We start from the raw sequence: 284278 nt of genomic DNA, 5'->3' as shown, positions 1-284278 counted from the left end.
ATCCTCAGTTTGATCTTTCAATCACTAGGCCTAGAAAAATAAAGACAAAAATTAGGACAGAATGAGCAGAGCAGAGCAGGCCAGAGGTTTTCAGGTAGAGCAGGACAACAGAAAAAATTATCTGAATTTCCTAGGTGTCTCATAGAGTCCAGAATTCATTCTGTTTTTTAATATTAAAAAATCATAAAATGAGACTTTGATGGCATACTTTCTCTTCATAACAAAGTGAATTGTGAACAGTCAAAAGCTGGCACTGGAGCTCTGAGGCAGCTGGCCTTGGGGAACATTGACTAAAACTAGAATTTGTTTCCTTCCAGAGTATACACGACAGTAAATTCCATTCTCCAGGGACAGTGGCCTCTGCTACAGACTGTTTATTAGCCACACCCACAAATAAACATACAGCTTCAAGAATTCCTCTCTTGTGCCCAAGTTTCATACTTTGACAATATTTAAGGGAATTATCCCACAACAAGGGCAAGATAGTTTTAGACAAACTTTAAAGAAGGGTTTTACATGTTTAAACCTTCGGCGCATTTTCCTTTTAACACCAGATTCTCATGGCAAAAAAGAAACATTTAAAGTAATTGTAAACATGCAAATGGGAGGATTTCAGATGAGACCTTTTCCTTGCTAGTGTTGGACAAACACCAACACTCCAATGTATTGATGTGAATTGAATCCTTCCTGATTGACTTTTATCAACAGTGGATGAAGAGGTAACTTTCCTTTCCCAAATCATTTGAATTTCTGTATTTTGTCAGTTTATTCATAACAGCTCCAGTATACTCAGTCAGAGAGCTATTAATATTCCATATTACATTATGGAGAAAGTATTCTATTTTCCAAAATATCTTATGTAATAAGGTTCTTGATCTCACGGCACATAACCATATGTGTATTGTTTGTTTCTTCATAAATATATTAGGCCTTTTACAGTAAGGCTGATTTATATCAGTAGAAGCTTTGGTGCATCCTGTGCAGTCTGCATTGCACAGAGTCTTTGGTACCCATTTCTGAAATAGGAAAATGAAAAAATGGTCACTCAATTTCATATTTATGTTTTAAAACTGAACATGTAATAGTCTGCATGTCTATTGTCACAATATAAATCTAAAAGAATAGCCATATTGGCTGGGTGAAGTGAATTGGTTAAAAGCAAGGAGGCAGGTCAGGGTCACGCTGATTGCCACATTTGAGGCCCAGCTGGAAGGAATTTTATTTTATGGTCAAACTGGCATGGCCTTTGGGGGGTTTAGATTTTTTTGTCTTCCTCTGTAGCTGGGGTGTGGCCTTCTACCTGGATCTCCTGAGCATATATTGACAACCTTTTATAGAAGCAGGACATTGGCTGCCATGGTTTCCCTGCTTTACTTGTGGCAGGTTAGAGTGTTATGTCTGTATTGTGTCAGGATTAACAGTAGTCTTATGGGGTGCCTATACATATGCTCCGGTGTGTTCTAATTAGAAAATGATGGAGCAAAGTCAATTAATCAATGGGCCATCATTCCAAAAATAATGCTGGACTCACAAATAGTGACACAATTAACTGAGTCTGCTGGAACCTTCTAATTGGAATGCTCCAGTGTGCTGTAGCATTTTGTGTATTTGGCATCCCACATTTCAAAATGGCAGTGGGGGTGCTTTAACTAAGGTTTGTTTGAAATGTAGACCACTGAATACATGAGATGCTGTTGGTGTTTTAATTAGAGTGGCTCTCAAGAGATGCTCCCCTCTCCTTACCTCAGAGCACATGTATAGGCACCCATGTAGAGTTTAGATTATAGGTTGTATAGGATGATATGGATAAGGATGATCCTGCCTCAGGCAAGGAGTTGAACTAGATGACCTCTAAAGGTCCACCCCTACTTCTGGAAAACCATTCCTATTCAATCTTCATGTATTTCTATAGTGATTATGCTCAGGTTTTTTTCCTTTCCATACCCAGATTGGATCTTGGATGAGAGTAACTCCATAGGCCAGCTCTGACAACTACATGTTATAGTTCCCACTTGTAGCAACATTTTCCTTCTGGTCCAGCTTTGACTTTGAGGGTGCCATTGTGTTTTAAATTGAGCCTTTCAAAGAATTTGTGAATCCAACATTATTTTGGGAACGATGGCTGGTAGATGAACATATTGAGACATGTTGTGGAAAGTGTGTTTAAACATCACTTTGTGATTTATGTAAGCAACTTGTGTTTTATAATATCTTTGCCTGTTTTGTATTTAAATGATAGGTCAGCACATATATGTTCTACTGAGGCTGAGACTAGTTTTAACTGTGGATTTAACTGTGTGAAGAGACTATAAAAAACAGAGACGCTGCATTATATGTCACTTTTGTTTAGTGCTTACTATTCTGTTTATGTACAAGTGAAATCCACTCCCAACCCTGATTACAATCATCATTAAGGCACCTAAGCCTGGCTATGTAGAGGTGTTCAGTTTTCACTGTCCCGGTGGAAACTAAATGTGTACAAGCATTTATTCATTTTTTTTCTGCTGGATACATGCCTGTACATGCCTGATACATTCTGTAGAAAGATTTTCCTCATTCAACATAGGAATGAGTTTCACACACAGGAACAAATGCTTGTATGCTTCCCAACCACTTTGCTCTTCCTGGAACTGGAGGAATTCAGCACCGGGGAAATGTTTCCTGAACCTTCCTGAGAGTGGGGTCACCCCAGCCTGGAGAAGGCATAGGAAACAGCAGCAGCTGGACTCTTTCTGAGAGTGGGAGGAATCAGGGGGCTGGGGAACACTCCCTGCATGTATCTCAAACTGGGACATCTGAACAAGTAGGGAGCATTGCCCATTGCCCCCTCCTGTCCCAGAGACTGGAAAGGGAGGAGTCAGCTGGTGCTCCCCACCCATTCCCCAGATCAAGGTATCCAAGTTTAAAGAGGGTAGGGGAACTTCTCCCCTTCTGAGCTGTACACGCCCATTTGAAGAGACACCTGGCCCTTATAGCCGGGGATGGGGGAGATCCACTGTCCCCAGTGTTCCATGGTGGAGGCACTGTAAGCTTGACATCAGGGAAACCCTCCTAACATAGGGCTTATGGTACCCAGGAACTTTAAAAAAGTAGGTGGGCATTCAGGTAGGGCTTACTACTGCACACTTGTTTTTTAAAGGTCTGGGATATTCTGATCTCAGTATGAGAGGGACTCCTTGATGTCAGGCTCATGGCACCCTGGCCCTTTTAAAAAGACATCCTGGGGGGTGGAGGTAACAGGTGGAAGGGCATTGCCTCACTACTCCCTCTCCTCTCAGAGGGAGGTTGCAGCAGGCAGCCAAGTTTTGCCAATGCAAATTGGACTTATGCCTTTCTGGGAAATCTCCATGGTTAGAAATCTTTATAAGAGAGGGAACATACAGGTGTTCCAGTTTGCAGCTGTCCCCTTGACCCTGCTACCTGTGCCTTCCCCATACCAGTATGGCATGATACTTCTGTCAGGTAGCTTCACTGGCTTCACAAGAAATGAAGGTGGTGAGGCCTGAGGTGGTGTCTGATTCTATGCCTCCAGACTAAATGAACAATGTGTTCCACATACATTTTTACTTAAATTACAGCTGTAAATGTTGCTAATGCAAAATGCAGCTGCAACTGTTTTGTAGGGCAGTTTGCTATGAATGCATAACACCGGTCCCCAAATTCCTATCCTGGTTGTCTGTTGATTTCCAAGTCTAATTCAAAAGGATGGTGGTTACTCTTTACCCAGTTTTTTTTTGTGACCCAGTCTTTTGAAAGGCCTTCTTATGTTCTGCCCTGATGTGAGAGCTGAGAAAAGTTAACATGATCATGTTTGGTTCAAGGGTAAAGATTTATGGAACTGGGAGCAGAACTTTTGTACCTAGTGCACCCACCATTGTTATTAGGGTTCTCTTGGAGTGAGGGGTGGGACAGGGCAGGACAGGGCACAAGGCCCATCTATAGGGTTTAGCATTTCTCTATTATTGTCTGGATTCATGGGGCATTCCTTTGATGTAGTTTATACTTGTTTTAGGTGTTAATTTGGATCATTTCAGATCAATAGCTGATCTATGCATGAAGTGACAGCCAAGATATTAGCAGTTTGGGAGCTACTGTTTGAAGCTGGTTTATTTAACTTCTGTGTATTTTTTTAACTAACATGCTGAAGGTGCTTTAGGGACATTATACAAGAATAAACTGAATACATATATTTTATTTAGTAGGTCTCTGTGCATTCGTCATGTACTACTGAGGTGGAATAAAGCTTATTATAAAATACTTCTTAGCTATTAAGTTCAATCTTTTTCCTTTTTCCCCTAGCATCTTTGCTGTCAGTATCCAAGCTTATGTTATATTAGTCTTTTAGTAGGTGATTCCAGGCCAAAGCCTAGTTACATTGTATTTTACAACATAGAATTCTGATAACAGTGTATTCTTAAATGAGAATTTAACTTAGGTAAACATTTAAAAATGGCAAGGCAACCTCTTCCTATTTCCAGTTTAATGGAGCCTCACTGATTATTTTCTTTACAACATTGTGCAAGGTTTTTCTGTAGACAATGCACAGTAGGCCATATCTCACTAATGTGTTCCTTGTTGAAGGATAAAGTTAGATGTCACTTATTCTCAATCATCAAGAGAATTATACTGGAACAAAAGGTAAGTCAATATCCCTCAGTCTTAAATTTTCTTAGCATCTAGTCTTCGTATGGCCTAAGGGGTAAACTTCCTCTCTCATTTTATACTGAGGTAAGCTCAGAGTAATTCCATCAAAGTCAATAGGATTATTTTTGACACCTAAAGAATTTGTCCCTCTGTAACTCAGTCTCCTAAGTCTACTCTCAGTATCCCAGGCCATGTGTAGACGAAACAAGGGGCATGTGAGCATGACACTTTAAAGTGGGTTAAATGCTTTTGCACCACTTTAATGGAATTTTTTTTTGCACATGTTAGCGGTGTATTGTGCAGTAATTCCAGTCGCTGTAGAAAATTTGGCAGTGTAATGCACCTTAAATGACTTGGCGCACAACAAACTAAAACTCCTCAGAGCCACGGAGCAAAGCACTGGGCTCCATTCAGCTCAGGGGCTCTTTAGAAAGCCTGTGCAGGCAGCCTGGCAGCAGCCCAGGAAGGCAGGCTCTGCCCAAGATCTTTTATTTTTTCCCTGGAGCTTGCCTGCCTGCTTGAGCTGTGATGGGGCCTGATGCTTTTCTCTGTGGCTGTGGTGCCTCCTGGGACCGCCTGAGCCGGGTGCCTGCAGGTAGCTGCCACCGGGGGCCACTGCTGTGGAGGGAAGCACCGCCACCCCCCGGTGCAGTCCAGGGACCACTCTGCCTACTGGCAGCTCTCCCTCCCCTCCCCGCTGCCGGAGAGGCAGGCAAGTTTGGGTGTGTGCATGACATGGGGGTTTAAAGAGCCCTAAATTGAAGAGTTGTTTTTAAAAACCTACTGCTTCAATTTAGGGCCCCTGTTTTGTCTACACACACCTCTATTTTTCATAACAACAGTTTGTCATTAATTTATATTATTCATTATCATATTACTGTAATTAATTCCATGTGTCACAAAACAGCTCCCATTATCCTCATGCACTTTCTTTCATGAAACCCACTTTTTCCAAACCTAAGACCTAATAACTATCTTCATCTTCAACTGTTTCATATTTCATAATAAACAGCTATCCCAGATGCAGTATTTTCAGCTTCATTAAATATTTTATTAGTTCATCTTGAGTCAAGTCAATATTCACACTGGACACAATTTTATATCCTTTAGTTTATAATACCAGAATTCTCCAAGACAAGTTTTTCCTGTCACTACTTAAAACTTTCATTGACATACTAAAGATATACATTTACCCAATTTTTTGCTTTGCTGCATTCTGCTAGATAATCCTAAACCAAAGTAGTAATAACTGATAATATAACTGGTTTCAGTGCAGTAACTCTGGACTTATGCTGATGCAACTGAAGGCAGGATTTAACCCTCAGTCTTTCATCTTTGGAAACATTATAACATCAGTGGCAGCCTTTTACCTCTGAGCATCATGGTCTGGAATCAATAGGCCTTGTTATTTCCTGCTTCCTTTATCTCATCCTTGACATTTTCTTTTTTATCCATATTTCATAAAACTTTCCTGAATTTCTACCCTCCATCATGTTCTTCCCTGCCCCTTCTGAGCAGGATCAATTAGCTCAGGCTGGACACCACACTAATGTGGCTATCTATCTTGCTTTGTGTACATGGTCTAGGTCATTAATAGGTAGCTAGTTTCATGAAATCAGAACAGATCAGCTTATCCTTACTGACTGGAACTACCTGGTCAGAGCAGAATACCATTTCAGTACCTAGGTTGTGGACTATCTGGAGCACACTCAGGCTCCAGATAATGTGGTCAGAAAATAAAGACACATTTTGGACTGGCATAACTGACATTCTAAGCTTAGACAATGAACCACAACACATTGTAACAGAATTTAAACAAATGTGTGCCAAATGAGAATTTAAGAACAAAATGTTTCCCTTATGGTACTCACAAGCTAAGGAGAAGGCAGAGTCAGCAACAAAAATGTCAAGAGGCCCTTTGCAAAGACAAAACAGAAAGGAAGGTGTATACTGTTTGGCTGTCACAATATCTTCTCCCAGGGCCTGTACAGTAGTCTATCATGGACACTGGTGGGTCAAAAAAGAAAGACTCTGCTTTCCATGAAGGACAGTTGACTGCAGACTATCAGAGAAACAATGGACAGCATACATAAGTACTTAGGAGAACACCAACCTAGGCAGGAGGGCCCACCACAACAAAGAAACTATAGATTTGGATCTATATATGCACCGCACAGCAGCTCTAAAGAGAACCATCAAATAGGCACACAAAGCAATGACAAAAGACAGCAGCCCAAGATCCCGAACACTGGAGGAGATTAAACTAAAGGCAACTGAAATAGCAACTTACAGCTGGAACACTGATAGATGGGGCTAAGGCCAATACCATGAGGATTTACTCTCTGCCATAAGGGGGCTGAATGCAAGTCACAGAGCAACAAGAGGATGTTATATAACATAAGAATATAAGAAGCAGCATCATGGAAGCAAGTCCCTCACCAACAGCAGTCATATAAACATAAAATGAGCAATTGGTCTGAAGATTAGCATACGGTATTTGAAAGGATTTAAGGCCTGGCAGGCTGCGATTGGTTCGTGGGAAAGACCATGTCTGTTTGATGGGATATGTACTTGTAACCTCTGGCTCCAGTAAACGTACAGTGGCTGGTGCAAAGCACATGTGCATGTGTATGCACACATGCACGCACACTTGTTAACAGGAAAGATAAAGCAACCTGCCTAGAACTTGCAGGGAAAGGGTTGGGAGGATATGCCAAGAAGTCAGTCTCTATAGATGGTACTGGAGTACTATCTGTGGTTGCAGCACCTTTGTAAATATTTTTCTTTAAAAAAAAAACAACCCATGTCTTTACAAGTCAGTGCAGGGTCCTTTTGTGTTACTGCTCAGCATATGATACATAAAACAGATCCTGGCATGCTGAACAGCTAAGTGAGATGTAAGCTAGCTGCTGCAAGCAGTGTAACCACAGCAGCATAAAAAACTCAGCATAACTGACAACACCCACCTGAGAACTGGGTAAACATTTAGGCAGTTAAGCCCAAGCTGACCTTCATGCTGCTGTAGCCACACTTCCAGCAGGATGCAATATACTCCAAGTATTTTCACCTTCAGCCACAGTCCATGGAAGTTGAAAGTACCCAGCACATAAAGTAATCAGGCCTTCATGCAATAGGTAAAAAGTGTTCTAAATTAATTTGGGAAAAGTATATTCTTAATATGATTAAGAAAAGTGGGGGGAAAGAGGTTGAAAAACACCTTTTTTTCTGGATACTTATGACTAATTTATTTCATGTTCTCAAAGCATTAGCAGTAAAGTTCAGTGTTAGGTTTGATATATTACATTCATGTAACTGCACTAAAATAAAACATTTTGAATTTTATATTGGGTTATGAAAAAAGCAAAGGTGTCAAGCTGGGAAAGTGCTTTCAGAATAACAAAGGACTTTCAGATCGGTTTGTTTGATGCGTTTTATCTGATGTGCTTGACAGTTTTGCAATTCTCCTTTTACAATGATGTGCCTTTGCTGGCATTCAGAGGCCTGCAAGACATGCTGACAGGTCAGATGGGTACAGACCACATGGGGACAATTTGGGAAAGAAATGCTCAACTTTCTGAGCTCTCCAGAGCTATATCCTATGCCTTACCACCCACCTGTGGCTAGCAGGAGGTTTAAGAATAGTCTTTGAGTAGTCAAAGCTTTTTAATAGGTGTTGGGTCATCTTGTTTTACATCAGGTATCCTGCATGAAGTGATTCCAAGAACAGCCATGGAAACTGAATTTAGATCTTGATCTAGATGCAAAATAGATTTAGGAATGAAGTTTAGGGTAAGTACGAGGGTAAATCTATACTATACTGCAGTGTCTGCAGTTTGCATAGACATACTCAAGCTAGTTTTCAATTAGCAGGCTAACTACTGCTGGCAGTGTAACCACAACAGCATAAAACCAGTAGCATAAGTTGGCATGGAAAGTGAAGGGAGGAGGGACAAAAACAATTTAATGAATTTCATGCTGCTGTAGCTACATTTCTAGCAGTATGAAAACTAGCCACTTTAAAGTTAGCTAGGATATGTGGACACCATAGTGGTTGCAGCTCATGTAGACACCCCGAGGCTTAGTCAAGGCTAGAATTTGGGCACGGGCTAAAAGGTGTTTAAATTCAGTAAGAGAGTTAAGAACAACTGTTTTTTCAAGATCTTAGCCATGTCCAACTGTGACTGTCACCTTCCCATTTTGATCCAACCCCAAATTGCAGAGAAAGATGAATTTGGATTAGGTGATTCAAAATTCAATGGCTGCTTCACACCAAATAAGGCAGGCATTTAAATGTGAGGATACGTCTCAGGCCCCTCTCTATTTGATTGTCACAGAGGCTAAGTACTCTTCCACACAGGAGGGAATTGGAAGGGGGACCAGTTTCACACAAACACATGCAGCCAGAAGATAAAAGGAAATGGTTCAATAATAAATTAATGCGAGTTTCATGAAAGTGATCACTTAACAGAGACCTAATAAATGATTCTGTACAATGTACTGCTGGCTTTTTTTCACTGCTGTACTTATTTTGCATTTGTACTGAGAAACGTTTCCTCTTCAGAGGATATCATTCAGGTTTTAACATGTATATTAATCTGTCTATGAAAGGATTTTTAAAAAAAATTTAAAACAAAGTAGCTCTTTCCTTTGTTTTAATGTGTTACCTTATTAGAATGAGATATTTAAGTTAAATCCCTTTCATTTAGGAGCAACGTATACTCCAAGGGTTTACCTGAAGGAATGTTGTTTTTTAATTCTTTTTCTTTGAAGAACATGAACAAATATTTAAAGAGAAAGTAAAATATCCTCTCACTGGGAGGGAAGAAGCATCAGTTCTGCCCCCACTTCCAGAACTATTTGTGCATTATATATTAAACAGCTACTGGATAAAATACACAAATGGTCCAGGAAGAAAGGACCAGCAGCCCAGAATTGCCACTTAGGAGAATGCCCAGATCACAAGGTGACAGTCAGGCTCTCTCTTCTATTGTCCTTTTCTAGTCCAATGGCTCTTAAACACTTTTCTGCACCATGGCCCCGTTTCAACAGGAGGGATAGAGAGTGCTCCCATCTGACCATATAACTAGGCACCCAGAGCATTCTCCTGGGGCGGGGAGGACCTGTGGGTTTGAATTCCCACAGGTGCATCAGTGCACTGAAGTCTTCTGCTTCGGGGACACTGACACCACCTTCATATCTGGCAGCTGGGTTTTAAAAGAAAGGAGCAAAATCTGCTCAGCCATTGCAAGAAAAGTTGTACAGCAGTTACCTTCAGAGGGTTCCAGGTGCTGATCCTAACTGAACAGAGGTGCCTCTGCACCCCAAGTGAGCCTTAGAGCAGGGTCAGATGTGATGACATACTCCTGTGCTCAGCATTTCCTGTTGACTGGCTCTGAGCTGCTGTATTTCATGTGTTCATTTAGTGCTCTCTGCTCAGTGTACTGGCTGTTTTGAATTCCTTACAAGGTGCCTACCTTTACTTTAGCACTGTCAAAAGATGGGAGATGCCAAACCAAGGGTTCTGTATCTAACTCCACATTTTGACACTACAACACCTATCCTTTAGTCACATAAATCTTTCTTAGGTTCAGGCCCTAACTCCTCTGCTGGGATAGTCTGTTGGCTGCCAGAAAGGGGGTAGTGCTAGACTTATTCAACTTAAATTCTCTCCTCTTCTATGAACTCTATTATGGGCTTTTTACTCTACAAACTACAGGTCAAGAGCTCCCTCTCAATTCACCTGATTCTTCATTTTATTTTGCACCATGTTTGAGCTTGGCTACAGGTTGACTGTCTGAGCTGCTTCTAGTACTCTTTGCATTTTTTACTAACTGAGTGGTTCTCAACCTGTTTAGACAATTTTTCTGAATTTAGTGGCACCCTCTGTTGTTACCTGTCAGCTCCATGTTTTTGGGGAACCCTGACACAGGACACAGACTGTCTGACTCACAAAGAGTCGCCCCCCCACCTAAACAGAAACTGATTAAGATGCAGTGAGAGACACACCTAAAACCCTCCAGATAAGGGTGACAAAAGTGAAACAACTGCCCTAGGTCTCATTTGCATCTGAGATGGGAACAGATGACCATTCATTTACATGAGAGATGGAGGACAGAAAACCTGAAGCAGAGACTGCAGTGAATTCTGGGATCAGCAAAGCAGGGAAGCACTGCATGATGGGGAAGCTGTGCTCCAAATGCTAATCAACCCCCACACCCAGCTCAGCATTTATCAAACCAATTCTAATCTGGATTTACAAAGGACTTTTCCCCCCCCACACACACACCTCTAAGCAAAAGTAAGTTTATTGGGCATCTCGGACCGTACATTCCCCGGTCCCACTATGGGAGGCCTGTGTAAACTTAATTGGCTACAACTAAGTTGCCAGGTTAGGGAATGCTGAGGCAATAACCAAGTCAGAGGGGGTATGGGCAACATTTGAACAATGGTACAGGGTTCATCACAGCGTCCAGCCCATTGGAGCCCTGTCCACAAGTTTTGTCATACTTTTCCCGAGATGACTGGTGGAAGTCCTCTCCACAACAGGTCATGTACACTCCAATAATTGCCTTAAGTCTGTTAAAAGACTATAGTAAGATCTGGAAAAGTCATGCTAAGCTGAGGCTTGTTCACAGCAAGTAAAAATTCAAAAACCCTGATGCTGCAATCTATTGTTTCTATAGACACCAAGAGAGATCCCATCAAGTATATAATGTTAAGCTGGCTCCCAAGTAGGTGTTTTCTGAGTATCAATCAAGTTCCTGAGATGTTCCACCCAGATAACCCCTTGTCAATAGAAAAGACAATTTGATTTATATTATTGAGAATGCTTGAAAGAAACTGAACTGGGTATAAAAATCTGTAAAAGAAGCAGCAGTGTGTGTGCTGACATCACTTGCTTTCTTCTGGAGAGGCTGCAGGAGGAAGATCATCTCCCTTCAGGGATCATGCTGAGAACTTTGACCTGTCAGCTTTGCAACCCAAGTGCCTTGGACTGGTGAGATCCCAGCTCTCTCTCTCTTCTCTCTCTCTAAGCAGAGATTTCTGAACTTGAACTGTATTAGTGAAGCTTGAACTGTATTAGTTAAGTTTCCCCAAATACTTAGTGAAACCAGGGTATTCTGTGACTGTTTGTGTTTGTTTTTCCTTTGCATGTCTATCACTACTGGTGTCAATATATATTTCATCTACTTAGCAATAAATAACTTTTATAGTCAAACTGGTGGTAACTGGGTATATTTTGCCTTCTTTACTTCTCTTTTCCCCACTTGCTCTGCAGCAACGCTCCTTTTACCTAAGCTAAAGATCCCTGTGAAGCCTAGAAATACTGTGGGGTCTGTTCATCAAGAGACTAAAAGATTGGGACGTGCTGAGTTTGAAACACATAAGGGGATCAGCTTATACAGGCTGATTGACCCAGTTTGGCTCAGATGTGCCCTAATGAACTGAATGCTGGCCCATGAGGGTGTCATCTGGACACCCGGCCAGATTCAGAGGTATTCTGTTTAATTGTGTGCTTGTGTCTGACTGTGGTTATTGTTGCTCTGATGAACTGATTCTTGGCATATGAGGGTGTCAGCCTGTCCATGCTGATCAACCCGGCCAGGTCAGGCATGTCATGTTAATCTGTGTGTGTTTGTGTGTATGACTGATCTAGGGACTGGAGGAACCCAGCCCCACTGAACTGAGTCCTGCAAGATAGCCCCATTGGGCTTGCGGAAGGGAGAGATACAGCTCCGTATAGAAACACAAGTAACACAAACAGCACATTGATAGAATTACCAAGACCCTAGCCCTAATAAATGAGCACACCCCAAAGTAGCGGGCAAATCTGGTAACACTGTGGATGTGAGCTAAGACAGCCCCTGTGAGGGTTTGTCAAGGGCATAGATGGCCAAGCCTGTGGATAGGTCCTAGGGGAAAACTAACAGGTTAGCAGGATGGGAGCACAGGTTACCAGAGTTGAGAGGGGAGATCCAAGAGACATGGTCCAAGATGTAAGCCAAGATCAGGAGCCAGGGGTCAGAGAACTGGTGCCCAGTTTCAGAGAAAATCCAAGATCAGGTATCATAGATTCATAGACTGTTAGGGACTGGAAGGGCCCTTGCAGATCATCAGATCCCCCCCCATACCCCACTCTAGGCAAAAAGACAACTAGGGATAGGTGACCTCAGCAATGTGACTGTCCAGTCTCCTCTTGAAAACCTCTAGGAGCGAGTTTATTCCACTGTCTGGACACCCTTACTGTGAAGGAGTTTTTCCTGGTATTAAGCCTGAAGTGGCCTTCCACGAGTTTGTATCCATTGGTCCTGGTCTTCCCCGGTGGTGCCCTAGTGAACAGTTGTTCTCTTGAGGCACTCCTCTGATACAGTGGTAAGCCACTATCAATTCCCTTTCAACCTTCTTTTCTTCAGGCTAAAGAGGCCCAGGTCCCTCAGCCTTTCCTTGTATGGTTTACCTTATCTGATCATATGGGTGGCTCTTCTCTGGGCCCTCTCAAGGTTTTCCACATCCTTATTGAAGTGTGGTGCCCAGAACTGCATGCAGTACTCCAACTGTAGTCTCACCAGTGCTGAGTAGAGTGGGAGTATCACTTCCTTAGTTTTACATGAGATACATTGGTTGATGCATGCCAGTGTGTTATTTGCCCTGCTGACCACCAGCTCACACTGATGGCTCATATTCATGCGATGGTCAATCATTACCCCTAGGTCCCTTTTGGCCATGGTGCAAGTCAAGCTGTCACCACCAAGCCTGTGTGTATGTTGAGAGTTGTTTGCCCTCAGATAGAGCACCTAATTTCATATAGTTTCATAATAGGTAGGGTCAGGAGGGACCTGAACAGATCATCTAGCCTGATCCCCTGCCATAGGCAGGAATGAATGCTGGGTTCACAAGACCCCAGACAGGTGATCATCAAACTCTTTTTGAATTTACCCAAGGTAGGGGCAAGGACCACTTCCTTAGGAAGTTGGTTCCAGATTCTGGCCATCCTAACGGTAAAATATTGTTTCCTTATCTCTAACCTAAACATATTGTCCATCAACTTATTACCATAGTTCCTTATCACCCCAGGTGGTGCTGGGGAGAATAGGGCTCTTCCTATTTGCTGATGATCTCCCCTGATGAGTTTGTAGGCAGCCACCAGGTCCCCCCTCAGCCTTCTCTTGCTGAGGCTGAATAGGTTCACGTCCCTCATTCTCTCCTCATAGGGCCTGTCCTGCTGCCCTCTCACCAGATGGGTGGCCCTCCTCTGAACTCTCTCCTGGCTGGCCACATCCTTTTTAAAGTGCGGCGCCCAGTACTGGATGCAGTACTCCAATTGTGGCCTGACCAATGTTGCATAGAGGGGGAGCATCGCCTCTCTGGACTGGCTTGAGGTGCATCTTGGATGTATGACAAGGTATGGCTGGCCTTGCTGGCTGCGGTCTGGCATTGGTGGCTCATGTTCATCTTGGACTCAATAATGACTCCAAGATCCCTTCCTGCCTCTGTGCTTTCAAGAGGGGAACTCCCCAGCCTGTATATATGCTGTGGATTCCTACTCCCAAGGTGCAGCACCCTGCATTTGTCTATGTTGAACTCCATCCTAGTCTTGCCTGCCCACTTTTGTAGTCTGTCTAAATCTAGTTGCAGCCCCTCTCTCTCCCTTCAAGAGTGTCCACCTTGCCCCACATCTTAGTGTCATCAGCAAACTTGGATAGTGAGCTTTCACCACCCTCTTCCAAGTCACTGATGGAGATGTTAAACAGTGCGGGCCGAGGACTGAGCCCTGGGATACCCCACTGCTCACATCTCACCAGGTTGAGTATGACCTGTCCACCACTGCTCTCTGGGTGTGCCCCATCAGCCAGTTTTTTACCCATCCAACTGTGTAGGCATCAATGCGAGAGTCACTTAATTTATTAGTGAGAATGGGATGAGAGACAGTGTCAAAGGCCTTCTTAAAGTCTAGAAAGACTATGTCCATGGTGACACCATCATCCAAGGATTCAGTTACCTGGTCATAAAAGGCAATCAGGTTGGTCAGGCAGGACCTACCTTTGATGAACCCATGCTGGTTGCCCCTGAGCATGATCTCCCCTGCTGGCCCCACACAGATGTGCTCCTTGATGATTTTCTCCTTGTGCTTAGAAATGTGAAACTTCATCTGGTTCTAGTCTGCCCAACTCTTGAGCCTGTCCAGGTCTGCCTGTATCTGCAACCTATCTTCTGACGTGACTACACTGCTCCATAACATGGTGTTGTCTGTAAACTTGGCCAGTGAGCTTTTTATTCCCCCATCCAAATCATTGATAAAGATTTTGAAAAGCACTGGTCTAAGCATGGACCCCTGAGGCACACCACTGGCCATGTTACACCAGGACGACACAGATCAGATCTATTCATAAAAACTTAGGGTGTCAAGATAACCACAGAGAGCAGAACCAGCACCAAATTTCAGGGAGATCCAAGATCAGGGTTAGGAAAAGGCAATGCTGGGTCAGAAGAACCAGGGAAAACAGTGAACATGAGGCTTGCCAGAACAGACTGAGACTATGTGAAAGCATGCCTGCATCCTAGGGCTGCAGGTGTGTTGAAAGTGAGTGGCACTTTCAGCAACCAAGCTGATTCAGCCATTTAGCCAGGGACCAGGGACAGGTATGCAACTCACATGCCTAGCTTAGTGAGGCCTGCTTGGCGGTCTCTGACAGCCCCTCCTTTGACCCATTGTTATCAAATTTGCCCGTCACATTTCTGGGGTCTCTGTAATTCTATCAGTGTACTGATTGTGTTACTTGTGTTTCTATATGGAGCTATATCTCTCCCTTCTGCAAGTCCTCACCCCCAGTGGAGCTATGCAGGACTCAGGTTCAATGGGACTGGGTTCCTCCAACCACCAAATCAGTCGAACACAAAAATGCACATACACACACACAGATTAACAGGATATGCCTGAGCCAGGCCGGATTATTCAGCATTGACAGGCTGAATAATGTGCCTTGAACTCAGTTCATCAGGGCAACAATAAAATGCAGTAAGACACAAGCATATGGGTTAACAGAGCCCAGCTGAATCAGGCTGGGTTATTCAGCATTGACAGGCTGACACCCTCATGTGCCTTGAACTCAGTTCATCCCTTATTTCAGCAGGACTATGATAAATGCAGTTACACATGCACACATGCTAGCAGAGTACATCTGAGCAGGCTGGGTCTGATCAGCATTTTCAGCTGATACCCTCATGTGCCTCAAAACTCAGCATGTCCCAATCTCTTGTCCTAGTACTAACTCCCTTGATGAGCATGCCCCTCTGTAGTATTGGGCATTACAGGGATCTTTGGCTTAGGTAAAAGAAGCATTGCTGCAGAGCAAATGGGGAGGTCAAGGGGAAGGAAGAGTAAGTGAGCTTCAGAGAGAGAGTATAGCAACCAGCTTGACCATAAAAGTTATTTATTACCAGGCATATGAACTTATGATGATACCATTAGTAATAGCCATACAAGAGAGACAAATAAAACAGTTACAGTATTACATAGTTTCAGTTAGGTATTTGGGGAAGTCTAGCTCAAGTTTCATTAGCAAAAGTCAGGTTTAGAAAGCTGTGCCTGAAGTAAGAGAATAAAAGTCAGATTCCTGGAGTCAGAGAAAGAAAGAGAGTGATAAGCAAAACTCTGGTTTAGAAAGCTGTTCCTGGAGTAAGAAAGCAAAAGTTAAGTTTAGAAAGCTGTGCCTGGAGCAAGAGAGTAAAAGTCAGGTTCCTGAAGTCAGAGAGAGAGAGTTGGGATCTCACCACTCAGTGAAGCTTGAACCAGTCAAGGTTCCCAGGTGTTTGTTGAATCTGGCAGACAGGCAGAGTCCTCAGCACAATCAGTGGAGAGATTCCAGGCAGAAAAGGAGTGGAACTGGTGCAGCTTTTGGATCCAAGCACCGGGACAGAAACTTGATCTTGGGTAGGGGTTTTTGTAGAGAACTAACAATGGCTGAAGGAACAACACTAGGTTTATTTATGGGTAAACAATGGCTCATATGCTGGATAATAGGAACTGATCACTGCTGGCTATGGGTGGCATTACTCTGAGGGAGCTCACAATACAGACAGGAAGATTCAGTGTTTTTGGGTACCAATAAAGGACTCATTACTAGAATTGGTCTGATAAATGCTGAGCTGGGTGTGTGCAGATGTGGGTTGATTAGCATCTGAAGCATGGATCCCCCATCAAACACTACTCCCCTGCATCTCTGGTCCCAGAATTCAGTGTGGTCCTCGCCTTGGAATCTCTGTTCTCCATCCTGAATGGTAATGAAGGTGCATGCCTGTTCCATCTCCCATTTAAATGAGTTGTCGTCTGGTTCCATCTCAGATGCAAATGAGACCAGGGGAGTTGCTTCACTCTTATCACCCTTGTCTGGAGGGCTTTAGATGTGCCTCCCACTGCATCTTCATTGTCTGTTGTAAGTCCTTCCTCTAATCAGTTCTTGTTGAAACAGAGGGGTGGGGGGGTTGAGTCCTTTGTGAGTTAGGCTGGGTATAGTGCCAGGGTTCCCCGAGAACACAGAACTGAGAGGTAACACCATGCAAGGGAGACATGCACCCCAACTTTTGCCTTGATGTATGAAGCTCATGAGGCACCCCTCACCCACCAGGACGTGCAGAAGCAGGAATGGCACTTATTGTGTCCTGTCCACAGTAGTGGCATTGCTGACGGCTCTCCTTTGGGTCAGGAACAGAAGCCTCAACAGGAGCTTTATGGCAGCCCCTCCTGCCAGTCTTTCTTACCACAGACACTTTCTGGCCCAGCTTCTGATGGCATCTTCCAGAAGTACGTGCAGTGGGGCAGGGTGGGTCTCGTAAAAGGAACTCACTGTACCACAGCTGAGAATCATTGGTCTAATCCCTTTGTTGCATGGAGCTACATTCCCATATGATTATTCCTTCCTGGAGTGGGGATGAACTTCTTAGTAATGTTGTTGTGCCTATCAAGCCTTGTCGGATTCTTCTGCAAATGCCAGGAAGATCAAATGGTTTTTATTTAAACATATTTTTATATTGCAAAGTTGTTAATATTTCCTAATAAAGGCTGCCTCCAATGCTCGTAGACATAGCTAGATTGAATTCTTACAAGACATAAACCTTTAGACATATTTCATATGGTTAATGTAAGCATGAGTATTCAGGGCCTGTCAGTTAGATTTAGAGGCCCAATATACTCCCATTAGGTAGGGAGGCCCCCAAACCTCCCATTAGGAAGTAGATCTGATGTCTGCTGTCTTTGCTTATGTTTCTGTGCATTCCTCAGTTTTGTATTAATCATCTCTTTGCTGTATTTATGAGCAGAAGTAATACATTTTTAGATACTTTCTAGCAATCATACTTGTATTTTATTTACAGAAATTTTACATGCAATTATAATTCTATCAATTATTTTTCTGTCCATTAAGAAACACAATTCTCACTATTTGGAGGGCCCTCAGCTTGTGGGCCCAGTACAGTTGAACCCTTATTCCCCACCCCAGCTCTCTGAACATTATTTCACAATTCATTTATGAATAAAAAAATGTTAATAATGTGGCAAAAAGCAAATGTCATCATATACATTCTATTTAAATTAGACCACTAAATTATTTATGCTTCTGAAGAGGAGAACATTTATCTGCTACAAGCACATAACGTACTATTTTCTTTTTGTCTTATGTTCTCTTTTCTGTTGTGATCTAGTTGCAGCCCCTTCACAAATTTAAAAACGTGAAAGTTTGAGATAGGAGGATGGTTTAATATTTCCTTCCAACAAAGACCTCAAGAGCAGAGATGAATAAAAGCAATACTCCTCCCAGACAGCTTAAACAGCCTGTTAATTAAAGTGTCAGTTCTTTATACATAGTCTGTTGTTACTGTACATGGCTTAATGTTAATTGCCTGAAACAAATATTGATAATTTAACACCTAATAATTCCACACTATTTGATTTCCCTATTTATGTTCAGTTAGTACATCAGTTTTGGATTGTCTGTGGATATTTAAATATTTAAGTAAAAAAGCACAATTTTAAAAACAAAATATTTCATTAAAAAAGGGAAAAGTTCTAAGAATGAACACACCAGAGGCACATCCCTATGTGGAGTTTGTGGTGCTGCAGACTGTATGTGGTGAACATGCACATATTTGCTGTGCTGCTAAAATGCAGTGTGGTGGGTTTTTTGACAACAGGAGATCCTGGTATCAAAAAAACTACGGCAAAAAAAGTGGCATGGCACATGTGGCAGTAGTGTGTTCTGCTAGAAAGGGAGCCTGGCTGGCCAGAGTCATGCTCTGGCTGCCAGCCAGACTGTGAATGCCTGGATTGCCACCGCTGCTGCCCCAGAAGCCAGGTAACACTGTTGGGGCCAGCTCAGGTGTTGGCCCCAGACTCTCCTATTCCACCTGGGGCAATGTGTTGTAGGCCAGAGTACACATGCAGGGGCATACCCAAGGAAAGATAGCAGCAGCACAAATATGCTCCACTGCTATTTGTTCCCTGAGAAATGCATGTGTATGCTCATGGGAACACGTTCCAGAAGTTGTCACCTTGTAAATGTGTCTTATTCAATATCTTTTTTTTTTCTTAAATGGATACTCAGAAAACGTGGGTTATTCTCCAATTCAAGAGTCTCTTACAATCAAACAAACACTTTGTGCTTAGTTAGGCACTCTTCAACATGAAAAAGGGTATCAAACTTTGGCTCTGAATCAGGGACTGGTGTCAAGACATTTCACCCTTGTCTTTAGTAATGTAAGGACTATGTGGTGCACAAATCCACTGAGTCAGCATAAGCTAGTGGCATAAATGCAACCCTTGTGGAATGCCCACCTGGTATTTTCTGTCCTTCCACACTGCATAGAAGAAAGGTAAAGAAAAAAAATCCCCCATGCTATCTGTGTCCCAAATTGGGTATGTGGGAAGTGATGGTAGGGGAGGGAGGAGAGAAAAGAAATTTAGGAGAAGAAAAAAGATGGAGAAAAGGGATGAAAAAAATTGAAAGGGAAGATGATACCAATGAAATGGGGCCCCTAATCCCCATGCCAGCCATTAAGGAATGCTAACCATGCTATAAATGCTTGACACAAGACACCTGTAAAAATGACTATAACAGATTGCTTCAGTTTCTGTCTACATTCATTAAACACATATAGATAACAATGTACCCCTCAGATCCACAAAGGGATGGCCTCATCTAAACATCTGAGGAAGATTCACATGGAATACTCTCTTCTCAACCCCTGTGAAGAAATCCTCCCCTCTCTGTCCTGGGGTCTGGGACATTCCATCCCCACCTTGTTGTGTCCAGACCCTTTGTCTTAGCTTTCCCTCCAAGGAACCTTGGGAACCATTTTGGTGACTCTGGTCACCTCACCAGGGGTTGCAGTAATGACTCCAAGATCCTTTTCTGCCTCTGTGCTAACAAGAAGGGAGTTTCCCAGCCTATAGGTATGCTGCTGGTTCTTCCTCCCCAGGTGCAGTACCTTGCACCTGTCAGTATTGAAACTCAACCTGTTCTCATCCATCCACCTCTGTAACCTGTCCAGATCTAATTGCATCCTGTCCCTCTCCTCTAGTGTGCCCACTTCTCCCCACTTCTTAATATCATCTGTGAATTTGAACAAGGTGCTTTTCACCCCCTCATCAAGTCGCTGATGAAGTTGTTGAACAGTGCAGGCCTGAGGACCGAGCCCTGGGGAACCCAACTGCCCACATCCCTCCAGGTTGAAAATGACTCATCCACCACCACTCTCTGGGTGTGGCCCTCCAGCCAGTTAGCAAATCATCTGACTGTGTAGGCATTGACACCACAAGTTGCCTACTTTTTTAATGAGAATGGGGTGAGAGACAGTGTTGAAAGCCTTCCTAATGTCCAGAAAGACTATGTTTACCACGACACCTGTGTCTAAGACTTTTGTGACCTGGTCGTAGAAAGCCACCAGGTTGGTCTGACAAGACCTGCCTCAAATGAACCCATGTTGGTTGCCCCTAAGCATAATCTCCCCTGCTGGTCCCTCGCCGATATGTACCTGGATAATTTTCTCAAAGAGCTTCCCCAGGACTGAGGTAAGACTAATGGGCCTATAGTTTTCTGTGTCCTCCTTCCTCCCTTTTTTGAAAATGGGGACCACATTGGCCCTTTTCCAGTCCTCTGTCACCTCACCAGAGCACCATGAGTGCTCGTAAAGCTATGCTAGGGGTCCCGCAATGACCTCTGGTAATTCCTTCAGCACTTTGGGGTGGAGATCATCAGGACCTGCTGATTTGAACACACCTAGTCCCAGCAGAAGTCCCCTGACTAGGTGTTAGGGATATAATGTGTTACAAATGTGTCATATATAATGTGATATAATATATATAATGTGTCATAAATCCAATGTCTGTATTCAGTCCATGATTTTTAGTATCCAGGAGGTTGATGAAGTGGAGTTCATAGGCTCATCTCTGGAATACTTCCCACTTTGGAACACTGGGATCTCTTGGTGTCAAACCTTTCCCTGCCCCCGTGCTGAAAATTAGCAGCATGTTGAACACCTGCATGTATATTTTGTGCCGTTTGTGGTACCATAGATGGGTTTGTGGCACTGCAAACTGCACATGCATGCTCATCTGGACACACCCATGACTTTTACTTTCATTCCTCCAACTAGAAAACTTTTCCATATCCTCACAGCATCCATGGGTAGAAACCTTCTAGTTTCCAAACTTAATTTGGAGTTGGAGTCAAGGCCAGGGCAAACTCATGTATTCTCTGACCAACATTATCTTTTAGTTTAAATGGTTCTTTTTCCATGTTGGTGTTTAACCTCCTGGGGTGCTTTAATCAGCAATCATATCTCATTCTCAGCTTATGCTAAATAAGCAAAACTTTTTAGCCAATTCCAGAAAGTTAGGTCTTCTATTTCCCTTTACCTGTTATAATTCACCCTTTCTGTGCTTCATTTGGAACATCAATTCTTTTCTGTTGAAGATGTAACCAGAGCTGTACACAGCTTTCTAAGCAAGGTCTCATCTGTGCCTTGTTCACTAGTACATACTTCTCTTTACTTGGAAATATCTCAGGTGCTGCATCCAAGGACTACCTATTTTTGTTACATTGTCCCAGGAGAGAATGGGGAGAAGGACTCCAAACAAAAAAGAAAAGTTACGGGAGGCAGAAGGGACAGGAGAAAGAGAAACAAACAACATAGAAGTTAAAACCAGGAAAAACTATTTACCTTCAACAGGAGCCATGTGTTTATTCAGCTGAGACCAGCCAGTGACTGTCTGGCAGCTATAAAAATGACTGACAGAGGAGGAAGGGGAAGAGGGAGAATGGAACCGGGGAGTGTAGGGACACTGGACCCACTCTGGGATTCTCTCAGGGAGGAAGAAGCATCGGATGAGGAGCCAGAGGAGGGTCCTGATGCCAGCTGTGGCAACAGCGACAGGGAACAAATTGCCAATGCTGGAGATGAGCCAGAAGCAGCCCCTGCAATCTGCAAGGGCAGCAGCACCTAGGGAGGCAGCGAAGGGCATGCAAAGACCCTCACCATAACAGGTAGGAGTATTGGGAACAGTGGGGAGGAGGAGGAATTCTCCCCACTGGGAGAGTCCTGACAGGAGCAGCAGGAAGGGCCATGAAGAAGCAGGGCATGGACCCTGAATGCAGAAAATAACCAGCCACATGCTGAGGAACTGTGAGGCACCCAGATTGGGATGTTCCGGAAGGGAGAGAAGCGGGGCAGCACCGGGCTCACTGAGGAAGTGGAAGGGGGGGGAAGGGACAACCTGAGCAGTAGGCCTTGAGTACACGACCCTGAACGGAGGTCAGCGCTTAGCTAGACCGTAGGGAACTCATCACCCAGTACCCTGATGGAAGGGAGCAGGGGAGGGAGTTACCCTGATACCTAGCGATACATCAGACATGCTATCTTTTGCTTTTCTTTTTTTTTCTTTTTTGTGTTTCCCCGTGTGAAGGAGTTGAGAGAAAGGAGGGGCTTATAGATATAGACTAGATGGTGTAAGGCCCATAGGGCTTTGTATTCGATCAAGGCCTTAGGGCAAGAGTTCACCCTGGGTGAGCACAGGTTCCACGAGCAAGACTTCCAAACGTGGACAACCCATGGCGGAGTAAGTAAATTGGCCTCAGGCGCAGCTGTCCAGGATGAGAAGGAACTTGAGAGGCTCATCACTAGTGTAAGAAGGGGTACGTGGCCACGGAGACTGAACAATCCATTGAGGTAGTGACAGGGTGTAGGGGTGGTGGAGCCCTGCTTGTGACTGTCGGACAGACCGTGAGCTGTAGAAGGTCCCCAGGTAGCAGACCCTCCACTGAGGAGCATTCAAAGTTGTGGCAGGTGAGATAGGGGAAGACTACCCGTGGAGGGTACATCTCCTTAGCAATAAGTGGGAATCTGCAAGGCATACACCACCCAGTGCTCGAGCCAAGGCTTCACGTGACCGAGTGTTTGAGACCCGGCGGTCACATACACTTTGGACTATTGAATTTAATCCCATTTTTATTACTTCAGTCCTCTAGATCCCATATGATTTCTTCCTTATTATAGGTACTTCATTTGCTACTGATAGGTTTATTTAAAAGACTTGGTACCCCTTTATTATTTCATGTACACATTCTTTTAGAATTCTAAATTAATCATTTTTCTCAGTTTTCAGTATGGACAAGAACCTCTGAGAGGGTGGCCTTTGCCCCAGTAATCCATTTACTGAAAAGACTGTCTGTTTGCTGCCTGAAACTTTGGATTTCTCTAGGTCTTCCCAACAAAAGGTAAAGTCCCACTCTTGGAAGCAAAACTCCTGGTACTCTCAGTGATCAGTCAAGGCCACTGTGGTCTCAAGCAGCCCTCTAGAGGACAATCTGTGACATCTGAAACTTGAAAGAAGTAGAAAGTCTTTGGCATTTAACAAGAGGTACTCAATAGTTTGTATGGTTGGATGCTTAATGATCAGCTGGAAAGAAATCTGCATATCTTGGAGAGAGCTCACATGACATGTTCATTTCCAAATAGCAGGATTTAATTTAATTATAACTGCAAAGTATATGTATGTTTGCAGAGTGTGTGTATATCTGTCTGTCTTTCTGTGGATGAAGATTCTGGTATTAGAATCCCCTTTATACTCTTAGTTTTGGGGAGTGACAAGCATTTTAAGGCAACATATTTATAGAGCAGCAAGTCCCCACTGAATATAAAAACTATCATGGTTCCATTAATGGTTAACCTCTATCCAGCTGCCTGGGAGAGGCAATAGCATTTCTATTCAAGCAGCACTGGAGGAGTCAATTGCCTTCATGGCTTATTATAACGTATCTGATTCCTGCTAATTTCTTCACTCCACGGTTGTCAATGACTGTCTCTCCTTTTTAATGGTCTTGATGTTACATTAATCAAATTATACTTTCTTCTGCAATTTTTCTAGCTGTTAGCTCTTCCTGGTGAACTAATATTTATCTTCTGTTTCACAGCCCTGCAAACTGCTTTTAGTTATAGCAAAAAAACCTTAATGCAGGTGTGGTCATATTAACTCAGGTGAACATTAACTCAAGTTTGCAAGTGACTGACAGTGAAGTGTTGGATGCACTGTCAAGATGCTCAGGAAGACTAGATTTTGTTTTACATATCTGAATAAGAGATGTATGTTTAACTATAATGACTACAGGGCTAATAAAACAATATCTTTGCACTATTTTTGCCTAGTTTGTTGTGTTTTTTACATTTTGGGCTGATACTGATGGCTGATTTATAATGAGCCATATCGGCCGATACCAATCAGATTGCTGATATGCAGCCGGGCAGTTTGGATAGCAGTATCTGGCTTATAAGTCTGTTGTGGAGGAAGGGGCAAGGGAGGAAGGAAAGAGCAGGGCAGGGGGCAGATTGAGGCCCCCACAGTGAGAGAGGGAGTGTAGCTGTGGCAGGGGCAATTACTGTACAGCTGAGGCAGAGCGTGGGCGAGAGCCACAAGCAGCTTGCCCAGAAGGTGTGTGTGCGGGGGTGGCTACATGCACGCCAGGAAGGGTTGGGAGGCATGTACCCCTGGATCTGTGTGCAAGGTGAAGGCAGGCTGCTGCTACGGGCTAGAGCTGGGGCAGTGCTGATCTCTTCCCAGTGGGGATCTGGGCTGGGCTGCCCTTGGGGGTGGGTGTTGGTGGTGCGGGGGGAGGAGATACAGGGGAGGGGCCTGCAACCAACCCCTCCCAGTGCTGCTGCCACCTACCTTGAATGCAGCCCTGGCCCAACCCCGCTCCCCCACACTGGGAAGAGCTTGGCACCACCTGCAGCAACAGCTTCCCCTTATCTCACGTGCAGATGAAGGGGCACATGCCCCTCATTCTCTCCCAGAGTGTGTGCAGTAGCAGGAGTCACCCTCCCACTGCACCCTGTGGACAAGCCGCTCATGGCTTCATCCCACACCCCACCCCAGCTGTGCAGTGCCTGCCCTGAGCTGCAGCCCCACTCCCTTCCTCAATGCAGGAGCCTCAATCTGCCCCCCCAAACCCCTTCCCTTACAACAGACTCACCAGCTGCTCTCCACACTGCCAGGTTGCACTCCTGGGTGTCTGCATGCTGAGCTACAGTTGTGCACATGCATGGGGCATTTATCAGGTACATTATCGGCCACATCAGCCAAAAAAAGCCAATTGCTGATACTGTCAATTTTCTTTATATCGGTGCCAATCCAGTATGGACCCAATGTATCAGTGCACTGCTTCAATAAAGTTATATATATATTTTTTACTTTGATCTTAAAGTGAATAGTAAAGCACTGTACCTCTAGCATGTTAATACATCTTCTAGGTTCTCTTAACTGGAGAAAAATATATATTGTGTTATAAGTGATGGTGCACCGTACTACCTGCACCCACCTTTTCAAAAGTCTATATTTACTTATGCTTGCATATCATACATTTCCTGAGCCATCACAGTTGCAACAACATTCAAACCATACTTTTTGTTTATTTAAAGATACATTTAAATTCAGCAGCTTTTAAAACTGATTAAATTTAATTTCATCTCTCAAAAGCCTCTCTAGCTGTTGTTCTTAGCTATATGGAATGGAGAGACTAGAAACTTCCAACTCCAATAGTCCTGTGGTAGGGGCTGAAAATGAATCAGTTTTCAGAATTAACAGGCTTCTGAAACACATACCATAACTGGTGGTGGGGGCTGCCCTCAGGGTTAGAAGCTCTGGGGACAAACCCCAATGCTTCTGGTAGAGGGCTCAGGGACCCTGGACCCACAAAAAAATTACCAGGGAGGAGGACCACGAATGGGAAAGAGCCGTGTGAGCTGGTGTTGTGTCCATTTTTCAAGCAGCTCTCATTCAAGCTGGGTGGTGGCTGGATGATGATGTCAGTTGTGACCACCACTGCAGGAGACCCTGACAGAATCTGGTGGTGGTGGGGAAACACAAGGTGAGATGCTGAGCTTGGCAAAGTGTGACCTGGCCAATCCAAACCCCCACACAATGCTGCCTCGTCAAGAATGGTTGGGGGCAGCAGTTGGGAGCCAGGTGAGGCATTCCTACCCCAAGCTCTATGGGAAGGGGCTTGGGGTCAGCCACCACCCCTAAAGCTCAGGCTGGGCATATTCATCCCTGCATCTGTGGTGGGACCTCCAGACATAGACCCAGCACTGGGGCAGAGTCAGGATAAGGAACAGGAGTGACAGGCAGGCTGCAGCCTCAAGCCTGCACTTCTAGCAGAGGCTGGGGAGTTAGAGATCCATCAACTGGATATGAGAAGCTAGGCCAGGAGCTGGCACAGCAGCCCAACTGTGCTGATGGTTGGTGAGTGGATGGGGTGTAGGGGATGTGGAGCCCCAGGATCAACCACAACGAGTCTGTGAGTAACCCTGTCTCTGGGCCAGGGATGAGAACACCACTGAACCACTCCTTTTAGTTACAAGTTCCAGCAAGTCATGGCAGGAGAGTGGGGAGCCCAACCCAGGGATCAGGGAGATATCCACAGTGCCAACTGAAGGTGCCACAATAACACATTTACTTTAATAAATCTACTCTCTGTCACAGTGGCGTATCAATGCCAATTGCAGTTACTGCAATTTGAACCCACTTAAGTGAAGGCAGAATTTGGCCAATGAGGTTGTTATTAGAGATTATGCTGACTAACAGCCTAATGTCTAACAGTTTTACAATCAGCATACATTTGTAGGTTAGAGCCAAATCTACACTACAAAAACAACTGTCAAACATACTTGTATAACTTGATATAGCCAAACCATGGTACAATATGGGGTTTTTTCCTGTCAGCACAAGCAACAATAAAACATGGTATAACAGTTTGGCCACAACTGTGTCAACTCATGATTATTTCTGTAATATAAATGGGTTATGACTGGACAAGATATACTACTTGGATTTTATTTCTATTTTATAGAATACCAATGAAGTTTATATTTTGCAAAATTAGCAGAAAGAATTCACATATCCATTTTATTTTCAAAAATCTAAAGTAAACTGTTAGACCTCCTACTCCATTTGGTGCCCAATGACTAGGGAGACAACGATCATGGATCCTGTTACTCATTAGCCAGAGCAAGCAGGGAGCAAACACCAACACACATTGCTCACAACAGCTTTTTTCAGAATGGAGACAGCTTCAGGCAAAGGTCCCAAAAAACCAACAAACTGGGGACCTGCCCTGAACAATAGTTCTTTCCACATTTATACACCTTGGTTCATGCTCATTAACATTTACTTCACCCTCGCTCCTCCTTTGTTCCACCCATATTTCCTCCCCTTTCAAGCTCCATCTCTGTTTACTGTTTGTTTCATTAACATGGACTTGCCTATACATTTCATTCATTTACATGTCTTTTTGCTATGAGCATATGTCTAAGACCTTGACTCCAGCTTCTCTCTGTCACTTGGACTTCAACCAAAGCCTGGAAGCTTCTGGAGTCTTCTTCACCAATCACCATTCACCTTTTCACATGTTTATTTCAGGTTCTGTTACCAATTTCGTGTTGTCTTTCACGTTCCAGTCTGTTTTTCAGTTCTATGTTGTACCATCTTTCACATTCCTAAGGCTTCACCTCATTCACAGCATGCAGACTCATACAGACTCACTTGATGCTTTTTTAGAAAATGGTTGACACAGTTAAGATGGTTACTTAGCATAAGCAAATGGCTGGCTCGGCGTAAGCATTCATAAGCAAAATCTGCTTGCCTAAGCTTCTTGCAAACTTGCTTTTAATATATTATTCTGTCTTGTGGTCAGCAGCTTGCTAAGTCACAGATCATGCCTTTATTCAGCTGCAAATCCAATGCTCACCAAGATCCCAATACTGTCACGCTAAGATAAACTTCTTGCATATTATGCTCACAGGATTCAATTCTGGTCTAATATGCACTAATATAAATGGTGAGCAAGTCCATTAAAATTAATGGAATTACTTTACTTTCATATACAAGTTAAAACATAGTTTGGCCCACACTTATAGAAAGGCACTTCTGCTTAGATAACTGTATTGCTGCAGTTGCCTTAACAAAAGTTCTAAGTTCTCAACACTGCTATTGATGTTGCATTCAGGATAATACCAAAGCAAAAAGGAGAAATAGAAGGTTGATTGACTTGCTGACTTGCTCCTGCAATCAATGAATCATTAAACCTCTCATTGAAATTAGTGGAAGTTTTGAATGGGAAACAATTTAAGAATAGAATAAGGCTTGTACTTAGTAATAAAAAAATAGCCAGGTTTTCCTTCCATAATCTGAACTCTAAGAGGGATTGGAAACATGAAGTTTATTATGTCCTCATGAAAGGAAATAGAATTTTCTTCGGTTTGAAGTCTAGAAAACAATATTAAAATCCAGGACTCAAATTGTTATATCAAGGGGTTATAAATTACATTGATAGCTTCTATCAATAAGTAGATGTTCCTTTCATTCTAAAAACAGTCCCCACTTCCCCAAAAAATCATAGAACACTGTTCCCACTGAAGAACATATCATTAAGATGTCCCTTCTGCCCTCAGAAAAAGTATTTAGTCAAATTGCCAACAGCCAATCCAATACCCCACCCCTGTAATAAACAAAGTGCTAATCAAATACATGCACTTTGTATCATATTCTGATATTGACTCTGGAAAAGGGAAAGTTCATTAGAGCTGTAAAAGGGTTGCCCTTTGGACAGTTCATTATTTTTTTTTTCAAATGGCACTTAAAATTTAGTAGTTTCACAATGATGGGTTAGATGGGTTGCCTACAGCTGCTTATCAAGATTAGATTTGATGAGACATTTACTTTCGCTGTTATCAACAAAGTATTGAGTTTGAAGGGATTTAATAATTCTTTATGAATTTCTCTCCTAGTCTTCCCCCGTTTCCTCTGGAAACCTGATTAAATGAGTATTATTTCTTTTTAAGTGGTTTTACAGGTCATTTATCTTAGATTTATGAGTATCAACCTACTTTAGAAGGCATTAGATAGCTTTAATGTTTGACACTTGTTCTCTAAATCATTTACCATGCTCTCAATTTGCACTAGACAATCAATAATCTTCTCAATATTAGATTTTATTGACAGTGCACCATACAGACTTTGTTCTTATTATATCGTAATGATTTAAGATAGGTGCAAAATTGGGAACTAATAAATCCAAAGGTTCACTACTGATTGTTGCCACAAAGCATAGGAATAATGCTCTTTTCTATCAGAATGTTTTTAGTGATGCAAATTGCAGATTTTGAACTTGTTATAAGCTTGGATATCGAGTAGTTCTGATTTAACAGTGATGAACTAAATCTTGTAGTTCTATTGTTACTCAGACAAAGCACTCATTTGGTGTATTTAACATGGCACATATTCATTTGAAAGGGCTATACAAACCAGTGTGCATGGTGGAAAGCACAAATTTGGGTCTGGGATTCAGCTCTCAATCACACCCTTTCTACTTGCTACTGTACAGGAGCCTGGGTTCATGCTTGTGGGTTTCCTTACCACTGCCAAATTGAAAGCCTGGTGCCTATAGATCTGAGATTGGTTTGAGACCTGGTGCAGTCCTTGGCAGAGAATCCAGTATGGTCCCTGGCCAAAGCCAACAATCAGCTGACTGTTGGACCCAGCCCTGACCTGCTACACATTCAATTTAAGGCTCCATACAAACCAGCCATAAAGTTGTTCTATTTCATATGTAGTACATTTTTATGGCTGATTTGACAAATGAAGGTGCCTGAAATGGGGTGTATGTGTATCCATTCATGCTGTGATTAACACATTCATCGGGGAGAAACGGTAATGTGAAAAGGGCCATAGATACACCTGAGCTAGCTATAAATTAGCAATATCAGTATAGCTGGCAGCCCAGAGCATCCTATTCAAGCATTTACCTAGCTTTTTGAGCAGGTTTTGCAACCTAAGTTGAAGTCTGTTCTGCTGCTAGTCTTGGCATCTGAGCTAGATACTTAATTCAGCTACTTTAATGTGACTTCATGGGAAAATCTGGCATCATATCTATATTGTACATGGAATGCAGGGGTTGGTTGAAAGCTCATAGTGCTGGGTCCCCAGCTGATGCAAATCTCATTGAAGTCTATGTATCTATGGTCATTTATCTCTTCTGAAAAATTTTCCCTCTGCAGATATATTTTAATAATTTTTTATTTTGGAATTTTTTGTTGTAAATTTAAGCAACCTATTGAACACTTGAACTAGATGAAAAATTTCAGAATTTAAATTAAATTACAACATATTTTTGAAATATGAACTTTCAAGCCAAAAGGCTGATTTGGGGCCAAAAATAATATACACTAATATTCATTCATTTCTTCAAATGAATTTGTAAAAGAATAAGGAGACATCAGGAGAGGAATTCCCCACTCACTCCCTTTCCCACAGCTCCCAAAAGCCAAGCCACCTCACTGGCAACAGAACAAATGACAATGGCAACCGGAAATGGATGGCGAACAATCTGTACCTGACATTGCCCTCTGAAGATAGCCCAGGGTAACACAAAATGCCTGAGAAGTAAGGATAATTCACTTACCACATCCTCTCAGGATAGGGGGCAAATGAACCCAGTAGCCTGGGGAAGGGATGCAGAACCTTTTCTGGCCCTACAATGGACTGTCTTAGCCTGGTCCACTACCCAAAAGGGCTCCTCTGGGAAATATGGCCTTTTTGAGAATGAGTCCTCCAGGACTGTGGGAAATGGGGAGTGAAAGTTTGAATGGTGCTGAAGCCCAGGATGAGACCCAGGTGATCCCTGCCTCACAGAGGCCTTGTTGGACTATTTTTGCAACTGTGGGAGCATCCCTGCTGGTACAGCTTTCTGCTTCTTACGGCGTGTATTCTAACTGAACTTTTCCATCAAGCCACGGCAGACTAATGCCCCAGGAGGGTAGGAGACTGTTCCAGTGGGCCCATAGCAAGAGCCAGTCCTCAAGGGAGAGGTGTTTAAAATAAAAAAAAATGTTCCTAAATTTCAAGTCATTGTAGTTAGCTCTTTAAAAAGTAGGCATTGTTACGCATTTGTGTGAGGAGGAATAGTAGTAAGTAAAATCTTGCAGTTTTTCAAGCTACTTATTTGAAAAATCACTATTTTTGACAAAGCCAGTGTTGAGAATACTCGGCTTCCATGGAATAAATGTTGGGCCCAAAGTCTGAGGCAGTGTTGTTAAACTGCATTGTTTTGGTAAAACAGTATGCAGACTATTTGTTAATGCTGTGAAAAGCTACAAATGCAACAAATCCAGTTTTTCCCAGTAAATGAACAAAATACTTCTTTGCAGTGCAGCACTTAGATTTGTCAGGCATTTGCCCTCACTATCAGAATAAAGACAACAGTTGTACTAGGACAGGGAGTTCCATAAGATCTTAATGAGAACCAGCTAGAAGTAGTTCAGAAGTTCAGCTATCTAGGTTCTACAGTAACCACCAATCTCTCACTGGATGAAGAACTTAATGTTTGGATCGGAAAGGCTACCACTACCTTCAGCAGACTAATTAAAAGAGTACGGAACAACTCAACGCTTACTATCAAGACCAAAATGCTAGTGTACAAAGTTTGCATACTCAGCATGCCCACATATGGTGGGGAAATATGGACTGTGGCAGGAAGCCATCTTTGTTTCTCCCCAAAATCTCTGTGCTGTGACAATTTGATTAGGATAGGCCCAACAGAGGAGACACACCTTTACCTTATCTCTTTAGGTAACCTGAGTTGGCTACATTCCTGAGGGAGGGGGGAAACCTGCTCCCTCTGCCTACGTGACTGGTGTCAGCTACCTGGGTGAGGGGCTTCTACCTAGTGGGCTAGAGTCTGCCTGGCAACTGGTGATGTATTTCAAATTGGTTGGCTGACAGCCAGTAGGTGCTGGTCTCCATTGGACCAGGTGAATGAGGTCACAGGGGATATATAAGTTAAGACTGCCCAGGAGGATGAAACAGCAGCCATGCAGGGGACTCAGACTTAGAGAGGAGCTTTATCATCTGAAACTGGCTCTCTCCGCCATAACTCATGAGCTAGGAACAGCCTGCCTCCCGAGGAAACCTCCAACAGCCTCAGGATGATGCTTGTGAGTAAGCTACTCTAGATCTGATTAGATATCTAGCTGGCAGTAACTCGATACGTGATCAAAAGACTACCTCAGCCAGACTGTTTTGCTTTATGGGATTTCTATGCTATTGCTCTATCTTGTACCCTATTTTCACTCTACCCCTGTAATCAATAAAATTCTCCTTTGTGACCGGTGTAGGAGACTTATTGAGGGGTAGGTCTAAATTATGCCTGAGAGGCCCCTTCGGTCTGCAGACTAAGGGAGACTTTCCTTTTTGGCCCCCAATTTGGGGAAGTGCCCCAAGTGCCTGTACTGGGTTGAGTACCTGTAGGACTATTAGGCCTGTGTTTCCCCGACACAGGGCTGAGAGAGTCCCTTCTTGGGGTGGTGGCAGCTTACGTTACCCCAGGTGAGCGAGTTTGCTCCAGGAAGGAGGTCAGCTGGATGTGAGGCACCCCTAGGGAGGCGCTCGGAGCCTGGAAGGTGGTCAGGCACAGTGAGGTGGGTGGCTCAATGCAGGCGTGCCCCCTACTGGCCCACCACATGGACAACTTATGCAAATCAAGAGAAAAGGTTAAACAGCTTCCCCTGGGTTGTTTATGCTGCATGCTCAACATTAAATGGCAAGAAAAAGTTACCAACACAGAGGTTCTTCAAAGGGCAAATTTACCAAGTGTGACAGCCGTACTTAGACAGAGGTGACTGAGCTGGTTAGGCCATCTGAGCAGATTGGAAGATGGACATATACCCAAGGACATGCTATATGGAGAACTATTGGAGGGAACAAGAACAACAAGGTGTCCCAAGCTTCACTACAAAGATACATGCAAGCAAGATATGAAGGCACTTGGAACTGATCCTAGCCCATCGCAAGTAATTGGAACAAGTGGCAGTAAAGCCCGTGACAGGAATTGGCTCCAACAGCTGGAGAGTCATGAAGAGAAAAGATCATGCAAATCTTGGATTGGACTATTCACTAATAAGACACTGCAAACCATCCATGTCATAGGTTGCAATATCCACCCTCTCTCATAGATGAAAGGATGCCAATAAACTTAGATTGGTTTGGTTTTACTGACTCGCTTGTTAGATCTGCAAAATGTATTAATCCTTTACAAATTCCCCATAATCAGTGAAAAATATTTTACCACTCTGGGGAAGAGGTCAAGGAGACTTGGAAAAGTTTATCATCATCCATAACATGAATCTGGTAGAAAAAGGAATTGAAAATGTTTCTTTGGAAAATAGTTAAAGTGTTTTGCTTGGATTTACATGGTGGTTCTTGACTTGTATACTCTGAAAAGGGCCACAATTCAGAATGTTAGGGACAGTGGAATATCCACATTGAGGTCTGCCAGAAAGCAGAGAGAATACTTTTTTCCCTGTAAAAGACATAAATATATTATTATTTATATAGCACCACTGATAGGTACAGCATTTGAGAGGTGAAGGGGCTTATCTTTGGGAGATTAAAATTTAAATTAGATACAACAGTCTTAGGGATAGGGCTGCTGGTACAAAGCTGGTAAAAACTCAGATTTAATATAATGGATTCATGCAAGATTTCTCTTACCTGTAGTTAGTACATGCCTTATGTACAAGATACGTCTGGAACCTGATGGATTTATTTGTCTTGCACTAGACCAAGCAAAATGACCAATAAAACTGCAAAAGTGTAGCCTTAAACCAGGTAAACTTGAGCCTGAGAAGTTGGAAAGTTGGTCTCCTTTCCAACTGCAGTGCTTATTTACAGTCTTGAAGGAAAAGTCATACATAGCTGGAATGAAAGAAGTTTAAAGCAAGAATTCTGTTAGAGACCCTGAAAAAATCTAGGAAGAAAATGTTACTGTCCAAATAAGAGATATATTGCAGTAGTATAAGAATGGTCAAATACGAACTATTATGTACAGAGAGATCTGGCTGGAGAGGGTATGTCTGTCTTGCCAAAAGAATTACATATATTGGTCTTCACATAGCCTTCCACACTTCTGAAGGAGTTTGGTGGCATAACTACCATTGCAGGTAGCCTGCAATTCAATGCTGCGGCTAGTAAAGCGACAAAAATGCTGGCTTGCATGCATAGATGCTTCTCAAGCAAATCCCAGGACATCATTCTCCCCTTGTACTCGGCCTTGGTGAGGCCACAGCTGGAGTACTGCATCCAGTTTTGGGCTCCACAATTCAAAAAGGATGTGGAGAAGCTTGAGAGAGTCCAGAGAAGAGCCACGCACATAGTCAGAGGTCAGGAAAACAGACTTTATGATGACAGGCTGAGAGCTATGGGGCTCTTTAGCCTGGAAAAGCGCAGGCTCAGGGGTGATCTGATGGCCACCTATAAGTTTATCAGGGGTGACCACCAGTACCTGGGGGAACGTTTGTTCACTAGAGTGCCCCAAGGGATGACGAGGTCAAACATTTATAAACTACTGCAAGACAATTTCAGGCTGGACATAAGGAAGAATTTCTTTACTGTCCAGGCCCCCAAAGTCTGAAACAGCCTGCCATTGCAAGTGGTTCAAGCACCTACATTGAACACCTTCAAAAGTAAATTGGATGCTTTTCTTGCTGGTATCCTATGACCCCAGCTGACTTCCTGCTCTTCAGGCAGGGGGCTGGACTCGATGGTCTTCTGAGGTCCCTTCCAGCCCTAATGTCTATGAAACCTATGAAATCTATGAAAAACTGACAGTAAATTTAACCAAGAAAGTTTTAAGTATGGCTGCAAGGCAGAATAGGCCTGAGTTGGTGCCCCAGGTCCCCAAGTTAAAAGACTGGCTTTCTCTGCTCAAAAACATCAGATTTTATCTTGTTGGGAAACTAGTATTCCAGCCATCTGCTTTTCAAACAGAGAGAGTCCCCTCAGCAATGGAACATGATACGGTTTTACTCTACTAAGTGTATGCATATGCTGAGGGAGGCAAAATTCCAGGAGGCCATACATGGATAAATTTGTGAAAGGAGCCATGTAGCCTACTGTAACCATTGAATTGAAATCACCTACCATGGAGAAGCATTAGAGATGCTCTCGGATGTGTTCTCATATCTCCGGTTTCTCCATCTTCAGCAATTAGGGCTAAAGATTTGTTGTTACTTGTAATTTTAAATCTTTCCCAGAGTAGACATACCTTTGGAATTTGTTCAGTTATTTTATACAAACTCTTGCTCTGAAGCTACTTCAAATTTGTTCCTGATTATATTTAACAACAAAATAAGCAAGACCTTGTTTTCTTTGCACACTGAATTTCTTACCTTGCATCCTCCCTTCACCTCTCCTCGAGAGGATATTTGCAGCAAATGACTACAATGTTTTGGTTTTTTTTAATCAGCTGTGTATGCAAAGACATCTAATTACCAGCTGACATAGTCAATACTGTGGGTACATACATTTACATGAATACAAATATATTTTAGTGGATTCATTATTATATCAATGTCAGGACAAACTTAAAGGGGGAGACCAGAACTCTATAATGTGAAAAGGATACTATATTCAAAGTTGCTCCTGCCCTGAAAATATTGCACATTTTGTTCTTTTTATTGTATTACAAATTCAATACTCTGTTTAATGTTATGCATCCAAATGGGGCTATGTCAATTTCATGGGAGAATTAAATGAGTCACTGCAACTAAAGTTTAATTTTTAAATGTCATGTAAGTGTAAACTGGCTACTAAACTGCTTTATTTGAAGCTTGCTATATAGAGGACACACCTGAAGAAATACCATCAAATAATATGGAGCTAAGTAACATTCATTTTTGATGTGCTTATTTGTTGCTGGCTCAAGTATTACTCATACAAGTTCTATATTTGTTAGTGCTCAGTTAGTTCATTATAAACAGGTCAACATTCATTTTTTCAGCCAAACTATGGGTGAGTATGGCAATGATGCAGAGCTCCTTTGGCCCAAGAGAAGTTTAAGAGAGGGACTATACCTCAGAGAACTACAAAGGTAGTTTAAATCCATTTTTGCACACACTCTCTTGAGCTGTACTGTGAGTTTCTGGGTTACATCCAAGGTTTAAAGCAATAGTATGCAGAAAAAAGTTTTAACATAAAAAATGCTGTGGTTCAGTAGTAGTGATTTCTGCAAAATGTCATGGAAATAAAGAAGGATCCCAGGGGGCAGTGTTGGGTGGAAGTATTAAAGTAATTTATATAAAATAGGGGCAGAAAGAGAGGTAGAAAGTTTAAAACATTGAGAATGTAAAAAATCTTGAGACAGAAGATGCCTAAAAACTCAAAAATAAATTCTGAAAAATCACAGCACCAGGGGTAATATATAGAGGAGGGTTTGTAGGTGATTGCACAACAAGTGCAGCCTATAAAAACACTCTAATAAAAACGTATTACACTTGGAATAAAACTTGTCAGATAAGTTTTATGCATGCACCTGGGGAAAAAAATGTACCTGAACTCAGAAATGGCTACTCAAATGTACATTTCTGCTTAATTGTCTGATCTGCATGTACAAGTGTTGAGTTTGCACATACTGTGTATTCTGTGGTCAGAATGGCAGTGGATTTTTGCAGGGACACCCATTTTGTTCACTTGTGAAAATTAGGATGTCATAGCTGTATGAAATGGCTGATAACTTTTTTGATATGTTTACTAATGGTGATGTTTCAAATACAAGTCCAGGTTTGGTGCAGTGGAATAAAGATTTGATAAGAAAAGCTCATGAAAAGACAATGTTAATAGATGACAGAAACTATTATTTCTCCTTGTGTATTTTACCCACATTTTTAAAGCTGGGCTCTTATTCGTGGAACAGCTTTTTTTTCCTTCTTCAAATTATTTCTTCATTGACTTAACTAGCCAGTCTGCTCCGCTAAAAGGCTGTTTTCACTGCCAAAAAGGTGTTCTTCTAATACGAGGTTGTCCAATAGGACTGTGTGAAGCTTCAGTAGCCGATTCAATTTGGACGAGATTCGGCCCGATTTGGTGGCTGAAGCTCTGAATTCAAATCAAATCAGGACACCAGTTAAAAGGTCTGACTCGAATTGAAAGCCTCCAAATCTATTCAGAAAAGATAGGGTGCTACTTTGGAGATTCATCCATAGACTAAACAGGTAGCAGTCCTTGACTCTGGACACAGCTGCCACCAGCTGGTAAGTTTGTTGTAGTGGGCAGAGTGGGGAGAAAGGAGTGTGGGGGGTCAAATCAATGCCTCCACAGTGAGGAAGGGATTAGGGCTGGGGGCCTGGCTGAGGCAAGTGGGGTGGGACAGCTCACACCACTGTGTACCGCCAGTCTGGAAGCTGCTTGTGTGGTGACTTGTCCAGTAGCTCTCGCTGTTGCTCCTGCCACCAGTCCAGGAGGGCATGGGGCAGGGGCATGTGCTCCAGGATTTGTGCAGGGTGGGCAGGGCCGGGGCTGTGCTGGACAAAAGGCAGAAGGTACTGGGAGTGGGGGCCATATCCCCCCACTGCTTGCCCAGCTGGTACATGGCCAGTGCAAGACTGAGCCCCTGTACTGCCTCCAAATGAGCAGTGGCTTCACCTCGGCTGGGCGACTATTGGCAGGACATGTGAGGGAGCAGGGCATGTGCCTCTGGATTGGGGTGGGGCGGCCGGAGTGGAGGATATAGGGGGGCTGCAGTGAGTTTTTAGGTGGTATATGCCCCAGCCATGCCCTACTGCTGCATTGCTCAGCTGGTGTGGGGCTGGCAGGAGCAGGGCATGCGGGGTGTGGGGGGGGTGTGCCTCCAGATCAGAACGGGGCAAGTGGGGTCTATGGGATGGCTGCAGTGAGTTTTTGGATGGTACGTGCTCCCCCTGCCATGCCCTGCTGTTGCTTGACCAGCCAGGGTGAAGCCGCTGCTTGTCTGTGAGGTGGGGGGAGGCCAGACTGGCTCCCACTGCTATGCACCACTTGTCCAGGGGCAGTACAGTGGCTCAGTCTTGTGCTGGTCCAGCAACAAATGGGAGAGTGGTGGGGGGGCATAGCCCCCACTCCCAGGGTCTTCTGCCTTTCACCCAGTGCATCCCTGGCTTTGCCTGCCCCACACAGATCCAGGGGCACATGCCCCATCCCCATGCCCTCCCAGACCAGTGGTGCACAGCAGCATGAACCACCCCACCTCCTCTCTGGCCAGAGCTGCACTCCGGGTGGTAAGCCCCCACTACCAGGCTGCACTCTGTGGGGTGGGCAGAGCCAGGGCTGCATTCTGGGAGGCTAGCCCCAGCCACCCACCACTGGGCTGTGCTCTGTGGAATGGGTGAAGCCAGGGCCTGGAGCTCAGCCTTGGCCAGGGAGGTGGTGGGGTGGCTCGCATTGCTGTGCACTCCCAGTTCGGGAGCTACTGGTGTGGTGGCTTGTCCAGTGACTCTCATCTTGCTCTTGCCATTGGTCTGGGAGGGCATGGGGTGGGGACATGTGCCCTAGGATCTGCGCAGGGCAGGCAGGGCTGGGGCTGTGCCAGGAGAAAGGCAGAAGGTGCTGGGAGTGGGGGCTATGCCCCCTGCCACTCATGCAGCAGGTACAAGGCTGGCATGAGACTGAGTCACTGCACTGCCTCTGAACAAATGGTGCACAGCAGTGGGAGCTGGCCTGGCCTCCCCACATCTCACAGATGAGCGGTGGCTTTGCTCTGGCTGGGCAAGTGGCAGCAGGGAATGGGGGGGGCATATGCCACCTGAAACTCAGTGCAGACCCTCCATAGCCACTGCTCCACTGCCTGCCCTGTCCCAATCTAGAGGCACACTGTTCCCCTTGGCATGCCCTGCCGTCACTTGCTTACCCAGGGCAAAGCTGCTGTTCATTCAGAGGCAGCACAGGGGCTCAGTTTTGTGTTGGCCCCACAGTGGCTGGGTGAGTGGGGGGACATAGCCACTGCTCCCAGCACATTCTGCCTTTTACCCAGCACAGGCCTGGCCCTGCCTGCCCCACACAGATCCTGGGGCAAACACCATCACCCCATGCACTCCTGGACTGGTGGCAGAAGCAGCAGCAAGAGCTGCTGGACAAGTCACCACATGAGCAGCTCCCAGACAGGTGGCACACAGCAGCACGAGCCACCCCACCCCCTCTCTGGGCAGTGCTTACTGCTGCCCAGGTCCCATCCCCATTCCCAATCCCTTCCTCACTGTGGGGGTGTTGATCTGCCCCCCACCCATCCTCTTTCCTTCACCCCTCCACCCACAACAACAGGCTTACTAGCTGGAGGCAGCTGTGCCCAGCATTGAGGACTGCTGCCTGTTTAGTCTATGGCCAAATTTCTGAAGCATCACTGAATCTTTGGATCCAATTTGGCCGAATCAAATCAGGACAGTGATTCAAATCACCGAACTGAATCACTATCCCTCCAAATCAGCCAAATCCAAATCAAATACTTGCAGCTTGGCACAGGCCTACTGTCCAACTTCTCAGCAGCTGGGGGCCACACACCACAGAAGGCTGCACTAGCAGGTGGCATGGCATATGGGCAACACCAGAATAAGCATGGGCTCTGGAGCTCACAGGTACTTCCTCCCTTTCTGTATCATGCACACAGATGCTCTCCACCATGCACATCCAGGCATTCCAGACTACCTTCAGCTCCCCGGCCAGGGGCTCTCCCACACTGTATCAGACTGCATGGTTGCCCACTGCCACATGCTATGCCAAGCTACCCTGCTGTGTCCCACCACTTGGGGCAGGGGCTGGAAACAAAGCCACAGACAAAGTGATGAGGGAAGCAGCACCTGGGTAGGAATGGGGGCTGGGGCTGGGGAGAGTGCATAGCACCCAGGCTGCCAACCACTGGCAAAAGGCAAGGACAGAAACTCCACGACTTTCCCCTCCTCCAGTGGAGGAGGCATGGCCAGGCCCCAACCCTGGGCTAGCACACTGGAGGGTGGAAGTTTAAATCCGCTCCTTGGCCCACAGGGGACCCCACCTCAGGTCTGCCTGGGCAGGGAAGCACTGCCTGCCAGGCTTCTGCCTCCTTCCTTCCCCCTCTAGCTCCCTGCTTGAGGCTGCCAGGCTGAGGAGAGGGTGGGTGGATGGGGAAAGAGGTAGTGGCACTGAATTCATAAAAACTTAAGCAAGAATAGTTCTCTCTCTGAAGTGAGAATGTATTGAACGCAGAAATTTGCAGCCTTAAGTACACAACAAAGAACAACCAAAAATCTTCACCTAAGCTAAGATACAGCTCAATAAAACACAGTGAGAGCACATGCAACTTACTCTAACTTAAAATGTAAACCAAGAAGACAAGAGAAAGACTTGCATAAGTCTTACATAATCCTGATGGCCGTGCGTCTCCTTACAGCCAGGTATCCAGAAAGTCCTTCTTGGGGAATCAGCAGGTGGTCCTAGGTGTTGGAGTGGAGATCCCTGTGCTCACAGGTGCCAGGGGACCAGTTACTCCAGCCCCAGTTCCCCAGCCTTTCCCCACTCCCCTGTGGCTTTGCAGAGCTGAGGGGAATTACATTTTTTCCCCCTCCCCTTATCAACTTGCTTGACTGCCTCAGACTCTTCCAGAGGTGGGCAGGGCAGGTGTGGAGTCTGCTGGTCTTTTGTCATTTTATAATGTAAATGTAGTTCTTTGCTTTCTTTGCTCACACCAGCCCAAGCAGTCCCTTGCAGGCTGTTCCCCCGATCCCCCCTCTGCTTCAGCAGGGAAAAGTCTGGCAGGAGCTGCCTCCGACCCCCAGGCAGACCCAACAGGGTTTTCCACCCCACCTCCTTGTCAGCCAGCCCTCACTGCTCCAGCTATGGAGCAGAGGGACAGAGCCAACCCTGCTTTCTGGAGCAGAGTTAAGCCCAGGGCTGCATAGCATGCTGTGGGACTGTGATTTAACTTGAACCAGGAAGGGGCCTGGGACAGAAGTTTCATAAACTGGTTTGAGCTAAATCAATTAAGTCTGATACTACATTCAACCAGGTTTATTTTAACCAGTTTCAGACATTTTAAAACTGGTTTATGTGCACTAAACTTCTGTTCCATTACAGGTTTAAACCAGTTTCTGATAACTTAAATTTGTAACTTCTGTCCCTAGCCATTATCTCCATTAGGACTTTAATGTGGAATAGTTAACACACTTTAATTATTTCGCATCAAATGCACATCTTTGTTGGCAGTGAAGACAAAACCAAATGTCTCTCTACTCTTTTTTCCCCCTTAACAGCATGTTCAATTTATGGTAGATTGAAACTCTTCAGGGCAGGAACCTGTCTGAACTATTTTAATACCACATGATGTAAAGAACTACATGAAGTCTGTTCTTAGCTCAGTATTTTGCATTTGTTGGAATACAGCCTACAAAATTTAAACTGATTCAGAAGTTTTATTTGGTTCCTCAGCTATTTGCATTTATACTAGGTCTTCATAGTAACATATCACCATAAAATACTTAGTGCTCCTAGTATACTTTGCAATTTCATAGTGCTTTATAAGGCTCCCAAGAATGCTATAGAATCTGGAATATGATAAGGATAACTAGGTATTGTTTAATGTTTGTCTTTATGCAAAAGAACATCAGGCCATTTCATTTAACCCTTCAGCAAGATGGTGATCGTTTTTACATTGCTATCACATTTCACACAGCTCTACTAGCTACCAACATTGCATACTTGCATAACACTTCACAGTAAAAGATACCCTTTCCTAATTAAGAGGTAAGTTTAATTTGTAAGACCTACTTTCAAGCCAGAATCTCAAAAACACTGACAATTTTAATCTTAAGATTTTGTATGAAAAATTATTTACTTATTGGAATATGAGGATATTTCAAGACGATTTTTAAATAATTTTCATACAAAAATCCTTATGAGTTATTTTTTGTGTTTATACTCAGAATTGTTTGCTTTTAGAGTTGGATCAAGGCCTCATGCATTCACTGACTAGTTCTGTAGATAAAGAAGGAAGAGAAACCAAGGGTGATAAAAATCAGAAGCATAAACATAATCAGCTGTAATCAGTTGTCATAGAGTTCACCTTTTCTTGACTGAAATATTGGTAAAGAATTGGATTAGGTAGATGAGTAATACATAAAAAAAATTCTGTCCACAAAATTAAAATAGTTACTTTAAAAGGTCATAAAAAACCAATTTGGAATATGTTCTCCAATATACTATCCACCAAATCCCACCTAGTTGTTTTGATTGGATGTTTATTTTGGAAATTCTAATTGATGAACCTTCTGGGTGTCTTCCCTGTTCTGTACAAAGCAAATTCATACGTATTAAAGTGAAACAATGGCAACAACATTCTTTAGGTAACCTTCCTAACCATTTTTCTTTATAACCAATTTTAGACACGTTTTTAATTAATTTGTATTTTTACCACAAAAATGAGAATTAAAGAAAATTAACTTTTTGCTCAATATGTTATGAGCAACAAATATGTAGTAAACAGGTTTACTGAATAAAATGTTCTATTTTCAATAACCCATTGAACATTTCACCTAATGTTTGTGTTTAGAAGTATACCTCATATATATCCAAATGCGTTCAAATGCTCAGGGCTCTGTAATATGAAAATTAAAGTGTTTCACAATTCCAAAACATAATGCATTATTAACCTGGCCTCCTGTTGCCATTTATTTGCTAAGTCTCATTTTGGACTGAACAACATGTATACAATACCCGACAAAATACAGACCGGTACTAACGTACACAGAAGTATCAAATGCAGCCCAAATGGAAAGATTTTTGTGTTTAAGGAAAACTCCCACTAAAATGAGTCAGAGAAGTAGGAACAGTAGAATCCAATCCCGTATGGATGTAATTGCAATGTGATGCATATCAAGAAATATTAAAATATTACATTTTAACAAGTTTAGGAAACAATCTGAAGTTAAGAACAGGATTGTAATTTGAGTGTGTCATTACTCATTAGTAACATTTTGTCCTTATGATATGTGTGAGATCTTCATATAATGTTCTCTCTCTTTTCAGATTTCTATTTTGAAACATTTGATGAAACTATAACAGATTATGTGAGGTGAGGTGACATATTTTAAATACCATTTTGCAGTAGGAGGAAGACAAAACACTAGTTTTACTGAAAAATGTGAACATTTATTGTCATTGCTCATTAAGAGTCAAACTTCATTTTTCAAACTATGTTCGCACTGTAATTCCCTGTCTTTTGTTTTATTAAGTATGAACTAATCATTTGGATTAACACTTCTTAAATAAACATTAAGTCAATAGCTAAATAATTAAATTAATTATTAAATAATTAAATTAATGCAGTTGTTGTCTTCTGTTTTGTAGATTTCTGTAAAACTCAGTGCCACCCTTCTTGTTTAGCTATTTAGGTCTTTGTTAATTTGTCTATTCTCTCAGTGTAAGCATCTTCCTGCATTTGCAGCTTTTCATTTATCTCAGACTGTGAAGAAAATCATAAAACAGTGATTACAATGGAGCTATCTTGTGCAGCACATTGTCTTTGTGGTTTTGAAATACTGTACTGCATTAACACAGACATTACCCTACATACACCTTCCTGTTGTGTAGACATTCTGGTGTTCCAGGCTGTATTTATGTGATAACACGTTATCATATTACTATGTACACTTCCAATGTATGGTATATCTGCCATGAACAGGAAGTGATATTGGGACAGCCATTTTTCTTATAACCTTGTGTTGGGAGATAGGCTAATTTGTCTGTATTCTAAGACAGACTTTACCAAAACACAAAATTAGAAAAAAATTGAACTGGGATTTGGTTATTGCCACTGTGTTTTTTTGCTACAGAAGTTTGGTTTCTAGTGTAATACATTTCATTAAATGACTATTGGAATTTATAAAACATTATTGGAAATAAACAGTAAAACAAATTTATGAGATTCTAGTTGTCTTTCTTAACTACAGACATAATTCTGAATATATATTATACATAGGGATTCCAGAATGCTGCAATTTTTCAGTGTTTAAATGTTAATGTAAGATTTATAATGTAAGGTCCCAGGGTTGTAACACATTTTAATAAACTCTTCATCAGTAATAATATGACAATGCAATTCTGGGGTGTGTCCACAAATGCAGGCACATGTGCTTGCAGCAGCTCAAATAGAAGCAGTGCAAATCTGAACCAGGGCTTTTTGCCTCAGTGCATGTGCCTGGACATGCACTTTGTTGTGGAGCAAATTGTGCCACTTGGGGCAAAATAACCCTGCCTGGCTCCTACCGGATCTGGAGCCAGGGGGAGCTAGAGCCAGCACAGTATAAAAAGCTGCCCTAGCAAGCTTCTAAGGAAGGAGCCTCTGTGAAGAAGTTGGTCATGCCTCTTTCTGTCCCAGGCTGCTGCAAGCTTGGTCTCAGAAGCTTCTGGGGAGAAAGTGGCCAGGCCCTATCCTGCTTTTGACTACTGTTAGCTACTGGCTTGGTCTCAGAGCTTTTGGGAGTAAGTTGGCCACACCGCTTCCTGCCTTGGGCTGCTGCTACTGTTGCTGCCCCCCCATGGGGGGCAATCCTTTGCTGCAAATTGCTGCTCCCCCTTGGGGAGCAGCCCACTCCACTGCACCCCTGCTTCTGGCCTGCTGCCCAGCCTGCTGCCAAGCTGAGGTTGGAGGACAGCTTAGGGAAGGAGCCTGTGCTGCTTTTGGGCCTCTCTCCCACCATCACTGCTGGAGCCTAAAGGTGCTTTGCCTGCCCCAGTTGCCTTGGCAGGCCAACCTCCACTCTTACCAGAAGCACATCCTGAGTGGCTGAACTGGATGGCTCACTGCTGCCACCTCTCAGGAGAGGGGGAGATTCCCTGCTGCACCACCTTGCACCACTCAACACCAAACCTGCACTGGATTACTTCCTAATTGACTGATTGTTCCTGCCCTCCCCCACAGCTGCCTCATTACCTTTGATCCTGCTTTATTTTTCCTGCCTATTGCTCTGCTGCTGAATGCTTGGCTGGAGGCCTGAGGGGCTTTTGAACTGATCTTCAACAAACAAATCCCCTCCACTGCTCCAGCCATCTCTTACATCTGCCTCAGCAGCCTTCCCTGTGTGTTTTACCCTTTTGTGGTAAGTCCTGTGGTCCACTACTCTTGCTGTGGGGTTTTTTGTGTGGCTGAATAAGCCAGCTTGAGTCTCCCCAGCCCTTGTGTTCCACTTTTCCCCAAGCATAGCCCTCCCAGCTTTTTTCCTGCAGGAATGTAGCTCAGTGAGATTCATCCCCCTTTCCCTTTCCCCTGTATTTTTTCCCCACAACCCTAGGCTGCACCTATTAGGCTCACCATCCCTACTGTACTTTTTTTGGTTTCCTTTTTTGGTTTCCCCTCCCAGATATGAAGCAATGGCAGGGCAGGAACCTTCTGGGGGGCGGGGGAAGATTCCTCCACAGAACTTCCTGCAGCTCCCACTATGGGGGAAGATCCCAGTCAAGCCCCCAAGGGGATGCATGCCCCTGCATCCCTGACCCCAGAGGCAGAGTCCACATAACCTCTTCCATGAGTAGAGAAGCCTGAGACCTCTGTTGTGGGGAGCCATCAGGGCCAGGGGCTCTCCCTTGGTCAGGCCCCTCCTGGAGGAGATCCCAAGGGCCCCACCCCATGCCTAGACCACCAGTGCCTGAAGGGACCAGGTGCACCACACCAACTGGCACTTCCACTCACCTTGTCCCTGACTGTGCTCCCCAAACCCTGAAGGAGAGTTATCTCTCTGGTGGTGGCCCTCTTGCTAAGGTGCCAAGACCCAAGCCTCAGCCATGTGCACTCATGCTGTCATCAGGTCATGATCCAGTTGGCAGTGGAGTGTGGCTGGAGGCTCATAATTACTTTTCAGAGGCCCTAGTGAGGATTTTCTATATGCTGGGAGACCTGCTTCTGGTGCTGTGCCCTGGGGCTGTTGCATGGTCAGGTGAGGAGGGTGTCTGCAGGTCCCACTGACAAAAAGGGTGCCCCTATCACCAGTGCACCTCCCCACTTGGGCCCCCCGGTATACCATCCACAACTATCAGCCCCCCTGTGAGGTCAGGGACCCAGCCTCCCAACCAAGTATGGTGGAGTTCCAAGGAGGGGGGCAGCGGCTGGGGGTGGAGAGGGAGAGGGCCCCCCCCAGCCATGCCACCACTGTAACTGTTTCACCGCCCCAACCCTCACCTTCTACTGGAGCCTGTCCACCTGAGGACTGCCCTATGGCTAAGTGGGTGCAGGTCCCCTCCAGGCACAAAGTCAAGAGAAAGGCCCGGGTGCAGATAGAGCCCTTTTATGTAGAGGACTGCCCCCCCACCCCAGACCATCACATGGGGACAATGAGCAGTTCAGCTTCTGGGGGCCTCAGCTGTACCCAACACCCCACCCCCATGGAAGATTAAATGGGTTATCCCAGTAAAAGAGGTTTCAGGGCTGCTGGACACTCCCAAACAGGAGCCCATGAAGGAAGTCCCTCACACCACTGGCCAGGGCCTACCAGCTGAGACCATGGGTGCTGAAGCTGACTCAGAAGAAGGTCTGGCAGCAGAGCCCTCCCCCTCTGATCTGGGGGAGACTTGGGGCCCTGGGGCTCTCCCCATTGAGCCCTGGAAAGGGAGGTCCCCTTTCCCAGGACCCTGAGGCAAACACCAAAGACACCCAGGCTGCCTAATGGGTCTCTTCCCTCCACCTTCCAGAAAAACCTCACCTCCAGCCTGCCCCATGGTCCTGCACCAGGGTGGGTCAGGGTTGGATCCCCAGAGCATCAAGCTGATCTTGTTGAGGACCCTGCACAGATACCTCCCCCCCCAGAACTCCAGCTCTACCCTACCATCTTGTGAAGGAGCCCTACCCCAATCCTTACCCCCACCCCAGTCCCAAGGGGTTACAGAGCTCTCCCAATCCCAACCAGAGTCCAGGGTTGTAGCAGACTGGGGAGTTCAGATGGTGCCTAAGGAGCCCATTGAGCCTCAGGACCAGAAGGAGGACATCTGAGAAACCAGCAGGCTCTATGAAGCCTGAAGACCTCTCAGTTCCAGTGGTCCCCAGGGGTGAGCTACTTGCATTTCTTGACTGTGACTACACTCGCCGGTCCACCAGCAATTCTTGGATTGCTGGGAAGATTTTGATAGCATCCTTGCCACCCAGTGTGCTTGTGCTGCCTGGCCTGGCCCGGCACGGTGGACTGTGTGGAACAGAGCTGCATCCTCCCAGCCCCAGGTGGCTCATGCTCCCTGGCCCGGCCTGGTGCGCAGGGATCATGTGGAGCCGAGCTGGGTCCTGCTGGCCTTGGAACTGCTCATATCACCACACAAGCAGCCCCAGGGCTGGCAGGACCCGGCTTGGCTCCACACGGTCCCTGCATGCTAGGCCCAGTCCTGCTGCCATAGGAAGGGCTTGGCTGGTGGCAGGACCCAGCATGGCATGCAGGAACTGTGTGCCACACCAGGTCCTGTCAGCATGGGCCAGGCCCCAGCAGGGCCAGCTCCTGCCTCTGCCCCCTGTGCCTGTGGGGGGGGGGGGGAGAAGAGGATTATCCAGCCCCATGTGGTTGAATAATCTGGCTTTGCACCAGAGAGGGTCACAGGGCTTTGGGAGGTGTGTCTCCTGTGCATGCCTCCTGGAGCCATGTGATTGACCCTGGTGTAAAGCTGGACTAATGAGCCCAGTCCAGCCAGGCTGCAGAGGGGCCCCAGGACCAAGCTGGGTCTGGCACATGGTCCCTGCATGCTGCACTGGGTCCTGTCACCATGGGCCCAGCCTGGCTGGGCTGCAGAGGGGGCCCAGGACCTGGCTGGGCCCGGCATGTGGTCCTTGTGTGCTGCGCCAGGTCCTGCTGCCACAAGACCAGCCAGGCTGGGTAGCAAGAGCAGCTCCAAGGCTGGCAGGACCAGGCTGGGCTCAGCTCATGGTCCCCCAACTGCTGCTGTTAAAGGTTAGTAATGGGCCCTGGTCAGGGGGGGCTGGGGCCCTCCAGGGTGGAGCTGGGGTCCTGGGGGGAGGTATCCTCCAGGGTGCCTAGGACCTTGGGCAGGGGGGCTGGGGCCCTGTGGGGAATGGAGGCTGTGGCCCTCCAGGGTGGAGCTGGGACCATTCAGGGGTCAAAAAAAAAATCACAGGAAAAAAATGGGTGCAATGCATGCTCAGCCACTGAGATCTGCTGAAAAACAGAGGCAGGCTGCCTTGAGCTGTGCTGCTGGGCAGGCTCCATGTGGCAGAATTGCCATGGCTGCAGTTCTGGGAGGCCCCCAGGACAGGCTGCTACTTGGCCCCAGGGAACCAAACTTCCACACATGTCTGGACGCACCCTAAGGGTGCATACACAAGTGTAGCTCCCTGCTGTAATTCAGAACTCTTTGCGGGGAACGTGCTGAGTTATAACAATTCCTCAGACCAAACAGAAGTTCACTGTTGGTTCCAGGGGTGAAGAGAATCTAGCTGCTGGCTTCAAACCTGTAGCTGGTTTCCCCTAGCAATGGTCCTTCCTTCCTCCCAGCCTGGGATGTTTTCACAACAGAAGGGGGAAAAGGGAGCAGAGCTCATTCTATGGGTTTTCCAGTCCACACTGGAGTGTGGGGTGGGTGGATCGACCCACCTCACCCTCTGTGGGCTGAAAAACCCCCAGACCAAACTCCCTCTTCTCCCTTTTCCCTTCTCCTATTCTGAAAACAGTGACAGGCTGGGAGGCAGTGCAGACAAGTTACTGAAGATGCTATGTTTTGAAATGTCTTCATCTGAACCCTCATGCAATTGTGGGATTGGGCCCTTTTAAAGTGCTTTGCAACCATGCACTTCTGCCTGGTCATGACAATAGACGAGTGCTTTCAGAGGCCACATCAAGCAAAAACTCTCGCTTCTGTCTGTGCCATAAATACTTGCTATACACTGCAAAACGTCATGTTTGAAAATGTTTATTGTACATGTACAACACTGCTTGTGTTCTTGGGGGGCATCTATAAGGGAATTTTATCATTTGTATCAATGAGAGCAGGATTTAGCTCATGCTTTCCAAAATTCATAGTAATTGTGGAAACATATGTTATGTCCCTTAATCTCTATTTTTTTTTTTTAATTTTATCTCATGAGGTGACTAATCTGCAAGCTACCTATAGCTGATAAACCACATTCTTACAGCATATGAATGGGTTCTTTTGCCCTATGGTGTAAGTACAGTTTACAGTCATTAAAGTAGGGGTTAGCCAATTAGCCAAAGTTAGAATTACTGAATATATTTGTACTACTAGTACCTGCAGGTTGCCAATAACTTCATTTGTGATCTGACCCAGTACAGATTTTACATCTTCAGTGGTGAAACCAGTCAATGGATCTACTTTTAGGAATTCCTCCTCTGGTTGGGGTTCTTCTGGATAATACTCTTGATCAATTTCCTAACAATAAAATGCCATACAAATTGTTTCAACTTAAAACATTCTACTATTAGGTACAGCATCAAAATTCTGCCAGCCCCATAACACAACAGCCAAATACTGAGCTGGCATTTTCAAAGTTATGCTTTGGAAGTGAACTTCCGAATTTTCTTTTCATTGGTAAAGACACAGAGGGCACAATGCAGAGGTAATGCGACTGCTTAGAGGGAGATGCTTAGGAATACCAACTAAATTACTCCATATACCCTCCCTTGCTGACTAATTAATACAATAACAGTAACTTCATTCAATGTAAATATGAATGCTTCCAGTATCTTGATTGCACAAATAAGAAATGAAACTGGGTGATTTAGTTGGTCCTTTAATGTGGAAAAGTTAGATGTAGATGGCTCATAATGAAACGGATATAAAAAGAAAACTTTACCTCTGTTTCTACCTCTGCAGCTGGAGGCATCGCTATAAATGATGAATATATATTGTAAGGAAGACCTTCTTCTAGTGGAGCGGGGAAAGAGGTATCTGCAGATTTGACAAGTTCAATCACATTCTGTAGGGACAAACACCCCCCCCCAACACATTTGTAACATAGGGTTTAATTATTGTTCATAGCTCTGCTATTTCCTTTTGAAAGGAAATAAAATGTTTTGTTCACAACAAAAATAGCACCTTTTCTTGCTATCCAGGTGCTTCACACTGGAAAGCTTAACAACCTCTATTACAGATTACCCTTAAACTCTGGCATGTATTTTCCAGAGCCTTCTTTAAAATGGAACTGGACAGTTTACTTGGAAAAAGGTGTTGGTTTCCCAGTACTACAGTGCTGAATGATTTTGTTAAATTACAAATACTTTCCTAATCTTGTATTTTGAAAAGTATTCTGGAAATTATGCTCCATTTTCCACCAAATTAAAAATATATCATTTGCTCAGATATGACCCAAAATGTAGGTGGTATTAAAACAAGATTTAAAAATCCCAAACCCAAAGGACACCAAGAAGATTTCCAGGACTTTTAAGAAAAAATAAAAATATTGATATTTAACAATCAGAAAGACTCCTCTACAAATTTTTGCAGCCCAAGTTTGTAGCATTGTGTTAGTATATAAGGACCTAAAAGGGAAAGTAAGGCCCTTGGCAGATGTTACATTTATCTCAAAATTAATGTGTTAATCATGCACTAAATTGTAATATACTACATGTTCAACCCTTTATCATAACATAATATGGTAAACCAGCCATAAAAATATTCTATGTTTAATGTGGAACTTCTTTGTTTATCATTTTTATGGCACTTTATTTTGAACATGTAGCATGTTAAGCCTGGCTGTGTTGCCCCACATGTGGGTTGCACAGCAAGATTTTCAGCTGAAGGTGCCAGCATGTTTTCAGCCATACCTTGCAGCCCATGTCCCTGGTCCCTGATGCTGGGCTTCATAGCATGGCTTTAAGGGTACCAGTGTAATGCAATCCCAGGTCCCCAGAACTGCACATCTGGCCTGCCAGGACACATGACTTTTGGGATCCAGGATAAAATTAATCAGACCCCAGTCATGCATGTAAATTAGTATCTTCCAGCAGCCTAATAGTTACAAAAGTGAAAATCAGTTATTCATTTTGAGTTTGCTGGCTAACAGAAAAATCAAAAACAAAATTCCAAAAAGCAAGAGTATTTCTGGCTGGTATGTTTTACTGCATTAATCACATGGTTGGGGGTAGTTGGAAAGCATTCTTCTTCAGGTTCAGCAAAGTTACCAAACACAAAAATCCTTTCCCCTAGCATATTTCCAGGACACCATGGGTATGTCCAGATAAGCGCTGACATTTGGTTCCCCAGAGATGAGTAGAAGCAGTACATAGCTACCTGGCCCTGGGGAACACCCATGCCAGGTTCACTTTGGCAAGTGACAAGGGTAGTAGGGGAGGCTGGCCCCAGCAGCCTTACTTGGGGTTCTAGAGGCATCCCAGGTCTGCAGCTGCAGCAATCCTGCCTGTGGAGCCTGGCCAACAGCTGCAGCATGGCTCCAGGCAGCCTGGCTCTGCTTTTCAGCTGTGTGCTGCCCGTGCATGTGCTGCTCTGTTTATTTTTCCCACAGCTTTTTTTTGACCCCTGGATATCCAGGAGTAAAAAAAACCCTCAGGAAAAAAAAAAAAAAGCAGAGCACCACACACACAGATAGTGTACCCTTGCTATGCAGAGAACACCTGACTGTGTGGTATGTGGCACTGCAGACATATTTGCAGTGCCACATATTGCATGGGTGTGTCCAAATGAGTGTGCACATGCTTGTTGCTGCATCTCAAAGCAGTTTAAGATGCCACAAGAGCCATGCTGGAAACTAAAAATGTTCCCCGCACTGTGTATTTGCAGCACAGACTCTAAATCTGATACTGGGAAATCCTGGTATTAAAAAAACAAAACAAACAAAAAAAACCAACAACCAAATAAAACCCGGGGGAAAAAAAAAAAGTGATGCAGGGCAGTCCAGCCAGACCTGTGGCCATGTGGTTTCGGGCAGAACCAGGTTACTCTTGCTGTCACCCAGGGTCCTGGCATCCCACAAAGGGGCTGGGCATTGGGCTGAGTTGGGTCCTGCCTCAATAAAGGTGGCTGGCACATGGGGATGGTACATGGGGCACTTGAAAACAGGACCCAAACTGGCCCTGCCCGGCCTGACACGTGGAGAGGTGCTGTGGGTGGTGGCCATCTCAGTCCTGTTCAAAGCCATGTGCTAGCAGGGTGTGCCAAGCCAGGTCCATTCACCATGTACAGACCCTAGGTTAGGCTGTGCTGTGCCACTGCAGGGCTGTGCCTGCAGCAAGCCGTGGCCCCGATGGCCCGGCTAGTGGCTGCGTGCCACAGGGGGTATGTGGGGGAAAGGCATGTGGTGGCCTATACCCACACACCCCACACTCACTCACAAACCCCCCCATACATCCATCCAAGAACCCCACACCCACACCCATTCCCACCCCTCTCCTGCAAACCTCATATCCCTCCCACATCTCACACCCTGCATACCCAGATGCCAGACAGGATTGGACCTGCTGGGGGGAGCTGTGGCTGTGGGTGCAGCTTTCTCCACATCCTGGTTAGCAAAAGGGGAAGGGGGAGCTCTGATTTTTCTAGAATAATAAAACGAAAACCAAAACACACACACATTTTAGAATTCATTTTATTATGATGATAGAGGCACTGGTAGGCTTCCAAATTACTTTAAAATTGTCAGTATACCAAGCAAATATTTCCTAAGGTCGGTTGGTCTGTCTGTCTGTCAGTTTATATATAATGGCATTTCATTTTAATAATGGAAGAACATGGATTTTTGGGTGTTTTAAACAGTGAATTTGGGATGTTTTATCAGAGAAATTGCAACTTTTAAATAGGAAATGCCAGGATTCCTGCTAGTGAGGCAAGTATCAGGACCCAGGCAGAGTAGACTGCCCAGGACTGGCACCGGGGATCCAGCTGGAGGGCAAATGAGGTGGCTGACCTCCTGGCCATTTGTGGCTCATTGTGGTGGCCTGCTTTGAACTGTCAATGAACCACAATGAGCACATTTTCCAGGCAATAGCTACCCACATGGCAGGGCAGGGGCACACATGGCATCAGCCCTGCTCAAAGGCCAACAGTGCAGCCACAGTCCACTGGCAGCATGCCCAGAGGTGCAGACAGTTCTGCTGCAATGCCTATACCACTGCCCAGGTGGCTGTGTGGTCCCCATCCATGTCTGGCAGGTGTGCAGATATAGGGCTGCAGGTACAAGGGGGCAGATGCTGTTGCAGGTGGCAGCAGATCACAGCCAGGCAGCAATCTCCAATGCCAGAATGCTGCAGTGGGTAGAGGGTGCAAAGGCCACTCTAGGTGAGGGCTACTACAGCAGTCCAGCTGGCACAGGGGACTAGTATCCCCATGTGTTAACTGATTGGGCCTTAGAAGCTCCTGAGAGCAAGTAGCCTAGAGCTGCTCACCAGGGAAGTTTTTTATACCTCCCCCTGGCTGCAGATCTGGGAGTAGTGGGGCAGGGTTGTTTTACACCAAATTTGCCCCACAACAAAATACATGTTCAGGCATGTGTGTTGAGGCACAAATCTCTGGCACAAACTTGTGCCACTGCTATTTGAGCTGCTGCAAACACACGTGCCTGCATGTCTGGATGCACCGCACAGGTGCATCCAGATGAGCATATATATCCTTTTTGCAGCATCTCAAACCCCTTGAGGTGCTGTGAGAGGCACGTACAGGAACAAAAAAAATGTTCCCCACACTGCAAATTTGCAGCACAGAGGCAAAATTAGACCCCTGGATATCCTGGAGTCAAATAACACCCCAGGGGGAAAAAGTGGGCCAGGGCAGGGTCTGAGACTGTGCCCTGAGGCAGCCAGAGGCTCAGTCCCCCTCAGAGATGCTCTGGTAGCCTACCAGAGCTCTCTGTGGTTGGCTCTTTCACTGCTGCTGAAGCACACTGCCTACATGTGAGGGGCAGGCAGCAGTACAAGCTGCAGGGACCTGGACCCAGCTTTGTGACAGGTAAGTAGGGAGTTGGGGGGCTGGAGATATGGGGGAGGCCCCACCCAGTCCCTGTTGTTTTTCGAAACTCCCTGTTTGTCCTCCCAACTCCATTCACTCCCCCAGCTCCTCATTCATTCCCTTCACCTCCTGTTCATTCTCCCCACCCCTTGTTCACTCCCCCTGGCCCCCATTCATTTCCCCAGCGCCCAACTCACTCTCCAAGCCCCCCCCCTCGACACTCACTGGCATTGGCAGAGAATGAGTAGAAGGCTGGAGACTAGCCTGTGGAGATGAGCTGGAGATGTTCCCTCTTGCTTGTTCCCCTGCTCGGTTCCAGCCTTCTACTCATTTCCCTACTCATCTCCAGCCTCTTGAGGCTGGAGATGAGCAGGCAGCTGGAAAATAGCCACTGGAAATGAGCTGGAGACTTCCCCTACTGTCTGCAGCCTCCTGTTCCTTCTTCTATTCTCTCCAGCCTTCTGATCATCTCCAGCCTCCAGAAGCAGCAGTAGCAGTAGCACCAGTGATTGGCAACTAAGAGACAGCTGTAGCAATGAGAAGGTAAGCCGGGGGAAGGGAGTGAGTGAGGCCAGGTGTTGGCGATTGGGCAGGGGACTCTTTCCTCGCCTGACCCTATTTAGCTGCACCAGGCAGGAGCCGCATGAACAGAGAGTGCAAACAGACACACTCTTTAGGGGCACGACAGAGTTTGCACCAGGGTTTGCACAGGCAGGCGCGCAAGAGAGGCCGCAGGCAGCAGAAGAGTCAATGGCGGTGGCGGCAGCAGCAGTCTCCAGGTAAGTGCGTGGGGGTGACAGCATGGGAGTTGTCATGCAGAGTGCAGCCAGGGCTCCTGCCCCACAGCTGCCTCCTGCCCTGGGGACTGGTGAGGCTTCCATGCAGGTGGGGCCACCTGCCTGTGGGGGCTGCCTGGCTTGGTCCTTGGGGCTGCGGGGGGAAGACACAGAGGTGGAGACGAGATTGATGGGTACTTTCTATCCCTGCAGGGCCCGTCCCTTCAGGCTGTCACCACCCAGGAGTCTGCAGGAGGTGAATGGAGGGTGGTCACCTCCAGGGCTAGGTGGCATTGCAGGAGGCATATAGCTGCATCAACTGTCACCCCAGTACAACTGGGGAACAGGTATGCGGCCCTGGCAGTGCTGGAGGAGACTGGGCATGAGGAAGAAGGAAGGGAGGAAGCCACGCCCTCATCCAGCAAGCCATCATATGTACCTACTGAGCATCATCCAGTGACCCAGAGGAAGAGATGTTGGGTCATCGTCATAGAGGACTCCCTCCTCAGAGGGACCCATCCACCATGCCGACCCCAATGTGAGAGAAGTGTACTATCTCCCAGGATCCAAGATTGGGGACATCACAGGGAAGAACACTGACCTCATCCAGCCTTCCGATTACTATCCTATGGTTCTCATCCATGTGGGAACCAATGATGTGGCCCGGAGTAGTCTGAACCGGATCATGGATGACTACAGAGCTCTGGGAGCCAAACTTAGAGAGTTGGGGGCCCAGATGGTCTTTCTGTCCCTCCTCCCAGTTAGCAGATGCCGTCAGTGGCAGAGCGCCTGCATCCATGAGGTGAACCGGCAGCTCCGGAGTCAGTGTCATCACACTGGATTTGGCTTCCTGGACCATGACCCACACTTCAGATCAGAGGGCATCCTGGGGCGTGATGGTCTCCATCTCTCCCCCAAAGGTAAGAGTTTGTTTTCTTACAGGCTAGTTGACCTCCTCCGACAGGCTTTAAACTAAGTTCATTGGAGGATAGGGATCCACAGGAGCAAGAAAAATTCAACCAGGTGTAGGACCTGCCCAGGTAAGAGCTCAGGTATATACCAAAGGACCAGTTGTCTCCCAGGTAGGGGAGGTGCCCAGGGCTCCCACGGGGGGATTAAGGTATCTCTTCACTAATGCAAGAAGCATGGGGAACAAGCAGGAGGAGTTTGCTCTTCTGCTTGCAAGTAGTAAAATTGACCTGGTTGGCCTAGTGAAGACATGGTGGGATGAAACATTTGACTGGGCATTAGACATAGAGGACTATAGGTTGTTTAGAAGAGATAGGAAGGGGAAAAAGGTGGGGGGGTTGCACTCTATGTTAGGGAACAGTATACCAGTTCTACCTTCCAAATGGGACCAGAGGAAGGCTTAACTGAGACCTTGTGGGTCAAACTTCAGGGAGGGTGGGGGGAGAGGGATCTGGTGGTAGGGGTTTACTACAGGCCACCACATCAGGAGGAAGAGCTGGATCTGGAATTTTCCAGGCAGCTTGGGGAGGCCATGCGTGCAAAGGATGTTGTGGTCATGGGTGATATGAATTACCCTGACATCAGCTGGGAGGAGCAGTCGTCCAGGTCTAGCCACTCACAAAAGTTCTTGACATGTGAAACAGGAAACCTACACCTCGTGCAGGAGGTACTCATCCTCACTAGGGGAAACGCCATACTGGATCTGGTGTTAGCCTCTGGGGATGACCTGGTGGGGGATGTGCTAGTACAAGGGAGGCTAGGGGACAGTGATCATGAAATGATCCAGTTTGCTATTCAGAGGAAGGTGGGGAGGGTAAGTAGCACAGCGCAAATGCTTGCCTTTAGAAAGCCAACTTCAATGTGCTCAGGGCAGTAGTCAGGGAGGCACTCGGAGTCCAAGGTGCAGCTAGTATGTGGGTCCAGAAAAGGTGGTCCTTGCTCAAGAAGGCTATCCTTGGGGTGCAGCAGGACGCAATTCCACTGCACAGGAAGATATGAAAAGGGTTCAAGAAACCTTCATGGCTGAGTGTGGATATCCAGGCTGGCCTGAGGGCAAAGAAAAAAGCGTACTAGTGGTGGAAGCAGGAGGCAGGGACCAAGGAGGAGTACATCTCCCTGACCCAAGCTTGTAGGGATTTGGTTAGGGAGGCTAAAGCAGCCTCCCTGACTCCAGGATGAATATGAGTCACCAATGTGACAAAGCAATAGGCAGAGCCAACTGCATGCACCCTGTCATGCATCAACAGGGGCATCGCTAACAGGTCCAGAGAGGTCTTGCTCCCCCTCTATGCAGTGCTGGACAGGCCACAGCTAGGGTACTGCATCCAGTTCTGGGCGCCGCACTTCAAGAGGGACGTGGAGAACCTGGAGAGGGTCTAGAGGAGGGTCACTCATATGGTTGGAGGCCTCTGTGGCCAGCCCTATGAGAAGAGGCTGAGGGACCTGAATCTTTTCAGTCTCTGCAAGAGGAGACTGAGGGGGGGATCTTGTGGCTGCCTACAACCTTATCAGGGGCCACCAGCAGGGACTCAGGGAAAGTCTGTTCACCAGGGCCCCCCTTTGAGTCACCAGGAACAATGGCCAAAAGCTGAGGGAGGCTGGGTTTAGGTTAGATATTAGGAAGAACTACTTCACTGTAAGGGTGGCCAGAGCCTGGAATAGGCTGCCCCAAGAGGTGGTGCTCTCACCTTCCCTGGAAATCTTCAAGAGGAAATTTGATAGGCACCTGGCTGGGGTCTTATGACCCCCAGTGCTCCTTCCTGCCCATGGCAGGGGGTCGGACTCAATGATCTGTCTAGGTCCCTTCCAACTTATTGATTCTATGAAGCTGGAGATAAGCAGGGTGCTGAAGCTGTGGGGGAGCTGTAGCCCCTGGGAGATGCTAGGACCCTGCAGGTAGGGTAGTTCATGTGCTGTGGTGGGGGGGGCTCTGCCCTGTGGTGGACAGGGGGCCCACCCCTCCTCAGCAGCCCCTACACTCAGTCACCCCACACCTACCAACACACTGACCCACAACCCCCACACCCACCCACACATTGGTGATGTCCCCCTGAGCATGGCGGTGCACCCTCTGTGAAAAGGCCCTGCTGACACTGCTGGCAGTACCTGCAGTTGTTCACCGCTCATCTGGACCCATTGCCAGACACCTGAGGCTGGAGGAGGAATGCCTGTCCAGGAAGATGGGTGGGGCATGGCTCCAGTGGAGCGGATCAGGCAGATGCGGAGCAGAGAGAAGAGGGTGGGTGGTGTGGGGCCAGATGAGGATCCAGGAGTGCATTGGGGCCAGGCATAGGCAGATTAATACATAGGCCAACTGGTCACGAGTGTCAGGACAGCCCTGTGTGCAGGGCTGGGGTTAGTCATCAGAGGAAGGCAGACTCTGCCACTACTTTGGGTCCACTCAGCTCCTGATGGTGGGACATGGGGGCTGTGGAGGAGTCTCAGCCCCAGGGCAAGAGGCTGCTTCCCCACTTCATCCCTGCTGGGCCACACAGCCCTTAGACCTCCCATCAAGGCTCCTCCAGCCTGGACCTGCACTGTTCGTGAACCAGAGATGCCAATTACCCCATGGAGTCCACGGCCGCTGATCCTGTTGGAACACAAGTGCCTGCCCGTCCTGGGCCTCTGGCTTCTCTGTGAGCAGTGGCTCCACCAAGAATGGGGGCTGCAGCAGTGGGTGGTGTACAGGCGGGAGAGCAGGAGGCAGGTGAAAGGAGTGTGGGCAGGGAGCAGCAGGAGCTTGGCAGGCACCAGGGGACCACCCCCAGTCAGTGATCAACCACTGGGGGACTGCACTATTGGTGATGTGGTCCCCCCCAGACTCAGGAGGCACCAGTTGCCCATGCACCCACACACCCACCCACATCCCTCCACCCCTCCTTCCACAGCCTCCTGCAAACTGCAAGTCCCTCCAGCATGACAGGGGCAGTTCCCAACTTCCCTTGGATTCAGCCCAATCTGTGGCGAATTCCAGGCTAAGGATGTCCCAGAAGAACTCTGCAGTCAGCCCATTGATGCCCACCTCCTTTCCAGGGTATAGAAGAAGCAGAAGCTGTGGTCCATCTCCCAAAGGAGCTGGACACACAAGTCAAAATGCACTGGAGGTGCGGTAGTCATTCAGAGCACGAAGCTCTTGCCACCTCTCTCAACACTCTTTGCAGAAGGACAGGCTGGTTGGGTCAGTGGGCAGGAGCCTCTCCAGCTCTGGCACTTCCAGCTTGAGATGCTCCCAGATTGCCTTCCTTTGCCACATGTGCACCCAAGTGTAGCTGTGGCAAAAAAGCCAGATATGCACCTTCCCCATGTCCCACCATCTCTGAGCTGAGGGGAAAGCTGCCTGTTGCTCCCACCAGGCCAGACAGAACTCCTGGAAGGCCTCCCTGAAGCCCACATCCTCCAACAAACTGGCATTGAAATGCCAGTAGGCTGACCCCAGATGCCTAGGCCCTAGTGTGGCCTGGGCCCAGACAAGGTGGTGATCACTAAAAGGGGATGGCTGGATGCCAGAGTGGGCCCAGGCAAAGTGTGACAAAGAGAGATAAACCTGGTCCAACCAGGAGTGGCATGCATGCTCCTCCCCACCCTCATATAGGTGAAGGCAGGGGGGTCAGTAGGTTGAAAAGCATGTCTACCAGGGGAGTAGTACATCAGGAGCTCCCTGAGGACACCCACAGCAGCCTGGTTCTATTCCCTGCCCAACTGGTCTTGTGTGTTTAGGATGACATCAAAGTCCCTGCCAAGGACCAGGCACTCACGAGGGTTGAGGGTGCCGATGTAAGTGAACACCTGGAGGACAAAAATCTGCCTACTCTGGGTCCCTTGCAGGGGTGTACACATTCAGAAGGTTCGGGACCAGCCCCTGCACTTGGACCCACAGGTGCTGCAGGTGCCCTGGCACCACCTCAATGTCCTAGAGAACCTCTGGCTGCAAGCTTGAGGGTGGCCACCACATAAGAGGTGGCCGAGAGGTGACTAAAAAAGTCCCTGCCTTCCCACTCCAGTTGCCAATTAGGTCTGTTGGCTGGAGTCATCAGGGTTTCCTGCAAGACTACCACAGGGTAACCCCCCTCCTGAAGGAAGGAAAGCACCCAGCATCACCAGAGATCCTTCCTGCAATTGTGGACATTGAGGGTCATGATCTTAAATGACTTCATGGCTGGGGGGTGGTGGAGTAGATGTTTCAGCAGGGGTCTCATGCATCTCAGTGCCCAGTGTAGGTACTGTCTGAGCCCCCCGGTCCACTAAGACCAAAGACTCTGGTTTGGATTGGGAGAGCTCTGCAGCCCCTTGGGACAGATGTCAGGGTAAGGATGGGGGTGGGGTAGAGCTGGAGTCCTGGCAGGTCTGTGCAGGGTTCCTGATAAGATCAGCTTGTTGATCAGGGGACTCAACCCTGACCCCCTCTGGTGCAGGACCATGGGGCAGAATGGAAGTGAGGTTTTTCTGGGAGTGGGATGGAAGAGTCCCATCAGGCACCAGGGTAGCTTTGGTGTCTGCCTGGGAAAGCGGATATCCCTCCTCAAGGCTCACTGGGGAGAGCCCAGGGGCCTATGTCTTCCCCAGATTAATCAGAGGGGGAGGGCTCTGCTGCCAGACCTTCTGGGTCAGCCTCAGCGTCAGCACTGGGAGTAACCTCTGGACAGTGGAATGAGGGGCTTCCTGCATGGGCTCCTATTTGGGAGTGTCCAGCATCCCCAAAACCTCCTCTACTGGGATAACCTTTTTAATATTTCCCATGGGTGGAAAGTCAGGTACAACTGGGGAGGCCCCAAGAAGCTAAACTTCTCCTTCTCTATATGTGATGGTCTTGATGGAGGGGGCAGAGGGCTCCAGCTGCACCTGGGCCTCTCTTAGCTTTGCACCTGGAGGGGATCTGCACCCACTCAGCCATGGGGTAGTCTTCAGGTGGACAGGCTCCACTAGGAGAAGGTGAGGGCTGGGGAAGTTACAGTGGGGGGCACAGCCAAGAACAGGGTGTTTCTGCTCCTTCTTATCTCCTGGCTGCTGCCTCCTTCCCTGGGACTCTACCAAACTTGGTTGGGGGGGCAGCATGCCCCAAGCTCATGGGGGAGCTGGTTGTTGTGGCTGGGGTGCTAAGGGGGCCTGAGTGAGGAGGGGAGCTGGTGGTAGGGGCACCTCTCTTGCCAGTGGGCCCTATGAATGCCCTTCTCACCTGGCCCATGAGGCAATCATGATACATGTGCCCTGGACCAGGGCACTGGAAGCACCACAGATCCCCCAGCACATAGAAAATTCTCACTAGGGCCCCTTGAAAAGGAATTATGAGGCTGCCCTTGGCCTCCAGCTGTGCTTCCACCACCAGCTGGATCATGACCTGATGATGGAACGAGCGCATGTGGTGGATGCCGGGGTCTTGGCACCCCAGTGAGAGGGCCACCACTAGGGAGATAATTCTCCCCAGGATTTGGGCAGTTGGTACTTCACCCCATGCCTACGGGTGAGTGTTGGAAAGGGGGTCTGCTCCCTGAGCTGGAAGGGCCAGTGGTGGAGGGTCCAGGCCCCACAGCTGTGGGTCACCCTGCAGCTGCCTTTGCATAACTGGAGGGCTGCATTGGTGGGACTGGGGGTAGGGTCAGGGACAGGCTGAGTGGGTGTGCTGGTTGCTGTGGCACACCTGGTCTCCTCAGGTGCTAGTGGTCTAGGCTTGGGGGTAGGACCCTTGCCATTCCCACCCCCAGCTGTGAAGGAGCCTGAAGAGGAGCCCTTCCCACTTCCCTTGCCCTTGGTCCTTGATGGTGAGGAAGGGGGCTTGGGAAGCCCGCTGGGAGGAGCCTGGGAAAGGGAGACCCCCTGGTCCTGCTGGCTCCCTACCCGAGTCTTGCCTGCCACTGCAGCAGAGGTCTCCTGCTTCTCTATCCCTGGAGGAGGTTGTTTGGATTTAGCCTCCAGGGTGGGGTCTGCAGGGGCATGCATCCCTTTGGGGGCTTGGATGGGATCTGTCCCTATAGTGGGGGCTGCAGGAAGTTCTGTGGGGGCATCTTCCCCCCTGCCAGAAGGTTCTTTCCCTGCCATGTTTTCCCCTCTCTGGTGTGAAACACATAAAAAAGCCCCAAAAATGTATAATGGGGCTGGTAAATCTAATATGGCAGGCTGGGATTGTTGGGGAAGAGTGGGGTAGGGAAGAAGGGAGCTGAAGCTCACTGAGCTACAGCCCCACAGGAAAGAAAAAAAGGGGAAGGATATGCATGGGGAATGTGGGAGAGATGGAACAGACATACAAGAGCTGGGGAAACTTGAGCTGACTTACTCAGCCACATAAACACCAGGGCAGGGGGAGTGGACCACAGGACTTACCACATGGGCAAAAAAGCACACAGGGAAAGCTGCTGAGGCAGAAGTAAAGGATAGCTGGAGCAGTGGAGGGGCTTTGTTTGTTGAAGATCAGCCCAGAAGCCCCTCAGGCCTCCAGCCAGGCACCCAGCAGCAGAGAATTAGGCAGGAAAAACAAATCAGGATCAGATGCAGTGAGGCAGCTGTGGGGAAGGGCAGGAGCAATCAGTCAATTAGGGAGTGATCCAGTGCAGGTGTGATTTCAGGTGGTGCAGCGAGGAATCTCCCTTTCTCCTGAGCGGGGATTGCAGCAGCAGTAGCAGTGGTGTTAGAAGCTGTTCAGCTCAGCCACTCAGGGTGTGCTTCAGGTGAAAGTAGAGGTGAAGGCAGGGGTGGCCTGCCAAGGCAGCTGGGGCAGGCAAAGCACCTTTAGGCTCTGGTAGCTATGGTTGGGGAGGGGCCCACGGAGAGCACAGGCTCCCTCCTGAGGCTGTTCCTCAACCATGGCTTGGCAGCGGGTTGGGCAATAGGCCAGAACAGGAGTGCAGAAGCTGAGGTGTGGTGGGCTCCTCCCCCAGGGAGTGCAGTGGCATGTAGTGAAGGACCACCTCCTCCTTGTGGTGGTAGGGCAGCCACAGCAGCTCCAGCCCAAGGCAGGAAGGGGTGCAGCCAACTTATCTCCAAAGTTCTGAGATGAAGCCAGAAGCTAGCAGTAGTCAGAGGCAAGAAGGGCCTGGGTGTCTTCTCTCCAGAAGCTCCTGAGACCAAGCTTGTAGCAACAGCCTGGGACATGAAGAGGCATGACCAGTTTCTTCTCAGAAGCTCCTGAGGGCAAGTAGCCCTGAGCTGCTAGCCAGGAAGTTTTTTTATACTGCTGAGGACAGCACAGGTGATTTCCCCAGCTGCAGATCTGGGAGGAGCCAGGCATGGTTATATTGCCCCAAGTGGAACAATCTGCTACACAATAAAGTGCATGTCTGGGCACATCTGCTGAGGCAAAATCACTGGCTCAAATTTGCACTATTTGAACTCCTGCAAGCGCACATGCCTGCATGTGTGGACACGGCCCAGAATTGCATTGTCATATTATTGACAATGGGGCATGCCATGGGCGCGTTCACACATAAAGGCATGTGCGCTTGCAGCAGATCAAATAGAAATGGTGCAAATTTGAGCGGGGGCTTTTTGCCTCAGTGCACATGCCAGGATATCCACTTTGGTATGGGGCAAATTGTGCCACTTGGGGCAAAATAACCATGCCTGGCTCCTCCTGGGTCTGTAGCCAGGGGGTTCTAAAGCCTGGGGCCAACACCTGTGCTGTCCCCATCAGTACAAAAAGATGCCCTGTCAAGTATCTCAGGGCACTCACTCTTATGAGTTTCTGGGGCCCAGCAAATTAGTACCTGGGGACACTACCCCTTGTGCCAGCTGGACTGCTGAAGCAGCCCTGAGTTCCCTGCACCCTCTACGCACTGCAGCAGTGTGGCAGTGGGGGGCTGCTATCTGGTTGTGACTTGCTGCACACCTGCCAGGCCCAGATGGGGATGCATAGCCAGTAGAGACATCTGCCCCTCTGGCCCAGCTGCCAGTGGGCTGTGGCTGCAGAGCTGGCCTTTGTGTGGCACTACTGCTATGTATGCTCCCTGCCCAGCCATCTGGTCAGCTATTGCCCGGAAGATGTTCCCAGTGTGGTGGCCTGCTTTGAACTGTCAAAGCATGTCCTCCTGGTCCCAACTGGCCAGGAGGTCAGTCACTTCCAGCTGGGTCCAAGGTGCCAGCTCTGAGCAAGCTCCTCTGCCTGGGTCCTGCCACTTGCCTCCCTAGCAGGAATTCTGGTTTTCCTTATTTGAAAACTGAAAAATCCCTGATAAAAAATTCCCAAAGTCACTTTGTAAAATACGCCAAAATCCATGTTCCTTCACAATTAAAACAAAAGACAACTAGAGAGAGAGTGTGATCAGTTGGGCAATGTTGTATTGATATAGCTACAGTGTTACAGCTATTTGGAAGCCTACCAGTGTCTCCATCATCATAAGATGAATTCTAAATACTTATATGTTTTGCTGTTTGCCTTTGGTTTTCTTACCATAGAGCAGTTAGAGCTTCCTGTGACCCTTTCACTAACTAGCATGTGGGGACAACTGCCCCTGCAGCCACAGCTCCTACAAGCAGGTATCATCCTGTCTGGCAGCTGGGCATGCAGGGTGTGTGCTGGGGGAATATGGGGTTTTTAGGAGGGGGATGGGAAGTGGAGTGGGGGATATGGGTGGCTGTGGAGGGATGTGGGGATCTGTAGGGTTTGTGGGTAGATTATGGAGGGACTGTAAAGGGGGCCTGCTCAGGAGGGGTCCATGCCTTCCTGCACAGCACATGGGCTTCCTCCCACAGGGCTACAGCCCTCTACAGGGGTTACAACCCCCCCACAGGGGCCACAGCAGCCCAACAGGGGTTACAATGCCTGAAACCCCCTGGCCTGCGGGAACTGCCCGGCAAGGTCTGGGGGGGCAGGGACTGGGGACTCCTGCACCTGTCCTGTAGGTATCCGCCTTAGGACCCTGGAGGAACGGGTGCGGGGGCTCCTGGAGGAGGTTAGCAGGCTGAGGGGAATCCGTGAGGCAGAGGAGGAAATTGATAGGTATTTTCTTTCTCTGCAGGGTGGTACGACCGAGGAGAGGGCAGCCCGGGATGAGCCCTCCACTGCTGAGTGGCAGACGGTCTCCCGTGCCAGGGCTATTAACCATGTTGCGGCACCAGTTCCTCCTGTCCATCTGGAGAACAGGTACGAGGCCCTGGCAGCCCTGGAGGAGGAGGGAGCAGTGGAAGATACCAGGGAGGATACTCTGTGCACACAATGTCCAGTGCAGGCGGCGGGAGTCAAGAGGCCTAAGAGGAGGAAGCATCGCGTCATCGTGATTGGTGACTCCATCCTGAGAGGTACGGAGGGCCCCATCTGTCGCCAGGATCCCTCAGCACGTGAGGTCTACTGCCTGCCCGGAGTGAAGATTCAGGATGTGAAGGGGATGCTCCAGTCCATCATCCAGCCCACCGATTATTACCCCATGGTTCTTGTCCATGTGGGTACTAACGATGCGGCCAGGAGAGCCCCTGATCACCTGATGGAGGACTACCATGCTCTGGGAGGCGTGCTGAGGGAGATGGGCGCACAGGCGGTCTTCTCTTCCATCCTGCCAGTGAGCAGTCGAGGCAGACGCCACGAGATGTGCATAGCGGAGACCAACTGGAGGCTACAGGAATGGTGCTTTGAGGCGGGCTTTGGCTTCCTCAGCCATGACCGGCACATCGTGATGAGAGACATGCTGGGATGGGATGGGCTCCACCTTTCCCCTAAAGGTAAGCGTGTGTTCTCTTCCAGGTTGGTGAACCTCCTTCGGCGGGCTTTAAACTAGGCTCGTCGGGGGAAGGGGAAGATGAGGGCGGAGGAGACGATGAACTACCAGGCCCAGCAACAGCCAGTGAGCCCAGACCAATGGTCAAAAGGGAGAAACAGGTAAGTGATGAGGGACGGGGCATTGCTGAGACTAGGGGGTCAGTGGGCACAACCGTTGGAGGCCTCAAATGCCTCTACATGAATGCTCAAAGTATGGGGAAGAAGCAGGAGGAACTCACCCTCCTCCTAGCTGTCACCAGCCCTGACATAGTGGGGATCACAGAAACGTGGTGGGACTCATCGCATGACTGGGCGGTGAGTGTCAAGGGCTATAGGCTATACAGGAGGGACAGGATAGGAAGGAAAGGTGGAGGAGTAGCACTCTACATCAAGGAGGAATATACTTCCTCGTCAATTAGCAAGGGGGTAGAGGGGGGGCACTCTGAGGTGCTCTGGGTTAGAGTAAAAGGCAGTCCAGGGGATAGAGACTTAACGGTGGGAGTCTACTATAGACCTCCCAACCAGGAAGAAGAGCTCGACCAGGAATTCTTAGGTCAGCTCACAGAGGCAGTGAGGGCTAAGGATGTGGTCATCATGGGGGACCTGAACTTCCCAGACATCTGCTGGGAAGAGCAGTCAGCCAAGTCTGACTGCTCACGTCGGTTCTTAGCCAGAGTGCAGGACCTCCATCTAACCCAGGAGGTGCACAGCCCACCAGGGGAGACGCCTTGTTGGACCTGGTGCTGGCCAAGGGTGACGACCTGGTGAGGGGGCTGCGGGTGATGGGCCACCTGGGAGACAGTGATCATTGCTTGCTGGAATTCACCATCCAGCATAAGGTGGCAAAGGGCTGCAGCAAGGCAACAGCCCTAGACTTTAGGAGGGCTGACTTCAACAAGCTAAGGAGGTTCATTGGGGAAGCGCTGAGGACCCAGAGGGGAAGGGAGCCAGATGTCCAAGGTGAGTGGTTGCTCCTTAAGGAGACGATCCTCCATGCCCAAAGGGAGGTAATCCCAACAAGGGTCAAAGGGAGCAGGAGGCCACATAAACCCCCATGGCTCACTAGGAGCATCCGGGAATGTCTCCTTGCTAAAAGGGAGGCATACACCCAATGGAGGGATGGGGTCATCACCAAGAAGGACTATGTTACAGTCACCCGAGGATGTAGGGGGGCAGTCAGGAAGGCCAAGGCAGAGATGGCGATAGGACTATCTTCCCGGATTAAGGACAATAAGAAGTCCTTCTTCAAATACATAGGGGGTAAAAAGAGGGTCCCGGGTAATGTGGTGCCCCTGCAGGACACGATGGGCAACTTAGTCGTCACGCCAGATGACAAAGCTAACATATTTAACGATTTCTTTGCCTCTGTCTTCCTAAATAGGGACCAGTTCAGCCACCTCCCTGCTGGGCCCCCCTCGGGCCCCGGGAGAGACACGCCTGGGCCAGGGGTTAGCGAGGAGTTAGTTAGGGTACTTCTGGAGAGGCTGGACGTGTTCAAGTCCGCTGACCCGGACGATCTTCACCCTAGGGTTCTACAGGAACTGGCCGAGGTCATTGCGGGACCCCTGGCACGGCTCTATGAGCACTCGTGGTGCTCTGGTGAGGTGCCGGAGGACTGGAAGAGGGCCAATGTGGTCCCTATCTTCAAAAAGGGAAAAAAAGAGGACCTGGGAAATTACAGGCCAATTAGTCTTACCTCAATCCCGGGTAAGCTCTTTGAAAAAATTATCCTGGCACACATCCAGGAGGGCCTTGCGGGGGAATGCATGCTCAGGGGCAACCAACATGGGTTCATCAGTGGCAGGTCTTGTCAGACCAACCTGGTGGCCTTTTACGATCAGGTCACCAAATCATTAGACGCAGGGGTTGCTGTGGATGTAGTCTTTCTGGACTTCCGGAAGGCTTTCGACACTGTCTCTCACCCTGTCCTCATCAAAAAGCTGGGAGACTGTGGTGTCGATGCCCACACAGTCAAATGGGTCGCTAACCGGTTGGAGGGCCGCACCCAGAGGGTGGTAGTGGATGGGTTCTTCTCGACCTGGAAGGACGTGGGCAGTGGGGTTCCGCAGGGCTCGGTCCTCGGGCCCGCACTGTTCAACATCTTCATCAGTGACTTGGATGAGGGGGTAGAAAGCACCCTGTTCAAGTTTGCTGATGACACTAAGATGTGGGGGGATGTGGGTGCACTAGAAGGGTGCAATAGGCTACAAGCTGACCTTGACAGGTTGCAACGGTGGGCAGATGAGAATAGGATGGGGTTTAACACTGATAAGTGCAAGGTGTTGCACATGGGGAGGAAGAACCGGCACCACGCTTACAGGTTGGGGAACTCCCCTCTTGCCAGCACGGAGACGGAAAAGGATCTTGGAGTCGTCATTGACTCCACGATGAACATGGGCCAGCAGTGTGGGGAGGCAGTCAAGAAGGCCAACCGTACCCTGTCATGTATCCACAGATGCATCTCGAGCAGGTCCAGGGGGGTGATCCTCCCCCTCTATGCGGCACTGGTCAGGCCGCAGCTGGAGTACTGCATCCAGTTCTGGGCGCCACACTTCAAGAGGGACGTGGACGATATGGAAAGAGTTCAGAGGAGGGCCACTCGTATGATCAGGGGTCAGCAGGGCAGGCCTTATGAGGAGAGGCTACGGGACCTGAACCTGTTTAGCCTCCACAAGAGAAGGTTAAGGGGGGACCTTGTGGCCTGCTACAAACTGGTCAGGGGGGATCAGCAGGTATTGGGGGAGTCCCTGTTCCCCCGTGTGCTGCCAGGAGTGACCAGGAATAACGATCACAAGCTGGCGGAGGGTAGGTTTAGATTAGATATTAGGAGGCGCTACTTCACAGTCAGGGCGGCTAGGGCCTGGAACCGGCTTCCGGGGAAGTGGTGCAGGCTCCTAGCCTGGGGATTTTTAAAAGGAAGTTAGATGAGCACCTTGCCGGGGTCATCTGACCCCGGTGCTCTTTCCTGCCAAGGCAGGGGGTCGGACTAGATGATCTACCTAGGTCCCTTCCAACTCTGAAGCTACTATGAAACTATGAAACAATCCCCCACAGGGGCTACAGCCCACCACAGGAGTTATAACTCCCCCAGAGGGGCCACAGACCCTAAAAAGGGATTACAGCCCCTCAACATAGGTTACAGCCCTCACAACAGGATTCATATGGCCCCTGCAGTGGTTATCCCCCCTTCAGGGCCCACATGCCACACTCCACTTGCTCTCCCAGCCCTCCCAGATTGCTGCACCACCTCCCACAGCTCCTGCAACCCCCCAATGGCTGCTCCACTCAGCTCCACCCCCTGCTTGCACCCCCAGTCCACTGATGGCTGCCCCACCCAGCCCCAGCCTCCCAGCACGCCAGCACTAAAAAAAAAAAAAAAAAAAAGCCTTATACTCACCAGCAGTAGCAGGGGCTGTGGGGACTCTGGTTGGCAGGGCATCCTGCAGCTGCAGCTGGGGCCACTGTGGCTGTCACCCGAGCCTGTGCTGCTGGGGGGGCTCTGCCACGAGGCCCCAGTGACCCCAACGGCTGCTGCTACTTCTGGTGAGTGTGAGCTTTTTTTTTTTTAAATTGCTGGGATGCTGTGACCAGGTGAGACAGGGATTGGGGGCGGGGCTCAGGGGGCATCTGGGGGATAGGGCCAGGTGGGGCAGGAATCGGGGAGCTCAGGGGCAGCTGGGGAATGAGGCTGGGTGGGGGAAGCTATTGGGAGGGGCTCAGGGGGCAGGCAGGGCAGTGATCAGGGGGTTTGGGGGGCAGGTGGGGCTGCTCCCTGCAGCTGGGATGCTGCCTGCCCCACATAGGTAGGCAGAGAGCTTCAGTACTGGGGTGAAGGCCAACCATAGAGATGCTCTGACTGGCTTTGAGATGCTGTTAGAAGCACGTGCGCGCTCATCTGGACACGCCCCATGGCTACAATATCAACCTAACACTGCTAAAAACAAAATTGAATTTTGTGGTGCTTTCTTAGTAAAATTAATTTTGTTCAATGATAAATGATTTTTACTTTTAGATTTCACTGCACTTTTAACACCTTGACAATTTTCAAAATGAACATCTTTCCATTTTATCCTAATTTAAAAAAATCTGAAGTATTTTTCTGAATTGAATCTTAGCTTGCAAATGGATTTAACTCCTCTAAAACTGTATTTTTCATTGGAATAAGCTATTCACTGCATAAACCAGCATTTAAAAAGTAGGTCAGATTGAAAAATATTCATATTTAATCATGAAATGCATTTTTGTTACATAGATGTTATTTTCATGGAAAGCTGTTTTTAGAACATTTTTTGTGCCTCACAGTTCCCCTTTAGAAAAGAATTATTCTTTACTCATCTGTTCTGTGTCTTAACTCTTGGATTGTTAAATTAAAACAGAATGACAGGAGAGAGAGCTTCTTTTATAAGTCAGAACATTCATAAAATTCAGCAAAAAGGTATTTTAAAAAGTGCCTAAAATTGCTACATAGAATATGGAGCATTTTGTTTAGTAATAACGATTTTATGATCAGTGCTATACTTTAAACCCAAAATACAGTGACCTAAAAGTGCCATTATGAATTGTTCCTTTCTATATGTTCCATTCTTAACAAGTTCAGGGGAAAATTAGAATGAATGAACTGTGGTGAGAGTACAGAGCCAACGAATGTATTTAAATTAATCCTTCTGATGCAATACTTTCCTTTAAAAACTACAATTAAGTCTTTGTATTTCCTTTGAACAAAACCTCATGTTTACCACCAATAATTCTGTAGTAAAATCTATTTAAAACAGACAAGGAGACAAGGTAAGTATTATACTGTTTCAAAAATTGTTACAGTTTTCCTAAAAAAAAGTTATAAACTTTCTGAAGTCTGTGAAAATGTTTAAGGCAAATTATTTCTACTGACCAGTACTGAAATATTTGTCCTACTTTTTAAATCCCAGAGCTTTTTAAAATTCTGAGTGTTATACACTATAACAAAGATGTGTTGTTCAAAGTATCCTCCTTACTTCATGTCATTTTTGAAACTTGAGAAACACTTTTATAGGGTGGTGTTGCAATTATCTTAAAAAATAATGAGTCATATCCTTACCCCCTGCTCTGGTGCAGTAGTATAAAGGGATTTTAGACCATCCCTAATGGGAATGATGAAAATTTCTTTAGTCTAGGAAAATTCTAGTCTGGCCATACAAGCACAGAGAATGTGTCAGAATGAAGAGGGGAGGAGGTGAAGATATAAAGATAATGGGAGATAGCAGAAATAAACCATGAAATAAAACCATCTCTGCCAATAAATAAACCACCTCTGCCAATCTCTAGATAGTATAATGGTCCCTAGGGAACCATTCAAATCTTACAATAGTCCAGTGGTTGTTTTAACTTATAGTAGAAGTTAGTTTGGTGAAACTGGTATAAGTGCTACCTTTGCCTCCCTCCTTGAGCTATACCAGTTAGGAGCTCAGCAAACCAAAGGATTGAGAATGATGTTTAAATATTACCCATATATAGCTATTTTTCACTAAAGTCTTTTTCTAGTGGAAGTTGAACAAAACTAGACAAGCCATAAAAGGAAGGAACATTGTTCCATGTGTATAACATCATATTTTTTGGTGAGAATTAGCAGACTCCCTTTGTACAAATTCAGACAGAGCAGAGACAATAAAATAAAGAAAAGGAATATTTCTAAACAAAATAAAGGCAGGAAAATGGATTGTAAGACTTTCTAATAAATGAGTTCTACAGAACTAGTGGCTGTTATAAAATTACCTTTGCATGAGTTACCAACACACCATTGTATCCTCCTCTCCCCTGATGTTATCTGTTACTTTAATTTGGTTTGACTTACCATTATTGCACACTTTATCTACACTGTATTTTACTATTTACATTTCTGTAGCATAAGACAAGCACACATTGATAGTTTTACTTTTAATAACATACGTAAGAGGTTTTCAGTGTTATTGTGCATAGCTCATATAGCTGTTTGGTATAGCTTAATAATCACAGCACAGAATTACTCTCAAAATATCAATGAGATTAAAACCAGCTATTTACTTACATTATAATTAAAGTAGTTGGAAAACTCTATACGATTTTCTTATGCAGTAGAAAGTGAAGCAGTATACCAGGGGAAAAATGTCAGTGTTACAAAATTAGCAGAAGCTAAGGTCAAGGTCAGTTTGGATTTACTAATATGCTTGCAGAAAATTAGGAACTACAGTTTATAATTGCTTGGTTTTTTCCCAATGAGAACATGGAGTCTTTTGGCCCAAAGCTGTACTTGCTTCAGCTTTGCATATCCTAAAGAAACTTTAAACAATTTTTCCATCTACATACTATCCACATAGTTAAAACATTAATCTTCTTTAGGAAGTCTCACTAAAAATAAATAATAAACATTATTTATTTAAATTTTCAAAAATGTTGAAATATATTCTAAATTTTTAGTGGCACGGGCTTGATCTAAAATCTATATACCTGAGTTTTCAATGGCTTTTGGATCTGGTCATATGAGAATGACAGCTAAATTTAAGAAATGATTCTTCCTCCTTCTCCACCACCCCATATATGAAAAAACTGTTAATTTTTAAATTATATACCACATGATACCAGAAGAGACTAAGGCCATGTACAGATATTCAGTTTCTACCAGGAAAATCACTGTTCTCCCAGTAGAAACCAAACATGTGCAGACATCCCAGCCTTTTCTCTCAGGACAAAAATGGCTATCTTGGCAGAAAAATAACCCTACCACAACAAGGTAGAAATAATTCCCAGGAGACTGAACACCTGCACAGTTTTCCTTGGCTTAACTCTTCCTGAGGACCAGAAGGAAGCGAGCTGGGGAAAAAGCTTCCTGCCTTCTGTTGACCAAGGTCGCCCCGGTCTATAAAAACATGAAGGAACAGATGCTCCAGCCCCTCCTGTAGACTGGAGGGGTGGGGGAGGCAGGCTTTCCTCCTGCTTCTCACACTGGGGTCCTGATGCTCAGGAGGGTGCAAGGAGCAGGGGAGAGGGGTCAGTTGCAGACTGGTCATCTCTACAACTCCCTCTCCCATATTCCCTTTTAACAGTGGACATTTTCCATTGCTAGAACTGAGTGTTTGTATGTGGCCTAAAATAACTTAAGTTTTTTTGTGAGCCCATATACTTCCTGTAGCATCTACACAACTGTCCATCTACTCTAAACAAGCTTAATTTCAGTTCTACAAATCTTCTGAGCTTCAGTTGTTGATGTAAAAAGTGATTGTTGGAAGTATTTTGTTATATGTCTGCATTTCATAGAGTAGAATAGGAATGACTCTCTGATGATCAGAAGCATATATTCTCAGTTTTAGTGATCAACAAACATGTGTGCATAAAACTTGCCTTTTATGGCTTAACTTGCATTATATCAAACACTAAGTTCCATAAGAAAGCAAGGACTATATGGAAGTCACTAGTTCTACAACCACTTTTATTATACCACTTTGCAGCAGTAAAATATTGGAAGCTCAGAGACTGAAGATTGTTATTGGTCACTCAAAACTTCTTACAAATAAAGGATCAATTTAGTGAGAAGAGAATACCAGGACTTGCTCTTAGAACGAAAATATTTTGTTGTATAAACTGATCTGAATTCTACCTTAAACACCAATATTAATGAAGGACCAATACTAATTAAATACCCATCTATCTTAAACTCAGGTACTAATTTTATCATAGGCACATGTATTTCAGCAGCTACTGACTTTAGACAGAGCTTATATATGCATATTCAGTGGTGGAATCTGGACCACAGGAAGACAACTACTGGCATATGAAAGATACAATAATTCAGTAAGCCACACTGTATTTTAAGCTCCTTTTATTTTAGAATTTATATTAATCCATTTGAAAAGCAGATTTCTTGAGTATGTGAGCTGAGCAATAAGAAAATACCCTGATTTAATCTTAACGTCCATGTCAATTATTAATCAGGCCCAAAACCTCTATTTTTTAGCAATTTGGTACCATAACTACATTGACAAAATGAGCTCACTCCGTTCCTTGCCTTCCCCACTTCTTCCTGCCTCAAGGACATCAGGGTCATCTGAAATGCAGTAATTTATATTAATGAATATCAATATCAATTTTTAAGTAAAAAGAATTTGCTGCAGCCTTTATGTTTACATATGGCATATTATTTATAGTTTGTGTTGTTCCTTTCCTACATTTTGCCCATAAATTACTGTAAGAAAACACAATGTCACAGTTATAAATATTTTCTCTCCAAGTTTAACCTTTTATATATCCTTTTACTGTATAAGTAATGATAAGAAGCACTCTTCTTTTAGCCAACAAGCAATATTTTCTTGCTACTCTAGCAATTGCTGCCAATTTTAATGATTAGCCAACTAGAAAAGGGTGCATCTGCAGGAAGCAAGTAGAACCATCTCTAGAGGTATCTCTGTTCAAAGCACCTATTGCACACAGGAACCATCAGAGTTTCTGCAGCAAAATAAAATTAATACATGCCTTAATTTTACTGGACTACAGAACATTATATTTATTATTACCAGACCTTCAATTAATGTTGCCAGTTCTGAAATACTGTTACAGACGTTATGGAGACAACATCAAAAAGATCACCAGTGCGCTCCCACATTGAGGGCACATCAGTAAGCGATTTACCTTGAAACAGTCATTCTCAATTCATATTGTGTTTGCTATGTTGCCAGCTCTCATGGACTTGTGGGATTACACGAGAATCTTAGCTTTGATTAAAAAAAATAAGACAAGCTTCTATGGTTGCAGAGAAAAAATCGAAACATAAATCTTAAAGGGTCAAAACAAGGCAGCAAATAAAAAGCCACCAAAATATTATTAAGGCAGTTTAATCATTACTAGGAGTCTGACTCATGATTTTTAGTAATAACATTATTGCACTCCATAAACTTCTAAGGCTGTGGACAGATGTAACTTCCACTCAGTCTACAAGGGGAGGAGGGATAGTTGTTACTGAACAAAACACAGTTAATATTACAAAAGTTTGCTCAACTTAGGGTGTGTGTAGACAACATGGGTGTTAATGCAGACCACCCGAAAAATTCATGTGGCTTTTTTTTGGTGCAGTGCATTTCTGTTTGCCTGACACAGCGTTCATGTTTGCACAACATGGCACTTTCGAGTGAGTTAAACCCCCATGTGTCATTCCCCGCAGAATTCAGTAGGGGGAGTCAAATACCAATTTACTCCCTAGAATGTCTTTCCTAATGTATTACAGCAGGAGGCACATGTAAACCACCCAGACTCCCCAGTCCCCGCCCCTGGACTCACTGGGCAGTTCTGACTCTCACTGGGACCCTCCCCTGGGCACGGTCATGGTCACCCCAAAATCCTTGTTACACCCCCCTATGCTTGTTTGGTCTGATTTGTCTCCATCAGTATGTGATCCCAAAGACCCCATCTCAAGGACAAGCCACATGAATCCTCCCCTCCCATTCCTTTCCCTTCCCATCCCACCATGTTACATATATATGTATTTTTTCTTTCATTTACTATAGCTGCTATGATAACTGCTATGATATAATAAGAGGTGGTGGGTGGATGTTTGTTGCCACCCAGTTGATTGGTGATTGCTGTCGATGGTGGTGGTGGTGAGGTCTTCTGGCTTTTTTTCCTGCTTTTTTTTGGACTATATTTCCCAGCATTCCCAAGGTCATTGATCTTCATACAGTTTCCAATGGGGGATCTCATTGGAACCCTCCCATTCCATGCCCAGGTACATCATCAATCTGTTTGTGTAGTGCCACATACGGCTTTTGGAGGTGTGTTATGAATTGTTTTATAAAAGTTTTTGGAATGTTTTTCAAAATGTAGCTTGATGTTTGGCTTTGTCTCCACCCTCGCGCCCCCCCCCCCCCCCCGCATAGAGCTATAATAGTTATCTTTCTCACCCACGTGTGGGAGGGGCTCATTCACATGTGGGTGATGGCACGTAATGCCCCCATCCCCAAATTGCTCACAGTCTGGAAGGAGCAAACCCCTAGCACACCCCTCTAAACAGACACAGATTCAAAGTGTAAAAAATTAATTTATTTTAGAACAAAGTACTAGGTGTTGCCGTCAGCAATATATCCTGCCAATCACGCACAAGGGCTGCCTGACCAGCCTCTCCTTGAGGATATCGCCTCCGTCTCTGTGCTGCTGCTGCTGCCGCCGCCCTAGATCTCTGTTGTCTTGCCACTGCCTGTTGCACTTCTTCATCCCATGAGTCCTTGAAAACCTCTCTGCAGCTCTCACAGATATTGTGCAGCGTGTAGGCTACCATAATAAAGGCTGTTATATTTTCTTGCTCCATCTCGAGCCAACATATAAATACCATCCATCGTCCTTTCAGTCAGGCAAACACACATTCCATGGCCATCCTGCGACTGCTGAGGTGGTAGTTAAAAACCAGCTTCTGTGGGTCAGTGACACTCCCTCCATAAGGCTTCATGAGCCAGGGCTTCAGGGGGTAGGCTGTGTCCACTAATATAACCAGGGGAATGATGACACTGTGGATCACTTACTCCTTCAGACTGGGTGCGTAGTCCCATTTCTCCATGAGGGCAGGCAGAGGGGAGTTTCTGAACATGCATGTATCTTGCGTGCTGCTGGCCCACCCGGTATAAATGTCCATAAACCAGCTCCAGTGGTCCACCATGGCTTGCAGGATCATGGAGGCATATCTTTTCCTGTTTGTGTAAGTCCTCCCCCTCCCCACAGGGCACAGCACTGGGAAAAGTGCTATATGAAGCCCCCACACAGTTTGGGAACACCTCCTCATTAAAGCCTTCTATGACTTGTTGTGGATTCGCCAGGCAGTTTTGCTTGTAGCAATCTCCTTAAGCAGCTGGCATACCACACGAGTTGCCAGCCCAACCATGCAGGTAACTAGGCCAAACTGGTTGGCAATATAGCGGAGGCTCGATAGGCTGGCCAGTTTCATGATGGCCATTGCAACCCTCTTGTCTGGTGGGATGGCCTGATGCATGTTAGTGTCCTGCCTCATGATGTGTGGCCCCAGGATCGAAATAATATGATAGAACATCTCCCTTTTCATTCTGAACATCTCCAGCCACTGCTAGTCATTTCAAGTGGTCAGCATGATTTGCTCTCACCAGCCTGAGCTGCTCTCTTGGGCCCGCACTATGCAGATTTTGGTCCTCCTCAGGTTTCTCAACAGAGCCCAGTAAAAGTCCACGTCTGCACTTTCCTCTGTGTATTCCTCTGTGACTACCTGTATCTTCTTCTTATTGTTCTTAATGCTGTTAAAGCAGGAACACAACTTGCCACTGAACACTGCAACACAGTTCCTATCCTTCTCAGTAATCCTCAGGTAAACAGCATTTGCAGAAGCAGTACTGCCACCTCCTCCTCCTCCTCCCATTCTATGTCCTTCATGTCCTCCTCCTGCTCCATGTTCTCCATCAAGTCACATATTTTATCCTTGTTCTCCATTTTGCCCCTCTCCATCAGCAGTGGTCTCTCACCTGTCTGCACCAATTGGGGGCAGGGACTGGGTAGTTGGTCTGGAACTTGGTGTAGCTGCTTTTTTAACACTTCACCCCTGCACCTTGGGGCACTGGGGCTTTTGCACATCCTTTCATCCTGAGCTTTGCAGCCACTGGTGGTCTGATGTAATCAAGCTTGAAAACAAAAAATGTTTTGCCTACTCCTCTCCTGGCTATTCAAAACTTTTGCCACATTAGGGAAAACAGGCTGTGCTTCTGTAATAAAATTATTTTGCACAAGCAGGCAGGTAGGTATCAATTTTTGCAACATTCCGGGCCATTGAGCAGTCATCCCAAAGTACAGTGGCCTTATTTACTGCATCATCAGGTCTTTTTTATTCTTAATTGGGTGCTTCATCACCTTTTGATGTTTTGACACTTACAGATAACTACTTCAGAATCCTTGGAATTTTCCCAGACCCTCATGCAAGCACAGACTATTTCATACATTTCATAGACATTAGGGACCTTGGAAGACCATCGAGTCCAGCCCCTGCCCCAGGGGCAGGAAGTCAGCTGGGGTTATAGGATCCCAGCAAGATAAACATCCAAAAGTCTCTTGAAGGTGTTCAAAGTAGGTGCATGAACCACCTCCGGTGGCAGTCTATTCCAAACCTTGGGGGTTCTGACAGTAAAGAAGTTCTTCCTTATGTCCAGCCTGAAATGGTCATGGAGGAGCTTGTGACTGTTCAACCTTGTCATCCCTTGGGGCGCTCTGGTGAACAGACGTTCCCCCAGATCCTGGTGGTCACCCCTGATAAACTTATAGGCAGCCATCAGATCACCCGTGAGCCTATGCTTTTCCAGGCTGAAAAGTCCCATAGCTCTAAGCCTCTCATCATAAGGTTTGTTTTCCTGACCTCTGATCATGCATGTGTCTCTTCTCTGCACTCTCTCAAGCTTCTCCACATCCTTTTTGAATTGTGGGGCCCAAAACTCCAGCTGCAGCCTCACGAAGGCCGAGTACAATGGGTGAATGGAGTCCTGGGATTTGCTTGTGAAGCATCTATGGATGCAAGCCAGTGTTTTGCTCACTTTACTAGCTGCAGCATCACATTGATGTCTCATGTTCATCTTGTGGTCAATGATGACCCCCAAGTCTCTTTCTTTTGTAGTGCTAGCCAGCGTAGCACTGCCGAACCTATAAGGATGCTGCAGGTTTTTCCTCCCAAGGTGGAGAACCTTGCATTTTTCGGTGTTAAACACCATCAGGTTCTTGTCCACCCATTTTCTGAGCCTGTCAAGGTCAGTCTGGATTGCCATCCTGTCCTCAGCTATGGACACTTTACCCCAAAGTTTGGTGTTGTCAGAATACTTGGCCAGTCCACTTTTGACTCAAATGTCCACATCATTAATGAAGATGTTGAATAATATGGGCCCAAGGACAGAGCCTTGAGGGACTGCACTGATCACAGTGCACCACGATGATTGACTTCCATGAACCACCACCATCCAACCATGGAGTCAATTCCCCGGTCAGAGGATCATGTTGAAGCCGAGGCTGCAGTTGGCCAGTTTTGCTAAGAAGTAATCATAGGATATCAGATCAAAGGCTTTTTTAAAGTCAAGATATATGACATCAATCTCTTCTCCCTTGTCCAGGTGATAGGTCACCTGGTCATAAAAGGAAATGAGATTGGTCAAGCAAGACCTACCCCCAACAAACCCATGGTGGCTATCCCTCAGAATGTCGGCATCAGCCACTCTGTTAAGAATGTTCTCTGATAATCTTTTCTAAAACCTTCCCTGGGATAGAGATCAGGCTGATTGGCCTGTAGTTGGCTGAATCTACTTTCCTCCTTTTCTTGAAGATAGGCACCACATTGATCTTCTTCCAATCTTTGGGCACTTCGCCAGAGCACTGGGAGTTCTCAAAGATCTGTGCCAGGGGCTGAGCTATGATGCTTGCCAGATCCTTGAGTACCCTGGGTGAAACTGTCAGGGCCGGCTGACTTGAAGGTATCCGGCCTCTCAAGGTGTTCCTTCACAAGGTCAACATTGATGGAGGGTAAGGAATCTCCCTCACCCAGGCCTTCCCATCCCATAATGGGCAGGGGAGTGCCTTGGGACTGGTGAAAGACTGATGCAAAGTACCCATTTAGATAGCTGGCTTTTTCCTGGGCATTGGTTGTCAGTTGTCCCATCTGGTTCAGCAGAGGTCCAATGTTGCCCTTGCTTTTCCTCTGGCTCCTCACATATCTAAAAAGGTATAAAGGTATAAAGGTACCGCCTGCAAATTTGCCAGCCCCCTTTCACAAATTGCTTGTGCTGTTGACCATGAACTGCTTCGCCATGTCTCAGAAAGCCAAGGCCAACAGTATGGAGCTGATGGCCCAGGAGGCTGCTGCCTTCAACACCTATGGATCTAACTGGACGTGAGAAGAACTGGAGGTCTTAATCAATATTTGTTTGGAGCAAAGGATCATAGACAGGCTGGAAACTAGGAGGAATAAGCTTATTTATGTTGAGATCCCAAAAGGCATGCAGGCGCGAGGGCACAATCATTACTGGACCCAGGTCTGGTGCAAGATCAAGTCCCTGAAATCAGCATTTTACAGAGCAAAACATGTGAACTCTCATTCTGGGGCAGGTTGCACAATTGCCCCTTTCTATGACAAGCTGTCCATCATTCTCTCCAAGGATGTGGGCAACAACCCAGGTTTGGAGACTTTCAGCACCAGGGTTGGGCCGGAGGAAGAGGAGAAGGAGGAAGAGGAGGCGGTGGCAGGAGTACCTCCTGAGGGTGAAACCATGAGCATGTCTTAGCTGTATGGAGACTACTCCCTGCTCCCTGAAGAGTGACAGGAAGAACCATTGGTCACCTTACACTTAGTGCCACTTAGCCCCTCCATTCCATGGAGTAGCACAGATGTTGAAGCAGAGGAGGTGGAGAGTCAGGAAGAAATGCATGCAGCCAATACATCTACTATTACTGAGACCCAAGAACATGCTGGACCTGGTAAGTCTCTTCTAATGACTTAGTGGTGCAGGGTCTATTTCTGTGCCTGCTGGCATTTTGTTCACTGCATGGTGGTGGGGGGAGTGTGTACTTTCCTTCTTTTGTGGGGGAAGGCAACCATTGCTTTTTTCTTTATCAGCCACCACTACCTATGGCCACTGAGAACGGTGCCCAACTCACACTTCAGCAGAGCGCTGCTTAGATTTTTGCAGTAAGCAGAGATGGTCCCATGAAACCTCACTCAAGGTTTTGGCAGAGTCCTCAGTAGCCAAAGTGCAATGCAAAGATGCCTAGCGGGATGAACTCCACGAGTCGCTGCTTAAGGAGGATGCCATCTTTGAGCAAGTGCAAGATGCCATGCAGAATTTGAAAGAAATGGTTGATGAGCCCCATGTTGCATTACAGAGGCCAAATGACACTTTCAGTGATGCCTTTCAGAGTGTGCAGAACTACCTAAATAAATGGGTACAACACCCAAAAGGGAAAAGTCGGTCCACTCATCCTGCCTCTGTGCAAGAGAAGTGGAGAATTACAGCTGAGAGTGTTCCCCCCTAACTCAGGGGGGTCACGGGAAGGCTATATAACCGCCAGCAGGGCCAGGAGGGTACCACTGCATTTCAGGGTGACGGGGGCAGTTCAGGGTCATAGTGGGGTGAAAGCAAAGAAGCATAAGTACCTGCTTGTAATATTGTGTTACAAACAATAAAAACTCATGGTTTCCTGGCTTCCTGTGTCTGTGTCCATATCCACCCTTACACTGCTTGGTTGCAAAGGTGGATTTTGTTCATTGTTTGGGTTCATTTTCCTCTGTTCATTTTTCCTGTTGATTCCTGCATGGTACTGGGAGGGAAGGGAGGGGTTGGCAATCTCTCCTGCACAGGTACACAGCGGGGCTCCAGAGACAAACAGGGGGTGCTTCCTGGGTGGGTCGCAACACAGGAGTGCTGGCATTTTGCAAAGACTGGCTGGTGTGTCACCTCCCAGCAGCCTGGTTTGTTTTTTTGCAAGCCAGCAGCCACTTTGCAAAGTCAGGGGCTCAAGCCTTCATGTTCATTTTTGGCTCACTCTTCAAAACCCTTCCTTGTATTTTCCCTAGATGGAAACTTTGAAAATGTGTTTTACAGGATTCTTTTCACACTGCTTTCCAGCCAGGTGCCAGGCACTGTCTCCTTTGCTTTGGAACACCAAAGCGAAGCTGCAGATGCAGGGTGGCATGGGGTTTAAGACCTGCTTTGCTTGCACACAAACCCAGGGACTTTGCAGACTTTGCCACCTTCTTCTCATGCTCTTTTTCAGCCTGGCACCACACTCTTTGGTTTTTTTCCCACACCAAAATGAGGGTGCCGGGGGGAGGTTGCCCCGCTCAAGTACTATAAATTGGGGTAGCAGAGGTCAGGGTGTGTGTTTACTGTATTGCCAAGGGAGGTTTGAGGTGGGTGAGGGATGACAGCACAGTGGGGACAGAGAAGCACTCATCCCAATCACGACACTTGCCCCTGGAGGGCACAGCCATGCAACTCCAGGGTTCAAGAAGAATGCAGGCTGATCAAGTGGGGTGCAGTGAAGATTTGAGTGCAACTCAAAAGAGGACAGGGTGATGTGCTACTTGCCATCTTTGGTAAATGACACCTGGCACTTGTCTGTGTCCTGCAGGTTAACCCTAGCAGGGTGTAAATACAAGCGACTGCCCTGGGCACAGCACTTTGGGGTCCCCACAGAAACAGGCCGAGTGGATCAGGTGACTCCTCAGCACCACTGCCAACCTTGCATCCAGACACTTGTAACTCTGCTCTGCATGGTGGTGGGGTTAATTTGCCCAAGGCCCTGCACAAGTGGCATAACATAGATCTCTGGGACCTGGGGGACAAGTATGGGATGCCGCCGCCTTCGCTCCCATGTGTGCCCACCCCAGACAGGACCCTTTCTGGGGCAGCTCCGGCCAGCAGTGTGGCGTGGTGGTGCCCCCTTCACACCTTCCAATGGTGCCCACTTTGCATCCATGCTGGAGTGGCCATGCTGCCATTGGTATGCCACTGGGTCTACATCCTGATAGGGTCAGTCAGCTCTGGTTGGGGTGGGGACAGGACACATTGTTTAGTTCAAATTTATTGTAAACAGGGCTGGTGGAATTTTAGGGGTGTGAAGGGTGCACTTGAGGTGCACAAGAGGCATCAATACAAATTCCTAGGCTCTTTTAATTTCCCCTTCCACTGCTAGCCACAGGCTGATCGATTCATGTTGGTGTGACAAGAGAAAAAACGTGAAAGGGAGAAAGAAAGAGAAAATGAAGAGGATGACAACACTTCCTTCAGGATTCATTCTTTCAACAACTGAACTATTATGCATAATAATTATAGTCATCTTCCATCCTGCCTGATATAGACTTATAGTATTAATAAGAGTTTATAGTAAGAGTAGTATTAATGAAAATTTAGTAATGGTCAATAATGACTGTAGTGGTTCAATTCCTTATCACAACATTTCAAAGCAGGTAGATCTGCCTTATCACCCTGCACACATCACACACATCCTGGGCCCCCACCATATATATGTAGCCAATGTATGATATAGACTTATGTTATATATACTTCTGTTATATATAGACTTATAATTTCAGTTCAGTTCCTTACGATGGGAAAGCAGATACAGAGTGTAAGGCAGGTGAATATGCACCCACCCTCCCTGCCTCTTTCCCCATGGTGGGTACATGAAGGAAATGCCCACATTCTGGTACCTGAACTTGTCTTACTTCCTCCTCCTGGTTGCTGGTCACAGGTACTGCTGAGGCTTTCCCTTTGTGTAATACTTGAATTGTGGAGGCTTTCTTTACCTTTGGCCTGAGCATCAGCTTGAGTATGGTAAGAGTTGGACAGATTCTGTAGATGCATTTCATATTATTCTCACCCTTCTCCTGGTTGGCGGCCCTGTTTGCTAATCAGCATATTATGGAATTGTAATTAGAGGATTGCTGCTGGCCACAAATGTGGAGGGTTTCTTCTTGGGTGCTGGCTAATACGTCTGGCAAATTCCCTCCCGGGGTGCAGGTAGTAGTGTTATTCAAATAGACTTTTTGCCTATTTGTTTTTAAATGTATGTATTTTCTTGAGTTTTGCATTGCCTTAAGAAATTCCATTTTGTATTGCTCTGTATCTTGACATAAGTGCTCGACCTTTGTATGCTGTATGTGTAAGAGAATGGGTGAGAGTGTGTCTGTGGAAAAGGACATCAGCTGGTGACTGGGTGAAGAATCCATAAAGATAAAAGCAAAACAAGAAGAATCCACCCCAGAATAGCAAGACTACAACAGCAATTGACCTTCAAGGAAGAATTACAGTTTGATTCCTTATGATAAGAAAGCAGATACTGAGTGTATGGCAGGTGATTATGCACCCACCCTCCCTGCCTCTTTCTCCATCAGTGGGCAGTGTGAAGGAAATGCCCATCTCCTGGTTCCTGAACTTAGTTCCTGAACTTATATTATTTCCTCCTCCTGGTTGCTGACCACAAGCAGTAGTGAGGCTTCCCCTTAAAGTAATACTTGAATTGTGGAGGCTTTCTTCCCTTGTAACTTTGGAATCATTGCTGGCCACAAAGCAAGCTGTGCTTAGGTCCTATGACCACTGCAGTGGCAGAAGGCTCGGATCACAGGGGGTGCCTTCAACTAAGGAAGCTGAGGCTTGAGTTTCTCCTCTGAATTGTGGGTTTTCTTCTTGGTTGCTGGCCAAGACCTCTTCACCCCATTAGCCCTCTGCCTTGCACCTTTCCATTCCTTACACCTCTCTTTTGCACCCTTGTAACTTTGGAATCTGAAAAGCTTTTTGCTGGGTGGGGAAAACCCTGCCTGCTTCCCACCCTTCTCCTTGGGAGCCAGGACCACTGCCGTGGCAGAAACTGAGGCTTCTTCACAGGCTTTGGTGTGAGCATCAGCACTTGCCCTGTGCCTTACACCTCTGTTGCACCCTTTTAACTTTGCAGTCATTGCTGGCCACAAAGCAAGCTTCTCACCCTCCTTTTGGGGAGCCAGGACCACTGCAGTGGCAGAAGCTGAGGCTTCCTTCCACTAAGGAAGCTGATGAGGCTTGAGTTTCTTCTGAACCTAGGGGAGCATGCCTGGGGCCCTTTACCCCCTTGACCCTTGACCCAGCCATCTTTCTGCTGGGACATATTCAGTAACCGGGAAGGGGGTACAGGATGCCTCCCTTCATCCCTCTCCTCCGAATCATAGAGGCCTCCTTTTTGGTTGTTGGCCAAGACCTCTGTGGTCTGGGTAATAGGCTTCTCACCCCCCTTGCTCGCTACCTTACACCTCTCTGTTGCACGCTTGTATCTTTGGAGTTGCTGCTGGCCAAAAGGAAGTTGTGGCAGAAGCTGAGGCTTGAGTTTCTCCTCTGAATTGCAGAAGCCTTCTTCTTGGCTGCTATGCTTGCTCTCTGCCTTACACCTCTTATCCTCCTGGTTATCTTTTACCATTGCAGTGGCAGAATATGAGGCTTCTTCACTGGCTTTTCCCTGAGCATCAGCTTGATTTGCACAAGTTCTGCAGGCCCACTTCATATAGTCTTCTTGCCCTCTACCTGGTTACTGGCTATGTACTAGCAAATTCAGACTGGGGTACCTGTCTTCTGACACCCACCCACCGCTCTGTCCCTTTGAGGTTTCTGTCTCCTTGAGTTTCTTCTTTGACTTGTGGAAGGAAGGAAGATTTCAAATAACTAAATAACAGTAGAAAGTCCCCCCCCCCCACCTGAGGAGGGTACATGGGGGGAGGGACCCTTTGCTACCAAGGCTGCCCCCCCTTGACCCAGCCATCTTCTTCCTGGGACATATTCAGTAACTGGGAAGGGGGTGCAGGATCCCTCCATCCCTCTCCCCCACCCAGCCAGGCCCCCCTCCCTTCCTAAGCTTTGTGCCCAGGAAAGATTCCAAAGTTACTATGTGACATGGAGAGTGGGTAGCATGGCCCAGCTCAGCCAGCCAGCTGAGTTTGGCCATTCATCTCAACCTGAAGGGGCCCCAACCGTGCCTGGGGACCCCCATCTGAGAGGGCCCCTTTACAAGTATGCATGGGGGCCCCCACCTGAGTTCCTTCCTTCCTTCCTAACTAAGCTTTGTGGGTGGGTTTGCTTAGTTTTCTTTCTTGCAAGAAAATGCTGGTTGTAGACTAGCACTGGCCAAGCATTTGACCTCCCTCCGTCTGGTAACAGTCCACCCTGCAACTTTCCAGGAATGCCATGACTCCATAAATGTTGCATGGTCATCAGTAACTAGGAAGGGCCAGTAACCAGGCTGGCTGGATAGCTGCTTGCCTGCCTCCCTCCCTTTCTCTTGCCCTCCCACCATGCAGACCTCTATCCATACATGTCATATCAAGTGATTACTCAAGGTACCGTGGGACCATATTATGAATTGGTGTTTAATCCTATTGAATTGCATTTGGTGGCAATGGCTGTAGTGTAAAAAAATGTATTGACCAGTTGAATACCAACAGCATTGTTGAATAATAAAAAAAGTATACTGTTTTAGCTTTATTGTGTTTTCTCAATCAAATTGATTGCAATTCAATCTATTGTGAAAAATAATATTCCTGTGAATATTCCTGTGAAAAAGATAAAGATGAGGAACAAAAAATTTTGATTTTTACTTGCTCCTGCTTCATTTCAGGGTATATCTGATGAGGACATGCCAATACCTAATGTATGAGAAGGAGATATTATCAATTTCTTGAATTTGGATGAAAAGAAGTTCTTTCTGAATACACTTGGTTCTGGAGAGGCCTAGAGATAGCTGAAGAGATTACTCTGGGCTGCCTTGGGAGTGCTGCTCCTTGTTTCCCTCTCACCTTCTCCATTTCCTTTGAAAAGGCTGAGAGGAGAGATATAGTTTCATAGTTTCATAGTTCGTAGGGTCGGAAGGGACCTGAGAAGATCATCTAGTCTGACCCCCTGCCATGGCAGGAAAGAATACTGGGGTCAAATGACCCCAGCAAGATGTTCATCTAACCTCCTCTTAAACACCCCCAGGGTAGGGGCCTGCACCACTTCTCTTGGAAGCTGGTTCCAGACCCTAGCTGCCCTGACCGTGAAGTAGCGCCTCCTGATAGCTAACCTAAACCTACCCTCTGCCAGCTTGTGACCGTTATTCCTGGTCACTCCTGGTGGTGCTCGGGGAAACAGTGACTTCCCCTTTGCAGATTGCCTGCTTGCCACTGGGGGTGGGTGGGGTTGTTTAGTCTTTTTTCCTACAAGACATGCTGGCTGCACCACACCCTAGCTAACACTTAACAAGCATTTGACCTCCCTCCGATAACAGTCCACCCTAAAAATATTTGCAACTCTTTCCAGTAATGGCTCCATAAACCCCCCCTAAAGTACAGCATTCCCACCATGCTAAGGTAGGTGCGGTCTCTGAAAACCAACCCAACCACCCCAAAGAAAACATAACACATATATAGAACAAAAATAAAACACCTTACTGAAAATGCCGCAGAAATGATAACTATATACAACTTCACAATATAAAAATAAAATAAATACAAAATGTAAAACAAAGTTTTGCCATCTTCACTCCACTCTCTTTTCACTGTGCTGTGGGCTGGTTGCTGTACCCAGTGAGTTCTGCCCCTGAAAGTTTTCTGCGAGGAGGGAGGACACGGGAAGAATAGGAAGAGGATGGGAGCTTGGCGCACAGTTGAAAAATCGGATTTTTGCCACCTGCCCATGACCTCCCCCACACACACACAAGGTCGGTGGGACATATTACCTAAATATCACCCGGGATGCTGCATACCCTGGGTGTCAGGTCTGGCAGGCAGTACCCTGCTACCCTTGGACTTTTTGTTGTGGCTCTGAAATGGAATGTGATGAAGTTCAGAAGGTTTGCAATATTGAAGGAAGTCATGTAACCACTCACTCCCTCCAAAGTTTCAAACTATTTGCAAAAAACTTACCATTGCATTGATGCTGCAGGTGTCATTGGGAGCTATGGCCACTACATTGGCAGCACACAACAGGGGCTGTGGGTGTCACAGTTGGAGGATACCTGGGGGGGCGGGAGTAGAGGAGGGTACACGGGTGGGAGGGGAGGATATAGACTATAGGTGGCAGGTGTGGGCAAACAACTAAGAGGGGATAGAAAATTATATGAATATTTCTCTCCCCTATTTTAAAATAATAATAATTGGTCTCAGAAAGCACACAGACACATCCCGACCTGACCTGACCATGTGATGTGAGGGAGGGAGGAAGAAGGAGTGAAGGAAGGTAAAAAAGAAGACCAGTGGCACCTACGGGCTAGAGGCTGGACCACAGTGCCCCCTCATGGCAAAGGGGGTTAATTAGAAGTCATTGGAGTCTCTGACTGTTTGCATGGACAAAATCTAGAGTTGGAGTGGTGTAACAGGAAAGCGCCACAAATTAAAACATCTCCAAGTAGTGTTAGTTTAAGGCGCTAAATGGACTTTAAAGCGGCAAGAAATCTCAGGTCACGCAAACACAAATGCAGTTACATTGACATAAATGGGAAATTTTGTTTCATCTACACACTACCTTAGACTACAAAGCCCGGAAGTTGACTAGAAGCACTTCCGGTCCACTTCCTGGTCCACTGGGAAGCGTGTGGGGGGGCTGGTCCCTGTGCCTCCCCAGATTGGCACCTGGTGCCTCCTGGGTCTGGGGGGAACATCCGGGGTCCCCCCGTGGCTGATCACTAAGTTGTGGGGGAGACCCCCAGCACACTCCCTGGAAGACCTGGAAGTGGACTGGAAGTATTTCCAGTCCACTTCTGGGTTCACTGCTGAGCATGCTGGAGAGCCCCCCATGCTCCTGTGTGACACTCCATGAGCCCCAGCACTGCAGCAATCACGAGCCATGCTGCTTCCTCAAGGTATGTAGAAAGAACTTTTAAAGCTGTGCCTGTGTCCGAATCGCTGATTCACTGAATCAGCACTGAATCTTCAGATTCAGATTTGGCCAAATTGAATCAGGGACAGTGATCCAAATCAACGGATCGAATCACTGTCCCTGATTTGGGCTGAATCCAAATCCAAATTGAATAGGGCCCATTTCACACAGCCCTACTGACCATCACTTTTCCTATACTACTCATATTACTGTGAGTAATCATAACCATTTTAGGATCTCTTAATTTCTGATTCTACCAATCCAAGGAGCTGCAAATTAATCTTGATTCATTGGAACAACTATATTTTGTCAGACATACATACAGACAGACTTTGTCCATAAATACAAGGAGGGTGATACCCACTTCAGACAGAGCATATCAAGGAAAAAGCCAAAGTAGTAACTTGAGTCTAGAAGTCAAAGTTTGGAGTTCACGGTGTTCATTTGGAATTGCCTTTCTGCTAATAAAACCAGTCTGTAGGAAAGGGATTTCTAGATTATGAGAAGTGTATATTTATGGTCTCAGTTAGACAGAGACTTCCCCAACTCACACTATTTTATGCATTCCAAAAGATGTTATGGCTTTGCCTAACATTCATAGTTCTTGTACATCCTTCTCTTCTTATCCTATCCATCTTATACAATTCTCTATGCAAGAGAAGACATGCAGTGAATGAACTCACATACACACATGGGGCACTATGTAGAGCCTTTAACTATCAAATGACTAAGAAACAACTTCTGTCTAAATTCCTCTTGGTCTATGAATGCCGCCAGTATCAGCTAGGTCAATTCATTTCCAGCTGATACATGAAAAAATGGCCTTTGTTTAAAAGGTTGGCATTAAAAAGAAAAAAAAAGACACCTAAATATTGATTATGAGCCTGTAGAATATACAAATTTCTCAGCTGATTTAAAAAGTCCTGTATGACATTTTTTAATATGCTGGCCTAGAAAAATGTTCAGATTATCAAGTGACAAAGACAGCAAGGTTGTCCTATATTATTAGACATAAAATACATAACCTTTGCCACTGAATATGTAAGTGTCTGCTCAAATAACAATTTATCCTGTGGACTGTAAATTCAATTACTGTTTTTACGGGAATCACATTCTGCCTTGGGAACAATCATGCAGAAAAACAACTAGTAACTTTGGTATTTTTAAAACATCTCAAAACAGGCATGGTTTTGAGAACAAATCAGTTGTGATTATTCTTCTGCTGTGAACTATAATGTATTCTAAATCCATTTCCATATTTTTAATTAACACCTAGTTCAAAAAAAATCTTACTGTAGGTCATTTTAATCACAAATGGAAAAACAAATTTATTTTATCAGAAAATTGAGTAGAGACTATTTTAGCAGCTTTTATTTTTCATGGTTTTATCATTAAAATTGAGTTATTAACATGCATTTTATGACTCAAGGATGTAGAAGTGAAAGAATTTCTTCTAAAATTTCTAAGTAACTTTTTTTTAAAAGTCTCACACATATTTATCTTACCCTGGGTTATTGTGTTTCCAGCATGCAGTTAAAAACTATATACATCTGATCAACACACATCATTTTAATAAAAGAAAATAGTTTAAAATATAAATCATGATTGTGAAAGTTGTCAAGGTATCCATATTTCTTGACAGTTGTGCTACTGTATACTGTGGGTGCATCTACATGTGATGCTTACTGCTAACTTTCCTAATTAATCTCAGCATATACACATCAAGGCTTCGTGGCTCACCATGGCTCACCAAAAGCATCCAGGAATGTCTCCTTGCTAAAAAGGAGGCTTACACCCAATGGAAAGAAGGGGTCATCACCAGGGAGGACTATTCTGTAGTTGCTCGGAGATGTAGGGGGGTAGTTAGGAAGGCCAAGGCAGAGATGGAACTGGGACTAGCTTCCCAGATTAAGGACAATAAGAAGTCCTTTTTTAAATACGTAGCGGGGTAAAAAGAAGGTCCCGGGTAATGTGGGGCCCTTGCAGGACGCGATGGGAAACTTGGTCGTCACACCAGACGGCAAAGCTAACATGTTTAATGATTTCTTTGCCTCTGTCTTCCTAAGTAGGGACCAGAACAGCCACCTCCCTGCTGGGCCCCCCTCGGGCCCCAGGGGAGGCACACCTGGGCCAAGGGTTAGTGAGGATTTAGTTAGGGAGCTTCTGGAGGGGTTGGACATATTCAAGTCAGCCGGCCCAGATGATCTCCACCCTAGAGTTCTAAAGGAACTGGCCGAGGTCATTGCAAGTCCCCTGGCACAACTTTACGAGCACTCGTGGTGCTCTGGTGAGGTACCAGAGGACTGGAAGAGGGCCAACGTGGTCCCCATCTTCAAAAAAGGCAGGAAGGAGGACCCGGGAAACTATAGGCTGGTTAGTCTTACCTCGATCATAGGCAAGCTGTTCAAGAAAATTATGCTGGCACACATCCAGGAGGGGCCAGTAGGGGACTGCATGCTTATGGGCAACCAACACGGGTTCATCACTGGCAGGTCCTGTCAGACCAACCTGGTGGCCATTTATGATCAGTTCACCAGCTCATTAGATGCAGGGGTAGCAGTGGATATAGTTTTCCTGGACTTCCGGAAGGCTTTTGACACTGTCTCTCACCCCGTTCTCATTAAGAAACTGGGGGGCTGTGGTGTAGACACCCACACAGTCAAATGGGTCGCCAACTGGCTGGTGGGCCACACCCAGAGGGTGGTAGTGGATGAGTCCTTCTCAACCTGGAAGGACGTGGGCAGTGGGGTTCCGCAGGGCTCGGTCCTCGGGCCTGCACTGTTCAACATCTTCATCAGTGATTTGGATGAGGGGGTAAAAAGCACCCTGTTCAAAGTTGCTGATGACACTAAGATGTGGGGGGAAGTGGGCACACTGGAAGGATGCAACAGGCTACAATCAGACCTAGACAGGTTACAAGGGTGGGCGGATGAGAATAGGATGGGTTTCAACACAGACAAGTGCAAGGTGATGCACCTCAGAAGGAACAACCGGCACCATACCTACAGGTTAGGGAACCTCTTGTCAGCACGGAGGCAGAAAGGGATCTGGGGGTCGTCATTGACTCCAAGATGAACATGGGCCGGCAGTGTGGGGAGGCAGTAAGGAAGGCCAACCGCACCTTGGCATGCATCCACAGATGCATCTCGAGCAGGTCCAAGGAGGTGATCCTCCCCCTCTATGCGGCACTGGTCAGGCCACAGCTGGAGTATTGCATCCAGTTCTGGGCGCCACACTTCAAGAGGGATGTGGACAGCATGGAGAGGGTCCAGAGGAGGGCCAGTCATGTGATCAGGGGACAACAGGGCAGGCCCTATGAGGAAAGGCTACGGGACCTGAACCTGTTCTACCTCCAAAAGAGAAGGCTGAGGGGGGATCTTGTGGCCTGTTATAAACTAGTCGGGGGGATCAGCAGGCATTGGGGAAGTCACTGTTTCCCCGAGCACCACCAGGAGTAACCAGGAATAACGGTCACAAGCTGGCAGAGGGTAGGTTTAGGTTAGCTATCAGGAGGCGCTACTTCACGGTCAGGGCGGCTAGGGTCTGGAACCAACTTCCAAGAGAGGTGGTGCAGGCTCCTACCCTGGGGGTGTTTAAGAGGAGGTTAGATGAACATCTTGCTGGGGTCATTTGACCCCAGTATTCTTTCCTGCCATGGCAGGGGGTCAGACTAGATAATCTGCTCAGGTCCCTTCTGACCCTAGAAACTATGAAACTATCATAGAATCATAGAATCAATGAGTCGGAAGGGACCTAGACAGATCATTTAGTCCGACTCCCTGCCATGGGCAGGAAGGAGCACTGGGGTTGCAGGGGTCATAAGACCCCAGCCAGGTACCTATCCAGTCTCCTCTTGAAGATTTCCAGGGAAGGTGAGAGCACCACCTCTCTGGGAAGCCTATTCCAGTCTCTGGCCACCCTTACAGTGAAGTAGTTCTTCCTAATATCTAACCTAAACCTATCCTCCCTCAGCTTGTGGCCATTGTTCCTGGTAACTCCAAGGGGGGCCCTGGTGAACAGACTTTCCCCGAGTCCCTGCTGGTGGCCCCTGATAAGGTTGTAGGCAGCCACAAGATCCCCCACCCCCCCCTCAGTCTCCTCTTGCGGAGACTGAAGAGATTCAGGTCCCTCAGCCTCTCCTCATAGGGCTGGCCATGGAGGCCCTCAACCATATGAGTGGACCTCCTCTGGACCCTCTGCAAGTTCTCCACATCCCTTCTTGAAGTGCGGTGCACAGAACTGGACACAGTACTCCAGCTGCAGCCTGACCAGCACCGCATAGAGGGGGAGCAAGTCTTCTTTGGACCTGTCAGTGATGCCCCTGTTGATGTATGACAGGGTGCAGTTGGCTCTGCCTATTGCTTCATCGCATTGGCGACTCATATCCCTCCTGGAGTCAATCCTGACTCCAAGATCCCTCTCTGGCTCTGTGCTGCCGAAAGGGTCAGCCCCTAACCTTTAACCATAATGCTGGTTCCCTCTCCCCAGGTTCCGCACCCTGCACTTGTCCCTGTTGAACCGCATCCTGTTCAGATCTGTCCACTTCTCTAACCTATCCAGGTCTGCCTGGATGCGGTCCCTGCCTGTCGGTGTATTCACTTTACCCCACAGCTTGGTGTCATCAGTGAACTTGAACAGGGTGCTCTCCACACCCTCGTCCAGGTCGCTAATGAAGATGTTGAACACCACTGGCCCAAGGACCGAGCCCTGGGGGACTTCGCTGCCCACACCCTCCCAGGTTGACATCGACCCTTCCACCACCACCCTCTGGGTGCCCCCCTGAAGCCAGTTTCCCACCCATGTGACTGTGCATTTGTCAATACTGCAGTCCCTCAGCTTGCCCACCAGAATTGGGTGGGACACTGTGTCGAAGGCCTTTTGGAAGTCCAAGAAGATGACATTGACTTCCTCCTTCACATCTAAGCTCTTTGTTACCTGGTCATAGAAAGAGACCAAGTTAGTCAGACAGGTTCCGCCTTGCACGAACCCATGTTGGTTACCCCTCAACATCACTTCCCCTGCAGGGCTCTCACAAATGTGGCCCTTGATACTTTTTTCAAAGACCTTCCTCAGGATAGAAGTGAGGCTGACTGGCCTGTAGTTGCCAGGCTCTTCCTTCCTCACCTTCTTGAAAATAGGGACCACATTGGTCCTTTCCCAGTCCTCAGGGACTTGGCCCGAGCACCAGGTGTCCTTGAACAGCCGTGCCAATGGCTCCGCGATGACACCAGCCAATTCCCTCAGCATCCTCAGATGAAGGTCATCCGGGCCTGCCAACTTGGACACATCTAAGCCCTCCAGGTAATCCTTTACTAGGTCTGAATTAACAGTTGGGGGACTCGCATCCTTCCTGGGCCTCTCTATGCTATCACCCGAGAGCACCCCATTCTCAGCAGACAGGAACACAGAGGCAAAGAACTTGTTGAAGAGTTCTGCCCTAGTAAGTTGGCCCTAGTAAGTTGCAGCAAACTAACGAACTCCACCATTAGTTAGTACTTGTAAACACAAGTACTATCCTGTAGTGGCATTATTTAGTGCATCACAATGCACGTGTAGATAATGATAAGACTGGCTGGGGCAAAAGCATGCTTCAGTATGGGGACTGCCTGCCAGCTAGCTTTGCACTGGAGCACGCTTGTGCCCCATCCAGCCCCTCCCCAGCAGGTTGAGCCAGGTAGGAGTAGCCATGGGCTGACAGGCTGACTCCCCAGACTCTATCAGCTGGGGCTACTCTGTCCCAGCTCAACATGCTGAGGTCCTAGGCTCACAGGAACAATAAGCTCCAATGCAAATTGTGACAGAAATTATTCATTTGCATTAATTACAATGTAGATGCACCCTGTACTGTAAAAGTCAAGGACATCTACCACTTTATTTTTAATTCAAAACTGTCATTGTTTTATGGCTATATGAAGCACCTGATCTATTTTACAGCCTGGTGTAAACAAATGAAAACAGACAAGTTCATACATATGCTCATTCTCAAGAGTCTACATATAGTGGTTAGAAGTTGGATATTTTGAGTTATTTTCAGCTGTATCTTATGACCCATCATGTATGTTGAATAAGTATATAGTTGTGGATAACTCTGTACTTAGCATGGTCACAGTAACAACACAAGGGAGCTAGAGTTTTGTTTGATTGTAGCTTGTCCAGGAGTATAATTGGAAATCTAATAAACTTCCTCTTGATTAGCTACCAAAGCCAGTTGCACCTTGGATGATGCAAACTTGGTAAAAATGTGGGGCTGCTTTTGTGTAGGAAGAATTCCCTTATAGGCTGTTTCCCTGTCTAGAATTAGGCTGTTTTCTGAGAAAAATAGTTATTTACCAATTTTTGTTGAGCTTGAAACAGTTTCTGGTGGAAAGGCATATTTATTTCATTCTGCTTTGACTTGTCTTGAAACCAACATCTAGTCATGTCATCAAATGAGGATATTTTAAAATGTTGTTTATACTAAACATTCAGCCTGGAAGGGACCCTGAAGGATCATCAAGTCCAGCCCCCTGCCCCAGGGGCAGGAAGTCAGCAAGGATCATAGGATCCCAGCAAGATAAACATCGAAAAGTGTCTTGAAGGTGTTCAAAGTGGGTGCTTGAACCACCTCCGGTGGCAGTCTATTCCAAACCTTGGGGGTTCTGACAGTAAAGAAGTTCTTCCTTATGTCCAGCCTGAAATGGTCATGGAGGAGCTTGTGACTGTTCAATCTTGTCATCCCTTGGGGCGCTCTGGTGAACAGACGTTCCCCCAGATCCTGGTGGTCACCCCTGATAAACTTATAGGCAGCCATCAGATCACCCGGGAGCCTACGCTTTTCCAGGCTGAAAAGTCCCATAGCTCTAAGCCTCTCATCATAAGGTTTGTTTTTCTGACCTCTGATCATGTGCATGGCTCTTCTCTGCACCCTCTCAAGCTTCTCCACATCCTTTTTGAATTGTGGAGCCCAAAACTGGATGCAGTACTCCAGCTGCAGCCTCACTAAGGCTGAGTACAATGGGAGAATGATGTCCTGGGATTTGCTTGTGAAGCATCTATGGATGCAATCCAGCATTTTGCTCGCTTTACTAGCTGCAGCATCATATTGAAGGCTCATGTTCATCTTGTGGTCAATCACGAGTAGGAAGAAGTAATAACATTTTTCAATAGAATATTTTCTCCCACAGTGGAGTTTTATATAACACTCATTTAACTCCTTATCTCTCACCATCTCTAATTTAATTTCAATTGTTTTAAATAGAAAACAGCTGACTTTTTTACATGATACTAATCATACACTACAATATGTAGTAGCTGTGGAGAATGTGGCATTTAAACCTCTGCTTTTCAATACTTTCTTATATAGAGACTTCTGGATTTCTAACTAAATATTAGTTATACATGTTGTTATTGACATACTGGGAACTGAATGTGCAAATAACTTGGCTAATCACTGTAAGTCAGTTATACACAGTCTCAAACATTAAATTTCAGTTTCAGTCCTATGTAAAAATCCTAACAACTTACAGGTCAATCAAGCATCATTACAACACTGAGGCAGAAACCTTGCCTCTTAATATTACTGACTTGGTAGGTTATAAATACACATTCCTACAGATAACATAAATACCAACCTTCATATATGCTGATTAAACCTTATTCTAATTACATTTTTACTTATGTATTTTTAACATTTTCAAAGGGAATTGGATCTTTTATAGTTATAAAAAATCTGAGCTCAATAATAATATAAACTGAACTAACATTTTTAAAAGGTTAAGAAAGTAGATGTAAAGGTAATGAAGTTAAACTGGAATCTGGATCCTTTTTCATAACTAAATCAAGTACATTGGTCAATAGCTTCAGGTGTACAAGAACTCATGTAGAAAATGTTATTACAAGGAGTATGAAGACAGTGCTTACATCTGGAATTAGGACAGAATGTCTGTAACACAGCCAATTTTGGAATTGAAGATAACAAGATAAAAATGTTGTAGATATTCATTAATTTATTCATTCTGATACCACCTTCACCACAGGAGCTATGCTTTTCAGTTCCAGAAAATAAGCATGAAATGAAAAGATACTCAAATGTAAAATAAAATAAATATGCCTTATATCACTACCTGAATTACATTAGATTCTGGCTATCATCAGCAGCCATGAATGAATGCAAAAACAGGGTCCCTGAGCTGTATTCAAAAGTCAGTCCCAGTTTCACTGCTACAATTCATTATCACAGGAAGCTGCAGAGGAAGATAAAACAGACAGATTCATAAAAGGGATTATAACAGAACAGTCAAGGATGTATTTCTGTATCAATGATGGTAGATGTCAGGGAGGGTATGACAACACACATATTCTAGATCAGGGTGCTCATTCTCCAGTCTGAAGGCATCTGGCCCTGAATCCATGTCACCCAGCCCGTGGGGCTCACCACGGATCTGTGGGAGCCCCATGGGTTGTGGCCTTGCATACTAGATTAGACGGCCAGGGAACCGCACCAGCAGGACCCAGCAAAGACAAATACAAAAAGAAAAAGAAAAATGGTTACTTAGTTGTAGAAGACAATGCCAGAGGGGCGGAGGAGAGAGCCCGTGTGGTTTACAAGCATTGCCTTTATTCAATTAAAGCTGGCAGGTGACATCAGAGGGAATCACCAGCTGGTGGGAATAAAGGCGGGCACTGGCGAAGAAGCAAGGAAAGAGAAAGAGGCGGTGGAGGCTCCTCACACTGGTAGGACGCTGCACTGGCGTAATCAAAGCCAACCCAGGCAGGGAGTGGCAGCAGAGGCTGTGGGAGCTCCCTGAACCAAGAAAAAAAATAAAGTTGAACCCCAGACAGGGGGGAGAGCTTCGGAGCAACGAGCTGCAAACACCACCAAGGGAGCACGGCATTGGAAGCTCCAATCAGTGAAGAGGCAGGGACAGAGACCCAGGGAGAGACACTGCGACCAACCCTGAGGATTTAAAATCCCATCTGCCCAGGTACCCTGAGGTATTGGGCTGTGAAGAGGGGCTGGGGATGCAGAAGGAAGGGAGATGTCGGGGGAGCGACACTGGGGAAAACCTTGCCAGGTACAGGCAGGAGAGCTGAGGGGATCGACTCCTATGACCCCAGAATTGCAGGTTTCTTCTTCTTTTTCTCTTTTTTTCTTCTTTCTTGTATTCATTGGTGTGAGGGTGCCTGAATGGGCCTGAAGAGCAGAACCTGCCAATAGCAGGAGACTTGGGACACAAGGGCCAAGCTGATTCAACATCTCACTCACAGGAAGTGAGGGGACAATAGCCTAGAGCCTTGAAGAGGCAAGAAAGCTCAAGAACAGCCTTGAGACTTGGTGCCCCATCAGAGGTTGGCATTAGGTTTGGGGTTTAGGGGACGTGGAGTTCCAGAAATATCTGACCGGTGACGTGATCACTCCTGAGGGTCCTCTAGAGGCTACTCCCTCCACTGGTGTAACATTCAAAGTCATGGCAGGAGAGTTTGGGGGTGATCCTCGAGGCATCTGACACCCATCTCAGGGGTTTCACGAAGCAGTCAAATGTATCCCCCTTACACTGCGGACAAAGGCTGCATATGAGTGGGCATCTGAAGCCAGACAGGTGCAAAGTGGTGCATTGGCCAGGAACCAAATTGAAGCCCCAGACCACCAAAGGCATCCTGACATGCAGCCCGCAGCCATAGCACCTCCAGACACGCTGGGAGAGAATTGCAAGCCCTAACACAGATTCTTGATGCTCAGCAACAAATGATGAAGCAACAGCAAGATTGGTTATGGCATGGCTTGACGGTGTTCAAGATGCCAAACATGACAAAAGAGGATGATCCGGAGGCCTACACTGAGGCTTTCGAGTGACACGCCATAATGACTGGGCTAGACAAGGGATGCTGTGCTAGTCAACTCAGGGCTCTCATAGTTGGTAAAGCCCAGGCCGCGTATTGAGCCCTTCCCATGGACGAAGCCTGTGAGCACAACCGGGTTAAGGTCACCATCCACTGGTTGGAAATTAACCCAGGACACTATAGGTAATTATTCCAGGCTAAGAAAAGACCTGAGGAGAAACAGCCCCAACTCTCATTGCAGCTACTATGAGATATCTTCAATAAATGGATTAACCCCACATCATGTGATCAGGACAACCTAGCAGATCAGATACTGCTTGAGCAGTTCCTTAATGACCTGGAGGAGTGAACACAGTGGTGGGTGTGCCAACATTCCCTCCATAATTGCAAAGAAGCACTGAAGGTGGTGGAAGATTTTGCAGCATCTGAAGTCAGCTACAGTTGGGAGAGATGTAATACCACCACCACTATGTGGAGCCCAAGAAAACTGGAGAAGAGGAGACCCGCTTTTAGGGGCATGGCCCGAGAGACAGTTTGTTTCCACTGCGGGAAGATTGGCCACTTCTCCAAGGACTGTTGAGATGACCCGGTGGAGTGATGGTGCCCTGATAAGTCGATTAGGGGGCCAGTGGAGAGACGGAAAGAACAAAACCAGGCTGAACCCATGGATTGCAGTTATGTCACTGGCGGAGAGAGTGCCATATGGGGATGGCCAGTAGTTAAGGCTTGGATCGGAGATCAACTTGTTCAAGCTGTCCTGGATTCTGGATGCCCCCAATCTTTGGTGAAGGCAGGTTTGATCATCCCCACAATGGGGCCAAGCATTGAGGTGGAGCCGGTGAGGATATTGTGCCTTCATGGGGAAACCAGGCATGTTGACTGTCAGTGGATACGCCTCAGGGTCATGGAATACCAAGGAAGATTGTTAGTGGGGGTAGTACCCCATTTACCCTGTGACATGCTATTAGGACGTGATTGGACACCGATATATGATGCTCTCGAGAGGGTTCATGATGCCGAGAGGGCAGGCAGGAGCCTACGGAATAGGGAAGGCTGGCTCAGAGAACTTGAGGACAGTGAGGAGTCCATGGATGATGCGGATGTGCTTGATTTGCATGATATAACCAGAGATCGTCAATTCCATGAGGTGCAAGAAGAGGATGCTGAGCTTCAGGAGCTGCGGGCCCTGGCTCTGGCCCCCTCAGCCATGCAAGTGGTGAGACCAGGAGACATTCCTTGATTCAAGGTAAGGAATTAGCTTTTATATTGTATTCAACCGAGAAGGGTAGGGGAGCCTGAAAAAATGCAATTTGTGGTACCCACCTGCTTCTGACATCCCATCTGGCACCTCACCCATTCCAACCCCACAAGGGGACATATGGGCTGAGACAAGACCCATGGGATATGGTTATCCCAGTGGTATCTTTGGCCAGGACTGGGGGAGGCTGTAGCCGGTCACTGTGCAGTGTGCCCTGAATGCCAGAAGGCTAGGGAGGATAGCCCAGCGAAGGCACCACTTCAGCCTCTGCCTGTGATCAATGTACCCTTTTCTAGAGTAGCCATGGATGTAATTGGGCCGCTTCCTCGTTCTTGCACCGGCCACCTGTACATATTGGTGTTCATTGACTATGCTACTTGATATCCAGAGGCTGTACCCCTACAGGCGGTGACCGCACCACGAATTGCAGAGGAGCTTATGGAGTGGATAGCTAGGATGGGGATCCCCCAAGAGATCCTTACTGACCAGGGATCCAACTTCATGTCAGGGGTATTATGAGTGGCATGCTGTACTCTACAAATAAAACATCTTTGCACCTCAGTGTACCACCCAAAAACAAATGGATTGGTGGAATGACTTAAAAGAACAATCAAAAGGATGTTATGCTGTTGCATGGGAGGGACCCTCAAAGATGGGATCTACTCCTCTCTCTGGTCCTATTCATACTGAGGAACACTCATAGATTCATAGATGTAGGGTTGGAAGGGACCTTGTAGACCTTTTAGTCCGAACCCCTGCCCTGAACAGGAGAGAAAACTAGGCTCAAATGACCCCAGCCAGGTAAACATTGAGCCTCCTCTTAAAGACCATCACCCCTTCCCTTGGAAGTTGGTTCCAGATCCTAGCTGCCCTGATCATGAAGTAGTGCCTTCTAATGTCTAGTCTAAACCTACTCTCTAGCAATTTATGGCCATTATTCCTTGTTACTCTGGGAGGCACTTGGGGGAACAAGGTCTCTCCCAAACCTCACTGGTCCCTCCTAGTAAGTTTATAGGTGGCCACCAGGTCCCCCTTCAGCCTTTTCTTGTGAAGGCTGAACAGGTTAAGGTCCTGTAGCCTCTCCTCATAAGGTCTGCCCTGCTGTCCCCAGATTATGTGAGTGGCCCTCCTCTGGACTCTCTCAATGCTATCCACATCACTTCTGAAGTGCGGCACCCAGAACTGGATGCAGTACTCCAGCTGCGGCCTGACCAGTGTCACATAGAGGGGGAGGATCACCTCCTTGGCCCTGCTTGTGATGCATCTGTGGATGCAGGACAAGGTATGGTTAGCCCGACTGCCCGTGTTCTCTCATTGTTGGCCTATGTTCATCTTGGAGTCAATAATAACTCCAAGTTCTCTTTCTGACACTGTGCTTTTGAGAAGGGAGTTCCCCAGCCTACAGGTATGCTGCTGGTTCCTGCTGCCCAAGTGCAGCACCCTGCACTTGTCAGTATTGAATCCCATCCTATTTTCATTTGCCACCCCCTCACAACCTGTCCAGGTCCTGCTGTAATCTGTCCTTCCCTTTTAGCATGCCCACCTCACCCCAAATCTTGGTGTCTTCTGTGAATTTGAACAGGCTGCTCTTCACCCTGTCGTCCAAGCAGTAAATAAAGAAATTGAACAGTGCAGACCCAAGAACCGAGCCCTGGGGGACCCCACTGCCCACTTCCCTCCAGGTCAAAAATGATCAGTCCACCACCACTCTCTGAGTACCACCCCTCAGACAATTTGCAATCCAGCTGACTGTGTAGGCAGCAATGCCATGGTCACCTAGCTTTTTAATGAGAATGGGCTGGGAGACAGTGTCCAAGGCCTTCCTGAAGTTCAGAAAGACTACATTCACTGCAACACCTGCATCCAGTGATTTTGCGACCCGATTGTAGAAGGCAATCAGGTTGGTCTGACAGGACCTGCCCCTAATTAAACCATGCTGGTTTCCCTTGAGCATCATTCCCGCTGCTAGCCCATCACAGATGTGCTCCTTCATAATCTTCTCAAAGAGCTTCCCCAGGATTGAAGTAAGACTAATTGGTCTATAGTTGCCCAGGTCCTCCCTCTTCCCTTTTTTAAAGATGGGGACCACATTGGCCCTCTTCCAGTCATCCTGCACCTGGCCAGGGCATCACAAGTGCTCATAAAGCCATGCCAGGAGCCCCGCGATAACCCCTTCCAATTCCCTCAACACCTTGGGGTGGAAAGCATCTGGACCTGCTGACTTGAACACATCCAGCCCTTCCAGAAGTTCTCTAACCCAGTCCTCCCTGACCCTAGGCTTGGCAGAGTTTCTCCCAAGTCCATCCTGAATCTTGGTAGGAGAGTCCCAGTCCCTGCACAAGAAAATAGAGGCAAATAAACTGTTAAAGAGGTCTGCTTTCTCCTCTGGTTCAACCACCAGATTGCCAGCATATCCTGCAGGGGCCCCATGTTACCTTCTTAATGCTCCCTATGTATTTAAAAAAGGACTTTTTTTTATCCTTGATGCTAGCCCTAGTTCCGTATCTGTCTTAGCTTTCCTAACACTTCCCAAGACTTACTGAAGTATTCCCCCTTCAAACTGGTGTTGGCCACCACCCCAGAAGCCTACTACAAACACTGAGAGAGGATTGGGTGTGCAATACTGGGGAAACAAGAGACCCAGCCTCATATCAATGGAAGTTCCAAAGAAGAATACAGCTGGCCTGAAATTTAGCCAAGGATAATTTGCAGGAAGCACAGTGCTGCCAAAAGGAACAGTACAATTCCCATACCAAAGAATGAGAATTTGAACCAGGACAGAGGATATTGGTGTTGCTACCTATGTCTTCAAGCAAATTATTGACCCAATGGCAAGGCCCTTTTGAAGTGATCCGCTGAGTAGGCCCAGTAGATTATGAGGTGCACTGCCCTGGTCATCTTCGCAAAAAGCAAATATACCATGTTAAGATTCTATGCGAGTGGCATGGGTCCAAGGGATGGGCTGCCTTTTCAGAAGCAGAGACAGAAGACTTGGGTCCACAAGGCACAGCATTGGGAGGAGCCAGGTCGAGAACAGAGGGTCAGATCAGGATGGGAGAAGAGCTTTCTGCAATGCAAAAAGATGAAATGAAAACCCTGGTTGCAGAATTCAGGGACTTATTCAAGGAAGAGCCTGGATGGGCCTGAGGGGTCTGCCATTCAATACAGACACCACTGGGGGCTATAGTACAGGAAAAGTGGTGGCCAGTGCCCCATCACCTCTCTGATGAAATACGTAAGAAGAATAAAAAAGAAGATCAAACAAGGAATCATACTCCCATCCCAGAGCCCTTGGCGTAGCCCACTAGTTCCGGTTCCTAAGCCTGATGGCTCCTTGCGGATATGCATCTATTACCAACGGCTGAATGCGATAGCAGTTTTTGATGAGTTTTCTATGCCCCACATCACAGAGCTGGTAGAGTGCATTGGAAACGCCCGGTATATTTTCACCCCAGATCTAGTGAAGGGGTACTGGCAAATCCCAGTAGCACATAGGGACTGACACAAGACAACCTTTGGGACAGCGTGGGGATTATACAAATTTGTCCGCATGCCATTCGGTCTTCACGGGGCAGCCGCGACATTCGAGCACTTGATGTGGTGTTCACTCAAACATGGGCCCAACACAAAAGAGCCCTTTGAGCAGTACTCACCAAATTGAGGAAAACAGACCTGACAGCTAACCCAAAAAAGTGTGCGCAAGCCCAGAAACAAACTAAGTACTTAGGGTTCTGGTCAGACAGGGCACAATAAGGCCTCTAGATGATAAGGTAGAAACTATCCACAATTTCCAGGAGTCACAGACCAGCAAACAACTAAGATCCTTTTTAGGTTTGACTATCACCAATGACTATCGGTGGTTCATTCCCTGGTTTGCTGAGCTAGCAGCACCCCTCTTAGAAGCGTTGAAAGGACAATATGTGGGAGGGATAAAATAGACAGACCAAATGACACAGAACTTTGAGCTACTAAAGAAAGCCCTATGTGAAGGCATGGTAATACACACTGCTGACTTCCATAAACATTTTATATTACAGATCGATGCATCAGAGACAGTTGTGGGGGCTGTACTAACCCAAGAGGATGCCAGAATGGGAGACCAGTCACCTATGCCAGTAAGAAGTTGCTGCCCGTGAAAACATGGTATGCCACCATTGAATGAGAAATTTTGGCTATCCACTCAGCAGTAGAGCACTTCAGGTATTACCTGATGGGGAGAGAGTTTACACTAGTAATGGATTATGGTCCCTGCACCCGCTGAGCCTTGATCATACAATCCCGTGCCGCCTGGCCCAAGGACTTGGTGGTAACCTTTCGCTCCGTCCCTTAGGGGAGGTGTCACCGATCTCTTGGTTCAGGTGGTCTTCCCCCTCCTTATCCCGCCTACCACGACTTCGATGATATTTCAGTGGTGGAGGGGTACAACTGTCTGATCCTGGCTGCCTCCCCGCGGCCAAGGCATGATGTTCTTCGCGAGGCTCCAACCTCCCCTGTACCTCGCCCTATCCCAGCCTCAGCGGTGTGCTATTGTGGTTGCCAACAACCGACCCTTACTTGATGTAGGGTCCCTCCTGATTTTAGTCAGGCCTAGGAAGAGGGCCCAATAAATCCAGACCTTTTCCAGACTCGTGCAAGCTTAGGGGCCCTAGCTCCCTCTGGCTGTGACGCTCAGAGCCAGAGCTCACCAGTAACGACACTAAGAGCGATAATGGAAGTGATACCAATGATAATAATAATAACAATAATAGGTCCACCAAGAGGCTACGGTGACCTTACTACAACACCCCTTCACAACCTTCCTTATATCTCTGCCCAGGCATGCCTAGCACAGTGCCATCCCCTTAAACCCCAACTACTCTTCCCCTTACAGGCTACTATGCAAGCTCGGGTGGGGATTTTCTCCTGTAAGTATGCCCTCTACGTTCCTCAATGAAGGAGCCCTCCCTCGACAGGGTTCCAGTCTGTGTCCTCTGTTGCAAGCGTGAAGGTTTCAGTTGGCCTTCTTATATGGATACCTCTTGCTTCATACTTCTGTCGGCCTCGAGCCCCAGTTGACAAGGTCGCTCCCGTCGGCTCCTCTCGCGGCCCGAGGGTTATATACAGCCAGGACACCTGTGTCTTCTCGGGTCCACCGGCAGCGTCTCCCCCTGGGCACAGTTCGGATACCTTTTGTAAGCCCAGAGCAGCATCCCGTTCCCTCTACTGCCTTACTGGCCCCGAGGGTTCTTCTCTCGCCACCCTCTTGCCACCTCTCCTCCCCTTCGGTCCGCCTATTTTCCCTTCTTATACTCCTGGGTCGGTTCTCCTCCCCCTCTCTCCCAGCTGTTTCCCCTTTAAGTGAACCGCAGCTAATGAGTCACGTGGGCTCCGCTGCCTCTTTCTGCTCCGCCACAGTTCCCACCGCCGCTTCCAGTCCCGCCGCGCTTTGTGCTGCTGGTGAGTTGTTTTTGCTCATTCTTCCTTTCTCCTCCCTCTCTCTGGGGTGTGCTGTCCCCCAGGGTCCCTCTTTGACCCTTCAGGGTTCAAATCTCCCCCTTGTCCCGGGACAGTCCCTTAAAATTAAGCACAACCAAAACTGACAACGTCCACATCATGAGGTGGGCCTTTGCACTCCAACCATTCAAATTCCACATATTACATTGACCCGGAAAAAATAATGTAACAGCAGATTTTCTATCCAGATGCAGTGACGATCCCAGATACGGCAGCAAAAAACAGAAGTCAGGAGGAATATCCAGTGTAACAGGTAGGATCCCAACACGAGAATTTAAAACACCCCAAGGCAGCTTAAGGCAGGGGTTGTGTTCCAGGGACAACAAGCCAGATGATCTGGGAACCACGCCCATGGGACCCAGCAAAGACAAGTATACTGATGAAAAAGAAAATTAAAAATGGTTACTTACCTGTAGGAGACATAATGCGAGAGGGGCAGAGGAGAGACCCAATGTGGTTAACAAGCTGCGCCATTATTTAATTAAGGCTGGCAGGTGATGTCAGAGGGAATCACCAGCTGGTGGGAGTAAAGGCTAGTGCCAGTGAAGAAGAGAGGAAAGGGAGAGAGGCGGTGGAGGCTCCTCACACTGGTAGCATGTTGCGCCAGCGTGATCAAAGCCAACCCAGGCAGGGAGTGGCAGCAAAGGCTGCAGAAGTTACCTGCACCAAGAAAAAAAATAAAGTTGAACCCCGGACAGGGGAGAGAGCTCAGGGCAATGAGCTCTGATCACCACCGAGGGAGCATGGCATCGGAAGCTCCAGTCGGTGAAAAAGCAGGAATGGAGACCCGGGGAGAGAGACTGCGACCAACCCCAAGGATTTAAAATCCCATCTATCCAGTTACCTTCAAGTATTAGGCCATGAAGAGGGGCTGGGGATGCAGAAGGAAGGGAGATGTTGGGGGAGTGACATCAGGGAAAACCTTGCCAGGTACAGGCAGGAGAGCTGAGGGGATTGACTTGTATGATCCCAGAATTGAAGGTTTCTTCTTCTTTTTCTCTTCTTTCTTTTATTAATTGGTGCAAGGGCACCTGAATGGGCCTGAGGAGCAGAGCCTGCTAGTAGCAGGGGACTCAGGACACGGGGCCAAGCTGATTCAATGCCTCACTCACAGGAAGTGAGGGGACAATAGCCTAGAGCCTTGAAGAGGCAATGAAGCTCAAAAACAACCATGCTGGAGAAACGGTCACCTTGAGTCTTGGCATCCCATTGGAGGTTGGCGTTAGGTTTGGGGTGTAGGGGAGGTGGAGCCCCATAAACATCTGGCTGGCGATGTTTCTGGGGTTGATGATGATGATCTCTCCTGAGGGCCCTCTCAAGGTTATTCCCTCCACTTGTGTAACATTCAAAGTCATGGCAGGTGAGTTTGAGGGTGATCCTCGAGACAACCAACACCCATCTCAGGGTTTTCATGAAGCAGTCGAACGTATCCCCCTTACGGTGCAGACTAAGGCTGCATGTGAGCAGGCATTCAAAGCCAGATGGGTGCACTAGCATTTCAAAATAAATGAGATTTTAACTTCCATCAATGGCATTTATCTTTTTTTTTATATGAGCCACAAATACTCATCCATGTACTGACCTATTTTTTCTCAAACTGGAATAATACATTACACTCTATGATGCACCTGTGTAGCTGCATTTAATCCAGTCAGGCATTGATAGTTATTAGCAGGAGTAAATAATAAAAGCTAAAAATGACTCTGCCATATGTAGAGGCCAACATTTCAGATTATGGCCTCTAATTGTGTCCATGCTATTATTTGCAACATTTATAGGCACAAGTGCTGTTTGAAGGGCCTGGCTATGTAGCATTTACATATATACTAATACATGATATCTGGGGCAAAACTCCCTGTGGACAAATTAAGTGGTCATCAGGAAGTTCTATTTAAAAATTTGGATCCAAAACAATTATTGCCCCTATGAAATACTAGCCAATTGCCCATCAGGAATGACCAGGGTGGGGAGCAAGCAGGGAAGGAGCCCTATGCACCCTCCTGTCTAGGCATGCTCCCTGTTTACCTCCTGGTGCTTGGAGTCCTGGCCCATCCCCCCACTCCATTCCACAGAGGTGGGAGGAGGGAAGGAGTGGGCCTGTGCAGTGGAGGACTGGGCCTGAGGGTGGGGAGAAGCCAGCCCACTGCAGTAAGGGAAGCAGTGGGCCTGGCCAACCTGGCAGGGATCAGGCTCAGAGCTGGCAGGGGAGGAGGGGCAGTGGGAGCAGGAGTGGGCCTGGGCCCAAGCCAGGGAGAAGCCAGCCTGCCACAATGGTCGGGAGGAGCATCAGGTCTGCCCAATACGGCAGCAGCTGGGGGAAGGAAGGAGTGAGCCTCTTCCCCCCTTAGGCCCACTCTTCCCCCACACCCCTCCTTCCCCTGTCAGATCCAAGCCCACTTCTCCTGTTCCCCTGCTGCCACCAGGTCAGCCCAGGCCCACTGCTCCCGACACTGTGGTGGGCTGGCTTCTTTCCCGACTCGGGCTCAGTCCTTCTCCCCACCTGGATGGGGCCTGGGCCCACTCCTCCCCTCCCCCCACTGCTACCACTGCCGCTGAGGTGCCCCCACTATTCCCCCAACCTACATCAGGCACTGGGCCGTGCAGGTGGTGACAACAGAGGGGGGAAGTGTGGCTGAGGCCAGAGTTGTGGCTTGGCCCCCTCCACAGTGTCCCAACCCTGCTCCCCCCCTGCACCACCCGCGCCGCTGTCACCTGCAAGGAGTAATGGGGGGTGAGGCCAGCTCTGGTGGTCTCTCCCCCACTCCATCCTTGCCAACTGCAGGAAGCAGGGCAGGGGGTGTGAGGCCGGCAGTGCCCCCTGTTCCATCCTCTCCATTGACCCCTCCCTCGTCCCCTGTGTCCCCACCATCATGGCGGCACTCCACTGGTTTTCAGCTCCTGTTGGAACACTTGTTTGCACTCCGATTGGCTGTTTGTCAGCCCATCACAGCACGAATAAAGTATTACAGACAGACGGACAGACTTGGGCATTTATAATTTTAGAATGCTAGGCAAATGGATTTATCTACTTACACTACATTCATCTCATGGTTTTAGCATGAAAGAAACTAGTACCACCACAGATAGGTTCAAACTCCTATTAGAATGAACACAGTATCTAGTTTGAATATTTTAACTCAATTTTTTTACATTAACTTCTTCTTTATTAAAACTGAATTCTTCAAAAATATATTTAAATTGGTGCTTTACTATGTATTCCCCCCATCTCTGAGTTTAATTTTCTCACTTGTCAGCATCTCCTGGCAGTGACTAGAACAAGAGAGAGCTCAAACCTTTTGCTGATTACTTTCTATGCAATCTGATTTCTATAAATTAGAAGTTGCTGATGGGGAAGCAGAGAGCAGCCTTCTTTGATCAAGATACACATCTTGATCTCTTTTATCATTTAAAAAACCCCCAATAATATTACAACAAAAAAATAATCATACAAGTATTTCGATCAAAGTGTGTCACTGTCTGCTTTCCAGTCAACATACTGCCAGTAAGTTGGCAAGTTGCCCAGAAAACACAAGCAGCAGTTGGTGGATTTGATTACCATCTGTACACCCTCTAACACACAACATTCTATGTCTCCATCTAATGGTCAACTGTGTTAAGCAGAAAGTCATCAAATTAGCTAAATCTCGTTCCCATTAAATGAAATGAAAATCTTACCACTGACTTCCTATGAGCAGAATTTTTACCATTTTAGAAACACAAGCAGAAAGACTGAATTTTAGGTTTCACCTACCATACACCATACCTTTACCTGGCTTAGGTAACTGTGAAACAGACTATTTAAACACAGTTCCAACTAAAATTTTCCAACATAATTTGGCCAACAAGCCATATTGAGCCAAGTCAATTTTAATTTTTTTTCTGAAAAACTACTACCAGCCTCTTGAGAAGCAAGCTATGGTGGACTAAAGAAACACTGAAATATTTTAAGACAGACTATAATGACTAGTACATACAACTGAAACTATAGGATAAATTTAGGTAGATATAAAATAATTACCTAAATAGGAAGTTAGCCCCAGAAAACTAGATAATGCTCCTACTTTTGAAAAAGGCATTGTGACAGTTTTTGTTACCAATAGATTAAAATGTAAATAGTCAAGACAAGCAAAGTAAAAATTGAAATGAAGTAGCTGGACCAAGCTGAAACAGCACATTAGTTGCAGCCCCAAAAACTAGAATATGGGACTCCCATGTTCACCAGAGTGCACTACCTCTCTTGTTTGAAGTCTCCTGTGAGGGCAGCCCCCCCTGGCAGCACAGCAATCACTGGTATCATTTCAGAAAACATATTCTTATTAGCAATTTCAAGGGAAAAGTAGCATCTCATGAAGGATCATCAGTACAAAGAAAATTCAGGTGGAAGAATCTGAAATTTGCTTATTCATGTACAGATCAGACACACACCCTGAGAAAATCTGTCAAGAATATGATCCAACATGATATGGTTGAGTTTAATTTCAGGATTTTTAAGGAAGCAGAACTGAACATTGAGGCATTGTCTTTTGCCAGTTATTCTTTTAATATGTTTATGCTTTAAGACCCAGTTTGATTTGGCATATATAAAACAATGACAGTAATGCATTTTCAGCTTTCATTAGATCAGTTTTCTAGTTCATTCTCCCATTTGGTACACTGGAATTAAATGTATTAGTCTGTAAGACATTTATTTAAAGGGACTCCAGTGTAATAGCATCTATCACGTATATTATGACCTAAAATTAGCACACTAGCAAATTTAATCAGAGGCAGATCTACCTTATCAAAAATGCCATCCTGAAAGCAGCTTAGGTGTGAGAACTGCCAAATAGAGCTGATATATACTAACAACTATTGTGCTAATTTAATGTGCTGTTTTTGTTTGTTCAGGTAGGGGACAGGATCTGTTTCAATCTAAATTTAATTCTCTTTATATTGAGAATTAAAGAGAGAACAAGCTACAAGACTCAGGAACACAGGATGTTCCTTAACCAGTTTGCTGTGATAGAAGTTTTATTTTTTAACCACGTCAGCACACACAATTTTGATTGCTCAGTATGCAGCATCTGGGAACACAGCAAAGCCTAAAAAGTACACTTTGGAATGTTAGGAAATAGAAACTGCTGACTGCTCAGTGAAGTAGTAATGATTTATAATATATGAATAGGAGCAATAATTGGATAGCACACTGTACTCAAAAAGGCTTTAATTCACAGATTTGACATCAGAAAGTCATAATCCATCGATCCAACCTCAGAATGATGGATTATGACTTTTTAAAAACATGTAGGCATGTCAGTTTCATGAGCATTCTGAGAATTGTAGTCCAAATTGTTTTACTGAGGTCATTTGAACAATTTCAGCCTTTTCCAATATAGCTGATGCACTAATATTTTGAAACATAACATTTTTAGTTGGATCCATATATTATTTTTTAGAGACCCTGAAAAACCCAAATACTATAGGTTGCCATGACCAGCATGCATTCCCCGCCCCCCGTAAATTACCATGGGGCATCTACTGTTCTCTCCAGAAAACAAAACAATAAAAAACTAATCAAATATCAAACAATACCATTTGCCTAAAGAAGATTTTTTTTTATTATTAAAATTTGGGAAGAAAATACAAGCTGCAAAAAGGGAGAGGGGGAGGAGTAGGAATTTCTGCCCGAGACAGAAATAAAACATTGACAGGTGCTGTATAAACTTTCCTATGTACTAATGTCAATGCATATTAATTTTGGCATCTAGCATTTCCACTTTCAGTTCTGGGCATCTCTTAAATAAAGGCTATTAAGGGAAAATGTTGTGTGGGATACTTAGGTATGTATAAAATGGTTTGGGTGTAATATGAAAGCAAATTTATTTTCTGTTCTCTTTTGTGATACAACAGCAGCCAGAACTGGCTATTGTTAACCGTCAATTGCAATTGTTAATGCCCAACAGTTAAAAATTTATAGTATCGTCAGTAACACAATGTCATCTAGCCCCTTTAAGAAAGGGCTTGAACCATGAAAGTCACGTGGAACAGGACCATTATACTAATATTCAGAAAGGCTTCCAAAATATTTTTAGTTGGCTTGGTGTATTTAGGTACCTGTTTACATAACATTTCATCCAAATGCAATACTATAAATTTCTCCTGAAATTTCTTCATTATAATTCAGTGCATTTATACATAAGCAATCCAGCACTATATCAGAGTAATTCAACATTCCTTATTGGTTAGCTATTTCTGAGAATGTTTCTCCTTCCAATAATTGCTAAAAGCCTCAGGAAAACCCCACTTGAAATATAAAGACCCAGTATGCACAAATATTTTCAGTTTTTGCATACATCCAAAGCTTATTATTTGACCTCTGATAAATATTATCATGTATAAGTATTTCATCCAGCCACAAGGGCTGTTTTCAAGAGTTATAGGGCTGAGGGAAAGAAAAAAAAAGGAAGCCAGGGTCCTTCCATTCCTGTATTTTTCCAAAAATTCCTTCCTGTCCACCACACAGGTTCACCCTTCACCATCTTCTCCTCACTTATTCCCATTTCTTTCAATATCATTTAAAACTTTTAAATAGTCCTCTGTCTAGGACAACTGCTCACGTTAATTTTCTTTTGCATTCATGTTTACCTTCCTACATGTTCCCAAGTGAAATCAGTGAGAAACTTGTACTTCTGCAATCAGATGACTGGGTTATGAGCTTTTTATATGGGAAATCTTGATCTGTCTGAAGTCAATGTCAATTAAAATTTCCTAGGTCCAATACTCAACCCAGATTAAGGACCATGTAGAGTGGGTGGGACAAAGCAGTTTTTAAAATTACTTATAATCAGGGAAAAATAAAACATTATTAATATATTGTGCAAGAGAATTATTTTGACAGCTAAATATAAAATATATAAAAGTATAATTGACGTATTACACAGTGCATTTCACCTGATGTCCCAAATCCCTTATAAGCATTACATAAGAAGATAATGACTTGAAATCAGACACCTCTTGAAGGCTTTAAGCAATGACAATCAACTCTAAATAAAAGATCAAAAAAGTGTTGGTTCCTTATTCATCTGAATGTACAGAAGAATTACTTTAGGAAGGGTGAAATTATTCATTTGGGATGTTGTCAGAAAGAAACCATGATTAACACACTTAGGGTATCAACAGACATTGCATTTATCTTGCATGGGACAAGCTATGCCTATGTTTCTGGTCCCAGGAATCACAGGATGAGCATGTACATTAGGGCCGTGCAAAACAGCAATGCTCTGCTTCAACTTCTGTTTTGACGGAACAGTGTTTGGTTTTGAGTTTCGTTTCATTTTGAAAGCACTGTTCCATTCTTTTTCATTGAAATGGTTTCACTGTTTTGACGCTGTTTCATTGTTTCATCCATAGGCTATAATGGGGAAGCAGGAAATGGCCTATAACTTTGTCATTTCTTGCTTGATTCTGATTAAATTTGCTGGGACGGTAGCCCCTTCTGAGGACATGACGTCTGTCAAGTTTCAAGGAAATAGGTGTAGGGGTTTCTATGAAACTGCACCTCAAGCTGCTGTCAAGCAGGAGTCGGGAAGCAGGAGCAGCATCCTGTGATCAAGCAGGCAGATCAGGGGCCCGAACCCCCAAAAGGAGTCTGGCAGAGCCCCTGCAGCCCACCCAGGGGTGTGGGTGGGCCCCAATCTGTCTGTGAGATGACAAGAGGCTGCTCCTGCCACCTAGGACCCAGTGCTGAGGAACTGAGCCCACCTGGGGGACACGTCTCCCCCAGCCGCTCAGAGCGCAGCCCTGGCTCTCCCCTGCCTCCCACCACCTGGCTGCTGCTTCACAACTTGAAATGTTTCAAAACTTTTGAAATGTTTTGACTGGCCTTATTTTGTTTTGAGGCTGTTTCAAAGCCCTTTGTTTCATTTCAATTTTGCTGTTTTGAGCTCGAAAGGAGTTGAGACGTTGTCGAAACAAAACAGCTGGCAAAGCTTTGGACAGACCTAATATACATGTTGTGCTTCCATTCAGGGCTCAATGAGTGGTTGAAATACACTGGGTTTTGAATGGCTTTTGTGGGATGGTAGTCACCTGGACCCCCCCAACACTCCTGGATGCCTATGCAGTTTTCAACTAGTGGAGCTGGCAGCAGCTTTGAAAACATCATGTGTGCACACAAATTATAACTGTGCAACATGCTTTGAATGACCTGGGTGTGTAGGAGTGAGGGAATTGCACTAGCAGGGGAGATTTCACTGACCAGATGGCCACATTGATGATGTAAAAGTCATTCACTTTCTTCCCTTGCTCATGCACTTTCAGTGTATTGCAATAATAATGTATTACAATAAAGTGCCTTAATCTTTTCCTAATGACTTGTCACTTAGGAGTGCCATTGCACCTACTTCCTCAGGTGTGGTAGGAATAAGGTAAAGCAGGGTTAAGGCATGGCAGGCTGTGCCAGTGTTATTTGCTTGGAATACCGCGAGCCCAAGGCAGTGGGTATGGAGCAGGGGTTTGGTAAAATAGTTATCCTTCATATCAGTGACTATGTGATTGGAATGCAGAGGTGGGGGCTAGGAAAGTGGTGGGCAAGCCAGTGTATTCTTCAGTGTGATGGACAGTGCCATCTTGACTTCTGGGCATGAAGCCAGTCTCTATAGCTGAGGGCCACAGTCTCTACAGCTGTGCTGTAAAGGGTTGGGGGGTGGGGCACGAGGTGTTAAGTGAGTCATTATATTAACCCATGTTACCAACTCAGTAGAAAAGCAGGAAGACCTTCATTGGCTGAACTGACTCAAGTGGCACCACTCTCAATGCTTAATGTACTTGCCTTGAAGCTGAGGAAGAGAAGGCAGTGATCAATCCTAAAACAAACCTATGGCATTGCAATGCACATCCTCAAAGGCTGAAGAGTGTTCGGCATGGCAATTTCTTAGCAAGGCCGTGAGGAACAACCACACTGTCCCAGGAGAAATCAGTCCCTCCTAAGGCAAATGTAATATCTGTTTATAGTCCTTCTTGTGTAATTTATGTCCTTGGGCTAATGGGAAGTGACGAGGACATATTTTTTATATCTTGAAAAAAAATTGCTGTGCACTGCCTACTAGGTCCGAACTGGGGCACTTGTTCACTATATGCTTCTTCACCAAATCACTTCCTACAGTGCCAAGGTTTTCCTTGGATGCTCTCCAACCAAGTATTAACACAATTCTTCCTAGTTTCTGAAATCAGGTGAGATCATATAAAAAAAGTTAATTAGGGACAGTTTATTTTAACCCTTAAGACCTAGATAAACATTCCCCTGGATATTTTAGATGAAGAGGATCCATGAAAAAAGGGTTGGATTATGTCCTCTTGTGGTTTCTTCCAGCCCTATTTTTCTATGATTCTAAGGATAAGACCATCCCTTAGGATTCCAAGGTAAGAGAGGATAGGCAAATTTACTAGACTCCTAACTCTTTATTCCTCTTTCTCTTCATTCCCTTGCACCATCGCTTGCCCATCCCTTGCTTTCCTGTAAAAGGGCTGCCCATATCCTTCCTTTCTTTGAATGACACCACAAACTCAGTTCACAAAGGCTACCAATCCAGCAGTCAGCTGTGAACTATATCACAGCAGACTGCACTAAGGAGCACCAACAAGAAAACATACTCCAGCCATTTCACATGTAACATACACTGAAAAAATATCATGCGGTCACCATTAGAGTGGTAGTGAGCATAAACAGTGCCATTCTCATAAGCATGTCAAAAGGGACTGGGCATACATTGAAAACAGCTTTGCAACATTTCTGGCATTCAGTACAAATGGAGCAGGAGCTAAAGGATGAGGGGTATCTTCATGGTAATTTTCCCTAGCATCATGAGGGTTCAGCTGGGATGAAGGCAGCCAGGTCTGTGGGTAGACCCTGAAGGGCAACCAAGAGGTCAGCTAGATGGAGGTACAGGTCAGCTAGATGGGGGTACAGGGGCATCAGGTTAGGGCCTGGGTCAGAAGAGAGGGGAATGTGGGACCAAGTCCCAGTAGAGCTGAGAGAGAGAGATCCGAGAGAAGTCATCTGGAGTGCAAACTGAAGTCAGAAGCCAGGAGAATATAAAGAGCCAGCTGCCAAGTTCCAGGGAAGAGCCAGGGGCAGGGTCAGAGAAAGTCAAAGCTGAGTCAGGAGCCAGAGAAAGCCAAGTAAAATTTAAAACAAATGAAGCAAATATTAATAGTGAGCCACTTTGTCTATTTTTAAATTTTTGACAAATTTAATCAAAGGATCAAAACTACACTTTTAGCCCTAAGGCTTGTGACACGGAAGCCTGCCTGATTAATCTAATTAAAAGGAACACTTGTAACTCAAAATTAACTTAAATTAAAAAATTTGGCCTCATTGTTTATTTCCAACTGGCAGTGTGACTTCTAGTTAACAAATTCTATTGCTTCATACATGACAAATTATTTTAGCACATCCCTTTTCCCTGTTGTGCAGATGATTAAAGGAGCAGAGGTTAAATACAGCTAAAGAAAGGAAGTGCTGAATTCTATGTTTAATAACACTGGCATTTACCTCTCCTGTCTCAGATACATAGTAGTGTGTAAATCTAGCATCTTCACTCAGAAATAGATTAAATAGCTTACTCTTATTACAAAAGTTATTTCTGTATTCAGTTTCCTTCCATACTAAGTTTGTACTGTCCTTGACCTAATGACTGGATCAGGAGTTCTTCCCAGTGGTAGGGTTGGGAAAAAATTGTCAAACATATCTAAATATGTCATTTTAGCACAATTATGCTTTAAAACAGGCGTGTCAAACATTTTGCCTACAGGTCAGATTCAGTTCATGGAACCCCAAAATCGGGCTCCTGGTTCTGCCCCTTGACCCACACACTGTGCTGGATTAGCCCTGTGCTGTCTGTGGCACTCACTGGGGGCTGGGTCCACACTGCATCCAGTGTTTGTTATAGCCAGTCCCAGGCTGTGCCATACATGGTGCTTGCTCAGGCTGGCATCCCAGATCAGACCAGTTGGGTACTGCATGAGCTGAATCAGGCATGTAGGCAGAGTGGGTAAGGGGAGGCATCTGTGGGCCTGATCTAGCTCATGGACCAGCCCTGTACCACCCATCCAGCCCAAGAGGTCAAATAAGTTTGATATCACCGCTTTAGAATACACCATAATAAACATACAGTCCTGCTTCTGTGATCATGGATAATCAAAGAAGGGGGAAACCCCTCTCCTCCCCCAAGTAATCAAAGAGAGAAAAAAAACAGGGCTAAAATATTTTCAAATGTATGAAAGCCTTTAATTGCCAGTCTGTAATTTAAATTTACTTGCCATTACATGAAATTTACTTCAGTGTATGCAAGAGGAATTTAAATGCTCCAAATGTATATTAACAATTCTGAATTGTACTATATTACATAAATGCTACAGCAACATTCCTCTTAACGTTGAAAATTAAATAGGCACTTTAATGCTGAAAATAGAAAATAAAACTAGGAAAACTGTTTTAAATATTAGCTCTCCTTCAGGAATGCTGCATGAGAGTAAACTATTACATGTTCTGTGCCTGATGGAGTTTGACAGACCTTTGACTTTGACACTTTGAAGAAAAGCTGAATTATGAGAACCTCAATTTAGGGACACTTGCATTCTTGCAAGAACATCTTTGTGACTAAATAATTTATCACTTAGAACCCAATTTTCATAGATATTAGGGCTGGAAGGAACCTTGAAGATCATCAAGTCCAGCCCCCTGCCCCAAGGGCAGGAAGTCAGCTAGGGTAAAAGGATCCCAGCAAGATAAGCATCCAATCATTTCTTGAATGAGTCCAGAGTACATGCCTGCACCACTTCTGTAGGGAGTCTATTCTAGGCCTTGGGGGTTCAGACAGTAAAGTTTTTCTTTATGTCTAGCCTAAAATGGTCATGGAGGAGTTTATGACCGTTGGTCCTTGTTATCCTTTGGGGCGCTCTGGTGAACAGACATTGCTCCCTTGTCTCACAATCCTAATAGAGCGACCTTACTCCAAATACAGTTTTACTAAGATTGTTGGGACTGCTCTGTGATAAGGTCTTATATAAAGTGAATGAGGTTTGCAGAATAAGATCTTTGCATCCTCAGTAATTTACCAGTTAGTCATAACAGTTGGTGAAATCCATTCCCATGAAAAGCCTGAGTAAATAGAGTCTTCTGCAAAGAGCTAAGTCAGCAGAGGGGAACAGAATTCACTCATCCCATAAGTGATAAGGCTACAAAATAATGCCACTGCCACTGTTCCTCCCAGTCTGTAAGATGACATAACCTGGAGGGGGTTTAATTCCACTGAATCTTCATGAGATTCGCAAAAGGTTCTTCTACATGTTGGACTAACTGTAACTATCACTGGGTGCATCTGCTGAACTCTTCCTGCACAGCCATATTTGGACTCTCTGTAGGTAGCTTAGTTTAACAGAGTTGTTTTATGAACATACATGCTAATCCTTCTTTGCCCTTCACCCACCCTATCCCTCACCTTTCCCCAGAGAAAAGAAGAAACTGGAAAAAATAGTTTTATCCTGTACAGATTGATCTCGGAGCACCTTCATTATCAAGCAATGCCTTCAAATTTTGTACTTTATTGACAACTTAGTGCTAGTGATCATAGCAGCTGTTTCTTTAAATTACCTTTGTCTATTACAAAGCAGGTTGAGATGAGCTCATTTCACAGTATGTTGAATGGTAACAATACTCAAAACAGTGAACAAAAAGTGAAAGAATCTCATTACCGGGGATTCTGGTTTTGTCTGTTTAAAAAACACATATTATCCGATTAAAAGGGAAAAAAAATACAAATTCTCTAATTAAAGAACCCAAAAAACATGTTTTTCCCCTGCTCCAGTATAGCCTTGGGGTTGACTGGTTGGGCAGCAGCTCTGCAGAAAAAGACCTGGGGGTTACAGTGGACAATAAGCTGAATATGAGCTGGCAGTGTGCCCTTGTTGCCAAGAAGGCTAATGGCATACCGGGCTGCATTGGTAGATGTGTTGCCAGTAGGTCAGGGATATTAGTACTCCTCTCTATTCAGCACTGGTGAGGCCACATCTGGAGAACTGAGTTCAGTTTTGGGCCCCTCACTATAAAAAGGATGTGAACACATTGGAGAGTCCAGCGGAGGGTGACAAATATAGTGAAGAGGCTGGGGGGCATGGCTTATGAGGAAAGACTGAGGGAACTGGGCTTATTTAGTCTAGAGAAGACTGAAAGGGGACTTAGATGACAGAACAAGGAGCAACAGTCTCAAGTTGCAGCAAGGGAAGTTTAGGTTAGCTATTAGGAAGAAGTTTCACACTAGGAAGGCAGTAAAACACTGGAAAAGGTTACCCAGAGAGGTGGTGGAAACTCCATCCTTGAAGGTTTTCAAAACCTGGCTAAGACAAAGCTTTGGCTGGAATGATCTAGTTGGGGGTGGTCCTACTTTGAGCAGGGGGATGGACTAGATGATCCCCTGAGGTCCTGTCCTACCCTAACTTTCTATGATATAAGGTGGAAAAGATTTACCAAAGCCAGATGAGGAGAGGAGCCAGTGGGACACCACACCGGAATTGGAGCATGGTGAAAATGAAACCATGGTGGATGGGAATGCTGTGGCAAAGAAAAAAATTTTTAAAAACTGCTGAGTCAGGAGAAGCCAGGACCAGCTCCCATGTTGGCATGGGCATGCTTTATAGCAGTGTGCCAGGGCCAATTCACTGCCCAGACCCCCAAAGCCGGGATAAAAAGTCCAGCAGGAAATCAGCCAGTAGGACCAGAAGTGAGGTCCCCAACTGGCCCAGAGGGGCCAGATCCTGAACACAGTCCCAGTGCAGGGATGTGGTGTCTGTCCCAGGAAGGGGCTTTCTTGAATAGTCATAGCCAGAGACGGCTCCATAACCTACCTGGGGAGATGCCGTGGACATCAAATATCCACAGCACAGACTGGATCCCAGCAGGACCATATAAGGCAAGGACCAATGAATAACTGGCTCACAGCAGGTATAAAACTCGAGTTGGGAGTGGGATGCTGGGGGACAGGACAGTCTGGGATCGTCAAAACGCTGAAATAAGGAAAAGTGTGGTAGGGAATAATCAGGTCAGATAACTTCTGGTCCCACCATCATGACAAGGTCCCCCCGGGCACAACTCCACGCTGCCACCCCCACTGTTGCTGGGTGGGCAGGGGGCACTTCACCATGGCACTGCAGGTCTCCTGGCAGCAGCATCAAGCTTCCGTGCCCCACTCTGCCCTGCTGCACTGGGCCATGGAAACCCCAGATGGAGGATAGCAGGGTGAGAAGCCCCAAGCCTGCAGTGGGCAGCACTGTTCCCCCCAGGAGTGCGTACAGTAGCAGGGAGCCAGCCCCCCCTGCCCCCTGGACAAGCCACCTGTTGGCTCATCCTGCTCTCCGCACAAGCCCTGTGACCATGCATTCCAGCTCCAGGCCCCAAGTCCCATGCACTGCCCCAGCTGGGTAGCAGCAGCAACCTCAGCCCCAGCCCTGCCCAACTCTCCCATCATGGGGGCCTCAATTGCCCTGCCCTCCCTGCCGTCCACTAGACTTACCTGTGGGAAGCTGCTCTCCAAGCTGCCTGGCAGCCATGTACATGTGTACTTGCACACGACACCCACTGCTGATCACCTACCTCCTGCTCCCTCCAGCCCCTTGCAGACTGGAACTCTGCCAGCCTGTAAGGGGAAACCCACTGTTTCTCATGTTTTTCTCCTTTAAAATGAAAAAAATCCAGGTTTTACTGCATTTTTCCATGGTGAATGGAAAACCCAGGTCCCTGCTCATTACCAATTCCCAGAGCAACTCAGACTCCGCTAGTATATTGTATTTAATATACTAGTTCTTGTGGACTGTATTTATTTTATAGTCCTTAAATACTTTTGCCTAAATAAGTTGCATTCTTGCAGACTTTTAAATTTTATTCTAATGTGTATGCTTCATGTGTATTAATTTATGTAATGTTCACTGTACCATATAGGAAAAAAAAAATCTACAAGATGATAAGTTCTCATTTTGTCTTGCACTTGTCAAACATTAAGACTCTGCTAGTCTATTAGACAGCTAAGCTTGTCTAATGTCTGTTATTTGTATCCAAAATTAAAGTCTATCCATGCTGTATGATTTTTTAGTTGCTCTGATATTCATTATATAAAATAATTTGTAATTTGTAATAATCACACAAAAATGTGCTGAAGTAGCAATGTGTTTTCACTATCACTTTTAAAGTCTATGGCCTTTACAACCGTGAAACCAAAGCACTGTATTTCCATGCACTACATAGCTCTAGCAGTGTTTGTGCTGACCAAATGCTTATAACAATTTTGTTATGTACTTCTTTCATTTTATTATTTACCCATTAATTGGGGATTGAACAGATCAAAGATTAAATATGTGGCGACAGAAATGGTATGAATAACACTAGGAATTCAAGTTAAATCAAGAGCTGTGAGGAAATGCAGCAATATGACTCTCTGTTTAAACATGCTGTGAGCAGTCTCACATTAAGGGTTAATACCATTTCTTGACTGCACAGCTCTTACTTGCCACTAGAGGGCTGGCAAGCAGGGGTATGGCTAGGAGCCAGGACACCTGGATTCTATATCCCTTCTCGGGGGGAGTAGTGCATCCTGGGATGCTAAAGGAATGAAAATTGTTCATTTCATCTTTGTGGACCAGACTGAAGTAATAAGCTAGGTAGCAAACACTGCTCAGAGTTAATCCTTGCCTATGGTGGCATAGCTGAGATGCTTAGAGGCAATTTAGCATGTTAATGAGCTTTATAGTACAAATGCTCACATTTTAAGTGGCCTTAGTATGGTCTAGTAACATTAGCCTAACACAGCTAACTACCTCCCTCTGTTAAAAAAAAAAATCAGGATTGTAATGATATGTTTAGAACTCCCACATGAGGGCACTACAATGCACTTCTGGCAATACGTTTTTAAAAGAGAACCTAGCCTCCAGCCATTAGTTCTTTTTAACCAAGATTGCTAAAGCTAATGCTAAAAATTAAAAATATGTAATGCCCAGGAACAAGGATGAGTGAGGGCAGAACTACATTAATTTCTTCCTTTGAAGAATAATCATCACTGCTAATTTAACATCTTTTCCCAAAGGTTTCCCCAAGGTAAGTCTTCCACTCAAGTGTATCTCCTGAAGAGTACAAAAACTAGCAAAGTGTTTTTATTATAACAAAAGAGAAGCACTAATAAGCCTGGATATATAATGGATAAAGATTAAAATGATAAATGGACATTACAAATACTAAAGGAATCCTTTAAAAGAATCCTACGTGAGAGTGCTAAACAAATATTAAAAGACATATAATAACACTTACAAAAATATACTTCCATTTGTGGCCCTATATGGTAAACAAGAGACAAAGTCTAATAAATATATAGACACTCTAAGTATATTTTCAGGGGTTACTGTATAAGCATTTCGCAAACCTGTATTCACACAAGGCAAAATACACTGAATGCAAAGACATATACATGGATTCCAATATACAGCATCCAAAACTTTAACAAAAGCTTTTGTCAGTCTAAAGCTCACAAAAACTCCTTCAGCACAGAACATTTTGTGAAATCTGAAACCACATTTGTATTGCTTTATCCTAGCAGAATGTGTCAAATCTATATTTATCCCTTAAAACCTTCACTGTACACTATAACGTATTTCTAGGCCATATTTGAAAACCATACTCAAATGCATCACAGACTCAGTCTATGCAGAAGGCAGTCCTTTGAGCAGAACAGAAAGAAAATGAAGCTACTGTCACATAAAGGAATTCTAAAATCCAGGAAATAGGATAATACATATACAAATAAATAATGAAAGGAGAATTAATCCCTATAATTTCTGTGTTACAAAAGTGATAACATTATAGCTACTGGTATATTTCCATAGCAGCATGAGGGCTGTAATGCAGAATCTGTGATTAAGATCAAAAGGACTATTCCTACCATACAATGTTGCTAGAATTTTAATAGACCCCATTCAAAATGGGGTTTGGCCAAAACTGAGGTCCAGTAATATCCATTAGGCCTGTGTGAATAGGGAAGTATTCAATTTGGATTTGGATTCAGCCAATTCAGAGGACAGTGATTTGATTTGGTCCCCATTTGATTTGGTCAAATTGGTCTTGAAAGATTTGGCGCTGATTTGGAGAGGTTCAGAGATTTGGATTGGCTGGGGAGAGGCAGGCACAGCCAGGTGGCTGAAGGTTCTCACGCAGCTCCTCTGGCTGTGCCTGCCTCTCCGTGGGTAGGGGAAGCCACAGGAGAAGCTCCCAGGGCTGCCCTGTCCAAACCCATCTGCTGCCCAGCTCAGCCTCCCAGCACTAAAAAAAAAAAGCCCCACTCAACCCAGAGGCTGAGGAATTGAACTAGGAATGGGGAATAGAGCTAGTTCAATTCCCCAGCCCATGACTCAACTTCCCGGCTCGAGGCCTCAGAGGCCCCAATAACCACTGTCAGAGCCGGTGAGTGTAGAACATTTTTTTTTTTTAAGTGCCGGAGGCTGGGCCAGACAGGTGTGGAGCCAGGCAGTGTAGCCATGGGGGCTTCTCCCACAGCTCCTTCAGCCCTGCCCCAACAAGGGGAAGCTGTGCAGGCTCTGTGCTGCTGCCGCTTGCCAGCCAGTACAGGGGACATGGGATGTGAGCACAGCAGTGCTAGGAATGGGAGCTATGCCCTGCTGCTGCTTGTCCCCTTCCATCTGGAGTGAGCTGCCCCCACACCCCCTCTCCCTGCCCGGGTTGGGCAAGTGGCAGCATGGCAGAGCCCCCACTCCCAGTGCTGCCACACCCGCATCCCACATTCCTCTGCCCCGCTCCCTGAGTAATGCATCTCCCGCCCTGGCTGGGCAGCTTGTCTCAGCCCCAATCCCTCCCTCCCCCTCCCATAAACCCAACAGACTTACCTGCTGGAGGCAGCTGTCAGCTGCCTGTTTAGTCTATGGCCGAATCTCTGAATTGGCTGAAGCTTTTCCAAATCGATTTGGAGCTATTACTTGGTCTCCCGATTTGATTTGGATTCAGAGATTTGGTCCTCGAAACTGGCCAAATCAAATCAGCTACCAAAGCTTTGCAGAGCTCTAATATTCATAACAATGTTTGTGCAGGCTATTTCAGCTTTGCAACAAAACACTTACCCGTGTCTGGGGCAGTTAAAGTTTCTGTTCATTCCTCCAGAAGGAAAAAAAAAAGGTGAGGAGTCAACCATATGACAATGACATAAAGGGAGACACTAAAGGATATTCCAGTGGGTTACATCAGTGATTTTCACCCAGGGGTATCATGAGATCTTCTTAAACATATTGTGGTGTGCTGTGTAATATGTGCAATTAGAGATTCAGATACCTAAGCAATTCACACAATAAACCCAGTGATTTCAAATAGGAATCCACAGTGTCAAAAACATTCTAACCTATTATGCTTTTTCTGAGTTCTTTACAACAGAATTTCTCTATTACTTTTCTGCAGTCAAAAAATGAGTGAAAGCTAAGAATTGACATTTTCCAATGGGTGCCTCGAATCCAGCAAGGAGTGCCTTGAGTCTAAAAATGTTGAGAACCACCAAGTTAATGGTCTGTTTTAAGTCAGCCAACAAGAGACTTAATTGGATTACTTGGCTTCTGCAGCAACAGAAGAAATAAAAAAGGCTGAGATTTTCCTCCTGGCTATTACCTGTTGTAACTATCTACAGTGTCTTCATCCTGTGTTAAAAATATTCATACTGAATACATAGTGTTGGTGGTGATTGGGGTATATCAGGAAATAATCTCTCTGGCACTGTAAATGCATTCTGACAATACAAGCTAATGGCTCCAACAACACCCTCTCATTCCTTGAATACATGGCTGTTCAACTGGCAGCCTGTGGGCCACATGTAGTCCTCAAGGGCCATAAGATTTTGCAAGCCCCTTTGTGAACTTGAGAAATATCCCCAAAACTGAGGTTAGGCAAGTTTCAAAATGGAGTCTGAAGGCAAGACATAGATAACTCTAGTGTAACAATATTCTGGTCCCAACCCAGTATTGAAGGAGGGGAATGGAACAGATGGACAAAAAATATTTTTTTTGCACCCTGAAAAACTACTTTATGTGTAAGAAAGAAAAGTGTAAGAATCTGACAAGAATGACTTATGTGTTTTCTTTGCCTACTCTCTGAGTGCATTCTACATGTGCAATTAATGTGACACAATAAATTCCTGCGCCATTTGAGCCAAAGTATGCTGCTTCTGGGTGCAGCATCTACATATGTGCCTGGGACAGCAGCAATCTTAGCCAAGATGGAGCAGCCCCAGGCTGGCAGGGGACATGGAGAGGGAGTCACCCCCAGGCCCTGGGTGGTGGTGTTGGACAGTGGAGGGGCTGGCCCCTGGCTGCCTGGGCTGACCAGGTGTAATTTACACCTGTCAGTCACCATCTACATGTGTATTTGATTGCACTTAATGACTCCACTGTAAGATAGATAGTACTGTTCTATGGCAGGGGTAATTTGTTTACTGCATCCTAATATCAGTGCACATGTAGACTGTGATGCTTTATTGCAGAGCTAGTAAGTCTACTCCACAGTAAAGTAGATGTGTAGATGCACCCACTGATTAGGGTGGTTCAAGGTATTCCATTACCAGGAACAACTTGACAGCTCCATCATGCATTAGGAGTGCAGACCCTCCCACACCAACTTATGCACATTAAGTTACGCTTTCCAGGTGCACAGTGCACTCAGACAAGGGTGCACTGTGCATAGGGAACCACAGGGTTTATATAAGTCACCACTGTGCAGACAGTCCATATAAAGTCCATGCACCTCTTAAAACTCTTAAGATACATTCAATTATTCAAAAGATTATTTTAATTGTCACTTAAATAATCCACAAGTATTTCAGCAACTTAATTAAGAATTAGCAAATAGTAAAAATATTTGTAAATCAAACTTACAAATTAAATTATTTGCTTTCTTAATCCATATACAGATGTTTACTTTCTCCTGAGATAGTGGCTGCTCTCCTAGGAGAAACCAGGAGTATTCAGGCTTTTTCTCCCAGAATAAAAATGGTCACTCCAGGAGAAAAATAACGCAAGAACACTCTAGGTTAAATCACTCCCGGGAAATTTTGTCCTGGGATAATGAATGTCCGTACCTGCTGTGGTTTCTCTCAGAAGACAACATAGCCCTCCAGGATCCCTTCCTCCCCTCTCACCCAGAGATAGGGTGTCTCTTACAGGACTCTGCTGCTCCAGCAGAGAGCAGAATACACACCCTTCGCAATCCTCACATTGTGCTGAAGGGAAACACAGTTTGGGGCAGCCAGAAAGGGCTGCCCAATGTACTGCTGTCCTCTATCAACTGAAAGACTAAGGATGCCTGCTGAGATGTGTGCAGAGACATCCCCCAGCTGCAGTGTCAGCACTGCAAGCTCTCTACTCTTGAGAACCTCAGCATTCAAATGTCTGTACACATAGCTCTGGGTAAGTTTTTTCTGCTAGGAAAACAAACCAGGGAGAATTCTCCCCCACTATTTGAATGTATGTACACATCCTTAATCTTCTGTTATGTAACTAGAACTTTAAAAAGCCTACATTCCATATATATAGTAAAGAAAAACATTCAATACAAAGAACTGCCATTCTCTAGCTTACCTGAAATGTCAATATAGTTGAAATAATTTACTAGCTGTCTTCCTCTCCAGCAAAGTGGCATGAAGTAACTAAAGATGTTCAAAATTAGAATACTGGTGGAAAAAATTCTTCACAGACAGACTGATATAAATTACAACAAATACAGGAAGAGTCAGCCCTAACTCAGAGCTAAGTGCCTTTCCTATGAAAGTTTATTACCAATAGCCAGGAGATAACAGAGAGTAATTTTTGCCTCTAAAGACTAAAGCAAATTTTAAACATGAATTGTTTGGTTCCTGCCTGCTACTCCTTTTTCTTTCATTGTAAAAAGTTCCATTGTCTTTTTATATTTTGATTATTCACTGAGTTTAAAGACTCGCCAGGTCTAGATTGCTAATAGATCATCACTACTGAACTTTGAAAGCTTTTTTAAAATAAAGCCATGACTCACATTAATATTCTTTGGCTTCGGCATCAGTGATTTTATCTTTTCACTGAAATTTCAACCATTTTGCAAGCTAAAGTTTATTAAAAGTAAAAATATAAGTAAATTCACATACTAGCTAGCCACACTATAAAAATCCCCAAACTACTTAATTAGTTGATTGTGTTTTGATGAGCTATTTGCAATGAAAATAATATTATTTGAAATAAACATTCAATACTTTGCAAACAAATACATTTAAAGATAAAATACAGTGTAATCTATATCCACAAGTTTGAATGTTAAAGTGACATTTAGAAGGCACGTGAGTTTTATGAAGCATTTTAAAAGGGTCAAAATAAATTTTTATCATTGATTAATTACTGGTTAATCTTGTTCCACCTTAAGTATGGAGAGTCTGTCTTCTCTTCAGAACACCAACAACATGAATAAAGGTATTTTTTCATATTAAATGTGTCCACTTATCACAAAACAATTACAGCTAAAAAAAGCATGCCTGTTGCCTAAGGAAATGGGAATATTTATTCACAGCAAACTTTCTATAGGTTTTCAAAACTTGGCACAAGTATTCACATGAGGAAGCACAGCAACTTCACATCCCACAAACGTCTATAAGTTCATCGTTGGTCACACATATTCTTAACGAAATCACATAAAGGAGTTCACAGATATAGTTATGCAAATTAATAATTGCCATGATAAACAATGTTTATGAAACCTTTTATGAGATAATGGCTTAGTTCAAATTGCCAGTTAAAAACAACTGTGGTGGGCATTTGCCCATGAAAACTAGGTTGTATCTTCCAAGTAAATTCATACAAAATATTAAAAAGCCAGCAGGTATTGAATGATCTAGGCTGAATCTGAATTGGATGACCTAGATGTAATGGACTATACCTAACTGAATAGTTGTTTGATGGTACAATCCAATATGAGGCATGCAAATGTCATATCTATGGGCTGGTTTACAATGAATAAGTCAAACAAAATGCATAATTAAATGAAGGACAATGAGTGACTCAAATTGAGGGATTTGGTTGTGTGGGGGGGAGCGGGTCTTGACAGATTTCACAAATCTTCTACCTGCTCTTTGGTGGGCTGACAAGAAACTGGCTTCCAGACTCTTGGTTCCTCAATGTCCTGCCTGGGACTGACTCTAAACTGCCAAGTCATGGTTCCTCAGCAGATTAATCTCTTAGATCTCAGGTAGCTCAGAAAGCAACTGGAGCTCTAAATGTCCCTGGCTCTGGGGCATCCTGCCACATAGACTTCTCTAGAACTATTATGCCCAGTAAAGCAGGATGAAAAGTCATCCCATTTTGCAGGGAATTTAAGAATGTTTGATGCGCATGCTGAATTAGAACATAATCAGATTTCAATATCCTGAATGCCTTATGAAACAAAATTAATGTGTAGCTCTAATTATTTGTTATACTTAAGTTAAACAGCACGAATTCCATAAGAACAAGGCCAGGGTAACACATTCAAGAACAGCAGAAAAACAAAACATAATACATGGTCTATACTCTGTCCTCAACCTAACCATTGCAAATGTCTTATCGTCAATAAAATGCTGCCAATCTCCACTGAAGAGTATAAACATCTATACATACAGAAAACTGAATTGACATATACAAACAATTTTTAACACAAGACATGCTATAATCTTATGATATAACACTTTGTCACCTGAATCTTGCAATGCTGATGGCAGTCATATTTAGATTGTCATTATATACTGCCTACCCTTCAAGTCTTAGTCTGAAATTCTTAATTGGATTGCATTCAGCAAATAAACATGTCATTGCTGCCATTATAAGAAGCAATGCACATATAAATACAGAAACCAACTATCTTTTTATATTTAAAAACTATCACAGAAACACACCTATTTATGTAGTAAATTCTGAATAGTTCTAGAAATGGTTTACAACACTTTTGGCCATGTTTCTCTCTCTCACAGAAGCAATACTATGCTATATCAGCTTCATAACTGCAACAAAAAGTTGGTATAATTTTGCAGTATGAACTTCTAAAACATTTCCTGCCAAGAGGCTTAGGGCTTTATCCTCCAAGGTACTGACCACCCCCCGTCACCTCAAAGCAGCCAAACAGTTATGCTCATTTAAGCACTGATTGAATGCTTTTAGTTCAGTGATTCCCATTCAGGGTGCCAGGATGCAAAATATGTGGGTGCTGCCACATCCGTTGAAGGGTGCCATAAGGTGGGAGAAGAAAAGCAGGTAAGCCCTGCTCAGGCTGGTCCATGTCTGGACAATCCCCCACACTTTCTGCCCAACCTTTGTGTAAGCACTGCAATATATTAATTAGTTTTTGAAATTGTGTGCCACTCAATTCACAAAAGTTATAAAGGGCACCTCCAGTTCAATGAGGGGTGCCTTGAGTCCAGTGAGGGGTACCTCAAGCCCCAAAAAGTTGAGAACCACTGCTTTTGTTCTTTATTCTGCTGAACAAAAATTACTCGGATGCTCAAAATTAAGTGAGTTAGATGCTTGGTTGGATCAGGATCAAAGTGCTCAGCATGTTCCAGAATAAAGTCTTGAAATTATTCTCTTTTCCTAATTGTATCTTGTTTTCCATGGCTTACTGCACACTGTGCAATGTTGCACCAAAAATATGTACATTTTATCTGTAAAAACATTTAAAAACACCTCTTTGGTCATTCTCTGAGGTGGGGTTTTTAAAATAACTCAATACTTATGCTGAAGTTCCACTGGCCACTACAACTCTCATGGACATCAGTTGAAGGGGAGTTAGACCAATGTAAAGGATTTGAAAAATCCAACTCCTAAAATACATGAATCTGACACTCCAGGTAACCTCTCCTATTTACCTGCTATATTCATCACCAGGTCTACATTCCCCCTCACCCCCCCTCTACCCCACCCCCCCCGCCAACCTGTCTCTCACCCACTGACCGCCTCAATTTGCATTTTCACTGACTGACTTTTTCACATATATACTGGCCTCTAGATTCTTTTCTATTCCATCTAGAAAGAGCACAGACCAACTGCAGATTCTTCCTCAGCCTGATGAAGGGTATTTGTACCTGAAAGCTTGCAAAGAAGAATTTTCTCAACTATTTTAGTTGGTCTAATAAAAGATATTGGATTTATTCAAAGAACCTTGTCTGCCAGAATTTGAAGACAGTTGTTGAAATCCAGCATAAGACTCCATTGAAATGGAATGTTCCAGTAAGCTCTCTCTACCTGGACTTTGTATATGTCAAAGTAATTCTTTGCAGAACAAAAACATTTTTATTTCTGTCATATAAGCTTTTCCAAATATTAAATGTAAATCAGTGACATGTTGGAACTAAGAATATTGTGCTAATATCCTCCACTATTCATTCCACTTAAAAAAGGAGCCCCAAGTCCCTCAAGATCTGTATGATCACAGTCATACGCAGATCAAAGACTGAATACCTCTTATTTGTGCCACTAATGCCCCTGGCAGGTCTTCAGTTAAAGGCAGCATGGGATCTGATGCACAATCCCAACAATCACACTTCTTGCCATGTTATACATGCATGGCAAGAGGTGTGATTGTGGAATCAGGGATCAGATCCCAATACTGCATATACCATATTGCATCATATTGCTGGTACAGGTGGAACCCAGAATTATGATCCCAGGCTACCCCTGCACTGGCAATTAAGAAGCCAATAAGATGATCCTTGCTCCCAACCTCAGGAGCATATGCACAACTACCACTGAGGGTGGTAGCTGATCACAGCTCCTAGCCTTGGGGAGACAGTGGACACTGTAATGTATCCCCAAGGCTGGGAGTGGCAGTCAGTTGATCAACGCTTCCAGTCTCAGCAGCACATGGACATGGGTGACTGGTGCCTCCCAAGTCTGGGGGGGCACGAGTGGGGCACGTGCTCCTCTATGCCTTGCCTATGCATTGCCTGTGCACATGGAAGTCAAGGGCTTCCATTTTGCTCCCAAGTCTGGGAGCCCTGATCAGCCTGGCCACACATGTAATTTAAAACATGACAGGAACCAGTCACAAAGTTATTACACATATTGTACCTTATTTTATCACAGTATTAATTACAGTAATGTGGCTGGGTTACTACTTAAGACATGATTAACTAGTTAATCACATCTTAAGTGTAACATCTGCCAGGGGCCTAAATATCACAGTCCATGAGTTACCTACTTCAGTGTCAACTTTATTTTAGCTATTGGTCACTTCTGCTTCAAAAAACATCCTTCACTCAGCAAAGAACTGAACAGCAGCTAGTAACTTTAAACTTCCATAATTTCTAAACCACTGAACATCCTTTTTTCCAAATTGCTCCTGATGTGTTTGCCATGGTGAAAGTTACAAAACAAAGTCAACGGCACAGAAAATCAACTCTGTAGTTCTTCAAAGCACAAATACTTCAAGGCCACATGCACAGAAAGGTTTAAATTTAGTTAGTGGGGCAGTGTCACCTTAATAGTGAATTTATATGCTTTAGGAAATGTCAACTATACATGTTCAATATACAGTTACCAAAACACCGGAGAAATAATGGTTATTCAAAATTATTTTTTCCAAACCAGTCAAAAGGAACTATTTCTACAGAGGATTATGTCAAAGTTAAAAATTCACCTTCTTTCTGCAATAACTTAATAAAAACTTAAAATACGAAAAAGTGTATTTTATTTGGCTGAAACCCAACATAGCCCCAATGGCTTAATATATCAGAAACGTGGCAGTACATGAAAACAAGGCATTAATGGAAACTGTTTGGAAACTCTACTATGGTGGGTGATATCTAGTGACTGCAATAATACTGAATGTACACTGCTATTAAACTTAATCTTAGATATTTTTATTGCAACCCAGCCCACTATGACATTTCTAAAGAAAATTACATTGTACAGTACTCGTGCAAGAAGTTAAACTTAGCTAGTCATCTGGGCTATAAAACAGCAGATTACTCCATCATACTGGCTAAAGCAGCTAGGCATAAAATATTTACCAAACACATTATTTTTATTAGGAAATGGTTCAAAGTAGACATCATCCCAAAAGACTTTAGACTCATTCAATCCAGAAAAAAACAAAAACATGTACTCTAGCATGAGGTGCAATTTGTAAATGTTTTGAAAAAAATACATGATAAAATATATCATCCTATCAAAGTAAAATAAATTAAGTGAACACAGAATAGTAAATAATAGAAACTGTTATGTGATTCATGTGCTAACAGTATAAACTTTCACTATGAAATCTGACACATGCTAATTTTGAATCCCAGCACATCAAAATGTTGTGTGTACTCTATTTGCTCACTGAAATTTACAGGCTAATTAAATCACATAGTGAGTGAAACCTCCAGACTTGGTACAGGTGAAAAATGATTTTATTAAGGTAATTCCTCTTTAAGAAATGGTAATTCCCCTTTAAGAAATGCTGTAGGTTAGGTTGGTGTAAGTTTTGCCTCTGCATGCTAAGTCTCTGATCCCACATAAGTTATCTCTGTAGGGCACAATGCTCACAAGAGAATCAGGGCACTAATTTGTAAATAAGCAATACATTTTAATGTGTACATTACATATTTCCAGGAACAAATGTCAATTTGTGAGTACAATTACCATATATGTGAATAACGCTCACATTTACATGCCTCCAAGTTCTGAATTTCAAGCCTAGAAAATCTGCAGAGCTATCATTTTGTCAGTCAATTAAACTGAAATAAATGAAGCTTTTTAGCCAAGATCCATTATCTTACTCAATACTTCTTTCTAAGTAAGAAAGCCACAATTCAACAAGAATGCTATTAATTATGTAGGGAACATCCATAAAATTAGTTAGAAAAAAAAGCAAAGGGATTTACATTGCTAGATTTATTCTCTGTATTTCATATAATGTCATGTTCAGCTTTTAAGAGCTGAAATAAAATTGGAATAAAGTGGAAGAAGGGAGATAGGTAACAGAAAAGGCAAATTTTAGTTAAAAGCTTACCAGGATGGACCTAACATAACTACTTCATGAATTGGTTGGTTTCAATTTTAAGCTTATATTCCTAAACAACAGAAGCACCTTAGCCAAAATTATTCAAAATGTTTTAACTGAAGTAAAATTCTATTTCAATATGCATCTACTGTAGTTTCTTGCACACAACATACTCCCAAAACACACACCTTGTTTTTCAGAGGGCAGAATGAAGGTGGGGAAGAGACTTTTCCAGTTTTGGTTGCATAAAGAGGGGACAGAACCTAATCTTGAGCTATTAGGTCAACTGACTCCCTCAGTTGCCCAAGTAGAAATGCTGCTGCTGCTGCCTGGCAAACCAGAAATCAAAGCTGAGCACTTCTATTCAGGGTAGAAAAGAGCTTCCTTGCTGAAGACACATGCCAATTCTGCAGGGGCTGATACTTGGGGAAAAGGTGTTTAGGGTATGAAAGTAAATATGGTATTTTATATGTGTATTTTTAACCTATCCAAATGCTGTTTGTTCTTTTTACTAAGCTAAAATGTCAGCTCAGTTATGCTATTTGCACCAAGCTAAGGTACACTGTAATATCAATCAGACTGTGATGGTCCACTAATTAAGAGATGTGTTTATGCAACTGAAATTTTAACTGGAATGACTAATGACACTGTACATAATCTAATGTTGAGTCACTTTCATTTTTAGCTTGTTTTTGTTCCAGGCAGGAAATAATACAGTGATTTGGCAATAACTGTAGTGAAAGATCAAAATGGATATTCTGATCGAGCATATTATGCAACTGTTTGTATTAGAGAAAAATAAACTTCAGTGGATATATCATTCATTACTCCAAAGTTCTTATGGAAAGTAAGAATTCAGCTTCCCTAAAAGGATCTGTTACAAAATTCTCCGATTTCTGATTTGTTGCCATAATAAACAACGTTCCTTTGAAAAATCATGTGAAGTGCCTAGAATACTGGACTTTTAGTTGTGAAATATAGTTACTGTTTCCAGTTCTTGCACAAACTTGTCAACTTACATGAAGCAACTCATATAACAAATTTGTCTGTGTGTCCCCATTTGGAGACGATACTGAAATAAATCCATATTCCCCTAGAAATATAATGATTCAGAGGAGTTGCAGTTGTTGTACCAGTTGTCAGCAGTGGTGTACACAAACACTGTTATTTTGTTACAACATTAATAAGATAACAGCAGTCCGATAATATATAGCTCCATAGTTTCACTGGTCCACATTTGATTGAATTAGGCAAGTAATGAACTCCATATCTGAAACCAAGAAAGAATTTTCCCACCTTGAGTAAGTAGTTTTTCCATCCTCCTCAGTACATCCATGAAGGAATTTACCAAAGGATGACTCATGGTGACTGGACTTGTTTTGTTTGCTTTGCCTGCAAAGCAAACAAAACTAGTGATGCCTATTTGGAGTACACATTTGCTTAGGTTGGACAGCTTTACACTGGACGTCGTCTTATTTATTGTAAGCAGTTGTAATTCACTTACCACTATATGTGGGCCTTATCTTGCTAATACAAAACCTGAAGCTCAGATATCTATGAGCACAGACTTTGCTATGGGGTACAGCCATGAAAGGACTCTATCAGTAGGTCTCTTGGAGGGAACAGTTTGAAAGGATCCTTTTTAAAAGTAATGCAGGATTGTTGAGCTGGGATACAACTACACAAGCAGTTTAATATAGGCAGGCAGCATAATTGTTTGTTTAGGAGATGACAAGAAATAGGACACTTAGTACTTTCCAGATAAACACTGCAACAATAGTGAAACTTCATCCAGAGACTTTTAAACCTATATTGAGCTCAATTATCATAACAGTGTCTATGCAAATACTTCAAGGATACCTGCATTTAGGGAAAATAACTTTCTTTAATGGTTTGAAAGAAATTATTAATATGTAATATATCACCCTATTAAAATATACAACATGGATATTTATTGAGAATCACATTGTGGTTGGAGCTGTACAGTACATAGTGTGACAGGTGAATCCTGCCAGAAGGCTTTACAACCTAAACTAAACTTACAGACTAAAGTGAACATAATATAAGTGCCAGATAAAGGTCCAAACTCAAAATGAGCATGATATTTTTTATCATGGTATTCTGCAGATTAGATTTCTAGAAGTGATTTTTGCTGAAATGTTTTGTAGCATAAATTATTTTAAGGAGGATTTTGACTATTCCAGAATAATTGTGTCCTGATGCTAGACTAATGCCAAGGCAAAACGGATGACATTTAGTTGTGATACATGGTGCTCTTTTCCATTGTTCTTATTACACCAAACACTTAAGGAAATTGATGGTGTTATTTTGGCTGGTAGACACTAGATAGTAGAACAACATTTATTCTCAGTTAGTTAGAATAGTTAGTGAAAGACTACATTCTGATTATCTCAGAGAATTGATCTTAGCCATACAGAAAAGAAGTTTATAAATAAAACAGATAATTTTAAGTCTTTTGAACAAATTTATATATATGGAAATACAATGACGAAGGTTAAATCCTGCTCCCTGGAAATTAATGGATGTTTTGCCACTGACTTCAATGGAGCCAAATCAAATCTACATATAACTATATTCTCTGAAATGTTTGAGTCTGCTTCAAGAGGCAAATCTTTTATTTGGATCTAAAGCCATTCAGAAGAAGCATGGAAAGAAAATGTATAATACCTTTTGTAGATGCAGAAACTGCCAGCTTTAAGTGTAAAGAAAAAAACACTTATTTTTAAGTATTTAAGTCTCTAATTTTAGGTATTTAAGTCTCTATTTTTAAGTATTTAGGTCTCTAATTTAATTTATAATTATCAGCTAAACACTTGATAGATTTTTAACAAAATAACCAACTGCCTCTTCATATAAAATAAAACTGCAAAACCTTTTCAGTGCATTGTAAAATACATCCTCCATAATCGAGCAGAAACAAACAGATTAGATTAAGTAAATTTGACTATTTAATTAAAGGCCAAATTGAATTGATACATGTCATGTTTGCTATATATTTCAATTTTTATAGACAAACATGCATGACAAACTTCACCATCAGGACTGTTCACTGTCATTAACCAAGTACCTCCAAAGAGCTACATTTCCAGGTAAACTGTTTCCATATAATTAGTATAATCACACTGAAAGCAGTATCATAAGTATGGTATATTTGACTGTGGTTCTGCGCTTACTGCACATAATCTTTTGATATTAGACATTAGGGCAGGAAGGGACCTCGGAAGATCTTCGAGTCCAGCCCCCTACCCCAGGGGCAGGGAGTCAGCAGGGTTCATAGGATCCCAGCAAGATAAACATCCAAATTTCTCTTGAAGGCGTTCAAAGTAGGTGCTTGAACCACCTCCGGCAGCAGTCTATTCCAGACCTTGGGGTAAAGAAGTTTTTCCTTATGTCCAGCCTGAAACAGTCATGGAGGAGTTTGTGACCACTCAACCTTGTCATCCCTTGGAGCGCTCTGGTGAACAGACATTCCCCCAGATGCTGGTGAGCACCCCTTATGAATTTATAGGCAGCCACCAGATTACCCTTGAGCCTGCACTTTTCCAGGCTGAAGAGTCCGATAGCTCTCAGCCTCTCATCATAAGGTCTGTTTTCCTGACCTCTGATCATGTGTGTGGTTCTCCTCTGCACTCTCTCAAGCTTCTCCACATCCTTTTTGAATTGTGAAGCCCAAAACTGGATGCAGTACTTCAGCTGCGGCCTCACCAAGGCCGAGTACAACAGGAAAATGACATCCTGGGATTTGCTTGAGAAGCATCTACGGATGCAAGCCAGCGTTTTGCTCGCTTTACTAGCTGCAGCATCACATTGATGGCTCATGTTCATCTCGTGGTCAGTCATGACCCCCGAGTCCCTTTTATCCATGGTGCTAGCCAGTGTAGCACTGCCAAGCCTATAAGCATGATGCAGGTTTTTCTTCCCACAGTGGAGAACCTTGCATTTTTTGGTGTTAAACACCATCAGGTTCTTTTCCACCCATTTTCTGAGCCTGTCAAGGTCAACCTGGATCACCCTTCTGTCTTCAGGTGTGGACGCTTTACCTCAAAGTTTTGTGTCATTGGTGAACTTGGCCAGTTCGCTTCTGACACCAATGTCCACATCATTAATGAAGATGTTGAATAGTATAGACCCAAGGACAGAGCCTTGAGGGATTCTACTGGTCACAGCACACCATGACAATTGACCCTGTTCAACCACCACCCTCTGGGTCCAACCACGGAGCCAATTCCCTAGCCAGTGGATTGTGGTGAAGCCGAGGCTGCAGTCAGCCAGTTTTGCTAAAAGGTGATCATGGGATACCAGATAGAAGGCTTTTTTAAAGTCTGACATCAATCTCTTGTCCCTTGTTCAGGTGATAGGTCACCTAGTCATAAAAGGAAATAAGATTGGTTAAGCAAGACCTACCTGCAACAAACCCGTGCTGGCTATCCCTCAGGATGTTGCCACCAGCCAGTCTGTCAAGAATGGTCTCTTTGATAATCTTTTCTAAGACCTTCCCTGGGACAGAGATCAGGCTGATGGGTCTGTAGTTTGTCATATCCACTTTCCTCCCTTTCTTGAAGATAGGCACCACATTGGCCTTCTTTCAATCTTCAGGCACTTTACCAGATCACCAGGAGTTCTTGAAGATCCAGAGGCTGAGCTATGATGCTTAGCTCCTGGCACCTATCTTGGAGAACGTCTGGTGCTTTTATGATTTTAATAAATGATTATAATATTATTTAGTTAAAATTGTTCACATCACTTTATGTCAGTATATAAAAATATTCTTGACCTAACAACCATCCTAACCAAGAAAAAAAAAAGTACACTTTTTTTAAATCTACACCTTATTTTGAAAAAAGGTATCACTATTTTTTATTCTTTAATCTGCCCTTTTACACTGCTGCTAGTAGAACAATGTTGACATGAAGTTGCTTTGAGTTATAAAAAATAGATGCCAAGGACCATGTAGTAAATAATTCTGCTTAATCAATTTCATCCATATAAATTACTTACCTCATCCCCTATCACAAGTTCTTCCCTGGGACTGTGGAAGAGATACTCGTATAGTTTATAGTGTTGTAATAAGCTGAAAAACAGAAGAAAATGTAGCTCTAGCACTTAGAATGGAAGCATGATAAAAAAACTGTTTCAGTTGCAAGTAACGTCTTTCCAGGAGAAAGAAACCCCAGTAGTAAAAGAAGTTAAGCTTCAATATTTAAAACATTTCACATAATACATTTAAAGCATTCACATTAGAGGCCTGGGAAACATGACTTACGAGGAAAGGTTGAAAGAACTAGGTTATTTAGTTTGGAGAAGAGAAGATTTGGGGTGGGAGGGTTGATAACAGTCTTCAAATACCTGAAGGATGATTACATGGAGGATGGAAATTACTTTTTCTTTGTGGCTGCAGGGGGCAGGACTAGGAGCAATTTCCTCAAACTATAGCGGAATAAATTTACAAAGACTTTCCTATCTGACCATGAGGGTGGTCAAACATTAGAAGAGGCTACCTAGAGAACTTGTGGAATCTTCATCCCTGGAAATTCTCAAGGGCAGGTCGGACAAGCATTTGACTGGGATGGTTTAGTGAGGAATGATCTAACCTTGAGCAAGGGGCTAGACTAGATGTCATTGTAAAACTGAGTTTTAGCAAACTTAATATTGTGTCCTGAAAAATGACTCCCAAGGCAATTATTACCAGAGAATAATGTGACCCACAGTTTCTTCACTACTGAAGACAGAGCATAAGAAGAAAATGAAGCCATCTCAACTTTCAGATCAGAGGCTGGGTTGCCAGTACACTGAACATGTTTGAAAATTTACTGAGCCTCAACAGAAAACAAAGATGGCAGCATACGATACCATTTTTATGGTAACTTTGGATGTGTACCCATATGCATCCTGTTTGACCATTCCCATAGCATATGCCACCACTGACTCCCAACTACTCCATGCCTGACTACAAAAAAATGGACCCGTGAAAAAACACTCAAAATGGCTCAGGTCATTCCTTACTTGATTTTGAAACAGACAAACACTCACTCCATCACCTTCAAAGAACTAATGTGTAGATTCCTATACAGCTCTGACTCCCCTTCCATGCTGTGCAGTGTGTTTGCATTTACTAAGACATTGATAGAAGGTATTTTATTTTAGGTAACTGGCAATTTCAATAAAAAATAGAACAAAATCAAGTTTTTTGTCCTGCCTCAATTACCTACTAGGTAAACAAATATCAATTTATGCATGGATTATCAATTAAGTATACATTCTTAAGATAATAAGCAAAAAACATAAATATCATGTTTTTCACAGTGCCAACATCCTTAAAAAAATGCTTAACTTTTGTGAATATGGTCAAAAGTAAGTTCAACCGTAAGCTAGATACTACTAATGTCTGAAAAAAAATAGTTTACATCACAGAGATCTCTTTTAAAGTAGTTGACCCTACGGGGGGAAACTATGTGTGCGTGTGTGTGGGGGGGAATAACATTTTAATGCTAGCAAAACAAACATTATTTTATAAACACTTCTTAACAATGTGGAAAAAATTAAGGTAATAACTTATTATGAGACTCCCCTAGAACCAGACATTTTAGAAATAGATCCATATAGTTACATATTTAGAATATTCAATTTTAATTTGCTTTCACAATTATATCTTTTCATTGCTAGCAGTATGAGTTATGCAAGAAGAGAAATAGGAACTGTCCCTGTATCAACAGGGTTGAGGTAGAGGGGGGGAGCTCTGACAAGGAGTGTTCAGCACATACTACTGCCATGAGAAGTTGGGCTTGCAAATATGCAGTGACATGGTCATGGCTCACAAGAAGGCCCTTCAAAAAAAGTTTTGGATTCCCAGAATAAAAAAGTTCTTCCTTAAAAGCTATGGCTTGTGATTTAGAGGAAGAAAGAAAAAATGTAAACTAAGTTATATATTCTTTCACAACATTGTAGAAAGCAGAGAATTGTTGTTCCACTGCATAAGAATGCAATAATAAGGTTTTTTAAATACTGGAAGAGCCAGAAAATCATTGCATGTTTTACTGAAAGGTTAGAGCAGGAAATAATCAACACTATGATATGACTACCTGCTACAGATCACCTCAGCTAGGGACAAACATTACACATAAACTGGTGTAAGTGATCGGAAACTGGTTTAAGCCTGTAACAGAACAGATGTTCAGTGCACATAAACCAGTTTGAAAATGGATGAAACTGGTTTAAGATGAACTTGTTTGAATCTAGCATCACACATAACTGATTTGGGTCAAACCAGTTTATACAATATCTGTCCCAGACCCCTTCCTGATTTAAATTAAAGCAGACTCCCCCAGCATCCCAACATGGCTGGGCTCTCTACTCCATGGCAGAGCTGGCCCCTCCCCTCTGCTTCCTGGCTGTAGCTATGGTAGATGTACCCCTGGGGGTATGCAAGACATCTCGGGGGGTGAAGAAATTGTGTAATGGTGGATTTAATTTTCATTATAATAATAATTTCATTTAAGGGGTTAAATATAAAATGTATGTTGGTAGGGATACATGGGCAGCTGGTAAATCTGAAAAGGGGTACCCAATAAGAAAAAGTTTGGGAACCTCTGATCTACAGTATCCATTCATTTGAAGTACATTTTAATTATAAATCATCAGCAAAAATGCCTGCTATGGTGCAGTTTAAGATATAATATCACTATGTTTATACAGCTTTCATCACTTACCTGCAACTAACTCAGACAAGTTGCTAAAAATACACAAATGCACATATTTTTTGTAATATTTTAGTCAAGAACATTACAGAAGACAAAAACTATGTTGAGAGCGTTATAGATATTTAAGAAATGATTACTAATTTTTGACTCATTAGTAAAAATAAATTTTAAGCCTTATTTTATTTATTAAAATAGCTGGGAAAGAAGCCAGACTGACAACATTCAGAAATCAATTCCTCTTCTTGTAACTGCAAACCCTTTATGGAATTTTGTTGAGGATTATGTTATATGTAGAGATAATTTTATTAAATTCCTATAAACATAAATGATTACTTTTGGCAGCTCGGAATCCATTCTTTACCAGAGCTGTGTTTAACCTGGCACCCTTAATTCTACAGTAAGAAAAGAAATTCTCCATTTAATGGTCTTTAAATCAAATCATATAGACTGTAGAACATCAGTATTAATCCTCAAACAGGTTCCCCCCCACACACACACAACATGCACGTTAACATGATTTTTCCTTGTTTCTGTTGTTAACAACAGTGATATATTTGTGCCTGTTATTACTAACAATTGCACGGAAGTATCTTTACTCATGTAAGCAAGTGTTTAAAGACCTTAAAGGATGTCATGTAGGAATATGAAGGTGATTAACACTGACATATTTTCCTAGCTCAACTCTTTCCTGAAAGAAAATGTCAAGAGATATGTTGATGTGTGTTTGCCCAGGGAGACAAGATGAAAAAGATTATAACTGTCACCTTTCACCAAACTTGAAGGTGTCATTATAGCTGCTGCACAGTTTGTGCCAGTATAGTTAAGCATTTGTCCCCATTTCCATTATAAATCCCATGGGTTAAAGCTCTACTGTAAAAATTTGATCTGAACTGAAACATGGCATGTTATTTTGAGTAAACAACCCCCCCCATAACCCTATTATTTAACATCAATCAAGTGAAAGAAAAATAGAAAACTCTTATAATACCGCATTAATTAAAATGTAATAAAAATCACAGTTATGTTTTTGAAAACAGCCTTGACAAAACTGGAGTGTTACAATATAATTTAAAAGAAATTATATCATTTGCTGAAGTAACACATTTTATAACTAGTTCTATGCTATGTGCTTCAGTATGTATAGGCACTTGTAGTACATGTGCTTACTCAGTCATTTCCGAAGGATTTTTAACTTTTGAGCAGGCTTGATAGCCAGCTGAATATTCTGTTGATAAATTTGTGTGACATGAGCCGATTCTCACTGACTCTGACATTTCAAATGAAGTAGGACTGGATTTCTAATCTACACTAACATCTGTACAAGATTTACTTCATAGACCTCATCAGTATGAATATATGGTTACCCAAGACCAATGTGATCTTTCACACAAAGAACATTTTGTTAGACCCGGACTCCATGCAGCGCCCAACAACTAGGGAGACGATGGTCCAACTGCTCATTAGCCAGAGCAGACAGGGAGCAAACTCCAGCACACATTGCTCACAACAGCTTTATTCAGAATGGAGACAGCTTCGGGCGAGCTCCCTCACAGATGCCCAGTCTATGAACACGGGGAGCAGGAACAAACAGTAGCTTTTCCCAAATTTATACACTTTGGTTTATGCTCATTACCATTCATTCTACCTCTGTCCCTCCTGTGTTCCACCCACTTCTCCTCCCATCTTAAGCTCTGCCTCTGTTTACTGTTTGCTTCATTAGCACGGAATTTCCTATGCATTTTACTCATTTACATGTCTTTTTGCTAAGAGCGCATGTCTAAGATCTTGACTTCTCTTCTTTGGTCAACGGGAGAACTTTGACCAAAACGTGGAAGCTTCTGGAGGCTTCTTCACAAATCACCATTCACCTTTTTGCATATGTTCATCTTGGATTCTGTTACCAGTTACGTGTCATTTTTCACATTCCAATCTGTTTTTCTGTCTCATGTTGTACCAACTTCCACATTCCTCAGACCTTTGTATCTTATCTTGTTGCTTCCTGTAGCTGGTTCACAGCACACAGACCTATACAGACTCACTTGCTGCTTTTTCTTAGAAAATGGTTGACACAGTTAAGATGGTTACTTAGCATAAGCAAATGGCTGGCTTAACTATCATTCTGCCTTGTGGTCAGCAGCTCTGCTAGACCACAGGTTAAAGCTTTGTATTCAGCTGCAGATTCAATGCTCCCTGAAAATCCAAAATATTGTCACCCTAACACATTTAACTCTCATGTGAAACCTCTGGAAAGGAATAACAAAGCAAAAAAAGGTGAACAAGACATAATAAAAGCCAAGGAACCTTGCAAGTTTAGGACTTGAGGGGGTGGAGGGAGAGCTGTAAGTTCCCCTCACCCCCAAACAGAGATTCCCCTTGCTGTATGGAATTCTCCCTGTGATCACAGTATAGCCTTAAATAAAGAAAAGCTGGCTCTGTCAGTTCTGATTCAACCACAACGCGAAGTTTGATTTCTTCCACACTCCAGCTCTGAGAATAGGGCATTAAATGGCTGTGAAGGCAAGCCAAATTAAAAAAAAGGAAATAGTTTCAGATGATGTGAGGAGGGTGGTACTCACTCCATCTGTATGTGGACCTTGGGGAACCCTAGCGGTGGGAGGTTCACCTTCAGGAACACCAGCTGCTCCACCAAACCAGGATCCAAGGAGGTGCAGTGGGGTGCCACTATATCATCAGCAATACTGAACACCCTCTTGCTTGGAACACTGGTGGATGAACAGGACAGGTGTTCCCAGGCTACAGTGGCCAGATCAGGCCCCATCTGACTGTGGCTTGCCCAGTAGGCCAAGGGGTTACACACCAGGGGCTCCACCTCCTCAGTGAGATAGGTAGCCACCAAGGCCTAAGCACTACCTGCCTGATGGTGGGGTCTGGTGCCTCTGGACCCCACCATGGAAGCCATCCCCTTGGCCCACATTGGCAGCACCTGTGGTGGAGAAGGAGACTGGCTGGTGGATGATGTGTTGGCATGGGATAGTGAATCCCCCTCTTCCACGTCCCCCTACCTCCACTCTTCTGCCTCCCTGACTCTTTACCAGCAGCACCTCCATTGACTGATTCAGACTTTGGCTGCTGCATATGCTGCCCTTCATCCTTGGGTCACACATGGTGGCCAGCATATGTACTATACTGAACCACAAGGGATCAAGCCATTTCCTGATGCCCTCCTTCAGGCACCTCACCAGTGCCCGCAAGTCTGGTGACAGTGGCTTGCCCCAGCCAGGAACATTGGTCCCCTGGAACTCCTCCATTTGGTTCTCAAGTTCCCTCACTACAGGGATCTTCTGGCTAAGGAGGGCATCACCAGCACTGAGAGTCTTGGTGGCCTCAGGGAAGGGCTTGAGGACCCCAACATTTGGGAGATGGTATCCCACTCATCTCTGTTAAGGGGGCTGCTGATCCTAATCTCCCTGAGCAAGGCCATCTCATAGATGGCCTTCTGTTGCTCCACCAGCCTCTCGAGTAACAGGTATGTGGAGTTCCACTGAGTTTCCACATTCTGCATGATTTTGTGCTGTGGGATGCTCAGGTCTGTCTGTCTGTCTCGCAGCATCTTGGCCCCCTTGATGCTGCAGTGGAAGTAGCTGCCATCTTCCTGCATTTTGAAATGAGCTTGCTAATGGTGCTGGTGCCATCACCAGCAGCCCTGTCCCCCTCCAAGGCATCCCTGACAATGAGGTGGAACTTGTGTGCCACACAGCGAAGCCAACCAAGTTGGTATCATGGACCGCCTTGAACATGTTGGCCCCATTGTTGGTGACCATGAAACCTTGGGTGAGCTCACCCTGCCCAACAAGCCACCCTTGCACCAAGTGGTTCATGGCTCCCATGATCTCTGCTGCCATGTGGGACTCATCCATCACCTCAACTTGAAGGAGAGCCCACCAACAGCCTGACTGGTTGCACCAGTGCCCTGTGAGGGAGATGTATGCATGATCTCCACCCTGGCTACTTCAGATGTTCGAGGTGAAACGTAAAACCACCTGCAGACCTGCCTTACACATCTCCTCCCTCAAGTACTCCCTGCATGCCTCATACAGGGAGGATACCACCATCATGTGGTGGTACATGCGGGCTCTTGGTATGATGGGTCCACGAGCGCCATGAGCTGCCTGAACCCTGGGTGCTCAACTAAGGAGAAGGGCTGGCCATTCACTGCAAGCATCTCCCCAATGCTCTGGGTGATCTTGCTCTCCCTTGCAACGTGCCCTGCTTTCTGTCTGCCTTTCCCCCATTGTTCTAGGGTGGCTTCCCTCTGCTTTGGGGGAACAAGGGGTTTTGGAGCAAGTGGGGGACTTCTCTTTAGGCACACTCCCACTGATTCCAGGCTGAAGAGGAGCAAGAGCAGGAGGGTGGTGCCTACAGAGATCCATCAGCATCCTTGTGGTGCTCATGTGTTGTGTTCCCTTGCCCAGGTGGTTCTGGCTCAGCAGTGCAGGCAGAAAGCACATGTGGAATCATCTACCAGCTAAAAATGATCCCAGACCACACTACCTACTCTCTTCTGGGGTGCGGGTGCATGTGTGGTTGCTGCAGTTGCCCCCTCCTCAGCAGGCAGAAGCACAACAACAGGAGGAGCAGACTCAGCTGAGCCGCTTGCCTCCACACCCTCTATCTCAGCCTCCTCTGAAGTGTCTTTTGTTGAAGGAGACCTGGCTCTAAGGGAAACTTGAGGGGTGTGGAGCGCAAACTCAGTTGATTCCCTCTCCTTCCCCAGACCTTCCCTTGATATAGCACTTGGATCCAGATCCAGCTCTTCCTCTGACACTGGAAGGCTCAGCATTGAAAGTGAAATGGAGGTGGAGGAGACTGTCATGCTGCTGGTGTTGTTTGTTGTCATGATGGTGATGCGGGGGTTATGGCTGGTGCTCTTGGAGGCAATGCAGACTCAGGCACAGGCAGTGGCACTGGCATTGCTCCCCTTTCCTTGCTGCCTGTACAACTAATGGAAGCTTCATGCCTGCTTGTTGTAGTAAAGAGGCTGCATCTCTGGTTGGGGGTGAGGGGAACTTACAGCTCTCCCTCCACCCCCTCTTGTACCCCTCCCTGAAGACTTCCCAGCTGCCTTTCCAGCACACTTCATGGTGTGTTTCATAGTGTCTTGTCTTTGCCTTTGTGTGCTGGAAAATCTGTCTTTTCTTCTGAAATGTTATGTATCTGATTTATGTAATATATGTAGATAAGTGCATGTATGTGTATTTATTTAATATATGTAGGTATGTTTGTATGTATGTATTTATGTAATAAATATAATAAAATATATAAATTTATGCATGTGTTTTCCTATATAAATGCTATATTATAATATGCAATATAACTATGCTGTACTACCCTGCACAGTGTATGGAATGCACACTGTAAGAGAAAGCACAGATTTGAAAAGAATCAAAATAGACTAAACAAAAAGAGGATTTTTGGGGAGGAATAAATTTAAAGGAATCAATCAATTAATATAATAACAAAATAAAAGAGTATAGAAACTAAAGCAAAAGGTATTGCTGAATCCCACTTACTAGGCTAGCAAGTTGTCTAAAGCTGCTCAGCTTCTGGAAGACAGCTCAGTAACTGACTCCAAGGCAGAAAGCTGATCAGTTCAAATAATGCTGCTTTTTATGCTGTTTTTCCTATCCCTCCCTCAAATCCCTGTGATTGGAAGGGACCTTGGGGAAGGACCACAATCACGGGCCAGCTACACAGTCAATATTAGAGCAGTCCTTTCCCCCTCTTCCCCCTCCCCCTCCTTCCCTGTTTCTCTTCCCAGCTTCAGCTTCAAAATTTGAAATGTTTCGAAACTTTCAGAATATTTTCATTGCCCTCGTTTCATTTCAAAGCCCTTCATTTCATTTTGATTTTGCTGTTTTGAGCTCAAAACTAATCAAAACAGCATCAAAATGAAACAGCCGGTGAAATTTCACGCAGCCCTACTCTCTGCTATCTCCCACCCCTTCCAAAGGTGGATGGATACAGCAGCTGTGGGGAGACTAATACCTATCATGTGCCAACACCAGTGGTATGGCAGTGATATGGCAAAGAGTGCCTTCTGCCCTTTCACTCCTTTGCACAGGGGTGAAAGCTGGGCCAGGCTCTAATTTATATTTGTTTCCTTTTATATATAAAAGATATTACTGACTGCACTCGCTTCTCTTTTGCCAGAGATGGATACATTGTATAGGTTGTTTGGGAAAAGCAACATGCTGCTACTGTCCAGAATGCCATTTTACATAAAGTGTTACTCATTTTCTTCATCCATTCATGGGACTCTCCCATAAAAACACTGTACTTCCTATAACTTCAAAATTCATCATTTTCATGAGTAGCACTTTTTTCTTATATCCTTGTACCTGAGGACTTAAGTGTGCGACTTCAAGCACCTGAGAAGTTTACTCAGGGCAACAGGGGCACTCAAATGCTTAAAGATTTTGTATGTGATTTAGTATCTTGCCAGACTGGGTTCTACACTATTACATTTTTTAATGGACTCATTAACATTACTTTCTACACTCCACTCTCCATCTCACTCACTTTCACTCACAAAAAAAGAGTGAAAACTTTCTGCTATATTATCCAGTAATTCACATTACTCCCTGAACTCTTAACACATTAACACCTGAAACTAGTTTTAAAGACACTTTAGGTGGCTTAAAATGGTGCCACTGCAGGGCAGGTTTATCTCTGACCTGTATTATCCAGCTCATAGTCCATCAATGTGTTGCCATTCCCCAGAGATGAGCCACTCAAGTTGCAGTCCCCCAGCATCCCGAGATGCAGTGTTCCCTCCCGCACCCTCCTGTTCTGTGTGGACAAACTTTCTACTCCCTGAACATTACTGCTGGGGGCGGGTGTCTGGCACCAAGCCAACTTTTCCCTCCTGTCTCTAGAGGTGTGACCTTCCCACCCTGCAGAGCACATGCCAGTTAACCAGGTCACAGGACATGGGTCCAGGAGTGGGTTCTAGGGGGCAAAGGGGAAGGGAGAACAAGGTTAATGGCTTGATCAGGTCCCTATAAGCTGGGGCTTCCTTCCCAGGGCAGAGGCAGTGGCTCCCCGAAAAGTAACTTCCCTCACTGCTCCCACCTCTCAGCTACCCTAGAAAGCATTACTAGCACCTCTATCCCAAATCCTAATTTACACAGATTCACAGAAGTTTAGGGTTGGAAGGGCCCTCGTGAGATTTATTAAAACATGAGACATCCTTTAAATTTACTTCCTCTATTTCTTTTTAAATTATTTTTTTAAATTTCTCTTTATTTTACCCTTCAGTGGCTGACTTTTCATTTCACCACTCTTGCCCTACCCCAACTTCCTTTCCACCTCCTGTTTTCATTATCCATCTCCATCCCATTATCCATCCCTCTGCCTCCTAGCTGCATATTCCTATCCCCAACCCATCTCTCACCCCCACCATCACCTAGAGCAGGAATAGATGCCTCTCCTGATTCACTAGTTCTGTAGTGGCAACATACAGCTGTAGCTGCTAGTCAGACCCTTGCTTGTCAGCCTTCTAGTTACAAGTCTCAGCTATACAGGTCAAGGACAGTCAGAGAGGGCTTTTGGCCTTAAGGTGCAATTGCCCAAACTCAAGCTAGCACTAACACTGATCAACATCTGAGCAACTCAAAGTACAACATGTAACAAGGCCCTAAGAAACAAAACAGGTAACCTTCCAAACATCATGAACCGAGAGAGTGTTAATCCAAATCTGAATTCCTTAGTTTCTGTCATCTGAATCCTGATCTTCAGTTTTGTCAGGTTTTTTTTTTTTTCTTTTCCCTTTTTACATTTTGTGTGTAGGAGATTGTGGCAAAGTACAAACATGTCTAATGAAATGACTTCACCTCATTTTACTGACAGATCCCTTAATGTTATTGTAATAATACAAACATAACTGAAATTGGAAAAAAATACCTGATTTTCAAGTAACTGATTACAGCCTTGGCTTGATCAACACTGAAGAAATCTAAGTCACCACTGTTTCCTGAACGAGGTTCTCCTATTCCAACCATTGTTCTCCCAAGCTCTTTTATGTTGTCTTCTAGTGTCATATGTTTGGCTACAAAGCAATTCAGAAGAAAAAGAAAACTAAACAAAAATGTGATAGATTTTTTTTGGCATATTATGTTGTAAGACTTCGAGGCTTGAAAAGTTGTATTTGAAGCCATGTAGAATATAAAAAAAACCTCCTGAACAAACATTATTGCTTCTTGTCATTATTCTTACCTCAAACATTAGCATTCACATTTACAAAATGATCAGTAACCACTGTAAGGATAAGAGCAGTGATGTATTCAAATCTCTGAGTTGATCTTTTACTTATTCAAATATCTTACATAATTAAAAACACAGAAAGTCAGGGCTGGATTCTAATTCTAGATGCAGTCTATATAAAGACGTGTATCTTAAAAATGTCTCTGTTCTTGCTCACGTACTGTAATGGACTATTCTTTTGATACAGCCCATTGTAACATGAATAAGAAATAGAAGAATCATACACAATTGTGTATTCATTTTTTAGATATATTTACAAATTATCCTTCTTGATTATAATTTTACTTTGTACTTGAATCAAAAATCAACATAGACACCATGTTAAACTTTTATTAATCTTATCAAATTAGTGGAGGTTTACAATGACACAAAGGAAGGCTGGGCACCTAAATCATATAAGAAGTTATATAAGTTAGGTATGCCATTTGAAAATTTCTCCTTTGGCCATTTAAGACAGGCCACAGTGTAACAGATCTTTCTCCTACATGTCTGAATTTTGGGAGCATGCAACTGTAGAAATAAATGTTGAAATGAGAAATATCTTTTGTTGTGGAAGCCTGGATAAGTCCTTTCAATTGATACATCTGGTGGTATTGTTATTAATTTTGGTTACTGGGGACAGAAATCAATAATATGAAAAACTAGATCAACTAAATCTGTATATCAGGATATGTCTGTCTTGGATACAGTGTGTCTTCAGTTACAGAGCAGGCATTAACAACAAGTTAGAAGGAATTCTCTCACTGGATAATAGAGTTGAAAGAACAAACTGAATATTAGGACAGCAAATGAAAACACAGGAGGTACTAAAAAGTAGATATCATCCTATTCTAAGGAAGTATTTTCAAGTTTTTCCTTTTTCATTCAACCAGTACATTTCTTTGAGTTACTTTTAACTTTTACAATCCTCGGTGCACACTGCATACAGTAATATAGTATTCAAATTTCCTCAAACTTCAAAGAGAATTGGATAGAGACATAGTCGCTATCTAGTTTGTGGAGGATATAAAGCATAGAAAAAAAGTTTCATATTACTTTATCTCCAGAAATTCCTTGCCCATGACCAATTTGGGGTTTGATTCCCTCCTCTTTCACTCATTATCAATTAGGAATAGCCCTCTTCAAGTAAACTGAACTACATGGATGTAAACTGGAGGACATTATGTTTCAGAAATTACTTTTGGGACCTGATTTTGAAGTCTGTTTTTCTTCCCCACAACTCTAGTTTTCCTTAAATTCTTAAGATTGTACACAATAGAAAATGAATATTACTTCCATAGTATACCTACACTTGAATTAGTAACCGGAGGATTAAGGAAACAGAAGTGACAGCTATGAAGACATCCCCTATTCTGTCATTATGGGCACATACAGATGTTTGGGGAGGTTAGAAGGAGGTTAGTTGGCATTAAAAATGGCCACCCAATCTAACTTGGTTCACACCGGTGCAGCCCTTACACTTAGACCCCCTAGTTAGGTGGATCTAAGTGTGAACTAAATTTAAGTTGGATCAGTCTAAAAAAATTACCAACCCAATCTAAGTTAAATGTACCTCAGAGTAGTGTAACTTAGACTGGGTGAGGTGAGACCAATCTAACTGAACTTCTGTATAGTTCCCAGCACACCCCTAGGCCTGGGAAACCCAATTGCTGGCCCCAGCCACAGAGATGCACTTTTCTTAGCCCCATCCCCCAGCACCAGAGTATTTTTAGGCTCCCAGCCTCTCCCCCCAACTCCAGACCAGCCAGCGCCCCCTCCTCCCCCCACCCCAAATGCCACAAATCGCTTCTGGAGTCATTTGTACCAGCAGTCAGTGGTGCCAGGAGCTGACGAAGGAAGTCAGGGTGGGGAGAAGGGTGGGGTTCAGGGAACTAGTTTGCCAAGAGGAAGTATTTTTTGAGGGGGTGGGGAACTAAAAATACCTCCTGGTCCCAGGGGGTGGGGAAGAGAGTTTCCCCCATCCCCCAAGCCCTTTGTAAACCCTACAAACCCCTGATCCTGCCAAACCCTCCTGGATCCCAACAACCCCCCGTGTGGACCCCACTTGCTCCCCCAATACTTCTGCAGACCCCACTTGCCCCTCAACCCCCACAATCCCTCTTGTGGACTTTGCCTGCCCCCCTCTGGTTCCCCTCATGAATCCCACCATCCTCCTCAATACCCCCTGTGGACCCAGCTAGCCACTTGATCCTCCCCATGGACCCCAATAACCCTCCTGTTCTCCCCCAAGAAATCCCCCCAAGCCCTCTCCCCCACTAGTCTCTCCCCATCCTGACTTGCCTTAGATTGGGTGGCCATTTTTAATTCAATCTAAACTCATCAAATGTCTGTATATCCCCAAGGTTATGCACAGGTTACAACAGGACCTTCCATGAAAAAATGAGAATACTTCTAATAACAAAGATCTCTCTTTTCCTGGGAAAAGTTGAATAGCTGTATGCTCCTGAGGACCCCCAGTACCCTCCAATGCCCTACTCTTCCTCCCTTCCTGTTGGACGGAAGGAGGGAGGGACTGCCCTGACTCCTTGGTAGTCCACCCAGCACCGAGCTGTCAGGAAGTCCTGTGGAGATCTTGCTGCATTGTCCTGCAGCTGGAACCTTCCTGGACTTGGACAAATCCAGCTGTGGGAGAATCCCCCCTGCCTAAAGCACATCTCTGGGTGACTCAGAGTTTGTGTGGGGCAGGAGGCAGTGTAGCTATCCAGCAAAAGCATGGGAACCTGTCTGCCATGGGAGCAGAAGGGTGCAAAGAAGAAGCTCCTTGAAATTTGCAGCACTGGAATTTAATGCTTGTTGCTAGCCAGTACAAGTTATTGTGGATTTTGATACTAAAATACACATACCAGGCGTACATTGTAACTTGCAAAGACTAGAATGGCAAAAAGAAACATGATGAATTTTTCATAATCTCTTCTGCAGTCCCTCAAACTTTAGAAAAAGAGGTTACACATCACAATTATTATTATTTATATGGACTCTATTCACCACCACAACAAGTATGCACTTGAAAATTATTTATTATTTTTAATAATAATAATACTTTAATTATTTATTTGTTTGTTTAAGCTATCAGGAATCCAGAGATCAAAGTGTGAATATCTATTACTGGTATAATAACAAACTCATTTCCCTTATTGCTTTAATTCTCTGCTAATCCTGACCTTTAGTTCTTTGTAAAGGAAACACATTAAAAAAAAAATCACACAATGACAATCTCCATAATTTGGGTGCTTCACCCTTTTCCCCCTCCCTAGCTCTCAATCCTAATCTCTTTGTCTACCCAACAGCAGATTCCTGGGTTATGAGTCCCCATCTCCACCAAGCTCCCAGTTCCTGTCTTCTTGTCAGCTAGTCACCCCCTCAACTCCAGTTTCCTAGTCCCAGTTTTTCTTTCTACCCTGTCAACCCCACTTCAGTTTTCATGCCTCTCCATACTCCTTGTCCAACATTGCTCCTCCTTCATCACTTCATCCAGTTTATGTCCTCTGTCTTTAAAAATGGCAGCTTCCTTCTCCTTGCCAAGCAAGAAAACAGAGGCTCATTGCTTTCAGTCCAGATACCTGGACATAGTACAGCCTGTGGCAACCCAAAGTAAGGAAAGTCCTGTTCCACCATGGGCTGCAGCATGTCCAGAAAAATGATTTTTTTACATAAATTAGCTGCTAAAATCTGAACACTGAAAAATGCATCTGAATGGTTATCTCAGGACTGCATCATTGAATCAATGGCAGAAAAAGTGGCAGTGCATTCAGCCGCTCACCAAGCCCTGGTTAAAAGGACAATGTGTGTACACACCAATTCTGAGAAATTTCCATTTCAGGACAACACAGGCACATCTGTTGTCCAGGGACATCTGTTCCTAGCCTCAGAAATGTATTCTCTGTCTTCTTTAAAATAATACGTTTAGATGCCAAACAGGAGAATAAACAGGAAATATATCACTAGATATACCTCATTCAATGTTCTCCCCCTAAAGTAAGACTGCTCAACCCCCATCCCACAGGCTAAATCCAGCCCATAAAGCCATGGCATCTAGCCCACAGGAACCCCCACGGGGTGGAAAATTTGGCAGCAGAAGAGTGCCACCACCCCTCCCCACTGCCGAATAACCAAGCTCCATGTAGCTCGATACAGCCCTGCCCCAGCTAATACTGCACAGCTGCTTCCCTGTCACCCAATCCCTCTCCCCTCCCCCCCATGCATCTGGCTCAAGGTTGGGCCACCCACATATGGCCAGACCATGGTCAAGCCACTCCCTATGCCCCATCCCCCCCATCTGCTTTGCAGCACGGTCACTCCCTACCTCCCCCAAGCATCCACAGTGACCCTTCTCCCCTCCCTACCCCACACCCTGCAGCACTATCTTGCCCACAGGGTGTAAAGGCTGGGCATCATTGCCCTAAAACATATACCCCTGCCATAGTCATTTACAGGTGGATCGACCATTGGTCTGCTTCATCATGGCACTCCTTATGTTCTTATGAGTCTTTTTCATTTTTCACAGACCAAGGACACACACTTCCTTGAAAATTTCATCCCAACTCCAAATTTCTTCATAACTCCATGATATTTAGATTCTTCTGGTGCTTATCACTTTTCATTTTTGCATGTTGCTGGTATATTTAGCCCATACATCTGTAGCAAGCCTATATACTTTATCAGAAACACCATATCTGACATTCAGAAATCTGTTTAAAAGCTGACCTCCAAAGATGAAATGAATGCATTCCACTTACTGTACTGTAGCCTAGTGTTACAGGTTGAACTGAATGTCTCTAACAGCAATGTCTCAAATGTGCCCAAGGCTACAAAGAGTCACTGCCAGCACTGGAACTGGAACTCACGATTTCATTGCTCTTATTCTATTATTATCAATATTATTATTTATATCAAGACAGCACCCTACTCTTCATGGACCATGGTCCCACTGTGCAAGGCACAAAGAACAAAGAGACAGTCTGTTAGAACAAACTGTCATACCCTCTAACCAAAGTTTAACTGCATTCAACAAGAGCTATATCCATGTACAATGCACAGCAGACTGATACTCTTGAGGAAAATCAATCTTTCAATAATTAGTTCTAATAAAAAATTAAGAACTTATTAAAACAATTAGTTTAGAGAACATTCTCATTTTCAATTTAATTAAATACTTTTAAAATTATACTTACTGCTGAGGTTTTCCAACAAAAAGTTTAATAGTGCCATGAATCCCGAAAGTTGAGTAAGATTGAAATTCATTTCTTTAGCCCACCAAAATCCCAACAGATAGTAGTCTAGTATGACAGCTTCTTTCAAAGATGTCTTTAGTTGCTTAAAATTCAGGAACTCTTCTAGTTTTCTATGGGATATAATTGAATAATAGGTACAAAATTAAGCAAGATATTCTTACAGTATGGATACAAACATATTTTAATCACTTTAAATGAAAGTGTGCAGCAGCTCTTATGATTTAACTGTTATGCCTCCATGATTCTGTAGCAATACAAGTTAGCTAAACTGCCCTAAACTTGACCCTGAATAAAGCAGGATTATCCATGGAGGTCTTTTACTACCTAATAGTGATACAGAATCATGCAGTTCAGATACTGGTATCCTTTGATATTGCTACAACTGTTACACCTTTATTCTGTTAGCAATCACAGATATGTTCCTGAGACTGGAGTCAGCTATACTAATTTGTATATTAGTGCTCATTAGAGGACAGATCCATAATTAGAAAAAAAATCCACAAATTTTTAAAAAGCAGTATATAAATATGCTAACATACAATTTATAGATATGACCATATTTATCCAAATCCAAGACAACTTCGAATTTAAAAGGACACCCAAATAATTAGATTCTATGTGTAGAAATTTTTTAATTTGTTATAATTTTCCACATACAGAATCTAATTACTGGAGGCTTGTCTTCAATTCATTCTCTCCAACACTGTGATGGGAAAAGCAGTGGCAGGAGGCAAGGGGCCAAATCCTGCCCCTCAACCCCCATGCCTTGCTTTCTCTGTGCCTGTCCCCACTGACTCTTGCCCCACCCCACTGTGCCTGTGCATAGCCATCTTCTGCTTGCTCCCTCCCAAAACCTACCCCCCACCCCCAACTCCTGCATATCTTCTGCAGTGTTTCAGTTCTGGCTCCACCTCCAGGACAGTAAGCACTGGTGACCCCAGCCCTGGCCCAGCCTAGCCCAAAAGCAGCAGTGGCAGCTCCAGAGCCAGAGCCAAAGCTAAAGGGAAGGAAAGGAACAGGGGAGGAAGAGGGGGTAAGCTGCATGGCCATCCCCATACTCTCCCCAAGCCACGCACTGCAGGTCTCCCCCATGCACCTCCCCACTGCGCAGTCTCCCCTGTATACCCTCTATCCCCAACACACAGTCTTCCTTATGCTACCCCTACCAGGCATCCCCTTCCCTGCCACGAGCTACCGTGGCCCAGCTCCAGCTTCAGCCCTAGACCCAAAGCTAAGCCACTGCCCTGCCCTGGGTGAGTACTCAACTTTAAGACAAGACCTGTTCTCCTCCATGTTGACTGAGGGAAGAAAATTTGTCTTGATTCAAGTATTCATGTGCATTTTCAAAAAAGAGATGGTGTGAGTGACTTAATGTTTGTATCAATAGAGGCAGCTGAGAACTTCTTTTTTATATGAGGGTAGTTCTTCTTGTCTTTAGGGTGAAGTTTGGGAAGGAATAAAATAACAAAGCCATATTTCTCCTTCAGAGTAAATATATAACAAAAATAAAGGAGATCCAAAATTACAAATTACTGAGTGAAGCATAGCTCAAAAGTCAAGAAAGAGCTTTAATTTAAGTAAAGGAGGGTAGAAAGGAAAATATAGTAAATGCATTTTCATATGAACCAACTAAAGGAGCTGGAGCTCCACTTTCCACAGTCATAAATACACCCAAAAGCATAGCTGAGGTTACACATCACAACCACATGACTTAGGCAGTGGCAATGCATAGGGGGTGCACCCCCTGAGAGTGCTCGTGGACACCCTGAAAGGCAGCATTCTCTGCTTACGTGATGAGCAAGGGTGGCAGGTGGGAGCGCTGGTGCCCCCCTTGAAAGTGCCGGCTGTGGAGTTGGGGTGCTAGGGAAAGTGCCACTGGCACTTCCAGGCTCACCTCTGGCCCTTCCTGGTGTGCCACTGACACTTCAGTGTCAGCGCATGTGACTAGCAGGGGGGACTCCCCTCCCCCTGTCCCTGACTGGCTGCTGGGGGGCAAGTGCCCCCCCCGACTCAGGAGGCAACAGTCTCCCATGAATTCAGGAATAAATGTGTGCAACAGAACCACACCCTGGGGCAGCTGTGATGTAGCTTCTGCCCCACTCAGCTCCCCAGTGTACCCTCCCTTTTACTCTTTCCTGCCACGCCTTGATGGAGTTATTTTTTTCTGTTGTACAAGAGAGGCTGCCCTAGGGTCCCTAAGCAAGCCCTATCCTGCCTTGGCCAGTGAGTCCCTCCCATACCCAGCTCAACCTAGTCCTGTTTTTCAATGCCCTAAGCAGGGCCCCCCTTGGTACCATCACTGCTTCAGGGCACCAGTCACCTTGAGGGCTATTCATGGTCTCCTTCTACCCCTACAGACAAGCCCATACCTTGCAGGTATTATTCCTGATCCATGCACTAGCAGAAGACTTTACCCTACACAGACTCCCTGTCAAGTCTTTAGCAATGCAATTCCAATGGAGTTGTGGGTATGAGATCATAGAGAGAGTGGAGCCACCACTCTGCACAGAAAGGTAGATAACTGTAGGCAGAAGTTTGCAGTATGATATAGCCTTAGAACTTAGTGAACAAAGAAAAATAATATTGTAATATTCTTCAAATAATTAATTTGAAAAATAGAACAAATAAGCTGATTTCAGCCCAGCTCTATAAATGGGGAAATTAACTTTTTTAATGTTCCATTGAGTAAACTTCAAAAAATACTGTGAAATTCAGTAACTGTTCAATATTATTCAGCTAATGAAACATGTGCCTGATTTTCTTACCTGAAACTTTCCAATTTTCTTTCTTTCTTAAAAAAAAATAACCAATGGACATATTACTCCAGGAGTACATAGCAATTAGCAATACAACGTTGTTTTCAGTATTCTTTCCCTTAATAGGTTTAAATACACCCAATCAACATATTAGCCTTTTAATAGATGCCATACTGAATGCCATACTTGCATTCTATTATCACTTCTGATTTTAGTTTCTTTTCTCAGAGGTTCCTTCAAATTCCTGATCCTAATTTTTTTCTCAAAGTTTAATTTTATATTGCCATAAGCTGTCTAGCAATTGACATGACTAAACCTATGGAGGTTTTCAACCTTTACTAAGCATTAGCAAATTTCTCAAACCTGCAATATTTGTCTACTGGGATCTCTTAATAATTTCTCTCCATTATGAAGGACAGCCTTCCATTACTATCACTTCCTATTGGTATATAAGTTTTGAATTCACAAGTTTTGCTGCTCTTGCTGCTATTAATTTTAAAGCTATGAAAAGTGCTTAAGGGACTTAGAAGTTGATGTTTTATTTCCAAAATGACCTCAGCATGTAAGATTTTAAGTCACTTGGACACTTTTGAAAATTTCTGAAACTTTTCTATTATGCTATCCATAAGACCTAATGGCTTAAGGTGGAAGAGTTAATCCTTTAAAAAGTTATGCTTTTGTACCATATTCATTAGAGGTGCACCGATACTTTGGTCCATATCATATCAGCACTGATAAAAGGAAAATTGACATCATCAACAATCAGCATTTTTTGGCTGATGTGGCCGATAATGTCATTGATAAATGTGTGCAGCCGCAGCATGTACCCAGCCAGCCCTACAGCAGGGAAAGTCAGTTATGGGAAAGGGGTGTGGGAAGGTGTGCAATGGGGGCAGATTGAGGTGCCCATGGTGAGGAAGGGAGTGGGGCAGCACCTGAAGCAGGGACAGGCACCGCCCACCTGAAGTGGGGTGTAGGATTTTCATAGATTTCATAGACATTAGGGCTGGAAGGGACCTCGGAACATCACTGAGTCCAGCCCCCTGCCCGAGGAGCAGGAAGTCAGCTGGGGTCATAGGATCCCAGCAACATAAGCATTCAAATTTCTCTTGAAGGCATTCAAGGTAGTTCCAGTGGCGGGCTATTCCAGACCTTAGGGGCTCAGACAGTGAAGAAATTCTTCCTTATGTCCAGCCTGAAATGGTTTTGCAGGAGTTTATAACTGTTCAACCTTGTCATCCCTTGGAGTGCTCTGGTGAACAAATGTTCCCCCAGATCCTGGTGGTCTCCCCTGATAAACTTATAGGTGGCCATCAGATCACCCCTGAGCCTGCGCTTTTCCAGGCTAAAGAGCCCCATGGCTCTCAGCCTGTCATTGTAAGTTCTGTTTTTCTGACCTCTGATCATGCACGTGGCTCTTCTCTGGATTCTCTCAAGCTTTTCCACATCCTTTTTGAATTCATGAGCCCAAAACTTGATGCAGTACTCCAGCTGCGGCCTCATCAAGGCTGAGTACAATGGGAGAATAACATCCTAGGATTTGCTTGAGAAGCATCTATGGATGCAAGCCAGCATTTTGCTCACTTTACTAGCCACAGCATCACATTGAAGGCTCCTGTTCATCGTGTGGTCAATGATGACCCTCAAGTCCCTTTCATCCATAGTGCTGGCCAGCGTAGCACTGCCTAACCTATAGGGATGCTGCTGGTTTTTCTTCCCAAGGTGGAGAACCTTGCATATTAGCAATTAAATCGGTATCGGCCTTAAAATTCTTTACCGGTGCACCCTTAGTGTTCATATGTCTATGAACTTATAGAGCAGAATTAGGCATATCTTTTTTATATTTTCCTTATTTATCCACATGATTAGATTAGTGAGGGGCAGGGCCAAAGACTTCAGTTTATAATTCTGCCAATATAACCTCAACATTGTCTTAAAGATAACTTAGATTTCATACTTACTCAGTTTTAGCTTAGTACTTCCCAATCTTTTTAGACTCAAGGAACCCCTCAGAAAGTGTCAGCAATTAGTTTTCACTTAATTTTTTACTACAGAAAAATGCTAAAGCATTTTTTCTGTTGCAAAGAGTTCAGAAATATCACAACACTATGGATATTCTTCTCTGAAATCTCAGGGACTAGCTCATGAATTATGTTTGCACATTTAACAGTGCTGACATTACATGATATCCCTTGGCACCCCTGAAAGAATCTTAAGACACCCCAGCATGCCATAGCACCTTGGTTGAAAATCACTGCCTTAGCCTCTTGCATAAAAGGTTGTCAACTAGGATGTCAACCTCTGATAATAGTTTCTACTTCCTCCCCCTACCCCCACAAAAAAGGAGACTGTTTTCTCTGCTCTCCATTCTTTCACATTTAAGAACCAGTACTCACAGTCCTAACAAGAGGCAACTGTTTTTCACCCTGCCAAGAGAGTTATCTTGTTGAACAATATGAAAAGAGGAGTAGTATTTATTGAAGGCTTGCTAGATAACATTATAAAGAACGTAATCCATTATGTTTTGTTTAAAACATGTATCCCTCTCTTCTGAATGATAAATTTGGGCACCTTTGTTTATACAGGACAGTAAAAACAATTATATGCTGAAATGGATGTGGCATATGACCAACTCAACTTTACACAATTTGAAACAGTCCATTGTCCCAGCTGCTAGTGGGAGGGTTCAGTATTAAGAGCGTGTGGTCAGGAGTAAAAAGGTAAGAAAGATTTATTGACTTAACAAACACACAACTATGCATAGTATAACAAAACAACAATGACAGATAATAAAAATTTGAGTTGGCAACTTATTGGCAGTCCACTCTGATGCTTGATATATGACAATTTCCTCTTCTATAAAGCTCAGCGAAGTCAGGCATTCCCAATCTATGCTGTCCGAGGAGTACCAGGAAGGACCCTAGTATACAGTCTTCGGGCTCCTCAAGATCCACTGGCCCACTGAATTCAGGTCAGCAGCTAATCTTTGAATTAGTAGCTTCTCTCACAATGCTGCATCTTCCTTCTGCTGATTTCCAGATGTGCTAGCCAATTTATAACTTCTGAGCTATGCTGTTGCCTCACAGCCACTCTCACTCTTACACTATCAACTTTCCTTATGGCTGATAAATAGCAGTACAAACCTTTGCATTTTTCTGATAAGGTTAATTTTAACTATGTCACTACATGCAAGGCCTTACTACTTTCAAGGCCTCACTAATCATTTACTTTAATTAAACTCCTAGTGGCAACATACAGCTCACAATGCATGAACAAACAACAAGAAATACCCGGTCTAATCCTCACAGGGTGTTCAGGAATTACCTTCACCACACAGACATAAAACTCTCAGCTGTCACAGTTCATATCCTTTTTTTTTAACTTTCTACCAGCATCAAGCTTTCACAATCAGTACTTCTTAAGGAATTAGATTTTTATGGTATTGCTAAGAATTGCAACATTCATCTTTTCAATATTCTGTAATCTATGTAATTAACAACTGTATTTGAGAATGATGGGAGAATACACATATGTTAGATATCTTTGTTACTACTGTTGATTTTTATGGGGGACAGTAAGATACTCTGGTAGTTGGCAGCACTATAAAACACAGGAATTGCCACACACAGTCACAGTTATGGTCCACCGACTCCAGCATTCAAACTCCAACAATGGCATACTTTTCAACTTTTTCTACGTGGAAAAGATGCATTATGCTTAGAAAGAGAAGTTTTAATACTGATACTTCTTTGTTGAGCATAAAATGTCCTTGAAGCATTGTGTTTTCAGTCAAGTACAGCATAAAATATACCTATAAAAGTATCTATATACCATCACATACCATAAGCATCTTCCACCATGACCCCCAAAATCAGCCCTCCAAATTTGGAGTGCATCTTAAGCAGGGAAAGCAGATTTTCGCCACTGGAATAGAAGCAAGTGCTCTAATGGCTGTGCTCTAATAGCTACCAAAATGGCTCTATTTCTTTCTGGCCCAGCAAACAGAAGAGACAGAGTCCAGTGCTAACCCTCTCTCAGCTGCTAAGGAATCCGCAGTTCCTATTGGTTGAGCATATCATATCAGCACTTTAAACAACACTTTATTATTTACAGGAACTTACATAAAAAAAATTTTTAGAGGAAAGAGATAAGGGTTTGCTACCATTTTCACTCTTTTCAGAACCCTTTGAAAGGGTGTGAGACCTAGCCTGGCTGGTAGCTTGTCTTAACAGAAAGTTCCTATCTCACCCACATCTTCCTTCCAAAATAATGGGAGCACATCTTTTTTGGAAGCATGTGATATTAAATAAAAATATGGTATAAACTGAGAAAAACACAAAAGACCTTCCCTAAAGTTTTCTTTTTCAATCTTAGATGAGAGATTTTGATAATGTATTATAGATTTATAGTGAATCTTATTCTCAGTTGAATTATATATTTCAGTCTCTGTCATAACAGGTAGGAGATCTATCAGATAAGGGAAAACAACAATTAAAAAACCTATTTCATCCTTTTAATGATAGATGGAGAAATTTCTTCTACAGTTTTCCTAATAAGTCCCAATAGATGACATTTTTTCCTCATAGCAAATAACAGAAAGGGGTTATATTGCAAGAAAGTACATCTTTTGAGTGTTGTGTAAACCAAGCATTTATTCACTGAGAGATGCATTTTCAAATATCCTGAACTGACTTGTGAGCACAAGTCCCACTGACTTTCAGCTTGCTAGAAAACTTGCTACTACGGGACTTATAATGGACACTCATTATAAATAAGTTATCATTATAAGCTTCTCAGTTATTTAGGCACCTTAGAAAATCATACAAAGTAAGGTCAATACTTTCAACTTTAGACACCCTAATCTGGTCTCCTAAATCCATATTTAGATATATAATAAACAGTAACAACAGGATATCTCAAGTCAGACGTGGGGCCCTCACTCTTTTCAGAAGTCTCAAGCTGGCTCCTCTTCTTCAGCCAAGCACATCTCGGTATCCATCTAACTTTAAACCCTTTAAAAAAAAATTATCCAGGAAACTATGGAAACAAATTTCTAACACAGAAGGAATACACAGGAAGTGCATGAGGATAAAGTTATTATATCTTGCAAAGCTTTGCGAATCTAATAATACACAATTCTAATAAATTATCACCTCTGCTATCTAGATAATTATTTAATTAGCATTCAAAAGTATCATTAACATTCAAATTTTCACACCTTTCTTAAGGGTTAAATTTTGTCATGCCCTACATCTTTTTTTTGCAGATGTATATTCTATAGTGCAGTTTTAATCTGAAACCTATTTTTGGAAATTTTATCAAGACTCAGCAGTTGGGACTTCTAAGAGTGTTCATTGTTGGTCTAACTACTCACATTTAAATCAATGGGTTGCTCAGACTGATATACTGAGCATTTTTATAACCCCCCCAACAGGTATTTCAATAGATCTTTTCAGATCTTCTTGAAATATAAGCACAAAAATCTAAGCTGATGAAAGGGAAATAAAAAGAGCTTGGAAATATAGGGAAAGAATGGAATTACCAGCTTAGAGATTTCTCATTTGCTGCACAATTTTCATGAAATCCAGTTACACCTCCCCAAAATTGTACTAAATCATCATGAACTGAGCTTATATTTCTTCAGAAAAATGCCATTTTGCCCACATACATAAATCAATGCTACTGGAGTTGATTTAACCAGTTATTTAAACATAATTCTCTCACACAACTTACAGCTCGTGTTATCCATTTCTTTTGCAAATGAGATTATTAAATTTCAATATAATCATGACTATTACAGTGAGAGTTGCAGACAGCATGTTCATAAACTTGCCTTCACTTTCAGAATCTGATTTAATATAAGCCTTTTATAAAGACAGTACTGTGCCATGTGACAAATATCACAATTATTACCTGATATATTCAATATCAGACTACCAAAAATAGGATGCACAAAATTTCTGGTTCATCCAAACACAAGCATGAGCATTATCTTTATTTATTACATACTTACTTTTGAACCCCTTCCATATTTTCTTCAGACAAAACACATATTTGTGTCTCAGAAAGAAAATTCCAAGCTGTAATCTCTCCAGTTATAGTATCTTGATCTTGACCTTCTTCCTACAAAAAAGTATGCTATTTTACAACATTCTTTTATTTCCAAGGTATTTTACAGAATGTACATAAAGGTATAATTCACCAAACATCAGAAAGGAAATTTTATGTCAGCAATACTATGCAGTAATGAAGCTGGGGGAGAGACAGAAATTACGAGGATGCCTGAAAATAATTTGCTTGTCTTAAACCAGGTTTAATTGGTAACTCAGTATTATAACATAGGCAATGTAAGATAAAACTAGATGTCTGTATAAATAATAGTCCTGTGCAAAACAGCTAGTATTCACTTCGGATTCGGCCAATTCGGGAGACAGTAATTCAATTCAGTGATTCAAATCAGTGTCCCAAATTAATTCGGCTGCTTCTGATTGAGAGATTCGGCCACTGCCGAACCGACCAAATTTCTGAATCAGTCCCATCCCCACCCACTCTCAGTGACTGCCCCACCTCCTCTCCCAGCTCCTGGCTCCTAAAAAAACAAACAAAAAAAGCCCGCACTCACCACCCGCTGCCCCCCTGCTGCATGAGGAGCTCTGCCACGAGCCCCCAGACTGCCCCCACTCTCCCAGCCCCTCCATGGCTACCCCACCTGCCCCAACTCCTGGCCCTTTAAAAAAAGCCCTGACTAACCAGCTCCTGCCAGGTAGGGGGGGCTGATCCCTGCTGCCCCCCACTGCCCTGTGCTATGGGGGGGCTCTGCCATGAGCCCCCAGAAGTCCTAAGGTCGCTGCAGAAGTGAGTTGGGACTTTTTTTTAAAAAAGATTGGGAGCTGGGGCAGGCAGGGCAGCCATGGGGCAGCTGAGCAGGTCGGGGTCAGGGGCTCATGGTAGAGCCCCCTACGCAGAGTGAGACAGTGCAGGGTAGTGGGGAATGTTCCTCTGCTTGGCGGCAGCTGGTGAGTGGGGGCTTTTATTTATGGAGCCAGGAGCTGTGACTGGGCAGGGCAGCTGGGAGGTGGGCTGGGAAAGTGGGTAGGGGCGGGGGCACTCAGGGGGACTGGGGGAGCAGGCAGGTCCCCTCTCCCTTACTTCAACCTCCCCTCCCCCGGCCCCTACTTACCAGCATGGAGTCTGGGTCCAGCTCCCTGTGGCAGCAAGCGGAGTCTGCCCATATCTCTGAAGCTCTCTGAATCGATTCAGAAAAGATTCGGAGAGCTTCTAATCAATTCATACCTTTTAACTGGTCTCCTGATTCAATTCAGATTTGGAGATTTGGCCACCAAGTAGGGCCAAATCTCCTGCAAATTGAATCAGCACCCGAAGCATCATACAGCCTTAATACATAACAAATATGCAGATACAGAAAATTCACAGATTTAGGCTATTATAAATCCTCTATATTGTGTTAAATTCCACAACACCTAAAATAAGCCATTTTGGCTGTGTATGCACATGTGCATGCATGTGTACACACACACACACTCTACATGTTTGCTGTGAGCCACTGAGAACTTAATTCTGATGATTTTATATTGTAAAATTAAATATAGTTCTCTCATATTCAAACAAAAACTTATGATGAATACACGTGCTATTTACTTCTTTTAAGAAAATTCAATCAATAAATGAAAATGCTTCACTGGGTTTAGTTAGGAGTATCTCATGACAAACAAGCAGAGTAAACCACTTTGATCCCAATCCTACAAAGGATTGTGCATGTGATTAACTCTACTGTAAGTAAAGTTTGACTTTAGGGGAAAATTTAGAAAGAATAAGTATTTTTTTTTTTGTTAGGCAATATTTGGAAAATAAAATAAGAGGTCAATTAAAGTTTACAAAAAATCATCAGTGAAACTATCCATGATTACACTTGACATTTACCTGCTAGATTATCTACACTACTGGTCAGACTTGTTGCTGATAATGAACCAGGAGTGAGTGTAGAGGAACCAGTAATGTTCAGATGCAAACTTAAATAAGATCAAACCAAGTACAGCATCACGTACAGATACAAGTATACAAGGTCCTACATAATGTAAGTTATACAGTTACAAAGCTTCAGAATGGAATAGCTATGCAAAATACAGGATTTACTAATATGTTTGAATATTCCTGTACTGAAACCAAGCAAATAATTTTCAGGCATGGATTGTGTGCATTTTTATATACCTGAGATTTGATTCTGTATTACTAAAGTCCATAGGATTTTTCTTTTGCCTTAAGGGGGACAGGAACAAGCAGCTTAAATAAGGTTCATGCTCAGTTACAAAAAAAGGAAGGTATAATAGTCTCTAAAGGAAGTGCAGTTCCTGTGTCAAACTTCCATACTTCAATCCAATATTGAAAGTATCGCTCTACTAAACTCTACTTATGGCCAAAGAGACTCAGCAGTGCCACTATAAACCTACATTAACCCATTTGGTTGCGCCATTAACTTGTATGACTGAATTCTATCCCTGCAAATAGTGAAATTGGGCAGTTCATTGAGTCTGCAGAAAACAAAATTGTGGGATACAACCAATGCCAAAAATTCACTGGATACACAAGCATTTGTCCATTCAGCATTATTGTACTTTCAGACATACCCTGGTTCAATATGACCTCTGATCCCTATATTTAAACTTTTTACTTTATATTGAATCCAACTATTGAAATGTCTCAAGTGCAACATAGTAATGAAATCTATCAGCACAAAAACAATGAAATAATAATAAATACATAAAAATGTGTCTCTGGCAGAGTGAGTGATGTCCCATTGTTTGCCTTTATTTTTTTTTAATGGTTTACAATATATTTACTGGGAAAAGAAACCATTCCCATGTCCCATGTCATGTTCAGTGACATTTAAATGAAGTGATTTGAGTAAAACAAATTGTGAAATTGAAACAGCATCACCCAGTTAGAAAAACAAAGTAACTCTACATACTAGTATTTTATAAAGACAGAAAATAGCATATTTATTCATTAAAAACAATACTAAACACTTTTAATGAAATGAAAACTGCAATCAGTCAAGCAGAATGCTTGATTATTAGAAATAAAGAAAGCAAAGTTACTGGCATAAACTTATATTCAGTTTAAAGTGAAATTTCTCCATGGATAACATACACATAATGTACTTTAATATGCACATGTACATTATAACTACCATTTAAACATTATTTTACATCTTAAAAATGTAAAGCATGTTCTATACTGCAGGTAAAGACTGTGGCCTAAACCTAACAAGGACCAACTAAACATAGTAACAGAGGCCAAGTAGAGGAGTTCAAGAGGCAGAAATGCTCTAACTTTCGAGCTTTACTAAGCTCCCAATGTTAGGTCAGGAAGAAGCAGAACAAATTAGCCCGGGGGAGGTGGGTGGGGAGTGGGGCAAGGGGGTGACAGAGCTTGCCTGCACAACCCAAGGGCAGCAGATAGGGGAGGGGCTCCCTGGGCTGCCAAAGACTTCTGAGCAAAGTCCAAAAGGCCAAGCCACCTGATTGGCTGGCAGGGACATCACAGATACCCACCTGGACCTGATGCAGCAGCAGCTCGTATTGTTATGCACCTTCATGGCCACAAGCCTGTGCGCACGAAGTGTGCATGTGTCCTGGATTCTTGGGTTCTGTGGTGCAGGGGTGTGTGTGGGTGTGTGCATGTACCCCACATGCCTATGTTCTGTGTGCATGTGTGAGAGTGTCCAGGATGCCTGGGTTCTGTGCAAGAGTGTGTGTATGTGTGTGTGAGGAACACACACACACACAACCCAGGCATCCAGGGCACACACACGCGCACACACGCACACACTCACACACACAAACAACCAAGTCATTGGAAGAACAACTGAGCACCTGACTTTCATGCAACCGATGAAGACAATGCTTATGGCCTCTTGTGCAGCTTCCCATTCCCAGGGGTAATAGAAAGCGAGCATTATATTCCTAGGGTCTCTGACTTCTTCATCGGCATCATCCCCACAATCCTTGTAGGGGCCCTGGCTCATGAGGTCCTATAGTGGGCAGCTGGACTGCTGGAAGAAGCACTTCAACTACAGACTGGGCCTGGCACCATGAGCACACACAATGTAGAGATGGGGGAGAGAGCGAACCTCCTGATAATGTGTGTGGCCCCGGCCCCACATCATGGTAGGCTGTCCAGAACTGTGAAGCCCTGGCCAACTGCCTTCTCACCTGTGTGGACTGGTAACCTCCCAGAGGAGTAGGGCCAGAGAGCATCTAATATTCACACCCTGACACTAAACCATGGGTCTCCTGCCATAGGCTCCTCTGGCCCTGCCTTATGGGCACTGCTGCCCACAACCCAGCCTGCCTAGGCACCATCATCTTTCCCCTCTCTCTTCCCAACCCCCCTCTCCACCTCTTCAGGGCACACCTGGGTGCAGGGGAATGCAGTGTGAGAAAGAGACATGCCTCAGTTTAAACTGCTTTGGTTGCCAAACTTTTCCTTTGTTTAATAAAGAAAACCTGTTGAACATTGCCCATATCTCAGCTTGGTTCCTCTTCCCAATTAATAGAAAACAGCAAATCTTTGCTGGTGGCAGGGTGAGGGGGTTGAGAATGAGGCAACTGAACCTGGAAGTGGGTTTGGGGTCAGGGGAAATACCACAGGGCCTTAACTTAACAAACATGAAACCTTGGAGGAGAGGCATGGGGTAAGGGGCTTTTGATCTTGCACCCTACATTCAGGGGTCCTGAATCAAGACCAGGGACTTCACATAGGAGCTGGAGAGCTACATAATCCCAGACCCAATGTCCCTCAGAGAGCTGTAGGCCAGGAGGCATCACTGTAGTGGGCACCAAAGACTGCTGGCCTTCCCACGTGGGATTGCCAGCTCCATGGACCCCTCAGCCACATCTCCATGGCCCACACTGACACCTGGGGTTCATGTCAGACAGCCAGTTTGAGCTGAGAAACTACCTATTCCCACCAAGGCTGTGCCACTCCCCCACAGTGGGCTGAGGAGGGAGAGGAGGATGCAGGTAGTGAACCTAAGGCTGCAGCACTGGTGTCATCGGGAAGGCTTCAGCTTCCATGACGACAGTCCACTCTTTGATGAGACAGGCAGTGAGCTGCTGGGAAGGGACGGCCTCCACCTCTCTTCGCTGGGGAGGAGGCTCTTCTCAGCCAGACTGGCTGATTTGCTCCACCGGGCTTTAAACTAAGCCTGCTGGGGGACAGGGGGACTACCACCACTGCTGGCCTGCTGAGCAACCCTTGCAAACCGAGCAGGCCAAGGCACTTAAGGGAGCCTACCCCTGCCCCTAGAGCAAGCTTCAGGCAATGCAAGAGCCCCCAAGGGGACACTTGCATGCCTATATACCAATGCCAGGAGCTTGGGGAATAAAACAGGAGGAACTTGTCCTCCTGCTCAACACAAATAATTACGATGACATAGGGATAAAAGAGACCTGGTGGGCCCCCACCTATGACTGAACCATGGGTATAGATGGCTATACCCTGTATAGGAGGGATTGAGTGGACAAAAGGGGCGGAGGTGTAGCTCTCTATGTCAAGGAGAGCTACACTTCCCTACAAGCTAACATCAGCACCCAGGGTGGATGACTATACACTCTCTGGGTTAAAATCCATGGGGAACAAGACAGGATGGTGGGAGTCTACTACAGACCTCCCTCCCAGAATCAAGAGATTGACCAGGAGTTTGCCAGGGAATTGGCTGAGGCTGCATGCTCCCAGTCCATGGTTGTCAGGGGGACTTCAACTACCTGGACATCTCATGGGAAGAGTGCTCGGCCAAATCCAAACTGTCGCAAAGCTTTCTTACATGTGTGGATGAGCTCTATCTGAATCAAGAAGTCTACGGGTCAACAAGAGGCAAAGCGCTGCTTGACCTGGTACTGGCAACTGGGGATGACCTAATCAGTGACCTAATGATTGAAGGGAAGCTGGGTGACAGTGACCACGAGATAATCACCTTTACCATCCACCGAAAAGCTGTCAAGTCAGTCAGCAGTACAGAGGTCCTCAACTTCAGGAGAGCTGACTTTGACAAGCTCGGGAGACTTGTCAGTGAGGCCCTAAGGGACCACGACCCTAAAGGGAGGGGAATCCAGGAAGAGTGGTTGTTCCTCAAGGGCACGATCCTAGATGCACAAGCTAAGGCTATTCTGTCTCAGAGGAAAGGCAGCAAGAGGGCACAGCATCCCCCTTGGCTCTCCAGAGAACTAACAGTCCTCCTGCATCTAAAAAGACAGACCTACAAAGGATGGAGAACAGGATCCACCTCCAAGAAGGAATACTCTGCACTGGTCCAGACCTGCAGAGAGCAAACCAGGACACCCAAAGCTGCCATAGAACTCCAACTAGCTACAAGTATCAAGGACAATAAAAAGTCATTTTTTAGATAGTGGGGGCCAGAGGAAAAGCTAGGGCAACGTTGGACCCCTGCAAAACCAAAAGGGAGAACTGATGACTGACGCCCAGGAAAAAGCCAACTTGTTAAATGGGTACTTTGCGTCAGTCTTTCACAAGTCCCGTGGGACGCCCCTGCCTATTACAGGAGAGGGACCCCTGAGGGTGGTTCCTTGCCCTCCATCAATGCTGACCTTGTGAAGGAACAGCTTCAGAAGCTGGATACCTTCAAGTCAGCCAGCCCTGACAATTTACACTCAAGGAGCTGGCTAGCATCATAGCTCAGCCTCTGGCACGGATCTTCGAGAGCTCTTGGCACTCTGGTGAAGTGCCCAATGATTGGAAGAAGGCCAATGTGGTGCCTATCTTCAAGAAAGGGAGGAAAGTGTATCCGGCAAACTACAGGCCCAGCAGGCTGACCTCTATCTTGGGGAAGGTCTTAGAAAAAATCATCAAGGAGGCCATTCTTAAAGGACTGGCTGATGACAACACCCTGAGGGACAGCCAGCATGGGTTTGATGTGGGTCGGTCATGCTTGACCAATCTCATTTCCTTTTATGACCAGGTGACCTATCACCTGTACAAGGGGGAAGGGATTGATGTCATATATCTCAACTTTAAAAAAGCCTTTGATCTAGTATTCCATGATTACCTTTTGGCAAAACTGGCCAACTGTGGCCTCGGGTCCACTATGATCTGCTGCCTGGGGAATTAGCTCCATTGTCAGACCCAGAGGGTGGTGGTTGACAAAAGTCAATCATCATGGTGCCCTGTGACCAGTGAGGTCCTGCAAGGCTCTGTCCTTGGACCTGTTTTGTTCAACCTCTTCATTAATGATGTGGACATTGGAGTCAGAAGCAGACTGCCCAAGTTCACTGGTGATACCAAACTTTGGGGTAAAGCATCCACACCTGAGGACAGAGGGGTAATCCAGGCTGACCTTGACAGGCTCAGGAAATGGGCGGACAAGAACCTGATGGTGTTTAACACCAAAAAATGCAAGGTTCTCCACCTTGGGAGGAAAAACCTGCAGCATGTCTATAGACTTGGCAGTGCTACGCTGACTAGCACTACGGACGAGAGAGACTTGGGGGTCATGATTGACCACAAAATGAACTTGAGCCTGCAATGTGATGCTGCAGCCAGTAAAGCGAGCAAAATGCTGGCTTGATCCATAGATGCTTTTCAAGCAAATCCCGGGACGTCATTTTCCCGTTGTACTCAGCCTTGGTGAGGTCACAGCTGGAGTACTGCATCTAGTTTTGGGCTCCACAATTCAAAAAGGATGTGGAGAAGCTTGAGAAAGTGCAGAGGAGAGCCACGCACATGATCAGAAGACAGGAAAACAGACCTTATGCCAGCAGGCTGAGAGCCATGGGACTTTTCAGCCTGGAAAAGCACAGGCTAAGGGGTGACCTGATGGCCACCTATAAGTTTATAAGGGGTGTTTACCAGAACCTGAGGGAATGTTTGTTCACCAGAGTGCCTCAAGAGATGAGAAGGTTGAGTGCAAGAGATGACAACGTTGAACAGTCACAAATTCCTCCATGACCGTTTCAGGCTGGACATAAGGAAGAACTTCTTTACTATCTGAGCCTCCAAGGTCTGGAATGGCCTGCCACTGGAGGTGGTTCAAATACCTACTTTGAAAGCCTCTAAAGAGAAACATGGATGTTTTTCTTGTTGGGATCCTATGACCCCAGCTGACTTCCTGCCCCTGGGGTCTCTTCCAGCCCTAATGTCTATGAAATCTATGACTGAAGCCAGGAGTGGAGCCACAGGGAGCAGAAGAGGTTCCCCACAGATGTCCTGGCAGTGAGGTAGACAAGCTGGGGCTGCCAGGCTCTGCTGCCAGAAGCTGCCCTGGTGATTGCCTGGCCCGAGCTCTGTCACCTGCGCTGACCAATCTTGCACCCCTTTGGGACTGGCCTGGATCCACTTCGGAGGCCTGCGGCTATGGGGTGACTGGCAGCAGTCCAGGAGTAAGTGCATTAACTCCCCATCTTGGTGCTATAAATCTCTCAGCTCCACTGTGCTACAGGGCCTCCAGACAACAGATGGGCATTTGGATTCCCCAGTCATGTAACTTGGCAGTCCAAGTGTAAGACAAAGAGTTGCTTAGCTTGCAAGAGTGGGCGGCAGGTCCAGGGCTGGGATGGACTCATGATCACAGGAGGGGGTTTAGGGTAGAGATACACCAATAACGAGTTTTTAGGCTGATAACTATGGCCGATTATTAACAAGCCATATTGACCAATACCGATCTGATTGCTGATATGCAAGCCTGGCAGTTTAGAGAGCAGCATCTGGCTTATTATAAGTCTGTTGGGGAAAGAGGAGGGGGGAGGGCAGGGGTATGGGGAGACAGATTGAGGTCCCTGTGGTGAGGCAGGGAATGGGGCTGGGCCAGGGACAAGGAATACCCAGCCAAGGCAGGGCATGAGACAGAGCCACAAGTGGCTTGTCTGGGGGTGTGAGGAGGGGGGCAACTCCCACCACTGCATGCAACCCCAGGGGAGGCATGGAGGGCATGTGCCCCCTGGATCTGTGTGCGAGGTGAGGGTAGGCTGCCACTGTGCACTTGGGGTAGGCAGTGGTGGCAGCACTGAGAGGGAGTACTATCAGGGGCTAGGGCAAATTTTGAGGTAGCTGTAAGCCCACCTCCCAGTGCAGCAGCCACCTACCCTGGCCCAACTCCCTTGACAGGAAGAGCCCAGTGCTTCCCCTGGCCCCAAGCACATAACTGCAGCCTGCCCTCACCCTACGCACAGACCTGGGGTGGGGGCACATGCCCCCCATGCCTCTCCCAGGGGTGCGCACAATGGTGGGAGCCACCCCTCAGATAAGCCACTAGCATCTCAGTCCTGCACCCCACCCCGGCTGGGCAGTACCTACCCCTGCCCCCCTCCCTCCCTCACCATGGGGACCTCAATCTGCCCCCTGCCCTTTCCCCCCAATAGACTTACCAGCCAGATGCTGCTCTCCAAGCTGCCAGGCTGCACTCCTGGCCACATGCATGCTGCAGCTGCACCCCTGCATGCGCCATTTATCAGCGACATTATTGGCCATATCAGCCAAAAAAAGCCAATTGCAGATAATGTCAATTTTCCTTTTATAAGTGCCAATACGATGTAGACTGATAAACGAGAATGAAGCACATGGCAGGAGCCTTCCATCCAGAACAACTTCTTTTTAAAAAGGGATGACAAATATTTAGGTCCCAATTCAGCCACCTTTACTTTACCCCTGAACGTAGGGTGCAAGATGGAGAACTTTAGTGTGGTGTAGGGGTTGTAAACCAGGGGTACTTGAGAAGGCCCTAGGGGATACGCACGGGTGGGCTGGGACAGAGCACTGCCACACTCTATCCTGCACTGACATGCAAGTGCCACCCACCTGGCCAGACATGGAGAGCAGGGGAATTCACATGCGGCAGCTGCTGATGGTCTGCATCCAGCCACACATCCCACCTACTCGGCAGCCGGCTGTGCACCACACCACCCTGCCACATTCAGCTGTGCGCCACCCAACCCCTGCCCCCAGGGCTACACTGGTCCACATCCAGCCACCAGGGGGTAGAATAATTCAAAAAGGTTAAAAACCACTGGCATGTTATGAATTTCAATCCCAAATAGTACTTGCCAAATTTTATTAGATTTCATTTCTTCACTTTCACTTTTTCTTTCCCCATCCCATAACTGGCACGATACAAAGTCTCTGTTTGAGGAAATTTCAATATAATTATAGATGTCGCAAGTGAGGAGGCACAAGGTACCACACTATCAAGTGGCTGATTTTCATTATCACAAATTTATTTTAGTACTTGAAAAAGAAATAAATACATCTAAATATGTAGTTTACAAACCTGAGCAAGGTAGAAAGTTGAAATGACTCATGATAGCAGATGCGGTATCAAAAGTACAGGTGCACCGATACATTAATATCATATCATATTGGCACCAATAAAAGCAAAGTTGACATTATCAGCAATTGGCTTTTTTTGGCTGATGTGGCTGATAATGTTGCTGATAAATGCTGTGTGCAGTTATGCAGCCCAGCAACTTGGAGAACAGGGTCCAGCTGATAAGTGTGTTGGGGGGAGCAGATTGAGGCCCCTGTGGTAAGGGAAGGAGTGCAGCTGGGGCAAGAGCAGACACTGGCCAGCTGCGGCAGGGCAGGGCAGGGCATGGGACAGAGCCATGAGTGGCTTGCCTGAGGATGTGGGGACGGGGATCGTGGCTCCCACTACTGGCACATCCTGGGGGAGGCACAGGGGGGCACGTACCCCCCAAATCTGTGTGGGAAAGGGCAGGTGGTCATTGCAGGCTGCGGCTGGGAGCAATGCCAGACTCTTCCTGGTAAGTGTGTTCAGCTGGGGCTATGTGTGAAGCAGGTGGCAGCAGCGCTGGGAGGAGTGGCTGGGGGTGAGCTGTGACCACTCCAAAATTCATTATAGACCCTTCTGAGCCCCCACTCCCAGCGCCACCATCACCCACTCCATGTGCAGTCCTGGCCCAGCCCCTCCCCGCTAGGAAGAGCCTGGTGCTGGCTCAGACTCCAGCCCACAGCAGCAGCCCACCCTCTCCCCATGCACAGATCCTGGAGGCATGTGCCCCTCCGTGCCTCCCTCAGGGTGTACCAGTGGCAGAAGCCTCCCCACTTCCCCGTGATCCCGGACATTTATGGTTGCATCCTGTGCCCCACCCTGTCTGAGCAGTGCCAGCCCCAGCCCCACTCCCTCCCTCTTCACGGAGGCTTTGATCTGTACCCCTACCCCTTTTCCCCCAGACTTACCAGCCAGACACTGCTCTCCAACCTGCAGGGCTGCATATTAGCTATCAGATTGGTATCGGCTGATATGGCTCGTTAATAATCGGCCATCAGTATCAACCCAAAAAATCTTTATCGGTGCACCCCTAATTGAAAGGCATTAAATTTTAAAAGGAAGAAGACTGTGGAGGAGGTCTAAGACAGAGCTAAGTAGAAATTATCTCCTCTCATTATTTTCTATCATCCGGGATTGCAACCCTTCAAGAAAAGACATAAGCAGAACTATTCTAGTGTTGCAACCAAAACCATATTCCAGGTTCAGATACAACACTTTAATTCAAACACTCACCCATGCACCTAAATTGAAATTTCATATTTAAGGCTTTATGCCTTAAATATGTAGAAGTGATTTTTGAATGAACTAGGCAAGTCCAGAAAATTTTTGGTTCAGAGCTGGGAACGTACCTATGTCTCGGGCAAATACAAACTTCTCTTGAACAAGACACTGTTTGTATCATGACATTACAAAATACTTCTGAGTGTAAGCAGCCACTTACTGCCTCAGATGCCTCCAAAATCACTCTATAAAATGCATAAATGTGGGTATTGAAAGCAAGAAATATAGGTTACTTTTTATTATTTTTCCTCCCACAAAAGCCTTCAGATGAAAAATGTACAAAGCTATTAAAATATTTCAGGCAAGATTTTGCTTCCTAATTTACACCCACATGCATAACTGACTCTTATTTTTATTTTCTTTACAGGTCCATAAAGCTCCGCAGCTTCAACTGATAAGCCTTAGTTGGCTGCATTCACCACTGAATGTGCTGTCTTCTCCCCCCCTCCCCCAAACTGTAGAATTCTTGTATACTTGTAACTGCTTTTAATGATTACCCAGCTCAAACCATTTTTCTCATGCATTGCAAAGAGACAAAACAAGGACAGGGTAGAGAGGTGCCTTATAGAGTAAACAGTACAAAGACCTAATCCTGCTCCACTTGAAATCAAGGGAAAATTACCCCAATTTCAGATTTAAGTGATCCTACATTTGAAAAACTTGCATGTGGCTGAAGAACTGTATGATAAACTTAACACTCCCCCCACCAAGGTTCACTGTACTGTCCATTGGACCACTTCAGAAAATACACACTTGGAAGTGTAATTGCCTTGAGCACAAATATTTAATTATTTTTTTAAACCTTTTAACAGTGTCTTAGTAAATAGTGTATTGTTCTGGGCTATGGGATTGAGGCTCCACTCACTGCCTCTTGTGCAAACACACAAATGCCATCGATTGGCTGGTAATGTTAGGGTGCCAGCTAATTAGGCAATTAAAAAAAAGAACTGATGGAATACTGACACAGTACTAAATACCTGGCAATCCTAAATCATCCTTTCCGGGGCGTGAGCTGGCAAATGGGATAATCTGACGGCCTCCACTCACTAGGGCTTCAAGAGAATGACCCTATTTCTCTGGTGGCTTGCAAAATTCAGTATACATTTTAGGAAATCTACTGGGTTCAGAAGAGAAAATCAAACCACTGCTTTTTCATGCACCAGTTTAGAACGTGGGAAAAGATTTTCCATTCCTCCTACTAAAGAATGGGAGGTTTTTTTCCTAAGGAGAATACCACAGACTCCATGTCCCAGAGGGGTTTTTTTGTTTGTTTTGGTTTTATTGGGGGGTTGCTTTAGGAAGGGAACACTGCATGAAGGCTAGCAAGACCATTGAATATTACTATTAAATAGCCAGGAAAAGTGACAACTGAAGTAATAAAATAAACAACGTGGGAGCTTGACAGAAAAAGCTACTTATCTATGGGACTCCCATCAGTATACCTCAAACTCTGTAACAAACTGTCTGAACCAGCTTTCTATCAAGTGTACATAGTTCCAAACCATTACTCGAGTGACCAGGATTATTAGAAACTAGCTTTAAAACATGAGAACAGAAATACACTCTTTTCTTCTTTATGAGCCATTGAAAGCTTTGTGTCAGTAAGCTGGACTCAGGAATTTCTGGTCCCACATTCTGTATTGAGCACAGGCAGTGTAAGTGCTTCTCACAGTCTACATTTTTCACATGCATTCAGTATCCCCAGACAAGTTGGAAAGCACTGTTGTTACATATTAGTATATACAGGTGTGCTGATGTAAATTTTGGACAAGTACAAGTGCATGTTTTACCTCCATTGGGGAACTTACCTATTGCCAAAAATCAATACAGATGAATCAGTTCTTAAGACAGGTTAACTGTGAACAGAAGCAAAATAGCAATAGACCCACGTTTGGCACTTGGTCACCTGCACTCATGACAATATGCAATAAAAGAAATTCAGCAGCAGGTAGTTTTCTTTGTGTGGATGGATGTATGCTACCCAGGAGACGGACATGAGCAGACCTGGGTTCAAAGGCTTTCTGACTTTTGTCAGTGGCAGCCCAGGGGCGGGGCTGGCCCAATGCTTGGGTAGAGGAAAGGAGCTCTGGCTTAGGCTAGACCACTGCCCCACAAAGGGGGGTGAGCAGGGTGCCAAAATGTTCCATGGGATGTCAGTGGAATGTGACCTATTGTCAGCTGCAATAGGATCTGGTATAGATGTTCATTAACAAGCTCTAACCTACAGTGCTGAAGTCTGATACCACATCTCTGATACCACATCTATCCAAGGTTATCTTATCTGTCATTTTTACAGTGCTCTATGACCCCTGACCATCTGTTCAGTTACAGCTGTAGAGCACTTTCTGCATCCCTACCACATAATAAGTGTAACTCCTGTATCCAGCCTAAGGTTTCAAAGTTTGAAAAACCTACCTCACATTCCAAAGCTTGTACGTGTAAGGGGGCAAACTAAAACTGTATAATATTTTTCTGACACTATCTAGTGGGTTTTAACTGTAATTCCAGTAGCTGTACAAGTTGGTAGTTTGATCCTATTTAGGATGCTGACCTGTAGTAATCTGACATACATTCCTTATGGACAGAAAGTGGGCACATTCCCATTACATTGCAGAGCATCACAATGTAAACAATATGGTTCCTAATGGTAATTAGTGTTTCATATGAAGAAAAGGGAACATTTAGAACTTGAAATTTCAAAATGATAAATTTGCTCATCATTTAAAATATTCTTAACTAGAGTATCCCTTTTACTCAATAGCTTGTCTCTAATTTTAAAGATTTCAGCTTTGCTGTCCCTTGAATACACTATTCATAAACACTTGAATGACTCTTGCCATAACAACATCAGGTTGAAAAGCCAATCAAATAATGGAGTCCCATATGTTTTTTCAATTCCTCAGCCAAAGCTTCTATGATACTCAGAAGTCAAACACCTTAGCAGGACAGTTATATGTTTAAACACCAAATATTCAAAAGCTCATGCTCCTAAATAAGAACAAAACTTGTAAGTTAGTATTGGTTTAAAGAGCATTCTACTAGTAATATCATAGAGTCTCTACAGAATGATGTATCCACAAGATATACCTGTGGAAATTCGAGTCAGTTTCCTTGAGAAAAATTAACTCTGTCCTCAAATTAAACAAAGAAAAGTAAATAAAAAGACTTAAAACTGTCAAAACAATTTATGCTGGTTTTAAACTATAATAAAAGAAATAAAAAGTACTTATCAAATGTTTTAGACCAGGGGTGCTCAACCTGCAGCCCACCAGCTAAATTCAGCATGTAGAGCCATATCATCTGGCCCACAAAGAACTGCATGGATTGGGAAATGTGGTGATAGGGCAGCAGTTGCAACAGTAATAGCTGATGCTCTGGAACTCTTCCACTGCTGTGGCACTTAATGCTGCCATCGCTCCCACACTGCCAGATTTCCAGACCTGTGGGGTACCCTGAAGCCTACATGGCACAGAGGTGAGCCAGTGTGAAGGGTTTATTTTGTAGCCAGATCCAGTGCATGAGGCCAGGCCGTGTGCCAGATTGTACCTGTAAACTGACCCTGAGTGTGAACCCTACCTGCAGGATCCAGCTGGTGGGGTCAGAAGGTTGAGCAACACTGCTTTACATGCATGTAAAAATGTCTTCAAATATACTAACAAATAAACTGATTCATCAGTTACCTTTGATCAGATCAAATAACTCAAATGCAGGGAAACCCAAGATCCTCTGGTAAAACAGTGCCAGTGGGTGATACTGAAGTCTAGCCAAAGTGTAGGTACACAGTTGTGTGTAATATGTTCCATGAGGATGATTAATGCATATACATTTTAGTGTTAAATTAACTACGAAATATAATTATATCCAAAATCTATCCATACAGAACAGTTAATATGCAATTAAATATTATTCACTCCTCCTACATAGAAGATTCCTATCAAAAGCCTCCCTAGAAAATTAAAATCATGTCTTTATTTTTAGCCATGGTACTTTGCTCACTATCATATAAATAAGGAAGTAAACAAAACAGGTACATTAATTTCAACTCCATGCTAAAAAGAAATAAATAGATGTGTCATATGCAAAGGATAAAGTCTATATGGAAAACAAGCTGTTTTCAGATATTTATGTAGGTATTAAAAAGAATAAAAAATAGAAATAAAAAAATCCAGAAAATACATGCAGTACTGGTATTTTTTAATAACAATTATTCCTAGAGATGCAGATGATCAGGCTTCAAGATTTTTGGATAAGCAGATATCTATCCCAAAATTAAATGTATTATTAATGACCTACTTGCAATTGTGAAAAGTTAATTCAATTTGGTAATAAAATTACCAAAAGAAAAGGAAAAAGACCACTAACTGTTGATACGGTGTATTGCTAAGTTTGGGTTCAAATGCTGTAAGAAATGTTCTGCTAACAGAACACACGGCTGTGTTTGTTGAAATTCCAAACAATTATAAAAATATTTAGTTTAATAATATTAATAATAAAAATACAATGCTAACGTCTCAGGAAAGAGAAAAGCACAAAAATAAAAACCAAGATATACTGTGTTATAGATTTTACAAATAAAATGTAATGTTTAGATTCAGCCAAAACCAGACACGTAAGTAATTTAATACAGAGTTGTTTAAAGTTTAAAGACAAAAAGAAAACATGAGAAACAATAGAAAGTACCGCTACCAGCTTAATCTAAAATATATAAAATTAACTAACATATGAGGAACAGAAAAAAATATAATAATGTTTCTTTAAACTTTTCTAAAGAAATGTTATAAGACTATATATTAAAAAAAATCTCAGTAGTACATTTCAAATACACTTCCAATGCGTCTTTGACAACTCATTTTTGCCCGCAAACTTGTTATTTTCATTGCAATTTAATTAAGAAAACCGCCCTGACTTTTTGCCATTTCCCTAACCAAATTAAGTACAGGCAGTCCTTGACTCACAGTTTGAGTTACAACATTTGACACTTACAACGTTTATAAACTGACACCCTGTTTCAACTTCATGATGTCAGTTTTGACTTTACAATGCTTGATCCGATGCAACGCCACACCAACAAATAAGTTCACTGCATCGCCCATCTCCCTGGAGATCATTTATCCAAACTTCCTTGGACACTTTCCTTAAGAAAGCAGACAAGACTCTAGAAAAACCTGCAGCCAAGGCTCTTGAGAAGACTCCAGCCAAGAACCCTTCAAAAAGTCCAACCAAGAGCCTTTCAAAAAGTCCAGCAAAGTCACCTCAAAGAAGTCCTTCCAAATTAATATGAATGCTATTTACAATATATATAAACTAATGTAGCTATATTACTCATCTATAACTGATTGAATACAAAATTATGGGGTATTTTTGGTAAAAATAGGGTATCAGGCCTTGGTTCAGGAACCAATCCCACATTTATAACATTGTTTCTTATGATAAAATTGGTGCCAAGTTACAACAGTTCAACTTGATGTGGTTTTCAGGAACCAATTGTGTCGTAAGTCTAAAGACTGCCTCTACATATGACAATAACAAAGAGTAATACTGTGGAAATTATGCAAATATTAGGGCTGTGTGAAACAGCAGCATTCTGTTTTGACCAGCATTTTGACGTTTCGACAGAAAAGCATTGTGTTTCGAATTCTGTTTCAATTCAAAACAGCTGTTCTATTCCATTCCGTCGAAACAGAGTCGAAACAGTGAAACTGTTTCAACATTTTACCCACAGGAATGACAAAGGCTGGAAATGGCAAAGTTATAGGCTGTTTCAACCTTCCACATTATAGCCTATGGGCAAAATATCGAAACAGTATTGAAACGATGAAACATTTCAGCTTGCCTCATTTTGTTTTGAGGCTATTTCAACTATATCTGTTTCGTTTTAATTTTGCTGTTTTGACCTCGAAATGAGTCAAAACAGTGTCAAAACAAAACTGGTGGCAAAATTTCGCATAGCTCTAGTAAATATCCTTTAATACACTCGAACAGGGCTGGTCAATGTGCAGCCCATGAGGTATTTAAAAAAAAGTCTGGACGCTCACCTTGCTGGGGTAATCTGACCCCAGCAGTCTTTCCTGCCCAAGCGCAGGGGGGGCTGGACCTGATAATCTCATGAGGCCCCTTCTGGCCCCTAACATCTCTGAATTCATCTGTCCCCAGGATCCCAACCAATGACCGCTCCCCATCATTTCCAGATGCATCCTCAGTTGAGGTCTCCAAGCTTTCCCTCTAGCTTCTGCTTCCTGCACCTGCCCCAGGGGCAGGATAGCACATGAGAGCTTGTGGTACAGGAGAGTGGGCGAGTCTGTGTCAGGTGATCTAGGGGTGGGGGCTACCTGACCGCATGATATAGTGAGGGGCTGGGGTGGGGAGAGGTGCCTGCAGTGCAGTGACCCAGAAGGGTCCTTGGCTCTGGCCCCCACAGTGCATAGTCCGTGAGGAGCCATGGTTCCCAGTGACTTAGAATGCGAACAGTCCTGCACTAGAATATGCACTAATATGCATTAGCAATGCATTAATACAGGAAGAGATTTCTCACAACAAAAGATTTTTAAAAGGGAACAAATCTTTTGGTTTGTACCACCAGTCACCATAATACCTGTGTACCTAAAGGTACATTGCATTGGTTGAAAGTTGAACTTAGATCAAATGTTTAAAAGATAACCATGACCATTATACCAATACTCTTTGCCTCTCACATGATTTCTGAACCATGACAGCTACAACATCCCTTTTACACTACCACTGCTCCTGGAAGTTTAAAGAAATGGAATAGGTGTAGTGAAACAGATCAAACTGCATGAAACAGGTCATGTTAACTTCCTGCAACACACTGTGTAAATAGTTTTATGTAGGAAAGATCTCCTGTCTGATCCATCCACCATAAACTTGGAGATTGTAAATGTATTTATGTTTAAATATGTAGCAAAACCCCAAGTTTCTTTTTCTTTTTATTTATTGCATTGCTTCCCCTTTCCCAACAATTTCTGACTTTTTCTCTCCCTCTCTATTCCCTATAGATAAGTATAAGTGAGCTCAAACTTAGGAGGAGCTTTAAACATTTTTATTTTGGTAGCAAGTTTTTGGTTCTGGATATTCACTATTTTATATTGTATAATTATGAGGTTTGTATTAATTTTTACTGTTGTATATTGTATTATTATCATTTTTGTATCGATTTTTATTGTTTCACATGGATATTGTATGGTTTAGGCCCAGGTTTGTAAGTGAACCAAAGTCATGTCAAGTTTCCATTTTATATGTCAAGCCTCCATCTTCTGTCCTCTGCCTGGGCATCCCTGCAACAATGATTCATTTTACCCCTCCCATGTAAATTGGTTCCCCAATGAATGAGAATGATTGGGCATGATTGAAATACAATGGTAGCAGGCCTCTAGTGAATGGTCTGTAACGACTAGGCCGTTACCTCACATTGATTCATCCAGGAACCACGGACCACACCCAGGAACAGAGACAAGACCAGCATTTGAAAAACAAAAGACCCTGCAGAACCAGCAACTCTCACCATTACAGACACCTGAAACTGCACATCCCTGCCTGGAGCACACATGCTCAGTAAGCCAGGGGCTGACCCTTGCCTGGGCATGCCTCCTGTCACTAGAGTCACACAAGCTCTGCCCTTATAAAAAGGGGCAGTGAAGACAGACCCAGTGGGATGCCCTCTCCATCTGAATCACCACCATGCCACACCACCTATCCACCCAGAGGCCCTGCCGGTGACCCTCCTCTGGACAACATCTACTGGACAAGGACCCCTTTCCAGCCTGGATAGGTAGATATTACCTGCACACCTCCTCCTACAATTTAGACTCTCTCTCTCTGTCTCTCTCTCCTCCTGGACTTCAGTGGGCTTCAGCCTCTGCACCAAGCCTCTCTAACCCCTGCTGCCAGTATGTGGGTGGATGTGGGTGTATGTGTGGGTGCAAAGAAACCACTAAGACATTGTGTCACCACCCCCACATTCAGTAAAACTACTGTCATTTGCAACCCTGAGTTGGGTCATGTTTTACTAAATCCCAGTCCCTTCCCTATCTTAAATTCCAGCCTCATTCTCTCTCTCAGCTCTAGTTCCCACCCTCTCTGCTAGTTTCCCCATCTCCTCCCAATTCCACATCACCTTTTCTGCCACCTCTCAGCCTTCCCTGCTCCTACTGCCTTTTCCCTGTGACTCTCTGCTGCCCTGCCACCTGCTGCTTTTCCTGTGATTTTCTGCTGTCTGTCTCTCTTTTTCAGGCTTCCTCTTCACCTTCTGTAATCTCCCCCCCTGCAGCCTTCCAGCTCCTCTTAGCTGTCCAGTTTTCTCCAGCTTCCAGCACACCCGCCACTCCCTGCAACTTCTCTAGCTGCCCTGAAGCCATCCTCTGGCTCCCCACATCCACAGCCCCTCTTTAATACCCATGCTTTGCTTTAGTCCCATTTTTCCCCCTCCCCATCTACCTTTTCAGTTCCACCGTAGCTCTGTCTCTAGTCCCAGACTCTCTGCCGGCATGCTTCCCTGTTCCACAGGCTTTAGGTGTTGTCTTTTAATCAATTAAGATCAATTAACCTAAAGTTACTCCCGAGCCTCAGTTCTTCAGCCCAGGCCCCTGTAGTCTACCAGTTCTAATCCCAGTTGTGGTAACTTTCACCCCCTACACTTCTACATCCCAAGTACACACATCACAATACCCAACTTAGGAACTCACTTGTGTGTATGTATAGGTGGGTGGTATGTGTGTAAACTCGTGAATATACATATATAGATATTGTGTGTGGTATATGAATTAGTAATCTGCACATGTGTATTGAATGTGTAGGTGTTGGTAACTGGTAATTGATTCTGTCTAAATGTGGTGTGTGTAGTGTGCATGAGCCCAGACTAGTTATTTTGAATGTGTGTGTATCTAAGTTGCTAGTGTGAGGGGTATGTGTGTGTATATATATATATATGGCATTGTGTGCATGATATATGAATTAGTGATCTGTGTCTAACTTTTGGGGTGTATAGTGTATCTGCCTGAGCTGGTAGTGTGAGTGTGTATGCCTAATAGGGGTGTATGCACCTAGTGAGTGTGTGCTTAATTGATTTTTATGTGTGCATGTGCAATTGTACACCACACCCTCCTGTCTAACAACACAATATTGAGATCCTGAGCGTTGGCCTGACCCCTCAGGACAACAAATATATTAAATGCATTTAAATGTCTGAAACCTGCAACCACCACTGAAATGAAGATCAGATCCAATTTTCCAGCACTTTAAAGGAAGACTTAAGGGATCAAGTGAATTAGCGTTACCTCTCAGCTCCATGTTCTTGGGGAACCCTGAGACAGGATGCAGACTGTCTGACTCACAAAGAATCCCCCCCCCCTTCCCCTCCTCTACCTAAACAGAAACCGATTAAAATGCAGTAAAACCCTCCAGATAAGGGTGACAAGAGTGAAACAACTTCCCTAGGTCTCATTTGCATCTGAGATGGGACCAGATCTCCATCTCTAATGTAAATGAATGGTTAACAGAAAGCCTGAAGCAGAGACCACAGTGAATTCTGGGATCAGAGAAGCAGGGGAGCACTGGATGATGGGCAATCTGTGCTCCAAATGCTAATCAACCCACACACCCAGCTCAGCATTTATCAGACCAGTTCTCATCTGGATTTACAAAGGACTTTTCCTCCCCCCCCCACACACACACCCCCCCACACACCCCTTTAAGCAAAAGTAAGTTTACTAGGCATCTTAGGCCGTACATTCCCTGGTCCCACTATGGGAGGCCTATGTAAACTTAATTGGCTAAAACTCGGCTGCCGGGTTAGGGAATGCTGAGGCAATACATCGAGTCAGAGGGGGTATGGGCAACATTTGAACAATGGTACAGGGTTCATCACAGCGTCCAGCCCATTGGAGCCCTGTCCACAAGTGTTGTCATACTTTTCCCGAGACGACTGGCGGAAGTCCTCTCCACAACAGGTTATGAACACACCAATAATTACACGCCAATAATTGCCTTAAGTCTGTTAAAAGACTATAGTAAGATCTGGAAAAGTCATGCTAAGCTGAGGCTTGCTCACAACAAGTAAAAATCCAAAACCCTGATGCTGCAAGCTATCTATTGTTTCTGAAGACACCAGGAGATATCCCATTAGTATATGTGCTATCCATAGGAATGTCAAGCTGGCTCCTAAGTATGTGTTTCCTGAGTATCAATCAAGTTCCTGAGATGTTCCAACCAGATAACCCCTTGTCAATACAAAAGACAATTTGATTTACACTATTGAGAATGCTTGAAAGAAGCTGAACTGAGGGTATAAAAATCTGTAAAAGAAGCAGCAGTGTGTGTGCTGACACCACCCGCTTTCCTCTCGAGAGGCTGCAGGAGGCAGATTGTCTCCCTTCAAGGATCGTGCTGAGAACTTTAACCTGTCAGCTTTGCAACCTGAGTGCCTTGGACTGGTGAGATCCCAGCTCTCTCTCTTTTCTCTCTAAGGATAGATTTCTGAACCTGAACTGTATTAGTTAAGCTTGAGCTAAGTTTCCCCAAATACTTAGTGAAACCAGGGTATAGTGTGACTGTTTGTTTGTTTTTCCTTTACATGTCTATTACTGCTAGTGCCATTGTATATTTCATCTACTTAGCAATAAATAACTTTCATAGTCAAACTGGTGGTAACTGGGTATATTTTTCCTTCTCTACTTATCCTTCCCCACTTGCTCTGCAGCAACACTTCTTTTACCTAAGCTAAAGATCCCTGTGAAGCCCAAAAGTACTGTGGGGTCTGCTCATCAAAAGGCTAAAAGATTGGGACGTGCTGAGTTCGAAACACATAAGGGGATCAGCTTGTATAGGCTGATTGACCCAGTTTGGCTCAGACATGCCCTAATGAACTGAATGCTGGCCCATGAGGGTGTCAGCTGGACACCCAGCAGGATTCAGAGGTATTCTGTTTAACTGTGTGCCTGTGTCTGACTGTAGTTACTGTTGCTGTGATGAACTGATTCTTGGCATATGAGGGTGTCAGCCTGTCCATGCTGATCAACCTGGCCTGGTCAGGCATGCCACGTTAATCTGTGTGTGTTTGTGTGTATGACTGATTTGGGGACTGGAGGAACCCAGCCCCACTGAACTGAGTCCTGCAAGATAGCTCCACTGGGGGTAAGGGTTTGGAGAAGGGAGAGAAACAGCTCTGTATAGAAACACAAGTAACACAAGCAGCACATTGATAGAATTACCAAGACCCTAGCCCTAATAAATGAGCACACCCCAAAGTAGCGGGCAAATCTGGTAACATCAGCAAAATAACACTATGGTCAGGTACAGACATTATACTTTTACTGGTATAAGCGCTCAGAAACTGGTCTATACCTATAACATAGAAGTTCAGCACACACAGACAGGTTTAAAAATGGTGGAACTCAGTCTAAGATTTACACCCCCACCAAAGGACAAATTGTGTGTCCTGTTTGCTACTGATTAAAACTACACTGCTTACAGAAAACTGCGTAACTTAGATCAATTCTGCCTCAGGCTTTCCGAATGCCTCTACTGAGCCCTTGTTGGCTTGGAAATGGTATTTAAAAGTTTGATTTTGAAAACTGGCTTATATACAATATATATTAATTGGAATACAGCTTTTCCTCACTTTATGTGGGTTCTGTATGTGCAAATTCACTCTTATGCAGTGACCCTTTTTATACCAAAAATTGATTATATGTAAGGTAAATTCACTCTTATGCTATCAGTGTGGTGGAAGCCTGCAGTTAGCTGCTTTGTGGGAGTAACACACACCAAAAATACAGGCTCCCATGTGGATCTGTGCTCCTCTCTCGTTGTCTGGGACATGTGTTTCTGTAGTTGCCATCCCCATTATGTCTTCTAAGCATCTTGCTAGCTTATCTCCAACCCCTCTCCCTGGTCCATCAATGAAGCCTTCACCACCCTCTCTTCACATCAACTAAACATTCACCACCACCCTGTGCTGTCTGCTGTTGGCAAGTACCAAAGTTGTCTTGTAAAAGTGGTAGAAACAGATCAGTACAGTTGAGGTCTTGGAATGTATCCCTATTTGTTACACTGTAAAGTGTGTTCCCTTTATGTGAATTCGAAGTATGCACCACTTTCCAGGAACGCATGTACAGCATGAAATGAGGGAAACCTGTAATGGTTATAGCAACAAGGGTTAATTGATTTCTAAAAATCTTGGGTCTTAGTCGCACAGGTTTCCCAGCCTTCAAAAGCAGACAGGGTGTCTAACCCAGGCAGGAAAACATTAAGACCGTACGTGCTGGGTAACTGAAAACATCGAAACTTTATTTTCATAATAAAGATATGCCTGGCTCCAGGCCTGTAGTGCCTGCTTTCAAAAAGCCTTAAGCTTTCTGGTTTTGGGGACACAGACCAAATTAAGAGGACACTGGTAAAGCCCCAAATTAGGAGGTGGAGATGTGATAGGCTTGTGAAAATAGGGATTTGGCTGACATCACAGGACATGACGCTGTGTGACCAACCAGCGACAGCCCCAGAGCAAGAGTCATCAGAAGTCACCAAGAGAAGAAAGAATACAAAAGAAAGAGTTTTCAAAAGAGAGGGGGGAAATGGTTGGCATCATTCACTGACCTCCAAGGCTGCTGGCAAAGGACCTCAAGGTGGTATTTACATACTGGATGGATGGATGGACCGCTTGCCTTATGTGTATATTCTGGGACTGGGGAATTTGGGTAACGTATGCTGTACTTGCTTTGCCTGCATGGCTTTTATTTATCATTGTGTATCAATAAACTTGCCTATTATCAACTGGCAGGGGTTGTGCTCTGAGGGTTGTGCTAGCTAGGAATAAAGGTATCAGGACTGGGTTGTGAATCCAGTGCCAACAGCCCTAGCTTCTCTCAGCATTACCATTTGAAACAGATATGGATGGAGAGATTTTGAGCTTAAATGAACATTGTTCTTAGGAAAAATAACTGGTACTTTTAAGCTTCCTCTAGTATGCACTCCTTGAAGGCAGTTGCAGAGCTCTGTGTGAAATCAAACATTGAGGCTATGATGTGCCAACCATACTGGAGGACCTACCTAATGCAAAAGTAAAGAGAAGGGTAGGGACATTTTGTGCAAGAATTCAAAAGCATGTGAAGTCTTATTAAGAGCTCTAGGCAGTTATATAAATGAACAGCAGTCTTTTCAAGGAGTATGCCCTGCTTGTTAAAAGGAAACAGCCTCATTTTCCTTTTTATCAATGCTTTAACTGCAAAGACTGAAAAGCAACCGGATAAATCAAGGCATATTTGCACCCTAAGCAATGGTGGTAAAATGTGGAGCACCCTTTGGCACAGAAACAACCATGTAACAGAGGAGGAGGAGGAAAATTTTCAGAAACAAGTGGAAGGTGTGGAGTACTGACCCGTTTCCCATCACATTTTAAAAAAGAAGCAGTTGCAATGTTAAAATAAATAAATAAATAAAGCATTTAAAAGCAGAGGAGTGAACAGGTGAGAGCGCCTTGCTGCCTACCTAATAATTTATTTGGGAAGTAAAATCACTTTTAGGGCACGAGAACCCGAACTGCGAGACCTCTCGCTAGTCATTCCCTCGCTGGAGGGGCCTCGTGCTGGCCAAGGAGGCGGGGGCCAGCCCCGCGCTGCACCATCACCCCCGTGCCTGCTTAAAGAGAAGTGCGGGGGTTCCCACAGCTCTTCCCCGCGCGGCGCTGCTTTTTTTCCTTCCTTCCTTCCCTTGCCCTTCTGCTCCCCCCATCGCCGGTCGGACCCACAGGCGGACACGCTCCTTCCCCGCCACCCTGAGCGTGAGACAGGTGCCCGCTCCTGACAGGAGCCGGACAGCCGGCCCGACAGTCGGAGATGCCGTGGGTTACCCAGTCAGGGCGCCGTACCTGCGCGTGGTCTCCGGCCCAGCCGCTGCTGCCCGCCATCCGGCCCCGCCGCGTCTCGGTTGCCCTGGGCAGCGGCGCCGGAGATAGCCCCGCCCCCGCCTCCGCCTGCCCGAGCCCCGCCCCCGCAGGAGCCCCCACCCCTCATCCGCAGCGTCCCGCTCCGCGCACAGCACAACCCCAGTTGCCTCCGGGGTTGGGACCCCAGCTCCCCCCTGGGGAGAACCCCTGACAGCGCCACATCCAGGGCGGGGGACCCCCGCTTTACCAGCAGCATCTCACAGGAGGAGGGGGGCACACCCATTGCACCCATCGGGCGGAGTCTGCCGCACCCATAGCACCCATGCAGGGTTGGGGAGTCCCCTGACAACCCACAGCACAGCACCCAGGAGACACTGACCTGATCTCTGAGGCTATGTAGGTAGGTAGCCCGGCATCCTGGATGGTCCACTGCTGCTGGGCAGGCGCACACCACAGAACTTCCAAAAGATGTGACATGGTTAACTGTGATAGGGCATGGTCATGCTGTTTTGCTTCTCTGCAACTTCTCAGTATGCTGGGATGTCTAAAAAGAGATTATTCATATTGAAGCTTTTCCCACCTGATCTTCAGTGGTGTATAAGGCTTATGTTAGAGCTCTGTACAGTAGGAAGTTTCTCCTGTGAACATGTTCTTGCTCTGTAACATAAGGACGATGTTGTTTCCCTTCCTTGTAGAGACAATGCTGCTTACAGACATTAACTGCCCCCGCCCCACCCACAAAAGAAACAACCAAAACTGTGTTTTACCAGAAGAGCATTAGTTCGACCTGGGTCCACAGTGTCTGGGCACTTCAGCAGTGCTTTTTGGTGCTTTTATCTAATAGCTTATTCAACCAGCTATTAGAAAAAAGCACCAAAAAGCCCCACTATAAATGTCTATACTGCAGTCTGCACAGTGTAGGTATCCTGCAGAGAAACAGGGTAAATTAACCTTCCCACAGGTCCATGCCATCTTGGCTAGACTTCTGTTGTACTGGCTAGCACATTTACACTCCAGTGTACTCTGTACGGATAAATTCAATAGTGTTTGCATATGGTCCCAATTCACTGAACCAGTTTAAATATATGCAGTCCTATTGATTAATCAAAGCAGCCATTTCTATCCCACATTACAAAATCAAGCAAATATCAAATACTTTTGTACAGTCTCGGTTTCATATTCATGAAAGTGCAGTGAACTTTCACTCGAGACTACTCATTTGCTTAAGATCACACATATCTAAGTGCTTTGCTGGACTGAGGTCTTTTTAAGCACATAAATAGTCAGAAAACTCCCACAGCCCTCTTTTCAAGAGAGGGGTTGGTAAGCTCTAATATCCAAGTCAACTTCCATCTCTGATAATTACATACTGCCTACTGAAAATCTTGTGTAATTTCAACTGGAAATATTTGTTCACCCGTTTACTCTCCTAAATTGTTATATGTAATTCTAAAAGCTGGTTAGCATCATACAGAAAAGGTGGCAAAAAAATCAATAGAGCTTCACAACAAATACATGAAAGACATAAAATATGAAATCTCTGAAACAAATGATGTTCCTATTCAGGGGCAAAAGGGCAGGGACAATGGAATCAGTGAATTTATATTTTTCCCACAGACTTTGCTGTGTTCTTAAGATATAATAATAGTTTCTGGCTTTTACTTTGTACAGAACTGCATTCCTATCTTCTTTGGTCTGCTGACAGAGTGCAACAATAGTATTAACTGCAAAGTCAAGTTTTGACTATTTAAACATAATTTTCAGATAGTTTGTCCAAAAGAGAAATGCCTTGCCTTCAACATGAAGGTTAATTGTTATTACACATATTCAAGGCTGTCAAAAATAATGACAGCCCTCTTTGTAAAGAGTTTAGAATCTAAAGCATGGACTTACTGGAGATGGGAATTTCAGATGAGGAAGTATTTTTTTAAAAACACAATATTTCAAAACACATTTTAATGCTATATTTATATATAAAAAATCTATATATCTGTAATAATGTTTTTCCTTTTTCTTGTTTTGGGACATTCCTACTAGCCCTAATTTTCTCTACCGCACTAACTGATACTTTGTTTATTTAATATCCCGGGTGAAATCCCAGTAGAATTTTCCCATTGACTTCAATGACACCATGATTTTCACTCCATGCTAGTAGGCTTGTGCCAGGGGTACAGGATCGAGGGACAGGGAAGCCACACCCAGAGGCAAATCCCCAACCGGGGAAAAGAAAGAAAAGAATAAGAACTCACCTGTTCCAGGGACCTGGAGGAGTGAGGAAGCCCCAAGCGGGAAACCATCTGCATAGTTTGTAAACCGCGCCTATATACAGCTGGGACCAGGTGACGTCATGAGGAGACGTCATCCAGCAGAGATTAGACACCGCCGCGAAAGTGCAGGAAAGCTGCCGAGGGCTGGAGAACCGGTGGGGATCCACTGGCCAGGAGGCGACCAGCTGTGGCGAACGGCAGGTGGCTGAGGAGGCAGAAGCAGGACCGGCATGGGCACCAGCACCAGCACTAGCATAGGCACTGGCACTGGCACCGGGGCCTGTAGTCGTGGCAGAAGCAGCGATGGCAGCCACAACTGCGGCAGTAGTGTCCAGGGCAGTGAGAGTAGCAGGAGATCCCGGAGCTGAGGATCGGTGGGGATTAGAGACACCGGCAAGAAAGCCGGCAGGAAAGCCGGCAGGAGTGGTCACGGCAACAGGAGCAGCAGGGAGCCCCAAGCCGACAAAGCCTGGAGAGGCGAAGAGGAAGATTACAGCCGGGGTGCAGGGCGCCCCAGACAGAGGGCATCGAGGGAACTGAAGCATACGGAGCATGGAAGGCACTTTATTTTCTCTGGGGTCCTTCCTTCTTTTTCTCTTGTTCTTTTATTCGCTCCTCTTCCTTTGGTTGCACCTCACTAGGAGTCAAGGTGGAGAGTTTTGCTCAGTTAGGGTCACGATGGGTGTTCTAGGGAAGTGGGGTGATGTTCTCAGCATCTGGGTTTAGAGTCGCCGCCATCATGAGACGACGTAGAGGCTCAAGAAAACGTCGGAGGGAAGGAGACTGCAAACTAGACCTGGAGGCCCATCTCGCAGAGGTGGTGCATGGCCGGGGTGTATGGGGAGGTTGGAGCCCCGTGAGCGCATGCCAAGATGCATGACGACCCTGGAGGCACCGACAAAGGGGACCCCCTCTACTGAGGGGTCATTCAAAGTCATGGCAGGTGAGTTAGGGGGTCTCCTGGAAGACAACCGGGACATCCTCTGGGGTCTGTACGTGGGGCCCAGGCATACAAGATCTATTGCTCGGGCAAAGGCGGTGCGGGAACGGACAATAGAGCAGAAACGGATACAAACAAGGCTATGCAAAGATATATTTCAACCCTCATTAAATAATTTATTTATACACTGCTACCAATGGACTTGGTGGTGCACAAGGCACTACAAGACCTCTCCTACCTTGTGCAGCTTATTGTTCTGTCAACTTCACAAATTTTTGCTGCTCCATTCCTGATATAATGCCCAATATGCCATTTTCTGGTATATTTATTCATAACTATATATTTTTTGTTACAACCATAAATTTGCTAGGATGTGAAGCTTCTGGGACACTGGACAGCTAAATTATCCAGCTTCCTTTCTTTTATGCATCATCAAGCTTAGACTCTTAAAAACACAATAGTTTCAAAGGGACAGTGTTTTGTTTTATTTCGAAGCACTATCCCATTTCGTTTTGTTGAAACTGTTTTGCTGTTTCACTGTTTCACCCATAGGCTATAATGGGTAATCATGAAAATGCCTAAAACTTTGTCATTTCTTGCCTGATTTGGATGAAAATTGCAGGAACGGTAGCCCCTTCTGAGGACATGAAGTCTGCCAAGTTTCAAGGACATGAGTGCAAAGGTTTCTCAGAACCTCAAACTGTTTAAAGCAAACCTTATGACACTTGCCAGCGGCAGCAGCCTCCTGTCATCCGGTGAGCAGAACCAGGAGCCTGCACCCCCAGGAAGATTGCGGGGCTATACCAGACTCCTCCCAGGGGTGTGGGCCCCTGGATATGCATCAGATGACAGGACACTGCTGCTGCTGCCTGGGACTGGCGCTGGGCGCAGTCCACACCAAGCACCAGGGAAGGCTGATGCTGCTGCTGGCCCCAGGCAGCAGAAGCAGACCCCTCCTGTTATCCGGCCCAGTGGTCCAATCAGCTCCGCTGCCCCACAGAGCTCAGCCCAGCAGCCGGAGGTGGGCAGAGCCAGGGCTGCACTGTGCTTCCTGCCGCCAGGCTGAGCTCCATGGGGCTGCAACTTGGAGCACAGCCCTGACTCTTCCCTGCCACCCACCACCGGGCTGCTTTGAAACTCAAAACATTTCAAGTGCCCTCATTTTGTTTCAAAGTTCTTTTGAAGCTTTTTATTTCATTTCAATTTTGCTGTTTTGAGCTCGAAACACATCGAAACACCTTCAAAATGAAACACTCAGCAAAATTTTGCACAATCCTAATGAAAAGCTCTAGGTATTTTTAGTCCATGCTAATGGTCCTCTGTGATGATATGTGTGTATTTATATCACTCCTACAATTTAATGCATGGTATGGGACTGATTTGAACTATTGGGTTAAATAAATTCATACTTCTTTTACCAGAATTTTTTGGCAGGAAAAAGTACTGGTTCCCAGGAGGTGAATAAAATGTACTTTAATCTAATTTATAAGATTTCTATAAACCTGTATTTAAGTACTTGTCAATACAGATTTCTATCTTTTGGCTAAGATCAAGGGTGGGCTGAACACCCCAGTACACACACAACATAGGCTTGCAAAGACTGTTAATGCCCTAGAATATTCCTTGGCCCAGCAACTGTACACTGCTAAAATCATTACCTAAGAATGTCTTAAAGTCTAACAGCTGTGTACTGATGCAGTTGCTATGTATGGAGTCTTTTCTCACTTCTTTCCACAACTTTGCATTGAAACTTCCTAACCATACTACCCCAAGCTAACATTGGCTGCATAACTAACTCCATGTCTTGGATTGTATTAACATACATCATCTATGTACCCATGTAGCTCCCTATATTGTTTACTAACTCTACAGAGCCATGTAATAACCATATTTTTTAACATTTTCTAGTAAAGCTTTAAATCTGTTCAATTCAGTATTTGGTGATATTGTCTTCTGGGGGACCATTCCTTGCAAGGACAGGATGATGAAATCATTGATACAGTAGATGCATTCCTCCTTTCCCTTCTATGAAAGTATATTTTTAACCTTCAGCAGTCTGTGTTTCCCTGAATTCAATTCACAACTGTATGAATATTGGGTTATATCCTGAAATCACTACTCCCACAGTAGTCCTATGGAATTCATTGGAAGATTTGTTTAAGTACTGACTGAAAATTAAGGGAACAATTCTTTGCTGTGCTTTCTGATGTACATATGATCTCAGGGGATGACCTATACAGGTGGAGAAGAAGAATCTGTCCCTACTTGGCATGAGATTTTGTCCATACTTGTATAGTTAGTAGAGCTAGCCAATTAAAATAACAAACAATTTCAGGATAGGCCATCTCGTGAGAAAGGGCAGAAATACTTTGTTTTGCTGTAAAAACAAGGTTTCTCTGACATTTTGGAATTCATGTGGTTACTTAAATGTTATCTTTCACTGATTCTCTGAAGAGTATAGAGAAGCAGGGAAATGTAGAAGTGGAGCACATTACAGAGGAGAAATACTGTTCCCTGGATAGAATACCTAACTGCTGTGCACATTTAAAAAAGGGAGCCAGAAGATGATCAACTGTAGTGTTAATATATCTAAGTAGACTACAGGAGATTTGTTAATATGAGTCATGTAGCACTACTGTAGTGTTGAGGTCAGTAATGATGGATTTGTTACTAAGGGGATGAAACCAACATTGTTGTACTCCCATACAGACATATGTTTTTCTGATCTATGTTTTTCTGTCTTCCATCCCATAGGGCAAGGATTTAATAAATTTGTTATCTTAAGAGTTGAAAGCCAAGGGATCACTATGTGCATCAAATGTTGTTAAAACAAGCAGAATTCTGTTAGGAATCCCTATCTGCTTTTCATCCTGATTTTTTCCTATTACCCATATGCCTTATGATACCAAATCCAAGATGATCCTGAATTTAAGACAAGCTCCCAATAATTAGATTCTACATATGGAAAAAAAAATCAATAAATCATCAATAATTTCCCAAGTAATTTCCCATCTAATTTTTGGAGGGTTCTCTTAAATTTGTCTCTCCCATTGGTGCCCCAAGGAAAGCAATGGCAGGGTGGCAGGTGGGAAGGGCAGTGGGGACTACGCAGTAGGTGGGCAGGTGGTAGAGGTAAGCAGTGAGAGGGTCAAGCAGCTTACCCCCTGATACCTGTCCCCCTCAACACTTGCACCTTCTACTGCCAGCTCTTTTTGGGTGTGTCCAGATGAGTATGCATGTGCTTCTTGCAGTGTCTCACACCCCTTTGAGATGCTGCAAGAGGCACATGAGGGAACGAAAAAATGTTCTCTGCACTGCAAATTTGCAGTGGGAGTGGGGTGGGGAGGCAAAATTAGACCCCTGGATATCCAGGGGTCAAAAAAAACCCAACCAAAATGTGCTGCAATACAGAGGGGCAAGGCATGGTCGCAGACTTTGCCCTGAGGCAACTAGAAGCTCAGGTCCTCCACAGAGACACTTTGGTAGCCAGAGCATCTCTATGGCTGGCCCCCACCTGGCCCCAGTCCACGCTTGTTCCCTCAATCACCCCTGCTCAGCCCCACCCCCACTCGCTCCCCAACTCCCCAATTCCTGCCCCACCTGCTCCCAGCATCTGGCACTGGAAAAAAAACAGCCCCACACTCACCGGCTGTAGCAGTGGCAGAGCACCCCCCCACACACATACACATGGCATGGGGCAGCAGGAATCAGCCCCAGCCACCTGGCACCCACGCTGCCACTGCCCCATGGCATCGGTGCAGCATGGCTCCCTGCACTGTCTGGGAGCGGGGGCCACTTGGGCTGAGTGCTGCCAGGCTCTAGGTGATAACTAGAGCCACCCCAGCCCAAAGGAGATCCTGGTAGAAATCTGGCAGCCCTTGCATGTCCTATAGGGAGAAGCCCTGCAGACTGAGGAGCTGCCAGTCATATTGGAGCCCCTGGAAGTGGCAGAGGAAGGCACACCCCAGGTGGCCCTATGTTGCATGGCTCCTGACACTATAGCAGTCACTGCAAGGCCTGAAGGTGGAACGTCAGGACCTGTCTGTGAAGGCAAACCAGACCTTGGCTGCCCTCCTGCAAGGGGAGGCTCAGGACCTCTGCAGTGACCCAGTGCTGTCCTGGTCAGAAAAACTCCAGTGCCCATCTCTGGAGCCCTGCCAGGACCTCAGGGGACACAGGCAGGGTGTGTAAGCAGTGCCAGAGCATGGAAAGGATCAGCTGATTCAGCACCAGCACTCTTGCATGTAGGGAGAGACACCTCAGGAGCCCTGCCCATGCCTGGAACCACTCCACCACCCTTTCCTCCAATTAGTGCCATTTCTCTGGTGAGGAGGGGTCTTTGGGGGACAGGTAGACCCCCAAGCAATGCAGCAATCCTGTGCTCCAGAGGATCTCATGGAGCACGGGTGGGAGTGGGCCCACCTGCTAACCATCACCCAGTGACCCGCCAAAGCTCTTGACCCAGTTGACCCTACCAAAGGAGGCCGCTGATTACAATGCCTGGCAGGCCTCCACTTGCACCAGGTTGCCTGAGTCCTGGACCGTGGGAAGTACATCGTCAGCATATGCTGACAGGACCAGCCACACTGCCAGCCCTCAAAACATTAACCCTGCCATCCGCTTCTGCAGGGTCCAGTTGAGCTTGAACAAACACTCTGCAGAGGTGTACAGAACCTGAAAAGCCTGCACAAAGCAGGGCCCAAAACCAAAGGCCCACAGCATGTCCATGAGGTACCTGTGATCCTCTCTGTCACATGCCTTCTCCTGGTCCAGGGATAGGAGGGCGAAAGACAGGCCCTCCTGGCATGCTAGCTCCAGGACATCCTGAACCAGGTACAGGTTGTTGAAGATGGAATGTCCGGGCACCATGTACATCTGGACTGCAGGCACAGTGAGATGGCCTTCACTGCTGCCTTGTAGTCCATGCAGTGGAGGGACATGGGATGCAAACTCCTCAGGTCATGGGGATCCCTCTTCTTCAGCAGGAGGGTCAACACAGGCCTCCAGCACAACAGGGAGAGTTCCCCAGTTCCCTCAGATTTGGCCCAAACCACAACAAAGTCTGAGTCAAGGATGTCCCAGATGGCCTGGTAGAACTCCACGGTCAGCCCGTTGATGCCAGGCATCAGGCGGTGGGTGACCGAAAACTCAGCAAGAGTGAGAAGAGCCTCTAGATGGTTCCAGTCGATCATGCTGACCTGTGGGAGTCCCTCCCACAGGGTCTGACAGGCTTTGGCATCGGTCGGATCCAGGAAGAAAAGCTCTTCATAGAATGCCTGCACACCCCGGCGCATCTCACCTGGATCCATGAGGGGGGTGCCGTCACCCGCCAGAAGGTAGGTGATGTACTTCTTGGCCCCTCACCTCCTCTTCAGGGCATAGAAGAAGCGGGATTCATGGTCCATCTCCCGAAGGAGCTGCGCACATGAGTGGACAAACGTACCATGGGCGCAGTGGTCATCCAGAGCACAAAGCTCTTCCTGCCTCTCCCGACACTCTCTGTACAGGGATAGATTGGTTGGGTCAATAGCCAGGCACCTCTCCAGCTCTAGCAGTTCTCGCTTGAGCTGCTCCCAGACCGCCTCCCTTTGGTGTGCCCCAAAAGTAGCTGCAGCAAAAATGCCAGATACACACCTCCCCCACATCCTACCATCTCAAAGCTGAGGGGTAAGTTGCCCGTTGCTCCCTTCAAGCCAAATTTCTACTGCTTCTATTTGAGCTGGTACAAGAGCATGTGCCTGCATATGTGGACACGCCCCTTGTGCCTGTCCCTACCACAACTTGCGCCTCCCTTCTAACTCTCCCTGTTGTGCCACCCCCTCTGTAGTTTCTGCCCCCTGCAGCCTCAGGCCCCATACACCCCATTCTCTCATCTCCCCTCCCCATTGCCTCTGCTTTCTTCCTGCCTCCTTTCTCCTTCTTTCTTTTTTCAAGGGCTGGTATCATCCTTCTTAGAAGCAACTCAAACTATATCATTTTCTGAGTTTTAACATATCACATTTTATAACTTGTCTTTATAATCACAATATTTTACTGACATGAAATGCTACCTATCTGGGCTAGGGTCATGCACCCAGACGGGTGTGCAGATGAAGCCTGTTGGTGCCCAAGCAAAGGTAAGTGCAGGGGTGGACACAGGCATGGGTGATCCAGGCAGCTGCCCAGGGTCCAAACAGAAAGGGGGTCAAAAATGGTATTTTTAATATTATTATCATTATCTCTGGCAAAGGGGGGTGGGCAATACTAAAAGTTCACCTGGGGCCATCAGGTGTCTAGATACAGTGCTGGTTAAGTGTGTAGGAGGGCAGGCAAGGAGGCAGAGGCTGTAGAATTTTATGATATGGAGGAAGAGAAGGCAGGGGACCCAAGACTGCAGGGGTGCAGGCAGCAGCTGTAGCTCTGGCCCAAGCCCTGGGTTGGAGCCAGAACCAGAGCCACAGCAACTGCCCTGCCCTGCAGCCTTATACTTGATTCCTAGATGAGAGGCCTTTTCCCTGCATATTAAATGGGTAAATCATATTTACTCTTGGAATCGAGTATATAAAGTACTTAAGAAAAGCTGAATGGAAAAGCTTTTGTAAATTAAAATATTCTTAAAATCTCACATCAGAACGAAATTCTGATGATAAACTACAAATCATAACATCTGTAAATGTTAAACCCTGGAAATTGTATGGCTTGAGTTGCTTGCGGCTGGGATGATACCAGCTCTTGGAAAAAGGAAGATGGAAACCAAAATTTAGGTCACTTGCCTAATAAATAAAAAAGCATCTAATTTTCACATATAATGTCATTATTTTAAACTTTGGAATTAATTTTGAAATGTGGATTGTATAATTGTGTCTGCAAAGATTGTTTCCATCTTTTGTTACACTTGCAAACCCTGTTTTTATAGAAATTAACCTGGTAATTTTGTGTGTAAATAGTTATAGCTACACACACACACACACACACACACACACACACACACACACAGTTGCTCATTAGTGTATACAGTATGGGTTTGGATCCACATAAAACTTAGGAAGAACACCTACGGTGCTTGCTTATGAATAGACAGACAGACATTGACTAACAATCTGAGCATTTACATTTAAAATAAAAGAAACTTAGGAACTCACCACTGAAAATTCAAGTTGTACTCAATCTTGCTCTCAATGAAAGTCTTACCTGAGAAGGAATCTAGCGTTGGGCCCTCAATATTAAACAAGAGAAATGGAATTAATTAAATTTATGGGACTTGAACCACTATCTCTTGCACATTACAAATGTTCACTGAGACCAGTGGGAATTTTTAGTGTGCAAGGATTGCAATGTCAAGTCAAAATCTATTCACTACCTACCAAATTAACAAAACGAGAATGGAAAACATATTGCTACAATAATGTTTTACATTTTCTTGAATGCAATTTGAAGTTGTGAAAAATAATCTTGCTTGGTTGGATTTCTATGTACAGTAAGAGAAGCAGCTATACCAGATCAGATACATAATTCACAATATGGATTCTACCCAGAGCTGTGCAATTCTATCAAATACAATGAATAATTCTATAAAACACCACAGGATCCATCTCTCTGAATCTCATTCAGACAGATTTCTCTTGTTTTTTTTGAAGGTTGATTGGTGTATTTATGTCAAGGGAGGTTAGAGTTTCTAAGCAGCAAGAGAAAGTTATAGAACATGCTGATTCTCAAACTATAAATCACACTATTTGTGTGGGTAATGGGCAGTTTCCAGTTTCATCTGACCTAAGAAGTCCTAGGTAGATGAGGTTATAAATCCAATATCTTTTATTAAACCAACTCAAATGATTATAAAATCCTTCTTTGCAAGGTCTTGGGTACAAACACCCTTCATCAGGCTGAGGAAGCATCTGCAGTTTGCCTGTGCTTTCCCTGGGTGGAAGAGAATAAAAGCCAGGGGGCCAGTATGCATGCAAGAATGCCAGTCAGTGAAAATGCAAATTGAGGCAGTCAATGGGTGAGGAATAGTGGGGGGCAGGTGAGATGTAGACCCAGTGATAAGAATATAGCTGGTAAATAGTAGAGAGGTTACCTGGGGGTGTTAGACATTAGGCAGGTTATAATGTGTCATAAATCCCATGTCTATATTTAGTACATGATTTTTTGTATCCAGTAGGTTTCATAGTTTCATAGTTTCAGATTCAGATTCAGATTCAGCCATTTCAGAGGGACAGTGATTCAGTTTGGTGTTTTGGATCACTGTCCCAATTCATAGTTTCATAGTTGGTAGGGTCGGAAGGGACCTGAGCAGATCATCAAGTCCTACCCCCTGCCGTGGCAGGAAAGAATACTGGGGTCAAATGACCCCAGCAAGGTGTACATCCAACCTCCTCTTAAAGACCCCCAGGGTAGGAGCCAGCACCACTTCTCTTGGAAGTTGGTTCCAGATCCTAACTGCCCTGACCGTGAAGTAGCGCCTCCTGATATCTAGCCTAAATCTACCCTCTGCCAGCTTGTGACAGTTATTCCTGGTCACTCCTGGCAGTGCTCGGGGAAACAGGGACTTCCCCAGTGCCTGCTGATCCCCCCTGACTAGTTTGTAACAGGCCACTAGATTCCCCCTCAGCCTTCTCTTGTGGAGGCTGAACAGGTTCAGGTCCCGTAGCCTCTCCTCATGTTTTGAGGACCTTTTGTCATAAAGGTCCTCAAAATACATCAGCAGTTATCAAAATAAATTACTGTAGTTATTCTACTCATTACTATTACCATACTTTCTTATCAAATACTTGTACTGTATTTGACCATGCAATTAAGTGTTACTAATATGAACAGTTGTTACTCGCGTGATTCTGTATGAGGTATAGAGTTAACAAAATGTTTTAGTTTAGCTTGTAGGTTACTCATGTTTGTGATATAAAAGGATGGATAGAGGATTGAAATAAAAGGAAAAACAATGTGGTTACTAACCATTCATTTTGCTACTGTACATCGTAATAAAAATAGTCTATATATATTATCCAACTTCTTGGTACTATATTTGCACTAAATCCCAAAACAGACATAAATATTTATGTCCACTTGCTTCCTGAGATGGTGTACATTTGAAAGCCTCCATTGAGAACAGTGCAAGCACATATCTGCACCAGGTGAGATATGACTTAGCATCAATAATTTTGTTATTGTGAGTGTGCTGTCTTAAAAATATGGAAAGAGAAGTTACAATGATTGCAGGAATAATTTCTCAGAGCTATGACTCATATTCATATGAATAAGTTTTATTCATACAAGTAGTCTCACTGAAGTAACTTAGAATCATTACACTGCCTTCTATCCATGCATGGAACTCCCACTGATACATGTGCATGTATTGGGGTATATATTATACCTATTTTATAGAGTGTTTGTTACCATAGCTATGATACACTACTTAGCTCACTGGTACTGACACACTAGCCATGAGCTTTGCACTCTAGCATGTTTAGATGTGAAGATCTCTACTTAAGCTACCTATAATGATAATAGGTTTATTCTGTCTGTCCAGAGCACTCTGGTTGTCTCAGCAGCCAATCACAATGCTTACTGAAACAAGCAGAGTGCTCCAGATATATCAGGGGTGGGCAATTATTTCAGGTGGAGGGCCACTTACTGAGTTTTGGCAAGCTGTCAAGGAACACATAGGTATTCCCATCTCTTGACAAGTGCCCCGCCCCCTGGTCGCCATCTTGTGACTGGAAGTTCTGCCCCCTGACCTTTGCTACCAGAAGTCCCTTCCCTTGCCCTGGAACTACTCCTTTCATCAAGGGGGTTTGCCATCTCGGAACCAGAAAAATACCGTTATATTTTCATAGATTTCACAGATTTCATAGAAGGGACCTTGGAAGATCATCAAGTCCAGCCCCCGCCCCAGGGGAAAGAAGTCAGCTGGGGTCATAGGATACCAGCAAGATAAGCATCCAACTTTCTCTTGAAGGTGTTCAATGTAGGTGCTTGAACCACCTCCAGTGGCAGGCTATCCTAGACCTTGGGGACTCGGACTGTAAAGAAATTCTTCCTTATGTCCAGCCTGAAATGGTCTTGCAGTAGTTTCTAACTGTTTGACTTTGTCATCCCTTGGGGCGCTATGGTGAACAAACGTTCCCTCAGATCCTGGTGGTCACCCCTGATAAACTTATAGGTGGCCATCAGATCACCCCTGAGCGTGAGCTTTTCCAGGCTAAAGAGCCCTGTGTCTCTCAGCGTGTCATCGTAAGGTCTGTTTTCCTGACCTCTGATCACACACATGGCTCTTCTCTGGACTCTCTCAAGCTTCTCCACATCCTTTTTGAATTGTGGAGCCCAAAACTGGATGCAGTACTCCATCTGCGGCCTCACCAAGGCCGAGTACAAGGGGAGAATGACGTCCCGGGATTTCCTTGAGAAGCATCTATGCATGCAAGCCAGCGTTTTGGTCACTTTACTAGCCACAGCATCGCATTGCAGGCTCATGTTCATCTTGTGGTCAATGATGACCCCCAAGTCTCTTTCTTCCATGGTACTAGCCACCGTAGCGCTGCTGAGCCTATAGGGATGCTGCAGGTTTTTCTTCCCAAGGTGGAGAACCTTTTGCTGAGCCTGTCCAGGTCAGCCTGGATCACCCACCTTTTATCTGACATGGATGTTTTGCCCCAAAGTTTGGTGTCATGGGCAAACTTGGCCAGTCCACTCCTGACTCCAATGTCCATATCATTAATGAAGATGTTGAACAATATGGGTCCAAGGACAGAGCCTTGGGGAACCCCACTGGTCACAGGGCACCATGATGAGTGACTGCCATCAATTACAACCCTCTGGGTCGGACCACGGAGCCAGTTTTCCAGCCAGTGGATCATGGTGGACCCAAGGGCACAATTGGCTAGGTTCGTCAAGAGGTGATCATGGGATACCAGAACGAAGGCTTTTTTGAAGTCAAGATATATGACATCAATCTCATCTCCCTTGTCCAGGTGATAGGTCACCAGGTTGTAGAAGGAAATGAGATTGGTCAAGCAAGACCTACCCGTAACACACCCATGCTGGCTATCCCTTAGGATGTTGGCATCGACCAGTCCATTAAGGATGGCCTCTTTAATAAACTTTTCTAAGACATTCCCCAGGATAGAAGTCAGGCTAATGGGCCTATAGTTAGCCAGATCCACTTTCCTCCCATTTTTGAAGATCATCACCACATTGGCCTTCTTCCAGTCTTCGGGCACTACACCAGAGCGCCAGGAGTTTTCAATGATCTGTGCCAGAAGCTGGGCTATGATGCTCGCCAGCTCCTTGGGTACCCTGGGGTGTAGATCATCAGGGCCAGCTGACTTGAAGGTATCCAGCTCTCAAGAATTTCCTTCACAAGGTCAGCATTTAGGGAGGGCAGGGGATCTCCCCCACCCGGACCTCCCTGTCCCGTAGTGGGCATGGGCGTCCCATGGGAATGATGAAAGACTGATGCAAAGTACCCATTTAATAGGTTGGCTTTTTCCTGGGCATCAGTTGTCAGTTGCCCCATCTGGTTCAGCAGGGGTCCAGTGTTGCCCTTGATTTTCCTTTGGCTCCCCACATATCTGAAAAAGGACTTTTTATTGTCCTTGATGCTCAAAGTTAGTTGGAGTTCAGTTGCAGCCTTGGCTTTCCTGGTACGCTCCCTGCAGGACCTGACCAGTGCAGAATAATCCTCCTTGGATCTTGTAGTCATGATTGATGCCAAGATGAACATAGGCCAGCAGTGTGGGGATGCAGTCAGGAAGGCCAACCATACCTCCACAAGAGAAGGCTGAGGGGGGATCTAGTGCCTGTTATAAACTAGTCAGAGGAGACTATCAGGCATTGGGGGAGTCCCTGTTCCTATGAGCACTACCAGGTGTGACTAGAAATAATGGTCACAAGCTGGCAGAGGGTAGATTCAGGCTAGACATCAGGAGGCACTACTTGACTGTCAGGGTGGCTAGGATCTGAAACCAACTTCCAAGTGAAGTGGTGCTGGTTCCTACCCTGGGAGTCTTTAAGATGAGGCTAGACAAACACCTTGCTGGGGTCGTTTGACCTCAGTACTTTTTCCTGCCATGGCAGGGGGTCGGACTTGATGATCTGCTCAGGTCCCTTCCGACCCTACCAACTATGAAACTATGAATTGGGACAGTGATCCAAAACACCGAACTGAATCACTGTCCCTCTGAAATGGCTGAATCTGAATCTGAATCTGAATCAGAACAGAGCCATATTGAACTGTCCTACTGGTCAAGTCTGGAGCTAGAGGAGCCCTTGCCTGGTTGTTTGCTTGCTTGCTTCCTTTCTTTATTACTGGGGAACATTATGTAATAAGTCCTATGATTGTCACCAAACTGAAAAGCATTCCAAGGTGAGTAGCAGGCTACTTTATCTATCCATGTCCTTGTTGGCAACCTTTTTACAGCTTGCATAATGGTTGTTGCACCTATAATGCCTCTGAAATCAATGTCCATATTAAGTGGATGTGCAACACTAAGGAGCATCAACAACTGCTTTAAAGGAGTTTCATTGTTTATGTTGGTAGAAGCTACTAATTTGTAGAGGGGTTATTGATTAGCAATGGATCAAAGATATGAAATAGCAACAGCTTTCTGTTACATTCACAAGTGCAGCCAAGACGTGTTTCATGTAACTCAAGTTGTCTTTCAGTTACCTTTGTGCTGCCCAGATCTGGAATCAGCTGTGCGCCAAGCAACTGCTTTCTCATAGCACTGCCAGTGTCCATTAGGAACTCATATAGTCACTGCAAATTGCTAGGAAGACAGGCATGCTTGTTCTTGACCACAGGGGCAGGGATAATTTATGTGCCACTTCACCTTATATGTTTCTTGTGACTGGCTGTGGCTGCTTTAAAACTACATTGTAACAGTATAGAGTATTAGTAGGAGTGAATGGTACCTGGTACCATTAAAATCAGTGGTAAAATGTTTGGCTTCATAATTTCACCCTAACAGCAAAATTCAGGGGAGGAATAGGGTTTCTTAAAACCCCACAAATCTGGGAAGTGCTACAGCTAGTTCAGACAAGGTTCTTTGGGTAAAACTGATATCTTTATTAGATGAATTCATGAACGGGTAGTTCATGCACATTTGAGGGCAGACTGACCTGTGCAGAGCATAAGGCAAAGAGAAAAAAATGTTCACTTCCCCAGGATTTATAATGTGTCATAACCTAAGAAAAACCTACAGTAATGATCTAGAGGATGAAAATAGGTTGCTTTGGATAGTTTACGTTACAAAACCACTACACCATATTACACAATATACATACATTATATTATGTCTTTTCTATCTCAAGTGAATAAATAACATTTCTATGAATCTGCAGAGATTTATGGCAGGAATGAGTCTCTCAATGCTGCTCTTTTTTGACAAAGTTTCTGTAAGTATTTCTGTCACGTACAAACTACATCACTGGCCAAGTTAATTCCTGAAGTAACTCCATTCATTCCAGTGGAGTTCCTCCAGAGATTACTTTGCAGCAATACTCTAAATCAGGATATACAACAGATAGATGGCAGTTATAAAGGAGAGTACTCACACTAATTGATAATGACATCATCCCAGTCCAGATCAAAGTGAGTACTTCTAGACTCATTTCCTTCTTCAAAGGTCACTCCTTTCTTCTTCTTCTTTTAACATTTTCTTTCTCATTAATTAAAATCTTTAAAACAGTTTTCCTCTTGCAGCTTGGCAAACAAGTCTGCTGCTGCTTGTATTTTAGTAATGCTAGAAAAAAGCATTGGTTTTTGTATGTTTTTTTATAATAGTACATCAGTAATGTTTCATTGCACTTTCATCATATAGCACATTTCATTTGCCATTGGAAATTTTAGTTATATCTAATACTACCAATTTATGGTTTGCTAAAATTATTAACATGTTTTACAGGCAGGGGATACTAAGTCTGCATCTTACTAAAAGTATTCCATCCATATAGATTTTCTTACATTGATGACAATGAATTTTTATACATCCACAAATTCATTCCTACAATGGTTCTCTGGATACCTATCAATAGAAATAAATACAGTTCTTGTCCCATTTGACTTTACATAGCTGGGAATGAAATCAGAGAAGTGCATCTCATTTCTCTTGTCCCTAAATTGTTTCAATAATCTCTCCCAAAGATTCCACATTGCACTGCTCATTGCAGAAATGTCTAGTTAGGGCAGGCTTTAGGAGTGGGCAATGTGGGCAACTACCCAGGGCATTATGGACAGAGGGGCACCTCATGTGCACAGACATGCACACACATGTGTGCATACACAGACACACACACACATGTGAGCATCCCACACTCACGGCATCACTCTCCCCCACCCTGCCCGTCCCTGGCAGGAGGACCATTGGCCAACCCCTTCCCTTCGCCTCCAGCTGCTGCTCAGGAGAAGCTGGGCTGTGCCATGCACACTGGACTGTATCCTGGCCTGCCTGCCTCTGCCTGAAGCAGCACTGCTGACTTGGGGGACAGAGGGGGGATGGGGAACACACCAAAATACATGTTTCCCCAGGGTGCCATTTTCCCTAAGGCCAGCTCTGTGTCTGGTCACTGTTCAGGCAGTTCCAAATCCCTCAGTGGAGAAACCAAATAGAACAGTATACTGTGTCATTTCAGTGTCCTGAAAATCTTACTATATATTTATTTGAAAATGTTTTTGTGTCTCAAACTATAATTTTAAAGCTACAGATCTGATTTTCTCCAGTAAGATCAACAAAACAAGTTAAATTAAAATGCACAGAATTCAAACAGATACTTTTTAAATTATGCATGTGCAAAATTTCTATTTTAGAATTTATGGGACAGAGTTGTGTTTGTTTTATTTTAATTTTAGTTCATTTGTACAAATTCAGAAATAAAAAACAATTCAATGGATTTCCCTCAAAAAAATTAAACCCATCTGGGGTGATAATAAGAAAAGAACATTTCAATCTACAAGCCATACATTCAAGTCAGTAACAAGCAATCAGTAATATAAGCTGCATTTCATCCTTAGCTATTATATGTGTAGTGTATTATAATAAAAATGGTAGTGACCACAATAGCAATGAAAGCATTTAGCTTTTCTTTCCAGCTGACAATTGGCCACAGGTGCTCAGCTATTATAAATAACTATTCAGCTGTTTTGCATTAATGTCTAAATTACTATTTTGAACCTGAATTATAAACTGTGCAACCACTAGATTAAATCCAAGAAATTAGCTCTTGTTTACATTTTACTTTTTTTAAAGGAAGAAAATACCAGGAAATCAAACTCTCAAAGTATGTTAATTAAGTTACTTGTTTATGGGAGCAGAATTACGGTTTTACATTTCAGCAATGTGTATGTAGGAAATGAGGTATACAATACCTGTTAACAATATCCACTGTGATGAATGCTAGGCCCAGAATGTGTTTTTGATTCTTTTCTTAATTATACTGAGTGGAGGGGCTGGAGATTTATTCTATTTATTCAAAAACAGGCAATATCATCAACTTAATGTTATGTTTTACATGTTTAGACTTTGTTTGGATTAGAATGGAAATAAATATGACTATTTTACATGCATTATACAAATAGAAACAAGTGCAAAGCTTTTAATAGTAGCAAAAGAAATCAGAAAGGCCATAAAACAGTTTCTCAGCTCCCAGCTTTCAGACACTGATTACTTTATAAATTGTTCAACTTCGGTACTGAAACTTTCCACATTGGATCTCAGCCCAAAGGTGGTCTTTGTTGAAATGTGAGAAGTTTAATGCAGCCATTTTTTACTCTTCAAAAAAAACCTTTGTCTTATTTAAAAGGATTAGCTGCATTTGTAAAGTGTGCCTGCAGAAAGAACAGTTGAAAAAGCAAACACGCAAATGGCTCTTAATTATGAGTAGTGCCTTTGTTATATGTGGAATAAGATAGCAGCAGAAAATAATTTATGACTACTTCTGTGGGTCTTTCCACCTTTGCACTATCAAAGAAGTTGAAGGTGGGAGGATTACTGGTATGTTTTTCTTTCTGTCTAAAAAGCCCAGGAGATGATGCTCTCTCTTTCAGGTTTGTTCATGAGATACTATAGACACCTTATGAGTCAAATCCTTTTTCACAGCTTGATCCTGTTTCCATTGATATGGAAGGACCATTTAATTGATTTCCGGCATGTCAGTTTTGGACCTGAAGAGAGTTCTGTGTTCAGAAGGAAATCATGTGCAAGAAAACTCTCAGATAAAGTAAGGGGCTGTGCAGTTTTTGCTGCATTCTGCAAGCAATAGACTTTCATTTTTAAAACAATTAAAGTCTCCCTCCTGCTGTCTGTACTCAGATAAAACTGCTATAGATTTTAATGTAAATGGACATGCTGCTTTAATTCAACTTTGGAGAAACATAATAAGACCCTGGCTATTCCGTCCCATGAACTAGTACATTGTAGAGTCTTCATAACCTGAAAGTAGCAGAGAAGAGCTGAAACTACTGCTGCTAAAAAGGTTAGACAGTAACAAATAGGTCAGTGCAAAGTGACTAGTATTCACTTTGGATTTGGACAATTTCAGGGGACAGTGGTTCAATTTGGTGATTTGAATCACTGTCCTGAATCGATTTGGCCAAATCTTATTCAGAGATTCAGCTGCTGTTGAATTGGCTGGGGGAGCAAGCAGGAGATGGGGGTCTGTCAGGGGTCCCCCCATAGCCCCCTCCCCTCTCTTCCAGCCCTCCCCCTCCCCCCCTATTTAACAGCATGGAGTCCGGGTCCAGCTCCCTGTGGCAGCAAGTGGGGACTGCCTGAATCTCCAAAGCTCTCTGAATCTTTTCTGAATCAGTTCGGACCTTTTTATTGGACTCCCAATTCAATTCAGATTAGGAGATTCAGTCACCGAATCAGGCCAAATCTCCTCTGAATCAAATCAGCATCTGAAGCTTCGCACAGCCCTAGTAACAAAGCCTTCTGAAGATTCAGGAAGACTCACATACTTATTCCTAGGTCATCAAAGAATAAATTAGGGCATAGCCTCCACAAATTGCACAGACGGAAGAAGCACTTTCATATAGGCTTCATACACACATTGCAGCTAGAAGTTTGGGGGGGGTTAAATTAGGTTCCTAATGGCCCCCCAGTGTAACTCAGTAATTTGATAGATGCAGAGAGCCTGATCTTAAGTAAGCCAGTGTAGGGGAAATGGTGGGAGGGATGTGTAGTCTAGCAGGAGGCTTAGGGGGATCAGGTTGCTAGCAGGATATGCAGGGGGACTTGGAAGGTTTATGGGGCTAGCGGAGTCCTATGCGGGAGGGCTTCATAGATTTCATAGATTTCATAGACATTAGGGCTGGAAGGGACCTCGGGAGATCATCGAGTCCAGCCCCCTGCCCAAAGGGCAGGAAGTCAGCTGGGGTCATAGGATCCCAGCAAGATAAGCATCCAATTTACTCTTGAAGGTGTTCAATGTACGTGCTTGAACCACCTCCGCTGGCAGACTGTTCCAGACCTTGGGGGCTCGGACAGTAAAGAAATTCTTCCTTATGTCCAGCCTGAAACCATCTTGCAGGAGTTTGTGAACCGTTCGACCTTGTCATCCCTTGGGGCACTCTGGTGAACAGACGTTCCCCCAGATCCTGGTGGTCACCCCTGATAAACTTATAGGTGGCCATCAGATCACCCCGAGCCTGCACTTTTCCAGGCTAAAGAGTCCCATGGCTCTCAGCCTGTCATCGTAAGATCTGTTTTCCTGACCTCTGATCATGCGCGTGGCTCTTCTCTGGACTCTCTCAAGCTTCTCCACATCCTTTTTGAATTGTGGAGCCCAAAACTGGATGCAGTACTCCATCTGCGGCCTCACCAAGGCTGAGTACAAGGGGAGAATGACGTCCCGGGATTTGCTCGAGAAGCATCTATGCATGCAAGCCAGCATTTTGGTTGCTTTACTAGCCGCAGCATCGCATTGCAGGCTCATGTTCATCTTGTGGTCAATGATGACCCCCAAGTCTCTTTCTTCTGTAGTGCTAACCAACGTAGCACTGCCGAGCCTATAAGGGTGCTGCAGGTTTTTCCTCCCAAGGTGGAGAACCTTGCATTTTTCGGTGTTAAACACCATGAGGTTCTCGTCTGCCCATTTGCTGAGCTTGTCCAGGTCAGCCTGGATCACCCGCCTATCTTCTGGCGTGGATGCTTTGCCCCAAAGTTTGGTGTCATCGGCGAACTTGGCCAGTCCACTCCGAACTCCAATGTCCACATCATTAATGAAGATGTTGAACAGTATGGGTCCAAGGACAGAGCCTTGAGGGACCCCACTGGTTACAGGGCACCATGATGAGTGACTGCCATCAATCACAACCCTCTGGGTCCGACCATGAAGCCAACTTCCCAGCCAGCAGATCGTGGTGGAGCCAAAGCCACAGCTGGGCAGTTTGGCCAAGAGGTGATCATGGGATACCAGATCAAAAGCTTTTTTGAAGTCAAGATATATGACATCAATCTCTTCTCCCTTGTCCAGGTGATAGGTTACCTGGTCATAGAAGGAAATGAGATTGGTCAAACAAGACCTACCCGCAACAAACCCATGCTGGCTGTCCCTTAGAATGTTAGACTGGGCCAGTCCCTCAAGGATGGCCTCCTTAATAAACTTTTCTAAGATCTTCCCCAGGATAGAAGTCAGGCCAATCGGCCTGTAGTTAGCCGGGTCCACTCTCCTCCCTTTCTTGAAGATCGGCACCACATTGGCCTTCTTCCAGTCTTCGGGCACTACACCAGAGCGCCAGGAGTTTTCAAAGACCCGTGCCAGGGGCTGGGCTATGACGCTCGCCAGCTCCTTGAGTACCCTGGGGTGCAGGTTGTCAGGGCCAGCTGACTTGAAGGTATCCAGCTTCTCAAGGTGTTCCTTCACAAGGTCAGCATTGATGGAGGGTAGGGGATCCCCCTCACCCAGATTTCCCTGTCCCATAGCAGGCATGGGCATCCCGTGTGACTGATGAAAGACTGATGCAAAGTACCTATTTAATAGGTTGGCTTTTTCCTGGGCGTCAGTTGTCAGTTGCCCCATCTGGTTTAGCAGGGGTCCAACATTGCCCTTGCTTTTCCTCTGGCTCCCCACATACCTGAAAAAGAACTTTTTGTTGTCCTTGATGCCTGAAGCTAGTTGGAGTTCAGTTGCAGCCTTGGCTTTCCTGGTTTGGTCCCTGCAGGACCGGACCAGCGTGGAGTAATCCTCCTTGGAGGTGAATCCCATCCTCCATCCTTTGTAGGCTTTCCTTTTTAGCCACAGTAGGTCCGCTAGGTCTCTGGAGAGCCAGGGGGGCTGCTGTGCCTTCTTGCTGCCTTTCCTCCGTGTTGGAATAGATTTAGCTTGTGCACTGAGGATCGCTTCCTTGAGAAGCAACCACTGTTCTTGAACTCCCATCTCCCTGTGGTCATGGTCCCTGAGGGCCTGACCGACTAGCCTCTTGAGCTTGTCAAAGTCGGCTTTTCTGAAGTCAAGGACTTCTGTGTTGCTGACTGACTTGCCAGCTTTACGGTGGATGGTGAAGGTGATCAGCTCATGGTCGCTGTCACCCAACTTCCCATCAATCACTAGGTCGCCGATTAGGTCATCCCCCATAGCCAGTACCAGGTCAAGCAGCGCTTTGCCTCTCGTTGGCCCATAGACTTCTTGGGTCAGGTAGAGGTCATCCACGCACGAGAGAAAGCTTTGCCCCCGCTCAGATTTAGCTGAGTGATCTTCCCACGAGATGTCCGGGTAATTGAAGTCACCCATGACAACCAAGGTCCTGGAGCAAGCGGCCTCAGTCAGTTCCCGGGCGAACTCCTGGTCAAGCTCGGGACTTTGAGTGGGAGGTCTGTAGTAGACTCCCACCATTGTGTCCCCTGTGCCGAATTCCCCGAATTTTTACCCAGAGGGTCTCTAGCTGTCCATGCCGGTCGCCAACATCAGCTTGCAGGGACATGTAGCTTTCCTTCACATAGAGAGCTACACCCCCACCCCTTTTGTCAACACGATCCCTCCTGTATAGGGTATAGCCCTCTATACCCGTGGTCCAGTCATGGTTGGAGTCCCACCAGGTCTCCGTTATCCCAATGACATCATATTTCTTTGCACTGAGCAGGAGGATAAGCTCCTCCTGCTTGTTGCCCAGGCTCCTGGCATTAGTGTACATGCAGGCAAGTGTGCCCTTGGGGGCTCTTGCCTTGCCCACAGATTGTGCCAGGGCTGGGGCAGGGGTGAGCTCCCTTAAGTGCCCCCTTAAGTGCCTTGGTCCGCTGGCTTTGCAAGGGCCATTCAGCGGGCCAGCAGGGGCAGTAGTCCCCCCATCCCTCATTGGGCTTAGTTTAAAGCCCGGTGGAGCAGGTCAGCCAGCCTGGCTGAGAAGAGCCTCCTCCCCAGGGGAGAGAGTTGGAGGCCATCTCTTCCCAGCAGCTCACTGCCTCTCTCTCCAAAGAGCGGGCTGTGGTCATGGAAGCCAAAGCCTTCCCGATAACACCAGCGCCACAGTCTTTGGTTCACCGCGTGGATCCTCCTCTCCCTCCTCAGCCCATAGCCCGAGACTGGGAGGATCGACGAAAACACCACCTGAACTCCCAGACCCCTAAGCCCCGCTCCCAACTCCCTGTAGTGCCTCATGACCTGGCTGGGGGTGCTCCGAGCCGTGTCATTGGTGCCCACATGAATAAGGAGCATGGGGTAGTGGTCTGTGGGCCGGAGGAGCTGCGGGATCCTCTCCGCAATGTCTCAGATGCGGGCCCCCGGGAAGCAGCAGACTTCTCGGGCTAAGGGGTCAGGGCCGCAGATTGCCCCCTCAGTGCCCCGCAGGATGGAGTCTCCCACAACAAACAACTTACGCTTTGTCTTGGGGAGAGCGGGGCCAGTAGCTGCGGTCGAGCCTGGGTTGCCTGCGGGAGCTGGCAACTGCGTGGGCTCTGCTGGGCCTGCAAGAGGTGCGAACCTGTTGCTAAGCTCCGGCGGGGCAGCGGCCTTGGTGCGGCGGGCCTTGGGGCCCTTGACCACCTTGGTCCATGCCCCTGACTGGGCAGAGCGGGAGGTTCCAGAGTCCTCCTTAGTCACGGAGGGAGACGGAGCTCTCCCCTGCAGCTCCCGGGGGAGAAGGGCCTGGCAGTAGGAGTCTATCTCCTGCTCACAGTCCCTGATGGCATGCAGTCTCTGGACTGTGGCCTGGAGCTCCTCCAGCTGGCGCGCCAGAGACCCCAGTAGGGAGCAGACCCTGCAAGGGGAGGTGGCCATGCTCCCGGGCCCCAGAGCCTGAAAAAGGGACAGGCAGCCCCTGCAGCCAAGAGCCAGGGGCTCCGTTTGCGTGGAGCCCGGAACCATGGGCTCCGTCTGGGTGGCTGTCTCTGAGGTGGCCAATGAAGGGGCTGCAGAGCCCGAGGGGACCCTCGGGGTGCAGCGCGTGCCTATCCGTGTCATGCCTCTGGTAGGCTGGCTACGGCTGGGGCTGGCTATGGCTGGGGGGGGTCGCAAGCAGGGTCTCGTGCCCTCCCACGCCCTCCCCTGTGCGAACTCCACGCTAAGTCAAGCGCCTGTTTACGCAGCCTGTTCGCGCAGCTCTGGTGGCGGGGCTCCCTGCAGGGCTGGGCCAAGTAGGGGCCTGGGCGGGGGCTTGACCCGGCCCGGCACCAGGCAGTGGCCTCCTCCCAGCAAGCGAGGAGTTAACCCCTTCCCACCACGAGCCCGCTTACCTCCGGCTGTGCTGGGGGTCGGCAGAGGGCTCGGCGGCTGCAGAAGGGGTGTCTGGGGGGCTTCGGGGGAGTGGGGGCGCAACGAGCTTCACCTGCGCGTCTCTCACCGCTCCAGAGCCTACCTGAGTGTGTGGTTTTTTGTTTGTTTTTTTTTTTCCCCTGGCTGGCGAGCCCTTTTATACTACGTGCATGCGCAGTGGGCCTGCCGTCGGGGAACGCTGGCTTCTCAGGCCAGGGGGGCCCTGCCCGGGATTTGGGGGGCCCTGCCCTACAGGAGGGGGACTGGTGAGTACCCCCTCCTTCACTCCTCTCTCCCTGGGGGCCTGGGCCAAGTAGGGGCCTGGGCGGGGGCTTGACCCGGCCCGGCACCAGGCAGCGGCCTCCTCCCAGCAAGCGAGGAGTTAACCCCTTCCCACCACGAGCCCGCTTACCTCCGGCTGTGCTGGGGGTCGGCAGGGGGCTCGGCTTGGGTAGATCAGGTCAGGATTAGCAGGGTCCATGGGGAGTTGGGGATGTTGGAGCGGGGGGTCAACAGGATTGGAGAGGGTCTCTGATCCCACCAAACCCCTCAGCTCCCCTGCACCAATGCTTACTTCTCTGACTTACTTTCATCAGCTCCCAGCACCAGGAAACATCAACAAAACTGACACAGGAGCAGCTTGTAGGGATTGGGAGGTTTGGCAGGCTTGTGGTTGGGAGGTGGAGAGGGTTGGTTAATCTGTGGGGGTGGAGGGGCAGGGAGGCTGTCTGTCTAAGGGTGAAGGTCTGAAGGATTAAAAAGAGCCCGGTGCAGGGGGAGAGTAGGAAAAGGACAGCCCTTGGGCTGGGGCCAGTGTCTGGGCATTCCCAACCCTGGAGCTATGCTTAGAATGTATAGAAGTTCAATTAGATTGGTCAGCCTTTTTTTTTTTTTTAATTGATTTAACCTTCCTGGAACTTCCATACAGTGTACACTTAGATTGACCTATCTAGGGATCCAAGTTCATGGTCTGCATCTGGGCAAACTAAATTAGGTTAGATGGCCATTTTTTAATGCAATTTAACTTTCCCATAACATCCCTGAATGCCTGTACACACCCACAATATCTGACTCATGGCTTCTCATGAAAAGGACCTTGAAAAAATTATTAGTTTAGCTCATTACCTCTGAATATGTTCCCTCACATACCATACCATCCTTAGACACAATTTCTGTTGAGAAGCATTTATTTTCCACAGACTGTTTTTAAAGAGTTATGGACAATGAAGACTAGAGAATCAATAGTCAATTTTTCACAGATGAAACTACAAGGTTAATGGAGTTGTGTAATCCAATCATGCATGCAAGTAAATTATACCTTGGCTGTGACAGTGAACCACAGACACAATATCAAGAAGTATTAGTCCCTTTCTTAGAGGGAAAATAGTATTTGCTTCTATTATAAACCACAGGTAACACAGGTGAAATGCGTGCACTTAGAGTACTGGGTGCCTGAACTACAATAATAAATTATATTGATTTTTACCTGTTACATGAAGAGCTCCTTATGGACATATGTGTAAACATGGCAGAACACCATCCTCATACATGTGCTGAGGGCAAAGAAGACTGTTACATTCATCACATACTAATTCACACTGTAACTAATTACATTGACTTAGAACAGGGATGTCAAAGATGTGGCCCATGGGCCAAACCTGGCCCAGAGAACGCTATCACATGGCCCATAGTGCTGCCTGTGGGTCTTGTGCTGGATCTGCATACTTCAAGTAGCTCACAGAGCTAATCTAGCACTTACTACACATGGTGCGTGGGGCCAGTCCAGAGCACACACTGCATGAAGTGCATGGAGCCAAATTGGCCCTTCATCCTGGATCCAGCATAAGAGGGCCAATCTGCAGGCCTGATGACTTTGATACCCCTGATTTAAGAGAAACACAACCCAGCTTTATACTGTGAGGAACATCAGTCTCCATTTAGACTAATGAAACTAGATTCCATCAAAAGTGTGTAATGACTTGCATACTGTATCTCTTGTGAAATGCATTAACAGAAAATAATGTAAGCAGTTTGGCACGTCTGTTCATTCTTGACTGAAATATGCCTCTGGATCTATTCCCAGGACTATGAACAATGTGTGGTTCTGCTCACACTAAGTAACCTGGTAAACTTTTCATTGTTTCTAGATAAGAAAAAGGAAAAATCAACAGCATTGAAAGCATCCCTTTTTTCCACTGTACATTGAGGCCTTTGGTAAGGCCTGGATCACATGTATTATGATTATGATGATGATGATTTTGGATTACACTAGAATTTGGATTGACTGTAGCTCCTTCAGTAAGACTAATTTCAGACTCTGGCTTGGGTAGAATATTAAATTATATAATGCAGATCTCACAGTTGGATTTAGCCCCATTTTTAAAATAAATCCCTGAATGTTCTCATGACATCATATGCTGAATTTTTGTGTAGTTAAAAAAAGAAGTGTTTATATTCTCAATATAAATATATGTGCTGGCCTCAGGCCTTCTGCTCAATGATTTTTATTTTTTACTAGGAGTAATATACTCAAACTCTCTAGAGCTCTCCAAATTCATTTTTTACATGCAAGTCCATAATCTTTTTGGAGCAAATATGGATATTAACTCCTCCTTTCAGCTCTTTATAAACATCTACTTGCACAGCATATATTTCAAATTTAGAGTCCAAGAAAGAAAGTGCTCTCAAGACTGATTACTGAGTTGTAAGCCTTTTTATTTTAATGTACTCTGCCAAGATCTGTCCATAACCTGAAATGAGTCAGGAAAGAAAAGAAGAAGGGTGATACCAAATAGCTTCATCGTAATTCTAATCATATTTCCCACTGATCACAGAATTACCTTTTATGTTTAGATTTTAAAAGAAACAATTTAGAGCCAAGTAGATGTACTTTTTCCCACAAAAATGCTTATTTGCTAACTGAGGGAGTGCAGCTGGTAAGCCCAGGATCAATGGGGACATACAGTTTCTTGGCACTGTCCCCCTTCATTTAACACTTTTTAGTGTCAGGGCTGAAAGAGAAGTGACCCTGGCTTCCCAAGGTCTCGTTTCCTGTGCCCCACAGAAGGAAAGTGGGTTGGCTCTATATAGGTTCGTGCTTTGAGCCTGCTCTATCAGCTCCTTTTGCCTTGGGACAACTGTGGTCAGGGTAGACTAAATTCAGAGGGAGGAGGGGAAGTTATTTCTGCCCACTGCTGTCTCATAAACTCTTTGGTTTTGTTCCAGTCCCACCCTTTCCCATGCTTGTTTATTTTCCTGGATATTTTAGACTGCTGGGGGCTCTGCTTACTGCCACATTTTGTTTAGAATCTGGAATGGATTTTTCCCATATGGTAAACTGGTGAACACTGTATTGGATTTTTCACCATCCATCCTGGTTTTACATTCCAGTTTTCACAAATTTGGCATGCTCCAGGGCAATGAGTGGGTGAAGAAAGAGTCTGATGTGAGTCACTCTAATCCCCTTGGGTGCTTAAACATGGATTGCAAGTACAGAATTGCACAGTGAAGGGGATGTGTCTCTGTCTCTCTTATAGCATGGACTCTCATCACCAATTCTCTCTCTGCCTCTCATTGTGGATAAGGGGATGGGTTGGGATTGCATCTTCCTGTGATCATCCCCAACAGGCCTGTGTTTTCTGAGACATTTCTCTCTTGCCCATCCTGAGGTCTGCCAAACTTGGGGCTAATGTTGCCAGGTAGTTCAGGGAAGGATTCTTTATTGAAAAACTAGCTGAAACCTACAAAACATTTGCAAAAAATGTTTTATTGCAAAAGTATTTCTTTAAATACAAGATTTTTAGTTATCCTTTGACAACATACTTTAATGGAATCAAAACTTCTCACCCTCAAAAAAGCTACATAAAGCTGTCCATGTGTAAACACAGGCTTAGGAATATAAATACAGTAAAAACTCCATTAACTGGCACTTTACAAGCCAGCATACTCTATTAACTGGCATGCCAGCTTGTAAGGTTAGGTGAAACCAGAAGTGCCCACCATGGCACTTCTGGTTTCTCTGAGCCCCCATGGCCCGGGGCAAAGAAGCCTGCACTGACAAGCCCCCACGGCCCGGAGCATAGCAGGCTGCATGGGGCCCACCTCCTTGTCCCGTGGAGCCCACAGGAAGGTCAGTGATGCTGCAGGATGGGTGGCGATGCTGTGGGAAGGGTGGCTATGCCCCAGATGTGGTGAGAGAAGCAGAGGCCCAAACAGGCAAGGATGCTTGTTTGGGCTGCTCAATTTACTGGCGTATTTTGTTATCTGGCATCCCCCATTCCCAGGGGATGCCAGATAACAGAACTTTTACTGTACATATTTTGCAGAAAGTCTGACCTTGTGACTCGTTTATAGTCATAGAATAAGAAGGCCCTTGTATACATGACTAAGGGTCCTTGTATACATGTGGAAATTGCCCCTTTTAGTGGTTTATTTGCCTTTGTTGATTTAATTGCATAACAGTGTGAATGTTTGGCAGCATGTTACAATTAAATTTTGTAACAGTGTACATGATCTGCATATTTCGATTTAAATGACTATTAATATAGCAAACTAAAACACATTCCATACATTTTAGTTTGCTATGTAACAAATTACAGTGATATTCCTCATGTATACAAGGGCCCTATCTAGAGAAGATGACAGGGAGGGTGCATGGGGTGCTGAAAGCCTGGGCATGTTCAGGGAAGCTCAGGCTTGGTGGGATTCCTGCACCCCGTGCACCATCCTTGTCATCTTCTCCGTCTACCAGCATACCCAGCCACCTTTCTGCCTTCTTCCTGGGGTAGCCAGCCCATTCCTGGTCAGTCCCAGACAGCAGGAAGGCAGCAGGGAAGGTGCATGGGGCACTGGAAGCCCGCCAAGCCCAAGTTTCCCCAAGTATGCCTGGGCTTCCAGAGCCCCATGCACTATTGGATCCAGTGGATGCCGTCTGTGAGCTGGGCCTGCACTCGTACAGCTAGCACCTCACCCAGGTGGCCCCAGGGGTCACTGCCACTGTGGAGGGAAGCACTGGGCTCCCCTGCAGTTCAGGGGCTGCGTGACCTGGTGGCAGTTTGAATGGGCAGGCTCTGCTAAGGGGAATAATAAAAGGGTAAGGGGCCTGATCTTTTTTTTCCCCTTCTGTCTCTTTTCCCGGAGCCTGACTGTGTCTTCTACTGCCAGGGAGCAAGCTGCTGATGGGTCACATAGCCCCTGAGCTACAGAGGACCTTGGTGCTTCCCTCTGCAGTGGTGGTACCCCCCAGGCAGCATCCACCTGCTGGCACCCTGCCTGGGTGGTCCCAGGGGGTGCTGCTGCTGCAGAGGGAAGCACAGAGGCTCCCTGCAGCTTAGTGCCTGCCAGCTGCTCGCCCCCAGGCTGTGGGAGAGCTGGGCAGGCTCCAGGGAGAGAAAAAGAAAAGGATTGGGCCCCTCACTGCTTCCTCCTCCTGCAGAACCTGCCCGCTTCACAGCAGGGGCGGCAGGGAGGGGAGCAGGGCCAGTGCTTCATTCTAGCTCTGACTTGCCTGCATATCTGTTTGAAATGTCTCAGGTTCTATAATACTAAACATACTTATTCTACCACATCCAGTCTGCAAGGCCATTCTATCTAACCCATGGAGCCCCGAAAAAAAATAGAAAATATTTATCTGCTCCTGGCTTCCTGTCAAAGATGACCACAGCCGGGGGCAGTAGGGCATCAGGATGCCACAGCCAAGCCCCACCCGCCACCCAGCCATTTCCCTGCCTTTCTGTCCTGGCAATGCTCCAGCACCACATGGCTTGTGGCTGCATTGCCAAATCACAGGAGCATGGGGCTGTGCCAGTAGGGGTGTGTGTAAGTGTGTGTGTGTGTGTGTGTGCGCACGTGTGTGTAGGGTGAGTCCAACACACACACGCCACCGTACACATGCACCCACACCCTCCCTCACACTGCCATACATGAAGACCCTCTAATCCATGCCCCCACAAAACCCATGCCCTACATATCTACACAGACCCACATGCTCCCTCACCCCACACCCACACCTCCCACATCTATCACCCCCCGACACACACCCACACCCTTACTCCCCCACAATATACAAGACTAAGACTTCATTTTAAGTATTATGTACAATCACTTCTGTGTATACTACTCAAACGCATGTAAACCAGGACAAAAATATTTTTCAAAATCAAATTAATGATTGTTTTAGATGTTTGCTCCTTAGAATATTAACACAAATAATTATGACATCATACGGATAACAGAGACCTGGTGGGACTCCACCTATAACTGGACCATCGATATAGATGGCTATACCCTGTACAGGAGAGATCGAGTAGATAAAAGGGGTGAGGGTGTAGTTCTCTATGTTGAGGAAAGCTACACGTCCCTGCAAGCTGATATTTGTGACCAGGATGGACAACTGGAGACCCTCTGAGTTAAAATCCATGGGGAACATGGCAGAGGGGACACAATGATGGGGGTCTACTACAGACCTCCCACCCAACATCAGGAGCTTGACCAGGAGTTCGCCTGGGAACTGGCTGAGGCCGCATGCTCCAGGACCGTGGTTGTCATGGGTGACTTCAACTACCCAGACTTCTCGTGGGAGGATCACTCAGCAAAATCTGAGTGGTTGCAAAGCTTTCTATCATGTATGGATGATCTCTACCTGGCTCAAGAAGTCTATGGGCCAATGAGAAGTAAAGTGCTGCTTGACCTGGTACTGGCAACTGGGGATGACCTAATCAGTGACCACGAGCTGATCACCTTCATCATCTGCCATAAAGATGGCAAGTCAGTCAGCAACACGGAAGTCCTTGACTTCAGGAAAACCGACTTTGACAAGCCCAGGAGGCTTGTCAGTGAGGCCCTAAAGGACCATGACCCCAGGGGGAGAGGAGTTCAGGAAGAGTGGTTGCTCCTCAAGGGAGTAATCCTCAATGCACAAGCTAATTCTATTCCATCTTGGAGGAAAGGAAGCAAGAGGGCACAGCAGCCCTCATCAGATGTTGGGCAGGTTATTGTGTGTCATAAATCCAATGTCTATATTGAGTCCATGAGTTTCTGTATCTAGGAGGTTGATGAAATGAAGTTCAAAGGCCTGTCTGTGAGAAGTGGTTTGTAAATTCAAACAAGCACCAAACCTCAGGAACCTCATCACCAGAAGACAACTTCCTACAGCCCATAACACACCAAATGGATCTAGACCATTCCATGACAAGAAATGCAAAATATGCCAACATATCTCCAGTATGCCCACAGTTACTACACCCCACAACAGAATCATCATCATTCCTGGATCTTGCACCTGCACCTCCAGAAATGTTATACATTTCATCCAGCGCACCAAATGTCCTGATGTAAAATACATACAAGATATGCAACAGCAACTGTGCACCAGAATGAATGCACACAGGAAATCTATTACAGACAAGAATACCCAACTACCTGTGGGGGCACATTTCTTACCATTAAACCACTCTATCTCCAATCTCTCAGCCCTGATCCTCAAAGGGAATTTACAAAACACTTTTCACAGATAGGCCTTTGAACTTCACTTCATCAACCTCCTAGATACAGAAATTCATGGACTCAGTATAGACAATGGATGTATGACACACTATAACCTGCCTGACATCTGACTCCCTAGGTACCTCTTCACATTTACCTGCTACATTCCCCTCCCTACCACCCTGCTCCCAGCCTGTCTCTCACCCCCTGATGCCTCAATTGATATCTTCACTGACTGTCTTTCTTGCCTGCATCCCAGCCTCTATCTTCTTTACTCTTCCTTCCATTCAGGAAGAGCACAAACCAAGTGTAGATGTTTCCGCAGCCAGGAAAAGGGTTTTAAAACCTGAAAGCTTGCTAAGATATATTTCTGCAACTGTTCAGGTTCTTTTTCCTTCTGCCGTGCCTTGACGGAAAACTGATTCAGTTGTTCCCCAGGTGGGAGGCTGCCCATTTAGGCCCCGATATCTAGGGGTGACATCTGTTCCACAGCTCCGTAGCTTCCCTACAATGTGGCCCATGCCTCGCAGATGGCATCCCAGGTAGCTAAGCTTACCTGGAGCCTCACAACTCCACTGCAACTAGCAAGCCTCAGGCATCTCAAAGATCTTACAAATCTGGGCATTCCCTAGCTACGGCTGTGCATGCGTGTGGTGACTGGATGTTTTCAGGCACCTCCTACCAGCCTTTCACCAGGGAGGTTTATGGTTCTGGCATTTCCTGGGGGCTGCCACACCACTGGCAGTCCCACCAGGCCTCCCAACCCTGGCAGGGTACAGTTTTAGATCATGCTCAAGACCTGAGGCCTCCTCCTTCCCCATAGCCCCTGCCCATACATCCAAGTTCATCCTGGCATGGAAGCTTGGCTGGAAGATGTTGTTCCCCTGCTGGCTGGTGATACAGTGAGTGCTGCCTCCTGTAGAAGTAATTAGCTTACTTGACTAGAAAAACAGACAAAGACCAGAAGTGCTGATACTGCTTAATTCAGTTAAATGTTCTGAGATAAGCAATCCCGCACACCTTGGGTTATCCTTAGGTTATCATGTAATTTACTATTATTTTGTTTCTCCAAGGTGTATTTTTTATCTCTTTCTCTGTCTTTAGTATAAATATGCTTGTAAACTTAGAGAGTCTGAGAAATCCTTTGAAACAGACAAGTGGGTGATTCCCCTTGCTGTATGGAATTCTCCCTGTGATCACAGTATAGCCTTAAATAAAGAAAAGCTGGCTCTGTCAGTTCTGATTCAACCACAACGCGAAGTTTGATTTCTTCCACACTCCAGCTCTGAGAATGAGGCATTAAATGGCTGTGAAGGCAAGCCAAATTAAAAAAGGAAATAGTTTCAGATGATGTGAGGAGGGTGGTACTCACTCCATCTGTACGTGGACGTTGGGGAACCCCAGCGGTGGGAGGTTCACCTTCAGGAACACCAGCTACTCCACCAAACCAGGATCCAAGGAGGCACAGTGGGGGTGTCACAACATCTCTAGCAATGCTGAACACCCTCTTGCTCAGATCACTCGTTGGTGGACAGGACAGGTACTCCTGGGCAACCGTGGCCAGATTCTGCCACATGTGGCTGCAGTTTGCCCAACAGGCCAAGGGCTCACAGAGCAGTGGCTCCACATCCTCAGTGAAATAGGCCCCACATAGGTCGTGCCTGGGGTGGAGGAGGAGACTGGCAGGTGGTTGGAGTGTTAGCATGGGAAAGTGGATCCCACTCTTCCATGTCCTCTGCCTGTGCCCTTCTGCCTCCCTGACTCTGTGCTCCCTGACCAGCACCTCTGTCCAGTGATCCAGGGTTTTGCTGCTGCAGATGCTCCCCTTCACCCTTGAGTCACACATGGCTGCCAGCATGTGAACTGTATTGGACTGCAACGGATCCAGCCATTTCTTGATGCCCTCACTCAGCCGTTTCAACAATGCCTGCATCTCTGGTGACAGTGGCTTGCCCCAGCCAGGAACATCAATCCCCTGGAACTTCTCCATTTCATTCTGAAGCTCCCTCACTACAGGGATCACCTGACTAAGGAGGACATCACAAGCACTTAGGCTCTCAGTGGCCTCAAGGAATGGCTTGAGGTCTACCAAGATCTGGGAGATGGTATCCCACTCAGCTTTGTTAAAGGGGCCACCGACCTCAATCTCTCCAACCGAGGCCATCTCATGGATGACCTTCCGTTGCTCAACCAGCGTTTCAAGCATCAGGTATGTGAAGTTCCACTGAGTCTTCACATCCTGGATGATTTTGTGCTGTGGGATGTTCAGCTCTGCCTGTTTGTCTCACAGCATCTTGCCCACCTTGATGCTCTGGTGGAAGTAGCCTGCCACCTTCCTGCATTTTGAAATGAGCTGACTGGTTGTGATGGTGCCCTCACCAGCACCCTCACAATAAGCCGTGGCTTGTGTGCCACACAGCGGATGCCAAAGTTGGCATCACAGACCGCCTTGACTATATTGGTCCCAGTGTCAGTGACCAGGAACCTACAGGTGAGCTCAACCAACAAGGCACCCTTGCACCATGTGGTTCATGGTCCCCATGATCTCTGTTACCATGTGGGACTCATCCATCACCTCAACTTGAAGGAGTGTCCTGTGAGGGAGAGATAGGCGTGATCTCCATGCTAGCTGCTCCAGATGTCTGAAGTGAAGTGCAAGACCACCTGCTGATCTACTTTGCATAGCTCCTCCATCAAGTACTCCCTGCATGCCTCATAGAGGAAGGGTACCACCAGCCTGCTGAAGGTGGTGTGTGCGGGCATATGGTATGATGTGGCCACAAGCACCATGAGCCACCTGAACCCTGGCTGCTCAACTAAAGAGAAGGGCTGGCCATCCAGAGCAAGAATCTCCCCAAAGCTCTAGTGGAAGTAGCCTGACATTGCTCACCTTAGGAATGCATCCCCCTTTGTGTCTGCCTTTCTCACTCTGTTCCAGGGTGGCCTGCCTCTGCTTCTGGGGGTCAGAGGCTTTGAAGCAAGAGGGAGACTTCCCTTTGGACATGCTCCCAATGGTGCTTGCTAGAAAAGAGGATACGTCTAAGTTTGGGTGGGCGGGGGGAGGGACTTACAGCTCTCCCTCTGCCCCCCTCTTGGTCCCCTGCCAGAAGACCTGGCACCTGCCTTTCCAGCATGCTTCATGTTTGGTGTGCTGGAAAGTGTGTGTATAGTTTATATATGTAATGTTTTCCTGCACAGTGATGGATGACTCACTGCCAGGGAAAGCACACACAGCTTTGGTTTTTTTAGGGGGGAAGGGAGGGGGAATAAGAAGAACAAATAAGGGGATTGTTTGGGAAGAATTATTTGAAAGGGATAACAATAGCGATGGTAGGCAAGAGTAAGTGGGAAAGGACTGGCCACAACTTGGTAGCAAGAGACAACCAGTACCTACTGCTACGAAGCAAGCCTAAACCTTTGAGATGCCGTGTGCTCTGCTGCTCGTGCTGCAAGAGATACAGCTGACAGAAAAGGCAGAGAGAGAGCTTGATATATATTGTTTTTCCATCCCTCCCCCAGAGCACTGTGTTTGGGAGGGAACTCAGGGAAAGATCATAGTCACTGGCCAGCTACTGATGTCAATATCAGAGCAGTCCTCCCCCCACTCCCTCTTGCTCTTCTTAGTTTCCGTTTCCCTACAAGCCCACCTCCAAAATTCTGAAATATTCTGAAACATTTCCAAAACATTTCAGATGCTTTTGTTTCATTTTGGAGATGCTAGCCAAAATGAGCCAAAACACCTCTGAAACGAAATGGCTGCCAAAGTTTCACACAGCCCTATTGACCAGTTGCTTCTCATCCGATTTTGCTTAGTATAGAAGTATATACTTTCAGTTATAGCATCCAAGCTCCTCCTTAGAAGAAGAAATCTGTGCTTAGGGAGCAGTTTGGCTTTCAAGATGGCAGTATTATTTGCATATTCTTTATTATTTTCATTGCTACACAAGGTAACCAGATTGCAAAAAAGAGAATTTTCAGGGCACTTTAACTAGCCCTCTTCTTATTCAGGTTGAACAAATGCATCCTAAAGCTGGACAACTCCAACTTAGCCAAAGACTCTTTCAAGCTGTATTGCTCTCTCTATGGTTTGACATAATACATATCTAGGTATTTATATGCCCTCCCCTATCACTCATACCAGAATGAACGCACACCAAAAAATCTATCAAAAATGAAAATATCCAAATGGCCTGTGAGTGTCCACTTCTCACAAGACAACCACTCTCTCTCCTATATCTCAGTTCTATTCCTCAAAGGGAACTTTCAAAACACCTTTTGTAGATAAGCCTACAAACTTCACTTCATAAACCCAATAGACACAAAAAAATCATGGACTAAATATAGACACTGGATTTATGACATATAATACTCTAGAGTATTAGGTGCTGTCCAAATGTAGACTAGATTTTCTGCTCATGTTTAAATCCAGGTTAATGGATTGCTTCTTAAATTAGGTAACTCAGTTGTAAATACTTATCTTCACATTTCATACATATATGTTCTACCATGCAAATATTTGTGATTTACCTCATTGTTCACTTCAAGACTCAATTCTGTTCCAATTTTACACTACCAGAGAGGTGTAATAGGAGTCAGGATAGATAAGAAACAAACCCACTAACAAAAAAAGACCTACTCAGATCAGCTGCTTCACTACATTATTCCATGACGTGGATGCATAAATGAGTGGGTTTTTTTATTGTAATGATTATTTGTACCACTTTTTCTAGGCAGTGTTAAAGAAGAACCCACAGCAAAACAGCAGAAGGCCTTGATCAAAGTTCTCTGCCAGGTATGCCTTTACCACAGATAATGTAACTAAGTAGTACGTATTATCTGGCTTTCTACTTTATGAGTTGGTGCAGTCATACCAAGCAGTTTCTCCATGACTTTGGAAAGGAACCTTTTCCTTTCCTGCCAGGTCTATTGCTGCACAACCTTGGACCATCTCTTGTTCATGTTAAAAGTGTTATGTGGTTGTTTGCACATCATCTGATTCCTTTATGTTGTATTTCCTCCTTACAGGATCTATGATTTCAAATGCATTTTCTGGGTTTGATATGTTATCTGCCAGCCATTTGACTGACTGTTGTTAAAGTTGTGTTAATTTTACATATTGAACAGTGAAAACCAATTAGTTAGATTTGGGTATACAATTTGAATATTTTATCTCAGTCCATATTATTTTGTAACAGGCATATAAAACCATAATATACTTTACGGTTGTATGGCTGAAATCTGATTAAATTTTTATAACATATATGTATATTTTAATGTCTCCTGCCCTGTCAGATCTAAAAATATTTGAATAAGTAAGGCTATTGCAACCATTTATGACAACATTTGTAGCAGAACCACCTATTCATATTTTCAGTTTAGTCACTAAGTTTGTTCCTGATATCTGCTGCCATATTGTTCCCCTTATAAACAAGAACAAGTGGACAGAATGAGGTTGATTCATTTGACTTAGTTACCAGAGAGTAATTGTTTTTATTGTTTGTCTAGCACATTATTAAACATGTGTCTTAATTAGAATTGCCTTATGCTATTGTCAGTTGGGTATTGCTTATTTTGTTGAGCTGTGTTGTGATTTCAGCAAAATATTAATTGAAATAGAAAACAGGTTTACTGTTACAGTTAGCAACCAGGAAAAAAACAGATTTTCCTACTTTGTATTAAGTACATTTGTCTTCTCTTGGAAATTAGTGTTTACAGTTTAATGAGGTAGAGCACAGGTCTTCTTTTCAATATATGATATGTAACTATGCTGTAGTAATGGAGCAGAAGAAATAGTCTTTCCTGCCAACCAGAAAGTTAAATCCTTTCAGTTCTTCAAATCAGTCTCAAAAAAACTGCTGAGTTTCAGTATGATTGCAATAATTGTATGCAACTGTCTCATTAAAAAGAATTCAACTTTACATGGCTGTAAATAAACAACTATACTGTTATAATGTGTTTCCAAGTCAATAAATAGTATAATACAGGATTCATAGATTCCCTTAGTAGGTTAGGTAATCAAAAACTGTTGAGCAACTCTATTTTTAAGTATCCTGTTCTATTTTCAGAAGAATTTTTATATTAAATATCCAATTTTTTATTGAATTATTCATTCCAAGTGTAATAGAGGATAATGTTCAGTCATAGAAAGTGTAGTTAAATTTATCCAGGAGGAATGTTTTTATTTCAGTTCCTATTCATGATTTTAATTCAATTCATTGAACTTCACAACCTGTCTTTCATAAACCAAGTATATTGTACAATCGACTTTATAACCAGATATACAGAATGCTGAATTAAATGATCTTACATAGAGACACATAACATCTCACTGTCGAGGGACCCGGAGCTGGCAAGCCAAGCTCACGCTCTCAGTCACGGTTGGTTGGTCGAATGGTGGCAAATTGGACACGGAACAGGCGGGATTTTTGGCGTGGAGTTCTGAGGCACAGAAGCGTAACGGTTTCAAAAACAAGCTGGATTTATTTAACTTATGCTTTTGACGGCGTAAGTACTGATCTTCAGTTACAGTAGACGATAACAATAAACAACAAATGGGTCTGTTGGCCCACGAGGTTCGCACTGAGCCCTTGCTTTCTACCCCTATGTAGCAGGGCACCAGGGTGCCTGCTACTAGCAGGAGGAATAGGGCTGCTGAAGCGCCCTGGAGCAACACAGATGGGGGTTGCTAGGGCAACCAGGCAGGTCATGTGGCCAGGAGGGGGCAGGGCCAGGCCCTTATAAACAGCTAGGCCAAGGCCTAGCTAGCAGTTCCTTCTGGCAGCTGCAGGAGCAGGAGCTCTGTGGCTGAGCTGAGCAGCCTGAGTTGGTGGTTGCAGCCTTACCTTGCTGACCGGCTGCAATGATGCTAGGGAGGAGTGAACCCTGAAGAGAGGTAGGGTTGGGAGCCCTAAAGGGGGCTCGGCATTTGCATTATGAGCGGGTAGGCTCTTTTTTGGTTTTGTTACAGCCGTTTGGGCTTGGCTTGTGTTATAGTTACACTGGAGGACCGGGTGAGGCTGTAGGGGTGAAAGGAGGCCTCACGGGAGCTCCCCAACAGCTTGGGGGTTCCCGGTACCCAGCAGAGGCACAGCGCCAGTGGGGCACAACTGTTTGTGCTGGAGTGGCGCGGTGTACGGGGTTTGGACCCCAGCCCCTGAGGGCGGCAGTTTGCCCAGTGGGGCAAACGAACCAAGAAAGGGTCAAGGGGCCAGGCACGGCTACGGCCAACTGAGCCCCAGGCGCGGGAAACGCGAAGCACGAGGAGCGCGGTATAGGCCCCAGAGAGGGCGAAGCGCAAGGAGCGCGGTATAGGCCCCAGAGAGGGCGAGGCCCCAGAGAGGGCGAAGCACAAGGAGCGCGGTATAGGCCCCAGAGAGGGCGAGGCCCCAGAGTGGGCGAAGCGCAAGGAGCGCGGTATAGGCCCCAGAGAGGGCGAGGCCCCAGAGTGGGTGAAGCGTGAGGAGCCAAGACCCCGAGAGGGGCAGCAAGCGCGGTGAGCACGCCCAAAGACCCTGAGAGGGCTGAGAGAGGCCCCAGAGTGGGTGAGGCCCCAGAGTGGGCGGGAAGCACGGTGAGCACGGTGAGACCCCGAGAGGGGCAGCAGGAAGCGCGGTGAGCGCAGCCAAAGACCCCAAGAGGGGCGGGAAAGCCCAGAGGTGGGTGAAAGGCCCTGAGGGGTGAGGTGTTAGAAGAGTACCTGGGCGAGGCAAGCCCAGGGGCACCAGGCTAGGGACGCTGGTGGGGAGACAGGCCCAGAGGCGCCAGGCAGGGCGCCGGGAGGCACAAGGACCAGATATCGTCCACAAACAGCTGCGCGGCTTGGGGCATGCTAAAGGGGAGGTTTGGAGGCACGCATTGCCCATAGAGCTGGGGTGTTGGACCACCCCACTTTGGAACGGAGGTGATACCAGCAAGGTGTCATAGGTGTGAATAGGCAGCCTCCCATTCTGAACCTCAACATCAAAGACATGGTGGGCGAGTAGAGGGTGCTGGATCACCCTAATTGGCACGGCAAGGGGGTGCTAGCGAGCTCACGGCCGCTTGCGGGCCCCACCCCGTGACACCCTACAAGAGGGATAGGTGCAGCTGTCCACTGCTAGTCCCAGGGCTGGTCAACAGCTCATGTAAGAGATTAACATACAAAAGACAACTGTAACGTGTCGTGACACCCGTCCATGTTAATGGACAACGAGTAGTCGTATACGAAGCTGAGGTCAAGAGCCGGAACGTGATGCAGCGGAGATCAGGTATGTAGGAATGAGCCTAATCGTAGTCGATATGGAATGCTGAGGTCAGTTCAAAGCCAGGTAAGCAGAAGCCGGAATCAAAAGCCATGAAGGACGTAATCGAAATTGAAGTCGGGATCAAAGCCAAGACAGTCCAGTAACCAGAAGAATCAACACACAGAGATAACAAGAGGTAAGTCGTTGTATGAGGTTGAAAGGAGAACCAGGGAATCAGATCCCAAACCCTCTCTGCCTCGCAGTCCCTGCTAAAGCAGCCTCTGCTTGCAGATAGAGCAGCTCTCTCTCTCTCAATCCACTCACACTGACGACGCGCAACCCTTCAGCCAATTGGGGTGCTTGGTTGAAGGAATTTTCTGGACGGTGACATCATGCTCTTAGTGAACTGAAGTCTGAGCTCTGTGTGGTGACTGAGCATGCGCAGGACTGAAAGTAAGTCACAGTTGATTGACAAGCCAACAGGTCACCAAGGGGGCACATGCTGGGCACGCTGTGGAATTTTCCATGAGCTAGTGTTATCTGCGCATGTCAAACTTTAGCTTCCTGTATTGGCAGCACTTATATAAAAAATTACTTTGACACTCACTATCTTTAAAAAACAGAGTGAGAAATGTGTAACCTTCATTACCCACTAATAAGATTCAGGCATCACCTGAGAAATGATCCACAGGTTAGTATTTCCTAGCTAACAGGCTCTACAATGACATGATAATGTTTTAAAACTAACAGTTGTATATTAGAAACATTGCAGAATGGGATCTATAGGCTTGTAGGTGCTCAGAGACTAGTTTCATAGTTTCTAGGGTTGGAAGGGACCTGAGCAGATCATCTACTCCGATCCCCTGCCATGGCAGGAAATAATACTGGGGTCAAATGACCCCAGCAAGATGTTCATCCAACCTCCTCTTAAACACCCCCAGGGTAGGAGCCTGCACCACTTCTCTTGGAAGTTGGTTCCAGATCCTAGCTGCCCTGACCGTGAAGTAGCGCCTCCTGATATCTAACCTAAACCTACCCTCTGCCAGCTTGTGACCATTATTCCTGGTCACTCCTGGCAGTGCACGGGGGAATAGTGACTTCCCCAGTGCCTGCTGCTCCCCCCTGACTAGTTTATAACAGGCCACAAGTTCCCCCCTCAGCCTTCTCTTTCGGAGGCTGAACAGGTTCAGGTCCCATAGCCTCTCCTCATAGGGCCTGCCCTGCTGTCCCCTGATCATGTGAATGGCCCTCCTCTGGACCCTCTCCATGCTGTCCACATCCCTCTTGAAGTGTGGCACCCAGAACTGGACGCAGTACTCCAACTGTGGCCTGACCAGTGCCGCATAGAAGGGGAGGATCAGCTCTTTGGACCTGCTGGAGATGCATCTCTGGATGCATGACAAGGTACGGTTGGCCTTTCTGACTGCCTCCCCACACTGCCGGCCCATGTTCATCTTGGAGTCAATGATGACTCCAAGATCCTTTTTTGCCTCTGTGCTGACAAGTGGGGAGTTCCCCAACCTGTAGGTATGGTGCCGGTTGTTCCTCCCCAGGTGCATCACCTTGCACTTGTCTGTGTTGAATCCCATCCTATTCACATCCGCCCACCCTTGTAACCTGTCTAGGTCTGATTGTAGCCTGATGCTTCCTTCTAGTGTGCTCACATCCCCCCACATCTTAGTGCCATCAGCAAATTTGAACAGGGTGCTTTTTACCCCCTTGTCTAAATCATTGATGAAGACGTTGAACAGTGCAGGCCTGAGGACCGAGTCCTGAAGAACCCCACTGCCCACGTCCTTCCAGGTTGAGAAAGATCCATCCACTACCACCCTCTGGGTGTGGCCCTCCAGCCAGTTGGTGACCCAATTGACTGTGTGGGTGTCGACACCACAGTTACCCAGTTTCTTAATGAGAACAGAGTGAGAGACAGTGTTGAAAGCCTTCCGAAAGTCCAGGAAGACTATGTCCACTGCTACCCCTGCATCTAAGGATTTGGTGATCTGGTCATAGAAGGCCACTAGGTTGCTCTGACAGGACCTGCTGCTAATGAACCCATGTTGATTGACCCTAAGCATGATCTCCCCAGATGGCCCCTCATGGATGTGTGCCAGCATAATTTTCTCAAACAGCTTGCCTAGGATCGAGGTAAGACTAACTGGCCTATAGTTTCCTGGGTCCTCCTTCCTTCCTTTTTTGAAAATGGGAACCACGTTGGCCCTCTTCCAGTCCTCCGGCACCACACCAGAGCACCACAAGTGCTCATAAAGCCGTGCCAGGGGTCCTGCAATGATCTCAGCCAATTCCTTTACGACTCTAGGGTGGAGATCGTCCGGGCCGGCTGACTTGAATACGTGCAGCCCCTCCTAAATAGTTCCTCGCTAACCTTTGGCCCAGGTGTGCCTCCCCTGGGGCCTGAGGGGGGCCCAACAAGGAGATTACTATTCTGGTCCCTACTTAGGAAGACAGAGGCAAAGAAATCATTAAACATGTTAGCTTTGTCATCTGGGGTGACGACCAAATTTCCCAACGCATCCTGCAAGGGCCCCACGTTACCTGGGACCTTCTTTCTCCCCACTATGTATTTAAAAAAGGACTTCTTATTGTCCTTAATCTGAGAAGCTAGGCCTAATTCCATCTCTGCCTTGGCCCTCCTAACTGCCCCCCTACATCTCTGAGCAACTGCAGAATAGTCATCCCTGGTGATGACCCCTTCTTTCCATTGGGTGTACGCCTCCTTTTTAGCAAGGAGACATTCCCGGATGCTTTTGGTGAGCCATGGAGGCTTGTGTGCTCTCCTGCTCCTTTTGCTCCTTGTTGGGATTACCTTCCTTTGGGCTTGGAGGATCGCCTCCTTAAGGAGCGACCACTCTCCTTGGACATCTGGCTCCCCTCCCCTCTGGGACCTCAGCGCATCCCCCAACTATCCTCCTTAGGTCATTGAAGTTTGCCCTCCTGAAATCTAGGGCTGCTGCCTTACTGCTTGCCTTTGCCACCTTGCGCTGGATGGTAAAATCCAGCAGGAGATGATCGCTGTCACCCAGGTAGTCGTGCACCCACAGCCCCCTCACCAGGTCATCTAATAACCACCTATGTCACAGGAAATAACCACCTATGTCACAGGAAAGTTTGCAATTCATTGCTAAAATGTAGATTTCAGGTTTTGCTATAGAAAATATGGTACAGTTCCTTCAAGTAAAACTTGATTTAGTTTATAACCTTATAGTTTCATAGTTTCTATGGTTGGAAGGGACCTGAGCAGATCATCTAGTCTGACCCCCTGCCATGGCAGGAAAGAATACTGGGGTCAAACGACCTTATATCAAATTAGCATGATATTTAACATGGCCAGATACAAAACACACAATGAGCGTGTCCAGATAAGTGTGCACATCCCTCTTGCCTTGCCTCAAACCCCTTTGAGGCAGGGCAAGAGGCACATGTGGTAATGAAAAAGTGTTCCAGGAGTCTAAAAAAAACAAAAGCCAAAAAAAAAAAAAATGGGGGCTGGCCAGGCAGCAGGAGCAGCCACAGGGCCAGCAGGACCCATCTAGGCCTGGAATGTGGCCCCTGCACAATGTGCCAGTCCTGCCACCATGGGCCCAGCCCAGCTGGGTGGCAGAGGGGCCCCAAGGGCAGCAGGACCCATCTGTACCCAGCACAGTCCCCATGTGCTGCGCCAGTCCTGCTGCCATGGGCCCAGCCAGGTGGCAGAGGGGCCTTGAGGGCAGCAGAACCTGGCTGGGCCCAGCATGCAGTCTCTGCACACTGCGCCAGGTCCTGCCATCAAGGGCCCAGCCCAGCCGGGTGGCAGATGATCCTCAGTGCTAGCAGGACCTGATTGGGTCCAGCATGTGGTCCCCATGTGCCGCGCCAGGTCCTGCCACCATGACTGGGTCCAGTCAGGTGGCAAAGAGGCCCCAGGGCCAGCAGGACCCAGCTGGGCCCAGCACACGGTCCCCACATGCCACACCAGCTCCTGCCACTATGGGTCAGAGTTCCCCAATCCCGCTGCTGCTGCTAAAGGTCAGTTATGGGCCCTGGGTGGGGAGGACTGTAGCCCTCCAGGGTGCCTGGGACGCTGGGTGGGGTGGGGGCTGTGGCCCTCCAGGGAGGAGCTGGGAGTCTGGGCAGGGGGGCTTTGGCCTTCCAGGATGCCTGGGAACCTGGGGGGGCTGTGGCCCTCCAGGGGGAGCTGGGACCCTGGGCAGGGGGACTGTGGCCCTCCTGGGTGCCTGGGACCCTGGGCTCCCAGGGGGGAGCTGAGGCCCTGTGGGGGCCAGGGGACCCACCTCTCCTGAGCAGCCCCTCCACAAGGTCCCCCACACCTACAGTCCCCTCAGCACTCACCCCATACCTACCCATACACCAAACGACATCCCTCCACATACAACCATATGCCTCACCTCACACCCCTTTCCACCCCCTTCCTGCAAACACCACATCCCCCCATAACACACCCATCATGTGTGAAGAAAACCAGAAATACACATCGACACATATAGGTATTTACAACTTATTTTATCATGATGATAGAGACACTGGTAGGCTTCCACATTGCTTTACTTTGTAAATACACCAATAAAGCATTGCCCAACTGATTGCTGTCTGTCTCTCTCTCTGTAGGGGTGTGTGTGTGTGTGTGTGTGTAGAATGGTCTTTTGTTTTAATTGTGGAAGAACATGGAATTTGGGGTATTTTAAAAAATGGATTTGGGATGCTGCTGCAGCAGTCCACCTGGCACAAGGGGTGGTGTCCCCATGTACCAAGTGACTGGGCCCCATAAGCTTCTGTCTATTTGTATCCTTCAAGTATCATGGGCTCTAAGGTCCCCCTGGCTAGCAGCCCCTACTGTGTGGGGCCAATGGATGAAAGATACAGCAGAATTCTTGGGTCAAAAAAGGCAAAAAACAAGATAGGTCAAAACATGAAAATAAGTGTGCCTGAGAGAGACACCAAGCAGAGCCCCCCCCTGGGCCACACCCTGCAGTCTCTGGGCACCTTCCTGGTCAAATACAGGGCCAATTTGGCCAGGGCCAGGAGGAGGTTAACCAGAAGGTCCTGGGACTTGGTAGGGCCATGGATGGGGTGACCAAAAATTCAATTCAATCAGAACCCAGGAGGAGGCTCTGGAGGTGGAGGGGCTTCAGCCAGGTGTACTCAAGGGTCATGTGCACCAGGGTCTCCCTTTGCCCACAGAAGGGACAGGAGATCAGTGTGTTCATGGAGCTCGCCACATATATGCCCATGGCAATGGCTCCATGGAGTAGCCACCAGCTGAGTTCCCCAGTGGCTCATGGGATGAGGGTGGAGTACAGACTCAGCTACTGGGGTGCCCCAGCCATGCCCTTTCTAAGCAGGTCCCACCACTTGGTGTCTGCGCTGGATGTGAGGGCAGCATGATGGACAGTGCAGCTCATGAGCATGTAGAGGTGACAGCATTGGATGGTCGAAAAGTGGACTGATCTGGTGTCTTCCAGCTGGCTCAGGTGGTGCAGTAGGATACGTCATGAAGCTGGGTGAGGCACCGGCCCCACAACAAATGCAGGGCTGGAGGACATGGGGGGGGCAGGGACCGCTGCCATGCAGGACCTCCTCAGTAAAAGGCAAGGGCAGATTTCACCTCCTGGAGGTTGCACATGTTGTGGGTAGACCCATGCAGTGGGCCAGCACAGAAGGGTCCACCCACTCTTGCCTATCATAGCCCAGGAGGTGTCTAATATGGGTCACATCAGCCAGGATCAACCTCTGTTGCAACCGGGTTGCCTCTGTTGTCAGCACCTCCAGCTGGGGGTTCCAGAGGAGGGGCTCGATGAGCAGGTTGGTACCCTGGGTAACTGTTGCAGGGGATCTGGAGGCAGAGACCAGCCTCCAGGCCCGGAGGAGGTCCTGGTAGAAATCTGGCAGCCCTCACAGATCCTGCAGGGAGAAGCCCTACAGGCTGAGGAGCTGCCAATTGTATCAGAACCCCTGGAAGTGGCAGAGGAAAGTGCATCCCAGGTGGCCCCAAGCTGCATGGCTGCTGACACCGTACAGCAGTCACTGCAGGGCCTGAAGGCAGAATGCCAAGAATTGGCTGTGCAGGCAAACCAGGCCCTGGCTGCCCTCCTGCAAGGGGAGACTCAGGACGTCTGCAGCAACCCAGTGCCATCCTGGCCAGAAAAACTCCCATCTCTGGACCTCAGGGGGCACAGACAGGGTGTGTAAGCCTTGCCAAATGGACAGGAACAGCTGGTTCAGCACCAGCACTCTCTCACATAGGGAGAGACAGCACAGGAGCCCTGCCCATGCCCGGAACCACTCCACCCCCCTTGCATCCAGATGGTGCCAGTTCTCTGGCTGGGAGGGGTCTGTAGGGGATAGGTAGACCTCCAGTAGAGCAGCAAGCCCATGCTCCAGTGGATCCCACAGAGTGCAGGTAGGAGTGAGCCCACCTGCCACCCATCACCCACCACCAGGCCAAAGTTCTTGACCCAGTTAACCTGGGCAGAGGAAGCCGCTGAGTACAATGGCTGGCATGCTTCTACCCACACCAGGTCACTTGAGTCCTTGACCATGAGAAGTACATCATCAGCATATGCTGACAGGACCAGTTGCACTGTCAGCTCCTGGAGAATCAACCCTGCCACCCGCTCCTGCAGGAGAACAAGGAAGGACTCCAGGGCCAAGGTGTACAGATGGCCTGACAGCGAGGAGCCTTGATGCACTCCTCTTCTGAATGGGATGGGCTCCATCAGGGTCCAGTTGAGCTTGACCAAACATTCTGCAGAGGTGTACAGCACCTGTGGAGAGCCCACATGAAGCAGGGCCCAAAGCCAAAGGCCCAAAGTGTGCCTGTGAGGTATCCATGATCCACTCTGTCAAACGCCTTCTCCTGGTCCAGGGATAAGAGGGCAAAAGACTGTCCCTCCCAGTGCACTAGCTCCAGGATGTCCTGAATAAGGCACAGGTTGTCAAAGATGGAATGTCCAGGCACCATGTACATCTGGTCGTGATGGATCACGTACGTCAGCATGGATTGCAGGTGCAGTGAGATGGCCTTCGCTAGTACCTTGTAGTCCATGCAGAGAAGGGACACAGGACACCAATTCCTTAGCTCACAGGGATCTCCCTTTTTTGGTAGGAGGGTCAGCACAGCCCTACAGCATGACAGGGGGAGTGCCCCACTTCCCTCAGATTCAGCCCAGACTGCAGCAAGGTATAGGCTGAGGGTGTCCCAGAAAGCCCGGTAGAACTCTGAGGTCAGCCAGGGCCTTTTTGCTAGGCATCAGGCAGAGGGTTGACCAAAAACTCAGCCAGAGTGAGAGGAGCTTCCAGCCAGTCCTGGTCACCCATGCTGACCTGCAGGAGTCCCTCCCTCAGGGTCTGAGAGGCCTCGGCATTGGTCAGATCCAGGGAGAAGAAATCTTCATAGAAGGCTTGTGCGCACTGGTGCATCTTGTCTGGATCCATGAGGGGGGTGCCGTCACCTGCCAGAAGGCAGACGATGTACTGCTTGGTCTCCTGTCTCCTCTCCAGGGAATAGAAGAAGTGGGAGCTGTGATCCTTCTCCCGAAGGAGGTGGACATGTGAGTAGACAAATGCACCACAGACGTGGTGGTCGTCCAGAGCATGAAGCTCTTCCCACCTCTCCCTACACTTTCCGCAGAGGGACGGGTTGTTTGGGTCAGTGGCCAGGTGCCTCTCCAGCTCTAACACTGCTCGCTCGAGCTGCTCCTGAACCACCTTGCTCTGCTGGGTGTGCCCCCAAGTGTAGCTGTGGCAAAAAAGCCAGATGCACACCTCCCCCACATCCCACCATCATTGAGCCAAGGGAAAAGCTGCCCATTGCTCCTTCCAGGCCAGCCAGAACTCCCAGAAAGCCTTCCTGAATCCCACATCCTCCATCTGGCTGGCAGTGAAAATCCAGTAGGCCTACCCCCCATGCCCAGGCCCCAGCATGGCCTGGGCTCAGATCAGGTGGTGATCACTGAAAAGGGTCAGCTAGATGCCAGAGGAGTAGGCCCAGGCAAAGTGCAGCAAAGAGATATAAACTTGGTCTAACCAGGATTGGCATGCCTGCTCCTCTCCCACCCTCACATAAATGAAGGCAGGCGGTTCAGTGGGGTGACAGGCATGCTAGATATTCACCAGGGAGTAGTCCATCAGGATCTCCCCGAGGATGCCATGGCAGCCTGGTTCTACTCCTTGCCCCACCGGTCTCACACATCTAGGGTGATGTTAAGGTCCCCACCAAGGACCGAGCACTCGCAAGGGTTGAGAGTGCTGATGTATGTGGGCACCTGGTGAAAGAAATCTGCCAACTCTGGGTCCTTTTCAGGGGCGTACACATTCAGAAGGTTCAGAACCAGCCCCTGCACCTGGACCCGGAGGTGCAGCACGTGGCCCGGCACCACCTGAATGTTCTGGAGAACCTCCAGCTGCAGGCCCAGGGAGAACAGGGTGGCCACCCCTGATGAGGTGGCTGAGAGGTGACTAAAAAAGTCCCTGCCTCCGCACTCCAGCCACCAATTTGGTTCAACTGCTAGAGTTGTCAGGGTCTCCTGCAAGAATACCATGCAGTACCCTGCCTCCTGAAGGAAGGAGAGCACCTGGCACCTCCGGAGGCCCTTCCTGCAGCCATGGACATTGATGGTCATGATCTTAAAGAACCTCATGGCTGGGGGGGTGGAGTAGATGGTTCATCAGGGGCCTCACACATCTCAATACCCAGTGTGGGGCCCGCTGGTTTGTGTAGTGCCCTCCCATACACATAGAAGGCATCTACCATATGAACTGTGGGCCCAACTATAGATCTGGGCGTTGCAGCTTTTGGGCTCCTTGCCTTCCCCCACCAGTGCCCATTCAGTGGCAAGGATGCTGTCAAAATCTCCCCAGTGGTCCAAGGCTAGCTGTACCTTGCTGGCAGACCAGCAGGTATAGTCATGGTCAAGAAATGCAATAGCTCATCCCTGGGGACCGCTAGGACCGAGAGGTCTGCAGACTCCATGGACCCTGCTGGTTCTCAGGCATCCTCCTCCTAGGCCTGGAGCTCAGAGGGCTTTTATGGCACCATCTGAACCCCCGAGACTGCTAAGACCCTGGACTCTGGTTGGGATTGTGAGAGCTGTGCAGCCCCCTGGGACAGTGGTGGGGGTAAGGGTGGGGGTCCTTCACAAAATGGTAGAGCTGGATCCCTGGGGTCTGTTCAGGGTTCCTGATGAGATCGGTCCATTGATTAGGGGACCCAACTGTGACCCCCCTCTGGTGCAGGACTATGGGGCAGGCCGCAGGTGAGGTTTTCCTAGGAGAGGGAGAGACCTACCAGGCACTGGGGTAGCTCTGGTGTCTGCCTCAGGGTCCTGGGAAAGGGGACCTCCTCCCCCAGAACTCACTGGGGTGAGCCCCAGGGCTTCTGTATCCCCTAAATCAGAGGGATGAGGCTCTGCCACCAGGCCTTCCTTTGGGCAAGCCTGAGCCTTGGCGCCCATGGTTTCAGCAGGTAGGCCTTGGTCAGCATAATGAAGGGCTTCTCCCATGGGCTCCTGTTGGGGACTATCTAGCAGTCCCGAATCCTCCTCCATGGGGATCACCTATTTGATCTTTTCTGCGGTGGGGTGTCAGGCACAGCTGGGGAGGACTCTGGAGGCTGGGCTGCTCCTTCCCCCTGTGTGGTGGTCTTGGGAGGGGGAAAGGAGTCCTCCACATCAGAGGGCTCCAGCTGTGCCTGGGCCTTCCTCTTGCCTTATGCCTGGAGGGGAGCTGCACCCAATCATCCATGGGGTGGTCCTCAGGTGGACAGGCTCCAGCAAGAGAAGGTGGGGGTTGGGGGGCTGGGGCCAGCCATGACAGGGGTATGACTAAGGGCAGGGGGGCCCTGCTCCCTCTCTACCACCAGTTGCTGGTGCCCTCCCTGGGACTCCACCAGAGTTGGCTGGGGGGCAGGGTCCCTTCAGCTCATGGGAGAGCTCATAGTTATGGATGAAGTGTCATGGTGGCCTGAGGGGGGTGAGGCACCAGTGGTAGAGGCACCTCTTTTTTCAGTAGAACCCACAGATTCCCTCCACTCATAGTGCAAGTGCCCCGGGATACAGCACAGGAAGCACTGCAGATCCCCCAGTATATAGAAAATCTTCACCAGACCTCCCTGATAAGGAATTACCAGGCACTCCTCAGCCTCCAGCTGGGCTCCTACCACCAGTTGGATCGTGACCTGATGATAGAAAGAGTATATGTGGCAAAGGCCAGGGTCTCGGCACCCCAGCGAGAGGGCCACCACTGGGGAGATAACTCTCCCCAGGGTTTGGAGCTGGGGGAGCAGGACCCAGTTGGGGATATAGGGAGGGACAGAGGTGAAGATCACCCTGTTCCCCAGCTCTTCTAGAGGCTTGAGGGGGATGTACTTGCCCTCCACCATGAGACCCCTCTCCACCACTTTTTGTGCAGCTGCCTCCAAGGCAAGAAAAAAGACCTCCTTGCCATGAAAGTGGGAGGTCACCATGATCTTGAGGGCCCCCACTACTTGAGCCAGGGCCTGTACCCAGGTCCCAAAGTGCGGGTTCTCCGACTTGGGCATTTGGCACTCCACCCCATGCCTGCAGGTGAGTGCCGGAAAGGGGGCCCCACTGCCCAAGCTGGAAGGGTTGGTGGTGGAGGGTCCAGACCCCCCAGCTTCAGGTCTCCCCACAGCTGTATGTGCATACAGCTTCCCCCTGGGAGGCCACGTTGCTGGGGACAGCCTGAGTGGGTGTGCTGGCTGGTGTAGTGCACCTGCTCCCCTCAGGTGCTGGTGGTCTAGGCTTCAGGGCAGGGCCCTTGCTCTTCCCACCCCCAGCTGTGGAGAAGGCTAAAGAGGAGCCCTTCCCACTGACCTTGCCCTTGGTCCCTGATGATGGGAGAGGGGGCTTGGGAACCCCTCTGGGGAGTGATCTGGCCGGGGTAACCCCCTGGCCCTGTTGGCTCCCTACCGGAGTCCCATCTGCCCCTGCAGCAGAGGTTGCAGGCTTCTGCACCCCTGGAAGAGGTTGGTTGGATTCTGCCTCTGGGGTGGAGACTGCCATGGCATGCATCACCTTGAGGTCATGGCTGGGATCCATCCTCATAGTGGGGGTTACAGGAAGCTCTGTGGGGGCATCTGCCCCTCCCCAGAAGGTTCCTGCCCTACAATTGTTTCACATGAGGGCAGGGAAGACAATAAAGAAAAACAAAATATCCCACAGGGCTGGTGAATCTCGTAGGGGCAGGCTAGGATTGTGGGGCAGAAGGGGGATAGGGAGGAAGGTGTGGATAAGCCTGCTCACTGAGCCACAGCCCCACAGGTAAAAAAAAAAAAAAAAAGGGAGGTCTATGCTTTGAGAATGTGTGGGGGAAGGGGGCACACACACACACACACACACACACACACACACACACGGGCTGGGGAAACTCGAGCTGGCTTACTCAGCCATACAACAAACACCAGGACAGGGGTAGTGGACCAAAGGACTTACCACACAAGGTCAAAAAAGACACAGGGAAGGCTGCTGAGGCAAGTGTAAAAGATGGCTGGAGCAGTGGAGGAGCTTGTTTGTGGAAGATCTGTCCAGAAGCCCCTCAGGCATCCAGCCGGTCACTCAGCAGCACAGCGGTAGGCAGGAAGACAAATCAGGATCAGATGCAGTGAGGTAGCTGTGGGGGAGGGTAGAAGCAGTCAGATAATTATGAAGTGATCCAGTGCACCTGTGGTGTTAGGTGGTGCAGAATGGAATCTCCCTCTCTTCTGAGAGCGGGCAGCAGTAGAAACAATGGCAGCAGCAGTAGTGATGGTAGGAGTCATTCAGTTCAGCCTCTCAGGGTGTGTTTTAGGTGAAAGTGGAGGTGAAGGCAGCTGGAGCAGGCAAGGTTCCTTTAGGCTCCAGCAGTGATGGGAGAGGGGCCCACAGGCAGTGCAGGCTCCCTCTCCAGGCTGTCCTTGGCCACAGCTTGGCAATGGGCTGCACATCAGGCTGGAACAGGGGAGTAGAAGCTGGGGTGCGGTGCTGGGGTGCAGTGTAGTGCAGCGGGCCCCTCCCTGACAGGGTAGCAGTGTGCAGCAGAGGACCCCCCCGGTTGGGCCAGCAATAGCAGCAGCAGCCCAAAGCAGGAAGGGGTGTGGCCAACTTACTCCAAAACCTCTGAAACCAAGCCAGTGGCTAATAGTATCCAGAGGCAGGAAAGGGCCTGGCTATATTCTCCCCAGAAGCTCCTGAGACCAAGCTTACAGCAACCAGCCACAATAGTAGCAGCAGCAGTATGGGACAGAAAGGGGAGTGGCCAACTTCCTCACAGAGGCTCCTCCCCCAGAAGTTCCTGAGAACAGTAGCCCTGAGCTTCTTGCCAGGGCAGCTTTTTGTATTGATGAGGCCAGGACAGGGCAGCTTTTTATACTGATGGAGACAGCACACATGCTGGCCCGAGGCTCTAGCTCTCCCTAGCTGCAGATCTGGGAGAAGTCAGGCAAGGTTATTTTGCCGCAAGTGGCACAATTTGCTCCACAACAAAATGCATGTCTGGGCATGTGCGCTGAGGCAAAAAGCCCCGGCTCAAATTTGCACCACTTCTATCTGAGCTGCTGCAAGTGTATGTGCTTGCATGTGTGGATGTACCCATTGTGTGTTTCTACACCGCAGTGTCTAAGCAAGTTAGTTTGAGTACCTGAAGCGGTCTAGCCCAATAACATGGAACTCAATGCAGGCTCATTTACCTCCATGCTACCATTACTAGAGAGCTTAGAGTACCCAAGATATATCTAAATGAGCTAGCTCATGTATTTCTAAACTATTCTTCTATGTAAGTGTACCCATAAAATCAAGAAGGATGACAAAAATTAAAGGACTGAGCCACAACATCCAAAGGCAGAGCAGAAATATCGAGCAGGGTGAGGATGGAATCAAGTTTTTCAAGATCCTTTTGAGAGCTGTTTCATTAGAATAAAGAAGGAGGAAGCTGGTCTAGAATAGACCAAAAAATGATCTTAAAGTTAGGAATAGGCTGTAGCAATTGAAGATGGAGTATTCAAAGAAGAGGATAGGAGAGATGGTATGATAGCTATAAAAACAAAGAAATTCAAAATAGGGCTGGACTGTCATTTAATTTAACACCCCTTTACATTTCTCTCTACTATAAAATATGTAGATGAGAAATAGACAGTAGTTTTTTAAAGACAAGAGAAATGACGAAAGTTGTTTATGATGGGATAGAACTCCCAAAGACAGTTAGACAATATGGGATGAAGTACTACGTTATGTTATGATGGCCTATCAGAACAGCGTACCGTTCTCTCTGGGGTATACACCATATATGGTGCCATTTGGATGGGAGCTCTGCCTCCCTACTGATGTCATCTCTGGGATAAATATGTCAGAGGAATTTAACAACCCCTCGGAATATGTCACAAATGCTTCAGTTCAGTTAGTCAAGCTGTTCAGAAACACCAGGCTGCAGGCACACAAAAAGAAAAGGAGTACTATGACCTCAAGAGTACTATGATCTCACTGGACAGATTTCTGAACCGGGGGATTGGTGTGGGTACAAAGCTGGTCCAGGAGACAGGGGCAATGCCAAAAACTACATAAAAGGTATAGTGGCCCCTATACTGTCATTAAGAAGTTTATCTGAGGCAGTATATGAGCTAGTGAACAAGCCCCATAGACAGACACCAGTAGTGTGCTATAACAGAATGAAGCCATATGTGTGCTCAGGGAACAGAGACCCTAATCCAACAAGGGAACTAGAAAGGCCTACCCACCAACCACCACGATATCTCCATGACTGTACAACCAAACTCTCATCAATACAGTCCCATATAGGCCCAACTAGGTGCTACCAAAGCACGCTTGTAAATCCAGGGGTGTAGAGTGGACCCAATTTATATGGGGCTAGTGAGAATGGATAAGTACAGGGGTTGAGACAAAGGATGAGTATAGGTGGATTAACACATGGACCAGAAGGCCCCAGGCCCAGGAGTCTAGCTTGCAGCTTGCTCCTCATCTTCAGGAAAGCAAAAGCCATGGTTTTAAACCTGACATTGTTTTTTTCTCCCTGTTGATGGGCATTAAGCAGCTGGGCCTCCAGGGCCCCTTAGCCAATCGATGACAGAGAGACAAAAATGGTGTCAAGTTTAAAATCACAGCTTTCACTTCCTTGCTGAGGAGCAAGCTGCAAGCGGGGCCCCTCCACCAATCAGCAGCGGGGGGCACAAAGGGAACCTGAAAAATTAAAGGTGTGGCCAGGAGTACAGCCAGGTAGCCAGCATCCTGCTGGTAAATCTGTGGGGAGGGGGGAAGGGAGGGGGAGAAAATGAGTGTGCAGGGGGCAGATCAAGGTCCCCACAGTGAGGGAGGAAGTGGGGCAGGAGCAGGTGTCACACGACTGGATGTCACACTGCAAAATATTTCACCAGATTTGCTATAAAAATACCATAAAGCAAGTGTGCTCAACCTCCAGCCCATTGAACCATGCAATCCATTCCACAGGTATCCTCACTGGTCCAGAAATTTGGTGGTGGGGGAAGTGGCAATTAGCACTTTTTAAAAATTTATTTCTACACTTACTGAGATTAAAATGAGAATGAAGAAGGATCAGGCCCTAATCGTATGCAGTCAAGCCACATGTAAATGGTCTGGCCAGAGCCCAGTGCTGCCATGCAAGGCCAGAGACCGATGCAGCTGCTCAGGCCTGGGGCCAGGGTCAGACAACCTGTGCCCAATGCAGCCTCACAAGATTAGGCCCCAGGCAAGCCATTCACACAGGTCTTTATCAGGCCCTAGCTGGGCCAGCACCACATGCTGGATTGGGCCCACAGATGGAACTGTCACTGCTCATCTGGCCCCTGGGCCCAAAAGGTCAAGCACCGCTGCCTTAAAGTACATAGGTTTCAATTTACAATTATGAGTGTCCATAGATTGGTGAGTACCAATGCTAGTCTTACAAAGGGTTGGGGAAGTTGTGATCTTTGTACTCACATCTGCTTTAAAATCACATGAGACAAGTGCTGCTATTTTTTAAAAAGAGGAAATAGGATCATGGTCCTCATTCAGCCTGTGGTCAGACAGCAGAACTGATCCTAGGCAGAAGGGAGTACATTTCGCACCATGGTACACATTAGGTCTGTGTGAAGCAGCTAGTATTCACTTCAGATTTGGATTCGGCTGATTCAGGGGACAGTGATTCGATTCAGTGGTTAGAATCACTGTCCCAAATCAATTCAGCCAAATCTGATTTGGAACTTCGGCTGCCCCCGAATCAGCTGAATGTCCAAATCAAAAAGGTCCCATCCTCTGCCCTCTCTCCCAACCTGTCAATGGCTACCCCTCCTGGCCCCAGGGTCCTGGATGTTTAAAAAAAAAAGAAGCTCCACACTCACTGGCTTCTGCCAGGTGGTGGTCTGAGTGATCCAAACTGCTCCCCACTGCCCCATGCTGCATGAGGGGCTCTGCCACAAGCCCCCATCCCCTGCTCACTTCCCCAGCCCTGTCAACAGCTGCCCCACCCAACCCCAGCATCCTGGTGCTTTTTTTTTTTTTAAGCCCCACACTCACTGCTGCCAGGTGGGGGACAATCCCCGCTGCCCCCAAGTGCACCACACTGCATGGGGAAGCTCTTCTATGAGCCCCCCAGAAGACCTGATGACCACTTTTTTTTAAGAACCAGGATGCTGGGGCGAGGCAGGTCACCCATTGACAGGGCTAAGAGAGCAGGTGGGGGATGGGGGCCCATGGCAAAGCTCCCTCACACAGTGCAGGGCAGTGGGGTGCAGTGGGGATAGCCCCCCCATGGCAGGAACTGGTGAGTGCGGGGCTTTTTTTTTTAAAGAATCGGGATGCTGGGCCAGGGTGGGGCAGCCATTGACAGGGATGGGAGAGCAGGCAGGGGTCGGGGAGCACTCAGGGGGTCTGGGGATACAGGCAGAGAATCGGAACTGGTAGAAGTCCCCCCATGGTCCCACTCCCTCCTCCTCCAGCTCCACCCTACTTACCGGCACAGATTCTGGGTCCAGCTCCCTGCAGCTGCAAGCAGGGACCACCCGAATCTCTGAATTTCTCCAAAGCTCCCTGAATTTTTTCCGAATCAATTCGGAGAGCTTCTAATCAATTCAGAACTTTTGTTGGTGTCCCAATTCAATTTGGATTTGGAGATTTCGGTGCCAAATCAAGCTGAATCTCCTCCAAATTGCCTCAGCACCCAAAGTTTTGCACAGCCCTAGTATACATAGTGTCTGCTTCACACTCTCAGCTGCAATGAAGCACATGCCCTTCGGAACTCTTGTTGGCACAAATGCATTCTTCTACACAGAATTGCACCCACAAATCACAGCCAGCGTTACTTAGATTGGCATGAAATTGCAGCACTGGATTATCTGGCTGGACACAATAAGCATAGCAATGGTTTTAGGAACCACACTTAAACCAAGAGATGAGTGATTATTTCCAGTTTATCTCCACATACTGTTTTTGAAAACTGAGCTGAGAAAATTAAATAAACCAATGGAAAAAAAAGAAAGAAAGAACAACTCTAAAAGTATTTGTTAATTCCAGCTGGAAATATAACCTACACAAAATATTTAAAAACTTTCTCTTTATTTATTTCCAAACTTACTGTGATTAAAATTCAGTGGCAGCCAAGAATGCATCATGCCACTCCTTTTAATCATAAATACAATTTTAAGCAAGTAGATAAACTCTAGGAAATTAAAGTGAATATTTACATCTATTTAAATGTAATGTCAATATGCTTGCTGTGAGAACAGCAGCTGAAGGAAGTAGATTAAACTGTCTTGGCCAGATTCTGTCATCATTGTTTTCATTGGCAGAACTCCTGTTGACTTTAATGGGAGCTGCATCAGATTCCGACTTTAATGAGGTATAAAACTCTGAGAGGCATAGATAATATAATCACCTTTATTTTGCACACACACCCCCACACCTACACACTGGGTTTAATGTCAATATTTCCTCATCAAATTGTATAGATAGAAAATTATCATTGTATAACATACACCTCTGTTTTTAAAATGAGTACAATCTTGTTTGCAAAATACAGACAAAAACCTTCATGTACAGACTGTAATGATCTTTGGACTCTGAGATGATGTTCAGACTTCTGAATATTAAACTTTGAATATGAGTGTATCAAACAGCTCTTCGAATAGGCCTTATGGGTCTTAGGATGCACTGAGTCAGGCTTATCAATGGTAAGACTATAGGGAGTAATTTATTCAGGGGTCAGCAAACACTTCCTCCCTGCAATTCTGTATTTTTTGGTGTTACTACCATCAGAATTATCAGAGGGTCCTGAACAGCCTTGTAAACCAGCCATCCCTCTTTTCCCTGTCTTGGAAAGATGTTTTGGAGGACAAGTCCAGGAAGACACAACAACAGCCTATCCTGCAAGAAATATATTAGGACATGTTAACAGACAAATGTCATTTACTTCCTTACAGGCTTTGCAGGGGTAAGTATTAGTGGGAATTATAAAAATCAATAAATATTTCCCTCCCTGCATATCTTAAGGCAGTTTGAGTTACATTCTCCATGAAGGCATCTTACACTCAGCTTCTTAACTAAGGACGACCACAGGGTTTCAGCCTATTAAATATATTTGCCCCACATGGAACTGCATGTGGCACAATCTGTATTTGTCAAATTTGCTATGTGTTTGTTCTGCTAGTATTGACATGTGTAAGTCAAGATGTTAGGTGTCCATTCAATTTTGTATATGCTAATGTTATATTGCATGTTGTACATATAAGGGTGTTTATACATGTGGTCTGGGAGTGTGTCGGGGGGTGGGGAGCACTTTAATTAGACTAGTTCCAAGAGCCACTCTAATTAAAACACCCAGAACTTCATATGTATCAATGTCCCCATGCTGAAAAATGGTATGCTTAGTTAAAGCGGCCCCATTGCCATTTCTTAGCACCATTAATTACCACTCTCCAGCAGATTTGATTAATTGAGTCTGCTCCAATGCATTGTAATTACAGCACATCGGAGCAGCCTCACTGCACGTGTATAGGTGCCCAACGTGTTTAAATGCTGTGAGGAAGGCTGAACCCATAGGACTTGAGCTCTAATGAGAAATTAAAGTTCAAGGCATTCTATCAGAAAGGACAGGATGTTCTTGAGAGACTTTCAAACCAAAGATCTGAGCCAGTGCTTGCAACTCTTACTGAAATCAGTTGAAATTATGGATCCTTTATAGTTCTCAGAATCAAAGTAGTGTTTTGCAGTTTCAGAAGATCTGCACAATAAAGCATCTGACCCCAGTTGGGAGGGAGTTATGCAAATAAATGATCCAAATCTTTGGAGATTTATCCACAACTACCAATAACCCTTCTGTTTCAACTTCTGGAAAAGAAATAGTACATTAAAATGACAACTTAATTTCCTATGCAAAGGCTATTTCTCTTTATGACTCATCTATGTATTGTATTCCAGAGTATAAGTATGAAGCATAGACTACTGCTAGAGGAATACAAATGAATCTATTAAAGTATATTTCCTCACTCCACACTGGTTCCCTTCCCCCTCCTGCCCTCTCCCCGAAGCAACTCTTTTCTTTTCTACTAGCTATGAAACTTCTGGAATAAAAGGACTTCGGGATGAAACAAAGTGAACATTTTTATAGGGAAGAGTTCTTTACCTTTTTTTTGGAAATCATCAGGTCTCAGTTTTCTTGTGATTAGTCAGAAAAAGAGATTATATATGTATAAGTGATTTAGCCAGCAGCATTTCTTCTGCTCTAAATGATACATATAAAGTGTGTGTGGGGGGGGGGACCTATTGTCTTAGGTTGTCTTCAACAGTGTTACCTGTAAGATCCATGTTCTTGGGGAACCCGGACACAGGACACAGACTGTCTGACTCACAAAGAATCACCTACCCCTCCTCTACCTAAACAGAAACTGATTAAGATGCAGTGAGAGACATACCTAAAACCCTCCAGATCAGGGTCACAAAAGTGAAACAACTGCCCTAGGTCTCATTTGCATCTGAGATGGGAACAGATGACCATTCATTTACATGAGAGATGGAGAACAGAAAGGCTGAAGCAGAGACTGCAGTGAATTCTGGGACCAGCAAAGCAGGGGAGCACTGCATGATGGGGAATCTGTGCTCCAAATGCTAATCAGCCCACGCACCCAGCTCAGCATTTATCAGACCAGTTCTAATCTGGATTTACAAAGGACTTTTCCTCCCCCCTCCCCCACACCTCTAAGCAAAAGTAAGTTTACTAGGCAGCTCGGGCCGTACATTCCCTGGTCCCACTATGGGAAGCCTATGTAAACTTAATTGGCTAAAACTCGGCTGCCGGGTTAGGGAATGCTGAGGCAATAGACCGAGTCAGAGGGGGTATGGGCAACATTTGAACAATGGTACAGGGTTCATCACAGCGTCCAGCCCATTGGAGCCCTGTCCACAAGTGTTGTCATACTTTTCCCGAGACGACTGGTGGAAGTCCTCTCCACAACAGGTTATGAACACTCCAATAATTGCCTTAAGTCTGTTAAAAGACTATAGTAAGATCTGGAAAAGTCATGCTAAGCTGAGGCTTGTTCACAACAAGTAAAAATCCGAAACTCTGATGCTGCCATCTATTGTTTCTGAAGACACCAAGAGATATCCCATCGAGTATATCTTCTATCCATAGGAATGTCAAGCTGGCTCCCAAGTAGGTGTTTCCTGAGTATCAATCAAGTTCCTGAGATGTTCCAGTCAGATAGCCCCTTGTCAATACAAAAGACAATTTGATTTACACTGTTGAGAATGCTTGAAAGAAGCTGAACTGAGGGTATAAAAATCTGTAAAAGAAGCAGCAGTGTGCTGACACCACCTGCTTTCTTCTGGAGAGGCTGCAGGAGGAAGTTCATCTCCCTTCAAGGGTCATGCTGAGAACTTTGACCTGTCAGCTTTGCAACCCGAGTGCCTTGGACTGGTGAGATCCCAGCTCTCGCTCTCTCTCTCTAAGCACAGATTTCTGAACTTGAACCGTATTACTTAAGCTTGAGCTAAGTTTCCCCAAATACTTAGTGAAACCAGGGTATAGTGTGACTGTTTGTGTTTGTTTTTCCTTTACATGTCTATTACTGCTAGTGCCATTGTATATTTCATCTACTTAGCAATAAATAACTTTTATAGTCAAACTGGTGGTAACTAGGTATATTTTGCCTTCTTTACTTCTCTTTTCCCACTTGCTCTGCAGCAACGCCCCCTTTACCTAAGCTAAAGATCCCTGTGAAGCCCAGAAATACTGTGGGGTCTGCTCATCAAGAAGCTAAAAGATTGGGCCATGCTGAGTTTGAAACACATAAGGGGATCAGCTTGTACAGGCTGATTGACCCAGCTTGGCTTAGATGTGCGCTAATGAACTGAATGCTGGCCCATGAGGGTGTCATCTGGACACCCAGCCAGATTCAGAGGTATTCTGACTGTAGTTTATTGTTGCTGTGATGAACTGATTCTTGGCATATGAGGGTGTCAGCCTGTCCATGCTGATCAACCCAGCCAGGTCAGGCATGTCACGTTAATCTGTGTGTGTTTGTGTATATGACTGATTTGGGGACTGGAGGAACCCAGCCCCACTGAATTGAGTCCTTCAGGATAGCTCCATTGGGGGGTGAGGGCTTGCAGAAGGGAGAGATACAGCTCCGTATAGAAACACAAGTAACACAAGCAGCACATTGATAGAATTACCAAGACCCTAGCCCTAATAAATGAGCACACCCCAAAGTAGCAGGCAAATCTGGTAACAACAGCTGGTATCATTAGATATCCTAGTAATGGGCAACATATAAAACCTAGATACATTAGACTAGCTATTCCTAGGATTAATAGCTAGTGTCTAATAATTAAATGCAGCCTTTGAGAAAAAGAAGTTTGTGTTACCATTGACTTTAATGAGTGCAGCTGGACCTGTGACTAATATTAATGTGTCAGATTAACAATACAGGTTATAGAAATGAAGGCCTCCAAGATTCCTGTATTGGAAGACCACCATGGCTTTGTTATGAGATTGGTGTTTCTTTTTTAACTGTGTCTTTTCCCTTAATCCATTTTTAGTCTTGACACTTCATGTTTACATAGTAATTAAAATTCAAAAGATTTTTTTTTTAGGTCCCTGGGGCCATTAGGATATTCTTTCCTTCTGGTTAAATTAAACTGATAGTGCCATCTTAATAATCTCCTGTAGATCAGGTATGGATAGTTCGCATATAACTGTATTTTGAGCTAGAAAGAATGTCTGCCTGCCCCACCCTTTGTCTTCTCAGAAGAATGTTTAACATTATGGCTAAAACCCAGAAGAGAGAGAGGGAGATTTTGAAGTAATTGCAAACTGCAGGAAAATTTAGAAAATGCAGTGTTAGCACTAATATTTACTCTATGCTGTTTCTTCTCTGAGTGATTATGAACTGAAGTGAAAAATAAAATGTAAACCGTCACAAACCTCAACATCTATAATTAAGAACAGCATTTGACAAGATTACTTTTTCCAGCTGACAAATAAATGTCACTTTTAAAGGAATGTTACACAAAGAGTGATAAAAACAAGCAAGGGGGCAAAAATTGCTCTGTCTTCATCAGTAATATATGAGGAGGGGGAGTTTGATAAGTACTTACAATGACTGCAATGTTGATTTGGCATACAGATCAAAAGACTGACAGACTTAATTTACATTTCTGTGTAATGCAAACAATGACATGTACAAGCTAATCTGAGCAGCTTTCAGTAAGTAATTGAAGGTAGTGCCAACAGAGAGACTTTAAGAAGTAGGTGTGTGCCATTCAACTGTTACTAGAAAGACTAGTTTGCAAAGCACATAGTATTGCTATCCTATTGAGTTTCCTGTTTCAACCTTGTCTCTCTCTTTTATCTTATTTTGAAAAGGGACTTTTGCATCATGTCAGTAGAAATGGCACAGTACAAATATACAAGTTCAGAGACTGTAAAAGAATATCAGGCATCAGTTTGATTTCTCAGCATTACCTTTGAATTTTTGCAGCAGCTAATATCAGTCTACTGAGACCTTTTGCATACTAGCATATATACTGGTACATATCTGAAAATGCATCTGCAGATGAAAAAAGGTGACTGCATTCAGTCATAGGCAACACATTTTCTGGCTTGTTTGGAAATTAGCTGTAGCATTTCTTTTTAGTAATTGCATACTTCATGCATTATTCCAATTAACCTAGTACAATTCTGTTTTTAAATACAGTACACTTCCAACTAGTACTGGAGCAAATGATAGCACTATAATAAATTGTGGTAGGTCAACATAATGCCTTCATTTTCCAGATATTTGAATTGAAGTCACTTTCTCTTAAAATGTTTATAAGTATTTCAGATTACTAATACATTTTCCTGTTACATCCTATAAAAACATTGTCACCATATTATTTAAGTTGAAGTCAGTGGCAATATGGATTTCAAAACAGTATACCCAGAATCCTTCCTTCACTATGATATCTTTTCTTAAATTTGATACCAGATCAGCTATATTAGTTCTCTATTCAAAATTCTCCCTTCAGCTTATGGCTACAAAAACTGTCAGGAGCCAGATTATTTATGGTCTCATGCCTTTAGTAAATGTGCCCCAATTTGCCTCAGTACTAAACTGTATGGTTCAGTTTTTGTCCTTTTACAAATACTGGGGGGAGGGAGGGATAAGAAAAGGAGGCTCTCTTTTACTTGATATTGCAGATAAATACAAGTGGACAGTTTGAAAATATCTGCCTAAATTTCCTTTATAACCCCATCTTTCTTTATATTCAATCTACATCCTAGGCAGAAAGCAATAACTATTGTAAAGGCAGCAGGATTGCCAACCCAAGACTATTTTTTTTACTGATCATCTGCAAAGTTTTTACTGAAAACCAAACATTTTTACTGACATATTTTTACATGATATAAAATGTAAACTTACTGCCAGACACTGGACAAGGGCCAGGTTCAAACCATAGTAAAGAAAAAGTTTGGAGATTATCAGTAAAATAAATACATAAATAAATAAAAATAATTAAAAAATTATTGGATTGATAACGCCACTTGATAGCAGCCAAGGTTTTACACCATGTTGCCCCCTTCCTAGGACTACCCTACTCACCCACAAACCCTAGTGTCCCCAACTTCACCCTGCATCATGCTTCCTACTTCTTCCTACCCTAAGCCCCACTCCCCCTGTCCCCACAAAGATCCTCCAAAGAAAGACCACTGTGGGTGCTTACAGCTGTAAAAAAAAAAATAAAAAAATAAAAAAACTCCAAAAAAATGACACTTTACTTTAAACTCTGCATGACCCTGCACCAAGCCCAGCACATACCCAGAAGAGGCATCATGTTAGTTGAACCCAGCTCACCCAACATCTGTATAAATCAGGCACTTTAGTGGGGCTTTGTGGTGCCTTTTATCTAATAGCTGGTTGAATCAGCTATTAGATAAAAGTGCCAAAAAACCCAGCAGAATTGTCTGATCTACATAGATGCTGTGGAGCCGGGTCAAACTAGTGTGCTGCTTCTTCCAGTAAAGACCATTTGGGTTTTTTTGTCCCACATCTGTTAGTGCCCATACTGTCTACCTTCCATCCAGCAGCACTTAGGTCCACTTCTGGTTCCACCAGGGAACAAGCAGGGGGCGCCCCCAATGACTCCCTGGATCGGTGACTGGTGCCTCCTGGGTCTGGGGGGATCACCTGGGGTCCCTCCTATGGCTGATTGCCAAGCCAGGGGGGGTGTAGGTTCCCCCCTGCACACTTCCCAGTGGAGTCAGAAGTACTTCCAATCCACTTCTGGGTTTGCCACCAAGCATACAGTGTGGGGGGCTGTGGGATGCTCCATCTGCCCCACTATCGCAGCATTCATGAGCTGCACCTGGTACCTTAAGGTATGTAGAAAAAACATTTAAAGCTGTGTCTATGGCCGAATCGTTGATTCTCTGAATCATCATTGAATCTTCAGATTCGGATTTGGCTGAATCAAATAGGGGACAGTGATCCAAATCAACTAATCGAATCACCGTCCCCGATTTGGGCTGAATCCAAACCTGAATCAAATATGGCCCATTTCATAATCCCCTACCAAGAACCTAAAACCAAAACATTTTCTTTTTTTGGCCAAAATCTGGAATATTTGGAATTCCAAATATTCTATTTGGAAGTGCTGCTATGGCACCCCATGCAAGTTTTATTTCAGATGCTATGGACAAGTCTCACCATTAATCCCACAATTCCATGCAGGCATGGGATTCCCCTGATGTATCACAGAGGCCATGAGGTCTGTGTTGTACCAGTGGCACCCACTCTGGCTGGGGAGCCCAGAAGAGAATGGGAGCCATGAGACACTCATAGTGGAGCTTCTATGAGGCATCAGAGCAGTATTTCTTCATTGAAATAGTTTAAATTATGGCCAAAATAATTTTAGAGTTTCTCTGAGAGACAGAGAGAACATTTTCTCCAGGGAAAGTCTCCATACACATATATTTGAACATAAATATGGATACACATATTTGGACATTATGTCCTATAATGGACATAAATTGAACAAGTGTCCTGGTTTGGGTACTACAGAAATTATAATCTATGTAGAACCCAGCCAGTTCTTTCCAGAACATACTACCATAATCAAGTCTGAAAGCAAGCAAAGCATAAATTGTCATGCTGGCATTTAACAAAGACAGCAGGGGACAGAGTAAAAAACAAATTACTAAAATGGTAGCACAGTATCTAACCACATGGTGTTAACAAGGAAAAACTGGGGTGGAAATCATGCCTAATTATACCCCCCACCCCCAGAACATTATACATTGCAGAAGAAAAGGAACCCCTTACTATCCATGACTAAATTCAGCTGTGGCATAAGTGGGGGCAATTTCTATATAAGTCAATTAAAGAGCAATTTCTGTTTATCTCTACACTAAAATTAGCCCTGAGATTCTAGCTGGGAAAGGAGGAATTTTCAACATTTATTATTTAAAATTATTTTTTACATTCAATGTCTTTTTATACAATGATACAAGAAGTCAATAGAGGGGTAATGCCAGAGGGAACTTAGAATCATAAACATACCAAGAAATATTCACTCTGTCATCAACACACGCATTATATATGTATGAAATGAGCAAACAAAAACCGCTCAGACCTTGAATACTTAAATAAGATTAAACAGTCTCATATTTATTATTATTTAATATTCATAGTACAATTTAGAAACCCCAATCCAGCTAAGGGTCCTATTATAATAAGCACTTTACAGAAACAGAGGCACCTATAGAGGTCATTAGAGGTACCTAATGACTTTGTAATATAAGGAAATAAGAAAACTGAGTAATTAATGCATGATAGCTTAGCTATGTTTCTCAATGAAAACCCCATGACCTGAAGTGTTGAAAGATGATGGTGAGTCCAAGAGTTTCATCCTAACTTTGGTTACATGATATGCATCATTACACATCTAAAAAAATACACAGAACTATACATCTTTGCAGTATAATTTACATGTCTGGGGAAGCATGTAATTGTCTGTGCATAGTAAATGGCCATCCTAGGGTGTACACAGTTAAAACTTAAAATGGTGTAGTGTACCCTAATAGGAGTGACTAGGCCTGTGCAAAATGCCTAGTATTTGCTTCGGATTCAGATTTAGCCGATTCAAGGGACAGTGATTCAATCTGGTGATTCGAATCACTGTCCTGAATTGATTTGGCAGAATCTGATTCAGCGGTTGGCCACCACCGAATTGGCCAAATTTTCAAATTATCCCCATCCCCCTGCCTGGTCTCCCAGCCCTGTCAATGGCTGTCCCACCCAGCCCCAGCTCCCCGCTCTTTGAAAAAAAACGCCCGGCACTCACCAGATTCTGCCAGGTGGCTGGAGTGGGTGGGGAATCCCTACTGCTCCCACTTCCCCACGCTGCATGGGGGGCTCTGTCATGAGCCCCCAGTAGCCCTGAGGCTGCTGCACCAGCCGGCAAGTGGGGGATTTTTGTTTTTTTATAGAGCTGGCAGCAGGGACAGGCAGGGCAGCCATGGTGGGGGGCTGGGAAAGCAGGCAGGGCCAGGGGCTTTGTGGTAGAGCCCCCCATGCAGCTTGGGGCAATGGAGGTCAGCGAGGATTGCCCCCTACCACCTGGCAGCAGTTGATAAGTAGGGGCTTTTTTTTAAAGAGCCAGGAGGTGGGGCCAGGTGGGGCAGCCATGGGGTGGAGCTGGGGCAGTGGGCAGGGGTCGGGTCGCCCAGGGGGGCTGGGGGAGTCGGCAGGGGATGGGGCCTGGCAGGGTTGCCCCCATGGTCCCTTATCCCTTCCTCCAGCCCCCACTCCCCTGCCCCCTACTTACCAGCATGGAGTCCAGGTCCAGCTCCCTGCAGCAGTGAGCAGGAACTGCCCAAATCTCCGAAGCTCTCCAAACCTTTTTTGAATTGATTCAGAGAGTTTCAAATAAATTCAGACCTTTTAATTGGTCTCCTGATTCTATTTGGTTTTGGAGATTCAGTCACAGAATTGGGCTGAATCGCCTCCAAATCGAATCGGCATCTGAAGCTTCATACAGCCCTAAAAGACGCATACACACATTCAAATGATCAGAAAGAATTCTGCCAGGTTTGTTTTCCTGGCAGAAAACCTTACCAAGAGATGCCTGAACAGACATTCAAGTGTTGAGTCCTTGAAGAGCAGAGTGCTTGTAGTGCTAATGCTGCACAGCCAGGGGGACCCTGTACACATATTCTGTGTGCTCTGCAAGCTCCCTCAGTCTGGAGATAGAGTGGAAGCAGTGGCAGCCCTGAATTGTTGACCCAGACTGCTCCGGCTCAGCCTGTGTCTCACTGCAGCACAATGTATGACTGTATTCTGCTTGCTACTCAGCTGAAGCAGCAGAGTCCACAAGTGACACACTGTGTTCTTCTCTCAGAAGAGAATGTGTACAGACATTTGCTATCCCAGAAGGAGAAATTCTCCTGAGAGTTATTCAACCCTGCTTGTTCCCAGGTTATTTTTCTCCTGGAGTGGATATTTTTGCTCTCCCAGAAGTAAATGAATGTCTGTATATGACCAGAGTTTTAGCCCTAATTCTTTCAGAGTAATTATTTGCTAGACTTGGCAGAGTTACTACAGTTTATTGGTTTGTATTTTCTGTCCATTACTTTTTACATTGGTGTAAATGTTTTGCCCATCCATGCCTTTAGTAGTAGTAAAATTTGTCACAAAGCTAGTTTTCTGACACAACACATACTGACACAATAATCCCAGGTAACCCTGGAACAGAATGTTTCCTTTCAATTTGAGAAGGTCCATCTTCATATTTAGAGATCAATTCAATTAATTTGAAACAAAACATTTAGAGCTTATTTGTAAAACTGATTCCCAATTTGCCAGACCAAAACATTTTCCAGATTTTTTTAAACAAATCGGAATTCTGAATAAGTAAATTTGAGGAATAACCTAATGTAAATAATTTCTGAGTAAATGTTGATTGCTCCTCATTTTAGTAAAGTAAGAATATAGGTTAGAATTTAAATGGAGTTTACAATAGTTGTAATAAAAGCCAGTCTATAATCTTTGAAGAGTCCTATGGAAGTCAAATGGTCCATCAGTTCACTTCTACTAGGCAATATCTGCATTTGATATGTGAAACCTTTAAATGAAAAGTTGTAGACAGCCTCTAGGTCATAAAGGGAGAAGTGAAATAAAAATTATGGATCAGTAAAATTATTAAACATCACCTAATATGGGAAATAACCATGGGAGCTTGAAAGTCTGCTTTATAGATGACACCTGCTATGAGAACTGCCCAAGTGCATAGACAGACACTGATCAGGAGACAGAGCATCCATCCTTTTTTGTGTTAGAGAAATGATTACATGTTTAATCTGTTCTTTCCCTTTCTCCCAAGACAGTATCCTAAACAGAAGGCTATGGGCCAGGCCCTCTCTACATTTCTTGTTGAAGCTGATCCACCATGTGGCAAGGAATACAAAATCCACGGAGTCAGATGAAAGACATGCAAGAGAGAAGATGCCTCTGTAGCTTGATGAGGAAGGCACTCCTCTGGGAGGAAGACAGTCTTGCTTTGTTGTCCTGTCTCTCAGGATTATTTTTTATCCAATGACTATGTAACCTGGGCGGCAGCCCAATAGTTGCCACTCTTGCCCAATATAAGGGATGTTGTGGTGAGAGTGGGGCAGGGCTTCTGGCCAGCACCAATTTACTTTCCAGCCCGTCCCTGCTCTCCACAGAGCAGCCCGTGGTCCCAAGAAGGTCTAACACTTAACTGATTTAACTATTTACACTTTATTTACAAAAGAAGAAGAATAGGAAAGGTTATTTACAAGTGAACTTAAATGGCATAATCAGAATCACAAAACAAACCAGAATGTATTAGTCAACCCTTGACTCAAGAACCGCAGGTAGGGTAACTGGCAGTTTTCAGCCACTGCGGAGATGCTACCACAAGGAAGCAAGGTGGTCACTCCCAGCAGCTCCAAGAGGCTTCCCAATAAGCGACAGACAGCAACAAGTTAAGCTCTTCTGGTCTGCAGCAATTAAACTGTATCAAACCCCAAGCCCCCAAAGAGGCTGAAGGGTGACCCTCCATGGAAATCAAAAAGGCAAGCAACAGAGTAGGCTCCTGCAGCAATCGGCATGACCCAAGCACAAAGCTCAGAGACTCTATCCAATGACAATCAGCTACACAATAAGGGACAGGACTGAGTCCCCTCTGGGGCAGTCAGTGGCAGAGAGTCAGCAGCACAGGCAGCTCCCAGGGGTCATTGCTCTAAACCCCTGCTCCAGATGAGTGGTCGGGCACCCCACATGCCTTGTGGCTCATCAGCCCTGCTCCAAGTGTCAGCCTGTACCCTGAGCTTCCAGGGACCCTCATCCTGGTACTCTGCTGCTCCTCAGGATCCCAGTGCCTTGCCTGCTGCTGTCTTGTTTCCCCAGGGAAGGTAAGGGGTTTCCTCAACTCACCGGCCCAGCTCCCTGCTCCGGATAAGGATGCCGCCTGTGCTCCTGACTGCTGCTGCTGCTTCTTCGCAATGGAGTGGGGGGCTGACTGCCACCCCTAGCCTCCGGGATGCCTGGCACGTCCAGCACACTGCGATGGGGCCTTGGGGCACCAGCTCTCTGCCCCAAGCCCTGGCCACTGCTCCCTCTCTGCTGCAGGGCTGGAGGCACGGCCGACTGCCGTTGCCTTCTTCTCCCAGGGCCTGAGGCTCTTCAGAGGAGTCTCTCTGCTCCCTCTGTTGGGTCAGCTCACCTCAGCTCTTCTTAGGCCTCCTGCATCATTCCTCGGAGTCACTGATAGCAGCCCCCACAAGTCAGTTTGGCTGCTGCTTTTCTCTACTCTGGCAGTCCCTCCCTGGCTTGCAAACCAGTCAACCAGGGCTCAAGGTGGCAAGCCCCCAACTCCAGCCATCCCCCTTCCATGAGAATGAGGGGTTTGAAACCCCCTTTTTTTGATCAGCTTCTCCTTTCCACAGGGCAGGGCACCCCTGCTGCACCCTTGGAGTCACTCAGAGTTCACCGGCACTGTTTCTAGCCTAGGGTAGTATCTCAGGCCAATCTGGTGAGCCCACATTGGCAATCTGTTACAACTATTTCAAGTAAAAGGCATAACTAGTGCCAAGAGCCAGGACAACAAACCAGGACTCTCCTATCTTAGCTGAGTGCACAAAACTTTAAGTCCTATGCTTTCTCTGGCTTGCTCTCCTAGCCCTGTGAGTCTTGCATTCCTAGCTGCTCAGTTGCAAAGTTTCAACAGGAGGAGAGGTGAGTCCCTTCACCCAGCCCTAGTGGTTAAGGTACTCTCCTGGGAGTTGTGGTATAAGAGCTTAAATCTCCTCAGGTTAAGGACCCAGACTCATACTTCCCAGACAGCACTCAAAATATTAAGCTATTATATCAAAGATGGGCAGAAGTATCCTGTGTTCTTCCAGTGGGCATTTTATAAACAGGAGATCCTGATCAGGACTCTAGGCTTTGGCTTCCAAGTGTTCAGAGCATAAAAAAAAGTGAAAAAAATGTGCCTATGGACACAGATACAAATACTATTATGCAGAAAGAGTAAATTAGTTTCAGAGGTCTGTAGCTAATGAACTCTGGTAGGAGAAGTGCTAGTCAAATCAGATGCCAATATAAGGACTCAAGTTTTTCAAGGAGGAAAAACTTCCCACCAAATACAAATCAGGAACTGGAGCTGATACTCTGTTGGTCTGAGAAGAAAGTGAAACCTCCTGAAAGACTTCCAAAAACTAAAGTGAGTTATAAAGACTCACTTCAGAGTGGCATGCTAGTAACCTCTCCATTGTAGATGGATGTGAATTGATTTTTGCACTAATTGATATTTGTACTTATTGTTAAGAGGGACAATATAGTGGTAGAAGACAGAAGTTGTAATTTGAAAATGCTCCCTTACTTGGAAGACTAAAGAGGCTGGGAATTGGGAAATGGTCCCTCAGGTCCTTGGTTGCAAGAGACAGATCAAAGGCCTGCACAGCCTCATCTACTGCTCTACAAATAAAATTTGTTTTTTAGTTCTTCTGATTACTGTACACCAGCATTTACTGAACACAAGTGATAATTGTAATGATCATTATAGTGTGAAGGAAGAATTTCAGGAATAGGGTAAATTATAGTATGCCATAAATCCCCTCTAATCTTGGCTTTCAAATAATGCCCTAACCTTGCCCAACTCATCAGAAGCAAACTCCATACTGTTCAATAGACGTCACATGGTACACAGAAGGTGAATCTACATGAAACGCTACTGCACAGTCATTACTGCAGATTTATTTAGTACTTGTTTATACCTGGGTTACTGTGCGTTTGCAACAGCGAATACCATTTTTGTGATGCTACTGCACAATAGCGTAATGCTACTGAGGAGTAGCATCATGTCACAGTTTTTGCCATGCATTGCTACTGTACTGTGGTACTGAGCTACTGCTCAGTCACCATCTCATGTAGGCACACCAAGTCTTGCCTTAACAATAGCTGGAAAACTAGTTAACACATCTCCGCTGGTACAACAATCAACACCCCTCTGTTCCCCACTAACACAAACTCAATGGAATTCATGATTCCTAAAATGTTATATATGTGCTCTAGTGTACCAAATATCCTCACAGGAATTACACAGATGAAACAAAACAGCAACCATGCATGAAAATGAAAAAAGAAAAAATATAAAAGAACAAGAGATACACAAATGCCAGTAGAAACATATTTTTCACAGAACAACGACTTCCTTTCTCATCAAAATATTGGAGCCTGACAAAGATTAACAAATGTGTCTCTATGACCTCCCTGTGAGGTTTGGAAGCATGACCTCATTTTATGGAGCAGGTGCAGGCAGACTGGTTGACTGCCCAAAATCACATGGGAAATCCATGGCAAAGCCAGGTATGGAAGCATAGACTGAGCTCTGGTCCAGTGACCCCTTAGACATCTTTCCTGCTACACAGCAGGATTAACTTGAAGACCACACAGCAATGGCCATTCTTGAAAATTCAACCTCTTTCACAAGCTTAGGTGGGGTAGCAAGCCAGCCACCCAGTGAGTCAGCAAAACCCTCTGATCATGCTCAGAACTTTGCTGTCTGCAAGCTCCAACCAACACCTGGGAATCTTGACTGGTTCAAGCTTCATGGAGTGGTAAGACCTTCTCTCTCTCTTTCTCTTTCTCTGACTCCAGGAACCTGACTTTCACTCTCTTGCTCCAAGCACAGCTTTCTAAACCCAACTTTCACTTTCTTACTCCAGGCACAGCTTTCTAAACCTGACTTTTGCTAATCAAACTTGAGCTAGACTTCCCCAAATACCTAATTGAAACTATGTAATATTTTAACTGTTTTATTTGTCTCTCTTGTATGGTTATTACTACTGGTATCACCATAAGTTCATATACCTGGCAAAAGATATCTTTTATAGTCAAGCTGGTTGCTATGCTCTCTCTCTGAACCTCACTTACTCTTTCTTCCCCTTGACCTCCCCATTTGCTCTGCAGCAATGCTTCTTCTATCTAAGCCAAAGATTCCTGTAATGCCTACATTGGGGTCTGCTCATCAAGGGAGTTACTACTAGGACCATTGTGACAAGAGATTGGGACATGCTGAGTTTTGAGGTGCATGAGGGTATCAGCTGAAAGTGCTGATCAAACCCAGTCTGCTCAGATGTACTCGGTGTGTGTGTATGTGTTTTTCTCTGCATTTATTATTTTCCTGCTGAAATAAGGGATGAACTGAGTTCCAGGCACATGAGAGTGTCAGCCTGTCAATGCTGAATAACCTGGCCAGACTCAGCTGGGTTCTGTTAACCTGTGTGCTTGTGTCTGACTGCATTTCACTGTTGCCCCGATGAACTGAGTTCAAAGCATATGAGGGTGTTAGCCTGTCAATGCTGAATAATCTGGCCTGGCTCAGGCATGTCCTATTAATCTCTGGCCGTTTGTTTGTGCCTATGTGTGCTTGACTGATTTGGTGGTTGGAGGAACCCAGCCCCATTGAACCTGAGTCTTGCAAGATAGCTCCATTGGAGGTAAGGACTTGCAGAAGAGAGAGATACAGCTCCATATAGAAACACAAGTAACACAAACAGCACATTGATAGAATTACAGACACCCCATAAATGTACCTCTAATAAATGAGCACACCTCAAAGTGACAGGCAAATCTGGTAACACAGGTTACTGCAGGTTGGGAGGTGAGGGGCACTGGCAGGGCCAATGGTCTCTGGATCAGGAGTGAGGAGCCAGAGCAGGGCTGGGGGTCTGTGGCTTGGGAGTGAGGGGCAATAGAATGGGCAGGACCAGGGCACTATCATATTGCTGTCCCTCACAATCATATACCCCTTTACCCCTGTGCGCAACAAGTGCTCTCTTTTTTGGAACTGGAAATATGGTAACCCTACTTAATAGAGCAGAAGAATCATGTCCCTTGATTTGCAAGTGACACTCCTGTTAATACAACTCAGTATACTGTTGGCCCTTTTTGCAGCAAGATCACACTGGTGGCTCACATTCACTTCCCCAGGTCCTTCTCCACAGTACTGCAACATAGCCACTCAGTCCCCAGTCTATATTTATGCATGCAATTATTTTGTCTCAAGTGCAGGACTCTGCACTTGTTCTTGATGAATTTCATATGATTGACTGTGGACCATTTTTCCAATCTACCCAGGTCATTCTGGATCCTAGCCGTACACTTCAGAGTGTCTGCAACTCCACTGAATGTGGTGTCATCTGCAAATTTGCTAAACATGCATTAAATCCCATTGTCCCAATCATTATTGAAGATATTGACCAATTTGGAGCCCAGAACAAACCTCTGAGGATCCCTACTTGATATCTCCTCCCACCTAGACATTGAGCACAGTGATCCAGCCAATTATATATCCACCTTACAATACTTTCATCTGGCCTGTATTTCCTTATTTTGTTAATGAGAATATTATCGTGTTAAGGAAATTATATTATGCAGATTAAATCTGTCAAATCCATCACTTATCTCTGTCTTTTGTAACCAGCCCTGATCTTACACTGGTTTTACACTGGTACAAATCCATTGATGCCACTGGATTGTGTCAGCATTAGATCAGGCATAGGCCCTTATTTTATTTTTGCAGTCCATGCCAGAAAGAGGTAGGGAAGTTTTCCACCTCCCCCACATCCAGCAGCTGCTTGTTTACTATGTCAGTTTAACTTCTTTTTTTATTTTTTTGGTAAATGTCTATTTGTCCAAGGTTTTGATGTTAATCAGTGTAATACAACATCATTCCATTTCCCCTTTTGCAATCATATTCTAACAATTGCAACCAGATGTTCTTTTCATTACAACCTTGTTCCTTTTTCCATAAGGTTTCAGTGTTTTACTGTTAAATGCATTCTTCACTTTCTTTTCTATTTCCCAGGATCTTTAATGCTTTCATAATCTATTGCATCCTGACATCCTGCATCATCACAAATGTGATGTTTGATCACCCCTAATTGTTTGCGTTTGTGATCTTTTTCTGTGCATCTTTTCCTGGAGCTAGGACAGTCCAATATGCTACAAAGCATTTGTCTGTCTAAAGGTATTTAAGAATCATTAAGCACCAGGTGGAGTGCGGGGGGGGCGGGGGGGGTTGGAATTCAAGCAGATGAAAATGTATCAATTTCAGTATCTGAACTTTAAAGACTTACTTGATCCTTTTCTTTCAGAGATTCAACACATATTGAGGGAAGATACAGTTCATATATTCAGCATTCTGCTCTTCGTCTGTGGGGACATTTTCCTTGTAAGGGAGCTTTGCATTTCATTTTTTGTGATAAAATACAGATAATGTTGCATCTAAGGAAATGTTTCTACAGTGGATGCAAAAGGAAATGTTATAACCAAAGTCTCCACATCATATGCTGCTCAGGGACACCCAGGACAAGCTGCATAGTTATGGTAGTAACAGAAAAATTAATCTAATTCATGGGAGGGGGGGGGAAATAAGAACAGAGGGCCAAATTCTGTCCCCAGATATGAGGGACAAGTAGTCCCACAGCACAGCTCGACTCAAAGCAGAGCCACAAAGTAGTCATAGTGAAGGACCAGTCAGAATAAAATTTGTCCAGATGATTTTACTATCTAATCATTCCTAAATTGCAAATGCAGTCTGTGTTTGCCTTCACAAGTTCTGAAATAAGAAATACTAAGACAAGAGCTAACTCTCCATTAGTGTGTATTTCCCAGCTAATAGCAATCAAACAATTGCTATACTTTCCCTAAAGGAGCTTCTTAGCTTATTAGTATGAGTTTTAAGGTAATAAATAGCAAGGAGATTTCAAAATTAGTACAGTATCCAATCTGATTATAAGACTCTTCCCTATATGACATATCAACATAATATGATAAATCTTCTTAGCAAATTATGTTTTAATTACTATTAGGTCCCTGTTCTATAATCTGACTCACATAGGTGAATGGTACACAATCTTTTCTGGCTGCAAATTGAAATTGTTGCTCTGTGGAGTCAGGCCAACTCTCAGGATCTCAAAATTGTGCTGTTAGATGGGAGGGTGCAATACAATTGCACATATACAAACACACAAATCTATTAGGTGTATACACACAGACACTACCAACTCAGGCACATACACATCCAAGATTACCAGCATAGGCACATGCATATCTGTCACCAATTCAAGCACATACACACAGCAAAAATTAGACAACAATCGATTGTCAGTATCCACACATGAATCCCTAATTTGTATATCACACACATGATGACATATATTCACCAGTTCACACACATACCACCCACCTACACATACACACAGGTGAGTTCCTAACTTGGATGGTATGGTGTGTGTATGTCTGTGCTTGGGATACTTGGGGGGAAGGTTAAGGTGAGAGAGTGAAAGTTGCCAGGACCAGGATTAGAGCTGGTAGACTATAGAGAAGCTGGGCTGAGGAACTGAGGCTTGGGGTTACTTAAGGTCAAGTGGCCCCAAGATTACTCAAGTTCACTGGTGCTGGGGTGGAAGCAAGGGCAAAAACCCCAGTGGCAAGAAGAAGACAGCCAGGAAAGAGCGAGGCAGAAGGAGATTGGCACTGGAAACTGAGGCAAAAAGCTGGGAGATCAGGGAGCAGATAAGTGGTGGCAAGAAGGAAGCAGTCAGGAAATGGACAAAAACCCAACTCAGAGTTTCAAAGTAACAGATTTATTAAACAGTCAACACACTACATAGCTCCATGAAGTTATTGGTTCCTACATACACACACACACAAGCAAGCACTCACAATGGTAGCAGGAGAAAGAGACCCAGTGGAAGGGTTGGAGTCCATGTAGGGAAGAGAAACAGAGTCCAAGACCTTTGCTTGGGGAAGGAAGGTGGGTGATAGTTACCTATCCTGGGCTATGAGTTGATCCTCAATGGCCAGTCAGGGTCTTCTCCATCAAGCTGTTGTCCAGAGGGTGGGGGGTCTCCGGCAGGTCCTCTGGGTAGGTAGGTGGTGTGGTATGGTGCTGGTCTAGATGGAAAGGGCATCCCACTTAGTCTGTCTTCACTGACACCTTTTATAGGGGCAGACCTTCTATGACCCTAGTGGCAGTGGGCATGCCCAGGCAAAGGTCAGCCCCTGATGTACTGAGCATGTGCATTCCAGGTGAGGACATGCAGTTTCAAGTGTCTGTAATGTTGGCTGGTTTCTTCAGCAGTCTTTGTCTTCCAAATCTTGAGGCAGGGATGGTCAGTTCAGGGTGATGTTTGGGTCCTCCAGTTGATGGTTCAGTCATTCAGAGGGAGCTATTTTTAGATCTACTGCCATTGTCTCTCAAGCACCCTCATTCATCCCCATTCATTCAGGAACCAAGTTACATAGGAGGGGTAGGTATGAGTCATAGGTTACAACATACTTTTACAACAGGGCATAGGGACCAGATGGGAACAAGATGGGAACCCTACACACAAAAAGGCTACTTGACATCACTCATGCCAACCCACATTGCAGGCCTAAATCATACAATGTTAATATGAAACAATAAAAATCAACACACAGATGATAGGAATACAATATAATACAATATAAAACAGTAAAAATCAATGCAAACATAACAAAATACTATTTACAATATAAAAAGGGGCTTATTACAATAATAGCATACAAAAACTTAGCTTACCTAGTAGTACTTGTAATCACTTATAAGAGATAGAGAGGGCAGAGAGAAAGTCAGAAATAGTTAGGGGAAGGGGAGGGAGTGTATTTTTAAATTAAAAAAAAAAAGAAATACTGGGGGTTTTGCTACAGAATGATGCACCTAAGTTAGAGGTGGACACTAAGATCTACTTGCATTCAATGTTTTTCTTTGTGGCACCATAGAAAAAGTCTGGCAAACAGCACTTCTCCCCATGGCAGCATGGGGAGAGTACCAATAGCCAAACTCCCATTCTCTGAACATCACTGAAGCCCCACATCTCTGGGCTGGATCTAGCCCACAGGTTGTAGGTTGCTGACCCTTGACACAGGCAATGCCTTGTGCCGAGTTTGACCTGAATGAAGTTGGAATGAATTAATGAAGACCCATGCCAACACAAGTGTTCCTCCATACAGATCAGAAATTTAACTAAAATGAATGCATGGCCAAACTCATAGTGAGCCAGTGATCAGCACTTGTCTGAAGGAACTAGCATGTGAATCAACAGGAAATTTGATAATGACATCTTATTTATCATATAATATATAATAATATAATATATAACATCATATAATGTTTAATATAATGTATAATAATATATATTATTATAATGTGATGCCAGGGCTGAAAGGAATATAGTACTGTGGAGCAGCTGGTAGACAAAGTACAGGCTTTTGTGTGGATTATATTGTTTACATGTTAGATTTCTTTTTATCCTTTGTTTAGGAGAAGTAACTTAACTAAAGATCATGAGTATACAGCTGAACATGTCTCTTCATATCTGAGTAATTTACTCAAATCTCTCTTTCAGAATTCCATTCCCATTTCAGCTTCTACAATTTCTTTGCTAAGAGGGATGACATTTAACGGGGTTCTTCAGATCATTTCCATAATGTGATATCCCTAATTATATTCAGCCCAGTGAGCACTTTCCTCTATCATTACAGGTAGCTTGATAAATGTAATTTGATATTTTTTTTAATTAGCAAAGCTTCTAATTTGGAGATGTAGACACACACAGGTTGGGAAACTGCTTTAATTAAATATTTAAGCTGTCAAAGGGTAAAAAAAAAACCTTTTTGTAAAAAGAGTTTGAAAATTAAATAGTTGTTCCTATATCATTTTTTTAAAACTGTATTGGTCACTTCTTGGGAGGGAATTTTAATGAGTGCTTTATTGGCAACACTTGAGAGTGGGATAATGGGTTAAAAAAAAGACTTAATTGAAGCTATTTGGTGGTAATAGTTAGAAAATGTCTTACTCAGAAAGGGCTTGGGACATCGTGTCAACAGTTTCCAGCCACTGGCAATAAGGTGGAGCCAGCTACTCTTACTGAGCCATCTTTGAAGCTGAGATATTTAGAATGGCATCCACAGGTGGTGGGAGAAAATATTATTGGGGGGGGCTGAGTAAATATTCATTGTGAGGGCTAATCCCCACCTCTACCTCCCCCAAGGCCATTGTGGGGCTGGCACACACGGTATTGGCCTGGCTGCATGCTGAGTAGTGCCTGGCACTGAGGGATGGTGACACCATGGTGCTGCTGCTGTCACTGACCACCACAAAATTAGTTTGGGGGAGCTAAGCCCCAGCTTTCCACTGCCTATGGTAGCATCCCTTCTGAAATTAAAAGGAGTTAAACTGAGAATTTAAGTTGATGCAGAACATATTTCTCTCTCTCCTATTTTCTCAGATGTGCCCTTGGGTGCAGTTTTCGTATCTACATGTTTGCAAAGACACCAACCTGTTACCAGTGCTCACACCAGAGTTTTGGGCATCTAACATGGAGCCTCAGACAACTTAGCCTTTTTTCTCAGTCAGGCTAAGCTGAACTTTTACAGAAATGATAATAAGTCAGGTGATTTTGTGACCTAGTTGCCAAAATCTCATTTATGATATGAGACACCCATGGTTCAAATGCTAAAAAGGCGTGGTTGGTAGAAATGGATGCTCTATCACTATCTGAAGGCAGAGAAGAAAAGATTGAATGAGTAGAGATGACACTGGACAGGGACTGAAGAGACATGTACTCAATTCCTTAAACTGAATTAAATTTCTTAAGGTTACAGATGGCTCATGTAACCTTGAACAAGTCACTTAATCCTTCCCGCCCCCCCCCTCTTTTAATTCTCCCCTGTTCAGTTGGTTTAGTGCTTCCCCACCTTGGTATTGTTTTGAAAATAAAATCCTCCAATTATTATGAAGTACTGAGATTCTACAGTTATAAGAGCTATGTAACATCCTAGATAGATGTTTTTTCTCTGAGAAATTAATATTATTTATTTTAAATTAGAATCAAGACAACTTGTTCAGCCAGGATAAATGAATAATAAAAGATAATTTGCCAATATCATAATTTTGAGTGCTATATAAAAAAGCCACCCAGTACTATAATGTGACTGAAAAATATGTATTAAGCCATTGTCTGCATAAACAGCTTCTAATCTTTCTTTCTTTCTCCCCCTTTCTCTATCAGGGCCAAAGTCTGCAGTCCTTTCTTAGGTATAGCTTCTTTTACAGTAAAATGGAGATTTGCCTAAGAAAGGATTCCAGGACTTGGCTACCACAGTAATATGGAAAAAATAGAGTAGAACATAGGAACACTAGCATTTAGGAGCTAATAATCCACATGCAAGCTTACGATTTACCACTAACTTAAATTGGAGGAAGGTCAAGCCACATATTAAAAACTGATATTAATTTCTAACATAGTGAAACAATCCTGTATTACAAACAGAGCAGTGGATGACATAAGCTGCAGTAGGAGGTCTTTTCCAATTCTAATTGTGATGATACTTTGTTTTCTGGCTTGATTAGTAAATGAAGAATAACACAGTGTAATTTATTAGTTTATTCATGGACTGAAAGTTCTCCAGAAATTTTCACAAATCTACATGATGTCCATGTTTTCAAATGATAGATTTTATATTTATAATTACATTAAAGATGCAGTCAGAGAAGTCATGTTGGCTAAACATCTGAGAAAGGTTAAGAGAGTAACTAAGTTATTTGAGCTAAATGTGGCAGTAATTTTTGCCTAACAAATTGGCTTTAGCTCTACTAAAGCTAAAAGTTTTTGGCTAAACCATGCCCCATTTGGAGATTAGCCGTTATAAATTCAGACAAAATGAAATCTAGAAATCTGTCTTTTTTGGAGACGAGCAAAATATCAAGCTGCTGCCAGCCCCTTAAAAGCAATGTTTTTGCTTATTTTAGTGGTCCACACTGCAGACCTGGGGACACAGGCCCTGATGGCCCAGTTGGCTCACATTTTGTTTTCATATATGAAAAATAAAGCCCGACTGGGCATAAAATTCTTCCGAAACAGATTATTCATATTTTGTGCCCGCTTGACATTCATTTTGTATAGCATCAGCTGCCAAACCAAAAATACATGTTTTTAGAATTTTTAAGCAGAAGCATGGGAGGATCTAGGATTTTGAAAAGTGGGGTGCAGATAGTACATTACATCATCACAAAACACAGCGTGCATTTTTCTCCAGTTAAAAAGAAACTAGAAGCTTCACTAATAAGTAGGTGCTTACAGCTATATCAGCCCATTTAAGACTGAAAAAAACCCTTTATTGGAATGTGCATTAATTTGCTATATCATATATTCTAACATTATAAAAGCCTACGTCTGTCTGTCAGTCAGAAAGTGGGGGAGCTGGGGCCAGCAGTGTTGGCCTTGGCTCCCCCACCCCACTTCCTGTAAGAGGAAAAACAGCAGCAGCATGGGGTGTTAGGTGGTGGTACTCCATCCCATTCCCCTCCCTTCCCTGTCATTCTTGATGGGCAACTGGCTAGTTATATATAAAAACACAGCAAGACAAGCAAAAATAATCCAAAGATATTGTTTCATTAGCCCTGGAATCATTACAGGTAAATGCATATGTGGTTTTCAGATATATAAAACATCTGGACAGTGCCTCAAATGCTTCTTTGAAAGTGATTTCCATACCTGACCTAATGTTCTCCTGAGTTAATGTTTTTAGCTAGAGTTAAAAAAAAGTCTGTGGGGTTATGAAATGGGAGATACATTACTAGGAGCAGCTAACAAGACAGCAGCACTGCAAAAGCAAAGATAGCTGGAGAAGTGGAACCACTGAAGATGATTTAAAAGAAAAGAGAGTTATTAACACCTGTGAACTAAAACGTTTAGATGGGCACAGACAGAAGTGACAATTTTCTACTGAACTGGCTGCAGAAAGTGGTCTACAGCTGTGTCCAAACAGAAGTGCATGGATGCAGACCACTTTAAAAGGGCCCAATCCCATGAAAATCTGAACCCTCATTGCATGAGGGTTCAAACAAACATGCTCCAAAACAGACCATGTTCTGTAACTTGTGTCTGTGGAGCTCCCAGTCTGCCACTCTTTTCAGAATGGGAGCGGGGAAAGGGTGTGGAGAGAGTTTGGTCTGGGACTTCTTCAGCTGGGACTGGAGGGTGGGGTGGGTGGATTGGACCCCTCACCCTCACCCTGGCAGCAGCTGGGGAACCCCAATAACCAGCTCCCTTTGCTCTCTTTCCCCCCTCCCATTCTGAAGACATGTCTGGGATGGGAGTGGGGCATGGCATTGCCACAGAGCCCAGGATGCAGGCTGGCAGCAAGCAGTTGGAATCCCTAACTCTCAGACCCAACAGCAAACTTCTGTTGGGTCTGGGGGATTTTTGCAACTCATATCACTTTCTGCAAAGAGCTATGAAATGCAGCACTGGAGCTGCTCTTCTGTCTGTACCCTTAATATCCCAACCTGCTCTGTTGTGTGAGAGAATGAAATTAGAAGCACCAAGACCTAGGCTGATCCTTCACCACTGAAAAAGAAGAAAAGTATGAATTCAGTCAAGCCATGAAACTCTTGTTCATAACTCAAAGCTACTCATAGGTTTGAGATTCTTTATAAACCCTAACCCATTCCTCCCCACTCAGTAACAGTGTCTGTTGGATAGACACGGCTATCTGTCCAGCTTAAGAAGGCCTCCAGGATCCTTCCCCCACCCCTGTCTTGTGGGCAATAGTGGCACCACGTGGCCCCCTCACCCCTTGCCCCACAGGTGGCACACAGGCCCACCACCACCACACAGCTGTGGGAGAGGTAGCTGCAGGGGCCCACGGGCCACAGTTCATAGCCCCAGTCTAAGAAATTTATCAGAAAGTTTAGAATGAGGAAGTTCAGGTCCAGTAAGCTATACACTGGTAATTTTTCAGCAAATGCAAAAATGAATGTGAGACTTGCAAAGATCCAAGTCCAAGAGAATAAAGTCTTCCAAGTTGCTAATTTATTTTCTTTTGATCCCTTCCAACCCTAGAAACTATGAATAAACATTACTGGGTTACTTCTGAAAGCATTAACATTGTTGTACATTGTTGTAGTCATAAATGGAGCATGTAACACAGGGTGCTCTGCTTCTGACTTCTTACAGATCCCTGAGCACAAAGAATGAGGAGCTCTCACAGGAGCCAAGTATCGTGTGGAGGGGCAGGCAGCTGGAATTCTGCAGCCTTTGCCTTCCATATTTATTTGTCTACTAGGGGTGTGTGAAGCGAGCCATATTCAATTTGGAATCAGCATGATTTGGGGGACAATGATTCAATTCATAAATTCAGATTACTGTCTTGATTCAATTCAGCCAAATCTGAATCTGAAGATTTGATGCTGCTTCAGAGAATCAGCAATTCGGCCATAGACACAGCTTTAAATGTTTTTTCTACATACCTCGAAGCACCAGGCACAGCTTGTGAATGCTAAGATGGTGGGGTGGATGGAGCATCACACAGGAGTGGGGGGGGGACCTGTACTCCCCCGGCTGGGCGATCGGCAATGTGGGGACCCCAGGAGCCCCCCTCTAGACCCAGGAGGCACCAATTGCCAAGCGAGGGGGTGGAGGGAGAGTCCTCCACTCACTCCACAGTGGACCTGGAAGTGGACCGGAAGTGCTTCTGGTCCACTTCCAGGTCTGCCACCGAGTGCACTACAGACCCCTGCATGCTCCTGTGGGACACTCCATCTACCCCACCATCTCAGCATTCATGAGCTGCCTGGTACTGTGAGCTATGTAGAAAAAACATTTAAAGCTGTGTCTCTGTCCGAATCATTGAATCTCTCCAAATCAATGAGGAGGCTTCCAATTCCATGCAGCAAGATTAAATGGTCTCCTGATTCAATTTGGATTCAGAGATTTGGCCAAAAAATCAGGCCGAAATGTCACTGAATCAAATCAGTGACCAAAGCTTCGCACAGCCCTGTTGTCTACCTTGTGCCTGCTTTGGCTGTCCACATGCTCTGGATGGGAAGGAGATCATTCAGCATTTAGCCCCAAGCTATTACTTTGTTTGTTTTAGTTCTTCTTTTCAAAGAAAATTCACTTCAACAGTCTGATATGAAATAATAATTTTTCAGAAAATTTGATATTGACTTTCTCTTTGAGTTTTAAGTTTTCATTCCGGTCTTTGATTAAGGTTTCAAGGGATTCATTTGACCATTTTAACTTTTCCCTTGGTATCTGGTAATGGCTGGACTTCTAAAAATCATCCTGGAAATAGGACTTTGGTGACATTCCACATAGTCTGTATGAGAACTATCAGTATTTGTGTTTATAGTCCCATATCCCAACATAGTAAATTGGGGTCATTCTAGAGTATTGGGATTATTAAGGTAAAAGTATTCAGCTTCTTCTTGTTTGTTCCTCAGGCCAGATCCTCAGCTGATATAAATTAGTATAGCTTAATGGAAGTCAATGGAATTTACTTACTTTAAAGCAGTGGAGAATCTGGGACTATACTACTGTGTATAGTATGGTGTGTAGTCATTATTACTGGTAAAATTACTAACATAAATATAAATGTGAAATCATATAAACAGGAAGTGTGTTAGCAAGTCTGTATAAATAATGAAAAAAACTTCTCTTTTAAAAGTCCTTCATGTCTAGAATCTGAACCTCTTGCTTCTTCCATCCTTATTGTCTCAAATAGTTATATTAGCAACTCAGCCCTTAACCCTTCTCTGTAGGTTCCAAAATGAGGAAACCACAGAAAAGTGACCCAAGATTTTGCTTTCCTTCATTCTGACTAGTTGGTGTTAAAGTTCAGCACTGGAGACAAATCCCCTTGAGAAAAAAGGGATCAAGAGAGATTTTCATTTCTCTTTCCCTTAGTAAATTGGAATAATTTCATTTCAGTATTGCATCAGCTGGAATGGCCTTATATTACCAGTACTAATACAAATCCCAAAAAATGAATATTACCATATTCCTGCTAAAGAATGAGTAAAACATGCTCACTTTGTCACTTTTTTGACTTCTCTGCTCTGAGTTCCACTACCCTGTCCCCAGACAACACTGACACTGTCTCCCTGGCCCAAACTGATTTGTAATGTTTCTCTTTCAAAATCACATTATCAGCTACACCAAAACAGAGTACTGAAGTCACATGTGACTATGAAGTACCATCACTGATTACTACCGTTGGAGCACAGAATGAAGAACGACAGTAGCTAAATAAGCGAACACAAACATAAGTGAATTGTGAGCAAAATAAAAAAATATTTTTGGAACTTTTCCTCTTACGCTGGTTCTATAAATGTCAGATGCTTTCATTTCATTTCATTTTTCATATTTTCTGCATTCTGTGTAATATTAAATACTAAACCTTACTCGCCACAATGATTTAGCTAGCATCACAGCTAGCCACTCACTGACTGTTTGATATGTATAGTGAGCTTCTCTTCACCCCTTTGGCTGGAGGATTCTCCTGATCTAGAACATGGAGAAGTGAGACTTCTCAGACAAGCAGGGAATTGTCCAAAAGCCACAGGAAAATGAGCTGTGATGATGTGTTACACAAAGCTGCCACCTTAAGCATGTAGAAATGAATTTGTTCTCCATCAGCCCAATGTCCAGTTTGCTTTAGTAACATGGAAACATTTCAAGCTAAACCTCATTCTTTCAATTAGATTTATAACAAACAGCTCTTATTTTAATTTTTGTGAGGGTAAGTTTTGTGTGTAATCCTCAGGATATTTGTTTCCTTGTTTATCATAATAATTTTGCAAGTTTCCTTTGAGTGCCCTTCTTTAATTTCTTTGTTAACACTTTCCTGTTAAGTTTTTCCTGGGCTCTTCTCTACTGTCATTTTAAAATGGGCATTTCAATGTAATTACCAGCTTCAATAAGCAGGAATTAATTTAAACTTAAGTTATATTTATTAGATATTGTTTTCAATTTATTTCTCAGGATTGCCTCCATAAATTGTTTTCCTGTGTTTTCAAGATGTTGATATTTATTTTTCAGGCACAAATATTTTCCAGTCTGACTTTGCAACTAATGTTGAGACATATTTTCATGTAGTTATTTTTGTTGTTTCTCAATGCCTGTTTGATAGCACAGTTTTAAAGGCAGTATTAATATATCAATAACATTTTATGACTCTTTTGAGAATTATTTTATTTCCTGATTTCTCTCGTAGGTTTTGAGCCTGAAAAAAAAGTATATTCACTTGCATAATCCTGTAGCCAATACTGCTAGTCACATACCTACAAGTTAAATATGCATTATTTTTCATCCTACTCTTTCTTTAGGAAGCTTCTTGTTTCACACTGCTTTACGTGTTTTTTCCTCTTAGCTACATTAAGATTCCTCACCCTAACTCTCATTTAGTTCTTTACTTCTTCCTGGGATTTTTTCTGGGAAGGAGAGCAGGACGCAGTACTCCAGCTGCAGACTCATGAGTAGGGTGGAAGGATGACATGCTTAGACTTGCTTGAGATGCCTCGGTAAATGCATGCCAGTATTTGATTAGCTCTGCTTATGTTCATTTTGTGGTCTATTATGATCCAGGTCTTGTTCAGCTGTGGTGCTGGCAAGTGTAGCACTGCCAAGCCTGTAAGTTTATTGTGATTTATTTCCCCCCAGATAGAGAAATGTAAGGTGCTCTGTATTAAACATCATCAGGTTGAGGTCCGCCCATCTCACAGGCATGTTCAGGTCGGCCTGTATTGCAAGCCTGTCCTCGAGCATGACCACACTCCCACAGTTTTGTGTTGTCAGCCAACTTTGCCAGTTCACTTTTAATACCCAAATCCAAATTGTTGATGAATATGTTGAAAAGCACTGGTTCAAGTACTGAACCCTGAGAGATGCCACTGATCACCTTCTGCCATGTTGACTCAGTTGCATCAATCAATACTCTCTGGGTCTTACCTCAGAGTCGGTTACCTAGCCACTGGACTGTAAAGTAGTTGAGGCTTCATTTTCCCAATTTTACCATGATGACATCATGGGAGACTAGGTCAAAGGCCTTTTTGAAGTCCAAGTATGTGACAGCAGCCTCATTTCCCCTATCCAGGTGGTGAGTTACCCAATTGTAGAAGGAAAAGAGGTTGGTCAGACATGACATGCCCGTAACAAAGCCATGTTGGTTCTCTTTTAGAATATTGCCTTCTGTTAGCCTATCAGTAATGGATTCTTTGATAATTGTTTCCAGGATTTTACCAGGGATTGAGCTTAACCTGATTGGCCTGTAATTCCCCTGGTCCTTCTTTCTACCCTTCTTAAAGATAGGCAGCACGCTGGCCTTCTTCCAGTCTTCTTGGACCTCTCCTGAGCACCACAGATCTTCAAATAACTTTGCTGTGACATCGGTCAGTTCTTTTAGCACTCTCAGGTGTAGTTCATCTGGTCCTGCTGACTTGAAGATATTTAACCTCTGCAAGTGCTCCCCTACAAGATCTTTGCCAACTGTGGGAAGGTTATCACCCCCACCTTGATCTTCCTGTATCCTATCAAGCAGGACTGGTGGAATACCCTAGGACTGGTGGAATACCAATGTGAAGTATTCATTCAGGAGTTCAGTTTTTCCCCAAGTGACGGTTACCAGCTATCCCATATTGTTCATCAGGGGCCCTATGCTTCCCTTATTTATCCTCTAACTTCCTACATATCTAAAGAAGGACTTTTTATCATCTTTGATTCTGGTTGCCAATTTGTGTTTGGTTTGTGCCTTTGCTGTCCTAATCTGCTCCCTACAGGTGTTGGCTATTGCCAAATACTCCTTTTTGGTGGTTATTTCTGACTTTCATCTCTTGTAAGCTTCTCTTCTTAATTTCAGGAGGTCCATGACTTCCCTAATAAGCCAAGGGGGTCTCCCATACCTTTTGGTGCCGTTCTTACAAAAGGGAATGGACTTCCTTTGTGTTCCTAGGATTGCTTCCTTAAGGAACACTCTTCTTATACTCCCTTCCTCATTGGACCACAGCCCTGCAGGGCCTTGCCAACTAATCTCCTAAGTTTGTGGAAGTCAGCTTTCCCAAAATCAAGAATTTATGCCCTACTGTCTGATTTTCCTGACTAATGGTGGATGGAGAAAATGACCATATCATGGCCACTGTTGCCCAATTTCCCTTCAGTCCTCAGGTTGCTCATTAGACTGTCCCCTTTGGCCAGAACCAAATCTAAGAGTGCCTTGCCCTTGGTCAGCCCATAGACTTCTTACATCAGCTCTTCAGTTCCAGTGAGGAAGGCTCGTGAGTGACCAGATCTTGCTGAGTGCTCATCCCATGTGATGTCAAGATAGTTGAAGTCACCCATGATGTTCATGCTCCAAGACCATGCAGCCTCTGCCATTTCTCCAGAGAATTCCTGGTTGAGCTCTTGCTCTTGGTTTGGAGGTCTGTAGTAAACTCCTATAGTCAAATCCCCTTCCCCATTTTCTCCCCATATCTTGACCCAGAAGGTCTCAAGTCACCCTTCTTTGTTTCAAATCTTTGCTTCTAGGGAAATGTAATGTTCCTTCATGTAAAGAGCAACTCCTCCACCCTTCTTTCCAACATGATCCCTCCTATACAGGATGTATCCCCCTATAACTGTGGCCAATCATAGGTGGAGTCCCACCAGGACTCTGTAATCCCTATGAGGTTATATTGTTTGTTGATTAGCATGAGGGCCAGTTCCTCCTGCTTGTTTCCCGTGCTTCTGGCATTTGTGTATAGGCATTTAACCTGCCATCAGAGGCCTTAGGCCTCCTGGTGAGCTGCAGAATAACCTGAGCATTGGCTGGTGCTGGAGTATGCTTCCTATTGTATCCTGTTATGCTGGTTTCAAGGTTGCCATTTCTCAGGCTTGTACTGGTAGTTTGTGGCCCATCCCCCAGCAATCTTGGTTTAAAGCCCTATCCAGGAGGTCCTCCATTCTAGCCAAGAAAAGTGTCTTCCCCTTTGGGGTGATATGGATGACTTCTCTTCCCAACAGGCTGCAGTCCCTGAATTCCATGCCATGGTTGAAGAAGAAAATGCCCTCATGGTAGCACCAGTGCCAGAGTCTTCTGTTTACTTCTATGCATCTGTCCCTCCTGTACCCATGGTCCCTAACTGGGAGAACAGAGGAGAAGATTACCTGTGCCCCTGGCCCCTTCAGTCCAGCCCCCAGAGCCCTGTAGTCTCTCATGACCTGGCCAGAATTGTTTCTGTCTGTGTCATTCATGCCCACATGGATGAGGAGCATGGGGTAGTGGTCAGAGGGCTGGATGAGTTTTGGAATTCTTTCAGCCACGTCCTGGATCTGAGCCCCTAGTGGGCAACAGACCTCACAGTTTAGGAGGTCAGGGTGACAGATTGCTCCCTCAGCCCCCTCAGGAGTGAGTCACCCACCACGACCACCTTGTATCTCTTCTTTAGGGTGGCTGGCTGCCTTCCTTCCTCCAGAGTCAGTTCTTCTGCTGATGACTCTGCTGGTGCTGTGAGAAGCACATATCTGTCATGCAGTTCAGGGGAGGAGTGACCCTGGCTCTGCATGCCTTGGGGCCAGAAATGCCCATCTTCCAGGGAACTCCAGGATGGTACTCCAGGTAGGTGTCTTCATTGTCCTTCTTCCTGCTGATGGGCTTTCTTCCCTCTACATTCTTGTGGTGAAGAGCCTGGTGGTAAATGTCAATCTCCTGTTTGCAAGCCTTGATGGTGTGAAGCCTGCTCACCTCTGCTTGGAGCTCCTCCACCTGGCACTCCAGACATCATTAGGGTAAATACCCCACAAATGGGGGTGCACTTGCTCCTGTTCCCAGTTGCTGGCACCCATGCCAGGCAGCCTCCACAGCCTGAAGTCATAGACTCTATCTGGGTGGAGGCTGTAGCCATAGGCTCTGTCTGGGTGGAGGCCTCAGTGGTGCGAGTGGGAGGGGATCCAGCAAGGGAAGAGGCAAGAATCTTCAGGATACAGCACATCCCCACCACCATATGGTGTGGACAGATCTACTACTAAGTACCTGAGTTCTCAGACTCACTGCCCAGAGCCTCATGCCCTTACCACACACCCTTCTGCATGAACTCCCACGCTGGGCCCAGAGCATGCCTATTTCCATGCTCCCCTGGAGGGCTGGGCAAAGTAGAAGCTGGGGCAGGGGAGCATTACCCTCCTTGGCTCCACTCAGCTCTCATTTCGTCAATACTACTGCCCACCACCTGTGGTCCCTACTTATCTCCCGGCTTCACACTGGGGGTCAGGGTCTGCCAGGGGTCTTTAGTTCTCAGAGGCATGATGGGCTTTCACCCATACATGTCTTCTGGGAGCTGGTCCCAACTGAATGGTAAAATCAGGCTTAAGCTCACTTCCTGGCACCCAAACTTAAACTGCTATCTTTTGGGTTCTCAACTCACCACTCAAGCCTGTCAACCAGAAGATACCTGGGAAACAGCTCTATTCTGGGAAAAGCTCTATTGAAAAGCTCTATTCTTTCAACCAATGGTCCTTTTAGGCCACTTTAATCAACACCAGAACTAAAAAAAGAACACCTCAGTTATTGGAAATATGAAATATTTTTGCAAAACTGTTAAGATTGCTTGCTGGTGTGAATAGTACCAAGCACAAAACCAGAAACTGAGGAAAAACAGGATAAAGCCAACTACACTCATTATCTTTTCACTCTTACACACTGCTTCTTTCACATAGATGCACTAAATTTTTAAATCAACAGTTATCCCCCAATAGTCACCCAGGAGACACAACATCTAACTCTGTCCCCTGCGAGATGCCCATGTTCCTGTAACATGATTCTTCACTTCCTGCTTTGTGCAAGTTTGATTTGGGCATTATTTGTCCAAAAGATCTTAAATCCTTGGAAGTATTCTTTTCCCCCAAACATTTGGCAATAGTGGTCAGGTTACTGCTATTGGTCTGGAGTATTAAGCTGTTGCATTGTTGGTATTGCAGGGGAGTGTATGCTTAGGAGCAACCAACATGGGTTCATTAGAGGTAGGTCCTGTCACACCAACCTGGTGGCCTTCTATGACCAGGTCACACAATCCTTGGACACAGGTGTCACGGTGGATGTGGTCTTTCTGGATTTTAGGAAGGCATTCGACATTGTCTCTCACCCCATTCTTGTTAAAAGATTAGGAGATTGTGGTGTAGATGCCTACAGTCAGATGGGTTGCCAATTGCCTGGAGGGCCGCACTCAGAGAGTGGTGGTGGATGGGTCATTTTTGACCTGGAGGGATGTGGGCAGTGGGGTCCCCCAGGGCTCGGTCCTCGGGCCCGCACTGTTCAAGATCTTCATCAGTGACTTGGACAAGGGGGTTAAAAGCACCTTGTTTAAATTCGCTGATGACATTAAGATATGGGGAGAAGTGGGCATGCTAGAAGGGAGGGATAGGCTACAGACCCTGCAACCAGGGGCAGAGCTTGACCAGAAATTCTTAGGTCAGCTCACAGAGGTAGTGAAGTCTAAGGATGTGGTAGTCATGGGGGACCTGAACTTCCCAGACATTTCCTGGGAAGAGCAGTCAGCCAAGTCTGACCGCTCACGTAGGTTCTTAGACAGAGTGCAGGACCTCCATCTAACCCAGGACATGCACAGCCCACCAGGGGAGATGCCTTGTTGGACCTAGTGCTGGCCATGGGTGATGACCTGGTGAGGGGGCTGCGGGTGCTCGACCACCTGGGCGACAGTGATCATTTCCTGCTGGAATTCACCATCCAGTGCAAGGTGGCAAAGGCCTGCAGTAAGGCAGCAGCCCTAGATTTCAGGAGGGCAAACTTCAATGAGCTAAGGAGGATAGTTGGGGAAGTGCTGAGATCCCAGAGGGGAGGGGAGCCAGGAGTCCAAGGAGAGTGGTCGCTCCTTAAGGAGGTGATCCTCCAAGCCCAAGGGGAGGTAATCTCAATGAGGATCAAAGGAGCAGGAGAGCACACAAGCCTCCATGGCTCACCAAAAGCATCTGGGAATGTCTCCTTGCTAAAAGGGAGTCATACACCCAATGGAAAGAAGGGGACGTCACCAGGAATGACTATACTGCAGTCACTCGGGGATGTAGGGGGGCAGTCAGGAAGACTAAGGCAGAGATGGAATTAGGAATAGCTTCCCAGATTAAGGACAATAAGAAGTCCTTCTTTAAATATAGGGGGGGTAAAAAGAAGGTTTTGGGTAATGTGGGGTCCCTGCAGGACACGTTGGGAAATTTGGTTGTCACATCAGACAACAAAGCTAACATGTTTAACGATTTCTTTGCCTCTGTCTTCCTAAGTAGGGACCAGAACAGCCACCTCCCTGCTGGGCCCCCCTTGGGCCCCAGGGGAGGCACACCTGAGCCAAGGGTTAGTGAGGAACTAGTTAGGGAACTTCTGGAGGGGCTGGACGTATTCAACTAAGCCGGTCCGGACGATCTCCACCCTAGAGTCCTAAAGGAATTGGCCGAGGTCATTGCAGGACCCCTGGCACGGCTTTACAAGCACTCGTGGTGCTCTGGTGTGGTGCCGGAGGACTGGAAGAGGGCCAACGTGGTTCCCATCTTCAAAAAGGGGAAGAAGGAGGACCCGGGAAACTATAGGCCAGTTAGTCTTACCTCGATCCTAGGCAAGCTGTTTGAGAAAATTATGCTGGCACACATCCATGAGGGGCCAGCAGGGGACTGCATACTTAGGGGCAACCAACACGGGTTCATCAGTGGCAGGTCCTGTCAGACCAACCTGGTGGCCTTTTACGATCAGATCACCAAATCCTTAGATGCAGGGGTAGCAGTGGACATAGTCTTCCTGGATTTTTGGAAGGCTTTTGACACTGTCTCTCACCCTGTTCTCATTAAGAAACTGGGGGACTGTGGTGTCGACACTCACACAGTCAAATGGGTCGCCAACTGGCTGGATGGGCCGCACCCAGAGGGTGGTAGTGGATGGGTCCTTCTCAACCTGGAAGGACGTGGGCAGTGGGGTTCTTCAGGACTCGGTCCTCGGGCCCACACTGTTCAACGTCTTCATCAATGATTTAGACAAGGGGGTAAAAAGCACCCTGTTCAAATTTGCTGATGACACTAAGATGTGGGGGGATGTGGGCACACTAGAAGGAAGCATCAGGCTACAATCAGACCTAGACAGGTTACAAGGGTGGGCGGATGTGAATAGGATGGGATTCAACACAGACAAGTGCAAGGTGATGCACCTGGGGAGGAACAACTGGCACCATACCTACAGGTTGGGGAACTCCCCTCTTGTCAGCACGGAGGCAGAAAAGGATCTTGGAGTCATCATTGACTCCAAGATGAACATGGGCCGGCAGTGTGGGGAGGCAGTCAGAAAGGCCAACCGTACCTTGTCATGCATCCAGAGATGCATCTCCAGCAGGTCCAAAGAGCTGATCCTCCCCCTCTATGCAGCAGTGGTCAGGCTGCAGTTGGAGTACTGCTTCCAGTTTTGGGTGCTGCACTTCAAGAGGGATGTGGACAGCATGGAGAGGGTCCAGAGGAGGGCCACTCGCATGATCAGGGGACAGCAGGGCAGGCCCTATGAGGAGAGGCTACGGGACCTGAACCTGTTCAGCCTCCAGAAGAGAAGGCTGAGGGGGGATCTAGTGGCCTGTTATAAACTAGTCAGGGGGGATCAGCAAGCACTGGGGGAGTCCCTTTTCCCCTGAGCACTGCCAGGAGTGACCAGGAATAACGGTCACAAGCTGGCAGAGGGCAGGTTTAGGCTAGATATCAGGAAGCGCTACTTCACGGTCAGGGTGGCTAGGATCTGGAACCAACTTCCAAGAGAGGTGGTGCAGGCTCCTACCCTGGGGGTTTTTAAGAGGAGGTTAGATGAACACCTTGCTGGGGTCGTTTGACCCCAGTACTCTTTCCTGCCATGGCCGGGGGTCAGACTAGATGACTTACTCAGGTTCCTTCCGACCCTAGAAACTATGAAACTATGAATTGGATCTGGACAGGTTACAGGGGTGGGTGGATGAGAATAAGATGGGATTCAATACTGACAAGTAAAGTTTACTGCACCAAGGGAGAAAGAACCAGCAGCATACCTACAGGCTGGGGAACTCCCTTCTCATCAGCCAGAGGCAGAAAAGGATCTTGGAGTCATTATAGACTCCAAGATGAACATGGGCCGCCAATGTGGGGATGCAGTCAGGAAGGCTAACTGTACCTTGTCATGCATCCACAGATGCATCATGAGGATGTTCAAGGAGGTGATCTTCCCCCTCTATATGACATTGGTCAGGCCAGTTGGAGTATTGCATCCAGTTCTGGGTGCTGCACTTCATGAGGGATGTGGACAACATCGAGATGGTTCAGAGGAGGGCCACTCGCATGATTGGGGCAGCAGGACAGGCCCTATGAGGAGAGGCTAAGGGACCTAAACCTGTTCAGCCTCCACAAGAGAAGGCTGAGAGGGGATCTGGTGGCCATCTATAAACTTGCCAGGGGGATCAGCAGGCAATGGGAGATTCTCTGTTCCCCTGAGCGTTACTGGGAGTAACAAGGAATAATGGCCATAAGTTAGTGGAGGGTAGATTCTGGCTAGATATCAGGAGACACTACTTCAGTCAGGGTGGCTAGGATCTGGAACCAACTTCCAAGGGAAGTGGTGCCCACTCCTATCCTGGGGATCTTCAAAAGGAGGCTAGATAGACACCTTGCCAGGGTCATTTGATCCCAGCATTCCTGCCCATGACAGCGGGGTGGACTTGATGATCTGCTCAGGTCCCTTCCAACCCTACCAACTATGAAATTATGGTAGAGTACAGACCCAACAAACTTGTAATTTTTGTCTTTCATGATAGAAAGGGTATAGTTAAGGCTGCCTTGACTGCATACAGCCATGCACTTTCCTGCAGTAGTTTTCCATACCATCTCTCACTAGCTACTTCTTATAAAAAAAAGTGGATACAATCCAAAGCAATGCTGCTTTATTGCAGGTATTCAGGTAAGGTAACACTTCTTGGTAAAAGTATACCATTGATGACATATGGTAAGGTCATGCCATTCAATCTAATTTCTCCAGGACTCTAATTTCTGTCATAAAGGCATTACACTAGTAGTATTTACTGTACTCTAAATTAACATGAGAATAACCCAGCTTTAGCTCCTTGGTTTTCAAATCTGGGGCCATGACAATTAGGACTGAATGAATTAGTTCAGATAAAACAACTAACTTGGATTCTTACCCAAAACTCTAACTGAATGTAAGAAAAGTAATGAAACTCCTTTAAGAGCAGAAACTGCTTAGGGAGAGGGCCCTAAGAGCCAGACAGAAGCCACATAGGTTACTATGGTAACAGGCTAATGAGTAAATTAGCCTGCAGCTGCACCCAGTCAACTGACAGGAAGAAGGCAGGGCCCTGGGCACATATAAATCCCAGGGCTGAGACCAGCAGGAATTAGTTATCTGGCAGCAGCCAGGGGAAGGAACCTCCAAGGAAGAATTGCCTAGGGTTGCAGTGGCTGCCTGGTATGTCTCAAACAGAGCTAATGGGGCTTCAGGAGTTCAACAGGTACCCTACAAGGCACCTAGTACTGGGTGGAAACTTGACTTTTTAAAGGGCAGAGCACACCCTGAACTATTTATTTTATGTTATAATGTGGGTGCTCATATATTAGTTGCTGTAAAACTGGTGGATTGGGCTGGGCTACTGGGGAAGGAGGAGGCTTCATTGGGGGCCCACTATGGTGTGGGGACCCCAGTGCCAGAGAGGATACAGCAAAAAGGGGCTGCAGAGAGCCCAGCACCAGGGGGTGCAGAGACGGGGCTGCGGAGAGCCCAGCACCAGGGGGCACAGAGAGACAATGTGTGAATGCCATCTGTGAAGCTTGGGGCATGGTAAAGGGGCGGTTTGGAACCATGCATATAGCCCATAAGACTGAGGGTGCCCTGTGAGGTAACAATTTTGTGCAGGACCCAAAAGGGGTCCAAGAACCCTGGGGGTTCAGCGGGGTCCATCAGGACTTAAACTCCCTATTTATTATAATTACATCAAGACATGGCAGGAAAGAAAAAGGGTGCCTATTGGGAAAGACTGGCATGGTCATGGAGCCCTAGGGGCATCACAGTCATCCTTGGGGACCCCATCCCGTGACACTGAGAAATACTTATTAAGGTGCCCTTTTTCTTCTGAATTCTGGCAAAAAATGTATGCGGAAATAATGAAAGAACAGCTAATCTAGCATTCTTCTCAACCACATCCAAGTTAGGAAATGCTTGACGTCTTAGAAGAAAAATCTATTTTTAGGATATTTCCTGTCTTATGTTTAGACAGGAGAGGGACTGGATAAACATCTAAAACTAATCAAATTGACCATCTAATGTTCACTCACCACTACTCAGCTGCAGACAGAGAGAAATACCACACAGGACTGTTTTGTTTTGTTTTTTACTTGTTCTGTTCTTCCTGCTGTTATTTTCATTCAAACAGATCATGCAAGTAGACCATCTCAATAAGAGCAGCGACATGACGTATGCATGCAACACATGTGTAAAGCTTCAATTGGGTGCTGGCTTTTATACTTATGAAACTATATTTTCAGTTATCAGAAACTGATGCAGCCCCAGTGAAATTAATAAAATCATGCTGAGGTTCTGGCTCATGTCAGATCCATTCTATTTTGGATTGCCCCTACTCATTCCTCTCTCTAAACTGCAGCAAACCTATACATGATTAGTGGTTACAGTGAAGGTCCTCATCATTATTAAAAGTAATATTTCTTATTTGAATAATGCTCTGTAGGGCCTACTGAAGTGAAATAAAAAAACTTCCATAGCTTCCATGAGTTTTAGTTTAGCCATTTTAGAACATTATACTTAAATGAAATCACATTTGTGAAGACCTTTATAATGTAAAAGGGTGTAGTACTATAAAAATCAGAATTAGGAGATAGAAGTTTGAGAGTCTCCTGGAACATCTGGTTCCTTCGGGATGATCTGAGAAGGGAGGGAGCAGGACCATAACAATTTCATTAAAATGAAATGTTTAAAATATTAATTCAATTTATCATACATTTGATAAGGGGAAAAAGAGAGAGAAAGCAAGGAAAGAGATTAAATCTGTTTAAAATCCCTAGCCTATGGAGGAGGGAGATTAGAAAATGCCAGAAAGAGAGGCAGTAAAAATCTTCAAACCTTTTGAATGTGATGTTCATTAGGTGCTCTGTAAATCGATTGCAGTTTGCTGAAACTACACATTTGGTCACTTTATCAATCACAGAGGAGATAATCAAGTGGGCTTTCTGATTAATATTTCATTTCATTAAACTGACATTTGCTTCTTGATGTGTTTCTTGAGGACACTATCAGTGACCCTCACTATGGTTATGCATTACATGGCTACCTTTATTTTAATGATTGACAAACTTCCCTCTGACTCCAAACACTTACTGGATCGTGTGTCAGCTCTGTGGTTCACATGCCTTCAATCTAAGATCAGGGTACAATATTTAAATTTAATTTATATAATTGTATTATGAAATATAATAAAAACTCATATATACATGTTAGCAGAATACATTATATATTGCACTCCAGTCTCTTTCACACATTCAAATATTCATGTGATACATTTTAGGGATTAATCAATCATGAAAGAAATTAATTCCAGAACACCTGTTTCATTAGATACTCTCAGACACAAAACATACTGCAGTTGGGATTTGTGTTTTTGTATACCATCATGAAAGAAGGTGAACCAAACTAGGAATGACCACAAGGATAACGGAATAATTGTAAGATTAAAAGTAACAACTGAAATGTATAAAATGGCAACATCGTCTTACACTTGTGTTTGCCTCAAAGCTAAAGTAATTTTCTGGAAAGGGGATCTTGATTATACCAATGGTATTCTGGGGATGAAGAAGGAGGAATGCACCTGTCCTATACACCCTCTATTAGCATGTCTGATTGAGGTCAATAATGTTCCCCACATTTATTTAGATCTTTGTCCTTTAGCTTTGTGAAATATTAACTACTACTGGGGATTTTCACATACTGTATTTCAGAACTGGTAAATCATGCAGTGACTTCATCTGACAG

At 45.3% G+C, this 284278-nt stretch overlaps 1 protein-coding gene across 2 annotated transcripts; it reads right to left on the bottom strand.

Annotated features, from left to right (window-relative positions):
• Positions 1-43007: 43007 nt before the first annotated feature.
• Positions 43008-198194, bottom strand: CABCOCO1 (ciliary associated calcium binding coiled-coil 1). 2 transcript variants are annotated; one of them, XM_090057454.1, is made up of 9 exons: positions 189037-198194; positions 187167-187331; positions 161308-161417; positions 152479-152648; positions 146948-147092; positions 136326-136398; positions 49815-49937; positions 49250-49390; positions 43008-43478 (listed from the first exon to the last, which is right to left on the bottom strand). In XM_090057454.1, exons 3-9 carry the CDS (start codon positions 161322-161324, stop codon positions 43404-43406), a joined length of 744 nt encoding a protein of 247 aa, XP_089913580.1. In that variant the 5' UTR covers positions 161325-161417; positions 187167-187331; positions 189037-198194; the 3' UTR covers positions 43008-43403. The 2 variants fall into 2 exon arrangements, with proteins under 2 accessions (XP_089913580.1, XP_089913579.1); XM_090057453.1 differs by lacking the exons at positions 187167-187331; positions 189037-198194 and adding an exon at positions 186770-186836.
• Between the last annotated feature and the right edge of the window lie 86084 nt (positions 198195-284278).

The sequence above is a fragment of the Crocodylus siamensis genome, chromosome 7 (assembly GCF_052110815.1).
Source record: "Crocodylus siamensis isolate JL-2025a chromosome 7, ASM5211081v1, whole genome shotgun sequence".
Classification (NCBI taxonomy): domain Eukaryota; kingdom Metazoa; phylum Chordata; order Crocodylia; family Crocodylidae; genus Crocodylus; species Crocodylus siamensis.
Note: the sequence above shows the minus strand (reverse complement) of the source record. Positions and strands in the feature narration are given on the sequence as shown.

What these genes read in the sequence shown, in the direction of transcription:
- CABCOCO1 (XM_090057453.1), bottom strand. Translation starts at nt 186,808, where the DNA reads ATGGCGGGCAGCAGCGGCTGGGCCGGAGACCACGCGCAG. An exon ending in AATATGGAAGGGGTTCAAAA is followed by an intron (nt 152,649 to 161,307) that starts GTAAGTATGTAA and finishes TATATCCCATAG; the next exon opens with AAAACTAGAAGAGTTCCTGA. An exon ending in CTGCAGAGGTAGAAACAGAG is followed by an intron (nt 49,391 to 49,814) that starts GTAAAGTTTTCT and finishes TTTTATTGTTAG; the next exon opens with GAAATTGATCAAGAGTATTA.